This window comes from Momordica charantia (genome assembly GCF_013281855.1).
Source record: "Momordica charantia cultivar OHB3-1 chromosome 10 unlocalized genomic scaffold, Mcharantia_2.0 BLBB01000010.1, whole genome shotgun sequence".
Taxonomy (NCBI): Eukaryota; Viridiplantae; Streptophyta; class Magnoliopsida; order Cucurbitales; family Cucurbitaceae; genus Momordica; species Momordica charantia.
The window spans coordinates 1,862,969-2,101,531 of record NW_028275158.1 but is presented as its reverse complement, the minus strand read 5'-3'; the positions used below and the strand labels follow the sequence as shown (position 1 = coordinate 2,101,531).

Genomic DNA, 238,563 nt, shown 5'->3' with positions numbered 1-238,563 from the left:
TGGCAAATCTTCAGTTCCAAAGGACAATGTATTTGTAAATAACTCTGGCCCCGGTACTTTTCTGTATGACTATACTACAGGCATGTTTTTTAGTTGGTGATCCTTTTACAACATGCAATTGCTTTAGAATGTTTGTATCAAGATCTAGTATTTGTTGCAGTTCTAGTGTAATTTGCTTTTCCTTATCCCTCACCCTCCCGGTGTCAGTTTCCCAAAAGCACTCTCTTGCTAATCCTTTGTAGCAAAATCTTGAAGGAAAATGTTACAAGGAAACCTTCTTTTTTTTTTCAGTTTGTTTTTCCTTTTCCTTTGCCTTCTATTGACATCTATATCTCTTAATTATTTGTTTCTAGAGATTGTTTCCCGTCACTTTGTACCAAAAAGGTTGTATATGCTTGATCCCCGAAAGAACAAATGAAGCTGAAGGGTTGGGTTAGGTGGATTTGCCTACTTGTAGGCCCATAATACACAAGGTGTTGGTCGAAAGATTGAAACATCTTCCTTCTACTACTAATCTTTGATTTCTAAGCTACGTTAATAATTGCAGATTTCCTTCCCATTGGTAACCTGTGGGTTAATTTCAGAAAAAAAAAAGGTTTGACTTTCAACCTTGATCTCGTGGTAGTGGATTTGGAGCTTCCTGACCATTCTAGGAGCTGGTTAATTTCCTTCCCATAACTAATCTTTGTTTTATGTCTACTAACTTTTAATCAATCTCAATGAGAAGTCTAGGGATTAGTCAATAGTTTTTAGTGGCTTGAGAAAAAGGAGATTTTGGAGTTGTTGGAACACACTGGTCTAAAATATAACTTGCAGATTGAATTAAAAAGGTAAAAATTATTGTTCACTTGCACCATTCAAAATTTTGAATGGAAATACTTCAATTACTTCAAAGATGGGTCATATGTAAAAAAAGACAATGAGAAATTCAGGGAAAACAAATTGTCAAAAACTAGCTAATCTAAGTATATTTTGACTAAATTTTTGTTCTAAACGAGTAGAATGCTATTTTCAAATAAACACACTCATAAACAGCCCCTTGCACGAGTAGGCTTCTCCTAAAAGCTATGAAGGTCAGTTTCATCCAGGGGTTTAGCGTTGACATGGGGAATGATAAACGCAATACTAAAATTTTGTTGAGATTTCACAATATTCAGTTTCAATTTATTTTCATTTCCGTTAAGTAAACAAAAGCTTCGAATTTTTACATTTAATTTACCTTCTGAAGTTCTATGTTTACCTCTTAACCTAACACCTCAACAAACTGTCAAAAACATATGGCTTCCCTGTCACAGCCCGATTAACTTTTAAATGGAGTTAAGCCAAGCCTGAGAGGAAATTTTGAAACTGAAGGTTGTAGAAAGTTTTGAACGGTATTGAAGGAGAGCATTTTCTCCATCACAGAAGAAATCATTGGCAATTAAGGAAAAATCAGGCCCCTAAATCAATGCATTATCAGTGGGAAAGAGAATGACTTTGTCAAGTCTAAAGGAAAGCTACATATTTTACCTGGTATATAAGATTCCTTGCTCCCCTTTTCTCTCCTCTTCAGAATACAGCTACAATTTTCTCCTGAACTTTGTGACGATAACAAGTGAAAACAAAATTGGTCCAACTCAACCACAAACCAACGAAACACTTATACAAGCCTGTGTTTAGCAAATCGCCTCGAGTAACTCCTCAAGTTCACTGCTTATCTCAATCTTGTCTTCTTTCAATCTTTGACGCATGTCTGGGGATGATTTTCCTGCAGCTACGTATGTCTTGAGCAACAGATGGTATGCACTGGAGTCTAGACAATTAAAACTCTTTAAAATCTTGGCAAAATCTTCAGCACCTTTAACATCTTTCTCTTCCTCGAAGTACTTCAGAAAAGCATTTACCATTGCCGGTGATGGATGCCATTCGTTGTCCTTGCTTTCAGATATAGCTGATTCCAAATGACTTAGCGCCGAATCCACTTGCTTCAACTTCAAGAAATAAATCATGAACATTTCTCGGGCCCTTAAGAAAGGTCCTTTACTCCTCTTAATGGCATCCTCAAAGATCAATGCAGCATCTTTGTACATGTCCTGGCGTAGGTAAGCCCCAATGGTAACAGCTGCTAACCGGAAATCAAAGATGGAGCAACTAGATTCCCATTCGTTATAAGTTTTTTTAAGACCATCAAAATCCTTTAGTTTGCTGAGAGCCTGAAGAATGACAAGATAACTTATATTATTCGTCATTGGATAGACTGATTTCAGTGCCTTCCATATCCTATTCACCTCACTCAGATTAGAAGTTGATGCATAAAGGCTTATCAAGAAATGGTACGCCAGACATTTCTGCTTATTGGATTTGATCTCTTCCTCTACCTTTTTAAGAGCTAATTCAGCTTTGTCAAGCTGTCCTACCTTGACATAGATAGCAGCCAAGTTAGAAAATGTCGTCCAATCAAATTTGTTTCTGTCTTCATTTTTCATCTCCTCAAGAATTTCTTCCACTTTTCCAACGTCATCCAGAGAAGCGCAGCTGTTCATCCAGACATTGTACGTATACGTGCTAAGAAAAATGCCTCTCTGCTTCATTTCATCTATAAGAGGAGGCACTTTTTCCGGTTGATTCATTCTCATATACATGGTCATGAGATTGTTAAAGGACAAATTGGAAGCAAACTTTAACTCATCTATCTTCTTAGAAAGAGCCAAAGCCTTTTCCTGCATCATTTCCTTGCAATAGCAGTTCAAAAGAGCTCCATAAGTAAATCGATTCTTTGCAGATGGTGACAGATCACAGAAATAACTCTCAGCAGCAGCAATTCCTTTAACCTTTGATATAAGATCTAAACGTAGTGCATAGTCAGTGAAGGAAGAGTTGATATTCCTCATCTCCATCCATTCCATTATCTGCAACCGAAGCAAAGGCAATGGATAAGCTAACATCTTATGGTCTTATGCGATTAGAGCAACTTCTTGGCTGGTCCAGTATGAAAGGATAGTAGACTACATCCATGATTTGTCATGGGTTGGGGGAAGGTTTGGGAGTCTAATGTCTTTAAAGCATCCTTGTGGAGTTCTCTCTCCAGAGTGGTTTTTCTTTGGATACTTCTCATTATATTTCATGAAAGTCTTAGTTTATAATCCAAAAAAATCTAACCAAATGTTAAAAGAACAAAGATTCTAACTACATCTGAGGCTTAGCTCTCCAAAAATTTCATGATCCAAGGGACCAACAGGAATCAATGGAAACAAAATAGCACTAGAAATGAAAACAATTGGCATTACAAAAAGAAAATTAAACAAAAAGCCACAGAAATTGAAAAACCGATGGACAGAAACAGTAATCTTTTGCATTTATATTTTGCACACTTCCAGTGACGGACTTAAGCATTTAAATTCGGTAGCATCACAATCAATAGCAACTTCAGAAACAAACCTGGAGGGCATGGTGGTACCGGCGATACTTCCGGAGCTCCTTTATGCATCTCTCGAGCTCGTATTTTTTGACGATCTTTCCCTCCATGATGAACTGGTTCAATGTCCGCGCCACGCTACCGCCGGAGGCACCCAGCGCCGACAGCCTCGGGTAGAGCCGCCGCTGATCATTCAGAGGACCACGCGTCAACTCAGCGGCTGAAGTGCAAAGCTGCCGTAAACCTGCCGGCGAGATTAAACTCCGACGATTCATTTCCCTCGAAAAATCACTCGTCCCGAGAGCGTGAATCCTCAGAGGTTTTGTTAGGGCTTAACCACATTTCGGCCCTTCGTCTACTTCTTCAACGTAGTAGTTTTTTTACAAGTTCGATCCTCCAAGCTCTAACAATAGCGTCGAATGGATCCTCGATTCTAATTTTATAGGTTTTAAATGCCTATTTGGCAGCGCAATCGTCTGCAATTGTATTAAAAGAATTTTTATTCGGTGACTATTTATATATTTCCATTTTTAAAAAATATTTTCAAATTGTATAGAAACGAAAACAATAAAAATAAACTTTTTTTTTTCCTTTTCGTGTTCACATTTTTAATTTGTTCTAAAACATAAATCAAAATATTATTTTATCATTATTGAATTAAGGTGTTGTTAGCCATGCATTTTCATTTTTATTTTTCTTTACTATGAAGAATGAATCATACATTAGAAATGTAAATATTATCAAATGAGTCCTAATTTTTTTAATTTTCAATTAATGAATTATGTCTTTTATCTCTAAATTATGATTGTGTTTTTCAAGTCCATAAACTTATTAGGCATAAATTGAAAAGATCGTACAAGTTTCGACAAGGATAATTGGAAAATATCAAACCAATTTGAACCGCTCAAATCACAATAGTAGTAGCGTAAAGGCCGTAAGTCGAGGCCCGGTTTAGGGAAAAAAACTTTTCATTTGCTGCAAGGTTGGGGAAAACCATTCAAGCGCTGAGATAGAGATGCTTCCTTCCCCAAACCAACTAAGGGGAAGCACCTACTCCTAACAAAAGCGAAGCGAGCCGCACTACTAGCGTGCATCCATTTTTTAACTGGCTTCAAATTAAAGCTTGATTAATAAGTCACGACACTCCCACCCCTAACTTAGGTTGAGCCCAAGTTTCTCTTAGATACAAATTAAATTAAAAGGTCTAAAGAATTCATGAATTTTAAAGTTTTCAAATAGGTCAAAGATTTATTTAATAAGAAACCAAATAGTTTAAAACTTATTATTAAATATTTTTTAAAGCTTATAAACCTATTAAATACATCAGTAAGAATTTAAATACTAGACTTGTAATTTAACATTTCCTTCTAAATAAGAATAGAAATTAACATTTCTTTCTAAATAAGAATAGAAATAGGGTATCAACTTCAGTCTAGCTCAATTGATTACATATATCTAATGTATAAACATGATTAATTTACTAAATTTTAAAATAATGTAGGCCATGAGTATGAAAAACTTGAGAATATGATACTTGTTCAAAGTTTAACAAAAATAATGTATATTTAAATATGTCAATTTAAACATAGTTCAACGGATTAAAATATATATTATCCACCGAAATGTCAAAAATTCGTCATAGTCTAGTCATGTTCAAAACCAAAAATATTGATAATAATTAATTCCTCCGCTGTAAAAAGAACTTCCAAAGTTAATTTTTATTTTATTCTTGTTTTAGTTTTAATTTTATTCTTTCAAGCTTTGTCCTTCAAATTCGCATCTCACCATTTAATTAAAATTATTTGCCTTCGAATTCAAAATAAATTTCTCCACATCGTGTGTTCCGAGCTATAACCATTTAGAATTATAAGATGATTGAAACTTTTTTTTTCTTTTTTTTAGAGTCAAGGACAATTAGCACTAGTACAAGAACTAAAACCGAACAAATTTCAAAATAAAATACCAAAATAATATTTTACTTTTTTTTTTCTTCATCTACTTGTGGCTTGCATTATTTTACATTTTTCTCTCTTTTTATTTTTTATTTTATTTTGCGTGCTTACTAAAGGTGGGAAAAAAAAATACATGGCTGAGTACTTCTTAAGAAAACACACTAAAAATACTTCTAAAATGCAGCCAAAAGCATGAGCGCTTTCCTCAGAATATGTGAAAAAACAGACACATATAACAAAAGTAAATCCCCACCAACACTACTCAATTTTCTGGTTCCATTAATTCCCTTTGTTTCTGTCTTTTCACATGCTTATTACACTTAACAAGGATATTTCTCCACAATAGGGGAACTTTAAATATATGTTTTAGTTCCCAAGACGGGAATGTTTTTCATTTTAGTCCCTATTGTTTAAATATTTTCAATTCTAATCCTTTATATTGTAACATTTGTTTAATTTAATCTCTCAACATCGATGAATGTTAAAATTAGTGGATGATAAACTTACCTAGCATAGTGAATTGGAAGAAATCTAAAGAAAAAAATATCAATCAAGGAAGAATACTCAAATTTATAAGATAAATTTGAGGGAAGAATCAGAAACTTTCCTCTCTTAGATGACACTTATCCTCTATATTTCTATCAATTCACCTAATATTATGTCATGTAAATTTATCATCGATCAATTTTAACATTTATCAATAATCAGTAACTAAATTGAAAAATATTAAAACATAAAAGACTAAACTAAAACTTTTTAACAATAGATTCTAAACAACTCAATTAGGGACCAAAACATATATACGGAAACACCTTAAAATGGAGAAACCCCAGAGATCCAGAAGAGTGTTCAGCAGACCAAATCTACTCACCGACGGCAATGAAAGGAAGTCCCCTGTTAAAGGAAAAGCAAATCAATAGTTAGTTTTAGCTTCAGTAGTGAATGTACTCTCACCCCATGCCCCCTCGGACTCTGTCAAGATATCGATAATAAATAAAAAATAATACTTACCTCTTCACTTTAATGATTACCAATATGTTTTAGACAAGAGAGAAAATTATAGAAAGAGAGAAAAAAAAGAGCAAATAAGTCAAGGAAGAGAGCTGTTTCTCTAATAATAGCTCATTTCTTATTATTAGTAAGATAGGGTGAAGACTTTTTGTAGAAGGGTTTTTTTTTTTTTGAGAGAGAGAAGGCTTTAAGTTCTTAGGAAGGGCTGTACGAGGCAGCTCATGTGCAATTCGGAAGAGGGTTACCATACAAACAAGAGTCTATGCTTTTACATAAGCTTTTTATCCAAAAAGGATAAAAACCTTGTGAATCTGGTACACCTAACCATTGCTACTCTTAACACCCAACGAGAACCTAAGAGATATTTTTCTCCTTTTCTTCTTGTTGTCAAATTTTTAGCGGTGATTAGTAGGACGATTCCTACCGACCCGTCACGATATAAGTATTATAAATAAACAAGTCACCATTGTCAAACCCAATTCATGGAGAATTTGATCCCAAATGGAATCCTCCGACCTCAATCCCAATTCATAGTACCTCTATGAAATTATGGATGGAGATTGTATTTCCTACCCAACCCACTCCAACGCCACCCCTTTTACAGATGGGAAGGGAGGTTTTATTTTATTTTATTTGTTTTTATAAAGAACTTAACTTTCAATGAGAAGGAAAGAAAGAATACACGTAGACAATCAAACGAGACTATGTACGAGCATTATGAATTAGTGTTTACCACTTACCAGCCACCATGTCTTGAGAAATAGTCATTATCAAGTGAAATAGCAAGAGCAACGGCTACAGCTCTCTCTGAAAGAGTAAGATGTCGGGCGACTTCCAGCTCTTGAACCTGTCACCATCAGTAGCACACAATATTGAAAAAGCGAATTGAAAAAAAAACTAAAATCAAGTTAAACATCAATCTAATACTCTTACTCCTCTAGCAGGGCCAGTCCTTGAGACGGGGTCAGAAGCACCAAAACGAATAACGTACTGACCAGCATCAGTAAAGATCTGCATCATATTTACAGAACAAAAGTTTATAAAGATATAGCGGCGGAACTAATTTCATCTACTTCAGAAAAATGATTACAAGAAGTGAGCAAATGAAAATAAGATTTTTTACTGAGGGAAAAGTTCAAACATTTGATGTGTCGATGGAAAAGAAACCCTGATTTTGGAGATCCGTACGAGTTTTGTTTCTTATTCTAAATCTTAAGAGAGAAAATTCTTGAACAATTTCTTTTATATACTTTACATATGATGCTTGAATTAAAATAAGAGAGAGAAAAATAAAAGAGGCCAGGCTGAGAGCAAGAAGATTATGGAGATATCCTCTTCATTTCCAAAATTCACATTTTGATAAACGGAAAGTTTCTACTTGTTTTGAAATACTATTTTATAATTAAGCTATTGCATGAAGGGAAAAGAAACAACCTCAAAGCCAAAACCTCTCCAGTCACGATCTATCTCAGCTAGCACTTCCCCATCAATGTCCTTTAATGTGAAGGTCCAACTCCAAAAGCCAGGATTTTCGACTGTTGCGAACTGCTTGTTCCTGATAGTCACGATTTAAAAGAAATTGTTTGATTCAAAATAGGTTATTGATTCCCTCATGACTTTGTATGAGTTAAATGCAACTGAGATAACCACAAACAAAATACAGAAAGGGATATAATAGTATACAAGGATGACACACTGATATCATGGATATATCATATCAATAATATGTCTAAGTAAATGTTAGTTAATATTGAGGGAAATAGGGAGAAAATCTTAGAAACTCAAAAATAATAAGACTTATGTGTTCTATTAAATTTACTAATAATTCTTATTAGCTATTTTGCAAGTATGATTAGATTCATGTGTTGTAGTTTTAAATTACCATAGGGAAGAAATAAATGAAAAGACAATAACAAAATACATCTTCCCGAACATTTTATTAAAATAAAATAAAAAATCATAACAGTTTTAAAAAGTGGTCTATAAAACAGTTTTATAATTTTGATAGATAGTTGGTGCTCAACTTACCCAAGGTACAGATCATACACCCTCCTCCAGAGATGCCATCGTCTATGAACCACACCAATTTCCTAGAGTTGTTTTTCAAACGTGAAAACATGATCATAGTGCCCAAAGCTGAAAACTTTCTTACTGTATGACACATAGAATAACTGAGCTATCATAATTCATACCTTACCATCAACTTCAGCATATATAGAACTGGTTATCCACCAAAAGGGCCGTCGGACCTAATATGCATTAATATTTCATTTTCAAACCAAATTATCTAAAAATCATATTTATTTGTTGCTTACAAAGGAAAGGAAAAAAATTAAAGTGCTCACCCTGAAAAGTTCATTACCCATTGCATCTGTAATATATGCCACAAAAGGGCGCCTCAGGCGGAGCAACTAATAGCAAAGTGTATCAAGGATTAGCCTTTGAAATTCGAACAAGATGAATTATTCATTTTTCTTATAAGAGGGAAGGAAAATAGAAATTGTGAGCAGTGTCAGAATAGCCACAATTATAATAGTTTATAGCTTTACAGTTGGTCAAAGTAGTATAAAAGGTTCCAAGTTGTACCTGTCTAGCAATGATGTTACTTTGCTCCCGGATAAACCCAACTGGCTATTAAAAAACGTTGAGGTATATAAGATTAGAGCAGATTTTGATAAACACAAAAGCAGGATAAAATAAAACTAAAAGAGCAACTAAAAAATGAAAAAGAATGCTTACCGACTGGGGATAGCACACGTCTACTATAGCATAACGATTTTCCTGCATTTCTCCAAATACAAGTGGTGATATAGCATACCCACAAACAAAAGTATCTAAAGGGAAAGAAACAGAAATGCAAGCAAGAATCTGATGATAAGCTACCAAAACATTTGTAATACTATTTAAGTATGAACGACTGCTTAGTGAAGATTTATTTTTTCAAACATCACAAGCAGTCAAGCTCCTAACACGTTCTTTAACAGAATTCAATACATAACATTACACCCAGTTTTCTAAACATGCAGATATAGTATAAATAAACATAAACCATAATCACCCAGATAACAGAAAGAGAGAAAAAAACGGAATATACAAAGAAAGAATGAGTCCGGATATGGATGCTTTTAAGAGGGGACAAATGCAGAATAAGCCCACAAGAAAGAAATGATGGGTTACCAAGATAACATTAAATGAGACAAGTGTGTAAAATCACCAATTTCATAAAATCATCAACATAATTCTTGCTAAATAAAAAGGAAAATTAAAGCTACAACAGCAGTTCAATAAAAGGATCTGTCAAATAACAAATACATTCCTTGCATTCCTAAGATGGTGCTAGGAGTTCGATCAATAATGACCTTAACCTCATCATTCCAATCCTTGAAAAAATTCAAACAAGTAATGACATAGAAATCCACACATGAATAACCAACCAGGAGCAAACAAGTAGTGAAAAAGAGTTACCTGCTCAAATCCAAGTACCAGATTTGCCCACTCTATATCCCTAGTAATAAGCAGATTAGACCTAGCAAGAAGAGGTGCAACTTGGACCTAACGAATAGAAAGATAAAAGGAACCATTCATGTTAGTATGATGCTAGAGTATTAAAAGAAAAGAAGAATCTTAAATACAATAAATTTGCACTTATGATAAGGTGAGAATGTGGTATAGAAAGCAAGCATTTTACTGTAAAATTCACACAACGACAAGAACACATTCCCAAATCAGCAATCATGTTCAACTCACCTAAGAGGTAAGGAAAAAAAGATTTTCATACTCAGATACTCAAGCCCAACCATACTCGCTTATCAGAATTTGAAATGAACTCAGCTCAAAGTGTAATGTTGTCTTTTTCCAAAGACGTGATGGAAAATATTTCTCCCACGTTGATGATAAACCTGAACGAATCCACTCCCATAAGTGGAATTGTTCTTAATGCAAAGAGGTGAAGTTCTAGAGAGAACACATCAGATTCAAAGAATTCTGATCTAATTACTAAAAAATTCAAACGCATAGCTCCCTAATCATTTATAGAGCGATAAGTAGAACAACCTTCTTTATTGTGAACGAGACTACTTCAAATTTGGGAGTCTAAGAGTTTTATATTAAGAGATTATCTACGGTTAGGCTCTTAACAACTCATCAATGGATCCCGTCATGATTTTCCTACCCCCAGAGGGAAAATCACTGAATCAAAACTGCTTGGCTGAACAACTAAATTTTAACTAATTAAACTACAGCCGATCAGCAGCTACAACAAACAAACTATATCACTCGCAATGAAACTATTACGACTTCTCAACAAATAAAATTGTTCCGACTGATAAAATGTTCAGTTAATACTAGTAATTCAAAATACTCAGGGAAACTGCAATTAGGAAGGACGAGGAACGAATGAACTGACAGTGCTGTTTAATATAAATTTCTTCATTGCTATGAACGGAAAGTAGCGGGAAATGCCCTTACAGGAACCAGGTCACTCCATAGAATCAGAGAATAATCGTATAACTTATATAATCTAAGGTTACCTCCTCGGGAGAATGTGGCTCAAGAACACCGGAGACAGATTGACTTGGAGGTGGTTGCTTCCATACTTTCCCTTCTGCAAAAGCAGCATCCGAGGTCGATTTCCCAAACGGGCGCTCAAATAACAGATTCCTGTGATTATAATGCGAAATCCGCTTTCGATTTCCATGTCCACCCGATATCCGTTTCCGTTTCTCTCTACTTCTTTCCAGCTTCCTATCTGCTTCCCAGAGCTGCGCCAGGAATCTCCTATCTAAAAGAGGATAATCATCGTTCTCAAACCTTCTTCCGAAATGACGATACGTAGGCGCAATGCTCCGCAGTGGCCGACGCGAACTCCTGGCGCGGCAATCTTCTCCGATGCATTTGCGAACAGTATTTGACAAAAAACGCAAACTCCTGGTCCAGTTCATCTATGATCACATCCACACAGCAGAATCAAGCTCGAGAGATCAAAATTATGTGTACGCATAAGAATGCTCGAGAGATTGTAGTTTTTTCAGAGGATGAACAGAGCCGAGCTTTATTTGGACAATATCGGCGACGGGGAGACTAGAGAGGGAAAACGGCAGAGAAAGGGAAAACCAAGTCACGGGAAATTGGAAAAGGGAAAATAAATTGAAAAAAAAAAACATAAAAAGAAAAAGAAAAACACGAAAAATTATCCATGAATAATCATCAAAATGTCCTTGCTAACTTAGGCATCGGAGCCCGTGTGACAAGAGTCACACTGGTCTAATTTTGTTCGGTTTTGCAGGTCTTTGATGTCCCGATAATCAAGTTTGGTGCGAACAATTGAAAAGGCACCCAACCTAACTAAAACATATATTTAACAAAACAAAGAGAAAAATGGGTTTGACTTAAAACTTTTAAAACCATAAAAACCAAATCTTAGAAACTTTAAAACCATACAAACTAAATTGAAAATACTATCTAATAACTAATTGAATTAAAATAAAGTTTAAATCAGATGCAATATTCTTGACGAGATAAATGGTTTGGTTTCGAATGTACAGTGAGCGTCCAATTTCGATAAAAACATTAAAAAAACTAGTAAATTAAAGTTACTGCAACAGCATTTTTTTTCTCTTTTGTTTTTTTTTTAACAACGCTTTGTATCCATCTATTTTTATCAACCTTATTCTAAACTTTCGATTTAATTAAATTTAACCTTAAATTTATCATTTTTACTTCCAACTCTATATCAATATTCATGGGTTCTATCTCAAAATCAATTGACAATTAGAGGAGTAGTCAATGTCCTATTACAAACGACATTGTTAGATCTCCTCTCTTTTCAATGTGAGATCCTTAACACTCTAACCAATAACATAAGAGTACTGTTGTCCAAAAAAAAAACGTAATGTAACTTTTTTTTTTTTAAGTTCGTTACAACCATTAATAAAAATTCTTACCTCTTGAATAAATTTAAAAACATATATCTAGTATCTAATTGTAATTTATAGGCTTTCATTAAAATGAAATATATTGACATTGGAGTTAGTTATTTTTATTTTTTCTTTTTTGCATTTTTTTCTTAAACAATACATTATTATTCAGTGGTCAAATAACATATTTAATTTAATGCAAAGCTTTATAAAGCTTAAATGGTTAGTAAAACGAGTGTGTGAATTAGAATTCACTGAATAGATGGTTAACATTGTTTAATTTCACGAAACTAAAATTCTATGGTCAACTTCGAGATAACTTTTTTGGATAACTTATGTTCTTATACTTTTTAAATTTAATTCATATTGTTTTAAAAGTTTTAATTCAGTCAAACACCGTTGGATATCGTTAAGATTTAGTAAAAATAAACTTACATAATATAATAATAAGTGAATTTATTGAAATTTAAAGAAAAAACGTAAAGTAAATGTATAGTTTATCTTCAAAATTTATAAAAAAATTAATAAACATTTTAATTTTATTACTTACATGGAAGTATTATACCACATAAATTAATCGTTATCAAATTCTAAGTTTTAATATTTTCTAATGATAAGAGACTAAATTAAAAAGTATTAAAATATAAGAGGGTGAACTAAAGTTTTAAAAAACTCGGGACTAAATTGAAAATTTATAATCGATTGAAAAAATTGAAAACTTTAAATAATATGTACTATATTAAAAAATACAAAATGCTACTATTAGCCTATGATTATCCGTATATAGATATCTTGTGCTATATTTAGATTGGGATTTTTTATCTTTTATTTTTTAATTTGTCTCGTTTAAAATTTTCGTCTTTCCATACTTAAAATTTGTCATTTGCACACCAAAAAACATATGTATATATATTTAAATTATGATGTCAATTTGTGCAGACTAAGGTAAATCCTGTCTATCTATTCTATATATAAAAAGGACCTGGAGAATTTTCTCCCTATTTTATCCTTTTAATTTAAACACTTTCATATTTCGTTGCAATATAAAAGTTTTTTAATTTCTTTAAAAATATTTTATCTCCGTCCTTACAAATTTCATTTTTCTTAAATTAATTTTATATTTGGAAAATTTTCCCTCTCAATAGATTATAATCTAAAGAGTTAGAATATGTATATTTTGTTAGGTTTCTTTCTATGAATTAATTAAAAAATTATAACTTATTTTTAGTTATAATTAATAAGAATTTAAAAAAATTTCGTAAGTTTTTTATTTTTCACAACTATATAAAGAGTATTTTCTTACTCTTCCTCTCAACTTTTTATTCATCAAAAATTGATATTCTTTTATATTTCTGTATGATTTTCTCCTTTAATCAACGACGTGCTGCTTTCTTCTATTTTAGTTAGATTGTTTGATCAAACATTCAATTTTTAGTTTTTTTGTTCCAATGCAATGTTAATAATTGTTATTTTAAATAATACTTGATTACCTACACTATATAAGTAATTTATTCAAAAAGTTTAAGAGATGACATACTTGCTATTTTTGTTTTGTCATTTTATTTTTCAATGCCTCAAATAAGAAATCAAAACAAAGTTTTATTTAATTTTATGCATTGTTATGTTTAGAAAAAAAAAATGAAAAATCTACGAATATATGTTTATTTTAGAAAAAAAATTAAGTAATTGATATTTTTAGAAAAAAAATTAAGTCATTTTTTTAGTCACATTAATAGTGAAATTTGATGAGATAAACATGGAAAATAAAAAAAATGAGCACTTGCAAATATCGCAAAAATTTTTAGTAAAATAAGCAAAATAACAACCACATTTAGTTTTTTCAAATATAACATTTTTTTTCGGAAAAAATGGAGGTCCAATTGTAAAATTACAAATTCACCATTTAATATATCTGTAATATATCTGACCACTGATATATATCTCTAATATAATAATTATATACAATTGATTTAGTTATGATATAACCATGATATCTACTCAACTTCTAACATGTCTTACCACTGTTATACGTATGATAACCATTGATTTACCACGCTAATACATATATGATATATATTTTATATGTCTCTAATTTACCATTAATGTACAAATGATATACCACTAATATAAGTATGATATCTACTGATATAACTTCTCATATGATTATATGATTTACCACTAATATAATACTGATATATACTTAATACTAATATATCTCTGATATAACAATTATATCTACTAATATAACTATGATATATGTGTGTTGATATCATACTATATATCCAATATTTTTTCAGATGAAAACAATGGTGCATAATTTTTTATTTTTTAATTTTGAAATATAAATTTATTATATAAAATGTTTATGTGGACCATGCACGTTAAATTTTTGATATACTTTATAAATTTAAACAGTTGATATTCCACATATTTAGTATCTAATTAATATTAATATTGAATAAATAGTAGTGATATAGTAATCAACATTATTGATAACATTAGTATATTAATCAACAAATTAAAACGATAAACTATAATTTAAACAGCTGATATATCACTAAAAATTAAACATTTTGTATATATTTAGTATATCAGTTGAAAATATATTTAGTATATCATAAATTAGAAGTACATCAGATATATATATTATATGTATAATACGTATATTTGATGTATATCAGCGGTATATCTGATAATATATATCATGGTATATCTAATACTGTATATTAGGGGTACATCGAATGTATATCGGAAGTATATCAGAGTTATATCGGATGTACATTAGATATAGATTTGATTTGATGTATGATATACATTTGATGTATAGATATACATAAAAAAAATGTCATCAGATATAAATGGGATGTATATCAGATATATTAGATATCATAAAGATAAGATTGGAATAATAAAAATTTTGAAAATTAAAATTAAAATATTTTGTTATATTTTGAAAATTTGAGAAGTTGATGACATTTTTTGAAATATATAAAATATTTTTGCTACCTATAACTACCCGTAAAGAAAGGTAAATATAAGAGATAAAAAAATCAGATTATATTAAAAAATTTAACTATTCAATTAATTTTTATATTTTTAAATATTAAAATAAAAGCTATTACGCTAAACAAGAAATGGCGGTTCGGCTTCTCAAACTTGTCTTGTTGGCTTCCCCAAGCTCTGCCCGTGCCTCGATCATCCACAACTCCTCAGGCTCTCTCCTCCAATGGCCAATGACTCCAATCTCATTTATGATAATTCCATTAACGCATCTTTTCTTCCTTTAACCCTTCGTCTTCTTCTCTCATTTTTCATATATCTTCCATGTGTTTTCTCCTTCATGCTCACAACTCACAAGTCAGTATAAAATGTTAAGAGGGTTCCTTCTTTGACAGGCAAGCTGATGAAGAACGACGATACTTAGGAGCGGATCGTCGTCAATCCTACCTCCTGGATTCTGGGTATGTTTCGTAGACTGAAAAACTTTTAATTTTAAAGGGAAGCTATTCTTCTTTGAGCTTATTTCTGTTTGGTTCTCAAATAATGTTGGAATCGATGCTACAGCTTGTTGCCTATTTTTGGAATTTTAAATCTTTGAAGTCGAGTTACAATTTGGCTGTTTGGGTTTTTGGCTTCCAGTTTTAGTCTGCTTCAGAATTTGGAGTTCATGACCATCTTTTTGTTTTTATGCATTTAGCTTCCTTCAGTGATTCCCACTGGGAGTTCTTGACCATCTGAAATTTTGGTCCACCAACTGTTTGATGATTTGTGCCCTGTGGAGTGTGCCTTATTTGGTTAACCTTTGACCCGTAGCAGAGCCGACTGATTTCTTCTCATCTATTTCCTTCTCTTCTGATTTAGCTTCACAATGGAGTTAGACTCTACCGTCTACCTTCAAGATGTAGTTAAGGCATTTCTAAGCTTGATTTAAGTTATTGATTTTTTTTTAATTCTATATTGGCCAATGGCCAATGCAATTGTCAAACCTGCACCAGTCTCGAAATTATTTTGGTGCTTTTATGGACAGGACTTATTTTCTTCTTAATCTATGCAAGGAACGATGGAGACATATCCTGTCTTCGTTATCATAAATGTGAAGTATTCTTCTTTGTTAGTTCAGGTTTCGTGCAGGTCAAGTCAGAAGAAAAGAGCTAACCACAAGGTCTTATTTTGGATAATACGGCTAGGGGAAAATAAAACAAATTAAAGGATGTTCGAGGGAGTTAATTGAAGTCCGGTTTATTTTTTTGGATCTAATGCCCTCAACGGATTCATACGATAGGAATGCTTTTGGGATATAATTAGGAAAATTATTAGAGATATTTTGTGTGATCTTTATTGACTTTGGTTGAGAGGGTACCTTATCTTCTCTTCCTTTGCCCTTCGTACATTTTGTTCCTTTTATGGAAGTCTTGAATCTAATGGAAAGCCTCTTCCTTTTACTGTATCCCTGTGATGTCTTGATAGTTCGATTCAAATCATTTATATGGTATTAGTTTCGTCCCTGAATCTATTCGATTATTTGTAGTGTTTCTTGTATGTTCCACTAAGTATTGTGGTATATTTAATACAACTCACGATGTCACATTTTTTTTAACAGGAAGCTCATGAACTTCACCATTCAACTTATGAGAACAAAAGGCTCAGAGGATTATAAGACTTAGAAACTATAAGTTTTACCTTAAGTTTTCAATTTTCTATTATAACATCTTAAACTCCTTCATTGGCTCCATGGCTCGTCATGAAGCAGGAATGTCAAGGCTTACTGAACGCTGGCCCATATCAAGAAATAATGTTGGTCTGTTTGGGCAAAGACCATCATCAATACGGGGTGTGAAAGTTTATAAATCTCAAAATGGTAGAACTTCTAATCAAATTTTATTCACATGCCTCAGTAAAATGAATGCAGATGTTGATGGTGATTTGCAGCTATGTGGATACTATGTGTCGTGCATATTGGCTATCTTCCCTAATTTGGGTAAAGAATTTAGTTCTTCACTAAAAGATTTAGGTGGGGAGATTTCCATAGTGACTGACAATCTGTTTGAAGTAATGGCTTTTGTATTAACTGACCCCCGCCCCTCACCTGCATTTTTGGTCGCTGTATGCCAATTACTTTTGTTTCCGTTTAAGACAATATCATGTGAAAGTTATGCCAACGACATGAACTCTGCAATCACAGCTCTAAAGCCTCTTGCTGGATATGCGACCACACTAACAGACCTAGTAGCAGCCGAATATGAAGTGGCTAACAAAATAAGAATTATGCTTGGATCAAAAGTATATTTGAGAAGTTCATTGCTTGATTCCATCCTTTATGCAGCGCAGTGTGATTCACCACTAGGGTATTGTTGCAATTATGTGGCAGGGATGCTTTCATGGACTGACATGTCGGAGTTTGTATTAATCAATGATGTTCTTCTTGTTACGAAATCCCCTGTTCTAGGAGATGACAGAGTAGCGTCAGAAGTGCAGAGACTCCACGAAACCTTCAAAGAAATAACACAAAACCGTACTCCTCAGTATTTTGCGATCACCACCTTTGGATTCAAGGCAAGACTGTTAGACAGGTCAAAATTCCCACACTTGATAGAAGTTGCCCGGTACATAAGTGCCAAGCAATCTTCCACCTTTAGCCAAAGCAACTTTGTATTTCCCCTCCCTGTGAAGGGCCAAACTTTCTTGGAACTGGTTGCTAAACATGAGGCATTTATCAAGGAAAATCGGGCCAGATCAAGTTGAAGTGCTGTAGTGTTCTCTCCTACTATGATGGCCACTTAAGACAAGGATGAAGAACAGAATTCTAAGGGGCTGGTTGATTCAATGCAGTCATGAAGAAAAAGGTATTTTTGTTTGTGTAGAAACACATTTCTATTTCAGGGTAAACTTTTTTTTTTTTTTTTTTTTGCCTGCGTTGTTTCTCTGTTATTCCTCTTGTATTGTTGCATGTCTAAGTTTTTACTAGGAACTGTAGACTTTGATTATGCGGTCTCTACGAAATGCAATGACAGTTTTTTTTGTTCTAGTTCTCTTTTTGGGTTATGAGAAATGTGGCATTGAACTAGAGAAAAAAAGTGAAAAAAGGCTCAATTATTTGTTATCTTGCACTGCAAATATTTGGGATTTGCTTATTTGTGAATTTAAGATACTAGTGGCACGTGCATTGCAAGTAAATATATTTTAAATTTAAACTATTTGGGAAATATGTTATAAAGTATTATTAAATTATAGTATGTTATTTTGTTTTGTTGGTTGATTGTTTTTATTATTTAATTAAATTAAAAAAATTTGAAAAAATAAATTTGTTTAACCAAGGTGAGCTTGATTTTTAAAAATAAAAAATGAATTTTTATAATAAAAGCATGAATTTTAGTTAGGATTTAAAATATTTTTGGAGTATAAGGTTGAAAAAATGTTAATAAATAAAATGTGAAACATAAAACTAAAATGGTAAAATACACTTTTAGTTATAGTTTGAGGATATGTTTTCATTTGGTTCTTGAGTTTCAAAAAGTGACACCATGATCCTCTTAGATAGTAGTTCTATAAGGTCGTGGCGGAGTAACACTCTCGTTGGTAACACAAATAAAACATGACATGACATTGGTAAGGTGGTAAGTTTTATATAATACTTTTAATTTATGTGATATTTTTTTTTCTCTTCTCTCCCCTTCTACTCTTTCTTCCCAATATTCCTCCTATTTTGTCCAATAGATTTTGAAATATTTAAAAAATTTACTTTTTACTTTATATTTATATCATTATTTGTGATATAATTGTGAGATAGGCAAAATAAATATTTTGACATGTATTTTATTTTGATATTATTTTTTTCCAAATGGTAGTTTTTAAAAATTTTAAATGTTGGGAATACGTTGTTTATTTGATTTTCTTAATAAGATATTTAAGAAACACTCCGTCAAGAGAAACCAATAATTCAAATTGAACAAATCATGTTGGTTAGTCAAACTGAAGCAAATCTATTAAAGATGTTTTAATATGCATTTCAACATTTTCACCAAATCAATATAATTATTTATGCCAATTTATAAATTTCATCTTTGAACTTTCAAACTTATAGATAATAAGTTCATAAATTTGAAAAAGTACTTCTTGAAGTTGATATTTAAATATTATTTATTATTAAAAAAAGATATTTATGGTATACATATAAATAGTATTCTCATTATTATTGTTAAACAAAAAATTGAAAATAAAATCTTTTTATATTACATGTTCTCTTTCTCTAAGTTTTAGTATTAATTTTATGGAAAAGAACACTAACGTACCATATTATTCCTTCCATTCTTCGATTTTTTTTTTACAACTTTGATGAGATTCAATAACAAAAGATTTTTCATATTTAAGCCTAAATTAATTAATAAAAATCTAAATAACTTAAATTTAAGTTCTAACAAATTAGAGCATCACAATAACAAAAATTACAGATTTGATATAAACACTACAGGGTAAAGTAACATTTTTCTTTTGTTTTGTTATTATTATTATTGTGTTTAGTTCAACTAGACGGGGGTGGAAATTCAAACTTTTCAACATTTGTTTGAAAAGATATGACTTAACCAATTGATTTATGTAAAATAACAATAGAACACCTTCGCATGTTATAGTTGACATTGCAACATAAAAATTGATGAGAAAAGGGTTTTATTTCATAACTGTAATTTAATATAAAATATTTGGTCAAAAGGGTCATAGTAGTAGTTCAATTCATAGTCCAACGACAATGAATAATATACAAGGAGGAACCAAAAAAAAAAAAAAAACAAAACAAAAATTAAGAAAAAAGAAAGAAGTAAAAAAAGTTGTAGAATGCGGCTAGAGGTGTAATCACACTTGAAATTGAAGTCAAAGTGGCGTTAACATAATGATTAACAATGTTAAATATCCGTTACCAAATTACTAATACCATATTAGTTTATCATCATAAAGTTAATTAAAGAAAAAAGATGAACGAGATGCTGGCACTCTCTTACCGAGTCACCGACACGTCATGGTGCTCTCCTTCCATATGTGCCGTTCATAATCCCCATTTCATCCGTCTCCTTCTCTTTGAAACAAAATAAATTTGGACAAAAACTAAATAACTAAAAGATCTGTACAAGATTAATTGTAACTGTTTCCTAATAATTAGCTAGCAATGTTGAAATCGCACAAAGGTAATTAATTTGTTTTGGTTATGCAAATAAATTTAATTTCCTTCTATTGAATGTAATTGAATATTTAGAATTAAAAATATTTATGAAAATTGAATGAAATCTTTGTAATTTGTAATATTTATTAAAGTAAATAGTATATTTGTGATTCATTAAAAAATGAGAGGGGTAATATAGTCTAAAAAAAGCTTGCTTTTTTTAATTTAGTATAGATATAGATTGGGTGACATTGGGTGAACAACACTGATTTTTCACATCTTCATACCTATTATGTCATCCTCTGGAACAGGCAGGTATTGAAGTCCTCAAACTGTTAAGTTATTTCCAAGTGGTCTTTTTGATAAGTTAAGTTCCTTGTGTTCTTAACAAAAAAAAAACATGTATTTAGTACAAATTCAGATTTTCTTTTTCTTTTTATATACCAACTTTCATATTTTCTTAGAAGTTCTGATTCCATAGTATTTTGTTAATAGTTCTAAAGCTACTACAATACACTGAAAAAATATCTGTATATCCCAAGTCCATGTCGAGGAAGAATTATCAATTCTAATGTTATTTGACCTGATAATGCACTTGTGAAGAACATTTTACATAGGATAGAAAAGAAACGTACTGCTAATGAAATCTGTGCCATATGGAGCCCAAGTGCCTAAAATATGCATGCCTCCAAGTTTTACTGAACAACAATGGACCCCAAATCCCCCAAAATCCGACCAGAAAACCAATTGCCAAGCTCAGATAAAGCCACTCATCAATATAGTTTCCACCACCATCATCATCTTCCATTGCTTCTCCGTTTTCTGTTTCTGATGCTGCCCTTTCCATCTTGCATCTCTTCATCAATGGAGGTCCACATAGCTCATTGCCAATGAAGCTAGACGGACCTAAGCCCTGAAGTTGTGTACTGGTTGGAATTGGACCCGACAATTTATTGTAAGACAAGTTCAAGTAATTCAAGAATGTTAACGTCGACATGCCTGGTGGTATTTGTCCCGAGAGTTGGTTTCTAGAAAGATCAAGAGACTCCATATTTGTCATGCTTCCAATATGTTGTGGAATACTTTCTGTTAGATGATTTTCCGATAGGTTCAAGGAATTCAATCCAAAAAGATTGGTGATTTCTTGAGGTATTTATCATGATAAGTTGTTGTCAGAAAGGTCCATGCTAGTCATAAGGGTAAGGATATTATTGTACTGGAACTCTCTTCCTTTTGTCATTACATATGCATTCTCCAAAATCCCCCCAAAGAAAAATGAGTAAAATATTCGTCGGTGGGAACTCCTTTGGTAGCCATTGCTATAAAATTGCCCAAACACTGTGGTATGGGTCCTGCTAAGTTGTTATCACCAATGTCCATGATTTGAAGAGATGAGAGCTAGTTCACTTGGGATTAAACCACTTAGCTGGTTCGATCGAAGTCCAAGAACCATGAGGTTTGAGAGATTCGTCCCAATCCATGCTGGTATGTCTCCCTTGAATGCATTTAGACTAAGATCCAAAGTCCTTTAACTTGAAACAATTTTGAAGAGATTGAGGGATTTCTCCCAAAAAGTTGTTTCGTAGGTGCAAAGATTGTAGCTTCCTTAGAGATCCCATTGAGCTGGATAACTTGCCAGGAGAAGAATTTCCAAATTGTGCATTTGACTCCCCGAATAACATAGGAAATGAGAGATGTTTCCAGAAAAGAAATTATTTAAAGCTCTACCACATTGGAGGATATATGGGGTAAGTGACCATGAATCTATTGAAACCAAGATAAATTGCTGCAAATCTAACATTAACATTGAGAGGAAAATAAGGTATTATACCAGTTAGTTGGTTGTGAGAGAGATTCAAGTATAGATATGTAGGGGACAAACTCCAAAACCAATATGGAACAGTATCTGAAATTCCAACGTTAGACAGATCAATGTCACTGAGCTTCTCTTGTGATTTGAGCCATTTGGGAAATTGAGAACCTAAGTTGCAAGATCTCAATTTAATTAGACTGAGATTAAAAGGAGGAATCCACCCAGTATTGAAACTCAATAACAAATTATTTTCAGACATGTCTAATCTTCTCAGATTCATGAGATTAGCAAGGTGAATTTCCGAGACAATGCCTTCCAAGCGATTACAAGAGACAATTAGCATTTGTAAATTTGATAGGTCCTATGCTTTTTGGAAGAATTCCATTTAACTCATTTCTAGCCAGAAACAAGTATTCCAATGAAGATAAATTTCCTATCAACTCAGGGATAGGGCCAGAAATGAAATTATCTGCAAGGTTAAGGAGTTGCAAATTTCTAAGCTGTCCAATATGATTTGTAAAATATGATTTGTAAAATGACCAAAAATATTATTTGCCCCCAAATCCAAAGAAATCAAACTACCCACAAGGCAACCAGAAAAGCTTTCAAGGAATTCTGGTAGGCTTTGAGCAAGTTTATTTTCCAATAGAGAAATTCGAGTCAACTTGCAAAGAGTTCCTATTCATCTTGGAATATTTCCTTCAAATGCATTTTCTGAAAGGTCGATAGAAACTAAATTCGTAAGGTTGGAAGTGTCATTTGAGATCTCTCCTCGTAAGCTATTAGGCATGGTGGAGTTGAAACTAATGTCTGAAAGATCAAGATATGTAACAGCTGATGAGTTTTGAAAACCACATGGAATTGGACCTTGAAAGTCATTACCATGCAAGTCTAAGGAAGAGATGCTTGTAAGACTAAACAACCATTTTGGCAGTGAAGAATTCAAATAATTATATGCTACATTAAGGTTTTCGAGGGATGTCAAGTTCGAAAAACCTTCGGGAAGCGGTCCTTGGAAATAACCACCTCTAAGATCAAGTGAAACAAGGCTACCAAGGTTTGATATCCAGTTGGGTATGAATCCATTGAAATAGTTAGATGAGATGTCAAGAACAGAGAGAGAACTGAAGTTAACATGGCTTAAAGGAGTAATATGATTCAGTTTACACCTAGACAAGCGTAGTTCCACTAGAGAAGGAAGCTTATTGATCTCCAGCAACCAATTAGACACCTTGCTGAGGTCTGCATAACTCAAATCCAGGCTCGACAACGAACGGAGACGTTGAAGCCATCGAAGACTTTCGCTATACAAATTCTGTCCAAAAGATGAAGGATCGCTTCACAAACTAAGTCGTTGCAAGTTAGATAGATTTCCAAGTTGACGAGGAATTAATCCATGAAATCCTGCACATGTGAGATTAAGATTATACAAACTCACCATTGATCCAAGAAACTTTGGAAGTTCGATCCCGCCAAAATCGTTGTAACTGAGATCGAGGTTCCTTATACTTCAAACTTAGGATGGAGTCACTTATCTTTCCCCTTAACTTGAAGTTTCCAGCATCATCTTGAGGATTTGCGAGTTTGAGCTCTTTGACATGACCCGTTAAGTTGTCACAAGTGACGCCTTCCCATTCACAACAATCTACTTCAAGAACCCAAGACGAGAGACGGTTAGAAGGATCTTCGAGGCCTTCTTTGAATCTCAAAAGAGTATCTCTCTCGCTTTCATTGCAAAGGATATCATTATCTCTATTGCCAAAGCTACAAATAGTCTTTGTGACAAAGAAGAGTAACAGAAGCATAAGAAGTTTAACCATTAATAGCGTGTCTTAGTTGCAGAAAATTGGGAGAGAAGATTATGAAATCTTAAATATTTTATATATACTCTTAGACAGTATGTGTGTTTGAAATGATTATTTCTATTAGGACTAATCTAATCAAAGTTGTTAATTTATTGGCCAAAGTTATAAATTTAATATTAATGTTGTGTTATATGCTCATACCTTATGTATGTCTTATTGTGATCTTCAGAATAACTTACACCAGAAAAATTATACAATCTTCAAGAGAAGAAAATTATCTAAAGAAAGATTGAAGGGTTTGTTTGTTTTTATATAAATAAAATATTAGCAAAGCAAAGAAACCTTCCAAGTTCTAACTAAAAAATTTGCCCATTTCAAAGGGGAAAAAAGACAAACAAATTTGCCGGACTTGACGAAGTACCTGAAAGTTAGAAATACGTTTATATATATATAATTTAAAAGGGAAGTTTGACCACTGATCGATCATTATATACTTCTTATAATTATTTAGTTTTCTTATATTAATAAAATATAACAATCTGAGTTCTTCTTGTTAAAAGTCTTGTTATAAATATTTATATATAAAAAAAGGGTCTTTTATCATTATAGATGGATGATTGAACCACCTTTGATTTTGGATCGTAAATGGTCATTCATTTGACTATGTTACGTGCGTCATCTATTTATTGTCAATTTTTTTTAGAACATTTTAAACCAAATTGGTAAATTTTTGTAAGTATAAAATTAAGATCATTATAAATGAAAGTACGAGGACCAACGCCAGATTTTTTTCAAAAACAATTTATTTTATTTTATTTTTTGTTTTTGATTTTTTTTGTTTATATCCGTGAGCGTTCAGACAAGCTTACATGTGCCCGACTAATCTCATAGAATATGGAAGTACATTGAAATTAATTGTTAAGGTATGTGGCCATCATGAGGTTTTTGAACTCATTCCTTCTCAATTTATCTTACCTTTGAATTGTTCTATTTTATTTATGTATATTATTTTTTTAAAATATTCTTTTAGACATAAAATATGGTAGAAAATAAACAATCATGCTTAAAGAAGAGTCGAATGTTGTGGATGGTTTGTGTGCCAACTCTTCTTGTGTCTGTATACACAAGAACCAGTCTTCCATTTTATTTTCTTACCTATTTTTAGTAACTAATCATATTACAGAGAAAACAGATACTAACAATTAAACTTGTGCCATAAGGAGTTCAAGCGTCTAAAATATGTATGTCTCCAAGACTTGCTGATGAACAATGGACCCCAAATCCCCCAAAATCCAACCACAAATCCAATTGCCAGGCTTAAATAAAACCACTCATCAATATATTTTTCATCATCTTCTTTTGCTTCTCCATTTTTTGTTTCTGGTGTTGTCCTTTTTTCCCTTTTGCAACTGTTGGTCAGTGGAGGTCCACATAGCTCGTTGCCAATGAAGCTGGATGGATCTAAGCCTTGGAGTTGTGTACTGGTTGGAATTGGACCCGACAAGTTGTTGTGCGACAAGTTCAAGTGATTCAAGAATGTTAACTTCGACATACTTGTTGGTATTTGCCCCGAGAGTTGGTTTCTTGAGAAATCGAGAGACTCCATGTTTGTCATGCTTCCAATTTGTTGTGGAATACTTCCTCTTAGATTGTTTCTAGAGAGGTTTAACGATCTCAACCCCAAGAGACTAGTAATTTCGTGAGGGATTTCTCCCGATAATTTGTTGCTTGAAAGGTCCATGCTAGTCATGAGGGTCAGGATGTTGTTGTACTGGAACTCTTCTCCTTTAGTTATCACAAATGCATTCTCCAAAAATTCGCCATAGTAAAAGGAATAAAATATTTGTCCAAATGAACTCCTTTTGGTAGCCATGGCGGTAAAATTTCCAAAACAATGTGGTATAGACCCAGTTAAAGTGTTGTTGCCAATGTCCATGATTTGCAGAGATGAGAGGTTACAAAGTTCATCTGGGATTAAACCACTCAACTTGTTCGATCGAAGTCCAAGAACCTTGAGATTCGAGAGATTTGTCCCAATCCATGTTGGAATGTTTCCTTGGAATGCATTTAAACCAAGATCCAAAGTCCATAAACTCAAGCAATTTTTAAGAGCCGAAGGGATTTCTCCAGAAAGGCTGTTGTTGCGTAGGTGCAAAGATTGCAGGTCGTTTAGAGACCCCATGGAGCTTGGTAGCTTTCCAAATAAATTATTGTTGTCCAACTTCACAACTTTTAACGACATCCACTTTGTCCAACAGTCTGGAATATTTCCTGATAAAAGATTGTCTCCAAGATAAAGAATCTTCAATTGATTTTCTTGACTTCTTGAATGACACAAGAAGTGAGACATGTTTCCAAAGAAGGAATTATTTGAAAGATCAAGCTCTATAACATTAGATGATACACGAGGCAAGTCACCATCAAATTTATTGGAACTGAGGTAGACCATACTAGACGGAGAATTAAGAAGTATATGAGGAATTTTACCAAACAGTTGATTGTGGGAGAGGTTTAAGTATGAGCATGAAGTAGAGAAACTCCAAAACCAATATGGAACCGTGTCTGAAATTCTAGCATGTGATAGATCAAGCTCATAAAGATTCTTCTGTGATTTGAGCCATTTGGGAAATTGAGGACCCAAGTTGCAAGATCTCAAATATATTCTACCAAGATTAAATGGAGGAATCCATCCAATTGAGAAACTCAATGTCAAATTATTTCCAGACATATACAACTTCGTCAAATTCACAAGATTGATAAAGTAAATTTCTGATACAATACCTTCCAAGCGATTGTAAGCAATGCTTAGTTCTTTTAAACTCGACAGAGATCCCATGCTTTTTGGAAGAATTTCGTTCAATTCATTTCTAGAAAGATCCAAAATTTCCAATGAAGATAAATTTCCTATCGACTCGGGAATGGGACCAGAAATGAAATTACCCCGAAGGTCAAGATATCTCAAACTCTTTCCAAGGCAACCGGCAGAAAAGATGTCAACGACTTGTGACAATTTTTGGCGAAATGAATTTCCTGACAGAGAAATACTCCTTAACTTGGAAAGAGTTCCTATTGAGCTTGGTATGCTCCCATTGAGTATATTCGATGAAAGGTCAAGAGAAACCAAATTAGTAAGGTTGACAATATCCTCTGAGATCTCTCCTTGCAAGAAAAGAGTGCGAAGGATTAGGTATTGAAGATTATGGAGAGAATACAGACAACTAGGTATGGTGGAAATGTAATTGATATTAGTATCTGAAAGATCAAGATATGTAAGGGCCGACAAATTTTGATTAGCACATGGAATCGGACCTTCAAACTCATTAAGCCCCATCGTCATAGAAGTGATGCTTTTGAGACTAAACAACCATTCTGGTAGCGAAGAATTCAAGAAATTATGTTCTAAGTTAAGGTTTTGGAGGGATGTCAAGTTCGAAAAACCTCTGGGAAGTGGACCTTCGAAATCACTTCGACTTAAATCAAGTGAAACAAGGCTACCAAGATTTGATATCCATTTGGGTAAGAATGCATTGAAGTTGTTTGATGAAATGTCAAGAACAGAGAGGGAAGTGAAATTGACATGATTCAATGGAGTAATATGACTCAACTCACAATTAGACAAACGCAATTCCACTAGAGAAGGAAGCTTATTGATCTCCAACAACCAATCAGACGCTTTGCTAAGGTTTGCATAGCTCAAATCCAAACTCAACAATGAACCAAGACCTTGAAGCCAATGAAGATTTTCACTGTACAATTTAGGTCCAGAGAATGGAGACTTACCTCGCAAACCAAGTTGTTGCAAGTTGGATAAATTTCCAAGTTGATGAGGTATCAACCCTTGAAATCCCGATCCTGTGAGGTTGAGATAATTCAAACTTACGAGCGATCCCAAAAAACTTGGAATCTGAATCCCTCCAAAATCATTGTAACTCAAGTCGATACGGCTTACATGCCTCAAATTCACGATGGAGTCGCTTAAATTTCCCTTCAACGTGTAGTTTTCAGAAGTAATCCACTCCGCTTCAGCTGGCCGGTTGAACCATCGCAACGAATTCCAACCCATTCGCAGCAATCTGTTTGAGGAACCCAAGAAGAAAGACGATTTGAGGGATCTGTGAGCTCTTTCTTGAATCTCAGAAGCGCGTCCCGCTCGATTTCAATGCAGGGTGCATTTGACGATGAATTGATGAAGCTGTGCATGGTTTTGGTTGGCATGAAGAATAATGATAAGAAGATAAGAATTTGAAAAGCTCTGCTAAATTCAAGTACTCCATCCATTTTGATCGATATGAAGTTTAGTGCAACTTCAAAGGAGGTTGAAGATCTTATAAATAAGGAATATCAATTTGAAACCAAGACATACTCTAATTTTTACTGAAGGAAGAAGCTGTGTACTAATTCAAAACATCACTTTCAGTGAACGAGATGCATGGAAATTTCAATTTTTCAATTTTGATTTATAATTCTCCAACATCCTAAAACACATCCATAAGAATTTTGTTTATATATAAACAGTCTAGTCTGACCAGAAAATGTTCATATAGTCTTTTAGAAAATAGATGCTACGTTAACTAAATATTGATGATATTAGGATTATCCCTTGTTTAGGTTTCAGGTTCAATTTGATAATCTAACAGTCTAAGATTAAAATTAACTTACTAAGCCTAAGTACAAGATATTTAAAATGGAATCTTATATACTTTATGAATTATTTGTAAAATGCAGTCACATCTTCCCGAAAATTAAAAAATTCCTTTGAAATTTCAAAGATTGTGGAGTTTTGGTTTGCACTATCCAACAAAGACTTTTTGAATACTCTGTGAAAGACTTTGGATATCACCATCATAAACTTAAATTTTGGACTTGTCTGAATGACTTTGGTCTTTAAATTCTTAAAATTTTATCTTTTTAACATTTATTTATTTTTTTTAATTTTCATCCAAAATATTTTAATTACTTCTCAAAATTTCTAGTTTTGTTTTTATTTAGTCATTGTCATTTGTTAATGTAACAACTACGAGACACGCTTATGGCTTATTTTATATGATTTGCTCAACATGCTAGATCTAAAGGATAATTTAACATAGTAAAGAGAGACGAGCCATAGGTCAAAACAAACATTTTTCTAATAATATGATCGGTTGAAAATGTCATATCATGTCAATTTAACTAACTTTTATCTAACAAGCATGTTAAATTAGTATTCTATTCACGGTGTTAACAACAAGATCTATATATAAAAACATAATTCAAAGTTGGAAAATGTAATGAAAACTTTTAAGTCTAATAACTAAATACACTACAAGAAAAATGACTTTCAGCGACGAAAATATTTCTTCACTGGAGCTAAAATATCAACAACGAAAAATAACTTGACGCTACAAACGTCCTTAGAATCGGGTTGTAAATCGACTCTAGCATCAAAAATACGTGTGTCGCATCTCTTCGCTGGCAGCTAAATACTAAATATATAGTATAACTATATTTTTTAAAATCTAGATAAATATATATGGTATAACTATATTTTTAAAGACGATTGGATTTTATAAATTACTTGTTCCTATCTTTTTCCAGATAAAAATTGATAAAAAGAAAGATAAAAAGTGATTAGAAATTTCAATGGTTCGTTTTAAATTTGTAATTATTGGTCGAAATGTTAGAAGTATCAGTCACAATGGAGTGATGAGTCTCGCAAAGACTTTTTGAGTACTCTTGCCAAAAACTTTGATTATCAATATCCGAACACCTTTCGAGAGATGAGGACTTAGTCTTGAAGAGGCCCTTTCAAAAGGTTAATGGTACGTTTTAGTTGGGAATCTGAAAATATCAAAAAAAAAAAAAAAAGAAAAAAAAGAGAGTTGTATTCGTATTAATAAGAAATTACAATAGTTACTAATGTTGGAAACATGTTTCCAAAAATCCGGCGGTACGTCGATATTTTCATCGATATGTCCATGTTTTCAAGGATTCGACATCGACATGAGGGGTAAGTCGACATTTCCATTATAGTATAAAAAATCGACAAAATATGAAAAATATCAACAAAATGTCACTAATATATACCAATATTAAATATTAAATATTTCTTAACTTATTTAGAAATATGAAAATGTTTATTTGCTAATTTAAATATTTTTTACAATTTTTTAATTTCTATAATTTTACAAAAATATCTATCGACATCGACATTTTATTGATATTTCCATGAAATTAAGACATCGACATAGACATTTAAAAATTTGGTTGGAAACAAGAAATTGAGGGCACGTGTGATATTTATCGTTTCTGTTTTTTATTTCATCTTTCTTTAAAAAAATAAGAATTGAACAATATTTGATAACGGTTTATTATTTTTTTTTCTTATTAAAAAACCGAAATAGATCAAAAGAGATTTGATAACTTTTATTATTATTTTTTTCGTTCTTTAAATTTTTAAATTAAAAAGAAAAGAAAAGTAAAATTTTCCTATCTTTCTCCAATGAAAGAAAAAGAAAAAAAAATGATTAGAAATGACAACGGTTTGCTTTAATTATTGGTCGAAATCTTAGAGCTGGCTCCCGCTACCCGGCAAAGACTTTGACTATCAACATCCCAACACCTTGCAATATTTTCCCCACCATCCAATTTTTTAGGAAGGCAAATTGAATTTCAATTTAAAATAATTATTCAAGTGTTATATTAATATATTGGTAAACTATTACTAATTACAAACTAAATATTTGGTTCAATCTAAAATAATATTAACTAATTTATTAATATATATATTATTGGATTATTATTTATAATATACTATATTTTATATTTTATAATTTTGATAGAAATAAATATGTTTATAACATGAAATAATATTAATTTATTAGAGTTTTTATTTTTTATTTTTAATGTAATTTAAAATTTTAAAATTTAAAATTCAAAATTTGAATACACTACGAATATAAAAAATGTTGCTTTCACACTCTTCATATATTTGGATCATAGAATTTGATTTGGTGAATCAAAAAAGAAAGAAAAAAACACCATTCAAATTGCACATCAATTATTACTTTTGCCCATTTTTTCGCTTATTTAAATTACTCTTCAGGCAACCATTTTCACTGCATATTAAATACAATTGATGAATCAGACTAACAAGATTTTAAAAGAAATAAAAATGTATTGAACCCCTTAATTATGTTGGAAAAAATGAGCTAATTTCTCGGTCTTACTTTAATTATTTGTTTAATTTTGTTTTAGAGTTGAGGACGAATGGAATTCTGCGGTCCACGTCAATAACAAATTTCAACATAATCCATTTTAGAATTATTTTAAGTAAAGATATTAGTTTTTCTTTCTTTTAGAATTCAAATGAATCCTAAAAGAGAGGAAGAAAAACTTGCGAAATGAAAAAATAAAAAAATAAAAACAAATCCCTTCAAGGAATTTAGGGTAAAAACTGTGTTAGATAGACTTAATATGAATTAGGAGATGGACCCTTGAATCCTTTTCTCCAATATTACAACTTATAATATTATATCAAAATGACATATAAAAAATCCATAGGCAGTTCTAATTTGATAAACAAGGAACGGTTGGAACTGCATAAGTAGATCTTCCATCAACATTTTGACAAAAAGCTTTGGCTTCCATTTTTGGATCTATTGGTTTTATGCTCACATTTTCCAAAATAATATTGCTGCAGCGATTTCGAGAGCAGTTCAAAATAATTGCATTCTCATTTGCTGACGTTCCATTAACTTCACGATAAGTCACGTTGCTCACTTTTATGTCGAATAACTGAAAAAATATTGAAAAGAAATTTATAGATTATATAAAAGCAGTGATAACAGTAGATAAATTAATGAGAACTACACCAAATATTTTACCTTGTTTTTTTGTGCCTTTGCAAGACCGGTATAATATTGATCAATAATGATCGGGTTTTTCGCACCCATTAGTGTTATTTGTTCGAATGTGATGTTCCTTGCATATCCATATCCACCCTATAAACTCAAAACGTTATTAAAAACAAAAAGTTATGTGCTAGAAATTTATTTACAAACATTATTTTATAATAATAAATTGAGCTAGAAACAATTATCACCTGCCAAGTCTTGATTCTCATTCCATTTTGAGTGCCCTTTAAGAGGCAATTTTTTACATGAATGTTTTCAACTACGTTGTATTCTCTATTTCCTCCCAAGCTCCCAATACTGTTTTCAAATAAATACAAAAATAAAAAATATATATAAGGAATGAGAGATAAAAATGGTCAAATGTAATTTTTTTTGGTAATAGTAATTATTTACTGTTACTAGAAAACATCATTTTTACCTTATGCCATGGCCTGGGCCACAGGTTACACCTACAATATCGATATTGGAAGATCCATTGTTAAGGGCAATACAATCGTCACCTACATATAGAAATTAGTATGAAATTAATAAAATTGGTTATTTTAACCTTGAATGTATGTAATAAACAAAAGAATAAAAAATGATCATGAAAAATGCTAATTAATTAATTAATTACCTGTTCCCATGAAAGAATTTTGAATAAGAACATTGTTTGATCTAGAAACATCAATTCCATCTGTGTTAGGGCTATCTTCAGGAGCAATAATGTGAAGGTCTGAGATAATGACATCATTACAAGCATTTATGGAGATATGATTTTTGGCACTATTAATATGCTTCATTTCCCTTAGTTGGAGACCATTGCAATTGTGCAAAAATAGTGCCTGCAAAACCATACATTATAAATTCAACCATTAAAATCAAATTCTAGTTAGGATAAAATCTATCAAGTGTTATTTGGTACCTTTTTTCATATATTTTTATTTTACTCCTAAATTCCCTCTGAGTAGACCACAATTTTATATATAATATGTAGTAAAAATTTATTTGATTAGACGTACATGGGTTATCTGGTACTTTTTTACCTTAGCTTTTCATTTCACTCATAAAAACTCTTTAAGCACACTACACTTTTATATATAATATGTATAGTAAGATAAGACGATGGAAAGATGATCGAATAAAACTTACGGTTGGTCGTTGACAGTGTTCCCAATCTTCCCACCAAGAGGAGCCTTGACCATCAAATTGTCCTGTTCCATTGACAATGAGACCATCTATGTCTGAAAATTGAATCCATCTCTCTCTATCGTACTTTGGCCATGAACCTTTTTTTGGAGCCACTAGAGTCCCTTTAAGCTACAAAATCACAAAACCATAACAATATTTTCTAAGCTTGATATGTCCAGACATATAATAAAAAAAATGATGAGCAAGAAATTTACATGGAAAGTAACTTGTTTGGACTTGCAAGGACCCTGAAATTTGAGAGGCTTCAACATATAAATTTTTCCATGTGGTGCATGTAATGTTGGAATTCCTTCTGTTGCTCCACAGACATCATTCCAAGCTCTCAAAAAAGCCTTATAAAAAAATAAAAAAGAAAGAAAAACAATTATATAAAGAAGAAGATAAAGAAAGAATTAAAAGTAGTCCAAAATGTAGATTAAATTATTTTACTTGTGAATCATCAGCTTGCCCATTTCCAATGGCTCCATAATCAAGAACATTGAAGCTGGGTGAAGCTGACACAATCCACGAGCTCAAAATATTAATGGAGAAGATGAAAAGTAAGACAAAATGGAGCTTCATTTTCTAAGATAAAATGGCGGATTTTGATAAACAAAAAGAAGAAGATCGTGCTAAATTTTGGAAGGATAATGAAGGATGAAAATAAATGGCATGCTTATATAGAGGATGAAGGGGTGAAATGGGAATTGTAAAATTGTTTTTCTTTTTTAATATTTTGTAAGTATTGAAGATTAGAAAGGAAAATATTAATCAGATATATAATTATAAGGCTTGAAAGAAGCAATGTGTCCATATTGGTATGCATAAAAAATGGAGGATTTTTCTCAAATCTATTATTAATTAATGGGTCAAGCATATTATTTTAATCATTATTATCAGTTTTTTTTTGTTTTTATGGGAGATTTTGTTTCGGAGAAATTAATGGTTTTTGTGCATAAATATGGTAAGTGATGTCAAACCGTGAGTCAATCTGCCACAAATTTATGGAAATTCAAGCTTGATTTTGTTGGATGTGTTTCAATAGTTTTTTGGGTAACTTAATATTGATGAATTAGATTGTGTAATAAAATTATTATAATGTTGTTGAGTGGATATGTTTTTTTCTTCCTCAAGAACTAGAGTTATCTGAAATGAATAATTGAGAATATGGAGATGGAAAAAAAAAAAAAGAAGACAAAAGACAAAACAGAAACGAAAAATGTTAGTTCGTCTGTATCTCTCATTCAATTATGTTAGTTAATAATTAACATTATTTTAATTAACTTATTTTTTTTTTTATCAAAGAAATGTCTTATGGCTCATCTAAGCAAGAATTAACATTTTCTTTGTATTACGTAATAATTTATATTTTAAGAAATTTGTGTTCGTTGCTCAATACTAGAGGCTTAAACTAACAAAAATAATGTATTAATTAATTTAGTTATCTGTTTGTCTTCAAATAAGTCAAATTTTGTCCGATATCTATCTTCGAAGATGATAAGTTAAAATTTTTACCCCATCTATTTTACTATAAAATAATAATAAGAAAAATAAGTCAAATTTTTTAATGGAAAGAAAAATCACACGTGAATCTCTTGATTTTGTTACAAAAAGTTAGATATTAAATATCCATATTATGAGAATTACTTATTTACCCTTTTTTTATGAGTATTATTCATCATGCATCCATTTTATTTGGATATTAAATAATACAATTGATGAATAGAATCTCTTTATTTTATAGTAATGAATTTGATGGATAGAATCTGGTTATACATGGAAAAGAAATTTGAGGTTTTCTTTTAGAATATTACATTTGATAATCAGACTTCAGACATAGGAGAGAGATTGTGTCCAATTAGCTATAATTTATACCAATTTTCCATAAATGTCACTAATTTATAAAATTTACAGAAATGGATTGACAATAAAATCATGGGTTTGACTTTTTTTACATAATTCCTACTCTACCCCTAATTATAATATATGTTTTCCTTAAATGAATCTCCATGACAATAAATTTGACCTTTTAATTTTTATAAGATTAAATTATTAATAGATATATATTTTTTTAATTTCGAACCATATTTGAAAACATTTTATTTAGTTGTAAAAAAAAGCATGTTATTTATGGTAATTTAAATATAATTTTGAAATTAAAATTTCAATCCTGTTTCAAATTATATTGGTGTATGATATTAAATAAAAAAAATACAATCAGTTTTTATTTCATATGAACTTTTCTTTATTTTTCAAAGATTATTTCTTCGATTTTTTTTTTCACTTTTGTATTTTCTGTAATAATAATTGTGTTTTCTAATCATTAATCATTTTTTTCGCATTTCAGCCACTTTTTGATTTGGAAGTTTGTATTTTGTCTTTTTAATGTTTTTTCCATTTTAGAGACAAATATCTTTTTTTTTTTTTTTGAAAAGCAAAAACAGCAACAATTTTGAAACAAAGATCTATTTGAATGAATATAGACGAACTATTTTAATTTCTTAAATATTATAAATACTTCACTTCAAAAAAAAATTCTTATTTTATGAATTATTTTAAAAATCTACTCTAATCTTTCCTGAAAACCCCTTTGAAATGTAAAAGTTATGTTCGAATTTTTGGTAGAAAGATTTAGCTTGTCGTCCGGTGTATTTTCTAACACTTTTAATTTCTAAATTTTTTTTTCCAATTTTAAAAATAATGATCCAACAAATCTTTAAATCTCATCAATTAGTTGAGAGATTGTCTCAAGAATTAATGAGTCATAAAATAGAGTAAGAAAAACATACGAAATAAAAAATGGAAAAGAAATAGACTTTTAGAATGAGGCCAAAACTTTGTTAGATAGACCTACTATAAATTAGGAGATGGAACATTAAATCCTTTTCTCCAATATTACAACTCATAATATTATATAAAAAATTCAGTTCTGCTTTGATAAACAAGGCACACTTGGGATTGCTGAGGTAGATCTTCCATCAACATTTTGACAAAGAATTTTTGCTTCTTTTCCAGGATCTATGTTCTTTATGCTCACATTTTCCATAATAATATTACTGCAACGACTTCGAGAGCAGTTCAAAATAATTGCATTCTCATTTGCTGATGTTCCATGAACTTCACGATACGTCACATCGCTCACTTTTATGGGCAATAACTAAAAAATCAACAAAAAAAACAAATAAATTATTTATAAACACACGCATAATAGTAGATAAAGACCTATAAAATAATGGGACTAAAAAAAGTTTTACCCTGTTTTTTTGGGCTTTTGCAAGATCGCTGTAATACTGATCAATAATGATCGGGTTTTTCACATCTATTAGTGTTATTTGTTCGAATGTGATGCCCCTTGCATATCCGTACCCATTCTGTAAAAGAGATATATAATTATGTGCTAGAAAAACATATACTAAATAAATATTTATATATACTATTGTACATGAATAAATATTGAAAATAAATTATCACCTGCCAAGTCTTGATTCTCACTCCATTTTGAGTGCCCTTTAAGAGACAATTTTTTACGTGGATGTCTTCAACTACATTATATTGTCCATTTTCTCCTAAGCTCCCAATGCTGTTCACAAACAAAACAAAACAATCAATATTTATTTATTGGAATGGGAGATAAAAAAAATGGTTAATTTTTTGTTTTTGAAATTGATAGACTATGAGGAGATGATAATGGATAAAAGTTACAAGTAAAAATATTAGATGTTACATATATTTGTTCAATAAATAGTTACTAAAAGAACGTCTTTAATTTTTACCTTATTCCATGGCCGGGGCCACATGTTACGCCTACAATGTTGATATTGGTAGATCCGTTGTTAAGAGCAATACAATCGTCACCTACATTTAATTTAAAAAAGAATTGATGTAAACTCGATTGGTATAATATATAGTTTAGTATTTGAAAAATAATAAAAATAATTCAACAAAAGATAAAAATGTCCAATATTGAAAATTTCTAATTAATTAATTAATTACCAGTTCCCATAAAAGAATTTTGGATAAGAACATTATTTGATCCAGAAATGTCAATTCCATCTGTGTTAGGGCTATCTTCTGGAGCCATAATGTGAAGGTCCGAGATAATGGCATCATTACAAGCATTTATGGAGATATGGTTTCTGCCACTATTAATGTGCTTCATTTCTCTAAGTTGGAGGCCATTGCAATTGTGTAAAAATAATGCCTGCAAAACCATATATTATAATTAATATTCACATTAATAAATTCAACAATCAAAATCAAATTCTAACGAAACAAGAAAGTATATAAAAGATGATCGAATAAGACTTACAGTTGGGCGTGTGCAATGTTTATCACAATCTTTCCACCAAGAAGAACCTTGGCCATCAAATTGTCCTGATCCATTGACCATGAGACCGTCTATATCTGAAAATTGGATCCATCTATCTCTATCGTCACTTGGCCATGAATCCTTTGTTGGAGCCACTACCGTTCCTCCAAGCTAAAAGAAACAAAAAAACAAAATCATGTGAAAACATGTTCTTACCTTATAATATATTGGATCATATAATAAAAAATAAAAAATATATATATATATGACAAAAAATGATTGAAAAATTTTAAAATGTAAGAAAAGGGCAAATTATAATTAAGAAATGGGGTAAGAATAATTACATGGAAAATGACTTGTTTGGACTTGCAAGGACCCTGAAATTTGAGAGGATTCAACATATAAATTTTTCCAACTGGTGCATGTAAGGCTGGAATTCCTTCCGTTGCTCCACATGCATCCTTCCAAGCTCTCAAAAATGCCTGATCAAAGATAGACGAAGAAAAAAAACTTTTGTTAGGGGTGTAATTTAGTCGGTTCGGTTCAATTTTCAGACAAAACCGACTTGACCCGAAAGTGTTCGATTTTCATTTGAGTCAGTAGGTTGGAAGGGAGAAAAAGAGAATAGAATATAGCTCAAATTACTTACTTGTGAATCATCAGTTTGGCCATTTCCAATGGCTCCATAATCAAGAACATTGAAATTGGGCGAAGTTGATACAACCCATGAGCTTAAAAGATGAATGGAGAAAATGAAAACTAAGGCAAGATGGAGCTTCATTTGCTAAGCTAAAATGGCCGATTTGAATGAGAAAAAGGAAGACGAATCAGTTAAAATCTGAAGGATGGTGAAGAAATGAGGATAAATTGCAAGAATATATAGACGACAAAGGGGTGATCAAATGGGAATAGTAAATTTTTTTTTCCTTAAATGTTTTCGAAGCATTGGAAATTATAAAGGGAAAATATTAATTGGATAGGATTAGAAGAATTTGATTAAATTATGGGCTTGAAAGAAGCAATCAAATTTTTAGTATTTAGGATTTGGTGAAATGTATTATTATGCCTAAAATGAAGCCAAAAATGGGTAGATTTTTCTAAAATTGATGATTAATAAATTGGTCGATTCATTTTTATTAATTATTATTGTTAGTTTTCTTTTTATGGGGATATTGTTTTGGAGAAGTCAATGGTTTTTTGTTTATAAATATGGTAAGAGATTCAAAATGTGAGTAAATTTGATACAAATTTGTAGAAAACCACAGAATTAAGCTTGGTTTTGTTGGATATGTTTCTATAGTTGGTGTGAAAATTCACTCCCAATATTACTTCTTTAGTAACCTAATGAATTAGATTGGTGTAATAATATTGTTAATTATTTAGTGGATTTTTTAAACTAGGGTTACCTCTAATGGAGATAATTGAGGATGGGGCTATAAGAAAAAAGAAAAAAAAAACAAATTGTTGTTGGATGTGGCCCTATCTAGATAGTAAAATTTTATTGGTTAATCGAACAAGATTTAAACTTCAATCTTAGAGGTAGATAATATTTTGATCAATGGAGCTACTCTTGAACAATAATTTACATATTTTTTCTGTGTTACGCATAATAATATATATTTTAATAAATGTAAAAAGATTATGTATATATACAATAAATTGGAGTATAAAGGGTTGAACATCGTCTCCAAGGATTACCACTAAACTATGTTTTTGTTGGCATATATATAAATTTTTTTAGTTACTTACGATTACATAATATTAAATGTTTAAACTAATAAAAAAATGTGTTAAGTATTTTTATTATTTTTTAGTCATGAATTTGAAGCCATTACTATCAACTTGTTTCACTATTTGACATGCCTACTCCTCACCCACTAAAAGAACACTAAAATTTTAATCCACATGTCGACATTTTAATATATCTATGATTCAAGATCAACATTTCATACATCTACAATTCGACATCCACATTTTTATAGTATCACAAGTAAATCAACAAAATATTAACAAAACATTACTATCGAGATATAATATAATATCAATAATTTTTAACTTATTTAAAAATAATAAAAAGTTTATCTGTTATTAATTCTTTTATTTTTATAATTTTAACTATCCACCGAAGTTTCATTGATGCTTCCAATGATATTTCCATAAGATTGTGGTCACAACATTTTTATTTACATTCTTTCATGCGATATACTGCATTTTGGTGGGAAAAGAAACATCATTATATCATGTTTATGCATAAGTTTGCACAACGGTTCTTCACGAACTAAGCTCGAACCCGATCTCCGGTCTCGACCTGAACATCTAGAGTGGACCTGCATCAGAGGGTAGAACACTCCGACGTCCAAGTCAGTATAGGTCGGACTCCGTATTTAGTTCGAGGTGAGGTTCGATACCTGAACGTAAAATGAGGTCTTCTATTTATAGGTGGTGGATCCGACAGTACTCACGACCGGCGGTTATATGTTTTTTCTCATGTCGGACCTGTCGGGCTCTAAACAGATCGAACCCCAACCAGGTCGAACCTTGGCATCTATACTTAGCCTTTTTGGATGGGCGAACCCGATCACCTCGGCAGGTTCGAGGTGGACCTGGGATAATTTATTCGTTGAATTCCAATGAGTGTCCTCCACGTGTCCAAGGTAATTACCCCCAAACATATCAAGATGTCATTTATTTGTTTATATAAACCTTTACTTCTTTGAAAAAATACACTTCTAATCTCTAATTTTTTGAGTAGGTGTCAATTTGGTATCTGAAATTTCAAAATGAATATTTTTTATCCATGAGATTTTAAAATGAACATTTTTTTGTCAAAAAATTCTTACAATCATTTAGAACAAATTTTCAAACTATGGAGACTAAAAACGTCTATTTTAAAACTTCATAGACTAAAAACGTTAAACTTCAAACTTGAGGTATGTCAATTATCGTTGAGCTATACTCGCTTTGGCATATCTATTTGAATGGTTATGCCCCTCTTTCTAATTATTCCTCATGCAGCCATTTTCTTTGCATATTGAATACTATTGATGTATAGAATCTCCTTTATTTTAAGTAAAAATTTTAGTGGATGGAAGGTGGATACTCTTGAAAGGAGAAAATTAGAAGTTTTCTTTTTCAGAATATTAGGTTCCAAATATAGGGGTGAAAATACACGACTTTTTAAGAAAATTTAAATGCCTTAACTATTTAGTTAGGTTCATGTAGACATAATTGAGCTAATTGCTTCATCCTACTTATATTATTTATTTTTATTTTGAATTATTATTTTAATGATAATCTCAATTATTTAGTTTCAGTAAATATAATCTACATTAATGTTATGTATTAAGAATTTACATCAAATTCATAATTATGCAAAATATATATATATATATATATATATATATATATATATATATATATATATAAAGAAGTCAAATCAGCATAAAGAAGTGAAAGGTAAAAGATTTTTATGAGAGACTATGAACACTAGCATTTAAATTTTGATTTACGAGGAAATGTGCAATATTTGATATACTAGATGAAAACAGATTTGGAAGATTATCGGTAAAAAAAATTTGTACATTTATCTTCGACTAGCCTTTTTTTCCAATATGAACATAGTTCTAGTAATCAAGGTACGTTATCAATTCCATTGAAATGTTGGAAAATTTTGCCATGTATTGTTGAACTAAAAAAACTATTTTTTTTAGATACAAATAGTTTTATTTTATATTTTATATAGCTTAAATAAATTTTAGTTGATTAATTTCAAAAGTCCTAATTATCTTAAAATGAGTAGCCCCTAAATTACTTCTGCAAAGAAATTACTTATGTCATCAAACATTTTTTTCAAATAACATTTATACAATTAATACTCTTACGTCACTCTGGTGAAATATTTCACAAATCCTTGCATTTTAGAAAATTTCCTAGAATTAACTTATGTATTAATCCTAGGGGTGTAACTCGGTTCGTTTGTACGAAAACCGACCCGACTCAAAATTAGTCAGTTTATGTTCATGCTGGTCGGGTTTTTTTTTCTCCTTTTTTATTCTTCTTTGAAAATCTAAACTCTAGAATCTATCAACAAATCTTGAACCATGCCAGTTTGAAGAAAAAATACTTTCTTTATTTGAAAATCTACTGGTAGATGTTGCAAACCCAAATATACAAATTTAAAAAAAAAAAAAGAAAACTTTTTCTCCTTTCTATCTTCATCTTTGAAATCCAACAAATCTTGCAAACCCGAATATGCAAATTCGAAGGAAAAAAATCTTACTCTCCTCTATTTCTTCTTTGAAAATCCAACGGATGTTGCAATGCAAATATGCAAATTTTTTAAAATAAAATCTATTAATTGTATCACCAAAAGTGACTTGAGCGGGACAAAAATTTATGATTTCTTTTTTTCAGTAGGTATGATTTTATTCTGTCTAAGGGATCAAGTATCAATACATTTTCTAATAGTATGATTTTCTAAAATTATAATTATAGAAAATAAAAAATATATATTTACATGTAAAGAGTATTATCAGTATGTTTCATTATAGAAAAAATATATAAATATTTTATCCCAATAATCAAATCCAACATTCTTCTATACTCAAAAAAAAAAAAATCCGACATTCTTCAACTACTCTGCAAGTCATGTGGGCCTCATCTCAGTAATCAAGTCGAAGGTTTTATTCGAGTAAAGCCAAAAAAGAAAAGTAAAAAAAAAATCAAATCAAATCAACGGTGGATATACATTTTATTACATTACAACTAATTTGCTTCCGTCGGATGAAAGGGAAACAAATTTCAATTCAGTTCCTCTATGAGAGAGCCTATACATGTTCAAACGGCTACTTTCTATAAGACCCAACATATTTGATCACCTTCAATGCGTGGTTTCAAAAATACAGTAATCCAGCAATATGAGTTACATGGTTTGCCCGAACGGGTGCGTACTGGTCATGTGTACTGTCGTCTCATATACGTGTCTTCGTGAACGAAAACGGGGTCTCCAGATCTCTGTTGAGGAGGAGGAGGGGGAGGGAATTGAGGCTGCCCCATTGCAATGTTTGCTTGAGGAGGAACTGAAGGATTGCCCCACACTGTAGGATTATTTTTTGCAGAGTTCAATATGAGGTAATAGAACAGTCCCAGCACTATACTTGCAGTGGCCAAAATGGTCGCGACAGCAAAAACCCCCGGTTTCAGAACGTAGCACTCGTAGTAACCGAAATAGTAGCTTTCTTCACCGCGTCGGTCATTCAGCGCAGCACCGGTGAGCAACAGGAGGAATGCTATGATGAACGTAAACCTGCAGAAAAAATTAAGTTAATGGTACAGAGAAGGAAGTATCTGGTTGCTCAAAGCCTCAAACTTGAGTTTTCCCACAAACACGAATCCACAATGGAGGAGTACACAGTACAAGGAAAATCTCTGTTCATTCAATTTCAAGAAAGGAACTTAAGGTATCGATCTTTCTTTTAGTTGTTGGATTAAATCAATCAAAAGATTTTGCCAAGAACAATGGTTCAATCCTTTCCTCTGTGATGATTGAGGTTAGGGAAGTCTCTTCTCCAGGCCAAGATTTTCGATAAACCTAACGGTCATAACTTTCATAATTTTAACAATGCAGAGAACAAAAACAGCGGAACCGTCTAAAAGCTAACATAAAGAAGGTTATGTAATAACGAACAATGTCATAACAGAAATTCAGACCATAGAGAACCTGACGAGAATTCGAAATAACTAATTAAGTCAACCCCAATACAAGAGCAGATAGTATTTGACAGTAATGCAACCTTCAATTCGACCAAGAGTAAGGTTCCTTCAAATTCATATAATATCTCTCATGATGTAATAGAAAGCATCAAACCATCAACTAAATGCAAACTCTGATGAGGAGAAAAGGGCCGAAAATTACCAGGAAATCACGAAGCAGACCACGGTTGTTCTCCATTTAGAAGCGGGAGGCCGAGGCCCCCGTATGCAACAAATGCAACCTGTCGAAACATTTATCGTTAACTGAGCAACCAAAAGTGATAGAGCTGCTGCCAAACCAAGCCCCAACGCTGGACTCCGGGGATATGTGCACGTATTAGGAGTGACTTGAATAACTTGACTAAGCTGCCAAATGAAAAGCCAACTTATCAAACTTTGTCCGTGGGATCGTAGCATTCGAAAGAAATGTTTTTTCTAATGAGAAACCGCTATTTCATTTAGAGAAATGAACAAAATATATGAGGCATAAAAAAAAACAGCCCAACTAAAGGACACCACCTAGAAACAGAGTCTCTCGTCCAGAAGAATTTGAAATCAACATCAACATAGATCAAGGAAAGAAGAAAAAAGCCAATGATGATTAAGATCATTAGATTAGAAACTAAGTCTAAACTGCAAGGTTCTCATCTAATGATAAGATTAAAAAAAAAAGGTTGGGATTCATAATCATAAGACCAGTTAGGCTTAATTCTCTTAATGACATGAACAGAATTGGTAACTTAATAAAATGTGTGGGATTAAACGAACTTTTTCTTTTCTTTTAGTTGTAGGGACCATATTTAAAATGAGGAAAGTTTAAGAGAACAAAGACTATATTTTAACCAAAATTATCAGTAAATTTGTTTAATTATTTAAAATAAAAAATAAAAAACAAAATCATTATCAAACCGACTCTAGTTATTACTTGGATCACTTGCATGTAATTGGAAGTTTGGATCACTTGCAGGAAAAAACAAAAAGACAAAAGCAAAAATAATTTGCTTTATTTGATCCAAATCAGCATTCTCAATTATTGCTAATTAAATAAATTAATAAAAAAAAACAGTAGAACAAAATTTGACATAATTTCCCCCAATACATCAGTCAAATCAGCATTCTCATTTGTTTTCTGATATAAATGAGAAAAAAAAAATTTAAAAAGGAAGAAGAAGATCGATTCAGAGTAGAGCTTGGGAAACAAGTAAAGATAAAAAGAAGCGGCCAAAAAAAACAAAGCCATAAATCTGTGTTTTTAATTCACCAACAACTTTTTTCAATCAGAACTTCAAATTACACCATAAAAATCTCTGTTCATAAGCACAACTTTCAGCAACCTTTTCCTTCACTTTCTTTTACACAAATTTTCTCATCAACCAAACAGAAAATCAACCGAAGAAATATCAGACAATCAATCTCAGAAAAACGAACATAAATCTAAGTAAAGAAGAAGCATCTTCACCTTGATCCGCGTGCCCTCAGCGGCGAATCCAGTGGCGACCACCAAAAGCCCCAAAAAAGCAACCACAGAGCAGACCGCCACAGCCTTCCTCTCCATCTTCGCCGCCGTCGACGGCCTCTGACGATTCTCGGGGAGAAAGAACCGTCGAGATTTGATGAAACTTCGAGGTTAAGGTCGAGATTTCGGTGGGCGAGGAAACCGTGGTACAGTCGTAAAGAAGTTAGTTGTGAAGAAAATGGCAGGTGCTGAAATTTGACGTCGCGTCTGAGAAGGGCTTTGGACTCGATCGGGAATCGGGATGATGTGGCGGTCATACGACGTCGTATTTGCCTTGATGGCTGCGCTGAGCCGCTGATGGGACGAGAAGTCCAAGTCGATTGCGAAATCAAAATTGACATTTGACTTCAAAAAAATAAAAATTTCAATTAAATAAATAAAAGGAAGTACTAGGTAATCATTTTACCTTCTTAAATAAATTGTTGTTTTGCCCTAAAAAGAGTTGTTTTAAATTAATTGTTATTCAAAATTAATACCAAAAGGAAACGGAAAAAAAAAAACAAATTCGTTCAGTAGGAATCAATTTTAGCCCCAAATTTTGGTTGGATTATAAATTTGTTTTTTTTTTTAATCTGAATTCGTAAATGATTTAACCAACCAAATGATCCTAGCTAACAAATCTATAGAGCGATTGTGACGATTGATGCTGATTTCCTGAGATGTCATGGAAATATTTCGTATATCTTATTCTGGATAACTTAAACATAGAAGTCCAGCATGATACCATGTCGAATGCATTCTAATACTTTAAAACTTAATTTGAAAGCAAACATGTATGAATCAAGTAGAGTAAGAGAGCAATAATCTCGATGATATATTTTTGCTTGGGAGTGCGTGTCAAATTCTCACAAATAATTATGAAAATTGACTTAACTCGATTCAGGTTTCTTTTCCCTTTATGTAAGGAGGAGAGGGAGAGAGACAAAGAGGAAAGACAACCAATCGGGGGCATGGGATCCCTCTCGATATTTCGTTTCAAACGCCTACTGGGTGAGTTTGTCGATCCCCCAACTCAACATCGAAGTGGTCTCATGCGTGACCATCATGTTGTTAGTAGCAGCCATCGAGTTCGGATCTTGCTCCTCTTCAGTTTATAGTCGCACATCACCAATTCTTTTCCCGCGTAGGAAGGCAACAAAGTTTCATGAGACTGCAATGAAGTGGAGCAGCCATGACACGAAGTTCTCGCAGACTTGTTGAAGTAGTTCAACACATTATTGTACGTAGAACTGATTGTAGAACCAGGATTTCAGGTGCCCCAGACAAAAAAAAAGTATGGTCTTTGTGAGGAGAAAGAAGAGACACCTCTGTTTGCATTGTGAGTGGTCGGTGTGCTCAGCCTTCCTCTTCCCGTGCGCTCCACACTAATCTGATGCTCTTTGACCACCTACTTTAAATATTGACGTGTTCTCGCAAGATATTTTCATATGCCGCTATGCGGCGTCTCCTTATCAGTGACTCTTTTAGATAAATTGTACTTGATTTATTTTATGTGGTTAATATAATTAATAAAGTGCTAATCTTATACATCTATAAAATTAATTTTATGGCTGCGCTAACATAACAATTGAGAACATGCCACAAGAGTACTCTCTAACATTTATTCTTAAAAAAAAAAAAAAGAGTAATCTCTAACATTCATGTTTTCACTTGCGGTTGAGAAAAATTTAATATTGAAAAAAAAAAAAACTTAAATAATTTGATTTTGTCAAAATTGCTAAGCTAGTCAAAGTCTTTTTTTTACAACAATATGTTGGGTAGGGGATTTGAATTCATAATCTCTTGGTTTGAGATATAACTAGTCAAAGTCATTCTATAGTCTATAGAAAAATATTTAATCGATTTTTATAACATGTAATGTAAGTCTAACTCTCATTTCTATTTAATGTGGATGTTCATTTTTTTAAATAGTAAATATTTCTTTCTTATAATGTATTTTAAAAAAAAATCTAATTTTACTCCATCATTTCTTTTCACATAGAATAAATAATTAAAAATAATTTAGAGATGCTAGTCATTTTTATAATAATAAAGAGTTAATTGTTATTGTCTAAACTTATTGAATTTGTAGTAAAGAAAAAAAAACTTATTGAATTTGTTTTCTCCTTTTGAATCATGTGCTTTGTTATGAGATCCTCTCTTTTTTCTTTTTTTTTTAATATATTTACTTTGTAAAAAAAATTTATCTCAACTGCTTAAATTACATCTCTATTTTAACGTATTATACTGCTTAAAAAAAAGAAGCATTATTTAAAAAATAAAAGCTCTATTTAAATTCCCACATTCGAAAGTGACTTATTCGTTCTTAGTGGGTCCTCAATATCAACCTATTTAAATTCTCACATTTGAAAGTGACTTATTTATTCTTAATGGGTCCTCAGAATCAACCTACCAAGCAGTCATCAGCCATTACCATTTTGTAGATGGAAAAGTCATATTTATTGAAACTGAGAGTAAATAATATTTGGCTTATTTTTATTCAATAACACGTAGTCAATATATATACAAGTCTATGTACAGAGGAATAAACTGTACAACTAATACCCAACTAACTAGGACAAAATTACAATATAGTCCTAATACTCCCCTCAAGATGGACAATGAAGATTAACAATGCCCATCTTGGACAACAAAACAGAAAACGATGAGAAAGGTAAGGCCTTAGTGAATATATCAACAAGCTGGAGATGAGTTCTGATGGGTAGAAGTTTAAGCGAACCATCAAGAACCTTGTCCCGCACAAAGTGGCAATCCAGCTCAATGTGTTTTGTACGTTCATGAAAAATCGGGTTGGTGGCAATATGTACAGCAGCAGTATTATCACAGAAAAGAACAGCAGGCGAAGACTCACGAATCTGCAAGTCACGAAGTAAAGACTGCACCCACACGATTTCACTAGCAGCAACAGCCATAGCCCTGTACTCCGCCTCAGCTGAAGAACGAGCAACAGTAGCCTGCTTTTTGGACTTCCAAGAGATAAGAGAAGTACCAAGAAATATACAAAAACCTGAAACAGAACGACGGGAGTCTAAACAAGCACCCCAGTCAGAATCAGTGAACGCACGTATATGAAAAGAGGTAGTAGGTTGAAGCAAAATGCCTTGACCAGAAGTTCCTTTCAAATAACGCAACAGATAGTAAGCAGCATTCAAGTGTGACTGACAAGGACGAGCCACATATTGACTCAATTTATGCACAGCAAAAGTAATGTCAGGCCGAGATACTGTAAGATAAAGAAGTCGCCCAATTAAACGACGATAAGAAGTAGAATCAGCAAGCACAGCACCATCATCAGCACATAAACGAACATTCGGATCCATAGGGACCAAAGCATGCCTACAACCGAGGAAACCAGTGTCTTCAAGAATATGAAGAACATAGTTGCGCTGAGAAAGAAAAATGCCTTGAGCAGAACGCGCTAATTCCAATCCGAGGAAATATCGAAGGGATCCCAGATCCTTTAACCGAAAGGTAGCATCAAGATGCTTCTTAAGAACAACAATATCAGATGCGGAAGCTTCAGTAATGATTATATCATCCACATAAACTAGAAGCGCGATAAAACGACGACCTTGACCACGAACAAACAAAGAATAATCAGACTTTGTTTGAACAAAACCCAAAACAAGCAAAGCATGTGAAAACTTATCAAACCATTGACGAGAGGCATGTTTTAATCCATATATGGATTTGTGAAGTTTACAAACAAGGCGCTCCCCCTGAGAAGCAACCATAGAATGCTTATAACCGAGAGGGATATCCATGTAAACATCTTCAAAAAGATCTCCATGTAGAAACGCATTGTTAACATCAAGTTGAACTAGGGGCCAATTAAAAGAAATAGCCATTGTCAAAATAACTTTTACAGTAACCAATTTGGCAACCGGAGAGAAAGTTTCGATATAATCCAACCCTTCCTGTTGAGTATATCCTTTTGCGACAAGGCGCGCCTTATACCGTTCAATAGTCCCATCAGATTTATGCTTTATCTTATACACCCATTTACAGCCAATATTATGAGAATGAGAAGGCAATGGAACAACAGTCCATGTTTTGTTTGCTTCCATAGCTTGCAATTCAGCATGCATAGCCTCACGCCAATGAGCATGAGGAACCGCTTGATGATAAAATTGGGGTTCAGTATGTAAGGAAACATTCAGGGCAAAAGACCTATAGGTAGGAGAAAGGCTATTATATGAAATAAAATGGTGTAGAGGATGGCTAGTAGAAGACTGTGGTATAGGCTCAGCATTAAGAAGACTACAATGATAGTCTTTCAAGTATGTTGGCGGCTTGATAGATCTTGAAGACCGACGAGGCACAACTAAACTGGAAGAAACCGGGACATTAGCACCAGGGATGGAAGGCAAATCAGTAGCTACAATAGACGATTCTCCTGTATTAACAACATCAACAGTGGAGGCCTCGATTGGAGCAGAACCATTCGGTGATAAAACACCAGTACCACCATCACAAACACCAATATCAGGAGAAACATCAGGGATAACAGGAGATGCATCAGATGAAGAACCAACCGAGGTTATAGGACCTTGCCCAGAAAAATCAAACGACTTGGGAAGAACCAAGTGAGGAAAAGGGTCCTCTATGTCAGTATGAAGATTAACTTCATGGAAAGGGAAAATATGTTCATATAAAGTGACATCCCTTGAGATAAAAAACTTCTTCTGAACTATATCAAATAAACGGAAAGCCTTCATCCCTGGAGGATAACCAACAAATATAGCAGGAGTGGCTCGTGGACAAAACTTAGAATGTCCTGACGAGAGTGTGGAAGCAAAACATAAGGATCCAAACACTCGAAGATGAGAATAATCAGGATCTTTATGAAATAGACGATGATAAGGAGTCTGCCAAGAAATAAAAGGTGATGGAGTCCGATTGATTAAAAAAGCTGCTGTCAAAATACAATCACCCCAAAAAGAAAGAGGCACTCTAGACTGAAAATACAATGATCGAGCCACATTGAGCAAGTGCTGATGTTTTCTTTCAACAACCGAGTTCTGTTCAGGGCGAGCAACACAAGAAAATTGATGTATGACGTCCTTAGAAGCAAAAAACTCAGTAAACGAAAGTTCTGGAGCATTATCCGACCGAAACTGCTTGATAGTAGCACCAAATTGATTTTCAACATATTTAAAAAACTGGGGAATGAGCCTAAGAACGTCAGACTTTTGCCTCAACATAAAAATCCATGTGTATCGAGAATGATCATCAACTAAGGTGAGAAAATACTTATAACCAGAATATGTAGGCTCACGAAATGGCCCCCAAATATCACAATGAAGTAAATCAAAAGGCATATCAGCTATATGATTGTGAGCATGAAAAGATAACTGTTTCTGCTTTGATAAAGGACAAATAACACATGATCGCAGAGAAGAAACACGAGAAGCATCAATAGGTAAGATATCCTTTAATGCTAACATGTGATTATCAGAAGGGTGGCCAAGTCTATCATGCCACTTACTAAAATCAGAAACAGAATTTACACTACAGACAGGCAACAAATCATGTTGTAGCAAATTGGAATGAGCAAACCGAGAAGCATCTGCACGCAGAAGATATAAACCATTCCAGAGCTCAGCCTTGCCAATCGTCTTCAAAGAGGACTTGGCCTGGATGAGACATGTATTAGCATTAAACTGAACATTAACATCCAAGTTAGCAGCCAAGGCACTCACAGAGAGCAGGTTGAACCGAAAAGAAGGTATATACAACACTCTCTTAAGAGTAATGTGTTGATTAATCTGAATATCTCCAATAAACTCAACATTAATCCGAGAATTATTTGGCAAAGTGACTGAAATACTAGATATAGGCAGCAGAGAAGTAAACATATCACGAGAAAAACAGATATGCGATGATGCCCCTGAGTCAAGAACCCAACAATAAGACCAAGGAACTTGATTAACAAGGGAGCAAGTACCTGCCACATGACTGGAAGAAGAGGCACCAGAATCGGATGTTGGCTTCATGGATGCCAAATGAGACTGCAGAAAAGTCAAAAGCCCTTGGAATTGATCAGCATTGTAATTACTCAACGAATCAGCATTGGACGAAGAAGCAACTGAAGAAGTAGTTGCCGACTGATTTGTGGCATCGATGGGCGATTTCGAAGAAGAATTGGTACTCTTCGAAGTAGAACGAAAACCGGGAGGATAACCATGTAGTTTATAACATCTATCAACTGTGTGACCCTGGAGATGACAGTGAGTACAATAAGGCCTCTCTTTTCGGCGAGGTTGTGACGAAGCACGAGTATTGTTCGAAGAGGCTGAGGTGCGCGCCAAAAAGGCTGCAGGAATTGAAGAAGCAAAAGCAGATGAAGCAGTAGCAAGAGAAGTTCGTTGTTCAACCTCTTGAGCAACCAACGAAAAAGCACGATTAATAGTCGGTTCAGGCTCCATGAGCAAGAGTTGAGCACGAACCTGATTAAACGACTCATTTAAGCCCATCAAGAAAGCCATGACATACTCGGTTTGAAAGTAATTGATCAAATGTTTGACGCCGCCGCAAGTACACCGTCCACATGAACAAGGACGATATGAATCAAGTTCGTTCCACAGCGTCTTCAATTTCGTGTAATACGCGCTCAGAGATAGTTGATCTTGAGACAGATTGGATAATTCACGCCGCAATTGAAAAATTCGAGGCCTATTCTTGCGTTGATAGCGCTCTTGAAGATCAAGCCAGATCTCCCTAGCCGAATCGGAAAACAATACGCTCGCAGAAATTTCTTTAGAAAGAGAATTAAGGAGCCAAGCAATTACAACATTGTTGCAGATCTTCCAAGAATTGAGTTGAGCACCAGAAGGACGAGGAAGCGATCCATCGACGAAACCTAACTTGTTCTTCACAGTGAGTGCAATCAGCATAGACCGACTCCATGAGGTATAATTGTTCTCATTTAAAAGATCAGAAACAAGAACAAGACTGGTATTATCCGAGTGATGAAGATAATATGGATTGGAATAATTCTCAAGAACAGAAATACCGTCACCGACATTTGTAGACGAAGAATTTCCTGCATCTGTCGAAGAAGTATCAAGCGGAGGAACAATGGTTTCGTCAACCATGGCGGTGGGAAGTGGAACCTCTCAGAGAAAATCTGATACCATATTGAAACTGAGAGTAAATAATATTTGGCTTATTTTTATTCAATAACACGTAGCCAATATATATACAAGTGTAGGAATAAACTGTACAACTAATACCCAACTAACTAGGACAAAATTACAATATAGTCCTAATAATATTCGTCCTTCAAAATTTTAATTTTATTAAATAATTACAATATTTAGAGAAATAACTATATTTGTTGAATTATACTGGGGAGATATGCATTGAGGTATAAACAAAAATAATAATAAATTTGTCACATATTTAATAGTATTAAAGAAGAATTTGTCAAATACTATTAAACTTTGAGCTCCTTAAAATTAAGGAGGAACTTTTTCTTAATTCCATTAAATATTTAACCATTAAGAGAGAAATATTTAATCAAAAAAATAATGAGTTTTCGAATATTTAATGGTATTTAAGGGTAAGTTTTTCTTTTTCCCGTTAATTAAAGTTTTTAGTATCAGCATTAGTTGTAAGCAAAAAAATTATTCAAATTTTAATGTCTTTCTCATGTATTTCCAAAATAAAAACGGCTCTAAATTTTGTTTTGGCCAAATTTATGCACTTTTTCTAGTAAATTTTATTTTGTAGGTGGCATTTGAACATTTTTATAACTAAACTGAAATTGATTTTGTTGATTGAATTTAAGATGTTAATGATCCATCATTTTTTAAATCAATCAAATAAGTATACTAAAGTTATTTTGAAATCATAAAAAAAAGGTATATTAGAATTTCATTTGATTAATTTTTTTAACATGTGGAAGTGAGAGTTTGTCTCTTGTTTTTTAGTCAAAGTTATATATCTTAATTAGTTGAATTATGTTCAAGTTTGATATTTATTTTTGTTTGATCTACTCACTCCTTTAAACGTCACTCCATTTGAATTACATATGAGATCATACAAGAAAGTAATTATAAAAAATTCAAAATAGAATTATTTACCTTTTTCCTTGTAAGAATCTGTCATCTGATTCTTGTTCGTGATAAAATGCCAACAATAACCATCTTGAGCACTATAGGTCGTACTACTGTGTCCGCGAGTTCTAAAAGTCAACAATAGAAACGAGAGAGGATGATACCAATTCTCGACAAGCAAATGCAGCCTCATCGGAGCAAAATACCCTAAATACCCTCCCCAAAACTATGCCTCCAGATCAGACCATGTGGTTTGTTCAAGTATTTACAGCCAAAACTACAAAATCAGTACACCACAAGTTCAAGTCACTTGGTTTGCTTCATTTTTCAGCTGAAGAAAACACAGTAAAATCCAGCACATTGATCCTGCTCCTCTCAACAAGCTCAAACACAATCACATCTCCAGCTCTCAGATTGTTTTCCCTTGAAAACTCCCTCCATCCTCTTCCCATTCTCTTCGACGTCCTTCCCGTACCGTAGCAGTAAATCTCCCATTTTCGCCCCTCGAAACCGGCCTGAAGTTCGATGATTTCGTCCTTGCTACTCAAATACTTGTTGGAAAAACTGGAAGGAATGTACTGCACAGAAAGCAAGTTTGAAAGATTGGCCAAACTGATATTGAGCAAAATTCATTTGCCAATGTACTAACTGCAGAGAAAGAGTATAGAAGCTTCACCACATAAGTTTTCTCTATGTTTCTCTTCTGCATGATCACCATGAATGAAGGATTCTTGGTCTTGAGCTTCTTGGTGGCTGCACGTATCGCCATCTCCTGTCCATCGGATGTTTTGATTCGGGTTTGAGAAGGCAGCTTTTGTCTGTAAACGAATAAAGATTTCTCATTAGCATTCGAGTTTCGTTCGAGTATTATACTCTTTTATAAACTGATATGCTAGTTTAACCATCAATTTTCGTCGGATACCAAATCAAATTAAACCAATGGAAAAAAATCATTAGATAATGAAACTAAGGTTCTAAGTCATCTCTGAAGTGCTTCTTGCATATATTTTATAAACCAAAGCTTATATATAGATGTAGGAAGATCTGTTTAGGGAATAAGTAGCCACTCTGACATCTTTTGTAAAAATACAGAGACAAAAGACTAATCTTAAAATAAGAAAAAGAGTAGATCGGAAGGATTCTAAATGAGAATTGACTAATTTCTTTGAAGGATCTATCTCGTGTCATTCCATGCCATAAGAACTTTGAATCACTCTCTGAGCTGAAACCACTTAGCTAAACAACAAAAAAAGTTATATGTAAGTTGAATGTAGAACTTACCTCGAATCATTTTTCTTCACATCAAAATCTTCCACCTTGTCATGCTCCTCAACTTTACACCTTTTGCTCTTTCTCTTGATCCCACAGCTAAGAATTTCCAACTTTCTTTTCGATTTCTTTCGAGTTCCTACATCATATGACTCCAATGAATTTTCAGACACATCATTCTCAAGCCTCGAACTACAAGAAGTTTTCTTTGGAGCATGTTCCCGATACGAACTTCCATCCTCGATGTGTCGATCGGAATAGCCACAAGAAGAAGAGATTGGAGCCACAGAATCACCAGATATTTGAACTGCATCTCCAAGATCCATTCCATCATCATGTGGATATTGGATCTCAGAAGTAGTTGTGTCAAAAATAAGAACTTGAAAGGTGGAATGTCCCCCATATCTGAAGACCAACAAGAAGCCACAATCTATGGAGTAATAATCAATAAACTTGCTCCAACCATCACAAAACCATATTTGGCCATTGGCTTTCTCCAACCCCACTTGCCAAACACCACCATTTGGCACAGTTATTAAAGCATTGGAAGATAATTCTTGGCCAAACATCATAACAAAATTTTTGGGCATCTCCTGTAGGAAGAGAGATTCATATTCAGATTTTATTTGAAAACAAAAAACTGTAAATCAAATTGCTTTGTTTCCAGAATCAAATTGTCTGAGGTTCTGAGGGTCAGTCCAGTTGGCAAGAGTTCAGAATTTAGAGATCTCAAGGTTCAAATCTTCCAATGAGCTTAATACCAAAAGTCTTTGGTGTTTCTCAGGTCCGAACCTAGTGGCGGGCGTGGATCCCCGAGTAGGTGAGTTGACTCCCAGGTATAAAAAGAAAAAAAAAATCGAATTGCTTGTGAGACAAGTCAAAAGGTTACTTAAGAAATCCTCAAATCAAGCCTAAAACTTACCTACATTGTTCTATGAAACCAAGTCATCATGTCATGAGTAATAAGAGCAACAAAATCCACATTATACAGACTACAGGGGCAGAGCAAAGAAGGATTTTTTTATTTATTTTTTTTTTTTTTGTTAATGAGGAACCCAACTTTTCATTGAGAAAAATCATTTAAAAAAAAAAGTTAGAACATAAAATCTTGTCCCTCCCTTTGAAAATTTTCTGTCTCCGCCCTGATTTCTGCATCGTTTGTGAGAGAGTGAAAAAAAAAAAGAAACAGAAAAAGTTAAAGCAATCGAAACAGAGCCTAAACAAAATACCAAAGCGATCAAAAGATGTTTTGAAACAATGAAAACGGAAACTTTCTCTGGAACCAAACAGGAAACTAAGGATTTCGATGAAATAAAATGAGGGGAAAATCACCATTACCAGCTTTTTGTCCCGAATGGAAGAGGGGAATATTATCCTGAAAAAATGCGACGGCCGGTTCGTTCTCGCCGGTGAAGGAAGATTCCGGCGCCGGAGACCACTCCGCCGCCCTTCGCTTGCGTGGTTTGCCATCAAACGCAGAAAAAAGTTCTTCTTCTTCTTCTTCTTTCCTTTTCCCGCTGTCGCTGACAATTGTTTTTTGGTTGAGAACTTGAGAAAGAAGAAAAATAAGTCTTTGGCGAATCAGAAAAGGAAATATTTTCAGGCTTCTGGAGATGAATAGTTGCCCTCGTCTGGATTTAAATTGAAACTAAATCATATTTTTTTAGTTTTTTTTTTAGTACATTTTTTTTTTAGTTCAATCTATTTCAAAAAAAAATATATAATATATATATGTATTTTTTTAATTCAATCAAAGGTAGGAATTAGGATTCAAACTTCTAGATTTTAGGGGGAGATAATATTCTGAAACACTCGTATTCGCTTAACAAAATAATATCTAACATTAATTTATTTCATTCCATTTAGAATAGTTTTTCAATCCATTCAATCTCTTTTTAAGTTGGTACGGGCACTTACCATATTTTTTTAAAAAATACAATCTATATTTTTAACTGACATAATCTAAACATAACTCAATTGGTTAAGAATTTATTATCATACATTTAAACCTTCGTTTATACATATTGTTGTCCTAAAAATAAAAAAAAACTTGCACACAGAATTATATTTACTATTCCACAATTTAAGTGAAGATTTACAAATCCAAATATAAATCGTATACATTTTCGATCAAAAAATTAGTTCTTTGTCACCATCATAAATTGTTATCGCTTCTCTTGAGAAACCATAGAACCAAAGGTAGTCGTAAGAGACATGGTAGATGGTGAGATAGATAATTTGGATGTGACGTGGAATTAAATATTTCAGCGAATATATTATACTATTAATAGACTATATTGATACAGTCTATCAAGTATTGATATACTATTATTAGTGGCATAGTCACTAATAGATTAATATATCTATCAAGATTATTTCATTATTTTCAATTTGTTAACTATATCTACAAATTTAGAATGTTTATGTAATGTTTGCAACAAATTGAACTTGTTTTGCTGTACTATTTACTGCAACTTCAGCATGTTGAAATTAATCCCCATGTTTGCTTCAAACAAGTTTTAACTCACCAAATCCAACATAACTTAACTGATTAATGTAAAAAGTTTGTGAGTTAAAAAAAGAATGAATATGTTTTTATCCCAACTAATTTACCATTTACAAAACTTCCTCTTTCTTCTTCTTTTTTTATTTTTTTATTTTATACATCAAAGTTGAGTTTGGAAAAAGAAAATAAATAATGTCCACCTATTCTTTATTAATATAGCATGTTCAGAAGACATTTTCGCACATGTTTACCGTTTTTTTCTTTCTCCACTTGATTTTAGCATTTCTTTTTATTATTTCGTTAATCTCACCTTTAAAAAGCCTATACTTATGTGAGAATTGTTTATTAACTATTTTCAATCATAACCCAAGATAGTATAAATAATTTATTTTTCCTTATGAAAGTTTAAGTTTTGATTAATACAAATATTGTTTTATAGTCTATGGGGGTATAAATTGATTTCTGCCTAATATTTATTAGTTTTATAGATTTTTTTGGATTTCTTCTTGATATAAAATATGAATAGAAATCAATAAATCAATTACAATTTTTTCTACTCAAATTTATTTGATTGACATGTCAGTGATGTTAATATATCAGTGGACTAAATGTTTCGAGAGAAAAAAAAATTATCAAATTCATTCTCTTTTGTTTGAATCAATTTATCAATATTCTGAAGAAAGAAGAACCCTAATTGTATGGACTAATGAAGTTGGAGCAAGGTGTATATATACCAATAAGTCATAAGTCAACCACAAGACTTAAACAATAATGTGCATTATTTTCATAGAAAATTGCCCAAAATGTTAGTACATATATAAAGCAAAAAACAAGCTTAAATTTTGTCAACCAATTTTAGTGCAATCAGCTTTCTTAAACGAGACCGTCATCTCGTCAATATCATACCCAACCAAAAAATTCGCCAGCATAAAGTTTCCGATGATCCCGCCGGTGCCGGAAATTCCTGCCACAGCGAAGCAAAACGACCCATCTCGATTCCGGATGAACGTCTGAACCGTACTCAGCGGCAACTCCACTCCGCCGTCGAAGTGCAGAGTCACCGGCGGCGCCGCGAACCTCCTCACATTTCTGTAGCAAAGACCCGCTCCGACCGGCCGCCACCGGATCCGCCGCCGCACCTCGGCGGCGAAACGGCTGTAAAAATCCTCCGGGAGGAGAGTTGGCGGCGTGCCGGAATCGAGAATCACGTTCCCCTGCGCCGCCGGTCCCGACGAACTGTACGGGAGGAAGGTTTTTCCGACGCTGATTCCGGTGAGGGTGAGAGCGTAGAACGTCGGGTCGGGCGTGGGAACCAGTTGGATCGTGATGACTCCGGGGCCCCGAACTTCCGAACCCGACCCCAGTTGGAGGCTGCTTGAAATTCTCGGGTCGGTGTTGAATGGCATCAGGCAGTGGGAGAACTTTCTGCCGCCTATGGATGGGCCTATCTGTGAATACGTGGACTTTAATTTGGATTTTGAAAATTATGATTAAATAAAACAATTATTTCAATAAGAATATAATAAACTCGTCATTTTAATAGACAGTATTTCTTAAAATTATCTACTTTTTCTTTTCTTTTTTCTTTTTTGTTAATTTCAAGAAGTGGTGCTTCCAACATCTAATCTTTTTGGTACATATATAATATGTTTAGATTAACAATAACTTATAAAGACTAAATAAACAGTACATAATTATTAATTTCTCAATATATACAAAATTTCAATTACTTTTATAAACTTTAAACTAGGTTTGTTTTTATTCATCCATCATCATTATTGTTATTATTATTGACAAGTAACATAGTTCTCATTAAAAAAACAAATTTAGAAAAAATAAATAACATAGCTATTGCCAACCTATGAATATAGTTCAACAAATAAAAATAAAAATACCTTTGTTCAACCAGAATAACGTGAGTTCGAATATCATGTACTAAAAAAAGGAAAATAAATAACATGTTATGAACTTTGATTCAATCAGCACAAGGGTGAGAATTCCAAATCCAAATATTATGAATACATTTAGAGGAAAAAATCATGGAATTATAAGAAATAGTTATCGTAGAATTATTGTTAGTTATCACTTCACTTTAAGTTGAATAATTTTAAGAAATTCATACTGTTATTTTAAAAAAAATAATTATAAATATTAAAAAATATTTTAAAAATTAATAACAAGTATATATATATATATATATATTTTTATGTATTTACTAATCATAATTTATAATATAATTAATTTAAAGAAAAAACCAATTTATATGGATGAAATTCACAAAGTGTATCAATTTCAAATTGATACCTATACTTAGACAAATGTATTGCAATTTTCACTTAATTAGGTTAAAAAAAACAAACAAATAAACATGGTACAAAATTAAGCATGACCAAAATATACCAGACGAACCATTGAACAAATCTCTCAAAAAAAATAGCTCTAGAGTTATATTTCCCTGGATCCATCAATTTAATCTTACAAAAAAAAAATGCTTTAAAATTCATTAAACACCATCGAAATACTTTTTTCTCTTAACCATTCTTCAAACCAAAGCAAGTAAAAATTTCAACATTCATTAAACTTTAAGATAAAGTCTCATCCAAATTTAATTCTAATTTGATGAAATCAGAAGTCTCATACAAACTGATACACCCTACCAATTCCATAGACAGTAATTCATTTTATTATTATTTTTTTTTTTGAAAATTACATAAATATCATAAAATAAACATTTATTTTCAAATATATCAAAAAGTTTAGAACCAAAACAAAATAGTAAAATTTAAATGAAAACACGTTAAAAATCAATATTACGTTACGTTAAAAAAGATATTTAAAAAAATTACTTATTAAAATTATGCTATGGAATGAAATTTTTCTTATTAAATTTTATACCCGCTATTTTTCTTATTAGTTTTGCAAAAAAAAATAAAATAAAATAAAAAGAAAACTTAGGTTACTATTTTTTCTATTTTTCAGAAAAAATTAAAAAGCATCAAATTTTATTCTTTGTTTTGCTAGAAATCGTAGTGATTAAAAGAAAAAACAAAAACAAAAACAAAAACAAAAAATTTACCTGAGAAATGAAGGAAACGGGTCCTCTACCAAAGCCAATCAATCCCATTTCATTCTGATTAAAACCGCCGCTGTTATTATGACCACAACCAAACACGACGTTCTGAAACGGCCAAACCCTCTCTCCAAGTCTCGAACTCACGGCCACCGTTTCCGTCGCCAAATTCCCCTCCGTCAGCCCCCCTCCGTACCCGTAGCTGTACCCACACGCGCCGCCGCCGGAGCACACCGCCCCGGAGCCCTGCAGGTGGCACAGCGCCGCTGGGCACGGCAGCTCCCGGAAGCTCTCCGATCTCGAGGGATCGAAAATGGGATTTGTTTGTGGGTAGCAATTCGCACAGGGGAGGCATTGAGTCCAGAAGAGATCGCTGCCGGTGTCGAGAATTGCGAACACGTCTCTCGGCGGTGTTCCGACGGCCAGTTTCACCAGAAACTGGCTGTTATCCGGCGTTATTGTCGACTGGGCGGTCTCCGGGCAAGCTTGGGAGGAGGGGCGGCGGCGGAAGAAGGCGGATTTTGGAGAGTCGTTGCGGATTAGTTCCAGGCTCAGACCGCCGGTGCCGGCGGATTTGTGGGTGATGGAAAGTAGTGTGAGAAATATGAGAAATATGGAGGATGCCATGGGAGAGTTGAGAGAGAGATGAAAAAAATAATTGCATGGCTTTTTATTTCTTTGAGTTGTTGTATGTGCATGAGAGGGAGAGAGACATGCAATTGTATAGAAGGAAAGAAGGGCTGTGTTTTGGTAATGTTAACTGTAGAAATTTATTGTTTAAACAAAAGTTTGTTTATTTGTTTGTATCTGAAAATATACAGAAATAAGGTGAGGTTGGTGTATATTATATTTTTTTATTCTAGCGAGTGGAATAAGAATTTGAACATCGTCAAAATAAGCATAACTCAACGATAATTGACATATACTCAAATTAAGAGGTTGTGAGTTCGAATCTCCTCCCCAACATGTTGAACTAAAAAAATGAGAAATTAAACATCTAATATTTAGAGAGCGTAGTTTATAATACTTTCATCAAGAAACCATTATTCAGTACACTGTATGATACAATAGTAGCCAACGTGAGTTTAAATTCAATGGTTAACACACATCCTACTTCTTTTTCCATAGGTAAGAAGTTCAAGATTTCATCGTGAAATTTGTTTTACTACATTTTAAAAATCACTCAACCAAATGACCATAGAAATTGAAGAAAGCAAAAATACTTAAAATACACCATGGTCTTAAACTCAATTGAGTGGACAAAATTAGAAAATATTATCATTTTCAAGTCAATTTATAATCAATATGTCAATATTACCCTTCATATGGTGGCTTCAAATTATATTCTTTTTGCTGTTCCTTTTACCAAATCTTCTCCTGACCACGGTTGAAAAATTGATAACTACTCAATCTTTTCTAGAAAGGTCGAGGATTTTTTTCATTTATAATTCTTAGTTGTCAAATATTTAATAGTTGTGAGGATAAGGTTGCTCCTTACGGTTAAGAAGTCAAGTATTTTCCTTCCTTTTATGCCCCTTACGGCTATGACACGATTATGATTGACTTGAAATGCTTTAATCTTTTAGTTGGGACCAGTGAATTGCATTATTGTAAAGTTGTGTTAATTTTGTGTTTGATAATAATGATGAAGGGCATAAATGGAAACCGCAAAAATACCATAAGCATCCAGCGTTTTAGACAAGTTTTAGGAATTATCAATTTTGTCTTTAGACCTTTTTTAAAGTTAAAAACTTACAAATATTTTTCAATTTTACAGGATATATGTAAAATCCCAAAAACAATTACTAAATAAAAAAAATAAAAAAAATCTCAAGTGTTGGACACTCTTATGACTTATGAGTGCTATATCCATCTTTAGCCCATTATTGCGGCCCATTCCATAGTCCATTCATTTTAAATTTTTTAATACAAAAATTAGGATTCGTACACTATGGATTGGATTAATTTGATTATTTGAATTATTATTCTTAAAAATTATAATTATAATACAAATATCCTATTTGTTTTCTTGAACAAGTTAAAAACGTATTTTTCTTCAAAAAAAAATGAAAGTTACATACTCATTGCAATTTACAAATAAAACGGGTAAAACTATTTGAATATAGTTCTTTAATACACAGTTTGATATATATTTGTTGGAAGCGTCAAACGACCCTACTACGTGCAGAGAGTGGACATACCGCCATATCGTCCTAGATACTCGTTCCCACGCATTCTAATTTGATTTCAATATTAAAATTGAACTCTAAAACTAAACTTAAACGTCGGAGTGTTTGTCTTCTTATACTGGTCCTTCTTTCAAGTAATTTTTCAACGGGCTCTTATTCATCTAGCTCGCTCAACCAACCAGCTTTCTAGGTATACCATGAATAACATTTGTTGTACAAACAATATTCATTGAATTATCACAAATGAGTGGAAAATAGAAAATGCAATTAAAAATGGTTGTTTTTTCATTAACTTTTAAATATTCCGAATAAGTTAACTCTAAGTCAATTAATTAACAGTAGTTCGTCATGATATATAAAAATTATTAATATCTCAGTAATGCTTCAAATCCACACCTCTTTATCATTTTTCCCATATAATTAAGAAATCAGTAAACCACATGTAATTCAAAATTCAATCTACTTTATCACATTTAAAACGAGTTTCTTTATTAATTATAATAATAAATTTTATATTTAAAAAGATCAAACTGTATAATTATATTCGATAACTTTTTTAAGAAATGGGATTTCTTTTTTTCAATAACAAAAGCGGACAACACAAAATTAAATAAAGTGAAGAAATGGGAAATTTAGTAATTATTTCAAACAGTACAAGTACATTATGGTTATTAAAATAATATAAGATTTAAATATTCGATATTCAGCAGTCTCAAATCTTATCACGTGACATTATTTTAGCGAAAGAAACAAAATATATAATTAAAATAGAAAAGACGGAACCCGTTAAATGACGGCATCGGAGGTGGTTGCAGTGGAGGTAGATGCGACGACCACTTTGCAAAAACAATAAAAAAGAAAATGCAACGACCGTGAATAAACGGCCGCCACGTGGTCCAATAAAAAACGAGGGGGAAATTCCGTACGCGGGATGCGAAGTAGGTGCGGACGGAACGGACGGAGAATGCAAGTTGCGTTAAAAAAAGCGAAGGCTTTTGTCGGCTTTTGGCTGATCAAGACGACGCCGTACTGCTGCACTATAAAAGAAGTGGATATGCCAGGAATGATTCGAAGCTGAGAATCAAAAAGCAATTAATTCCCCGTTTTCTTCTTCTTCATTATCTCTCACGCTTTTTCTCTGCTTCGGGATTTTTCTGGTTTCATCGTTTTATTCGCTCTCTTCAAGCGTGAATTGTATGGCCGCTAATTCGAGGAGCGCAGGAGCGATCGCCGGCTTGGGGAAACGAATCACGAACCAGATCTGGACCAGCGATCCACTTCGCAACTCCGCGATCTCTTCCTCTGCTCCCAAGTTCAGGTACTTTTTCTTCTTCTCTTAATTCGTTTTGTTCTTGTGCGAATGTTCGTTTATCTAGATGCTGCTGCTTCTTTTTTTGTTTCGTTATCTTCTGGTAGATAGCTGATTGCATTCTTGTTGCGGAAATTTTCTCTGAAAAGTTGTTCTGTGTTGTTGCATTTCTTCGTCTTCACGCTGATTGCTTTTTTAACGACTTCACACTGACAAATATATCAGATGAACTTCTTCAATATGTGAGATTAGGTTTTCTCTTCCGTCGCTCCCTGCTCTTCTTTTGAACATATGACTTTTCTCGGTTCCTTCTGATTTCGGCTTTAATCTTCTCCAGAAAAGGTTTCAGGATTCTAATTCGTCATCCGATCTTCCGGCCGTATGCTATTTAGCCTATATTTCGCTTAACTCGCTTAGAAAATATATTCTCCATCATTCTATATATGCTTCTTTTTTTTTCTTTGCTTTTTGTTAAAAAAATTTGGAAGTTTTGTCAAATTTTTTTATACAGTGTTTGTTCATTTCATTCACGCTGTTCATAAGTCGATACCGCTTAAGATAACTTGGAATTAGAGAAGGTCAATTCCTATTCCTCTGATAAAATTTGGAGAAGAGGTGGAGGTGATCTGGCGTACGCCTATTTTGTGCTCTTTAGGTAATTGTTTTGATTGCTTTTAGATTATATGACAGCGAAAATTAAAAAGTCATTAATATTAAAATTAAATAACTAATTTATTTTTCTTCATATTTAATTAATTTATTAACTTATTGTACTTAATTTTCATTAATATTATTATTATTTTACTAATTTACTCTACTTGATTTCAAATTCTCTGTTTATTAGAATGATTTTTTAAATTTTACTTAGTAATCTTGCTTTCTGAATTTAGTTACTATTATATGTCTATGTTTAAAAAATTAAACTGAGACATAATAGTACTTTCTGTTATGCAGAAACAAATGACCTCTTATAGAAAGAGTTGTAAAATTTTGGTGAAAAGACTTTGGAGTGCTATACCTATCATATATTCAATGCCTTTTGGCTTTATAATTATTTCAGTTTAATTGTAGCAAAAATTCAACAATATGAAGATTTTAACATTCATTAATTATAATTAACTATGGTTTGAAATATTATTTAATTCGAAAGTCAACATAGTAAAATATTCGAAAGACGAATCTTGAAAATTTGAACCTATATCACAAACAAAAACATTTGATATTCTAAGCTTTTTTTCATTCTTGCTTTAAAAGGTCATTTGAATCTCATACCTATCCCTATCACGGTACTACAAAATTCCAAATGTAGGTTTTTCTTTTCTTTTTTTTTTTTTTTGAAAGAAATAATTCCGAACTTCAAATCCTCCTTTAGTTTTCACACATGTGCAGTAGGATCTTTATTGATGCAGTAGCCAGATTATACACTAAAAGCCTACAAGGTTAAACTCCCTGCATTTCAGTTGTATATTCTCTGTGTAATGGTAGAGCTAAATATCAAAATTCTTAAATTTTTTATGATAAATATCAAATTTTATTATAAGATGGTTCAAAACTTATTTTGCTAATTTCCTTGAGGATAAAGTTTAGTTTATATTAATTAGCCGATTGTTACTCCATTCAACTTTAGACTATTAATTTTTTAAAAAAAGAAAAGTAAGACACGTCTGGTTTGAATCCATATTTATTTGGAAACCTCATAACTTCTTTGTTGACTGGATAATAAAAACATTACTTTGTTTTGTGGACGTTTGGGCCGTCAAATAGTTAGATTGGCGCCATTTGTCCAAATTTGAATTCTTTTTAATTTCAAGATAGTACAAGTTATCAAGTTCTGCTGACTTTAGTAAATATATATACTTAAAAACAAAACTTAATAAATATATATTAGGTGACTTTAGCTCACTCAAACTATTTCCATTCTACATCTTCCTTATTAAATATATTCACATTAAATTACCTTAAAAGAAGTCGCTTGTTTACAAGTTATGTAAATATGATACCTAAATTCCATTTAAAAAAAAGATACCCAAATAGTAAATGTCTATATTTGATATTTTGTGGGTTAATAATTTTAATGTTAATTAATTTGAATTAAGCTTAATAATTAGGTTAATCAATTTTATATCAATTATGCTTATTTATAAATCAAATAAAACAATTAGTCGCCAGATTTCCTGTTAATTACTTGACATAGTTTTGATATTTAAAAAGAAAGAAATAATAATTAATTATTTTAATGATGTATATGGCTATAAACATTAGAGTTAAAAGTTCTAAGTTAATTCAAATAATAGAGAGAGAGAGAGAGAGAGAGAGAGAGAGAGAGAGAGAGAGAGAGAGAGAGAGAGAGAGCCTTTTGTGTCCCCTCCCACGGTGGCTCGGGACGGTTTGACTTTAATAGAAAACAATAGGGCCTGTGATGGGATAGGATAGCCTTAGCTTCACACATCTGGTCTCCTACATCATCCCTATTGAGATATTTTTCATGTACATCCGATACCACGTGGCTTTTTCAAAATCCCACATCTAGTAAACTTAAAGGCCAATATAAACAAACCAAAAAAGATTCAAACGACGATAAGTAGTTATTCGTATTAAAAAATTTATTGTATAGTTAAATATTAATATTGATGAAGTTATATTTTAAAATTAAATGGTAATGAGAGGGTAATTAATTTATAATATAAATTGTTGTTAGGTTTCTTATTTTTTCAATGTGGTATCTTTAACCTCGTAAGTCATAGGTTGTTTGGTTTAGTTTGTTTTGTTGTATTTTCAAAGTTGTTTTTCAAACTAATTTTCTAGAATTGATTTCTGCTCTGATTTTATTTAAAAAATTGTTGAACAATTTTTTTTTTGCTGTGCGCTTTCATTTATTTCTTCTCTGTATTAATTTCAAAATATTACATTTAAATTAAGTACAAAACTGAAAATAATTATAAGTGAATAATTCTGCCTTATGTAACTTCTGTGCATAATTGTGTTTTTCACTTTTTGAAAAGGAAAACTATCTCTGGACTTTATTTTCGAACAATCCATAGGCTTTGTCTTTAGAAAATTTATAATATAAATTTAAAATATTTTAATTATACATTTGTTCACACTTAATCACGCCACTCTTTATTTTTTTACTTTATTTAAAAATCCTGCATAGAATGAAATCATCTGATTTCGCTAAAAATGGGTTGTAATAACATATATAAGAAAAATTCCCCATTTAGAGTAGTGCTGGAATACTTCCTTGTCTATTTTATGTCTGCTGCTTTCATGTCAAAGTGGAACATGTGTAACATAATCAAATTTGTTTGCATCAAGGGAGCTAGCTGGCTCTTATCTTACTTATCCAGTAAGGTCCACTGGTTGATCCCCAGATATATGGGATAGGAATTCGTTGATCACTAGATATCCTACGAAAAATTATTATATATATAAAAGGCTGTTGCATCATAGCTACCTCCTAATAATCAATTGGATTCATGTTAAAAAAATAATATTCAATTCTTAAATAATCATTTGATATAGATTTGAAGTATTGCTAGTTTCCTTCTTATCAACCATATTATGGCAGCTTTCTTCCTTGATTTATGGATATTCCACACTCATCCCTATCAATATTTACAGTGTTTCATCTTAAAACTAAATTTTTGGACTATGCTATCATATCAATATACATAGAAATGAAAGTAGTAATCCATGTTTATTATAAACAATTGTAAGATGCTTTTTCTTGTTAATGTGGGATCCTTGATAATCTCCGTCATTTCTTTCCACAACTTTCTCAAACATCTCTCTCTAGTAAGTCTTCAAAATATCTCTTATTGCCTTCGCTGTATTGAATAAGCATGATTCCTTTTCACGTTAGCTTTGTCTGATAAATTTTGCCTTGGAAGTTAACATCTCTAGACTACTCTTATTTGGTTGAAGTGGGTCCAAATGATGTGATATTTGTCTTGAATTATTGAGAGTGATTGTTACTATTATTGGTTTCTTCTGCAAATTTGTTTATATTTACGGCTCAATACGTCACTTTTTTTTTCTTTTAGGTTTATATACCATTTCTCATAATTTGTGCTTAATGTTTTTTGAAAGTTTGGTTAGCATTCTAATAGTGTCAATATTTTTCAAACGAGTCCTTTTTTAACAATGTTCTTGAAATTTTATTTTTCAAAGAAGAAAATTCTTGAAATTTAACAAAAAGATAGTGGTTTGGTATTTTTAAATACCATTTTCTTTGAATTGATCTGTTTCAAATATTAAATATTTATTTTACACTATTGGATCAAGAAAATTCAATCAACCCTATCCGATCCAAGAGTTAAAAACAAGAAGTGTACTTTTTAACCAATAGTTTCTAGAGCAGGTAAGTGATCAGATTTTTATCATTTAAATAACATTAGCTGAATGGATTCCACGTCGTCATTTCTTTATTTATTCTTAAAGGAAATATTAAACAAAGATCTGATTGGAAACTTTTTATTTTTTAAGAGTAAAACTGAATATTTCATTGATAACAAGATACTTTATAAGCAGTATACATACCAGAAGTTGAACAATATTCTTCTCAAAAAGAGAGAGAAAAATAAAAGGAAGTTGAACAATAATTAACCATATTTAGTTGATATTTAGTGTGCCTTCCAAACAATTTTTAAATATAGATGTTAACAAAAAAGTCAGAGATTCAATGAAAACCTGACTAAAAATATTGTTGTCGTATTAAATAAATTACAAAATTCATGCTCCCCAATCTTAAATCTTAGTGCTTTTATTTATTTATTGGGAAAGGAAATAACTTGAAAAGCATTTTTGATGCGACTTTCATCAAGTTGCTGGGTGGAATACGAACCACCACGTGGTAGGTGGGACTCTGCTGTTTTTATCATTTGGAACTGTTGGTTATTATTGCAATGTCAATCATATTATTATTAAATTATAAAATTAGATCTTATTTTATCCTAAAACTTTATTTGTATTTCGTACTTTAAAACTATTGAAAATTCAGTTTACTCTCTTGATCTTTTAGTATTTTTGTTCAATCTTTAAGAATTACTTTACTCTTTCTTGTTACTTTTATAAACTTAAACCTGTTTTGCTTCGATGTTTTTACTTTTTGAAAAGGGTTTTATTTCAATCTTTAAACTTTATCTATACACTATTTTAGTCCTTTTCATTAATTATTTCTCATAAATGTAAATCCATTTTGGTTTAACTTTCCAATACTCTCGTTTACGCCATCAAGCTTTATTTAAGAATTATTTGTTCTCTGATTAATCTATCAATAATTATTACTCATAAATTTAAATCTATTCTAGAAGCTAAGGCCTGTCTGCTATTATTTATTTATGTATATAATTACACAAGTTAACCAATACACAGGTCTATATTAGGTTTCTTTTTAATAGTTTTTAGAAATAAATCTCAAGAACTAAAAAATTTAAGATTCAAAATAAAATTTAAGTGTTAGGTATGTCATAAAACATCAAAAACCATATATTTACATTGGGTTGCGCCACTATTTTGTTAGTATATCTATATCATATTGTTTTTATTTTATTTTATTTTGTATGGAATATTTATGGGATAGAGAATTGAAACCTGAAACAGGAGGGCTGCCCACACCTCAGTGTATGACAAGAACCCAGACGAGCAAGCTCGGCCAAGCATAGTCCCAGATGAGGTGATTCAGCCTCAACCTGATAAATACTGGGCTCCTCATCCTCAAACCGGCGTCTTTGGGCCGGTCACCGACCACCCTACTGCCGCTGCTGCAAAAGCAGCCAATGGTGGCAGCTACGCGGTGGAGGAGGAGAAGGCTTGGTTCCGACCTACCAGTCTAGAGGATTCCGAGAAGCCCCACGGGCACTAAATATTGGTATTGGCATTGGCATTGTTGTACTCTTTTGGCCATGGGACATTAGACAACAAGTAGCCAAATCAAGCCAGCCAAAGGTACTAAATAAATAAGATGGTTATTTCTGTTGTAGTAAGTATTCGGAGTTTTGTGTCGGCTGAGGCTGAAGCAATGCTTTGGCTGAGCTTCTTGTTATATGGTTTAGAAACTTTAGCAGGGCGTTGGTGTTGGATATTTTCTTCCTCCCGTTTGACTATGCATAATGGCGTGGTTTTATAACTATTTCTCTATCCAAAACTATTTTGTTTTTTGTTATTTATTTTTAAAAAAATTATGCTTGTTTATGTAAAAATTCATTGGTAAGTTTTTCACATCTCTTGAAAGCATATGGTTTCTTTTTACATAGGGTAGAAACCTAAAAATTAAAAAAAATAATAATAAGAAGATGATCTAATCAAAACTAAAAATGAAGAAATATGAGAGTTCAATCACCAAATAAATCTTTTTCTAAGGAGATTGTTCGCAAATTTTGTTGAATTTGTAACAAAATCGTCCTAAATCTTCCTTGAGTAAGTTTTTGTTAAGTTTCTCTCCTACAGAAAATCCAACAAAATATGCTTTGTTATGTTATGTTTTTTAGATGGTCATCTTAAACTTCCTTTGATAACAAACGTACTACATATATCATAAAAAATTGGAAATTTTAATTTTAAAAAACTCACTATTCACAAAATTCGTTGGAACCCAACTAGGAAGGAAGCTAACAAACAATAAGTAATGATGAAAAGAAAATGATGCTGTCAAGGAAGAGGAAGAGGGCGAAGAATTTAGAAGGAATTTGTGGGGAGTAAAATACTTACCAATAAAAAATCAAGATGAAGTTATCTACACCTAGAAATATTTATGCCTTATTTTATTTTATTTTTCAAAATGAATAAGTACAAGTGGGATAGAAAAAATGAGAGCACTAAATCTTCCGAAAATATTGTGCTTAAGTACTAATATTGAATCCTATCAGTCTTTGAAAACTATAATATTAACAATAATAATATAAATAATTAAAGAAAAAAAAAAAGAAAGAAACCCACTCAGAGTAGCGAGTACAGTAAACTATTAAGGAATTTCAAAATCAGATCAGATAGAATATTGAAGAAGAAAAATGCCTGTTCCGGGCCCAAAGAGAAGATACATGCGTAATGATTCAAAATATAATTATTTGAAACAACGGTAAAAAATTCAATTTTGGTGGGAGATAAAAACACTCGAATTTTGGTCGAAAATATATGTTTTCCATTGAGCTATATTCAAGTTAGCGGTACAAAATTCAGTTTGTTGTAGCAAAGAGAGGGAGAAGTCAAATTCCATGTATAAAAAGAATGCAATGGTTATGGAAGGAAATGGCACAGAGAATTTAAATGTCGGTGAGAAGTGCTAGGTTCTTATCATTGAGAGAAGAATAGTTTTTGGTACCTTTGCGGCTGCCCAAGATCAAATCTGGCTGAGCATGAAAATTCCTCTCCACCTCAACATCAGACCTCACTTGCTTTACCTGACTGATACCTTATTAAAATGATGACATTTTGCTCATAAAACTTTTTCAATATATATGTAACTGATAAGAGCCCATCTAGTACGGTAACGTTTCCGATTCTTATTTATGTTTCCTTCTTTTTAATAAAGAAAATAAAATTGCATGGTCCTCGACACCTATAAGTTCACGACGATAAAACGAGATCTTTATTTATGTTGGAACAAAATAGAAATAGGAACAAAAAACTTGTTTTTGCGGTTTCCAAAATTCTCTATACAATTTTGAGAATGTTTTTTTAAAAATAAGAAACAAGAAATATAAATAGTTGTCAAATATTTAGATTTCTTAATAAAATTGGAAACGAGAAACAAAAAACAAGAACATTACCAAATGGACCCTAAAGCTTTCTTTCCCTATTTTAACCAAAGGCGTCTGCCTCGAAACTTTCTGATACATTGCATAGGCTTTCTGAGGAATGGATGATACACACAAACACAAGCATATGTAATACAAAGTATTTCATATTTTTCAAGGCAACCAGTCATAATGCATTTATAAACATGCAATTCAGTTAACAGTTTTGACCTGGCAAACCTAAAGTTCTATATAAATCAAATTTGCTGAGTACTTACCAAATGCAGGTAAAGAAGAATAATACCAAATGAGGTTCTTCATCACACTCTGTATAAGGACAAGGGTCGGTTCTTGTGGCAGGCAGGTTTTTTGTTGTTCTATGAGGCTTGTGGACTCGGAGAAATAACAGGACTTTTAGAGGAGACGAAAGATTTTGGAAGGACGTTTAGGCTCTTATCCAGTTTTGTGTTCCCTTTGAGCTTCAGTGTCAAAAGCCTTTTGTAATTACTCAATAGGTTTGATTTTGCTATATTGGAGCCCGTTTTTGTAGTTTGGCTCCCTTTTGTTGGGCCGTTTTTTTATGCTCTTTTGTATTGTTTCATTCTTCTTAATTAAAGTTCTGGTTTTTTAAAAAGAAAAAAAAAAGAATAATACCAAGCAAAATGGTTAAGAGTTCTTAATTTTACATAATCCACTTCCATAATGAAGTACCAGATCTTCCTTGATGGGATTACTAAGGCAATTGTGGATTCCAAAAAGTTCGATTTGGTTAGAAAGAAACAAACTAACTTCTAAGACAAGTCAATGTTAGTAAAATTGAACTTTGCTTATTCTTCCTTTGTTTGAATTGTTGTTATTCTTTGCATATGCCTTGTCGTTTTTTGTTAATCTACATTTTACCTACAGACCATTGTTTTTATAAAAAAAATCCATAAAAACAAATGATAAGGTGAAATATAATTTTCACTTAATTTAATATTCAAGCAAAAAATTGAGGAACAAACATACTAATATTTTATACCAGTTTGGAGGATAAGATTCTCATCCCCAGACAACATTAAGAAAAATAAAAGGATTTATGGTATAATTATGGTACGGACCTCGTTGCATCTCCAAACTTATTGCCAGCAACTGTCTATTCCAGTAGTCCCCAGGGCCAGGGTTCATTGAAGGTTGGCCTGTCATTCATGTAGTCAGAAACTGTTAAGACATACAATAGATACTAATTGATGGGGATATGTCCAAGAGTTATACAGCAAATGAAGTATATATAAGGCACTAGGATCAGTTTTTACCTGGCATTAGGATCAGCAAAATTAGGATCGGTTTTCTTGATGTTGATTGTAGATCAATTCCTGATTCCTCAAAAGCTCAAGTAGTAGGTAAGAAGGCTGAAGATGCAATAACCTCCTGGTGTTTTTAATTGGTTTTTACTTGATAATCTATACAGTAAAAGAGTGTGCATCATTTCCAAAATAAAGGCATCAATACATGTACAAGATTTACTCTCACTTTGGTAGGTTTACACGGATGCATGGAACTTTATTCACCACTAAAACCACACATCTTCCTAAGACCATCCTTTTGGTGTCCATTAAAATAATATACTGGTCAGTAAAATTTGTAATCTAAAGATGCAACATTTTTCAAGAAGGATCGTTCTGTTAGATGCCTGTGCACCACTCTCCGGATATGAATTTTCAAATTATGACTTGACATTCTAAATTTACCATCGCGTAAGAGGCTGAGTGGTGAACAATTATACAACAATCATGCAAGGACTGCTCTGGCTGAGGTACTTTGAAAAGTTTATATGAACAGCTTAAAGACTCATAATGGAAATATATTTGGGCCATATTAATATCATAAAAACATTCAACAAGAAATATAACATTACCGATATTAAATCTGCAAAAAAGAGAAGTACGTGCAACTATTTAGTGACCAGAAGGGGGGGTTCAAAAAGGTGGAACTTACCATGTCTCTGTTCAAGAACCATTGTTACGGACTTTAACATCTCTCTGGCCTTCCTATCTGGTGTGCAACCAGCCTTTTCCATTTCTTTATATATTTCAGGGACCTGGACAATATATGATTACACTTAGAGGGTACCAGCAGGGTTTCGAGATCTCATTCAGTTAATGCATAGACAATAAATGAAGAAATTCATCCAAAAAAATCAGAGAACTCATCGGAACTAAAGAAAGTTAATAAGTACGCATAACTAGTTGGCAACTAAAACTAAAGGTTTACATCAAGCCGAAAAATTAAAGTGGTCAGAGGATAGTAAGCACCTTACGAAACTTCTTTGCTCGAATAAATGCCTTCATAAGGGTGGTGTAGGTAATAACATCCGGACTGATACCCTTCACCAATATGGCAAAAATAATAAGGATGAATTGTAAAATTATCTTGATAATACAAAAAGGGAGGAAATTTGATTGCATGTGGCTTCATCTAATGATTCTCATCAAGACTTACAACTTCAATTATATGATGATAAATGGCCAACGCCTCTAAATGCCTACCAGCAACAGCAAACGCATTGATCAGTACATTCAGCATTACAAGATTTGGTTCGATTCCTTCTTCCTCCATGAGCTGAAGCACTTTTACTGTCTCTTCGCACAACCCCTGTGCATTTGATTACCATAATAAAAGAAAGTTTTCATATCATTAAATAGTAATCATGGCCAACATCATTACTTATTCTATTGAAATGAAAACATCCAACATCTCTATGCAAAGCGTATGATTAACAAGAAACCATGGCTATAAAAAATTTAGTTAGCCTTTGCAGCTAGAGGACTTGCGTAATGGAAAAAAATGAGTAAAGACAGGCATCAAACCTGTTGAGCATAAGCATTTGCCATAATGCAAAAAATGCTGGCTGATGGTAGAAGACCTTCATACTTGAGAGCAGATATACACTTCTCAGCATCCTGAAATTGACCGTACTGCCCATAAATATCAACTAGGATTTCATAAACTAGGCCACTATTCTTATGTCCTCTGAGTTTCATACTATCAAGATTCTTCTTTATCACATCCCACTTTCCCTGCTCACCCAAGGAGCTAATTAGAGTAATGAAGATCTTAGGATCTGGATGCATCCCCTGTTCTTGCATCTCAGTGAATAACTCAAGGGCGGTAGCAAGATTCCCAGCTTTAAAGTTCCATTGGATCAGTGAATTCCAAGTTGTTATGTCAGGAATTACACCATCTTGTTGCATTCTTCTGAACACTTCTAAGGCCTCAGATAATTGACCATATTTCCCAAATGTATCTATGATGCTGTTATAAATGTGGATGTCCATAGAAATCCCTGATTTTCTTATCTCATCGACAATGCCCACTGCTTTCTTCCACATCCCATTGTTCTGATATATAACAATAACCTTACTATACACAAATGAGTTCAGCTGAAAACCTTTTAGTTTCATCTCATTAATAATAGACCAAGTATCTTCCAACCGTCCAGCATTGGAATGGTAATCCAGGAGTAGTTCGTAAGTTTCTTGATTTCTCTGAATATCTAAATCACTCATTAAAACAAGAACCCCAGACGCAAGATCTAAAAGGCCCTTTCTCAAAAATCCTCTTAGTAATGCATTGCAGACACTTGCTCTTGGCTTACAACCAAGACTAATCATTTCTTGAAATATGATATCAGCTTCCAAAGTCCTGCCTACATTTCCAAGAGCTTCAATCACATAAGCATAAGATGCTACTGAGGAACGGAGACCTACAGCCTCCATATGAGCAAGAACAGACATGGCTGCATCAACATTCCCAACCTTACAATAGTCACGAATCAAACAGTTACAGAAGTCACTAGATGGTTCTTCTTGATTTTCACATCCATACCGCCCCGTGCTAATCATAAATTTATCATATAAAGCTGCTTTGCTGGCCTTTTTTACGCATTTTTTCCTAAATAACTGCGATATGGCATCGTAAAACATGTACCTTCCATCACTTCTAATAAAACTTGGACGCAACAAAAAGCCAGAAAATATTCCACCAATTGAAGATATGATTAGTGGCTTCGGCAAGAAAACAGATTGCATCTTTATGCTGCAGACAAAAAATACAAGCTTGTGAATGACAAAGGGACGAGGTAAAAAGTTAGATTAGAACCCAATTAAAACATCACCGCATTATAGTTTTAGTTTTGTTCCACTCATTTATAAGCTGTACGTTGTAATGACATGTGCATAGACAATTTAAAGCTGGTTTAATCGACTAACAGTTTCTTTTACTCCTAGGAATTTTTTAACAAATCTCCTAAGCACCGTAGCTCGTACATCTCATTTCTACATCAGAAATACTACCTCCTAAGAAAATAAATACCAAATCCACCCATCACTCAAGTCTAATGATCAGTTTCAAGATTACTGATATATAAGCACCAATTTAATTGCTTTATGTAAAGATAATAGTGGCCAATCTCTCTTGATAATCTCCCTTTCAGAGTTTCAAGCCATATACGTTGGAGTAATGCTAATTTAATCTGCCTTCTCCTTGCAGCACCAACAGCGTGTCGAGCATGGTACATCAAACAGTCGAAAATCTTAACAGAAAATTAGTCAAACTAGTTCTATTGAGAAATAGTCAGAAAGATAAAGTTTCTTATCGGGAGAGAGAGAGAGAGGATTTGGAAAGATAAAGTTTCTTTTACTAGAAAAATATCTCAGAAAGATTAAGTGATTGAGCAAAGAAACATACTCACTCAATCAGCATACTCGATAATATCAAAAGTGAGAGCGGATTCAAATAGATAAAGATGCTTATTATTATAAAAAATGATTCAGAAAGTTTGAGCAATTGAGCAAAGAAACATACTCTGGTATCAGCATACTCTATAGCTCGTAGCACCTTCGGTTGATATGCATCCGAACTCAACAAACATTCTCCAAAAAAATGCAAAGCAACCGTTGCAAGTAAATAGCATAAACCGAAACCTGAAATTAAGTCCTCTACAAGAGTTGAGATTCATACTTTGTTATTACTTCACAGCTGATTCCAAAAAACTCTGCCACATCGGAGAGAGAGCTCACAGAGTTGCAGAAATAGTTGAACTACGCGGCCGTAACCTGGAAGTAACAAGACGATTCCGCCGGACAGTGATTTCATTTACTTCAAAATGAAAATGGACCTCCAGTTTCTTGTCATTCCTTCGCAGCTGATTTCAAAGCGACAGCAGAGAGGGAGCTTAACGATTCGCTGAAGCGGATGAATAATGCTGCGGCTGTAACCTCGAAGCAGGAAGAAGAACAGTTATAAGGAGACGATTTCACCGGATAACGATTTGATTTACTTAAATGAAAATGGAAACTCCTTCATAGCTGATTCCAGAAAGTTTGCAACATAGAAACAGAGAGAGAGATGTTACAGAATTGCTGAAATGGTTGAAGTTCGCCGCCCTAACCTGGAAGTCGGAAGACGAAAGCTGCAAAGAGTACAACTCCGCCGTTCGCCGTTCGCCGTCCGGTAATCTACCTGTTGCTGCTGCTACTTCGTTCCCTCTCTCACTCTCTGTGACTCAGTCTCCCCACCAATTTCTATGGTTTGATTTTATCTCCTTTTAAATCCTATTTATACTCCTCGCCTCTCTCAACAGAACTTATAATTTCGTAACGCTTTTGGTCAATTAGGTTTTTTTGTAATCTCTTTTGGTCAATTAATTGTTTCTCTGGTGAATTAGTTTTAATTAACCGAATTTCTCTCTCAAACTGGGAGAAATTTTGATAAACCAAACCGTAGCGGGGCATAATGGTGTTGTAAAGGACATACTCAATAGTTTTTGTATATACGACATACCTCTTCTCACTTAGGGTGTTATGGGTTTAGTTGGATCGAGTTAAATTTAATTTTTGGGACCTTTGCGTTATGCGGGAACCATCGGGCTAAAAATCGCTGGCCAACCCAACCCAACCAAAAAATTCGAGTCGGGTCGGATTGCCCTTTTTTCAAAGCAAAAAAATTCTGTTGCGGAAGAAAAAAACTGCAAAAGAGGAAAAAAAAATACCCGAAGCTGCTGCAACGTAGATGGCAACAGTGATGGGCGGCGATTGGAGCTGTTGCGCAGGCGGGCGACGATCATCGACTGGACTGCAGGGCCATGTAGCGGGCAGTGATTTGTGACAGGTGCAGGACAGCGATTTGCGACGGAACTGCAGGGCGACAATTGGTGGTGACGGGCAGCGAGCGACGACAGAACTGCAGGTGCGGTGGGCGACAACAGGTGCAGAGGAGCTTGAGTGAGGAGACAACAGGAGAGAAATTTTGATTTTGAATATCAAAATCGAAATGAGGGAGGAAGATGAGAAGAAAATCCTAAAAATTAAATGAAGGATGAGATTAAAATTGAACTCACGGTTGAGATTGAAGATAAAAAAATATTATATACTTATTATTTAAAAAAATATATAAATAAGGTAGTATTCAGGTTGGGTTTGGTCGACTCAAATTTTTTAAGGGTCGACCAAAAACCCAACCCATATCGAGATTTAATTGTATTCATCGGGTTGTCGGATTTTTTTAACACCCTTATACTAATTCATTCATAAAAATCTTTTAGTACTGTCCATTTTATATATAATATGTAGTAAAAAAATGAATTTGTTCATGTAATAATCTCAGATATCTACTAATGACAAACAAAACATTGATTGCCAAGAAAAAGAGCTTTGTTTTATCGAATAACCAGTTAGATTTTGAAATAACTACAATTAGTTCCAATAATTCAGTTTACCCAATCAGATGGTGAGTAACTGAATTCCTTTTTGAATACCTTTACCTGTAAAATGAGTACTTGATATCAAAAATTAGCGTTATTGTCTAACAAATATCCAACAATTATAATGTAATCCTAAAATATTTTAAGGGGCATTAATTCGTTACGTCTCTAATAAACAAATCAATATTTTATTTAATATTATATTTTTTAAAAGCTTATAAGCTAATTGTGATTAGATTGGATCTTCTATAAAAAAAATGAGGAAAAAGAAACAATTGGATAATTTGTCACAAAAATGTGAGCAATTGGATAATTTTTGTCACCAAAAATGTAAGAAAAGCCGGAGAAAAAAATAAGCTAAAGCACAGAACAAACGTTACTCTTGCTCCGGGAGTTGGAGAAAATTGTTGATATTATAGGAGTATGGATATTCTTTCAACCAACGTAATGCGAAAAAAAGAATACGGTACTCCGGAGTAGGAATTGGGTGAATTTTGTTGTCAATTCTTTTTCAATTCCCACTACACATTGATAATGCATAATGAAGAGATTAAGTACTTACTTCCTTTCTTCAACTAATAAAAGTTTTAAAATTACTAACGAAAACACGAGAATTCTAAACACCTAACCTTCCCATCGTTGCCATGCCCTATTACTCCCCTCCTTGAAATTGAAAGTTCAATCCCGTTGTTGAAATTAAAAACGAAAAACAAAACAAGCAAATTCTACCCGCAGTTTCGTGCCCAAAAGTATTATCGACTACCAAATAATATGCAACGATTGCAAAGCTATTAAGAAACAATAAACAACAATGTGGTACAGATTAACACAAAACCAACGACAATAACAGTAGAATCCATTAACTCAAGAACTTTAATCTCCCAAATTTAACCAAGTCCAGAAGATATGTCAAATCCAGAAGGTCAAAAAAAATACCAAAATTAGGAAAATAGAAAGACCCCCCTAAGCAGTTGTTCTAGCAGGCTTACTTCTTCTCTTCCTTCTCGGCCTCTGCTGCCCTCTTCAATCTAGCACCAACGTGTCGTTCGTTGGTCCTCTCCAAACGTAGCTTGTCGTATGCCTTGAATGATTTCATGTCCTCGGTGACCTTCACAAGCTCAACGCCTGGTTTCTCACGTCCAATGGGCAGGTATGGTCCTTGGACTTGGGTGGCATTTGCCAACTCCTCCGGAGTAGAATCACCAGCCTACAACCAGAATGTTCAGATAAGGCATCACGTACATTCGATAACATTCAACCAAAGCCTTACTATATTAGATAAACGAACCTTGAATTTGCGGGCACGTCTTGGGAAGACGACCACTTTAGCCCTGTAAGTCTTCAGCCTCTGCACATTGGCTTGTAGACTTTCAAGAGAGCGGTTCCTTCTGCGATGGTCGACTGCTATTCCAATTGTCGGTGCCAGTTTCTTGGGAATACCAGCAGCCTGGAGAGCAAACTCACAATGGTCAAGATGCCATATAGGTGATCCAGAACCACAATTCTTAATCTAAATGACAATAAAACCATCCTAGTGACACAATAACAGGATCCATACAAATATACAGCTAAGTAGAAGATTCAGTTTGTAAGCTGAAAGTAGAGAGGAATAACATTTTGATTTGAGTGATCTTAATAAACTAACTAACAATTATCGGCTACCATAGAACCCGACCACAAAGATCTTAATGAAAGGAGGATGGGGTCACGCAACTCGGGCCTAAAAACTAAAAATAGAGGAAAAAGAAAACAAAAAGAACTGTATACCTTCAACTCCTCCAGAGAAAAGCCCCTACCGGCCCTCACTTTCATGTTGTACTTCAATGTCTGCCCATGAACAATGGGTCGAAGTGGTCCAGCGGTTGGTCGGGGAAAATTCTTCACAGCCTTCTCCTGACGAGCTGATTGTAGATTCAGCAAAGTCAATAGTCAGATTCCAATATTTTAAGCTGGAGAGATGAACAGACCCCAATTAAAAAACATTCAAAACACAAACAACACTGACCATTTCTTCTTCTGGTCTTCCTGGCAGGCTGATTGAACCAGGTTCTGACATAGTTCTGCCAGTGCTTCCGGAAGTGCCCACTCGGGATAACATTGTTGTGCTTCATTGTTTACCTCTAACAAACCAGAAATAAGAAGCAGTATCAATAAAAATGCAAGGGGAATAGCCAGGAATCTAAGGCATTCACCTAATTGGCTCAATAATTAATATATATATATATATATCATAATATCATCCAATTTTAACAGTTTCTAAAAGATAGTGTGGAAACGAATTCAATAATAGTACTCATAAAAAGGTTTTCAAAGCGATGCCGTTCTCCTGAAAATAATAGCAGCAGCTGAACCAAAACTTGGATCCACTCATACAGAATGCTAAAACACCGATATTATATCGAACAGAAACTGGAGTATCTTCCAATGCGTACAGTTTAGAGTAAACATATCAACAAAAAAAACTACAACGACTAAGAAAGCACAGAACAACTCAAACAAAATCATTTTCATCAAACCAAACTCGGACTCTTCCAGATACATTAGACATTGGGAGGAAAATAAAAAGCTTTTTACGATCTTTTCAACACAGCATAAATCAGAACCAGGAGCCTTTTCTAATCCAGCAAAGCAACGGTAAAAACTTATTGACAAACAGTAGTAGAAAGCAAAAGGAAAGAGAGGTATAAAACCTTAAAACGAGAGAGAAGTGGAAATCCAAAAACTCAAAACAGACACTCAAAAAAGAAAGACATGAATATGATTACTGCAATGAAAATGCTCAACAGAAACAACACATAAATAAATCAGCCGCCTGATTAAAAAAAAATCTCGAAGATACATGGCACATCGACTATCGAGAAAATTTTCACAAGAGATTAAAATGTTAAGAAAAATACTTGAATCATGGATCCCAGTTGCAGAAAGAGAATCAAGATGAACTTGCAAAAAATCAACGAAATCGCTATCCGAGAAGCAGAAAAGCGGTTGCACCACAATTTGTATCCAAAATATTCACAACGCTGATCGAAATACAGTGATGCGCAACCATTTGTATATCCACATTCATTCAGAAAGAAACGGCGAAGCTGATCAGAGATATGAAGAAATTGGAGGCGACGAAAACTTACAACGCGGCGGAGCAGAGTGACCTTTCTCTTCGACTTCCAGCCACTGTCTCGCGTCTAGCGGGAACCCTCATATATTTGTAGAAACCCTAGGTTAATCCCATACTTGGGCTGGCCCAATCTTTAAATCTGACTGGGCTGGGCCGTATATTATCAATTATTAGGGAGATGGCATATTTTGAGAGAATTTGTTGTAGACAATGTTTTAGCTAATCTTAATGGTCCGATTATTCGTTTTTATTATTAATTAATTCATTTAAGAAGTGTTTATGAAGTCTAAAAAAAAATCTAATATCTTCTTGCCCTTTTCCTCTCTTCCCCTGAATCATTAAATATTATTCAGTTTAACTGTGCGATAATTAACACATGTTTCTTACTAAAAAGTCATGAGTTTGAATCTTTCATCAGCAACTTGTTCTACTAAAAAAAGCATTTAATGTTATTAAATTCTCTCCGTCAACTTGAGCACAAAAAAAGAAAAAATTTTAAAAATTGTTCCTCCTTTAATAAGGTAGAGATTTGAAACGTAAAACTTTTAAAAATTATTAATACTTTTGCTAATTGTATTGTATTTGCTATAATTTAATAACAGTTAGCAATATAGAGTTTTTATTTGAACACGTTTTTGGTCTGATCCTTTGGCTAATATAACGTTTTCTTATTGTACTTTTTTAGTTATTTAGTCCCTATAACTTGCGAAAAAAATTAAGTTTTTTTAAGTAATATTTTGTTGTAATCAAAACGTATACATGGATAAGCAAGTGAACTCTATATGATTTTGTTTATGGATCTATTCACTTAAATTGGTCTAAGCGAGTATAGTTCAGCACTAATTTACATATATTTCGTATTAATATATATATATACTTGTTTTAAAATTGAAAACTTAATCACTATATTATTTCCCTCAAATATCAATTCAATTTACACCTCTTTACTTTTATAATATCCATTATTATCATTGATATAAATTATTAAATTTAAGTTATTCGATTTAAATCATTGATCTATCATTTCATAGAGGATTTACATCCCAGATATACCCTTCAAACCATTTCATTGAAGGACACTATTTATTTTATTAATTATTAGTTTTACTACATACTAACGCATCAAAAAAGACTCTTAAACAATTAGTAGGCCAAGAAATGATTTGAATAGTTCTCCTTAATTTGAGGTACTGTGGTGCAATATAGTAAATTTCATCGTTTGATGAAACCCAACAGTTGATGCCTCTATTTAGAGAAAAGATGACCAAAGTTTACACATTATTCAAACATATTAGATACCAAAACGAACAGTAAAAGACACATATCTTCAACCAACAGATTAGGAGTTCGAACTCCCACCCTAATATGTTGTACTTAAAAAAAAAAACTTATTAAGTAAATGATTACTCATGATAATCATTAGCAAAGAGGATGATATAATTTCAATGGTAACAATATATTTCTTTTGTATTAGCAAAATGTAATCAAAAAACCTGTAAATACATGATATTGTATTGACTCCAAATAAGAAAGAAAGTAGTCAACTTGAATATCGCTCAAGTAGTTCGACATTGACTTTCTAATCACGATCATAACTTCAAACTCTTCTTTACTCACTTTTGTTAATTTTATGTTATATCGAGAATGGTTTTCTATACACATCGAATGTTGTATGGGCAGTCAATTGAGGTTCCTGCAGTAAAATAAATAAATATATAAGTAAGATTCTACTTTTTTCCATTATAATCTAATATTTTGAAAGTAAGAAGTACATCGGATATTAAAGAGTCTTGTTTGAATTTATTTGTGTATTCGCCTTTTAATGAGTTTTTATATATATTTTTTTATATTTTTATATTTTTTTTGAAGTTTTGTTTATTTTCCTTTCTTTCTTTACTGTTTTCTTTTTTTCTAAAAACCAGTTTTTAAAAAATCAAGTTTTATGGCTAATTATTTTTATCTTTTTCTTTTTTTCCCCTCCTAAAGGCTAAAACATCTCCAAAAAATGTAGGATATGCTAAAGAGAGTCGAGTGGACGAATTGGATTAACATTTTAATTAGGAGTTGATGGCTTTTTCCCCTTTTTTCATTTAAATATCTTCAATTCTACCCCAAATCTTTTAATTTAGAATTATAGTAAAAGGTATACCTGTTTGAGTCTTCCTGAAAGACTTCCTCCTGTTAAAAGCATGGTGATGAGATTTGTGACAATATCACCTCCAGAACTAACATCAGTATTTCGAATGGTTGACCTCATTGAATTTAACATGTCGCCATATGTTGTAGCTCGTCCACTTTCAATGGCTTTGATGAAGGAAAATGTCATGGCACCCGTGGTAGTAACCTTTGACATAGCCTGTCCACATGAAGCGTCATCTTAGTTAATTTCCTCCTCTAAACCATTCCATATAATTTTTTCTAATCACTTGGCAATGGTCTTATATAATCTTGTGTTGCAAAAGTTTACTTCTCTTTTCTCCACTCTAATTTCAAAATGGAATAATTTGATCTCATCATAGGTAGGTTTTGAATGAGAGTGATTTTGGCAATGACAAAAGTGATTTTTTTTATAATAAAATACAAATGATTTTAGAAAATAGCCAAAATGGTTTTTGCTATGTCAAAATTACTCCCAAACATGTTCTTAGTTGTTCGACCAATTTTATTTTCTTTTAATACAAAGTTGGACCAATTTGATTAATTATGATTAGATAGTTTGGTTTATTAATTCTATTTTAGTCATGTCACTTCCTACGCTGGCTAGCCTGTTTAGTTAGTTTGGTAGCTATGATTTAGCTAAAAATCGAGCACCGACCCGATTATACTCTAGTATCTTTTTTTCATGAAACATTCGGATTAATTAAGGTTGAATAAATAGCAAAAGAGTTTGAGAATTTACTTGAGTATCTGCAGCTGTTTGGTCATCATCACAGCCACTAAAAGAGATCACTTCTCCACCATTTGTTCCTTTATATACACCTGATGGAGGTCTATGGTCCTCCCATAAGTACCTTCCACTTCTGCCAATAATTAAAAAGAAATTAAAAAAAAACTTTGCCTAAATATGGAGCTCCTATGTTTATAATCACTATTCACAAATTTATGATTTCACAAATTTATGATTTCGTGTAGAAATAACAACTAATTACATTGTTCAAAAAAACATGTCGTTCTTTGAAACAGTCATCCAAACATGTTTTTCTTTTGATTAGTGTTTTGTCGATAGAAATATGACGAATGACGAATGACGAATGACGACTAAGTACTAACCTGTCCATCCTGCAGAGGAATGGCAAGTCCAACATAGTCCCACTATGGCATGAATCTATGATGGCATGGAGCTTAGCACCATGAGGGAGAGGCCTAACTATTGTTGCGTTGATCTCGTCATCGATGATCATTCCCTCGGTCTCGTAATCCAACGGGCAGAGTGTTTCGTCGTAGCCATCGATCTCGTCACCGGTGAAGTTCCTCTGCTGCAAACCATGGCCAGAGAAATGGAACACCAAAGAGTCTCCTGATTGAACGCCCTGCATAAGCCATTGAAGTGCCATTCTGATGTTTTGCTTTGTTGGACGCTTGTAGAAGTCTATTTCTTCATCTGCAAAATGACTTCATATCATAAGTTGTCAATCAATGTTTATTGTGAATTATCCGTTAGATTATTTATCGTTCAGTTGAGACAAGAGTTCGAGTTAAGATATGTAAGCGGGAGAAAAAAGTCTTACTTTCCGGTTAGCATTTGAAGTGTGATGCCTTTTGAAAAAATTCCTTTTGTAATAATTTTAGATGAAAATTAATTAAATGCTTCATCTTCAGAGATGAAAATTAATTAAATGCTTCCTCTTCAGGGTTTTTTTTTTTTTAATCTGTTTTTAGAGTTGCTCAAACTTTTTTTTTTATCATTACAAATGTTAAAAAATGCTTTTAATTAGTCAAAAGAGGCCCATGATTGTTCAATTGTCTGCAATTGTAGCAAACAATGACAGAACACTTTCTTATCTAATCATAATTTCTTAAAATGTATTGTTTAATCCTGAAAAATCTATCACATGTTCTTATTAGTCACTTCATCGTGTAGATTCAAAATTATTAACAGGCCCACAAAACTCAAATTCCAAAAAATTTAAATTGATGGATTAAATTTTTTTTCTTTTCAATGCATTCTAAACATTAACTCGAATAATTATTTAACTAGTACAAAACCTAACAAGTAAACTATCAATGGTAAGGAACTTGAACTCGAAACCACTTAATTACAAAAACACCCCTCCCTCGTAACAAAAACAGAGACCAAACTAGTAAGAAAAAAAATCATGGGTAGTTCCCATTTTCTAATTTTTAAACTGCTCCATCAATTCCATATCTAAAACAATCACTCAATTAACTTCCAAAATAGCCATTAATCAAATATCCCAAACTAAATAACAAACAAAAAAAATTATCAATTTATAATCAGAACCATAATCAAAGGATCGAACACATGTCCAAAGAAAAAAAATAATAATTAAAGACGAAAAAGTAATTAATTAAATGGAGATCAGAAGAAGAAATTACCAGTGAGCATAAGAATGGAGGAATCGGGGAAGTTAAATCGGTTGACCAGCAAATATTTCATACACTTGGCATCATTAATACAGCCTTGAAGTTCGTGTTCGGTGTTTTTGTACGATATACCGCAAATCACCGCCCGTTTGCGGCCGTGGACGGCGGGGAACGGCGGCGGCGGGTACGGGTGGTGGTGGCCGGGAAAGTAAGGCGCCGGCGCCGGCGGAGGAGGGAAGCTGCGGGGGTCGGCGACGAAAGTGATGCCACGGCAGATGGCACATCGGATCGAGCTGGCGCCAGGTGGCAGCTGAAGTGGCGTGCGGCAGTGGGAGCAGTTGATCAGAATCATCGTGGCCGTTGAAATGCAGCTTCTGCTGAGTAATAGGAAGTGAGAGAATTTATAGAGAGAGGAAATGGTGGAGGAATTGTCGATCTGTAATTAGATCGAGCGTTGGGAGAGAAGAAGAAGAGGTTGGAATTTGAAGAAGGGGGAGAGAAGAGACAGAAAGCTGATTAGGAGAGAGAGTGGAAATGACGTTGACTTCAATTATAAGCGCGTGGGCTCGTTCGCTAGTTCTCGCGTTTTTTAATCAAGTAAAAAAGATTTCTTAACCGTGGACTTGGTCAATGTCGCCAAATATGACAAAGAAAAAAAAAATAAATAAATAAAACTAAGGTGGGTTCTTTGTTTTAAAATATTAGGCTTGTTTTCCAGCAATTTTTTAAAGTATGTTTTTCAGTTTTTCTTTAAAAAATTTAGCTTAAAAACAAATATTTCGAACGTTTTAAAAAAGTTGATAACAAATTTATAAATAGTAGTCATAAATTTTATTTTAAAAAACAAAATAGTTATTAAGATTTCTAAAATATTATTTAATTTGAAAATATTAAATTATAAATTGAGTTTGTAAACTTTGTGTATATTTTAAAGTCTAAAGTTTGTATGCCTGTTGGATAGAATATTATAAGTCTATATGAATCTATTATAAAATTACAAAATTCCATAGTTTAATTAGGCATAATTCTAAAAGTTGAGAAGTTAAACCTTGAAAGTTAACAATTTATTTATTATTATTATTTTTTTGTTAGAAAAAAATGCTCCTACAGGCTAAGGTTTCATTTATAACAACTCATAGTGTATAGGTATAACGTTATGATTATGGTGGAAGAAGTTTGAATTGTCGATAATAATTTATAGTTACTGATTCGATATTTTGATCGACAATATATGTCTTAACTAATTGATATATGCTTAGGTAGTTAGGTTGACTTTAATTGCGTTGAGTTATGCTGATGTATCCATTAAAATTAAAATTGTCAATCCAATAATTATCATAATTTATGTTTTCTTTAATACAATAGATGTGGGATATGAAGACGTTGAATCTATGATCTCAACAGGAGCAGACATTAACGAAGGTTTATTTCATAGTTTGTGATTTTTGTTCTTTTGTTCCTTTAGTTTTTTTGATAAACCAATCTTAATTTTTTTATTTACAAGTTATAAAATTTTCTGTTTTCACTTTGAAATATCATTTTTGTAATCCATCATTTTTCAATATAAAATATTAATTTATCTGAGTGAATTAGAAAATACAGACTAGTTACTGAAAATATATATATATATAGATAGATGTGGTTGCATGTTCATTTAGAGAGCCTATTAATTTCTAAATATCATAAACAAAGTCAAAGTGGCAAGAACAATGTAGAAGTCAAAAAGGGGCATTGAATGAAAGAAAAATGTGAGAGAGGTATCTTATTAAATAAATAATATATGAAGTATGGTTGTAACAATATTTTAGGAGTAGGAGCAATCCGAGACAAAATAATAACAATTTTACAACCAAGTAAAAGAAAATTAAAATGTAATATGATTTTCCAAAAAAACTCATCAACACGATTAAGCCCGCAAAAAATTTGTAATACTTGTGAAATCTTATTCATTATGCTATATTTACATACAAAAACTATTTTTCACCCACTACGATTCTTCAATATTTTAGGTTAAAAAATACTTTTGGTCCCTGTACTTTTGTTAAAGTAACAATTTAGTCCTCGAACTTTAGTTTATAACGATTTAACCCATATACTTTCAAATTGGTAACAATTTAGTCCTCGTCCTTATCGTGAAACTTTTTTTTTAAGTTTCTTACATATATAGATTGATAGACCAAAGAAGGACCAAATATATTTATAAATTAGAAAGATTGAATTGTTATATGTTAAAATTTGACACTCAATTTTAATCAATTTTGTTACGATAGGGACTAAATTGTTACAAATTTTAAGTTACATGGACTAAATCATTATAAACTAAAGTTCAAGGACTAAATTATTAATTTAGTGAAAGTACATGGACTAAATCGTTACAAATTAAAGTTCAGGAACTAAATTGTTACTTTAATAAAAGTACAAAAACCAAATCTTTTAACCAATATTTTATTTGTTTAAATTTTATCTGATCCTAGTTAAGTTTTTTAATGGAGTAGAGTGAAGTAAAGAATTTAACATTAACAAAATATCAATTTATAAAAAATGGTTGGTTGGCTCTGACTGGTCAAACCCCATTCTCTTATTGGTCCCACTAAAGAAGCAATGCACTTTCTTTTTTATATAATAACACCACCGGTGGCTTCACAAGTTGGGTTAGGTAAGTGTTTCTAATTTAATTGCAAATGTTTTTCTCATGACTATTTTTAATCATTTTTTTTTCATATCCCAAACACGACAAATTTTACAAAGACGATCAGTTGATCCCACTACATTAAAAAAAAACATATTAAGTGGTCACCGTAGAATATTTCTAATCAACTTTTATTTGGTAAATTTCTTGTCCCTTTTCGTTTGTGATATTTGAAAGTTAGATATATTGACCCGTATTCCTATTTTTTTATAAAATAATAATTTTTATTAAAGTTAATTCCACACATGTGATGTCATACTTTGAATTGAAAATATAACGAGGGGTAAGGTTGTCAGATTTACAAATTCTTTACACGAAGAAAAAAATACAAATCGATAAGTTAGACAACTAGCATATCCAATATAACATACATGAACTATATATTACATTAGTGATGTAAAGATTACTATATTTATGTCATTTTTATAAAATATTTTTATCAAGCGATAAATATAATTGCACAAGCAAGTTTAAGATTAAAAGTTATAACTGATGGTGCACAATTTTAAGATTTTGTTTTGTTAAATAATTAATGAAAAAATAACGATAAATACTAAAATAACTCCATATCCGAAATTGAAACCCAAGATTTGAGAGCTCAAATACTAAAACATAGTATATATTATATAAAAAAAAAAAAGTTAGGAGGTAAAATAAAAATATATTTATTGAACATTCTCCCCACTCCCCAGAATGAAGAACATAACATAACGTTATATGCAGATTATGGAAGTAAAAGTTATTTATTCTCTAAAAAGCTACAAAATTACACACTCTTTCCTCACTTTGCAGCCAACTCAAAAAGTCTACAAACTGATCACAGCTACAAATTTGAAATTACAACAAAACTCAGAGCACAGAATCAACAGTAACAGTGTGATGGATGCAAAGGAAAGAGCAACCAAACATGGAGAGATAGGGAAATATGTTGTGCACCTTTATGAACACTGTAAACCAGAGAGCCATTTTTAGTCAGAATCCGAATCCGACTCGCTCGAACTGCTGTCGACGTACACCTCACCGTCACCACCTTCGGATTTTTTCTTCTCCTTTTTCTTCTCTTTTTCCTTTGCTCTTTCAGCAGCTTGAGCCTTGGCTTTCTCCAGCCTCAAGTCTGCTGCTTCCCACGATATGAGGTTCGAAACAAAGGTTGATATATAATCGGGTCGCCGATTCTGCAAGAAGAATGACATCAATGATATTACTAAGGAAGGGCAGTCTGAGTTAAGGATCGAGAAAAGAAGAGGAAGATATATAAGTCATAAGGTTAAGTCTAACCTGGAAGTCGAGGTAATAAGCATGCTGTTAAGATCAAATCCAAATAGCACAATATTAGCAATCAATGAAGAAAAAAGAAAAAACAGAAGAAAAGAATCATGTATATAATCCATTACCTCCCAAACGTCAATAGTAAGGAGTGGCTGCAAAGAAATATAAAATGAATTAAAAATAAAAAACCCATCATATTATTAATTATAGGAGCACCGAAATTCTACATTAAATGGAATCGTCACTATTTATCCTCAAATATAATATAAAACACATCAAGAAAGGTCATACCTAAGCTATATTTAAAAATGAAAAGTTAGTGACATTTTTTAAAATATATATAAAGTTTATGCTATGTAGCAAAATTTCTCTTGGCTTTATTATGCTAATTGTTATTTTAAGGGCCAATTAAGACCACACCCCCGAGATTCTGGGTAGATAGATTTTCAATTTCAATTGAATTAGGTCTAATTCTCCCTGTTACTTTAGCTGGATTATTTGTGAGATCGTTTGGACCTTTGATTAGAACTTCTTTTTTTATTAATTCAACAATATGCAGGAGTGGAGATTCAAACCTCCGACTTCGTGGTCGAGGATATATACCTTAAGCAGTTAAGATATACTCAAGCTGGCGATTAATTATCAACTCTTTGATTATTTGTGACGGATAAAAAATGATGTGATACTCACAGCATAGTCCCAAACGAGTGGGTTGACAGCATTAGGGCTCTTCAGAATTACAAGCTTTTTGTCCTTCTCTGTTGGACGTGGATGGTCAAGAGTGTTATCCTTATCTAAAAAAGAGAAAATAATAAGCAGTTTAGCTTAATTTGAAGCAAAATAAATATTAAAACACAAGTATGAGGGAAAAGAGACCAAGTAATATGACTCACAGGCAAGCCAAGCCCAACCAGAACCAAACTGCGTTGCTGCAGCAGACTTGAATTCTTCCATGAATTTTTCAAAAGAACCAAAGTCTCTTTCAATCAGTTCTAGAAGTTCTCCTGTTGGCTTTCCCCCTCCCCCAGGTTTGATGGACTCCCACAGAAAATCATGGTTCCAGATCTACAATTTGCAGTAACGATGGTGTCACAGAACTTCGATGTAATGTAATTCTTGAAATGAGGGAGGTTTAAACAATGGTTTATATAGGCATCTATTCATCAACTAAATAAACAAAAGATGTGCCCATAAGTGGCCAGGAGCCAAGGATCAGAATGTTCTTTGATGCAAATTTCAAGAACTAAAACATAATGCTTGAAAAGGAACAAAATAAAAATAGATATGAAAGTTCACGGACTAAAATAAGGTTTAAACGAGAAAATAATATCAACCATCAAACTACAATACTTGTAAAACTACTATCTTGTCAAAAACCAATTAGAAGGATAATCGCGAATATGCGGATGGGGTACCTGTGCTGCATTGTTGAATTGTGGACGGATATCGCCTTTGTTATATGTTCTAAGTATGATATCTTCCAGTGACAATTCATCCAGCTCAGTTCCTTCTATCTGTTTGTTCAGGTTGTCCACATAAGCTCTGTGGTGTTTTCCCCAATGATATTCGAGGGTTGAACGACTCATATGTGGTTCCAGAGCATCCTGTGAAAGCACAGTTTGTAAAAGCGTGAGGCAGTCCTCTTTCTAAGTTCATATCACGCCAAAAATGTACAGTGAAGGATCTTCAAAGCGTACTTTTTAGGCATTTTTATAAAAACAAAATAGTGTATGAGACTATGAGTTTGTCTTATAGGGTTCTTTATAATAATATGTTAATTTGTGCAACTGAAAGCTTAAGCTTAAGCTATTGGGTTAGGGGTGAATTTTTAATCATTTATATATATAAATAGAAATAAATGGGGTCTTAAAAGTTGTAATAACAAGATCAAGTTTTACCCAAAACTTGAGACTTGAAAAAGGCATCTCTAAGGACATTATGCTGAAGTAGAACTAGAATCCAATTGAAGCTCAAGAACATAATTAAAGAAACAGCAGCTAGTATAAGGCTGAAAGCCATTAAACATCTACAGCTACTATATGTTCTAGAAATTAAAGAGCTTATAAATTGATGAACCAAACGATATTACAGACATACCAGAGGATAAGGAGGAGGCTTCAGGTCAAACTTCGCAGTGATTTTGGTGACACGAGTCTTTGAAACATGTTGTTTCTGTTGCACACACACATAAAACAAAGTTAGAAATTAGTTCAATCACGCTTGCATATATACCATCAAATGGACTTAAATTAAAGGTAGTTTCAGAACTTTTCGAGTCAATAGCATCAAGTAAACACTATATCGAAAATATTAAGCTGATAGCGACAGATAGAAGTTAAAACTGCACAAGAACTAACATGTAAACAACATAAATCAAACACACTAAATAAATTGTAGAGTTTTAACTCTATCTGGTACATGTTAAATTACTATTTGGGTTAGTATTACATATCTGATCTATCAGTTTAAACCTCTTAAGTTTACCAATGTTTTAACATGACATTAACGCTTCGTTCAAATCTTTACCATGTCGTTTCCTCCTCAAGTAATATTAATAGTGAGTGACAATGATAGCCCCCAATTGGAAAGGCATATTCTAGACAGACAGAGAGGCCGAGGAAGAGAGCAGTGGGGAGGTGAGGTGAGGTTTTCTGTTAGATAATGGATCCCAGTTAGATGGCAAAATATGAGCACTTGGAAAGTCCTCGTGCTGTACCCTTTTGCCCGTGTAGTTAGATGACACCTCAATTGGCAAGGGCTTAGAGTTTCTAGTCATATTGGCTTAAAATTCTCAAATTCGAACCGTTAACCAAACTTAATATAAAAAATCCTTGATGTCTTTCGGGTACAGGCCTTAGCCAAGCTGACTCTCATATATCAAAATATATATATATATACTCCAACCTATCAACGTGTTTTAACGCTTATCGTAGTATTGCCCATTGAACCACCGAATTGCATCCAAATGATGTTCTGTCAAAGCACACTAGACTCGAACTCACAGAATGAGCAAATAACAGCAACAGCAATTGACAAACACAACATAAGAAAAAGTAGATCAAATGCACAGGGAGAAAATTGAAATATATATAAACAAGGGGGACAAATTTAGGGACTCGCCGTTGTTCAATTGCAATTTGGTGGCGATCCAAACGGAGTAAACTAAACTATACGGTAGAAGTAAAATTGAAGCAAACCTGTTTGTTTGAGCTGAGAGAAATGGCGGATGGAGGCAGTGGGCTTCCGCGAAAGCTGGAACGGGAAAGTTGAATTTGCTGCAGTCTAGTGGAAGGTGACAGAGCAATAGATGCCATATCCAGTCCGCTCCTTCGCTCTGTGCTCCTGATCAATGGGACTGGGAGTGGAGCGCCGCATAGGAACTTATCGGGTTGGATTGTGGGCTGGGCTTTAGCTATTGGGCTTGGGCCTAAGTTTGGAGAGGGAGAGAGAGATTTGTACATAATCTGTTCAATTTTTATAATTTTTTCTCCAAATTTATAAAATGTTATTTAAATGTAGTGTATATAAGACATTTAGTAACACCGCAAATCCTATATATCAATGTAACAAGATATATCAACACTTGTAATCATATCAATATTATTGATTCATTTAGTAACCTAACAAATATCATGTATATAAGTTACATAGCAATATATATAAGACATGCATTTTAGGTATAAAAGATAGATATTTAATTTAAAATAGGTCAACAACTCAACACAATTCAATAAGAAAAAACTGAACACAATAAAAAGAAGTAGAGATAAATAGTATATCAAGTATATAAATGACACAATCCATCTCAAAATACCTATTAGTCCTAGAACACGCCTACATATCCTGATTAGCTACATAGTGCATAACCAACTCCTTCACTTTGACTAACAAATTCGTACTGCTTACAAAATAAAACAATAATATTTTACAACATAACTATTCTTAAATCCATTATAAACATTATATTTTGTAAACTTGGTGTATATACAAAATTATTTATAAACACACTACATATACGTACAAAACGATATGTAACGCTTGAATTTCGAGTACAATCTGAAAGAAAACATAGGTTAAATAACGAGTTGTAAAATGATGAGTTATTAAGAAAATATCACGGTAAAACTCTTTATCCCCAACCATTGAAATTCAACCTGTAAAGACAAACTACATAAATTGGTTTAATAAATTTTAATTAATTGAAAAGTGCCCCAATAATCTATATAAAACACATATAGGAATTAAAAGAATAAATAGACTATAATTTTCAAAAAGGTGTTTGAAATTAGATTTGAGAATGAAGAAAAAATATTGGTAGATAACCAATGTTTAAAAAACACGAATAAAAAAAAAAAGGAGAATCAATAAACTTTGGAGTTCAATCGTGTCTTTAAATTTAAATGGGAACAAATAAAATTAGAAAGATACGATAATATTTTAAAGAAAATAATAATAATAAATAAAAATAAACAAGACGAATATGAAAATTGAAAACCAGAGGAGTCCCAGACAGGATCCGAAACCTAATCTCGAGCAATTGGGAACCAGTAGACAAAAATACACATAGCAACCAGCGATCGAGGGGCCATCGGAGACGGAGATGGAGCACAATTTTAACTACGAAGAGCACGAACACGAAGTCTATGGAGGCGATATTCCCGACGACGGAGAGATGGATGCCGACCTCGACATGTCCTCTGGTAGGGCCGACGAAGAGGGTTACGAGGCCGAGCCCAGTAACGCCAACTCCAAGGTACCTTTCTCCACTTCTTCTCTGTTCGTTCCGAGCCTCTTCCATGGAGTTTTCTGTCTCATTCTCTGTGCTTCCGATGCTAGGACTTGGAGGACATGAAAAGGAGGCTCAAGGAGATCGAGGAGGAAGCCGGTGCCCTTCGGGAAATGCAGGCCAAGGTTGAGAAGGAGATGGGTGCTGTTCAAGGTATCTTCATTATTCTTCTGTGTAATTCAGTTGGTGGTTGTTGAATTCCGTGCTTGATCTGGGCTTGAATTTCTTTAACTGGTCCTTAGTTTGGTGGGAAGGAGGATTTAAGTTGCTTGAATGAGCTTTGTAGTTTATTTGTAAGACGGGCATTGTTTGACCCTGGCTCTTTCGTGGACTTCGATTCAGTTGCTTTTCTCTACGGGAACAGACCCGAAAACCTAGATTTTAGCCTGATCATGTGTATGCACATTTAAAGGGTTTAATTAATTTAATTTAATTTAGTTGCAAAATTGAGAATCAGGTTGTTTGAAGCTCTAGGAGCTGTTAAGGATGTAACGGGGTTTTTGGTATTCTAGTTCCAGAGATTCTACAAAGAGGTGTCGTCTAAAGCGGAGTGTAAATGAGGTTATCGAAGAGTCGAAATAGAAGAGCTTTTTAGATGGATTAGGAGCCACCTTGGGGGAAGTGTCGTGTCTACGACGAGGTTTATCACCTCTCTTAGGTGTCCATAACGAAAGAGTTTTATAATCATTATGTCTCTTTTTTCTCACCAATTGAATCGCTTTTTACTTTTCAACAAACTTCGTTATAGTTTTGTTTCTCATGCAAAGAAAAGGAAACAGGAGATTGCCAGATATTGAAAATTTTGAGTTTTGCGAATCGTTGTTTATGCTTATTATGTCAATAGGTGCATAATGTTCTTAGATTTTTTTTGTAGTCTTGAGGTTTTTGTTTTATGTTTATAAACCAACTAGATAATTTTAAAGATTTTCTATGCTTTGATAATACTTGAAAAACTTCTTCAAATGGTTGTCTTTCATCTTGGTGGAATGGAAGTTAAGTTCTCTCTACGTTGGTTTAATTTTGTCACATTTTTTATATAATATTTTTCACTTTATCAATGAATCAATTTGATTGTTTAATGTCCCCCTATTTCCTTTTCAGTTATGGCCTTATAGGTATATTACGTTTATAGCTGTACAAAACTTTAGGAACTTTGAGCTTGTGAAGTATGCAATATGCGTGTGATCCTGTGTGGAGGTCTACTGATTTGAAACTTTACAGGATAGTTTTGTGATGAATTTACTGCTCTATTTCTTGTTATCATTATCTGCTTTTTGGTGACGGGAAATATATTAATCAATGGAAGCTTTATCTCATACTTTAATTAACAATCATTTCAAGGTTTATAGTCTATTTGTAATTAACTTGTATTCCTTTTAACATGTAAGAAGATTCATCCAGTACCTCTGCAACTCAGGCTGAAAAGGAGGAAGTAGATTCCCGATCTGTATATGTTGGTAATGTGAGATTTATCACCCTTTTAGTTCACTACGTTATTTAAATGTTAAAGTTTTGCAGTACACATTTCTAGTATTACATTTGTAGTATTGGTTTCCTTTTCTTTTAGTCAACAACCATGGATGGTAGTTATATTCAAATTATCTAAATTACCGTGTTAAAAATTCTTATAAAAAACAAATTACTGTATTAAAGATGTTGATAAGCATCTTTTAAAAATTATTTTACTTCAGATGACAATTTTTTTAATTAAAAATTTTCATCGAGAAATAATACTTGATAAGAAATATAGAAGGTACTACCAAAATTTATCTACTCTTTGTAGGAGTTTATAAGAAGCCGCTCCAATGTGTTATTACGAAGGGAGTTTAATTACACAGAACTAGAAAGTGCACACTAACCAGACCTATGGATGCTAAGTCTAGGACCTCTTCCCAACTCATGCTCCTCCAATTGAAACGTCTCCAGTTTCTTTCTTACCATAGCCCAGAACAAACGTTCTTGCTGTGTTGATCTATCAGGGCTTTTTTTCTTCTTTCACAAATTCTTGCCACAAGAGAAAATGTAAAAATTCCTTGGTTCTCGTCCGCTTTCAAAAAAAGCTGACAACAGCTAGGAATTATTGCCATATTACGTCATTTCTTGTGTGATTTATCCAGTATCACCTTGTTGACATTTCCTGAGAAAGGGTCCAGCCACCATGGTTTGACCTTGTGGTCATTGAGTTCGAACTATGGTGGTCAATTACGATTTAAAATTCTACAAGTTTCCTTGCAACCAAATGGAGTAAGCAGATTAAAATTCAAAAGAATTCATTTCCACCCATGTATCGTGTCAATGGGAAATTCTCCCACCATCTCCATTCTCCAAATTCAATTGTAGTAAAGTTATCAATGTGATGTTTTAGTTTGCTATTACTCCCATCAAGGACTCTGTTCACTTCCGTTCTTTGTATACCACCCATTTTTTTCGCTTTCTCAAATATGCTAACCACCACCTTATGGCACTGGTATTTTGGAAATCTCCATAACCACTAGTCCATAGTGCCACATTTTTCTTTCTTAAGTTGCTGTGCTTTGCCTAACCCACCAGGCTAAAGTTGCAATTATTATTTGCCAGTTGCCACAAAGATACCATAATCAAATTAGGATGGAAAAAATAATTGGATGAAACAATTTCAAGAAGTGACCAAAATCTTGGACCTCAGGGAAGTGTCAATATTCTGTTTGTTTGCTTCAATTCAGTGTAACTTTTCTACTCTTGGGACTGGGCCTTGGGTGCCCCCTAGGTATGGGGGAGCAAAGCTCTGACCCATAGTTATATAAAAAAAAAGAACAGAAAGAAAAAGAAGATTCAGCGTAACCTTTTATGTTAGTTCTCGTTTCATTGTTTTCTTTTTGTGAATTTTTTGTCAAGTATGTTTCAAGCCATTGTAAGCTGTTACCTGAAACAATATATAATCAATAGATTTCGAAGCTTGGGTCTAAAGATGTTATTCCTTAAATAGATGCTTCTTATCTGAAGCCCTATTAAGTTTTGATGGCATGCTGAATTGTTATTTCTCTGTGCACATGAATTTTCATATCTCCTCTCATTTCACAATGTTTTCCTTTTGTCACATCCCAATACAAAATGATTTATTATTTCTATTGTGGTTTTTACTTCAGGTTGATTATGCATGCACTCCTGAGGAGGTTCAACAACATTTTCAATCATGTGGAACAGTGAATAGAGTGACAATTTTGACAGACAAGTTCGGTCACCCTAAGGGATTTGCTTATGTTGAGTTTGTGGAGGTTGATGCCGTACAGAATGCTTTGCTGTTGAATGAATCAGAGTTGCACGGTCGCCAACTAAAGGTCTTTTGAAATTGCATACACAAGTGCTTTTAGTTAACTTTGGTGGCCCAATTTTGTAAACGAGTGATGTGCTGTTGGAGAGTTGTGAGGGAAGAGAGTACATAGAGAAGGGAAGTATCTTAGGAGGCTTTCGGTATACATAGTTTTCTTAGGCTGGGAGAGTGAGGGAGCTTTCACAACATCTCCAATCATGTACTTTCATTCTGGATGAATAATATGGTGTTCTACCACTGACTCGTAGGTTTTTGGTACATTTTACAGGTCTCTGCCAAAAGGACAAATGTCCCTGGAATGAAGCAATACCGAGGAAGGCGGCCCAGCTCTTTTGGCTTTCGAGGTGGTCGTCGGCCCTTCATGCCTGCTGCACCCTTTTATCCTTCATATGGTTATGGGTAAGTGCTGAAATACCATATCGCATCTAGACTGGGGTCTGGGAGTCTACCATTAAAAATTTAAAATAAATCATGGAGGAAACTTTGAAATGGGTATAACCAAGTGGTGAAGCATACTTGATGCTTCTAGAAGGGAGGTTCATTTGCATAATGCCATAAGGTGATTAATACAAAGGCAGTATTAGACTAATTTATGCAGTTTCGTCTCAGAACTGCAGTATAGGCTGATAGTCGAAAAATTGCATGAATTTTGTGTCTTCAAAACTTTTGTTAAAAGTAGGATGCACACTTATTAGTTATTACGATTAGTTTTCTAGCATGATTATATATGGCAGCTAGAGAGGTCTCGTAATATAATGTATTACCATCAGATCTCTCTCTCAAGAATCACTGTAAATCTTTTTTTTATAAGAAATCGAACTTTTCATTCAGACTAATGAAAACAAAAGCTAGAAACAAGGGCATACAAAAACAACAGCCTAGACTAAAGAAAGGGCTTCCAGCCCAAAAGAATAAAGCCTAACTGATAAATTCGAATAAAGCCAGACTCAAGAATCACTGTAATGATATTGTATTGATATCAAAGGCTTGAGAGGCCAAATGAGATCTGTAAAAGAGCCCTTTTAATTGACATTTGCTTGTATTAGTTTTTGTCTTTTCGTGTGGATACTGTCGCATCTCTTTACAAAATGACGCATGAGTTTCTCATCGGGCAGTTGCTTGTTCACAATGTTATAAAATATAAAAATTCAATTCTTTTAACTATTTTAAACGGGAAACAAACTTTTTACTAATCTGAAAAAGGTTGTAAACAAATGTTAAGGACAAGCCTGAGTAGTCATAAAAATTTGATTAGGACAAGATAGTTCTTATTTATAGTTGCCAATCTTAGAAATTTTGAGACGTCATATTTCGATTTCTATTTTTCGCACAATATGCCATTGTTTTTCCATTTTTGATATTTCAATCATGATTGTACTGTATTTTCTTTTCAAAATCCATTCTTTTAGAACAACAAACTTTTCATATATTGTTTGGAAGGGGACTAGAGTATTGGCAGTCCATTTATGCTCTTTTATCTTTTTAGAAGTGGTTTGGGGAATGATCCATCAAACTGAGAACCTCAGAATTCTTTCCATTTTTAGCTTTATAATTAAAATCTCTAAATTCTCTCCGTGCAGAAGGGTTCCAAGGTTCAGGCGGCCAATGCGGTACAGACCGTACTAGGAGATATAATGCTCGTACTACGACTGCAAAACTATTGTTCGGGATCTATGGTTCCTTCGTCAAGTGTTCGATTACCCTCTCTCTAACTTGGAGGGTGTGGAAGACATTGTACTCTATTCATGCTTAGAAATACCACTTGAGTTTCTATGAACTTGGTAGCAGTTTCTAGCTTGAGGGTTAAAGATTTGTGGTTTGCATTTAGTTGGCTCTGGAAGGGCTGAAAAAAATTATGTTGTCAATCTTTAGGGAATTTAAAAGAAGGAAAATTAAGGATGCTAAGGACATATCCTTCCTTGTGTATGGTGGTGAATTGGTAATGTAGAATTTCTTTGTTTTTTAAGAAGTAATTATAACTTTAAAACTAATTAGAGCGAATCTAAGTTCAATTGGTTAAGATATATATATTTTTGGTAAAAAAAGTTTGAGGTTTAAATTGTGGCTTCGGGTGCCAACACAGTAGTTCACAACCCTATCTTTTGCAAGTTTTGAATATGTTTTGGTTGCTTTATTAGTAGCGGCTTCTCAAAGATTGGGGTTGGACCTTGATTTTTTATTTTTTTTTAAAGGTTTATGTCAGATAATTATTATTATTTTTAGTACAAAAATATGTGGGGTAGTTTAATCTCTTTGTATTAAAGATAATTTGTTTGTCTCAAGAAAAGGAAAATGATTTTAATGTTGGAAAAGTTTTATTTTCCTTCAAAAACAATATCAAATTTGTTAATTTTGAGAGAAGAAATAATTTGTATAAAATGTAAAAATTTCATTCGAATAGTTAAACTTGGACTTTCGGATGAATGAATAAATATTCTTTTAAAAATAGAATAATATGATAAGATAAATGTAATTTTCTTTTTTATATTAAGACATATTTGAAAGTGATTTTAGTATTAAAATCATTTTTATTATTGCAAAAATTACTTCCATTAAAATTGTAATATTTTACAATGATACATGAGTCATTTTAAAAAATGACTCACTCTTAAACATATCTTATTTGTTAATAATTTTTAGTATTATACAGTATTAATAAATTATTAAGTTCCAATTTAATTTAAAAAAAAAAACCCAATATGGTGGGAATATAAAAGACTCTCTACTTATAATTATTTTGTTTGTACTTTGTATTATGTAGAAAATAAAAAATTAGATAAAAAACAAAAATTAATGGAAATGATCGCTTTAAAAGAATTCGTAAACGAAAATAATTCTTAGTTAAAAAATTAATATTTTTTTTTACAATTTTCTCGTTCTAATTTTTTCTGAAAAAATTATTATGTGAAACAAATTTGTTGCATAAATTTATTTACACGGCGCGCTCAAACTGGTCCTCCGGCTCTGCTCGTCTCTTTTCTGTTGGTCGCGAAACATCGTTAGAACTGAGAACGAGCATATTTCAATTTTTTTGTGTCAATTTCTTTATATTATCGGTTTCAATCGCTCCCTGGGCTGTGGATGTAGCCATTTTTCGGAGAACTTCAAAGGATATTGGTTCGCTAGCAATTTTGCTTAGGTTTTTTTTGTTCAATTTTGGACTTCGGTTGAACGAGCTTTAAAGTTCGACTGATCAGATTCAATGGCCTCTAATCATGGATTAAACGAAGAAGCATCTGATAACCCATCATCGTAAGTGTGTTTCTCTGTTCTTTCTCGTGTACTGACTTTTTCCTCGTTGTTAATTTCTTTTTAGCCAATTCTTCTTTCGTTTTGGTTATAGCTCCAATTCGTCTTTTCCGTTTGGTTGGTGCGAAATGTAAACGGAAGAAAGTGATCTCTAGTTTATGTCAATGATTTTTAGCATAGTTATTATCTTCCACTGGACCGATTGATTTACAGCACTGCTTGTCAATTGATCGATTTTCCCTTTCTGTCATTTTATTTTCTGTTTGGTGAATAATTGCCAGGCCTACGAATGTATACAAGGATCCAGATGACGGGCGGCAGCGGTTCTTGCTCGAATTGGAATTTGTTCAATGTCTCGCCAATCCAACCTACATTCACTGTACGTTGTTGCAAAATTTAGGGTTCTATATTGGCAGTTGGATAATTTCTAATGCTTGAAACTTCAAATTGAAATGAGTATGTGATTGTATACTAACCCATTTAAGATAAAACGGTCCACTATTTTTTTTTTTGTTGTAGTTAAAGAATTACTTCCAAACCCGAACCCTTTCTAGATGAATTCAGTTTCACTTGGGATTTCTACTGTGCTAAACAGACATTACATTGTGCTTGACATAAAAACGAACCAATCTGTAAAGCAAATTCTACTTCTTTTTTCTAATGACAAAGTAGATTCATCTGTTAGCTTAAATTTTCCTATTGTAATACCTCATAGGAATTTTGTTTTTGTTTATTCATAATTTTCGCAGTTGCATTTCCCTGTGAAGTGTTAATTTTAAATTTATCAGTGCGAAAAAGAAAAATACTTTGAGATATCAGATTTTGGGCACTCAGAACCTGTGTTCCTTCCAAATTTGCAGCTTCATGAACTAGTGTAGCACCTGGATAAAATTTTATCTTTTATGTGCCTGTATCTTACTGTTTTTACTACAAATTCACCATAGAATTTATCTTTTATGTGCCTTCTCAACTCAGAGATTGGTGCTCAATCTTTTTGCCTTAGCAGTGTACCACTCCATACAGTGGTTCCACATATAATGTATTGCCCGGAATTCTATTCTTTTGATGATATGTTATGGTCTCGTACGACTAAAGTACATTTCTGAAGTATCACCCTTTTCTTAATTTTCTTGAGGCAGTTATCGTCACGTACTCACTTGAATATACTCCTGCATATGCAAATTGGCATTGAAATATTGGAACAAATGCTCTTTATCCTCCCATTTCTGATAGCTGATCATCAAGTTTTTATACAGATCTGGCTCAGAATCGTTACTTTGAGGATGAAGCTTTCATTGGTTACTTGAAGTACCTTCAATATTGGCAACGACCAGAGTATATTAAGTTTATAATGTGAGTAAGATCTTTCCATCTTGTGTTACACGAGCTTTTCCCTAAACTGAAGACACTATTGGGATTGACTTTAATGGTTTTTCTAGGTATCCTCATAGTTTGTTTTTCCTTGAACTTCTACAAAATGCAAACTTCCGAAATGCAATGGCTCATCCTGCCAACAAGGTTAATGGAATCTCTATGACCTTTTCTTTCTGCTCGATTTCCTTCTTGATATTAGATAATCAATATTAATTTGATTGTAAATTTTTTTGGCTCCCTTGTCCCTGGTACGATTTTATCAAGTACCAGTTCAATTGTTATCAGGCTTCTCTTTCCTCATCACAGTAACCACCTGGTTCTTCTAATATTGGTTTTAAACTAGCTAATATTTTAAGGGAAAGTGGTGCAACATTGAGGTTGTTCATTGGTCCTTTTTTTTTCATGTATAATTATTTTAAAGAGATTTACTCTATTCGCTATCAGTTTTATGCTTTGATCTACTTCATCAATGTTTGGGACTGTAAGGAAACGTCTCTGGTATAGTTTGACTGTTATGTTTTATTTCTTGTTTGGCATGACTGGTCAAATTCGAAACGTCTCCGATCTCCACCAGTTTGTGATAGATATTTGTTGCTTACTTGAACTGTGTGAGAGTCCTATTAGGGATAGTTTAGGAATATTATTAGTATGGTAGTGGGGGCCTTATGGTAATTAGTTAGGGGTGAGTGGAATATAATAGAGGTGGTGGGAGAGAAGGAGGTCATCTGTTGGGAATAGTCTAAGGTGGAGAACTTAGTATAGTTCTTGGGAGAGAGATATCCCTCTTGAAAGGCTATCGATATTGTAGCATCTTTTTGAGATTGCAATACCGTTATCTTGTTTCGTTTAGTGTATTTCCCTAACAAACTGTTTACTCTTTATGTCAGATATTTTTCCTTTTCCCTTTTCTTAACATTTTAACACACTTTCCACTATTTGGAATTTCTTAGGAATTGTCACACAGGCAGCAATTTTACTTTTGGAAGAACTACAGAAACAATCGTTTGAAACACATTTTACCGAGACCGCTTCCCGAACCTGCAGCTTTACCACCCCCAGTTTCTGTTCCACCTCAGGCACCTGTGCCCGCTGCAACAGCCCCTGGCATGGCAGCTTCTCCTGTTGGTGCTCCTGCCCTTTCTCCAATGCAATATGGTATTCCCCCTGGGTCTGGACTTGCAAAAAATGACATGAAGAGTGGTGGAATTGATCGACGAAAGAGAAAACAACACGTAATTTATCGCATATCATCTGTTTTTTTGTCTCTTTAAACTGATCAGTGCTCTCAATGAGTAGGTCTAGAAGCAGTTTGACCATTCAAATTCTAATTCATTTCTTTTGTATTTTGACAGGAAAGAAGTATGACTTAGTTGGTCTCATAAGGCCCAATTGGGGTGGATGCTGGAGCAGCTCCTGAGGTAAACTGCACGTAGTGAGAAATTAAAGTTCAAAGATGATGGCTTTCATAAACTTTCCAAAATGTTTCCATCACTCGGGGTTGTGCGAGATATCTTTCATTGCAAGCTCATAAACGTGAGAGACATGAAGCTCGACATTTACGGGTTAGTAATACGTTCATGGAAGAAGCTCTGCATGCCATTAATATCAAATATTCCCAAAGAATCCTTAAAAAAGTTGCTCTATCTGTATGTTTGGTGTCGTTATGGCCACCTATAATCTGTGGTAAGCAGTTCCTAACTTTCTTTTTGTTTCCATGACTTGACCATTTCTGGAGCAGCATGAAATGCTATTGATATACTTAAATGAGCCCTCTCTCACGGAAAAATCTAATGCTGGTTTAGTATATACTTTGTTGAATTCTACGCAGCCATATATAAAATATTTATCGATTATATATGAAATATTTATTGATTATGGAGTTGAATATTAAGTCGATAAAACATGATATTTGAGTAGATGAAATTAAAGATACGCATCAAGTAAGGAGGACAAGGATAACATGATAACGATTTGAATTACAATCTTGACCATAGTTTAGTGTTATTTATTTATTTATTTTTGAGTCTAACAATTGTAGAGAGGATCTATAATAGATCTTACGAACAGTAATAGATATATATATATTTTTTTGTTTTTATCATATATATATATATATATATTTTGAAAAAATCAGTTTCAATAATCATTCTATGTGTTTTTTTTCCTGAATAAAAGTGGCATCTTTTAGGTAGCTTGTAATTACACTAATAAATTGTAGGGTTTTAGAGAATTTATTTTTAGAATTTGTAATAAAAGACGCCATCTTTATTCTTTTTGATTTGATAAATATCTTAATTGAGATTAGATTACATTTTTACTCGAATACTTCAACCTTATTTTTCTTTTTTATGCTTTATAATTCTATTATCATTATTAACGAGAATTTAATAATAGATATGTGATGTGCTAGGACGTGATAATTTAAAAACTTAACCTAATAAATATTTTTTTCGTCTCAGAAAAAAAAAGTTAAAAGTTTAATGTTCAAGGATTTTGTTAAATTATTCATGGATATAAATAAGTAAAAAATTGGATAACCGTTCAAAAGATTGGATACTCGGTTGCGCTCGCTGTGAGACTTAACTCAATACCTTATGGTGCGAGTTGATGCCACCAGTATCTACATTCTTGAAGGTACCCTTCTCTTTCAAGAGGATTTGCGACATGTCAAGCTCCGGTAATGTTTGCTTGAATTTATACTGAATGAAAGGTTGAGAATTTGATGAATTATTTGTGAATAGTTAACGAGATTAATATAGAATGACATTAGATGGGAGCGATGAAAATACCATTTTAACTCAAAAATTGCGATAACACCTAAACATTATGTTATCAAATGAAGGGCATCACGACGGGATTTTGCATTAACCAGAGCTTCGGCAAACCAAGAACTGAGCTGCAACTATGGCGGCCATTGCTTCTGCTTGTGGCTCCAGAACCTTCCTTCTCTCCCAACGAAGCCTCTTCTTCTCCACCTTCAACATTTCCTCTAAGTCCACCGTCTCCTTCTCCTCCGTCAGAAGCAGTTGCCGCTGCATCGCTTCCTCTGCAAGTTCTCTCCAATCCTCCACTCTCGAACCCCACAGCGCTTCTCGGCGCAACGTCGTCGAAATTCTCGAAGAAAGAGGCCTTCTCGAGTCCATCACCAGCGACAATCTCCGCTCGGCTTCTCTCAGCCCTCTCAAGGTCTATTGCGGCTTCGACCCCACCGCCGAGAGCTTGCATTTGGGGAATCTCCTTGGTCTCATCGTTCTCTCTTGGTTCCGCCGATGCGGCCACGCTACCGTCGCTCTCATCGGTGGCGCCACCGCGCGAGTCGGCGACCCCTCCGGCAAGAGCCTGGAGCGGCCCGAGCTTGACCTCAAGACCTTGGAGGCCAACACTCTTGGAATTACCAATTCCATAGCTAGAATTTTGGGGAATTCGGGCTCGGATTCGAATTTCAGCCCTAACTTTGTGATTCTAAATAATTACGATTGGTGGAAGGAGTTCAGATTTCTGGATTTCTTGAAAGGAGTGGGTCGGTTTGCGAGAGTGGGGACGATGATGGCTAAGGAGAGCGTCAGGAGAAGGCTGGAATCGGAGCAAGGAATGAGCTATACTGAGTTTACTTACCAGCTCTTGCAGGCTTATGATTTTCTGCATCTGTTTCAAAACGAGGGTGTTTCTGTTCAGATTGGTGGTAGTGATCAATGGGGGAATATCACTGCAGGGACAGAGCTTATTAGGAAAATTTTGCCTCATGCTGATGGCGTTTATGGCTTAACGTTCCCTCTTCTGCTGAAGAGCGACGGCACCAAATTCGGCAAATCCGAAGACGGCGCCGTCTGGCTCTCGCCGTCAATGCTATCTCCATACAAGTTCTATCAGTACTTCTTCAGTGTCCCAGATGCTGATGTGGCGAGATTTCTCAAGATCCTCACATTTTTGGATATGAAGGACATTCAAGACTTGGAAAGCCAAATGGGGAGCTCCGGGTACGTGCCGAATACGGCGCAGAGGCGGCTGGCGGAAGAAGTTACCCGGTTTGTTCATGGAGAAGATGGTTTGAGTGAAGCCCTTAAGGCCACTGAGGCATTGAAACCAGGAGCAGAGACAAAGTTGGACTGGAAGACTATTGAGGGGATTGCTGAGGATGTTCCGTGCTGCTCATTGGGGTATGATCAAGTGTTGAATCTTTTGATTGTCGATCTTTCGGTTACTTCTGGTTTGCTCGAAAGCAAGTCAGCTGCCCGTCGATTGCTGAAGCAAGGGGGGCTTTATTTGAATAATAGTAGAGTGGATTCTGAAGGCAAGAGAGTTGAAGCTGCAGACATTGTAGATGGGAAGGTTCTGCTTCTATCTGCAGGAAAGAAAAACAAGGTGGTTGTAAGGATATCATAACAGAGCTGATCCAGCATTCGCTCGTTATTCATTAACCAACATGTCTTTTATATTTTTGGTGAATTTTTTTTGATAAATTATATCAATGTTTATAGTTAAGGCCCAATCTATGAATCTATAATTTTGAGTATTAGTAAACTAACTTGCAGCAGGGGAAGTAATTATTTCAGATATATGTTGTTGTTGATATGCCAAGTAAGGAGGGCAATGGATGCAGGTTAAATTGATGAGCTGCTTCATTACATCATCTTGCAAGTTATAACTTATAGGTATGTTGTATCACTTGATTCTTGCCTTATGGTTACCTTTCTGCTAACTTCTAACAAATCAGAGAAAGCAGTTGGTGAGCGGAGTAGAGAAGTAGGGAGAGAGATGTGTTAGAGAGAGAATGTTAGGGAGATAGGGTGGCTATATGTGAAAAGTATTGGAACGAAGAAGAAAGACTCGAGATCTTGGAAGAAGAAAGACTCGAGATCTTGGAAGAAGAAAGACTCGAGATCTTGAAAAATGGAAATCTGTTCTATTTGAAAATTGAAAATGCCTGGCTTCCTTTGGTTAAACACTTTCTTTTAATGCTATTGTACATTCTATTCTTTCATTTGTCTTAACGAAGCTCAGTTTCTTATAAAGAAAATGTTTTGTAAAATTTTAGAATGGTCAGAAACAACCCTGTTTTTATTGAATGGAAAACCAAAAACAAAACCAAAGGTTACCCACAGGGTTGGATTAGATAATCTAATGATGTTATGGTTGTGTTTAGTAGAAATAGTTCAATGACGTCTCTTGATATAGTTACGCTTTATTTCACGTGATCGTTGATTATATTGGTTGAGTTGCATGATGAAGAATGTGGTCAGAAATCCATAATAGACTTCGACTACAACCATTGCGTAGTTACATTTCTACTAACTTCTAACGAATCAAAGAAAACAGTTGGTTGGAATTGGATGTTTCATCGTTGAGTTTTCATTTGATAAATGGTTGGTTGTAAATGCTGACTTGTTGAATTATAGATGTGTTGCTCTGTTACGTTAATTTGTCGATAGGCTTGCTTATTCGATTCTATATCATGTGCAGCAACTTGATTCTATATAGATTAATTTGCTACTTTTGCAGATAGTTACTAGAAGTGTTGTATCCCATCAAAACTTAGTAGGAAACTTAGAAAAAACATGGGAGATGGAAGTATGTGCTTCTACATATACATTTGCATTATTTTCTTTGTTCAACAGAAGAGAAAGTGCATGTTAGTTCAAACTAGTGTCAATAAGTTATCCGAGTAAAATTTGGTGTTTTTAAGACACAATATGTAAGGATGAGAATTCGAATTCATGATATTTTGATCGGAGATAAGTGCCTTAACCAGTTGAGTTATGTTCAGGTTAGCATTTAGTAGAACAATTGTTCTGGTGGTTTTTCCTTTGTAGTATGACATAGAAAAACTTATGTTCTGAAGGATCATTATCGAGCTTTAATAATATTTGATATCGAAAAACTCATTGGACATATATTTTATATCTTACGTAGGTACTATATGGCTCCTTTGGACATAATTTATATCTCAGGCAGGTATTATATGGCTTCTTTTGGACATACAATTTATATCTTAGGTAGGTACTGTTTGGCTTCTGCTCTCCTTTTACACATTAATAATTCTGGATATGTTGGGAGGCTCTTTTTCCAAGTTTTTTCACAAGCTTGTGGTTTTAAAACAAAGAATACAGTTTAAAAAAAAAAAAACATCACACGCTGAAAGAATGCAATTTTTAGGTAAACGTAATTTTTGTGATCTTTTATTGTAGGTATAAATACTATTTAGTCCGTGTACTTTTAAAATGAAAGAAAATTTTGAAAGTACAGCGATTAAAATAACCCAAAGTCAAAAGTGAAAAGAATACCAAAATAATATTTAAATCTTTATGGTAAATGATTAAAAAAAAATAATAGTCTCTCTTTTTTTATTTTTTAATTTTTTGAAAATTAGGGTTGTTTACCAATAATTTCTATGTTTTGTTCTCGACGTTAATTTTGAGAAAATTGAGAGAAAAAAAAACCAAAATTGATATTGAGAAGTCTCTAATTTAGTTGAATAGTTATTTTGCAATGAAAAAAGAAAAAATGGCAATGAGATGTGTCCCACCGAGAAAGACTAACGATGTTGTAACCGAAATTCCTTGATACTTAGCCACCGAAATGCAATCTCCTCCAATGCATAGGGTGTGACTATGACGTGGGGAAACCATATTTAAAGTCTTAAAAAGACTTTGGCCAAGCAATCTTATGAGAAGACTTAATGATTTCAAAATTAAATTTGACTTTTGAAATTGGCAAGGGCATGGTCATATTTTTCATGCTCTTTCTTTGGTGTTTGGTTTGAGATGAATAACATAATCATCGTTCAAAATTTATGCCCGTTAATGCTAATTGAAGATATGAGTATAATGTTTGCCAAATATGTTTATACCTTTGACAATATCTATGTTCGTGGGATGTCATGTATTAGATCGATATAGATTGTGGTGACATATCATTGAGTGTATCGTTCTTATATTATTAGGTTTGAGACGAGTTACTACGCGAATGAACTCACCTTGTTGGAGGGTCAAAATGAATTTGCTGTGTGGAGAGCTAGAAAAGATCAGTATTATAAGATCTTTCTTCGGAAGTTCGGAGACACGATGTGACCGATCTTGAAGCTCGGCCATAATGTAATCTGTAAGCTTGGTATAACTCCACTTGGTCGAAGGCACTGTCATGCTTCGACCTTAAAGATCTGACGGTAGAATTGAACAGTCGGACATTCTTGCTGCCTGATTAGAGGCATCATTTTGACTTCAAATACGCAATTTAAGCTCAGCTTGTGACCTAAGATTGCTCTTTTACTGACTGGAGCATCAGAGTATTTGCTTCTTTTATGTAGGTCTCCTCACCAAACTCAGTCATACCCGATCTTATCAGTTCCTAAACAAGATCACAAACCACCATAAACACTTGAGAACTAAAATGGTTGGAGTTAACAAGACAATGTTAGTTAAGTAAGGACGAGGTCGCGATATGCATGCATATAATTATCTCACCCACAACCCCAATAAAATCAAGAACTATGATTGAGTTGTGCAATACAAATTAGGTTTCTTATCCAAAAGATTAATTTGATGAATTGATTTTCTATTTTTCCTCCATTGATTCCAACGTGATAATGTAAAATTAAAAAAAAAAAAAGTGACAAATATTTTTCCTTCAATAATTATCCAATAAAATAAAGCAACAACTACAGCAAGCTACAAAAAGGTCTAGAAAACCAGTACAGATCAATTAAAACTTTTAGGTTAAAATAAGATCTAAGAGGGTGAGCCTTTGGGGATGAATCCAGGGAGCTAAGCATGAGGGGGTGATCCCATTGGCCGAACAACCTAGCCGAGCTCACAAGACGAGTCCCTAGCTAGATCCAAATCTGTACCTATGTTCTCCGTTCTCTTAATTCCTTTGAGGGCTCATTAAGATGAGATATTGCTTAGGTTTCTTCCTCTGGGAGGAAAATTTTGTAATCTAGATGTGTGCTACAAAACCTTAATTTTTATGGTGCTTAACCTAAATTCGATTCTAACTTTAACCATTTAAGTGTATTTATTATTATTTTTTTGTTGTTTTACTTTTAGAAGAGTGGTGCTAATTTAATCATTCGATTAGGCCGAATTTATGTATAATCGAATTTTATGTATCAAACATAGTAAACTATAATTATTCCTAACTAGGGGAAAAACAAACATATTAGGGGAAAAAAAAACAATTGGGAAAGCATTTATTTGCTTTTGTCAAACTCCACGTTTTTCTTTATTTAGAGCGTAGCATGTGATGTTGTCAAATATCTTCAAAATTTCAACCTCGTGAAAAATATTGCTATTTTTTCAAACTATCGCTATGGTTTGTGTACTTTATTATGAAATGTTTGCAATTTACACCTCTGTAGTTTGTTATTTGCAAATCATACCCAATGTTCTAAAAATTGCTTGAAATGTCCCGTGTCTGTTGCAAATCATACCCTTCTTATCTTTGAGTTGTAATGGAATAATGAGTGTATTTGGTGTGGTATAATAAATCTAGGGAAATTTTAGATTTTTTTTAAAGTTCGATCCATGAAAATTTATGTTCATGCAAGATTTTACTGAGTTACCGAGGTTGATCATGTAACAATTGGACAAGTTAGTAATTTTGAACAAGATAAGACCAGTAAAAAAGGAAACATACACTCTAACGCTCAAGTTATTAAGATGCAAGTTCAGAAAAATTGTTCTCAGAGCAAAATTGTGTACTCGAAATAGTGGAATGGTGTACCTTTTACAGCGGGAGGAGGGAGGAGGGGCAAGCCTGTTGGCACCGCTTCGATAAGCAGTTACGGGCTATCGAGTCTGAGGTTGGCTGTTTGGCTTGAGGTCGATGTTCTAAGGTTGGTGGGAGAGGATTTAGGCCATTCCTTCCGTTGGTTTGGTCTTTAGCTCGGTCTTTAAGGTAGGTTGGTCTTCTCCATTAGACTGGTTAAACATGTTTGACCTCACCAAGTTGAATAATTGGTCCACGTGTCATGCTATATTTTTCCCTCCAGAAGAATAATACTTAAGCATGGATCAAACTATCTTCCTACCCACTGCTACTAAAATTTTGATTAGCTATTTAAGAAAAAAAAACATATTCATTTTCCATGTTCATCTCTTACCTATAAAAAATTTAATGTTGGTGAACCTAGAGATGAATGAATTCCATGCACACTTCAACCTGGAAAATATTTTTAATATTCTACTTTTGTTTTGGTCGATTCTGATTTCTTTTTGTAGAATTTGTACTTAAAATGTCTAAAAATTATACATTTGTTCCAAAAAAAAAAAAAAAAATTCCTACTAATATTCATGTAATTTAGAGCGTGATTGGGATTGATTGTGATTTTGAAAAAAAAGATTTAACTATAAGTGTTTTCTTAAAAATCAATTTAAGGTGATTTTAAGCTTTCCTAAAATATCAATTTTTAATTTGCTAAATATGATCAATGGAAACGAGACTGATTTTGACAATGACAAATGTGATTTTGACCATGCTAAAATCACTCAAAAACGCATCCTTATACATTAACTTTGATGACTTATTAATTTAATATTTTATTTTATTTTATCAATTTAATTTTATATTTATTTTAAATGCTATTTTCTAGAACACATTAATTTATATTAATTTGTGTTTTTTTTACAAAATATTTAATATTAACTACTAATTTCATTTTTAGTGTGAACTTTCCTAAAAAAAAAATATAATAATGGACTACATCTTTATTGAATTATGTTTTTACATTATCAAATTAGAAAAAATATTGAGGAAAATAATAATGTTGGTTTCTATGATTCTTTTTACATATATAATTAATATAGTTTTAAGAGAATTTACCAACTAAATAAAAATTGAGATATTATTCAATTTAGTTGAAATTTATTTTATAGATAAATGTTGGTTATTCATGAACCAATATTTAATTTAATTATAAAACTATAAATGAAATATAAAAACAACAAAATGAAGGGAAAAAATGTAGGGAGAAGATGCAATCTTACAAATTCATGTTTCAAGACGGTACCAAAAACTCCTTGGATAAATACTTTAATATAGGCGACTTAGGATACCGATCAACTTGAAATGTCAAAGAATCCTACGTTCCTATAAAATAAATGTAGATGTCGAATGCTTGTTGCGATTTCCAACGAATCAATAGCCCCTAATAATAACGTTTTGAAGCAATTTATCCTACGTACTTTTAACTCTTAGTAAATATTTTGTCCTTCCCAAACCCTTATACATACATATATGCATGTGTTTATTTATTTATTTGAAGTGTTGGAATTGGATTTTGATTTTGACTTGTTTTCTACACCATTTTTTTTTTTGAGTTTTTAAAAAGTGTTCTTTGACTTTTTCTTTTCTTTAAATGTTTTGTAGCCTTTGGAAATTCAAAGGGTCACCACGTTATCCATTAATCTAAATATAGGTAGACTTGGATTTGATTCAAACATACACCAACATGAAAAATATATATATATATTATATGGAAAAATATTTGGAAAATTATTAATATGGACAAGATCGTTTTGATTCGCGATATATGTCTCACCCAATTAAATTAGATTTAGATTGACTGATTGTACCTACTTAATAGATTATTGAAAAGATATCGTATTAATCTTAATTTACAATAAATAAAACTAATTATGAATAATAGTAAATTAAATTATCAATTTAGTCCTTACAATTTATACTTATTTCAATTTAATTTGTATGATTCGATGAAATCACTTAAGCATTTTTGTGTGAATAATTTTCTTACATTATTCATATTTAATGTAATGTATATGTGGGAAAGTTAGTTAGCAAATTATATTCGGCGAAATGTATCAAGGTTTCAAGTTATTTAAACTACTCACTCGAGTCATCCTTCCATAACTTACTCAATTCAATCAACTACCAAGATATTTGCAAATACTTTTTATCGAACGTTAATTTATTGCCTCTAGTATGGTGCAAAAGAAAATGAAGTGCCATATTAAAGTGATATTTTAAAAGATTAAACCACGAATAGAGACTAATTTGTGATTCTTCAAAACTTTGGGGGCGAACTAAAATAAAACAATAACTAAATGGACTAAAGCGTTAATTTAACCTTAATAATAATATGAAATTAGTAAAAAGATTGAAAATTTATCCTCCTCCCTCTTTCTCGAGATTCGGTGCTGGCCACCTCATCTTGATGCAGCGAACAGAAAACGTGTTGGACGTTTTCTGGATAATGATCAAGGGTGATGTGTCAAAGCCACGTGGAGTTGAGTTGTTGGCTGCCATTACTCCATTATTTGAAAATATTTAATGGCGGCTACCAACCAAACCCGTTCGTCCAAAAGTCAGCCTTTTCATCCTTATAATTTTTACGGTGAAAATTATAAACCTTTTGAAATTATGATTATACATTTTTTAATATTGTTCTCTATACGATCGAATAAGATATATGTAAATTATTAGTATACTCTTTTTTATTTATAACTACTACTGATAAATACATTATTATGTTAATATTTTTTCATTAAAATAATATAATTTTAATTTATGTTATTAATAGTAAATATTTTTATTACAACAATTTATTTAATATTAACAAAAAAATAAATACAAAAATACATCAATTAAAATAATTTTTGTATTAGAATGACTATTGTTTAATATAAAATATCATTAAACTTTATTGTTGTAATATTTAACAATGATGAATTCTATTTTAAAAAATGTATTGACATTAATTAAATAGAAATTTGTAGTATTTTATAATAAAATCATATCAACTAATAAAAGTTGTATACATTTTTATTAGAAGAAAAATTATTAGTAGTATAGATAAAAGAAAGTAAAAATGTAAAACAATTATTTAAAACGTAACGATCGCTTATGAACATATCTATCATTGATGAACTATATTATTGATATGCATCTATCAACTTTATAAATTGATAAAAAAAAATCTCTATCGATGATAAAATCTTCTGTGACATATTTATCACGTGATGTAAATGAGTGATATATGAAAGTAAAAAGGGAATTACATAAAAAGAAAAAACACACAATTAAGTTTATAAAAGCTTTTAAAAATTGACATATTAACAAAAATCATAATTATTATCCATTGAAATTTTCATAATATTTATTTCCTTTATGATATATTTTATTTATTTATTATGCAATATATATATATATATATTTTTTTTTATTATTTTGATTAATATAAAGGGATTCCTAATGTGTTAATTAATTTATAGTAATATATAGCCAACAAATTACACCGTCAAATTACCTTTTTACATTTTTTATTGTAATCTTTTCAGACTAAAAGTTAAATAAGCAATAAAATTAATACATCTACACAACTAAGTTTGAATATTATTATGGGACAAATTAATAAATGACACAAAATTCAATCAACTAAACAACTAATATTAAGAAAAATAAATGCCCAAATCCAATCATTCAACGATGAATATGTCAAACTCAATTAAAAAAAAAAACATTCCTCACTTCACAAAAGTAATCTCATCTAAAAAAAAAAAAGAAATCACATAATCAGTATTAATTTCACAACTTTGTAATATTAATTTTTCGAAATTAAAATTAGGATAAAAATGAAATAGAATTTAAAATAAAAAAAGGGATAAAAACCCGGGATTGGGGAGCAGAATATTTGCACGTTTTAAGGACAAGATCCAAATTACCGGGGATGGGATTATTTTCTTCCGTCTTGAAAACAAATTCACAATTACGTAAATACCCCTAAATTACGGTGAAAATTCCTTTTTCGTCCTCATCATTCGGCTTCCTTCTTCCTTTTGGATTCCTTTGTCTACTCCGATTCATAGATCGCAGCCTATAAATTTTCCTCTCAATCTCTCTCTAAATTATCCTTCGTTTTCACTCTCTTGAGCTCAAATTTTCTTTTCTCGGCATTTATTTTCCGGGAATCTCTATTTCCAAGTTTCTCTCAGCAGTAGCGATGAACGCCCTCGCAGCAACCAACAGAAATTTCCGCCACGCGGCTCGGATTCTCGGATTGGACTCCAAGCTCGAGAAGAGTCTTCTGATTCCGTTCAGAGAGATCAAGGTTTTTTTCCTCCACTCCAAACTATTTTTAATTTGATTTCATTTTCTGGCCGCCTGGGTTCTGTTTGTTTCTCGGGAAAATCGCTTTCTCGCTTTTCCTCATTTGCCAATCAAAGACGATTGATTGACTGGTTGAATTTGGCATTGGAGAACAGGTGGAGTGCACAATTCCAAAGGACGACGGAAGCTTGGTGTCGTACGTCGGGTTCAGAGTGCAACACGACAATGCGCGTGGCCCCATGAAAGGAGGAATCAGATACCATCCTGAGGTTTTTACTTTTTATTCTCTTCTTCTTCTTCTCTAAATAGATTTTACATATTTATCTTTCCATTTGAAGAGGAATTCATCATTTAAACTTGAAAGAGAAAGGTAGATTGGACCTAAACTTTATTTAGAAAACTTTTATTGTAAAGTGCCCAAATTTTTTATTATTTTTTATAGTTTGACCATATCTGTTTCTTTTTCCCTTGAAAAGTTGTTTGTTTGTTTCTCTTTTTTAAACTCAAGAATTGACTTCTAACCAAGTGAATTTGGGCCGGCCCACTCTTTGCTAGTATAGACCCAATTTGTAAAATGGTAATGTCCATTGATAGGTACCTTTTTTGTTTTGTTTTTACTTTTTATACAAAAATTTCTTACATTTGAATATGAAAGTAAAGGCCATGGAGGAAGTTTCACTGTAAGATTTGCTTGTTGAACATTTGTTGTAAATGTAAAACAGTTTAGATAGGAAAATATTTGATATAATTTGACAGTTATGTAAATATATACTTTTGGTTTCTGTTGCAAATTGCAATAAAACCGCTCTATAGAATTGATGGCCATGTTGTCAAGGCTCCTGTAGAATTTCATATATGATTTCTGGATACAATCTTGATTAGATTTTTTTAACCTTGCCAACGTGAGTTAGTTGAGCATTAACGATATCTACTATTTTCTTTAAGGTAAGAGGTTCGAGTTCTTATACCCCACATTTGTTGTGTTCAAATCTCCTATACCGAATTCTATTCTTGCAAAAAGAAAATAAACGTCTGATGACTTGAATCCGTAATAGTTTCTTGAACTTTATTATTATTGCTACTTTTGGTTTATTGAGATGAATGGTTGTTTTAAAAAGGTTGATCCCGATGAAGTGAATGCTTTGGCTCAATTAATGACCTGGAAGACTGCTGTTGCTGATATTCCATATGGTGGTGCAAAGGGTGGGATTGGCTGCAATCCACGGGAGTTGAGTAATAGTGAGCTGGAGCGGTTGACTCGTGTTTTTACACAAAAGATTCACGATCTCATTGGAATTCATACCGATGTTCCAGCTCCAGATATGGGCACTAATGCACAGGTTAATTGGATTCTGCTCTATCAAGTTTTTCTTTAATGCTTGAATTCAGTTTGAAAGTACTAGTTTTGTTTGAGAGTGCTTCTACAGCAGATGTGTTCTAACATATCACTTTGACGTTGAGCTGAAAGCATTCTATAAGTTCTTTCAGTGCAGTCAAAAGTATTTTTTATGTTATTTCTAACTGTGGTGATTTTGTGAGAAAGTGCTTTTTAGTACTCTTAGTTCATTATGAAGTTGAACTCATGTTCTTCGGTGATGTTTGCAGACTATGGCATGGATTTTGGATGAATACTCAAAGTTTCATGGTCACTCGCCAGCTGTTGTCACTGGAAAGCCCATAGTAAATTCCCTGAGATACCAAAATTTTACAAGTTCCTGAGCTTGAAGTATTATTTTTGCTCCTTTTTCTGACTTTGTACCTTTTGCAATTTAAGGATTTGGGTGGATCACTGGGTAGAGAAGCTGCAACTGGGCGCGGTGTCATTTTTGCAACAGAGGCTTTACTTGCTGAACATGGAAAACAGATCAAGAATATGACTTTTGGTATTCAGGTACTTCAAACATGTTCATTCCTGCCTTCTTGGTTGCAAAATGCTCTCTTTTTCCATAGAAAGCTTAATGACAAAAAATATAAATGCAGGGATTTGGAAATGTGGGATATTGGGCAGCAAAGCTTATACATGAGAAAGGTGGAAAGGTTGTTGCAGTAAGCGATATCACTGGTGCAGTCACGAACCCGAACGGTATCGACATACCGGAACTCCACAGGCATAAAGAAAGTACTGGAAGCCTAGTGAACTTTGAAGGCGGAGATAGTATGGATCCGAACGAGCTACTTGTTCATGACTGTGATGTTCTTATCCCATGTGCCTTAGGTGGAGTTCTAAACAGGTGTGTTCTGTTCTTCATGATCAAGTCTCATGAAAGCTGATCCTGAAATGTCAATGTTACCATGTACATATCTGTATAGTCATAAATGTTTTGTGTTGTTTACAGAGAGAATGCTGCTGATGTGAAAGCCAAGTTCATAATTGAAGCAGCAAACCACCCCACAGATCCAGAGGCAGATGAGGTAACTAACCCTTTTTTGTTCGGTTCGAAGTAGGTCCAAAGAACGAGAGCGGAATTTCAATAGAAACTAAAGAATTAAAGTTGTATTGAAAGATAAAAGACAAAGAAGTACAATGGCTTCCCAAGATACTTATAACCTCCCTCTTGAGTATTCTATAGCCTAAACTAAATAAATCATTGCCTACGTTAACAAAAAACCATGAAAAAGTAGTAGGAAATCATAAGAAACCATGGATTAGTTTCTGATCTTTTGATCTCCATTGCTGCAGATTCTATCCAAGAAGGGAGTCATAATTCTACCCGACATATACGCGAATGCTGGTGGAGTCACCGTAAGCTATTTCGAGTGGGTTCAGGTAAACAAAGAGAGGAACAAGGCTTGTTTTCCCTGATAATGTTGATTGTTATCTTATTGGAAACAGTTACAAAGCTTTGAACTCTTATATCAATATTGTACTTGAATTTGCAGAACATTCAAGGTTTCATGTGGGATGAAGACAAGGTAAACAATGAACTTCAGAGGTACATGACCAGAGCGTTTCACAACATCAAGAACATGTGCAAGTCACACGACTGCAACCTGCGGATGGGCGCTTTCACGTTGGGCGTGAACCGGGTCGCACGTGCCACGCTTCTCAGAGGTTGGGAAGCATAATCTATATACATTGAGGGGTGGATCAAAGATGAACCTTATTAGTTTTTATATGATTTTTCTTCAACTTGTGAAGCATACACAGGATGTGGATTAGCATAAATTGTTCAAACTTTAGTATCTTTTTTTTCAGCATAGTAGTTTGTAAAATGTCTCAACCTATTGGATTATGAGCAATTGAAATGGAATAATTTTGCCAAACTGAACATAGCTCAAGTGGTTAAGACATTTATCTCTGACCAAGAGGTCATGAGTTTGAATCCAACCCGTTGTATAAAAAAAAAGGAATAATTTTGATTTATAATGCTTACTTATTGGCAATTACATGAACCATTTGACAAATTTCATCGTTGAAATGAAATAAACACAACCAAAATACATTAAGGATAATAATTGTTAGTTATTACCAACTTTATTTACATCTTAAATTTAATGCTCTTATTCCAAAATGCCCATAACCTCCACCTGCAAAATGGCTGTGACAAGATAAGCTTTCTCATGTCCAAGGCATGGGCAACTTCTGTCTTTATTGATCTAAAAGCAAACTTTAGCAGATAAAGGAAAATAAATATAAAAGGAAGTCCAAAAATAAAATGAGATAAAAAAAAAAGGTTAGAAATCTGAAAGACATGGCTTCAATATCTGCTGCTATCTCAGCCTCATTGCCAACAGTATGCACTTCACAACATCATGTCTCCAAGAAGAAACAGCATGCTCATTATCAAGCCAGACCCGCCTATTCCTTCCCGGCCCCGGAAGTCGTTAGTACTATCAATGTTGATGGTGGGGGTCGGGACAGTTTCGACACTGCTGAACGACACGGTAGAGACAAGCTAAATGAAGATACTGATGCATGGAACCATGGAGAAAGGTTCACAGATGAGAGATGGAAAAATGGGACATGGGATCTTAATATGTTTGTGAAGAATGGCAAGATGGATTGGGAAGGTGTCATTGTTGCAGGTAAATGTAAACCGAATCCTTCGTTTAGTGATTAAATTTATCGTAACCTATCAATATCATAATTTAAACATGTGATTTTTTAAGAGCAGAGATTTATGATTTCTGATAATAAATGAAAGGGATATATATATATATATGCTAAATTACAAACATATCCCTAAACTTTATCCATTTGTTTAAAAAAATGTTCTTATTCTTTTATTGACCTTTCATAGACCTTTCAAAAATATCATTTGAGTGAACACTTGTTAATATTTTGACCAAAAAAATTGACATGATAGAATTTGGAACGACGTGACAATAAGCAATCATATTTTAAAAAGGGGATGAGCGTAAAATTGGGTACACAATCGAAAAGCAAACTCTATTGACAATAGATTAAGTGGAAGAACCTATATGCCACGTCAACTTCCACGTTGTTGTTCCAGATTCTGCTACACCAACTTTGCATTCAAAATATTGAAACAATGTTTGTTAAAAGAGTATTTTTTAAACCAATCACAAAATTCGAGGTCTTTATTTATTTATTTATTATTTTTTTAAATTAACCATTTTTTCTTTTTCTATGTTAAATTGCAATGGGTTTACACTTAAATTTTTAAATGTAGAGGCAAAGAGGAGGAAGATTCTTGAAATATATCCAGAAGCAGCTACAAATCAGCATCCAGTGCTCTTCAGAAGCTCCATCATTCCATGGTGGGCATGGCTCTCAAACTCATACCTCCCACAGGCAGAGCTACTTAATGGTACTAATTTAAGAGTTTTTTTGGTTAAAATTTTAATGAATGTTTTTAACTAATTAAATGATGAGAAAATCTAAAAACAAATAAAAAGTACTTAAAATGCTTGTGGATGAAACATTTAATTAGATTTTTAAAAATATAAATGCTTCACTTTAAAACACTTTTCATAAAACTACTTTTGGTAGAAAATTAGTTCTTCAACCGGAAAAGACACTTTTGACCGCTTTTTCAAAATTTAACCAAACACGGCTAGGTGTTATAAAATTACTTTTACCCATCCATTAAACTGATAACTATTAAATTTTCAGTCTTCTATTTTATTAAAAAAAAAAGTTTCTCTTTTTTTTCTTAAAAATTTCAATTATGTACGATGACCCTCCATGGATTCGCCTATATAAGCCGCCGCTAAAATTACAAAAATAAGAAGTCTTCTTTCGTTTCTCAATGGTGAAGTAAGACTAAGCTCATGAGCTTATTATCCTACGTCGGAACAAGCTGATAGGATCTCATTTTTTACGTCTCCATGTCCCGCCCGTGTGGGTCTCCGTGATCCAAAACGAAACCGATCCTGTCGGATATGTATATTGAAATTGTGTGACCCTCCGATTTGCAAGACAATTTGGTTTTGACTAATGAATTCTGACACCCGGTCACGACGTCAATCAAGCGCGTCATTTTTAACCTTTTGGAACTAGTGACGATATACGTTTTATAAATACTTTGAGTAAAGTATCATTTCTTTATTATTTTTTCCCTAATATTACATCATTCAAGGGGTGAGGATTCAAACATTTGACTTAGAAAAAAAAAAACTATTAATATTTTAACAAGTTGAATTATCCTCGTATTACCTGATTGTTAATATTTTCTATCGGTGTAGGTAGGGCGGCAATGTTAGGGTTCTTCGTGGCCTACGTAGTAGATGCATTAACAGGAATTGGAATAGTTTGGCAAAGTGGTAATTTCCTATGCAAATCAGCTCTTTTTGTAACCGTCATTAGTGTGTTACTGTTTAGGCAAACTGAGGATGCTGAGGGCTTGAGAAAGCTAGCTGAAGAAGCCACCTTCTATGACAAGCAATGGCAAGCTTCCCGAGTCGAGAAAAAAAATAATATTTATGTCTTATTTGATAACGATTTCACTCTATTTTATAGGAGTACTTTTGAGATCTTACTCAAATATATAAAATGCAACAACATAATCGTAAGAACTACTAATTTGTTTATAAACTTAATTAATCGTAGAAAAGTATTCTTGATGTATGTATATTTGAATTCAATTTTGTACTTAACATCGTCAAAAGTTGAATCCTATTTTCATTCTTTCTACTCAGCAAAAATTTAAATATTGAGGGTAGAATTGAAACTATTAACCCGTAAGAGGTAAGATAGAAAAAACACTACATAGTTTGAAGTTAAATGAAATATTTCTAATCAAATATGGTTTAGTTTCAGTTTTAATATCTTAATCATGTTAACCAATAATGATAGTTCGTCAATTTGAGCATAACTCAATTAGTTAAGATGTTGTCAAAACGAACATAGTTCAGTGGTAATTGACATATAGATATTATATCATCGATCAAATGTTTAAAGAATCAACGTCCTGCCCCACATAATAAAAAACATATTTATTTATTATTTCTTTATAAAAAAAAGATGAATTTTTAAAAATAGTTGGGATGCTATTGCACATGGATTTGGGCCATAATGGAACTCAAGTCAATTGGGCCCATTAAAATGTGCTCAATTTGCAAATGGGGCAACTTGACAATGGGTAGAGGGCCCACTTGATGGGTTGGGAAATGGCTCAGGTGGATGAATTTAGAGGACACACGCCTATGGATTGATTCTTTAAAGACCATTTGATAATTTTTTTTTATTTTTTATTTTTGTTAACAGAAAAAATAAATAGAATAATTACATATTCTTAAATCCATGGATTCAAGGATGATGAAACAATATTTATATTTATATTTTGTAACAAATTGGAAATCGAAAAATTTAGTATTACCAAACGAGCCTTAAAAATAATATTACTTATTTTTTTTTTCCTTTTTCCTTTTATTATTTATTTTTTTTTCCTTTTTCCTTTTTCTTTTGATATTTTTGGAATTTGGGAGTTGGGACCAAGTGTGAATAGGGCAACAAAAGTTTGGCATGTGTTTTGTCTGACAAAAAATGCCAATATTGTGCCCTAGATTCTCAACAATTATGGTGCCCTATTCCTTTTGTCCCTTCCTCTCTTGTGTAAGAAGATATTTTTTAATAGGTAAGATTTGAAAGTTCCAAAATCTTATGTGAAAGAAAAAATAAAATCTATAAAAATCCATGGATATTTCTTCACAATTATAATAATTCTATATATGATATAATTTCAGATAAAAAGAAGTATCCGTATGTTTCAAAAGAGAAATTAATTTTTTTTATTGTCAAAATCACACCATTACAGTTTTAGTAACAGCATATGCTAATTTACAAATAGATTATTGCAATATTCTAGCATACAATCCTTAACTTTTCTTACATATGAGTTGGAGACATGACAGTACCCAAACTAATTAATCTGATTAGATATCTACGGTCTACATTATAACATGTTTTTATCATAAAATAAAGTACTCTCTAAAGTTTTTTCATTATATTTAGTTTATACGTTAAGAAAAGTTTTTAAAATACTTAAAACGATTTAAAAGAAGTATTGATTTGTATTTTTTTCCCTCAAAAATGCTTATACAGAACTTGTTTCTCCACCTCTAAAAGCTATCTCAAAGATAATTTTAAGCTTTGTAGGGAGAATTATTACTTTAAAAATGTTTTTTTTTTAATTTTCAAAACTATTTCTAAAAATTGTGATCTAAATAACTCTAAAATGTTGATAAGTTATAAATTTTCATTGATATGTTTTTTAATTTTTATATGTTCTTGAATTTGACATCTCGATGTGAGCGATAAATCAACATTTTGATAAAAGAAAAATCAACAGAATAACTTTCTGTATTATGCGACAAATATAAAAATACAAAATCTTTCATGAACCCTATCCGATCTTCCTTTAAAAAAATAAAATAAAACAAGAAAAAGAACAGATTTCTGTAACACATCCACTAATTCTCAATTTTATAACATTATAAAGTTAATCAAATTTGTCCCTAGCAACTTGATAAACAACAAGCTAAAAATAAGTAGAACTCATCATTACATAATCAAGTGGTGTTCAAATAAATTAGAAAAAAATAAAAAAACCCTTTTATATATTCCAAATTAAAGTTAAATTTCAAATTCAATTTTCTATTTGTATCTATTTTAGTCTTTGAATTGATTTTTTAAAATTAAGATTACATTTAGTCATTATTATTGCATATTAATTAGTAAACAAGCTAGTATAAAATATAATCTGAATGAGTTAAAATTAATCTAATAATTAGTTACACAAATTCTGTAAACCTTCTATTATATATTTTATTCTATAATTTTAACTTATTCAACTTCACTCTTAATTTTAAATTGATTTGATTTTCACTACGTCAATATTTGATCGGTGGGCCCCCAACTAGAACCACTGATAAAATATAATTCAATCTTTGTCTCTATATCTATTGTACTAAAAAATAGCATAATTGGTAAACTTATAAAGTAACGATAATTTTATAAATATGTATTTTTATTTATCTTATAAATGATGGATCAGAATGGGTCCCACACAAATTAGATTTTATCTCATTAAAAGAATCACAGCCGCACGTCTCGCAGACAAGCACCGGAGAGAATAATAAAAATAAATAAAAATGGGAAAGTGGTGGAGTACACGTGGCGAGATATTAAGGGGTGAGTGTGAATATTTAAAGAGGATCACAACCGTCCAACCAAAGAACGTGGAAGTCAAAGTCGTTATCTCTCTTTCCACTCAGCACATCACGGCACAAATCCTCCCGAAAAGGCCGTCCTAATAAATCCCGTCACGGTCCAATTCTATTTTGTTTTGGTTGCTTACTTTTCCACGTGGCACTAGCGGATTGGGCTGTTAGAGTTCAAATATGCCCACCAGGGCACCGCCACCCCCTAAAGTCGGTTAACTGAAAATGAGGTGTTAAAATCCATCATACATACATTAAATAACCTTTACTAAATTTTGCATCCCAATGAATTGAATATCTTGATATTTTTTAGAATTTGAAGGTTGGATTCATCCTCAAATTTGTTGTATTAAAAATAATTATAATTAAGAAAAATGAGTTAGTATAAAATAAAATATAATTCATAAAAAAACTTATATACTCTATTTTAATGTTTTTCGTCCTCCAAAATTTTTGGAGTACTTAGTTGGAGGATGAACAAAATTCAATTTTTTTTCTTGTCATTTTGAGATGTTTTAATTCCTTTTTCTTGTCGATTTGAGACATTTTAATTTTTGGTCATAGATCTATAAGTTAATGATTCCTAACCTATGAAAGTCTCTTTCCTAGGATTTCGATTACAAATAAATCCTAAACTTTTGTTCAGTCTCCATTTTCGCCATTGGAGATGAAGAAAATTCTCTTTCCTAAAACTCAGCCGTTTTTGGTTGATGAATGCCTAAATTCTTACCCAAGATATTTGCTTTAAGAAAGCTAATGGACTGACAACTCAATTTCATAAATACCTCTCGAATTTGACCTAAAAAACCCCTCTCTTATAAGATCTTGAGAATTTGACATGAATTGAATGTGATGGATCAAATTTATGTTATTCTTCATGATTGAATGTAGAAAATAAGTATCATAAAATTTAGAGAAGGAAAATAGATGTTTAGTTTAAAATTTTAGTTATATTGATATCAACATTCCGTAGTTAAGACATCTAATTCAGATCCAAATCTCTTCATCAATTCACATTTGTTGGACCATAACAAAATATAAAAAATAGTTATGAGAACAAAATTGACATATAGCCTTTTAGGTATGAAAAGTTAAATGTTTTTGTACTAAAAAATATTTGGTGTCTTTGAATTTCCCCAAAGTGAAAACAATAATTCCATTTTGGTATTTTATTTTATCTACTACTTTTACCCTTTTCCTTTCTAATATGTACAAATATAACAAATCTCCAACTTATACGTAATATAAGATGTTGAGATCAGTAAGGCATATTCTAATTAGAACAAAAGCCTGGCTATGAAGAAAGTTAAACATTGGATTGTAGAGAGATCTTTTTTTCCCCCCTCCAATATCATAATGAACATGTTGACTAAAACTTTGGAGTGGGTTTTGCATGCATTTTCAACTCTAAAAGTCAAATCCCCTCAATTTATTTAATTTCGGATGAGTTTTCAATAAGTCTCTAGTTTCACATAGTTACATAGTTGCATATAATTAAAGTGATAAATGCAACTATTAATACACACATTAATTACTCGAAGAAAAAGTTAAAAGGGGTATTATGAATAATTATGGCAATTAGAGAATTCTTGATCAAATCATCAACTTTACCAATACAAATTATATAAATTCAAACCACAAACCAAATGCCCAGCTTAGCTAGTTCAATTGATTAAGGTATGTATTTCTGACCGAAATGTCGTGTGTTCAAACTCACATCCCTATATGTTGTTGTACTAAAAAAATATTATCTACGTTTAATTAATTAAAAATTTACATAAATTAAAGCTAGAAATGATAAAGTTCACGATTAATGCAAATGTGTGTTTAATTACTTAAAAATAGAACATTAATTAGGGCATGAAGGAGTGACTCTCTCATTAGGGAATATTGATGATCTTCCATTGAAATCTCTTAGGATTTTTGCAAGTTCCAACAAACAAGAATGGGAGACAAAAGGATAAATATGGAAGAGAGATATTTTTGAAGCAATATTGTATCTTTATGGAGGTATGAGAGCTGTTTTGGAGATCTTTCTGTAGGTACCCTTTTTCTTTTAAATGATGTAGAAGATTAAAATGGAAAATATAATGCTTAAAAAGGAAATAAAATCATCATAATTTCATTTAAAAAGGGAAGCAAATACAAGCTTTTTTAGAGCAAATACAACTGTTTTTGGTGCTACTTTGCCTTATTAATCTCTCTACTAATTAAAATTCACAATATGACTTAATTATATTTAATAAATGAAATGGAGTAAAAGAAGTCCAATCTCAGTATTATTCAACGGGTCAACACAATAAAAATAGTGGCATTTCTATTTTTTTAATTTTCTATTATTTTTTTCCATGAAACTAACATAAATTTAGTAAAATAGATGTTAAATTCACACAACATTTTTATATATAAAGCTTGATGTTACGTCAACTTTACTCAAACCTCCACCATAGAGATATTTTCCCCTTTTAAAATTGACCTTACCACCATATAACTTGATAAAGATGAGCATATACATCCATATAACAAAGTTATGAGGCCATTTTAAGAAAGAGAAAAAAAAGAGAAAAAAACCTGACGAGACCAACCATTCCATCAAATCGAATGGATCAAAATAGTTTTAAATTTTATAAAATCTGTTTGATCATGAAAATGGTCAGGTTGGGTCACGATGTGTGGACTTCAGATACTAAAATCTAGGAAATCTGTTTCCGATCACTTAAGATTGCGTGGTGTCGATGCTCTCCAAGGTCCGCTCGTACCTAACAAGGATTGGTCAGTAGATGAGATATGGCTCGTTTCGATTTTAGCTATCGAGCTGCCCTGCACTTGTCTGAATGAATCTTTTTCCTTTGGTTCTTTTGATTATCATAGTAGTTGATGGTCTCTCACATCAACCCTACAACAAAATCAAATTGATTGATATCTATATTAATAACAAAACCGATCAAACCAACTCAATTCGGTGATTATTCTATTTTATTTTAATTTATTAAGTTTTGATGTTTTACACCTGTACTATTGCTAAAAAACCCAATTGTTTATTCATTTTATCTGTTCTTGTTGGTGTTTTTGTGGGGTAAAATTGTGGAGTATGGACAAGTGCACCCACAAGAAAATTAAAAAAGTCAAAAGTAAGAAAAAAAGTGAAAAGTATGTCACAGGTTTTGGCTATCAAAATCATCAAAAATCAGATCCACTAAACACACAGCTTCCACTATAAATGCACTTTGACAATCTCCAAAAATACAACCACCGTCCGTCGTCTACCAAACAATAATTTCAATTTTCTCTCTCTTTCTCACAAACCCAATAATAAAAATATGAAAAAAACATCCACATTTCATCTCTCCCTTTCCTTTCTTCTCTTCTTCATCACACTCTCCTCCGCCGCCAGTGGCCGGAAACTGCTCAATTTTCCAGACATGTCTTGGGGACCCAGCGGGGGAAATAATAATGGGGGAGGGAATCCCAATGGGAACTATGGCTCTGCCCATGGTCCTAATTGGGACTACAATTGGGGTTGGGGTTCGAGCCCCGGGAGTGGCTGGGGTTTCGGATCGGGCTCCGGCCGCTCCCCGACCGGTTTTGGGAAAGGTTATGGATATGGGTTCGGGTCGGGGTCGGGGTCGGGATCGGGATATGGCTACGGAAGTGGGAGTGGTGGTGCTCGTGGTGGTGGATATGGATTCGGAAGTGGCTACGGTAATTCTTGTGGAGGCGGTACCGGTGGCGGATACAGTGGTCCAGGTGGTGGCGGATATGGTGGTTCAGGTGGCAACGAGTATCGTTCGTCAACCGTTACGAAAGACGGCAGAAGCAAACATGGGTAGAAAAATATATAAGCTATAATATATGCTATGAAACTATAGCTTATATATGTTGAGAAAATGTGAGAATGTAAGGTTAGCCCTAGCAAGCTCTAATATCTCTATATAGTATAGTTTGTAAGGTGTGCTTAAAGTTTGTCATATATGAAGCAGCCTCTTAATAATGTTATTTTAGTGTGCATTAATTATATATAGATTATTAATTAGAGTAAATTAGTCTAAACGAACGTAGCTTATAGTAATTGAGATATATCCACGACCAATTGAGGGAAAAAAATTAGAGTAAATTTCTTTTTAATCACTTAAAGATATACTCTATAAATACATGATAGGAGTGGAACTTTGTACTATTCTAAGGAAGGGTATGTTAGGAATAGTACTTTTATTTTATTATTATTTTTTAGTTCAATACATGTTGGAGGTTTATACCAATTACCACTAAACTATGCTCGATAAATATATAGTAACAAATATACGGTGCAATTAATACAAGGATCATAACCTACACGACATGCAATTAAATACATGGAAAAAACTACACAATTAATACAAGGATAAACTCTATTTTTATAGAGGTGTGATATAAAAAAAATTATAAGAAATCATATCAAAATTTATAAAATGAATACCTAATTAAAGATAAAATTGCGTTTTAAGTTTTTAATTCGATGAAAGGAAAAAATATGTTACCGTAATAAGCATATTTTCCAATGTTTATATGAATAATTTAATAAAAAAAAAAAGTAGGCATCTTCTATTAATTATTTTTTGAATTTTCAAACATACATTTTTGTAAAAAAAATAGTAAAAATGGAATCTCTCTTCCAAAAAATACTCGTTTATTTATACTGGAAAAATATCAAATATATATGATAGGCAGTGGCAGGCACTAACAGATTCACGAATATCATACCACGTCATATTTGAGATGGGTTTATTCTTATAATTTTTTTGAAGAGAACTTCTTAAAACACGTGACCCCTCCCTGAAACATATAACTATTCCTTCCATGCATAAACATATAAATGAAAGAGTTTGAGATTTTGATTCTTCGACTTCATAAGTTTGTCCCCTTTTTGGACCTCATATGTTAGGGACAATCGATTCTCCATATTTTCATAATGGTATAATATTGTCCGCTTTGAGTAAAACCTTTACGGACTTGCTTTTGGCTTCGCTCAAAATGCCTCGTACCAAATAATTGTCCTCATCTATATACTTTAGCCAATATGAAACTTTGTTTGCACGGTTTACCAATCCAACAAACCCCTCGTGAATGCACAACTAATTTTAAATTTGTGGTCTTTTAAAAAAATGGAACATTTAAATTCGACTATGTACTATGAGATATCAACTCAATAATTTGAATAAATCATTTATTAGATGTCCTTATGAAATTTAAATATGTATGCTTTTTTTCTTTCTAAAATTACTTCAGAAATTGGACCTAACCAACCAACCCAATTTGCCAACTGTGTAATGGGCCATGCTTGATCTTTTACTGGACTGCCCTCCAAATTTCAACACTACTCCACATTAACATTGGCCATTATTATCTTTTCCCTTCCTAAACAAAAAAATTAGACAACTAGATTACTTTTTTCTTTCCTCTCTTCAATTTATTGAAACTTTCAAGGATAAATGAAAATTAAACTCTTGTAATTTAGTTTGATTTTTCACCAAGGTGCGCTTGCAATTGTTCATTACATCAAAAAGGTTTGGATTTTAAATTATAAATTTAATCTTTTTTAATACAACGTATGGGATGAGGTTCGAATACGACCTTTAGATCGAAAATACATGCTTTAATCAGTTGAGTGAGACTCGGGTTGAATTTGTATCTTGAGAATTGTATTTGTCGATCAATTTTAAAAAGTTTCAATTACGTTTTGAAATTTAGATACTTATGGTTGTCAATAGCATCATTAATGCAAGTGGGGTACATCCACCAAATAAATTAGTAAATTTTCATTTTTATTTATTTTTCCTTTTGAATCTATCTATAATCTCAAATTTAAAAAAATCATTGAAATTGTTTTATGAATTTTGAGAAAAGACAAAACGAATATTTCATTACTTTAATTTTTCCCCTTTTGTTCTAGAACATTTACATTCATCTGATATGCCACAATTTATCACCAAGCAATATAGAATGTTTAATATGAGAATGTATCTAATAAACTCAATAAAAGTATCAAAATAAATATTATATATAATTGAAAAAAGAAAATAAGTTTGAATTTGAGAGATTGATGCAATTGTATACTGACAACTTTTAAGCTATTTAATTATAAAACTAATCATGGAATTATTTCTCTAATTTTTCGGGTCGAAAGGATTTGAACTCATAATAGTACTTTAAATCAACCAGACTATATCAATAATTAAATTATCACTAATAAATCACATATATTTGTTATTTGAAAGTGCTAATTTAGGTGGACTATTGGAACAAAACACAAGATCTTAATTACTTACAAATCACTTGTAAAAACATCAAGGTAACCTATACTAATTACAAATCAAAAAAAAAAAAAAACAATTCTACACAATAGACATAGAGGGCAAAAATGTCCAAAGACTACAAGGGAGTGAAATTAGGGTGATAAATCAAAAACCCATGTGGGAGAATTTCATTCTCTTTACTTTGACCCCAAAAAGCTTGAGATAAAAAGCTCACATTAACCTCTGAAAAGGTTCGATACCCACTTGAGATAACACAAAAGATAAGTTCATCCTTGAAAAATCATTCAACGTGACTATCACTTTTATAACCGTTAGATTCATATAGTAGAAACAAAAGAAGATATCTTCTGATCATGTATCTAACGATCATGAAAGTGGAAGTCGCATTGCAGCGATTATTTTTAATGATTTCAATTGGAGACAATCACTCTTAGTGATTTCGATTTGATTTAGACAGTCAATTGTCGTTGATGAGATGTTTCATCTTCGACGAATGGACGAAATTTTAGGAGCGTTTTGGTTTGAAGATTTGGTTGTGTTAGTAACATTTCTGTTTGGAGATAAGAGCAATAGGTGTGGAAAGTGTTTGGTGTCACATTCAATTGGAATCCCAAACCAAATAAGAAATCCACTTCAAGAAGGTTCATTTCCATGGTGCTTATTCCACCCACTTTGGCATAGTAGGCATTATTGTAATACCTGAAAAAATAATATCAAAAAATAGTTAATTTCTAAATTTGATAGAAAGTACATCTGTAAATAATTTTGAAACAATAATAGATCAATTATATAAATTTAAATTGGTATAAGTCATTATCTTCTCTGTTTTTTTACCCTTCTACTTCAAAATCTACCATAGACTAGTTTTTTTTCACTTCAAAAGTTATTTTCAAGTCGGGTCAAGAATTTGGGTAACCCATTTTCATGTTTAATTAATAAATACATTAACAAATTTTTTTTGAAAATTATAAATTTGAGCTTGTAATTAAACTAATCCGCCCCTATATCATTTTCATAAAATAAAATTGAGACTAAAATATGAGGAAACAAACAAAATGGTGGAGAAAACACAAACAAAATCAAAAAGAGAAAAAAAATAAATAAGGAGTAGCAAAATCCTAAACTCAATTCAAGTAATAATCAAAACAAGAAACAGAAATGTTACGAAACGAACTTAAGAAACTCAATTCAAATTATATTGAAATTTTCTCCCTAAATATAAAATTTTGTCTCTCCCTTTGAAAACTTCTAGCTCGGCCCAGATCGAGGGAAAAGAATATAAAAACAGAATACAAAATTAACAGAAAACTTACAAGTCATCCAAGAACTTGGCAGAGAGGAGAACGCTAGTAATGAGGAGCCTATGAACATTGAAGGAATCAATAGGCAAAGAAGGGTGCTGCTGAACAAAGCGATCAAGGTACACATAGGCCACCACAAAGCAACTTGGGCTGCAATTTGCATACTTGAAGATCCTCTGTAGGTAGCTATGGATCGATATGGCGGGTCGGGTGAGGCCGTGGAAGGCCGAGATCTTCGGAGCTTGGCCCCCGTCGTCGTTCGACTCCGAAACCCGCTGCAGAAGGGAGGAGAGGAAGGTGATCACTCTAGGAATGGGAGCTATTTCTTGATGATCTTCTGCCATTGTTGGAGCTTGAGTTTGCTCCAAGAGTTGGGCTTTAATTTGGCCACTTTTTTTTCCCTTTTTCTTGTGGTGATTGATAGTAGCTGGCTTGGCTTGTTCAAAGGGTGGTACTACAACTCATTTTCTTTGGCTTTTTGTATTGAAATGTATTGTGTTTTGTGTGTGTATCAATGGGTCCCCTTTTGCTTTTTTGGAAATTGGAATCATTAGCTACTTTGTCATTTTTCTTTATAACTTATATTATGAATTTTATGTGTCGGTATTTTGAACATTGCGTACATACGGGACTTGAAGTGTTTTAGTTATATTTTTAAATTTTGGGTTGTACTTCAATTTAGTCCTCATCGTAGGTAGAACATTGAATTTTAACTTTTTTTTTCCTCCACGTCACTTTTTACTTTTTTTTACTTTTTAATAACCTATTACAAATGTGGAGAAGAAATTTTAACCTACACTCATCAAGGCATTAGTATTTGACTATGTGATCTTGTTTAAGTTCCTGTCATTTTAAAAACCTTCACTGTAGATCAGTCTAGCTAGTAATTCATCGACAAATGTGAAGAAATGTAAGGAAATGAATGGGTTCAAATTCTAGTGTGATCTAGTCGAGATGTTGTAATTAAAGTCAAGACACTCGCGTATTTTAAAAATTTCAAAGAATCTCTTTTTTTATTTATAACAAAAGCATATGGTTTCAATTAATGAAAGTACAATGTTTCTAAGAATACGTTTGAAACATTAATGGACCAAAAATTTAAAAAATTACAAAAGAACAGCCTGGTTTTTGCCAAGTTAAGAAGCAAAGTCACATGGTTAATGCTCTAGATCTAGATCAGGCTACGAAGAAATTTAGATTATTTTCTTTTTTTTTTATTAATACATTTTATTTTTAAAAAATGGTCCCATAAATATTTAGTATTTGTTATAGGGTCCCAATCACTCCATATCTCTTATTCTAGCGAGCAAATGGTGAAGACGTTAGGCCACCTTCCAACTCTCTGCTTGATCTTTAATTGGAGACGCCATTTTTTGGAGAAAAATTATGCACTTCTCAGTTAAATTTTAAGTTGACAAAATTCAATCGTGGAATAAACAATTATAAATATTTGAAGTAATTAATATTATTAATAGATCAGCTGTTTTGATCGTGTGTCAATATATTTATGTTATAATAAAAATTTTATTTTTATATGTTAACAATGGTAAATTAAGATCCAAAAAGTGAATTAGATTTCTCAAATGATAGGCTTTGGTATTAGGGATTAATTTGGCCAACCATTAAACCAAACCATACCATAATTTCTTGCTTTCTTAAAGACGTGGAAAAACTATTTATCCACTTTTCTTTAGTCTAATCTTAACAAAGTTAGAGTTCTTTTTTTTTCCTTTCTTTCTAAAAGATGAGTTAATTTTTTGATATCAAGAAATTATTAAGACACGTTAAAATGTAAATAAAACACAAAGAAAAAAAAACAAGACAACATTGGGATATTTCGAACCTGCAATAGATATTTAGACCGACCAATATTTGTTAGTTGTTAAAAAATACTAATTAATTAAAACATTGTTTAGACTGAAATGGGATGAGAGACTAACGATATTTTTTGAATTTTTTCAAACTTCTTTCAAAATGCATCCATAAATAATTTTTGTCAAATTTATATTACTTCTTATAATAGAGATATCAGACAAGTTTTATTCAATATTATCTAAATTGAAATACAAACAAAAACATATGGTCAAAAATTTATTATAATTTAACCTAAGTATTCCTTCTCAAATCATTTTACATTGGCTTCAAATATCTTCTTTTAGAAATTAAAAAGTGACTTTTATTACAAATTAACTCTTTTTTTAAAAAAAAAAGGTGAAATTAAAATAAAAGGACCAAATTGGAAACTGGAAAGTCAGGTTGGAAATGGACACCCGTAGACCGTAGTTGCTCCCCGACATGTCTGCCACAAAGGGCCATCTCATGTTTCACCTTAATCGCACCGCTCCTATGCTGCCACGTGTTCCTTTTTTCCACTAAATTTTAATTTGTGCATTTTTATATTGTATTTATTGTCTTCGTTTACCCTGCAAATTTGTATTCTTAAATAATTTTCTAACGTTACTATATTCCACGCTGTTTTTAAATAATTTTGACTAGCTGATAATGAATGAGAGCACTATTCCAATTTTATCTCGCCTCTCTCACTAATTATATATTTACATATTATCTCTCACTTATTTGTTTCAATATTTTTAAAATTTTAAAAAACATTTCTTGAGAAAATACTCTCAAACACATTATTTAAGCGATACTTCTCAGAAACTATATTCGAAACAGTTGTTCGAATTATTTATGATATGTAATTAAAACAAATTAGTGCAAAGGGTAAAAAATGTGATTTGAATGTGGTGGAATTTGACAAAATATTAGAATTAAAGTTTGTTCTACATAAAAAAAAGATATAAGGAGGGAGTGTGCTCCAACTATAAAAAGAACTTATGACCTTAATTAAGGTCGGAGGAAGCAATGTACACAATTGTAATAATTTTTCACAAAGTAATTTTTTGTCTGTCGGTCATGGTTTTTTTGCCATATTGGAATTTTCCATGTTAATTCTAAGAAAAGGGAAGAGATTCGAACTCGCAACTTCTTGGTTGGAGATATATACCAATTACCGCTAAAGTCAATATGGTATCATTTGATATGTAAGTAAATTTAGAAAAATCGTGGAGGCCGACAAATGGAAAGGAGGGGAAGGGAAGCAACGATGTGTCGGCCGCGATGCTTGTGCTTCACATGTTCGAAAGGTGTGGGGATGGCCAAGTTTCAATTTCAATAATACTTTTTTTTTCCTCAATTTCAATAATACTCGGTCGAGATTTTTTTTTCCCTTTCCTTTCTTCTTTTATTTAAAAATATATATATATATATATATATATATATATATATATGTTTCTATGAAGTTAATTATTCACCGACAGTCTTGCTTCCAAAATATATTTTTAATAATCTGGGGCTATTTATCTATACTAACAATTTGGAATATTTAAAAAAATAAATAAATAAAAAGGTGAAGTTATAAATTTAATCATTATACTTTGATCATTGAATTTGTCCAATTCCTTTAACTTTAAAATATTTCAATCATGTTACTGCTTTATTTAGTCCCAATATTTAAAACCTATACATTAGTTAAAAGGCAATTATCCCATTAAACTATATTCAGATAGATGAAAATAATTAAAACTTATACTAGCATAAATAAATATAAAATAAAAAAAGGGAATTTACGAGGAACCAAAACTTTTCATCGCATCTTTTTCATTTCTAAATAATTGAATGAAAATGTTTGTTTTTCTAAACAAAATAATATCACGTAATTTTATTTATTTATTTATTATTATTTTTTAAGAGACACCGCATAAAATTCTTACATGTCAGGCATACCATATCATATTTATTAGATTAAAAAGTATTAATAAGATAAAAATGAGACAGAAGAAATTATTTTTTAAAGGAAAATTAAACATGTGGCCCTTGTGTTTTTCACAGCAATAATTGGCCAGATTGGAGTGGTGGGTATTGTCACACCAAACATCTGAGAGATGCTTTTGCCAATTCTTTTGTCACTGTCATATAACATTTAACTATTCCTTTCCCTTTTTCACACAAAAATAAAAGAAAACAAATATCCAAATATGAATGATATTGAAAATTTTCATTCTTGCTTCTTAAAATTGAAAGATGCAATTTTTGTTAAAAGATGGAGTAGAATTCAAAGTAAATCTACTTGGATTCATTCACTTCATATCTTGGAGTTCACTGTGTTTTCATTATTGTCATGAAAGTGATTTCACATCCTCCAGACCCAAAATAGCAAAGACTTGGAAAGAGAGTGGTTCTGATTTAGGGTATAGTAGAGATGAAGTGGAGCCAATAGCTCAGAGAATTAGAATATGTTACTATGAACTGTGATATCATTAGTTCGAAACAGAGATTCGATGGAGACAAAGTGGAACCTAGCTTAGAAGATTAGAGCTCAATGTGGTAAAAGTATGGCATGTAACTCAAAGGATTAGAGCACATGACTATAAACCATGATATCGATTGTTCGGCTCACGGATCTGATAGATATAGAGTGAGACATGAGACACGTAGCTTAGAGGATTAAAGCATATGACTACAGACTACCATGTCAATACTTTGCCCTTGTGGATGGAAAAATCATAATAATGTAGGGATGTACTAGATTACGCATCTAGTAATCATCTCTACAAACTAAACTTTCTTTCCAACAGCCATCTATTTATAGTCTACAAAAATCAAAATATTCAAAGAACCAACCATTAAAAATATATGGAAATATAAAAGATAGAAGAACTACCATAACTACCAAGTAATTCGAGGTATCTGGACCTTCTCCCCTTTTGAGTATTTTTACTCCAGCCTAAACCACATGAAACTACTATCTACTTCATCCCTTCTTCCTCACTCAGATTTGTTATGTACTAACCAATTTCTTATCTAATTACTAACATATCCTTACCATTCCATTAATATCCCCAATTAGTACATCATCTATGATTCTCCACCTTTACTCAAGAGTCGGGATCTAAAGATTTTATCTATCCATAGCCAAGACTACATAACATTGATATCTCTGTGAGATTTAGAAATTCTCCATATCTCCAAAAATGTTGTTCTGCATCCATTTTGAACTTACACCCATATTAACTTGCTTTTGAACTCTAATAAATATCATTTCATTTATAAACTTACGATCTTCCCCACTTCTAGTCGTACTATCACTTCTAATTCTCCACTTTTAGTCATACTATCACTTCTAATGAATCTTGTGACGGTGCATTTCTTAAACTCTCACCTCACACTTTTCTCACAAACAAGAATAAAACTCAAGTTTCAGACCTGAAAATATGTTTATGGTATGTATGAATAAGGTAAGACAATTTACGTGTACCTAAAACTATTCCACAAGATATTTTTAGACGCAAAGATTGGGGGAAAGCATCCTTGTAACTATGAATTTGTTCATTGATAAGCCGAACCAATTACAGATAGATACATACATTCGGGATTTTTATTACAAGCAAGTCAGATAGAGCTTGTCTAATCTAGTCATAATTGCATACAGAATACCATTATCTTGTAGCTGGAAAATAATATTAACTGCAAAGACTAATTTAACTAACCGTAGCATCGGATTGGGTCATTGCAGCCTTTAGCAGCAGATTGCTTGAAGCCAAACCGGCCACCTTTCTCGAGATATTGCTGATGATATTCCTCTGCCCGGTAGAACTTCTTGGCAGGAAGAATCTCAGTCACGATCTTCCTGTTCAATAACTTCTGGTGGCGTTCCATTGACTCGCGAGCCGCTTTCTCTTGTTCAGGAGTGTAGAAGTATATGCCAGATCTGTATTGTGTTCCCACATCATTCCCCTGTCAATCCAAAGATTATGAATATTATTACTTGCGTTTAAAGAAGTGGAAAGGGGATAAATTATATATGTGTATGTGTACATATATATTAAATACATAAAATAAAGGAAGCTAACTAGCACTAATGAGCTTCAAAATGATCATTTATAGATAAGAAACAATAATGATACTTTTATTTAATTGGTGTGGTCCTTCAAAGATAATCAGAGGGCACGAGTCCTCTTCAAATTTCTTCTTTTTCTAATTCGTTTGGAAGGAGATTACCAAGTCCAAGAACCTTTGACTCAAAATTAGTAAGAATCTGACTTTCATTACCAATTACAAATGAAGAGGAAGAAGGGAAAACAAATGGCAAAAAAAAAAAAGGAAATTACAGTAAAGAGTTCCATTTGTCGATAATAAAAGAGATAAAAGAATCTTTTTGTACTTGGTCTAGAAGATCCAAAGGATGTACTAAAGCGACCCAAACTCAAAACCTCCATCTTCCAGGACCTCTTTATGTCTTTCAGGGTCAAGGACTAAGATGTAATTTGAGATTTTGGTCAAGTGCGGCTCATATCTCCTGAAATCAGTGATTCAAAACTTGCATACTCTCCTATTTCTTTCTAACCCAATATTCCATAAAATAAGCAAAGGAGCCTACCCAAAAAATCTCCCTCTGCCACAGAAAGGAGGATGCAAAAGGACTTCTCCCATCGTAAGAGAATCATGCCTTGGAACCAATGCAACCTCAAAAGTTTACCAGTTACGAGACCCTAAGCCATATCTTCAGAGAAGAGGTACCTCCCAAAAATGTAAATCAAAGGCTTAAATGCCTTCTTCCTTTGTAAAGAAGACGCTACTATACTATGAATCTATGACCAAGGACTAAATTGGGAAACCTCCAGGTAAAGTATATGGTGTTAAATTGTAAATCGTTCCAAGCATGATAAGCCCAGAGAAAAACTCAAATTTCTTAAGATTTTAAGATTTTACAAGAGACCAAATTCGTCTATCCCTGGAACCCAATAGAGATTAGAGGTCAAACCATTGGAATGATGTCCATACTAACAACAATTTGATAGAGCCCAAACAACCAAAATAGTATTGAAATATAAAAGATAGAACAGCATAATAACTCCACAGTAATTTAAGGTACTTGGACCCTCCCTCCGTTGGGTATTCTTACTCAAGCCAAAACTACCAAACAATTGCATTCTTTCATCTCCTCCCACTCTCAATTTATAACCAATTCCTTGGCCAGTCGCTGATATACCCTTAATAGTTAATACCCAAATAATTACTCCAATGGCATTTCTATCACAATCGTATGCCAAAAAGCATCAAAATCCAAGGAAAAATGCTACAACCACTCAGTCAAAAAACCAACCTTCTTACTAACTAAATTATCAACCCTCAAACCACCCTCACCTCATCAAATGTTCTACTCTTAATGCTAGAACCAACACCAACGTGGATAAGAAAGATAATATACAAGCAACATACTCTCTTTTGAAATTAAGGGTTTTCTCCTTTATCGGTATCGTTTCTTCATTGAAAATTTTATGTTTCCTATTAAAATAATCAAACACAATGCAAGACGAGTGCTGTGATGGAAACATAAATTAACATATCCAATATCGAACAAATAATCAGCATATATTATTCGACCCAAGTACATATACGATAACTACAAGCATGCATTTTTTAGGAATGTCTAGGACTCCACAACCCATTCTACTTCTAATAAGCTCAACATTGCTTGAACATATTTTCATGGTTTAATACAACAAAAATAGTCACCCTTTATATCCCTTCATCGTTCACCAGGAAACCTAAAACAAATACATGACTCATTCATTTCTAGCGAAGCATCAAATGGAACGGTCTTTCAGTATGGCCATGATTATTAACGTATCATGCTGCGACTGACAAAGCTCGGCCTAAAACACAAAATCCCTTAATGAACTTCTAACACAGTTCTTGTTTACCCTATGAGCTGCTATGATATACTTCAGAATCAAAGATTAGCTTCTCTTTCCTCCTAAACCAAATAACCCCATAAGAATAGTCCGTCCCAAATCACTAAGTAAACTGCGACGGACAAACCGAACTCAAACATGATATTGGCAAACATCCAAACTGAAATCCAAAAAAAGATTATAAAATCTCGATACAATAACTCAGGAACTCCAAGAATTCCCACCCAAATAAAGGTTAAGCAGTAGAAATTGAGAATTCAAGCAAGAACCATATCATAAAAATTAGGCGAAAATCAACGAACCTGCCGATTAAGAGTAGTGGGATCATGCCGAGCCCAGAAGGCATCGAGAAGGGACTCGTAACTGCACTCTTTAGGATCATACTGCACCCGAACGACCTCGGAGTGGTAGGACTTCCCAGAACAAACATCCTCATAGGTGGGGTTATGGAGGTGGCCTTGGGTGTAACCGACCTCCGTCTTGGTCACGCCGGGCACCCTCTGAAACACCAACTCGACGCCCCAGAAGCAGCCAGCCCCAAATTGGGCGAACTGCTGCCCCGGAGCCGGAATATCATCGTCGGGGCCCTGCGCAATCGCCGACGACTCCGACGAAGCCTCGGTGGCTCTGGTCCCGAATCCGAACTTGTTCAAGAGATTCATGGAGGGGCGCTGTGGAGAGGCGAGTCTTAGGGTTTGAGGGAAGGGGGAGATGGGTTTGATTCTGAAATTGGATTTGGAGAGAGAAGATGAAATTGGAAGAAGCAGAGAAGAAACAGTGGAAGAAGAAGAAGAAGAAGAAGAAGAAGAAAATGGTAAGGCTAAGGCTAAAGATTTGAGCATTGTGGAAAAAGAGAGACGTGTTAGAATTATCTTGTTCCAAAAAGGATGTTGCTGAGAAACCTGTCTCTCATACACAAAACCAAATTCTTCTGAATTTGGGATTTTAGGGAAGGTTTTTTTCTTTTTCTTTTTTTTTTCCCTTTTTTGTACTCTCATCTCTTTCTCCCATTTTCAATTTTAGATTTTAATTTCATAATTTAAATAATAGACCGTGTGTGTGTCTATATATATATATATATATATAAATATAAATTAGAGACGTCGAAGTTGTATAAATGTTGAGGCCTTAATTTTATGAAAATGTCGATGATAATATTGGAGATTACTAAAAACTTATAAATTTTATGAAAACGTAGATGAGAATATCAGATATTACTAAAAATTCATAATAAATATTTAAAATATCACATAAACATTTCACTCCTTTTTTTTTTATATAACTCGGAAGTGACTTAACCAAAAGATTTCCTATAATTTGAGGTGCCAACAGCTACCCACTATTGTAACTGAAATTATTAATAATATTAAAATTTATTAATATTATGTCTATTATATAATAGTGAGATTTACCCTCCGACGTTGGTGCATTGGTGAGAGGCTTGGAGTGTTCAAGCCCTCGTGTGTTCAGAATTAAAAAATAATAATAATAAATAAATAAATAAATCATATTAGTGAGATTTTGTTGATATTTTTTATATTTGGTCAATTTTTTTTATGGAAATGTAGATTCATGATGTTGAACATGTGAACATACGAAAATATTGATGAAAAATTTAAATATGTCGTTGTTGAACCTATGTTGATGTTAAACATATAACGTATGGAAATATTAATAAAAATGTCAATATATCGATGAAAATTATATATAAAATATATTATTAACCAATTAAATTATGCTCAAATTGAAGAAAATATGTATGAGCTTTTTTAATATCACAAGGAGTGGTTTGAAAATCGAACCTTTCAACTTTATGAAAGTTTTTATGCGTCTGTTCACGTATTATTCAATACAATAGTTCATTAGGTGTGTTATAATTTGAACTCAATTATTTATTACACTATTTAATTTTGTATTCATAAATAATTACCTTACTCTTGCAATTAAAAAACGAATATTTTTGAGGAAAGTAACTGATTGTTATTTAAATATATATATATATATATATATAAATATATTGTCTTTTTCTACTTATTCGTTTGGACAAACTTTGGAACCCAGCAAAAACTTTCCGGGAAATTTGCATTTAAAAAATCAAGTTTTTAAAGAATTTCAAAGTCAGATTTCAAATAAACATTAAGGATAAATTATTTGTGAATATTGAAACTGATATAATTATCAAATTCAAACAACCATTTAGAAGAAGATAATCGGGAAGTTATTGATTAGATTATCATTTAAATTGGATGATCTAACAATAATGCTAATTTTATCTCTATGTTTTAGAGGGATTTATGTTTTAATTTAAATCTTTACTAAAGTTGTCAACCAACGTAGTTACGTGTCTATTCCTTCACTTGTCGTTAGATGTGACATCGAGTATCCCGTCTCAGTCCTGACTACCATTTTATTCTTAATTCCTACAAAATTATTAACAAAATTTTGCAGAGTCGGGGCAAACATTCCCCACGGAGAACTCGTGGGAAGAATTATTTTTCATTTATTTATTTAAGAAAGACTTAATTAAATGTTAATTCTCGAATTCCATTTAAAGTATTAAATCCCCATTGAATCTCCATTTGAAAGGAATTCTTAAATTTCTTTGTTACATAATTTATTAAACAACAAAATTTAAAATTAAGTCAATATGTCTCATAAATTTCGCATACAAATATTTTAGTTTATGATTATTTTAAAAAATAAATATAACAATAAAAAAATTATACATTCGAAGATTCAAACTCATAATATTTTGGTCAAAAATAGATTATTTAACCAATTGAACTATGCTCAAGTTTGATACTTTAATTTCAATTACACCATATGAAATATTACATTTAGCCAACTTAAATACCAACTCAATTGATAATTTAAAGCAGTAGTAGTCTTAGGTCGGAGATTCGAATCTCACCACACCCATAAAAGTATACACACTCTCATGTTATTTCATATAAACTATGTCTATATTAAAGCATATATAATAATGATATATATCAAGACTTTCGAAATTCATATTCCATAATTATCCATATACACGACACTACAAATAAAAACTCACCCCATGATAGGTTAATATTTTAAAGAGTTTGCTGCTAAAGTATTTCGTATACACATTAACTATCCGTATACGACGATTATACAGATAAAAATATAGCAACCATTCAGTCTAAGTCTATAAAAAATTTATTATGAAGTACTTCGTACATACATCAATGATTCGTTACGGAGAAACGATATCGATATATAAAAATAGAACAAAATTTTCCATGTCAAATCAAGTGTGCAGTTCATGATGAAGTAGGCGATGTCAAATTGGGGAGGGAGAAGCAGAAATTGCGGCATAATATATTTAATCTAATGGATGGGCAAAGCAAAGTTTTCTTTTTATATCTTTCATTTTGACTTCTTCTTTGGATGCAAAGAAAGAGAGCTCTCATTGAATCCCTATGCAATTTTTCGTGGGTGTCTAAGCTCATGGGGGATTTAAATTGAGGATAAAGATTGAAAATCATGTTTAAAATTTATATTTTTTTTCCAAAATTGAAATTTTGTTTAGCTTAATTTATCGTTTGTATATAACGGTTATTTATAGAGTTATAGTCCTGAATATATTATGTAGTTTATTTATCTTTTACGAACTTTCTATCCATTAGTAAAAATTCGTCATTATAAAATTAAAAGCATCTAATTTTTAGAATTATTTTCTATAACAAAAGTCTTTGAGAGTTTATATTAAGATTTGAATAAGACATATTGTTGTTTAATTATAACGGCACTAAACTTTATTATTACCATTTAAAATGAAATTTATTGATAATTTCAACTTTATTTTAGAGAACTTACATAATTAGTAATTATACTTGCAATACATAAAAGTGCTTAGTTTACCATTTTTTTCCGCTCCTTTCCACACCAAAATAAAATAAAATAAAAAATAAAAAATCACTTGGATTTTGTTTCTCACTGGAAGTAAAAGTGAGAAAATTTTTAAACCTATTGAACTAAAAAGACATTACTTTTTCAATTAAAAATATAAACATTTTGATTAAATATTATACTAGCGAAACGACAATAATGCATACGAGTAATATTCTTTTCTTATTTTGACACCTGACATAAACAGACACGTGAATACTTTTCCAATTTGATCGATATCAAATATAATGTCTCGATATAAATTCATTAACATTTATTGCAACGTTTTTCCTTATCAGGTCAGAGAGTCCGTTTCGCTTGACAGAAACGTATGAATGATTTCTTACAACACTTTATTTATTATGAATGATTTCTTACGACACTTTATTTATTATAGTTGTCGGAGCTCGTTAGTTCTACAATAGTCTTCTTAGGTACGTCAGGTCATCAATTCCAGTTCGAGGGAATTCTAAAAGGCTTGGATTATTTAAAAATACTCCATTAAATAAATAAACAAATATTTATCAATAACTCATTACTATTTTTCTTGTAAAATGATCAAGTGACTATAATATTCTATTCTAATCGACTCTTCCGTTTTCAAGTTAAGTGAGTCAATTTTAATTTCACCGAATTAAACTTTAAACTTGAATAAAATGTGGAATTGATAGTTATTTCATTAGGTTTTGGTTGATTTCAAAATTTGTGACCACGTACTAATGGTTTTCACTATTTTGCTTAATTGTGGTTGAATTTGAGCATGTTCTTGAATTTTTGATGTATCGTTAGATTTGTTGATCAACTTTAAGGTAATTTATTGGTTGGTTTAAGATTAAAATTTCAATTTTGTTCCAAAAGAGGAGTTTGATTTTCTAAATTTAAAGTTTAATGGAATGAAATTAAAACTTTAAGATTAAAACAGATCCACTCAACCAAATTAAAATATTGAAAAGTAAAAATTTTCAATGGTAAAAATAAGTCACTTTAAAAGATGTACTTGGGCAAAATGAAAGCGACCATTTGAACTTTCAAACTCAAAAGTATATGATCGGTCACTAATATTCAGGAACTCAAAAATTATATTAGTTTGAATTTAATCTCTATAATTTGGAAATTAGTTCTCATATTTGTTTCAACTTAAATTTGTTTCCTTTGGTTTTTGGTTTGGTTTGGTTTTTTTTTTTCTTTTTATGCCGTTTTAACTTTTAAGTTGTTACCCAATTTTCCATTTATATGGCAATAAGTTAGTGCTTTTTGTTAATGTTTGAAAGGGAGCCTAAATTATTATTAAAAAACAAAACAAAACTTTAAAACAATTAGAACCAAATTAGGGACGAAAGTGAGCATGTAATTGACATATGTCTCCGATCAAGAAGGTGTGAGTTTGATCTCTCACCCCCACGTGTTATATAAAAAAAAACAAATTGAGGTGAATTTAATATATATTTTAGTTTAAACTTCTTATTTTTTAATAATAATCCTCTCTCAAATAATTTACCGCGGTTGAAAAATCATAATGTTTCTTAAAAAATAACTTTTAAAGCAATCCAAATTTTTTAAAAATATTTTGTTACTTGTCACATAGATTTTTAGTAATCTATTTTAGATTTTGAAAGTATTTTTATTATTTTTAAAAAGTTACTGGTAAGAAAAGTTTTAATGTTAGGGAAAGAATAGAAATATCCACAAAATAATGAGTAATTATACTTGCAATACATCAAAAGTGGGGCGGAAAATTGTTTTAAAATTTTGAAACTCGACCCACGTGTTACTGAACTAAAAAAAACATTACTATTTTCTATTAAAAATATCAATATTTTGATTAAATATTAGACTAGTACAACGATAATACATACGAACACTATTCTCTTTTTATTTTGACACCTGACATAAACAAACATGCGAATACTTTTTCAATTTGATCGATATCATATATAATCTCTCGATATAAATTCATCAACATTTATTGCAACGCTTTCCTTATCAGGTCAAAGAGTGTGTTCAACTTGCCAAAAACGTATAAATGATTTCGTAAGACGCTTTATTTATTATAGTTGTCGGAGTTCGTCAGTTCCACAACGCTCTTCTTACGTACGTTAGCTCGTCAGTTCCAATTCAAGAGAATTCGAGAAAGCTTGGATTATTTAAAAATACTCCATTAAGTAACAAACAAATATTCATCAAACAGCCCATTACTATTTTTCTTGTAAAATGATCTAGTGGCTAGACTATTATAATAATTAACTCTTTCATTTTCAAGTTAAGTGAGTCCATTTAATTTCATTGAATTAAATTTTAAACTTGAATATGAAATTGATACCTTAATCGATGAGTTTTGGTTTAAAATTTGTGACCAAATATATTTTTCACTATTGCTTTTAACTGTGGTTGAAGTTGAATTTGAGTATGTTCTTTTAAGTTTGAATGTATTGTTAGATTTGTTGGTCAATTTTCAAGTAATTTATTAATGTTTGGTTTAAGATTAAAATTTCAATCTCATTCTAAAACAGGAGTTTGATTTTTTAAATTTTAAATTTAATTTAATGAAATTAAAACTTTAAGATTGAAACCGATCAACTCAACCAAATTACAATGCTAAACAGTAAAACTTTTCATTGGTGAAAATAAGTCACTTTAAAATAAAATGAAAGACAAGATTTAAACTTCCAAACTCTAAGGAGAAGTATACTTAGGTTGGCCGGTCAAATATCTTTCAAATAGATCAATCATTAATATTCACAAACTCAAAAATTACAAATTTGACCTCTATGATTTGAGCTTACTTTTATTTAGTCCCTACAATTTCAAAATAATAATTATAGTTCCTATAGATTTGAACTTAATGTCAATTTGCTTCCTTTGACAATTTATATGGCAATAAGTTTATGCTTTTTATTAAGGTTGAAACGAAGCCTAAATCCGAAGAACAAAACTGAAACTTTTAAAACTATAAGGACCAAATTGAAACTAGCCTCGAATCGTAAGAACCAAGTTAAAGACTTCTAAAACATCACTCAAATACTTTACCGCTTAAAATCTCTCAAACGGTTCTTAAAAATAACTTTTTAAAGCAATCTAATTTTTAAAAAATATTTTGTTATTTATCACTAAAAATGGTAGATTTTGAAAACTCACACATAAACCTGTGGATTTTATGGAAATAATAGAAATATGGATGCGACAGTTATTTCTAGAAAAATTTATAAAAATTAAAAATAATAACAAATAAATAGTAAAAAAATTTTATTATTAATCTTATTTCTACAATATCGTTATCGGATCTATGAACCTGACGAAAAATTTTATAATTGCTCGTAAAAAAAGGTATTTTAAAATTTAAAAAAAAAAACCTTTTTTTATGGAGCTAGTGGAGCATAAAAAATTGATAATAACATACTGAAAAAGTAGTTTCCGGCGCAGCTGGACAGAGGTATCAATATGGGGTTCAGAAAATTAAAATTACACACAACCAACCAAATTCTGTTTCTCTTTTGCGGATTTTATATTTTCAATCCCAAAAACTCTCCCTCCTTTTCCTCTCAACTTGCTTCTTATGACACAATTTCTTCTTCTTCTTTTTTTAATTAATATTCTGCAAAATTTTACCCACAATTTTGGGCTCACCTCGTAAATGTTACTGTCTTTTCCTATATATTTTTGCACCAAAAACTTATTAAATGTTTTGAATTATTCCAAATTTATAGTGAAGTTTATTGGTTGAGTTACTGTTTTTTCAAAGATTTCTGATATAATTCTTTAGTAGTTCTAAGTTTTTTCGTGGTTTGGATTTTTGGTTTTTTTTTTAGGTATTTAGTTGATTGGTTTTCTTAATTATAATGAAAAAAAAACCATAAAATCAAGTACTCGACCACAAGACCCAGCCATAGAAAAATAAGTAATCTCGTCTTGCCTAACTACGAGAACTTTTTTTTTTCTGTTTAACATATAGAGATAGAGATTTGACTCTCTAATCTTTTAGTCAATCTCAAAAATTGAGTAACTAAATAGTGAATGAGTTTTCTCCAAAATATAATTGAAATTGTCAATCTAAGGACTAAGCATATCTCACCTAGTTTGGACATATAGTTCAAATCTCCAACTTTACTCGTAGTTGAACAAAGAAAAAAACCTGAAATTAATATTTAAATAAGACTTATTAAACTTTTCTTAGCAGAGTCGTAAATTTTTGTAAGAATCCAATTATATATAAGGTTAAAAAGCATTTTTTGTCCCAATATTTTTATTAAATCAGAGATTTAGTTCACGTACTTTCAAATTATCGCGAAAAATATGCTCTTAGACTGAGACCGAATATGCGTACAAACTATAAATACTGCATTATTGCATAATAAAAATCCACATTCAATTTTGATGAGCTTTTAAACTATAGGGACTAAACTATTATAAATTTTAAATGGTAAGGACTAAATTATCACCGATTTAAAAATATGAGGACTAAAATTAAATTTCAATGAATAAATTACGGGTCCAAAAGTGTTTTTAACCTAAATATAAAATAAAAATCAAACGAGGACAAATTAGAACAACTGTAAACTTAGATAGAACTTTGTGCTAAAAGTGGTGTTTTGGATCCTAGTTCAAAGCCTTCAAAAACCCCATTCTCTGTGAGTATCCTTTTTGGTCTTCATTCAGAGTAACACAGACACAGCGGTTCCTATATAAACCCAACTCTGTGATCGATCACAAACCACCAATTCTTCTGCTTTCTTCTGCCTCATCTCCCTCCTTCCAAATCCAGTCTTCAAACACATGGGGCTGGGAGGCGAGAGTTCAGGCTCATTTCCCACAGGGGAGAGTGCACAAGAGAAAGGCCTAAGCTATGTCCCTAACGCTTATGTGATCCCAGCCCCGCACCGCTCTAGTTCGTCCCGGGAGACTGCCATTATTCCCATCATTGACATGGCCTCTCTAAGATCCACTGATTCTGCACAAAGGTCACTAGCCATTGAAGAGCTCAGAGAAGCTTGCATTCGTCTAGGCTTCTTTCAGGTAAGTTTTAATGCTTCTATTCTTCATTCTGATCCTGAAAAGATTTGTATTACCTCTTTAACTTCAGTTTGTTTTGTTCAGATAATCAACCATAGAATCAATGAAAGGGTGATGGAGGAAGCGCTCGAGCAAGCCTACGAGTTCTTCGACTTGCCACTGAAAGAGAAGATGAAGTACAAGTCAGATGATGTTAGCAGAGCAGTCAGGTATGGGACAAGCTTGAAAGATGGAGTAGACAAAATAAAGTTTTGGAGAGTTTTCCTCAAACACTACGCTCATCCATTGGAAGATTGGATCCACTCGTGGCCCACCAGTCCACGTAGTTATAGGTAACTTCTATATTTTAATTCTCTATCCCTACTTCTAAGCTAATTTTCATTCCTTTTCTTTTCCTGATTACCATGCAAAATTTACTACACAAGAAGGTTGAACAATCAAATTCAACAGAAAGAAACAATTGAACCGCCAAAACAGAGCACCGCTCTGCATATGCTGCCGCCTTTGAACCAGAATTCCAGCTAACAATGTTACTTTTATATGTGCTAAAGTTTAGTCTAGTCTAAAGTTTGGATTTTACTACGCAAAGACATTCATGAACCACAAAAATAGGAGTTGAAACGCACTCACCCTGCAATCAAAACATAACAATTTATAGAGGTTAAAAAACACTTTTCGTCCGGTACCTTCATTAAGGTAACAACTGAACTTTAGTTTGAAACGACTTTACACTTTCACATTAGTAACAATTTAATCTCTAATATATAGCAATTGAGTTATTGTAGTTTAAAATCTGTAATGACTTAGTCCTTAGTAAAAAATATTGTTAAGATTTAATAGGATTTATTATATATCGATAAATTGACGAAGAATCAAATGTGTTTATAAATTACAAAAAAAATCATTATATAATTAAAATCCACACGTAATTTTAATGAGATTTTCTATAGCAGGGATTAAATTGTTATAAATTTTAAACTATAAGGACTAAATTGTTACGTAAAGTTTATAAACTAAATTGTTACACATTTGAAGGTAACTTCCTCCTTTGCAAACAGGAGTTGATGTGGATACCCACAAATATATTGACATTTTTAGTTTTGAAAATGTTAGATGGAAATCAACAGATCTAAAAAGAATCACCAAAAATCACTAAAAAAAAAGATACTTCCCAGTTCCCCCACCTCACGTCAATATGAAATCTTTTGCTATGGAAAGACCGACATGTCAACAGAGATTTTACTTCGAAGAAATGAAGATCCTGGGTGCATATTTTCTTCAGGGAAAAGATGGGAACATACACCAGGGAGGTGAGAAAAGTGGGCCTAGAAGTAATGGAAGCCATAACTGAAAGCTTGGGTTTGTGTCCAACATACCTCAGCAGCAAAATGGCTGAAGGAGTCCAGGTAGTGGCAGTAAACTGCTACCCGCCATGTCCACAGCCGGAGGTTGCGCTCGGGTTGCCGCCGCATACAGACTACAGTTGCATAACCACAATTCTTCAAAGCAGCGAGGGCCTTGAAATCATGGACATGGCTGATGGGACATGGAAGCTAGTTCCAAACATTGATGGCGCTCTGCAAGTCCATTTGGGTGACCATGTGGAGGTTCTGAGCAATGGTCTATACAAGGGCGTTGTCCACAGAGCCACGGTCAATTCTGAAAGCACAAGAATCTCCATTACCAGTCTGCACAGCTTGGGAATGGACGAGAAAATGAAGCCTGCAGAAGAGCTTGTGGATCAACAAAACCCAAAGAAGTATAAAGAGAGCAGCTTCAATGATTTTCTCAAATTTCTCTCCAGCAATGATCTTGGGGAAGGCAAGAGCTTCATCAACACACTCAAGATCCAGGAGTAACATTATGATTTATGAAGGTGATAATTATTACAATAAAACTAAGCTACGTATGGTAGGAATCGAACTAGAAAGGGAAAACAAAGAAAGAAAGAAGAAAAACAGTGGTTGTCTTTAGCTTTTGTGCTCTCCATTGGTTATATCCTTTTTCCCCCCTTTATTGTGAGTGTAACAGTGATTTTTATGGGGAGTCTAAGATTTTTATTGGGATTGTTTCAAGCACTGTAATGTTTTCTTTGAATGCTTCTGTTTTCACAACATGTTATCTGGAGAGTTCGCTCTCTTTATTAATACAATATAATAGTGTTTTTCACATTTATGGACGTGATTTCTTCAACTTTCTTGGACTTTTCTATGTCAAATAAATATTATTGTTCGAGATGTGAAACATGAATCATGATACAGAAATTAGCAAATGAGATGATAAATGGAAAAAAAAAATGAACGAAAAGATTGATCTCTCACAAGCCGGTTCAATTCATATAGATTTTATCGATTTTGATCCATTTCTGTTGGACAATCATTTCGGTTTTCATAAGAATAGTTTCGGAGTGAGATTTATTTCTGACGATGAAAAAATCGAGCCGAACCAACCGATTTAGGAGGAAGGAAAAAAAACAGTGGTAAACGAAGGCAATTTAGACAAAGTCAGACTCAAGAAAAGTCAAGTTAATTACCAAATGATGTGCTCGCCTTCAGTCAGGCCATATATCAAACAGATTAGTTGCAATTCAAAAGCCGATTCTTATTGCTTCGGCTACGTTTTCTCCCTGCCGTTTCCACCATATCTCGCGCATCGACACACGTTCAGTCTCACTTCTCGGCCTCTCCATTTCCTTCTCTCCTCGTCGTGAAAGAGAATTTGAAAGGAAAAAAAAATGTACCGATCGGTGAGCTGGAACCGATTCTCCGACGAATACTACTCGCGGTCGTCCCCGGCGCTGGTGCTGTCCTCCAAGCCCGATCAGGCATTGGGATTGTCGTCGTCGTTTGGCGCTAATGAGCTGCCGACGAACGATCCCGTCGCTGTGATGGTGAAGCGAGAGAAAGCGCGAGTCAAGTTCGCTGAAACTGCTGTGCATGTGATTCCTCTCGTTTTGCTTCTCTGCGCCATTGTTCTCTGGTTCTTCTCCAATCCAGGTAAGAAATTGATCATGACGCAGGTAGGTTCCGAATTCTGCTTCCTTGAATCTTTCCGTCCCGCCATTGATTTTCCTGGAAAGTGAAAGGAAAATTCCCTCTTCTGTAACTGAAAATTATCCATTAATCCAACAAATCCAGCCCTTTCAGTTCTTCCGAGAAGAAGAAAAAGGGTTTATTCATATTTCATTTATATAATTTGGACCAAACTAAATTTTAATTTGTTTCATGATTTTATTGCAATATTTTTTTTTTATATAGTTCTCTTCTTTGTTCGACGAATGAGATTTTTCTTTTTAAGGTAATTTATATATTTATCTACCACGCTACAGTGAAATAAATAATAACATTATTTTACCAAAAATAAAAAATTCATGTGAAGTGATATTGAAATTTTGGATTTAAAAATCAACATAAACCTATGATTTCTACACTCAAATCCACGTATTCATACTGATAATTTTGTCTCTTCGTAGGGATGAGTCTATATTCAAAGAAAAATATATATCATTAATTCAAATGTTATAATAATTAATAATACTATAAGTATTATTTTTAACCTTTCAGCTGAATTTTGAGTTTATAAAAAATAAAAATTAATTATAATTTAAAAAAATTTTAAAAGTAAAGTTATAATTTTATGTTCTCAACCCAATTTCAATTTCATCACCTTTTTTTTTTTTTGCTGAAACACGTGTAATATTATAAAACGAAAAGAAATATAGAATGTTGATCAAAATTCTAGAGCATTTTGAATTTATATATTTGATTATTTTTTTAATTTATTTTTTCTGAATCTATGGTTTTTGATGTGCAGAAATAGATGTGGGGATGAGAGGGGAAACAATTGCAGCAAGAATAGAAGGATTGACAATAGAAGGAGAACTTGAGAGTGAAATTCCAATTTTGGACACAGCCTCCTCTCACCATTCAAACCAACTTGATGATCCATCCTCTATCCTCAAGATCAAGAGATTTATTTGACCCTATTCCTTCTCACCTTTCCGTCCTATCTTAGGTCTTGACTTATCTCTACGGATGAATCTTGTAGAAGAATTTTTAGATTTTCGAGATATTAAATACTCACTGATGTTCATGTTACGCGAGTTGACACTCTCTATGTCTATACATCTTTGAATCTAATGTTATTGTTCATGTAGTACATTATTGTATATTATAACTAATTTAAAGTTATAATTATCTAGAATTTTGAATCAATTTGACTTTATTAATACGGTAGACTTGTTTGGAGGACTCTTTCATTAAGACTCATTTGACTTTCTACCATTAGTTCAATGTTAAATATTGTAGGTTCTAAATGATGTTTATTTTGTGATTGGATCAAGATTGTAAATTTTTCTATCCATTATTTTAGATGTATGTATTTGACAAATAATGAGAAAAATAATAAATTGACATAATTTAATAAATTAATTATTAATTTAAGCTTAATTATTGAGTGGATAAAGTACTTAAAAGATTGATGACTAATTTCATTTTTGCAAAAAATAAGAAATTAATTAAATCTATAGAAGATTCTCCTATATATATATATATATATATATATAAACTGAGAAGATTCCCCTATATATATTAAAATTGCATTTAGTAAAAGATCATTAAAGTAATCTAACTATGGAACTATTCACTACTTCATTGAAAAAAATCACAGAGATTTACAAAGAATTTTGGAAGTACATTATAATTTTGTAATACGGCAAAATTTATTGATTGTCAGAACAATGTAATTTACAAATCAAAATAAAATAATAAAATAGACTTTTTATCTCATACTTTGTTTGTATTTGGTCCTTAAAATTAAAAAAACTATTTTTGTCTTTCAAATTTAAATTTTGTTTCAAATTAGTCTTATAGATTTAAAAAAGTGGCATATTTAGTTTCAAAAGTATAATTAGAATTGACCTTTTTGCCTACATTTATTATGTCATCTTGATAGTACCACAACCCTTCCTTTTTATCATCTCCATCTTAACATTCAAATGAACTACATTATAATTTACAATGTGATTCAAGTTTCTTAGCAATTAACTTTTTGATAATTGGGAGTCGAATTTTTGCTCCTCTATATCAAAGGTATCTGCGTCCGCCCCAAAGCTCAGATCAAAGAAATATCAAAAGTTTTGGTATTAAGCTCACTAAAACATCCGAACTTGAGACTTCCAAATCAGTACGATCAAGAAGTCTCAATCCCTTGCCAACTAAACTACCCCTTAGAAGTAGTAATCAAACTATTAACTGTCACACATTATGGTTTTGTTAGGAACCAAATTCAAAACTAACGGGCCAATTAAAAACTAAAATTTAAGAACCAACCATCTCATTTTTTAAACTCAAGAATCATATTGAAATTAAATTTAAATCTCAAGAAGCACCTTAGGGAACAAAAGCCTAGTTTTCGTATAAAATTTTAAAATATCTGCATTTAAAATTTACTTATATAAAATTGTATTTTTAAAACTAAACCTTATTATGGTTGATAAACTTTCATCATTCCTTTTAATTCACACAATTTCAAATGTTATTTTTTAGCCTTAAAATGCACATAAAAAATGATTTAAGATTGTTTATTTATAAATTTGTTTAATAAAAACTAATATAAACATGTTTGTTTGTTTTTTTAGTACAATGTTTGTTCATTTCCTTGATGAGTAAATATACCTCTATACATTTATTTGAAGCTTTTTTTTTTAGATTTTTACAAATTTATTTGAAGCTATACAATAGGTTAGATGTTAATTTTTTTTTTGAGTTATCATACTTATGTTCAACAATTAATACAAAATTACGATAATAATTTATTATCAGTTTAGACATTAATATATAATATTTAAAAATCGTGCCGAAGACTTCTCTGAAAGTCATCTAAAATTAGGGCAAAATTTATCTCCTCCCTCTCCCTCGAAGCCAGCCGCCGTCGCCCAGTCGCAAGTTGCAGTCGCCGTAGTCCATCGCCGCTGTCCAGTCGCCGTGAGTACGCCGTGGGTCTCTTCGTTCGTGAGTTTGCCGTTTTCGGTTCAGATCTATAAGAAGGTCACTTCGTTCGTGAATTCACCGTTGCCGTTTTCGGTACGCGAGTTGCATTTCATGCTCTGTTTTCATTTAGTTGTTTTACAAAGTGCAGCACACAGATTTGGACATCCATTTTACTCTTTTTTAATTAAAAAAAATTGGGAGTGATATTACGGAGAGGCAGAGGCGTGGGGTTTGGATACGATCTGCTGAGTCAAAGAGTCCAGATCGATTGGATAGTGACTGTTAGAAATCAATAACATACATTTCGAGGTAGAGCGATACATGGACATAAGATTTGAGATTCTTTTGTTATCTCTGTGTCTCTGATCTAGTCTTGCTTTCGAGGAATGAAAGAGGGATTCATTTCTGATGGCTTCTGTTTGAGTTGGAAATTACTAACATTTTGCAAACAAGAATAAAATGTTTTGGGTGGTGTAGAGATGATCCAGATTGTTGTAATTTTGGAAACTGAATTGTGGGGCTTGGTTGAACTAGATTATGAGTTTGTTGTGTTCTAGTTCTTTTTTATTCCAGCTATGGAGTAAATTGAGTCCTATGCCCCTTTATGATATTTAATAACAATGAATTTATCTTAACAATTTCCTATCCAAATAATTTATCTTAACCATTTAGTTGATATTAATTAGTAACAATTAAGTAAATTTTTAACCGTTTAGCTAAATTTTTATTAGCTGAACTGAATTGTTATGTTTTTGTTTTTTTTAATGTTCTTCTTTATCTTATGTAGTCAAAGTGTACAACCTAAAAATCTACATTTCACCCCTTGATATGATATCAGTAGGATTATGGAAAAGACAGGGATGAGGCTAGAAATTTATGGCTTTTAAGGCTCTTAGAGGGAAATTAGTCCAGAAAAATTGTGCATGTACTTATGCTACGGCTGTGCTATTGTCTATTTTTCATGTTTTGAATTTCTAAATTTTTGCATGTTGGTGTCTTTGTGTTCATTTTGTAAGTTTAGTTATTTATATTCACAAGTTATGAGAACTTGAGTTGTTTATATGTTCATAAAGCATTGATAGAGAGTTGATAAACTTATTTGTGCTGGTTTTGATACAATTGTTGTGATTATCATGCAGGTAGTCATAGCTTATGTCATGTACATATGGTTTCATTATTTGAACGAGTTGGTGTCTTTATGTTTATGCTTATGCTTTTGATTATTGAGTCTGTTTTTTGCATCATTTATGATAATATGAGGTTTTATATGTTGCAATTCAAGGAAATGTTTTATAGTTTGATTTTTGGGATCACAATGTCTTTGATTTTATTATTTGAGTTCTTTCAATAGCTTGATGGCTTTTGATTCCCCTTACTGGTATTTTCCTCGGAGCATAATACATCTTGCATGGGTGTCTTTAATTGGAGTGTTATGACTACCCTGCTGTGGTAGTCATAGCTTATGTTATGTCCATACACAATTTTCTGTATATAAATATATATTATATATGTAATTTAAATTCTTTTTCCTAAATCATTTTGGGCCCCAATCAGATTATTGGTGAGCCAAAAATTTTGCGGGCTCGCATAGGCGGTGGCGGCAACGATCCGATTCCTATTCCGAAACTTTGATTTCTTCTTAACAAAACCATTGTGCCGGTTGTGGAAAATTTTGGAGGAAGGTTAGAGACATGGCGTTGAAGTTTCTGAACAAGAAAGGATGGCACACCGGTAGTCTCCGGAACATAGAAAACGTGTGGAAGGCGGAGCAAAAGCACGAGGCTGAGCAGAAGAAGTTGGACGAGCTTCGAAAGCAGATCCAGGAGGAGAAAGAGCGCCAAGAGTTTCGTCTTCTTCAAGAACAGGCCGGACTTGTTCCGTATGTTTTTCTTTTTTCTTTCTTCTCTGTCCTCTATCCTTTAGTTTGCAGATTGTATATTTAATTGCTAGTCTATGAGTTTCAAATTTGATTGCTGAATGGATGAAGATTGAATTGAAGGTGTGCCCTAGGTTAGAGTTATTGTGCAGCGATGGATTAGGGTTTAATTTGTGCAACTGGTTTTACTAATATTCGATTTTTTCGTCGATTATGGTGTTCTAGGAAGCAAGAGAGATTGGATTTTCTTTATGAGTCGGGTTTGGCAGTCGGGAAAGGTAGTAGTTCTGATGGATTTAAGAGTCTCGAAACCCTGCCAAGTACATCTGCTATTGTGGCCACCACTGAACCATCTAGCTCCAAGGTATTTTCTCTCTTGTTGGCTTTGTTTTGTTAACTTGTGTGCTCTTGCTATCTCTTCACACTGCAGGTTTGACCTTGACACACTTTTGTGTTGTTTCTGCAGGAAGCTGCTGCTCCCGGAGCTTTGTTTGAGAACAAGCCTCATTCTGCCAATGATTCATGGAGGAAGCTCCATTCTGATCCTTTGCTTATCATTCGGCAGCGTGAGCAAGAAGCTCTTGCACGTGTAAAGAATAACCCCATTCAGATGGCTATGATTCGCAAAACTGTAAGTTCACATGTTTTTTCTCCTACTGTTTTATCTTCTCCATATGTTGCTTTAAACGCTATTAAGTTCTAGGACTTTTATTGTTATAACAGGGGCCATGGAAATTATATGGAAATATCCTTTCATTCAGTATTTGTCTGGGAAATTCTCTGAACTTTTCTATAGACACTACTATGTGGTAGAGAAAGTTGGTGGCTTATCTTAATTCTAAGTTATCCTTTTGAGTTGATGTAATGGATATCTCTGCATGTCTGACCCTTAGGATAGGAGCTAAAGATGAATCTATGATCTGAAATTTCTTTCTATATATCGTCATGACCGGTCAATAGTCTAGAAAGTGGAAGCTTTTGTTAAAAGAATTTAGAATGTTCCATATGATCATTACGGTTCTTGTGATAGAATATCTCTTTCAACTGATATCGTTGAATGCTGCAAGCTCTTTCCCTTATTTGACTTTAAGTTTGGACCTGAGGATTCCATTTAATATATATGTAGGTTAAAGTGGAAAAACACAAGGAAAAGAATCCTGATGACAAAAGAAAACGAAAGAAGCACAACCATAGTAAATCCAAACGTCATAAAGATTTTTCTTCCGAAAGAGATTATGATTCTGAAAACGCCAGCCCTGAGAGGCAGAGGAGACATGATCGTGACAAAAGTTCAAAACACGATCATTTTTATTCAGAAGATAGAAGGAGCAAAACTGATTTTAAGAATGAGAGGGTTCATGACAGAGGCTCGAAATATGCTGCACATTCGACTGATCAGTCAGATCGAAAGACGTCCAAAACCAGTACTCATGGTTCTGCAGAGAGACATCATGACAGATCAAAGAGAGAGAGAGATTCTTATGCTAGCAGTGAAAAGAACAGCAGAAGAGTAGGGGAATTGAGATCTTATGAATCTAATTCTTCTGAAACTCCTCACGAGTCACGCCATAAGCATCGTAGGACCATTAATAAGCTTTCAGAAGAAGAGCGTGCAGCTAGGCTGCGGGAGATGCAGCAGGATGCTGAGTTACACGATGAGCAAAGATGGAGGCGTTTGAAGAAGGCAGCTGAGGATGATGCCCTAGAAGCCAAACAAGCTGCAGAGCCATCAGGCAAAAATTTCTTGGATGCTGCTCAGAAACGAATGTATGGTGCTGAGAAGGGAGGAAGCTCAACAATCGAGGAGAGTATTCGCCGTAGGACGTACTATTCACAGGGTAAATCTGAAATTGAAGCCAATGCTTTTCGAAGGTGATGAACATTACTTGTATACTTCGCTCATGGTTATTGTATAGTATCTTGTTTTCAGTGTGTTGCCGTTGACTCAATGAAGAATCATATTAAAAAAAAAAATCAATCAATGTGATCCGAGTCTGTGTTGACAAAATTTATATACGGTTGTTTAAATTGTTGTAGTTTGTATTGGTATTGATATTGATTCTCTGCCTCTTCTAACACATGGAGGTTAGGACCTTTTAAGATGTCATTTTATATTTGTATATATTTCATTTATTGAATGAAATGGTTTGTATCAGTGCTGCACCATATAAAAATGGTTGCTACAAGGCTAGCTCATTTATGATATGATATGACACGACTTTTATTGAGCTTCATGCTCGATCACAGTGAATAGACTACGAACTACTTAAGCCAACTTATACAACATAATATAGTTGAGCTACAAGCCACGTCCTGTGAATAAGTTATATGCATTTATTGCCGTGCTATGCTGGGTAAGTTATAATTTTATCAATATGAAAATATTTCTATACTTTCTATATGCTACGTCAGCATCATATTAAAAATGATGTGAGATTCATGAATATTAAAAATATATTTATAATATTTATTTTTGGCCCTTTGATACCAATTAAGCCAACCTCCGCTCATAAAGGGCCAATTTCGATTACAAATTATGAGATTGATCAATTCCAAATTATGAGATTGATCAATTCCATGTGTTCCAAGACTATTAATTGGGTCAATTTTTTGAGTGTCTTTTTTTTTTTAAAAAAAATTCCATATCAATGCCTGCACCTTTTCCCAGAGATTTTAATTCAGAGATTTCCATTTCTGATTGCATTACTTCAAAGATTCCCGTTTCTTAGAGGAAGTTGGCTTGATACGTTGCAATCAGAAACAAAAATCTCTGAATTAAAATCTCCCTAAAAGGTGCTGATTTTAATTTTCCTCCTTGACTTTTGAGCCTAATTGAGATAGATATCTCCCTCACATATAGTGCTAGTGGCATCTATTTTCTAATACAATAAATTGCTATTAAAACATATATTTATAAAAATAACATCAACTCCATACCAATGTCAAGCTGCAACTCATCCAACTAATTTTTCCCAAAAAAATTGTCAGATCCTCTGAGTCAGATGTTTGTGGGCTTATTTTGTTGGGCCAGGGTCCACTTGGCCCATTTAGATTAGGGCCCGGCCCGCATAAACTTTTTATTTTTATTTTTATTTTTAAATTTCACTCATTCATGATATAATTTGTTTTCAGGCGTAGTGCATTCCATCTCCCACTAAGAAGGGGGTTGTACTGCGAATATTCGGAGTTTAAGGAGAAATATGCAATTTCAATAAGTTCGGTGGCTAAAACGTGATTTGCAAACTTTTCTTCTCTCTCTCTCTCTCTCTCTCTCTCTCCAGTTCTACAAATCTTTATTTCACCTTCTCGCTTTGTCTTCAACTTTTATCACTCTCTCCCTCTTCAAATCTCTCATCTCTGCCCTGTGGATCGCAGACCGGTCTGAATTTCCCTGGACCGGTTCAACTCCGGTTGAAATTTCCCTCCTAGATCACCATTCGCCCAACAATCATGAATCCTGAGTAGTAAGTCGCTTTATTGATCGATTCTTTTTCAAGTAATTCCTGTATCTGAACAATTTTTTGTTTTTTGTTTGTTTGCCGAGAAATCATATGGGGGTAGTTTCAATAACTTGGTTTCAGTTTTCCTTTTTTTTCTTGTTTAATGTTTGCTGGTTCTTATATCTGTTCTGGGAAGACCTATTTTTGTCAATTTTGCGGTTCTTTGGATCTGTGATTCGCATGTTTCTTTACGAGGAATAAATTTTGTAATGGGGTGGTTGAAATTCGATTGTTTTTGTTTTTGGGTTGATTGACACTACTGATTCAAAGCTTTTGTTCAGTTAAATAAAGCAGAATTCGAAGCGTTGAACGAGGTTGGTTTGTGTTTTTTTTAGTTATTTTGTTGAGAAAATGGAAGCAACTCCTTTATAAGTTTCCTTGTCTTCATCCATTTGCTTTTCCTATTTGAAGTGGTCGACAAACATTTCGTGAATTTTATATGGATTAGACATTTTTTTGTCTATTAATATGATTTTTGTTTTCTCAGATGCGAAGGCATTGTTTCTCCCTATTTATATATATAAAATTAAAATTATTCTACTTCCTACTGGTTTCCCATTGACATGATTAACTTGGCTGAACCACCCACTTGCTTTGATTTTTGGTTTCTCAAGTTGAAGGATTCGTAACATTATGATTTAAATAATCACCTCATGGTTCTGCGCCTGTGGGTGTGTATTTATCGTTTTTTATTCAAGCAAATGATTATTAGTGTAATTGGCTGGCTAAGAATGTGCAAAACAGATCCCTCGAAGAATCTTACAAGTATTTGCCGATCAGCGTTTCTGATTTAGCATTTCTTTGGGAGATTTCGAGTAGTTGAGTTCGTAACATCTCCATTTTAAACTTTTAATTTGGTTTTCTCTGATAGTGACTACTTGTTCAAGCTCTTGCTTATTGGAGACTCTGGAGTTGGCAAATCATGTCTTCTATTGAGATTTGCTGTAAGTTTCATGACCATATCACTTTTCGTTCTTCATTTGTTACTCATAGGTTATATGCTATATATGCTCTCTTTCACTTTCATTGATCTCAAGGGTTTGAGATAGTCTATCTCCTATTACATTCAGATTCTTATACTGTGGATTAGTGAATCTAGACTCATAGTGCTCGTTATATATCAATTCATCCCTATAGCTTCAAAGGGATGCAAAGAAAATGAATCATGTGCATCCTTTTTAATTTGATATCCATGAGCGTCCAGGCCAGCTTGCACGCACCTTTAACTAATTTCATGGGACAACTTTCTAACCCTAGTATTTACTTTAGCGTTTATTTCCATAATAATTGAAACATTTGCTTGAATTAAGAAGCTCCAGAAGTTCTTTTCAAATAAAAGATGGAGAACTGGGATGTAGATGCTGGAAGTTATTGAAGTCAAAGATCTTGAATTTGAGAGCATCTTAGTCCTTAGAAATGTTATCATATCTGTGGGCCGGTGGCATCAGTGGCATGTTATCCATCTTTTTCATTATCTATTCCTCACTTACACTCTCATGGTTCTGAAGACATTGCTTTCTTGTGCGTCTTCATCTTGGCAGCTATTAAACTGCCTCTGTGCCAATCCTTTTTTCTTGTTTGAACGGTTGATTTTCTTGTAGATTCATCAATAAACATAAACAGGATGACTAATTAGTTTCTTTTGTATCTTATATACAGGATGACTCATACCTGGATAGTTATATTAGCACCATTGGAGTTGATTTTGTAAGCTTTTATGATCCTTGAAGTTTATCCCGGTTCTATTTTTAATTATATACATGTGAACTGATCACTTAAAGATTTTGATGTTCTAGAAAATACGCACTGTCGAGCAAGATGGAAAGACAATTAAACTTCAAATTGTGAGTCTCTCTCTCCTTATCAATAAAAATAATGAATCTGTAAGTTTTCTTCTCTGATTCCTGTAGTATTCAGTGGGACACTGCAGGACAGGAGCGTTTTAGGACCATCACTAGTAGCTACTACCGTGGAGCACATGGCATAATAGTAAGTTTTATGTATTGTAACTTCCAGCATACAAGTTTTCTCTAGTCACAGAACTCTGAGTTTGTTTATCCTGTTGGTTCAGATTGTTTATGATGTAACAGACCAGGAGAGTTTTGAGAATGTTAAGCAATGGTTAAACGAAATTGACCGTTATGCAAGCGAAAATGTAAACAAGCTTCTAGTTGGCAATAAGTGTGACCTCCCTAATAAAGTAGTGTCATATGAATCAGCAAAGGTAAAAGTGATATTTTCTTTCAGTTTATATTTGTTGACTGGAATTGTTGAAAGCCTCGGAGGCATGAGTAAAAATTTCATTAACGACTGCGTTTCCAAAGGCATTTGCTGATGAGGTTGGGATTCCATTTATGGAGACGAGTGCAAAAGATGCAACCAATGTCGAGCAGGCATTCATGGCCATGACTGCCGACATTAAGAACAGGTATCTCCCACACTCTCTCAGAATGTGCTTGTGTGAAAAATGCTAGTAACGTCGAAGGCACAAAGTAAACCAGATATTTTAACTTCATAGACCACTTGATGAACAATTACCAATTTTCTTTCCCTACATCTTCTTACAGGATGGCAAGTCAGCCAGCAAACAATGCGAGGCCTCCGACAGTGCAGCTACAAGGGCAACCCGTTAACCAGAAGGGTGGATGCTGCTCCTCTTAGTCGCTTCTACCGATATTCCAAGTATGCACGGTGCGCATAATATCAAGTGCGTTTGAATCTCTTTCTCTATGAAGTTTCCGAATCCCATGAAGACCTTTAATTGTCACAAAATGGCTTTCTGTATTATCAAAGCAGTGGTATTCTTTCATCTTTTTTCCAATACTTGTTTTAAGCTGCTGTGGGGACCTTTTAATTTATAGGTATAGTTCAATCCACTGTCAGGTTATTTGCCTCATTAATATTTGTATGACTTTAGACAGAAAATAGTGGAGCTTAACAATGCTCAGCTTTGTGGTGTCATTCTATTTTGTGTTGATGGTCATTATATATATATATATATTTTTATCTCAAATGGCTTCAAAGGCTTTATACTAAATATATAATGTTTCTGAGGAGTGGATGTCTAAATGATTCGATCCTAAATATATATTAAGGGTTTAGTTGCAAAGACGCATCAATAGTAGTTAATAATCGTCTAGACAAAATGAGCGAGAGAATGCTCCTATGTGTCGGTATAGTTTGGGTGAATGTTTAAGACGATATAGTTATGCAACTCGAGAACACTTAGTTAGAGGATGATTAACCTCGTTTTAAATACGTCGGTTCTTAAAAGACTTAAGATATGATGATATGATGTTTGAGTTGGTGTAGCCTTTACGACTAACTGTGGTTGAGGCACTTTATAGAGGCACTTTATAGAAATAAATTCGTGACATTTACCTAATCTAATAGGTGTGAATTCAAATATTTGTCTAACTAAATAATGGAGATGTATATTGGTCTATTTACTTGGACCAATATACATATTAAAACTATGGTGTATAGAGTGAAATTTCTCACTTTTAAACTATCATGGATGATTCATTGGTCCAAAAAGATTAGAGTAAATTGAAAGGAATGAGTTCAAACTCCATTATGGCTCACCTACGTTAAGAATTAATTCCTATGAATTTCTCAACACCAAATGTCATAAGGTTTAAGCAGTTGTCCTGTGAGACAAGTCACAGATATTTGAATGGTTAATTATAACTTTGAAGCACGATCCATGTTTGCACCATACAGGATACAAAACAAACATGAACGAAAACAATTCAATTATATCGGATAATACATGTAATATGGTTACAAATTAAAGCAAAATATCACATAACTTCTAAGTAATATCGAGAGGGAAAAAGACAAACTTTAATTTCTGTTTGAAACAAAACAAAACAACATTTTTCTTGATCTAACATGAGCAGAATCAACAAATTAAATTAAACACATTTGAATTTGATTTTGATTTTGTTTTTGTTTTTGTTTTAGTGTTGAATTGAATGTATGTATGTATAGTGTGTGTGTTTGATGATGATATGATCATCAAATGACTCTAATGGCTCCTCCAGAAGTGTGGGAGGAGAGGTTTTTGGGCTGTGGAGATTGGGGGAGTCCAATCTTGAGCTCCAAGGCATCTGAAGCCTCGAAACCAGAGGGCTGCAACTGCAACTGCAACTCCAACTTTGTTGCTGTTGTTGTTCTGTGAGGGGAGGATCTTGGAGATGGAGGAATCCCTGATGGATGGGAAATTAGTGTTGCATTTGGACTGCTGCTTTTCCCCACTGTCATCACACTACCTCCTATGTTCACCAATGGGATTATTGGCACATTTGGGGAAACTCCAACCTATCATTCATCATTCTTCATCATCATCACACAAATCAATATCCAAAAACATATGAATGCACTACTTGTCAAGTTAGTTTAAGTTTGAGTTTCTGCCGACCTCACCATAGCTTAATTGGTTAAGACACATATTCTTCGACTAAAAGGTCAGGATGAACTTGAAACTTCATCTCAAATGTTGTATTCTTTTTTTTTAATATAATATGCGTCACAACCTCTTGATTCGAGATATATGTTAATTATTGCTGAGGTGTGTTAGTTGTGGTCAGCTCACATGTTGTATTAAAAAAGGGTTAGGTTTCAAAATCATATTTGTTAGTATTTTTTATAGTTTAATTAGTACAATACACGTTTTTTACTCTAAAAAAACATATTTGAATTCTAAACAAAATTTCATTAACAAAATACGAGTTTTGAAAACTTTTTTCTTTGTTGTTTTTAAAATTCGGATCTAGATTGTGAAAATGTTAATAAAAACTATTTAACAAAACAAAAGAATACATCAGTGAAAGTTAATATAAGCTTAATTTTAAAAGTGAAATAGTTATTAAAAAGGCTATAAATCTAGGGCTATCTAAAAAGAAAATTACTTTTTCTAAATTGTTAATTTTTTTCATTCATATTCTACCCCACAAAAAATATTTTTGACAAGGTTAGAATTAGAAATAAAACTTTAAGATAAAAAACCTTAGTATCACTTCATAAACATCCTTTACAAGAGTGTTTTAGGAAAATATTAATACACAAATTTAAGATTGAAAAAGTGAAAGTTTTAATACCAAAAAATTATTATGGAACAAGTTTCTACTTAGTTATTATAGGGAATTTAAAAAAAAAACCCAAATTTATTATTTAATTATATATATATATATATACACAACATCTGTGATTCTGTGAAAGGTGCAGTAATTATTAAACTGTAAAAAGTTAAAAAAGGGGTTGTGTTAGTGTTGTTACCACGTATGGAATCCCATGCAAATTTGCAACACCAGAGGCTGCTGCTGGAGGAACAAAATGAGGAGAATCCAAACAAAGATGAGGGAATCGATTGATGAGTTGTGTTGGTAAATTATTCACCTGCTCATCCCAAAATATTATATTATTATTCATACACAGTAATGTAATTTAATTAGAAAGAAAAAGGTTCAAAAAAGAAAAAAAAATTCACCTGTTGTTGATTTTCAGAGCTGATCTTTGGCAGTAGAATTTGAGAGGATTCACCGCTACTCATTGACGATGAAGCCTTATTGCAATCTTGAGGAACAACAATATTGTTCTATATATTGTAAAACCAATCACAATAACACCAGTTAATTTCCGCTTCTTTTCGGAATGGTTTCTGAAAAAAGCACTAAAACTGAAAGATAAAGAGTAAGAGTGTGTTTGAGAGTAATTGATTTTTCAAAATCATCGATTTAAAGTTTTTTAATTAAACTTTCTTAAAATTATTTTTTAAATTTGGCAGACGTGATTAATGGAAAGAGAGTAATTTTGACAATGACAAAAGTGATTTTGGTTATTTCCAAACACAGTCTGATTACTACGTACTTTGGTGATTTCGGGCATGTCAAAAAGACTGGCTCTGCGTTTCTTCTTGTCATTTGCATTCATCTTCCTCAAAAAGTACTTTTGGGCATGGCTGGCTACTTGGGTTGGTGTTCTTGTTGTCACAAAGTTCTTTGAAATCCCTCTCCAATCCCCTTTCCCCAGCTTCTTCAAACCAGCCAAAAATGTTCTATGCTCCTCCTCACTCCATGGCTTTCCTGCATATCATCATTTCACAACTCATCTAATCAAATTCTCGCGCAATAAACTTTTTATGTTTCTCGTTTCGAGATTTTAAAAAATAAAACAAGAAATGTAAAAACAATTACCAAATGCTCATGTTTCTAAAATCTGGAAACAAGACCAAGAAATAGAAATATTATGGTTCATTCAATAATGTTACCATTTGTTATTTTTGTTTCCTTATTTTTTAGTGAAGAAAAATATAATTGCATCACCCCAACATAGATTCGAGAATGACGAAGCAAACTTTTTATCGTTTCCAAATTTTTTTCCAGATAAAATTGGAAACGAGAAAAAAAAAAACAAGAAACTTGTTTTTATCGTTTCCAAAATTTTGAAACAAAATGTAAAATAGTTGTTGAATACTTAGATTTTTCAATAAAATTAAAAATAATAAAATAAGAAACGACAACGATACCAAACAGACCCATATCAAATAAGCTCTAAGATTGCAACTACAACCAGTTAAGTAACGTTGTTTTCAATTACTATTGACAAAACAATTCACTCTTCCTAAGATACAAAAGAATAAATATGCATTGTAAATACAAAAATCTATATTAATCATTTTCCTCTCAATAAATAAATAATCTCAATTGATTTAGATATATATAATTCCACAATTAATGCATCTCTGCAACGAAAAACAAAAATATAAGAACACTCATAAATAAACTAAAATTTTCAAATGCAATCGGAACAAAAAATAAAAATAAAACAAAATAATTCAACCATTTACCTTTCTTCCTCTCGTGAGCGGCTTTGCGCTTCTTGTTATGAATGAGCCCATCGGAAAGATACCCACCGTCGTCTCCGGCGCCGGCATTATTGGCCCCGGCGCCGGCGGCAGCGGCGTTATTATGATCGACGCCGTTATTGCATGCGTGGATCAAATTCCCCATGCTCAGACTCTTCCGAATGGATTCGTCATTATTTTCCATCAAATTCACTCCGAACAACTTCACGCAATAATTGTTACCCTTCGCAAAATTGCTACACGTCCGCGAATTGTGGCCGTTCAATCCACAATGCGAACATTTTCTCGGCGATTCCCTCACCATTTTCCCGAGAAACAAACAAAAATTAAACCCTACTGGTTTTTTTTTTGTTTTCGTTTTCTTTTCCCCTCTCTTTATTTTTTTTTATAATCCGAAAATCTTCGGATTATTAATAATTTCCCCTCCTCTCTTTCTCATTAAAAACAGCAGCGAGAAAGAGAGAGAGAATTTGAATTGGAAGCAATTTGCTCATCGATCAATGAACCAAATCTCTCTCTCTCTCCCCCCTTTCTCTCTCTATCTATCTCTCTACTTTCTCTCTCTATTCTCTTTTTTTTCTTTTTTTTTGTAAGATAAATTTTGCTCGTCTTCGCGTATAAATAGGCCCTCGGTTTCCATTACTACACTGGCACGTGTGATATTACCATTCCACCCTTCTCTCTCATCGAAATTACACTATTGCCCTACCTCAAATATTCCCCTGCAACGACGTCCCGTTTCCTGAGAATCATCAGCCGTTAGATTCGTCGTAAAAAGTCGATTTGTTGTATCAGCCAATTATGTCTCTCCACGTCTTCGTAGTATATTAGTTCCCGTGGGGAGTCCCGTAGTGGATTATTGCTTATTTTGAACATCCCTGCGCGTTCTTTCGTTGTCTTTTTTTCTTTTTACTTAAAATATTAATCAAGAAATTATTTCTATTCTCCTGGATTTTCTCGGGAAATAACCAATGAGAAAGTGAGAAAAAAAAATTTCTATCTTTTTTTTTTTTGGTCAAAGTTCAACTTTTCCATTTTTGAAAGGTGATATTTACGTCTAATATCTTTGAATCCATTAATTTTCTTTTCCAAATTTATATCTGATTTTTATTTTATTTTCTTCTCTCTATCATCTCTGTGGATATTATTAATCTTATCCCAAAAATACCTCATTTGAAATAATCCGTTCTCTCTAGAATTTAAATTTCAGATACCTAAAACTTTCATATTTCTTGAGACATATCTATATCATATGAGGTTTTTATGGAAGTTACAGTACTAAAAGCAATAATTAAAATATCTTTTTTTATACAGAATTCAAATACTATAACAAAAATGTTTGAAAATGTTGGGATAAGATAAAAGAGATTTATCTTAAGCCAAAAAGTTACAATTATATGTATTTTTAAATAGTTGTCCTTCATTTATTTGAAGTCATAGAAAATAGATAATGCAATATATAAAAATTAAATTGTAAATAAATAAGGTGATTGAATAAATCTACACTAGTTAACTTAATTTCATGATTAGTGATTTAATCACATAATACTGATATCGGGATTAAACTTAAATCTACTTCACATTAGATCATTGTCAAAAAAAAAAAAAAAAAAAACTTCACATTGGATAAGTGATCTAAGTCCTGACTTCTACATTTAAATTTAATAGGTTAGGAGACAAATTAAATATTAAGATATATTTATATATAAACGATGATATTGGGTTTGGTCAAATTAAACAAACTAATGATGATTAAGTGCAAAACTAGTTTCTATTCTTTTAGTAAATATAAAAAAATAATTAAATTTTACCTTCTATTTTGTTCATTATAATTTTATCTTTAGTTCATTTTGGTATTTATACATTTAAATCATTTTATTCTCTATACTTTCAAAACGTATAAAATGGACAAAATGTCCATTTTGATCCTTGTAATTTTGAAGTGACCATTCTAATCCTCATTTACAAAATTTTAACACAATTTTTATACACAATAAAATTCTTTAATACAAAATAATGACTATATTTTAATAAATATATTGGTTATAGAGTCATGTTGAAATTATGATTAAACAAAGTTAAGGGACAAAAACAATCCTTTTATAAAAATATAGAGACAAAAATGAATGTTTTGAAAATATAGGTACCAAAATAAACAAAAACTGAAAATATAAGGACTAAAATTGATATTTTAAAAGTACATGAAACTAATAAAAAATAAAAACTTTAAATAAAATATATATTCTTTTAAATGACTTTTTTTTAAATGATCTATTTGATATATAAATAAAGTACAGTTAGAGGTTATCGTTTTTTCTCTTTTTGAAAAATCTTCCATATTGTGATATCATTACCCATTTTTAAGATTTGTTAAAACAAGTTGATTATTTACACATAAAAAAAAATATATATGCGTGACGTGAAGATTGCAAAATAAAAAAATATGTATATATATTATAATATTGGATCATAGTATAAAACAATATAGTTAATGGAGAAAAATATATGGTTGTAAAATTAATGTTGAGCCGCAAATTTGGTAGTTACCGAATTAGCGAAATGTCTTTACAGCTAATATTGCCAAAGTTACATTTTAAATCTCGTTTTCAACCTGACAATTATAGACGTCGAGCAAATTTTTACTGTTCTTCTTCGAATATAAGTGAGTTTTGGGAAATAAATTTATTATATTGCCATGTAAAGGAGGTCGGTTATGAGTCAAATGCACGGTTTTTTGACGATAGTTTGTTGATTAACTTTTAATTTAAACGTAGCTCAATTGATTAAAACGTAAATTATTCAATCAAAAAGTAAGAAATTCAAATATCCACCTATGAAATTTTTAAAATAAAGGATCTAGATTATAAAGTCTAAGACAACCCTCACATTAAAAGAGTCGAGTAGATAGAATACCAAGTGGGTTTGGGCCACTAATTTTAAAGGTTCGGTCCATTATAAGAGCTTATACCAATCATGGTATAGATACACATCGTTGTGTTATTTAAAATACTGAACATATCATATAGTCCATAATCTTTAATGGTTTTTCTCAATTTGATCCTTACTTTTTAAAATTATCAAATTTATAATCTATGTATTTAAGACGCTTAATATCTCAAGATAGAAACGGTTGACATAAAGCTAATGTATCACTAAATTTGTTTTGTTAAAGTATTTGAACACACCTAGTATATCATTGAATTTTTTTTTTAATTTATGGATCGAATTTTCTTAATAGGTGGATTAAATTTGGTGCGTCAAGTAACACTAAAAATAAAATGTTTATAAATATGTTAATAAAATAATAATTTATTTGGTTTATCACTTTTTTTTTTTTTTTTGACAATTTTGAATAAACTTAAATGAGAATTTGTAATAAATGTTCTATTTGAAAAATTTAAAAGATCGAGGATGGAATGCATGTAGAATGAAGTAACAGGAATAACTTTATATTTACCATTGTCGAAAAAAACGTGAATAAAATTAGTAAATATAAATGGTGGGTATTTTTTTGGGTAGCCAGGTTGTTTATTAATATTTATAAATTTTGTTTTTATATTTTTATGCCTATCTTTCATATATCAGTCAATATTTTATTTATTTATTGAGTTGGAAGTTAACGATTTAGCATTGAAATCCTATCGAAATTGTTAAGTGGGTTCATCTAGATACGGGGATGGTTTTCATCTAAATTCTCTTTTTATTCTAGCATTTATAACCATATTATGTTAAGACGGAATATTTTAAAAGAACATGTAAGCTTTTTCTAATAAATTGTATAATTTCTAAAAAATAAAAGGGGTAAATATTGCATAGATTACTTGCATCCATTAGCAAATATAATTAATAATTAATATAAATATGTAAGAAAATGCTTGAGATCTATAGTACATTATAGTTATTTATTTGGTTATTTCCAATATTGATAGATATATAGAACATGTAAGCCTTCATTGCCATCTCCTTAGAAAAAAAAAACCTTTATTGCCGTATTACATTTAAAATTATATCATGCAATTTTTCGACCCTTTAATATTATTAATTAACATGATTAATGGGATGAAGTAACAGTGGTGGTGAAAAAAATAAAAACTAACATAATTCAACAATAATTGACATATATCGACAATTAGTATGTTCGATCCCCAACTCACAGTACATATTGTACTAAAAAAAGTAGTAGTGATGGGTTATCTCTATAAATTTATTTTTTAAGATTATTTTTAATAAAAAAAATTAATACAATTTTTCATATAGTTCGGAAGTTTGAACCCATATATTTATAATATTATATTATTGAAAATGTTGTATTTGAATTTTAAACACCGCATTGTTAAATTTTTTTTTATATATTTTTTTTTTCAAATATGGTGTTGGTTAAAAAGCAAAAAATTCCTTTGAATATTTTTAATTATGCATTTATTTTTACAGGAATTATAAAATAGCTAAAGTTAATGTTTGTTAATTGAATTTTTGAGACTCACTCTCAAGTATAACCTCAAATAATTTGGCATGTTATTTCTCATTGACTTCTTTACTATTATGATTATTATTATTTATTTATTTTTTGATAAAATTACTATTATTATTTTTAGTACAACATTATGTCTCATTTACATGACAATAGAGATGTTTGATAAACTTTAATCAAATAATAAATCCGCAATAAGTTTGTTAATTTAAGGGTGTAGCATAGGGGTTAAAAATGTAATTTAATCAACATTTTTAAAATTGGAAAAAGAACTGGGGTAGTTTGGCGTGTAATGAGAATTACGAGGGCCGTTTTGCAATTAAAAGTAAAATAAAGGGCAAAGCAACCTTTGGCCTTGCCCTGACCGGCTGCCCGATACTGTAAGTGTCTTTAATTTAATTTAACTTTATTTTTCTTTGTAAATTGTAAATCATCTTTTATATGTCTTCGCTATTTTATCCTCAAATCTCTCACTCTCGGCTTGAACCGACAAAAGAAGAACATCGACAACTCTGAGCTAGTGTAGGTAAGAATTAAGATGTTATTATCAACGGAGCCTGATCGATGTTAAACTTCGAAATTTTCCACTTGTTCTACCCATTTATGCGCCTCCATTTCCATATTCAGCTTAATTTTCCGTCTGTAATTTCCATTTTGGCTGTAAAATTGTTTGAGAACTGGGTCTTTCCCGTCTGTAATTTCTAATTGTCATTTGGGTTCCCCATCGGACTTTGATTGAAGCTCCTACACTCTATACTGGTTAAGCTTCTCCAAATTTAATTCTGCTATCCTTAGGAAGCTCCCATCTCTTTATCTGAGCTCAAATTTATGGAAATTGACGGCGAAACAGCTATGGGGTTTTATATATAGCGTAGTGATATTTTAAACCAGTGTTGAGGTTCTGTCTTTGTATTCGTATGAAATGTTGCAGAGTTCTCTGTAGCTGATGTGTAAAGGGCATGTGTTGGGCCGTCAAGCCTGATAAGTATATGGTGGCTATGAGATTGTAACTGGAATTGCTGGTGAAGAATGCCTGGCATACCTCTCGTGGCTCGTGAGACTTCGTATGTGCTATTTATTTACGTCATTTCTTCTTTAACTTCTCTAATGAAATGTAAAAGAAGTAAGATTTGTTTGTAGCTTTGGTTGTTTGGAAACATCATACACTCCGAGAGATGTTTTTTTAAATTGTTCGGAATTTGAATGAGCTGTAAAAGTCAAGAACTTATAGCCAAATGTACCCTGTGACTTCATAGTTCCTTGCACCGTACAATCACTAACCCATATAGGAAAACTAGTGTAGTAAGTTATTGTTTCAGGGAGTATAGTGATTGGCAGAAGAACCTCCAGTGCCTAGGTTTATATGCCTTAGACAGAAGTGTAAATTGCATCTTGCAGTCCTCCATGATTTTTGACTGTGTACCTTCTTATCTGGTTGTTGTTCTATTGACTTATCACTATTGCCTTTTAGTAATCTTTATTGCTATCCCAGCTGTTCCAGAGGTGCAGATCAGATGTGCCGTGTAGAATCTCGTGTTCATCTGTCTGAAGAAGAGGAAATTGCTGCAGAAGAGAGCCTTTCACTTTACTGCAAGCCTGTAGAACTCTATAACATTCTTCAACGCCGAGCTATTGGAAATGTAACATATCTCAGCTATTCTTTTTTCCTCTTCAATTGTATTTCAATTCCTGATGAATATGGTGAGGCGTAGCTAATAAGAACAACTTTTGAACAATGTGGAAAGTTTGGATTATTTTAAACAATGGTTCAATGGATGTCATGTTCATTTATCCAGATGAGATTTCTCATTGAAAATATTTTTCAATTGTCATACTTCCATTTTTCAGCCTATTTTGTACTGACCTTCCTTTTTTTGTTCACATGTAGCCATTGTTTCTTCAAAGATGTTTAAGCTACAAAATAGAGACAAAACACAAGAGAAGGTAGTTGAATTTAGCTTTGTTTATTTTTTTTTAAATGTCTATATCAACCATCATAAGAATTAGTACTCATATCAGAGTTAGAAATGGTTAGGCTAATATCACTTGGTTCCTATGGATATCATGAACGTTTTTTTCACTATTTTCATGGTCACTCATATTTTTTGGGATAAGCAAAGAGACCCTTCATTTATATGTGGAAAGAATAAAAGAGCAAGTAAAGAAAAGGAGTTGGACCCACATTCAATGCTTTTTTAAGTGGGCGCACACTAGGGCACAATAGCCCTTTTAAGTCCAAACATGTTATGCACAAAAAAAAGAGCACGTGCCATAGTTAGGCGAGGTGGTGTAAAACCAAAGAGAGAGTTTACTTATTTATTTATTTTTTCAATTGATTCATGAAATACAGGGGAGGATAGTATTTTTATTAGTTTCATCTAATCTGGCCATTTAACACTGCTGGCCAACGGCTATTTTCTGAAAAATATTAACTGCCAGCAACTAACTTAGCTTTAACGGCTAAATCCTATCAAAGTAGCCTTAATGGCCAGTTTACAGCCTAACCACCCAAATCATTCAACTGCTAACAAAAATAACCTACACCATGAGGTGCACTACATATAAAAAGAATTTAGCTTACTAAAGATTGAATATTATGAAACATGAGATTAAGATAAATTTCATCGAAGAACCTTAAATAAATTTCATTTTTAGTACGTAGTGGTTCTTGCTCCACTCAGTTAGATAGTTGTGCTTGCTTTCCCTTTGAAACTCTATGCCCCATCCTTGCTAGTTCTCTTTTGTTAATTTTGTTCTTTCTCTTTCTTTAATGCTGATGGTTTCTATAGCTGGATTCTGAATCCTGAATTTATTTTGTGCTGTTAATTGGTTTTGCTCTTGAATCTGTAGGATCCAGATGACAATTTCAATTTCCAGGACTTTGAGTGGGGGTGGCCAGGCACATAACCTGTTTCCTATGTATGTCATCTTGGGAAGATTAGTATCTGACGTTGCAGTTGCTGAGGTGAGAATGCCTATTGTAGTTTTCAGCTTGGTTTGATTGATTATTGGATGCATATTGATTATTAGGTGGTGTTCTGCATTGGGGCTAAGGTTAATCAAAAAAAATTTAGAGGGAATAATTTCAAACCACGTGATGGCCACCTATCTAGGAATTAGTTTTCCTATGTGTTTCATAAGCAACCAAATGTAGTAGGGTCAGATAGTTGTCCAGTGAGATTAGTATTAGATGGTATTCTGCATCTTAAATGCACTTTTAAGGCATTATGTGCATCGTACCATTTGTTACATCTTATGATATCTAATTATAAGTTTTCGTCATTCCTTTTTTGAACCAACAGTTCTCTGGTGTATATCGATTTAGTCGAGCTTGTCTCTTAACTGGCATCAGCAGAGTGGAATGCAATTCTCAGGTTATAGCTAATTTTATCCTCCCTGAAATTAACAAGCTAGCTGTGGAGGCAAAATCTGGGTCACTTGCTATATTATTTGTTAGCTGTGGTAGGCCTTCCCATTTAATTTTTACTTGTGGTCAAATTTATACAATGAGCTATCTTATATTTGGTTTGTCTACATGCTATTTTTTGCAGTTGGATCTGCAAATACTTTATCTGGAGTCGATTCAGTGGATGGGCCTCTATATATGGCATCTGTTCCTGGTATGCCTTTTGCTCCATCCGAGCAAATACTTTAATTGCTTCCATTAAGGATTCGTCTGTCTAATATGATTCCCTATGTTTATTTTGTGGTGTGTCAAAATATGATCCATTGTTTGAGGATAGAGTTAAATTTTGACTTCTGACTGGGCTCTAAGTTTGAAGTAATTTAGTAATGAGTTGTACAAAAATTGTACGAGAAAAATGGGATGCTACCCTTGCCCCCAGGGATACTTGAGAACCTTGTTGGTTTTGTACCTTTTTAAGGGCTATTTTTTTTTTTTTTTTAAATTGTTAGGGTTTGACGTTCTTACTATTGCTTTTGTAGGTCACTGCTTATGGGGCAAGATACCATTGGAATCACTTTACATTTCGTGGCAGAATTCTTCAAATTTTGGTCTTGGACAGAGGGCTGAGATAATGTCAACTGTTGATATGCGTTCTTGTGTCCTGAAGGTTTGATCAAATGCTTCGGTTTCCTCACTATAATCTATGCTGATGTCATTAGTTACTGCTTATTTATATTTTGTTAGTGATAACTTTGAATTTCTCATTCACCATCTGGCCAGGTTCTTTAGTTTATATTTAATGTCTTGCAGACTAGTTGCTCGGATGGAGAGAAGTGTGTAGCATTTCAAATTCCATATAATTCTGATTCTATGGTCCGTTTTAACAATCAATTTTAGTTTATTTTACTTGAGCTATCAAGTTCATTTTTAACTCTTCCAGAGCTTTACTTAACTTAGTCTTTCCTTTTCTTTATTTCTGTATCGATATCTGGGTCTCAAAAGCATATAGGACGGCAAGTACAGGTCACAATTTCTGCAGAAGAGTTTGGTGCCAGGGATAAATCTCCGTATGATTCATACACGTATAGTGAAATACCTTCCTCATCACTGTCTCTTATGATTCGGTAATATGCTTTTTATTTTACAGAACATGATTGTAATTTAGTCGATATTTGAATTCACAGGCCTTTAGACAAATCTGTATATGAAATCAATTAAATTGTTGATGCTATCATAATATTTATTGGCAAAAAATTTACAGTGGCCATGTTTGTTGGAAAGATCATTTATTTGCTTCATGCTGAAGCATAATTTAAAATGGTTGTATGTTTATGCAAGAATGTTGTTACAGTTTTTTCTTGTTCTATATGTTTCAGGTTGAGGGCAGGAAACGTTATTTTCAATTATAGGTACTACAACAATAGATTGCAAAAAACTGAAGGTGTTGTATTTCTCTTGCTTAAAATTGTCTCATTTGTCCTTTTCTTTTCTCCCTCCAATTATCAGGTATTTACTGAATTTGCATCTTCCTTATCAAGATGACTAGTTTTGAATTACTTTTCAGTTGCATTGGGCGTTGTAAATTTTGTTTTCTTCTCTCAGTTTTTTTTTTTGGGTTGAATTCTCTTGAAACTTCTTTTATCACTCATGGTGGGGACTTACATTGTTCTGCTTTTTCTTGTGATTTTCCTCCCATTAATACAAGACTTAAGTTTCTTCTTTGGAAAAATTTTAGTATTTACATTACCCTTTAAATTTTGATGCTATTTCTCACTGAAATACTCTTCCTTCCCTGTCTGTCACCACCTGATTTCTTACTATCCTATGTTTATGCTGCTCGTTCTTGACTCACTGATATGTTCATGTTGAATTTTTACTTGCAGTAACTGAAGACTTCTCCTGCCCATTTTGCTTGGTTAAATGTGCAAGTTTTAAGGTCATTTTCCCTCATTTTTTTTCCTTTATTCATGTCTTGCTTTGGAAGCAAGGCTATACATGGCAGAATTATGTGGTTCAGTGTTAAAAACTATCCTATCTCTTTTACAGGGCTTGAGATGTCACTTGTTATCATTACACGATCTCTTCAACTTTGAATTTTGGGTCAGTAATTTTTTTGAAGATCAAATAATTTTTCTTGATCATATATCTGTTGTTGAATAAACATTGATCTTAATTAGTTTTGGTAGGTAACTGAAGAATATCAAGCTGTAAATGTTTCCACTAAGACTGATGTTTGGCGTTCTGAGGTAGGGAAGATTTCACATGGAGTTTTATGGTACTTCTGTTACCACCATGCTCACGTTAGTTCTTAAATATACCATTTATTATTCCAGGATCTTCTCTAATTATTTAAACTTTACCTTATGGGAAGTCTATTTACCATCAATTTTTAATATAATTTGAAAAGCTAAAGTTAAACTATGGTGCAAGCATGTGTATTTGTTGTCTCTTGTTAAAAACTACTATTTAGTTGAGGCAAGCGTAAGTGCGTAACTAAAGCTGATTAAGTACACCAAGTTGTATTTTATAGTTGGAAAAACACACAGAACACCTTTTTTACATGAGGCAGTGTTTCAGGTTAAAAAGTAATCTACTGTGTGAAAAAGGTGCTTTAGAATTTTTATGAGGTCCAGTTTTTTGGGTGTTGGTTTGGCAATGACATGAGTTGGTTTATCAGATCATCGCAGATGGTATTGATCCAAAGCAGCAGACATTCTTCTTCTGGTAAGTAATGTGAACTCGGAGAAATTTCAGATATCATTCAAGTTATGCTGCTCAACTCCTTGATGTTAATGGGAAACTTTTAACTCTTAACATCTGTTTTCAGCTCAAGGCCCCTCAGACGCAGAAAAGTTAAGAATGTGGTTCGAAGTGCAAAACATGTACATCCCTTTGTTGTAGAGTCTGAATACTCAGACAAGGCAGATGGTATGTGCTTGTTAATTATTTATTCTCCTTCATGATATTTTTTTTGTAATTCTTATAAAGATTTTTTGGGTTTTATTCTGGGTACTACTTATTTTTGGATAGGGTGTGGGGTTGTAATTTTTTTGGGCACTGTTTTGGAGCTATCATAGTCATTTTTTAAAGTTTGGCTTGGCTATGTTATGTATCTATTGAGGGTGCTTTGGCTTGTCTATGATTTGGCCACACCACACCCTCGAACCCTTCAAACCTTGATACGTAAGATTTTAGCTGGGACCACACAATTGTCATCAAGAGAGGACTTTTCTGGGGTGAAGTATACAATCCTCTTAACTCTCTGTTTGTTGGTTAGTTGCTCTTTAAATCTTGTCCACCCTAATAAGGCCATTTTTCAAGTTCAATGGCCCACCCTACCCAAAAAAAAGTTTAACTTCAAATCTCTCATCTGTGAATGTGGAACCTAGTCTTTCCAAAGTTGACCGAGATGAAATCGTGTTATGCAGAAAGCTGACTCTGAAACACTATCATAAAGCCAAGAAAAAAGGTTTTTTTCAATGAGGATTAGATGCACAAATGCTTATAACAATGGCTTGATTTTTTCACATGGGCTATTCTCGAGGACTATTCTCTCCCCGGAGACTGCTCCTCTAGCCCTCTTTCACGGGAAGCTGACACTGATAAGGTCATTTTAGACTTGACTTTGAGAGTTTGATGGGTTCATTTTGAAAGGGGTAATTAGGTAGCCTTTGTTGATGGGTTTGTTTTGACGCCTGATAGAGAAGGACTGCTAAAGTTTTGTGGCTCACTACTTCTAACCTATTTTGTGGGAAATTTTGTTAACCGGATACACGGAATTGGGATCTCTCTCGCATGCGAATATTTCGATCGGTAAAGTCTCTCTTATTGAAAGGGTGGATTATTTTCTTTTTAGAACCCTTTTTTGCTCATAACTAAGCAAATCATTGGTAGGAGCGGCGGGATGACGATGAGTATATAAAGCGAAGCCTAGAAAGGTGCAATGCATGATCAAAGAGCTTAGTGTGAAACGCTCAGGAAAGGAGCAGAGAAGGGCTTGTGCGCCCTCCGCCCCATTAACCTAACAACCTAACAATAATGAAGGGCTTTGGTGCCAGCAAGCACCCCGTTCTTTTAGAAGTAGGTCGGTCTTGATGTATATATAGAATACTTTAGTTCCCACCTCCGTGTGTATTGCGTCTTTGCTTCAATCTAGGTCAATCCAGGTCAACGAAGTCAACTTCCTTTCCTGCCGCCGAAGGAACCTGTACCTTAAAAGCTTTGATAATAAACCTCCAGAATCGGTTTGCAAAATCACGGGTTGCGAATAGATGGTCTTAGCTTCCTATGATTAGAAACTAATTTCAAAAAATGCCGTTTTTACATGTATTTTTGAGCTCTCGAAACGTCTCGAGCCTTGACTTTTGTATCAATTGTTCTTTTAGGTTTGACATAAACATTGTAAGTACACCCTAAATAAATGTTCTCTTGGCAGAAACTGTTGGACATATTATTATTTGAAACTCTCTTCGAAATTTATTTTTCTATTAATACCCCTGGACAATTCTCTGTATCAAGTCTGAAACATTATCGTGTTACTTAGATGTCAATGATATTGAAAAAAAGGGCTTTGGAGTGAGTTTTTGCTTGGCTGCCTCTGGCAAGTGGCACTTGATTTTATATAGTTCCTTCTTGTACAGATATCATTATTGAGCAACCACCTTCTTGTTTCAGATGCTCAATCTAGCAAAGGTGAAAAGGCTCAAATATCAGGTGCGAATGTCACCACTGAATGCTCACTGATTTTCTGAAGTTTCTAGATTACATTACATCTAGCCTTAATATTGCAGGTTTATTAAGTACCACTCTCCATTCATCCAATGATCCTGATTGCGTACAATCAATATCAGGGCACAATATTGCGTCAACTGTGCTTCAATTTGCCAAGACAAGAAAATTATCGATTGAACGGGCAGACCCAAGACAGTATGTTAAACATGTCTCTTTCCATCACTGAGTATTTTGTGTTTAATGCGTATGCTATTGAGATTTATTTTGAATCATGTTAAGTTCCTATTATGATGATATTATCGAAGATAATTACTTCTTTTTGAAAACGATATGGGGCCAAAGATAATTGCTTCTAATGTAGCTGTTGCACTTGAGTCGAAATCCTGCTTAACCAAGGAGTTACTTGATGAAGGCCTTGGATTCAACCACATGGTCTTGGGGAGGGAGGTTAAACTGTAGTGGCAATGGAAGTGAGATCCTATGCTAATTTCTTTGGTGTTTTTTATTACCAAACACTGGGGTCGTAGTATGGTGCTTAGTTGTTGAAGTCGGTGAATGTAGGAAACTTGGAAGTGTTCTTGACTATATATGAGGCTTTCACAATCTATAGTAATCTACCATGGTAGTAGAACAAAAATGTCGAGTTCATTTATATGCATCATTACTTTCCTCTCATTGCATACCAAAATTTATGATGTGTTCATATTTATTCTAAGTAAATTGCGAGCCTGTACATGAGGTAGAGATGAGAGATAATTTAAATGCTCAAAGTAGTCACTGCCCTTGAGCTCAACCTTTTAAGATTGCTTGAAATTTACTTATTTTATAGTAGATCTAAGTTCTTAATCTGTGTATTGAAAATTCTTTTCATTTCAATGATTAAATGAAAGAAATCCTGTCTAAAAAACTCCATTAGTGGCTAGAGAAAAAGTAGCAGGATAAATCCTTAACTTAGTTTTTCCATTAAAAAAATTTCCATCTTTTCTGCTATATTCTATAATAATGTCTACTATCCCACTTAGTAGTCTTCGGTGGAAAGGCTGATGCCTAAAACTAGAGAAACATCGAGGTGAACACCTAGAGAAGCTGTACGTGTTGAGCATCTTGTACCTGCACCTAGCATTTGGAAAGAGGCATAGGAGGAAGTGATGATCATTTTCCTTCCCATTTTCTTTGCACCATACTACAATGCGACAATATTCTTTTTCATTGTCTGGAAAAGGAGAAAGCAATGCTTATTTCTTACCAAGATGGAGGTTCTCTAGTTGGAATGGAGTACCTCAACACTTGGTTTGATAATCAAACGCAGCCAATGTAGCCAGTAGCCTTCAACTCCTCTTCTGGGATATACCTGCCTGCATAGTATTGGATGAAACTATTTGCATTTCCATTGCCCTCAGAGAAGATACTGTTGGAACTACTTTCTTTGGAGTTTCAATTGTTCACGGGTGTTTACTAAGTTGGAATTTGGCCAGAGGGAAAATGAGTTGCTTTGTGGTGTCGTATTTAAAATGGAAAAGGAAAATCTTTTGGATGAATGCATTTGGAACTTAGGACTAGAAAGAAGTTGTCTCCTGTGGAGGTACTTGCTGGAAACAAGAATGTGAAGTGTAATGGCTCTTGATTGTTGAGTACAGCTACTTGAATGTCTCTTAAATTATGGTACTTGATTTTTTTTTTTTTTCTTTTTCCTTTTTAGTTTGTTTTTTACTCGACATTGAGTTATACTTGTGCAATCATTCACTCTCTTACATCATTTTCTGATGCCTACTAAGAGCTTGTCATCGCATGGAGCTGTAGTTGATTGGAGTTTATTATATTTCTGTTTATAACGACTACTTTTAAATGACTTATTTTATTTTTAATGTTGATTCTGTTGCTAGAATACATGAACTTGAACCTGATTTTTGTCTCATTTTTCATTGTCTTTTAGCTGTACCCTCTTAAGGAAGAGACAGTTCTTTCATTCTCACAGAGCTCAGGTAAATTTCTTTTTGATCTTATCTTTTATTGGTAAAATTTTCATGGTGCATATTAGACTCGTGCAGTTATCTGTTTTAATGATACATACCAGATTTTTTTTCTAAACTTCGATACATTTCAGATTTTTATTGGTTTAATTATTTCTTTTTCAATATTTGATGATGTACTTGAAGCCAATGGCATTGGAACAAGTGTTATCAGACCGAGATAGTGAAGATGAAGTTGATGACGATGTTGCAGACCTTGAGGATAGGAGGGTAAGGTTTGAAGTTTTGATAACACCTGATATAACTAATAGGGGCTTGTAGCCTTGTAATGATGGTAATGATGTGGTTCTCTCCCACGAGGTCCTTTTCTATTGCTTTCGTTTCTCTCTCTTGAGGTTTGTGACCATTAACGGAGGGAGTTTCGAAGGGCGTGTGAGGGCGAAAGAGTAAGGGTGACAGTGTGCATTTTTTGTAGTCCCTTGTGTTCTTGTTTTCACTTCCATAGGACCGTCTGTTGTCATTTTTCTTGATATTGGAAGTTAAATATGGTATAATTTTCATCAGACCACCTTTGCTTTCTTTCTCATTTGTGGAGAGACTAGAGAAAGGTTCTCAATTCCATGTCCTAGTCATTGGGTGATAATAACAAAAAACATTAACGGATTTTGCATTGATGTAGATGCTTGATGATTTCGTCGATGTAACCAAGGATGAGAAGCAAATGATGCATATGTGGAACTCATTTGTCAGAAAGCAACGGTAATTGGCGATCGCTCTTTCTTGTCTTTTACTATTAGTATGTCTGTATCTTGATCCAGCACCTGGATGAAAAATAAGGTTCAAATCCACATTAAAATTTGGTAGGAAACCTGCACACACCGCACACATACATTTTTAGGTCCAATTTGATAACAATTTGTTCAAAAAACAGAAAACCCAAAATAAAATAGTTATGAAACAGACGCTTACTTCTGCATGTTTTTATTCAGTACATGTAAGATTGACAGTGTAGATCAAGAATGTATGTGGGTAAATAGTATGGAGATTAATGACTAATGTTCAAACATATTGTTCTCTAAACATGGTTTTGTTATCTGTTCATAGGGTTCTGGCAGATGGCCATATTCCCTGGGCTTGTGAGGCTTTTTCACAATTACATGGACCAAACCTCGTCAGAACTCCACCTTTACTATGGTAGTTTCTCATCTCTTTCTGGTTCAAAACTGCCAAGTCCTCTAAGAATACAAATAACAATTATGAATCTTACTGTTTAGGAGAGTGGTGAAGTCTGTGGACTATGTATGGGAGCTCATTAGATTTAATACTTCGTCATGGGGCTCGGTTTCTAAGGCTTTTTGTAATTATCCGTTAGGATTCATTTTTTTAGATTAGAACTCTTTTCTTTAGGAGCTTCCTTCTTCAGGGCTGTCTTTTTGTAGGCCCTCTTTGTACTCCTAGTACCTATTTTCATTTGTCTCAATGAAAGCGTAGTTTCTTATATAATAGTTTGAACTATGTAAATCTTGTTTTCATGTAAACTCTATACCGACAACCGTTTACGTCGGAGTGGTAATGTTATGTTTGAACATATTTTTGTGGGTTTTGGCAGGTGTTGGAGATTGTTTATGATTAAGTTGTGGAACCATGGTCTTCTTGATGCGCACACCATGAACACGTGTAACATTATTCTTGAAAGAATACGCGCCGAAGCTTCAGATCCTAAAAGCTGAGAGAACCAAATTTATTCATTCTCATTCTGAAAGTGAAGATTATTGTGAAAGAGGTAAAAGCTCTCTCTAATTTGTTCACTGCATTTATCCTATGTGTCGTATTTCTACGCTACAGTGACCGTTTTGCCCCTTTACTTATTATTATTATTTCTTTTTGATAAAATGTTGAGATGCTGTATAATTTTTATTTGGGAACTCCCAAAGAAAGGAATTTGAATACAAAAAATTTGATTTCATGACCCAAGTTTCGGTGCATTTTTATGTCTTGGTATGTTGAGATTTATCGGCTGCACTGCAAGCAATCGTGAACAAATCCAAGAAATTCCATTGTCGTTTATATGGGAGAGATTGCTATTTACTTTAGGGTTATAAGCCAAACCGACGAACTCGAATAAATTGACCAAACCGATCGAACCAGCTTAATTCGGTCAGTTTCACAAAACTTAAAACCAAATAGACTTCTGGTAATTTGGCTACGGTTGACTTCAATTTGTGTGGAATTTTTTCTTTTAATATCCGCGAGTGTTCAGATCAGTTTAGCATCTGGGACCTGGGTGGTTCTTGAACTTTAATTTTTGTTTTATTTTAGTATAAATTTCAACGAGGATATTAAATATTTGTCGACACGTAGATTTTCATCAATATTTTCAATATTTTTATGTGTCTATGGGTTCGACGTCAATACCAGAGTTAAATCAACATTTTCATAATATTGTAAAAAAAATTGATAAAATATGAAAAATATCACTAACACGGACATGATATTAACATTAATTATTTTAACTTATTTAGAAAAGTTGAAATACTTATTTGTTAATTTAAATACATTTTCTAGAAAAATCTATCGATATTGATATTTTATCGATATTTTCATTGACATCGACATTCAAAACCTTAATTTTAACATTGGTTGGATCAAAAACTCAAAATTTATATTAGAAATTTCATCTTAAAATCAATTTATATTATAAACTTTAGTCCGGTCTCTTATCTTTTCAATGTAGAATCTTTGATTGTTGGAGGATTAAAATGTAATTTAACTTGGATTTTATCAGTTTTGGAAATTAAGTTTACCTACTATTTTTTCTTCCTTGAACCAAAAAAGTATTTAAAAATAATTGGGATAAAATAAAGTTCGTAAGAAGCTGACGACAATCTTGTGGTTGGTTTGTCATGTTGTGTTAAAGAAGGAAACGCTCACAGATTTGTATAAAACTGATTCAGTTTTCTTTTTGGTTTTCAGATCCCTACGTGTGGGTATGCATGTTTTTCAACTATCACTTCAATCTATTGCTCATTTTGACGTGTTAATGTTCTCAATTTTTCGACTTTCGTTTTATATATCTCGTCATTTTGCCCATCTCTAGACTTAGATAGTCAGCTTCAATTTAGAATTGGTTGACGATAAACTTATATGATATGATATTTGATGAGTTAGTAGAAATTTAAAAGAGGAATAAAATTGTTTGATCGTAAAGTTGATGAAACTCGAACTGGTCGCACCGAAGTACTCAGGACCTGCAAAATAGAGTCAGCACTCTGACGCTGTAGTCAATATACAGTCTAATCTATATTTAAGAGAGAATACATTTCCGTACCTTTTATGAGAGGTGTGACTCTATTTATAGAGGTGAGCTCCCGATAGGACTTCCGACAATCTAGGATCGAACTGTTTTGTTAGGAAACATGTCTGCCATCTATGCTCCATGGGTTACTCTTTAACTTTGGCTCATGCCCGTCGTAGGTTAGTCGAAGGGTAGAAGGTATGGTAGCTCAGAAGAAGAGAGACACTGAGCTGAGGAAACTTAACTTCGTTGAATCTTCTTCGATGAACCCCTTTCTTTTATCTTACTATTTACTGATTTTAGATGTTGACACTTAGTGATCGATAAATCACCTCCAACAAAAACCACCTATAAAGTTGAAATTTTTGTTAGCTTAGAAATTCAACAGTAGGAAGAGTATAGTTGAAATGGAACATTAAGAGTTAATCAAAACTTTTTAAATATAAAGATAAAGATTAAATTGAAAAGTTAATCCCTCAACATTATGGAGTATAACATATATTTAGCAATTAAAATATACTTCTGGATACAACCGGAAAGAACAATGTACAGTACTCAAAGATATAACTAAATGTAAAATTGGATATGTTCATGTTTAGGTCAACGTCGTACGGTACGGTCTCTCGCGAAATATAACGAACATAGAAAGTTAATTTCCCAACGATCAAGATTGCCAAGCGGCAACTTTTCACTAGTGTGTAAAAGATGATTTTCCTTTAATTAATATATCGTCATTTAATATCTTTTCCTATTTTGATCCTTATATTGTCGCGACATATCTTCCGCATACCTGACTCGTATGTCGATATCCTAACTCTCTTATAGGAAAAAAGTTGGCCGAAGATAGTAATCACATTTCGTGCACGTGCTAACTTCCCCCGATAAATTACCTTGTCGTCTTTCATTAACGGTAAGTTACCGTTATAAATAGTGAGATCAATCTATTATTTCTCTCGTTCTTTGTTATTTCTTTTTTCTATTCACCCCATCAGTTCACATAAACATCTATAAAGATTTTAACCTAAGAATCCAAAAAAAAAAGAAGAAGAAAGAAAATCCCATTTGACGATTTTCTTCGACGATTCGCCGCTACACATGCATGTTCTCGAGGGGTTTTTTTTTTCCTTGAATTTTTTTGAATAGGTTTTGTCATTATATCTCTTTTGTAATTCTTTTGATTACCAAAACAATAAAAGAAACGCTTGCCTTATTTAGAGGACACTTTTCAATAAAGTTTGGGTAGGAAACATTATACAATTAGCTTTAACGTTGAATCTTTTAATTTACATATATCCTTTTTGTGCATTAACCATTCAATGCCCATATCCACATAACCTTTTTTTATACTCAAAGGAGAGAGGAAAAGGAAAAATAAGGGAAAAAAATAAAAAAGAAGACAAACCACCTTGGTTAAGGTTTGGTCTAGCCAAAAGTTCTCCCTATTTTTTCATACAATATAATATATTAAAAAAATTGACGTGTTTGTATTATTTTAGGGCTCGTTTGATAAGATTTTAGATTCTTATTTCTCATTTCTCATTTCCAATTTTTTAGAAACGTAAGTGTTTGGAAACCGTTGCTCGTTTCTAATTTTCAAAAAACGTTTCCACTATTGCGTAGAAATCTTTTTTTGTCTGAGAAAATCTCAATTGCAGTAGTGCACATTTCTGTTATAACAAGAAACAATTTTCAAATGTAATTATATATATTCTTATTATTGAAATTTCTTAAAAAAAGAAGGTAAAATGCAAAACAACATGATTATTATTAAACCTACCTTATATTTTTGTTAACGTTTAAAAATTCATTTATTTCTTTGATTGAGCATGTATAGCTACATCAATATGATATATATATATATATAATTAGTACAATAAATATGAGATATGAGGATTTGAACCCAGCTTCAAACTTAAGGGAGAATAAATATATGTCATTTATGGATGAACTATACCTAAATTTTTTACACCTAAATGATATTTTTAAAAGTTTTAATAAGGATATATTAAATACAAAAACCCAAATATTCGTATGTAAAAGTTGGTTGGATTTAAGGTTTTTGGGCACAAATGTGTTCACTTCTTGGAAAAAAAGGAAGAAGACGACCACAATTTGACATGAACACATGGCTACAATGTTCTCATGAAGAGCCAACAAGTGGCTTCATAATGTGGCAAGTGTCCTTAAGCCCCTCCAATGGCCACAACCCACACCCAGCCGTTACCGTTGGAACTCCAAATTAACTCTCCACTCTAGTTACTTTTTAACTCAAAATTAACCCCAAGAAGAAATAAAGCCTTCAAAATTTACCTCTCATTTTTCTTCCAATTCTTCTATAAATGAACCCTCTCCCATCCAACTTCTTCTTCTGTGCTCTCAGCTCTAATTTAAATTACCTCACCCTTATAAGCTTCTTCTTCTTTAATTTCCCAACAATGGCCTTTCTCTCTCTAATTTCTCTTCCTGCTTTTGATTTCAAGATTCTTCTTGATCTTCTTCTTCCACTTCCTCGACCCATAATCTCACTCAGGTATTACATGTTCTACACTTTCTCCACAAAATAAATAAAACCCACATTCTAGTTTCTTTAATTACCATCAAAATTGGCCAAAGTTTTGTTTTTTTTTTTTGTTCTTCTTGATCTTTAATATTTTCATATTTTTGTTTTTCTTGCAGGTGAATGTGTAACATGGTCTTATTTAAATGTTTTAGATCGGAGAGGTTTTGATTCTTTGTCCGAGTGAAAAGAACATGTTCGGATAAAAATCGTTGTTATTATTATAATTTTGTTTTGTCGTTTTTTTTTTAAATTTAATGATGTTTCAAGGGTTTTTTCCCGGCATAAATAATGCCGTTTTCGACCATGATTTTTCCGGCTGCCACCAGCTGATGGAGCAAGTGGAAGACGCGGCGGCGGTGTTCGGCTCCGACGAGTTTCGGATGTTCGCGTACAAGATCCAACGGTGTCCGAGGACGCGCAGCCACGACTGGACCGAGTGTCCGTACGCCCACCGCGGCGAGAAGGCTCAACGCCGCGACCTACGGCGGTTCAACTACTCCGCCGTGGCCTGCCCGGCGTTCCGTAACGGCAACTGCCCTAGAGGTGACTTCTGCGAGTATGCTCACGGTGTGTTCGAGTACTGGCTCCACCCGGCCCGGTACCGGACCCGCGCTTGCAATGCCGGCCGGTTTTGCCAACGGAAAGTTTGTTTCTTTGCACACACGCCGGAGCAGCTCCGGTCAGAGACGAAACAAAAGTTTCATTTCAATGCTCACCGAACACGTGTGCCGGTGGTTGCCGTTGAAGCTCCGTTGGAGAGTAAGAACGACGACGTTTCGAATATTGTGAACGGTCTGAAAGGGCTTACGGTGAGAGAGATCAGAGAACGGAAAAATGACCGAAACTTCGGGTGGGAGGTATCGGATTCCGATCTGCCGCATATCGGTTGGATACGCGAGCTGTTACAGTAAACAAAAATGCTTTAAATTTGTGTTCATCAGTTTTATGTAAAGATTTCTTCATGCTCAAACACAAGTTTATATTCCTGATCATATCAATTTGTGTTAATAATCCCATTTCTGTTCAATCAAATTTCTGAGGTCAAAGCGAACATAATTCAGCTATACTTGACATATAACCCAGTGAAAAGTCGGACTCCAATTAACAAAGTGAATCATAAAATGAAACACAAAATTCAAGGTTGAGTAATTTATTATAACTTTTTAAAATATAAGAATAATCGAAATTTGAAAGTTTAAAAACTTTTAATTTAACCCAAAAGTTTTAGATATAGCTTAATCATATATAGTTGTTTGTATGTTGATAAGATAGTTTAATTTTTAACTTAATGATTATTTATAATAAGTGCATTTGTTAATAAGATAATATAATTTTTTAGAGTATTCATGCATATCACATATCATGTACGGTTAATACGATTAACAAATGAAAACATAAACTATTTTTTAAAAAAATAAAAAATATTATAAAAATTATAAGATGATATAGGAAGTAAATGAAAACATAATTAAAGATCTTTAATTAAGATATAGTTGAATTTAAAAAAAAATGAAGTCTAACTAATAAACATATAATATATATTAAAAGTTGGAGGGCTAAATTTAGGCATTATTTTCGTACATTATTATATTAATCTTGTAGAAATTTTAAAATCCGTCCATGCCCTCTCTAAAAGACCTGTTCTATTATAATGATTGCATTTGAGAGGCACATTCGCTTTTTCTCTAAATAGAAAAAAACACAATTTTCTGATTTAATCAAAGTTCTAAAATCTAGGTTTAGTAAAGCTTGAACTTGAACTTTAAACTTTTTTTTTTCTCTCCCCTATCGTAGAAATCAAAAGAAATTTGATGATGGGATAACTCAATCACATAAAATTTATCAAAATAATAGATTCTCTCCCTCTTGATTATCTTAAAAATATGATATATGATATGATAGCTCAATCTTTATGAGTTATAGTTTCAAATTGTTTGAAACATAATATTATAAAAAAACAATATATTATCGTTAAAGTTTTTGGCACTAGGAGCCTCATCAGAGTTTGCTGATTCTCGTGACGTTGAGCGTTCGATCCTCCACTGGACACATTGAGGGACATATCCTGAACCCTTTTCACTAACTTTCACGGCAACATTTAAACATTATATAAAAATCTGATTAAGTTTCACTATTTACTTATGTACCTTGTTAATTTTATTGTCAATTATTATATATATATATATATATAAACTCCATAAACTTTAGTTTAGACACGTGTCATATATCAACACAGTTCGACACATATTAGACACGTGTCAGCAGAAACATACATGTGTGTCAAATACTAATTGAACAATTACAAATATATACCGTTATAATAACAAATTATTGTGAACTATACTTAAATTGACTATATCTATGTAAAGCTGAGCCTGCCTAAAGGGAAATTTTAGATGGATAAGAACATCTTCCCCTCATATTTACCTAAAAATATGGTAGATAGAAAAAAAATACTATTTGAACTTCATAGGAAAATTGACAATTTCGAAGAGTAGAAACAAACAGGAAAGTTAATTATATTCTTGGGGGAGTTTATAATATAACATAAATTAGAGGTGAGTGTGTTTATTGCGTGAAACTATCCTAGTATTCAAAATCTAGGTTTGAGCCTTCATGTGTCCGATAGTCAGGGAAAAAAAACAGTCATAGCATTGTCTTTTGGCTTTCTTGCACATGCAAATCCAAACTCCTTGCTCCACTTCCATCACCGCCCGCCTCTCTTACCTAGCTAACTCCAAACACAAATTTCTTATAATTGTTAAGTGAATTATTGTTTGATCATAAAAATGACCCAATCTACGGAAGTTCGAACTAGGATGAAGCTAACGAACAACTCTATTTATAGGTGTTGAACTTTTGACAGCGGTTGAAGAGTAGTTACGACCGTCCCTCATGACATTTTGTCGAAAAGACAGTTGAGTAGTTTTATGATATAGTTCATCTTTGTTGGCCGAGCTATAGAGGTGCATCTTGGTCGAGCTATGATTGAGGACGAAGTAACGTGTGAAAAATTTTTCAGCTATCCAGTGAACAGAAAAGTACACTATTCACTTCTTAAAACCTCTACTTCACGAACCCTGTAAGCTTAAGATGCCAAACCCGCACTCGAGATAAATTTGACTTTTTGTTAGAAAGAAACTAAAAAAACAAAAAATAAAAGAAAAAGGAAGAAAAACTTGCCATGCGTTTGTGTGCCCACCTACCACCTTACGCCTACTGCTAGCTCGCCACAACAATTTCTCCCCTTTTTCGATCCTTCCAAAAACCCTTCACACATGCAAAAACAAAGGAAAATAAAATTAAAAATAAAAAACCCCAAAAAACCAAAAATAAAAAAGTTAACTTTTCTTTTTTCTTTTTTTCTTTTTTTTTCCTCTCTCTCTTCCCCTCTACTTTTACTTTCCCAGCCCCTTTATTTCTATTTCTTTATGCATTTAATTTTTTGGTTTCTTTCTCTAATGATGCCCAAATGCAAACGCCTCACAATTACAGCCCATGCCCAAGAACAAGAACAAGAGCAAAGGGATATCGATGACTTCTTCGCCGGATCTTCGCGGCGGCGCGTGCTCGACCCGCGCTGCCGGTGGGTCCAGCGCTGGAACCGCGTAGTGCTGCTGGCGCGTGCAGCGTCCCTCGCGGTCGACCCGCTCTTCTTTTACGTGATCTTTCTGACCAAGGCCGGCCCGCCGTGCTTCTACCGGGACGCGGCCTTCGCCGCCGTCGTCACCGCCGCCCGCACGTGCGTCGACCTGGTGCATGTGTGCCACGTGTGGCTGCATTTCCGGCTGGCGTATGTTTCGACGGCGTCGTTGGTGGTCGGGAGTGGGAGCCTCGTGTGGGACGCACGTGCGGTTGCTTCTCATTATGTGAGGTCCTTCAAGGGATTCTGGCTCGATTTGTTTGTCATTATTCCCATTCCTCAGGTTAGTAAAATTAAATCATTTCAAGATTTCAGTTCGAAATTTAATCATTTTTCGTTTCAGTCCTTTTTTTCCTCTCCTGAATTTTGTTTATATAAAAGGTTAATTTTCTTTTTAGTAAAAAATTCATATATCATATATGTTTTTCTTTTAAAAAATATTATTACGTATTTGCTAACCCAGCCAAGTTTTTAAAACTAAAAAAGTAGTTGTTAATTTTTAATTTTTTTTTTTTTTGGTTAGGTACTTTCTTAAAAATGGAAAACTGGGTATATATATAAATGTAGTTTTGCTTAATTTTTAAAAGTAAAAAATAAGATTTAAAATATTCAGAGACCCCATGTCTCTTTATTTTTTGTTATTATTTTTGAAATTCAGCTAATACGGTTGAAAAGTTAAAAGTCTTCTGAAAGAGCATTGTTAAGAAACAAGCTTTATCTTAATATTTATGTTGCTGAATACTAATTATCTTTTTAATTACCACTGTTAAAAAATTGACAGTGAGTTATTAATTTTTTAAAAAGGAAAATAAAAATTCTCAACCTTTCTTTTTATCAAGTCTAATGGATTACTTAAGATTTTGGTGTTGAAATTTATACTTTAACGGTAGAAAAGTTCGAACACAGAACCTCACGCTAATGTGGGATCTCAAGAAATAGTAGAAAGAACCGGAATTAAGTCGTAAATGTTTTCGACATTAATTGCGATGGAGGATGTTATTGGTTGTAGGTTGTGACATGGTTGGTTGTGCGGAAACTATTGAGAGAAGAAGAGATAAAAGAGGTGATGAGAGTGGTGTTAGTGAGCTACCTATTTCAGTTCTTTCCAAAGCTTTACCACAGCATTTACTTGATGAACAAACTCCAAAAGGTCACTGGCTACATCTTTGGCAGCATTTGGTGGCGTTTTAGCCTCAATGTCTTTGCCTATTTGATTGCCTCTCATGTAAGTCCAAATATTCACACATTTCACTTTCAAACTTTCATTTTCTTTTTGTTGTTTCTTTATGTTGTTATTATTGTTATGACTCATCCCATTCGTAACGGTTCTATTTCTATGTTTAAGCAACAATGTCAACTTCTGAGTTTTGTTCGATAGATTGTGTCAAACTTTATTTTGTCTATTTGTCTAGACTCTCTACTTGTTTGTCTGTCATATAAGGTAAAATCAACAACGACATTTATCTAATAGATATGTCATATATTATCATTCACATTTAGTTAACAACATAAATTACTTAGAATCACAATTTTAAGGTCAAGATTCTATAAAATTTAAGAATTAGACATAACGATCGTAGATCGTATCTAATATAGACATAGACATTGGGAACAAGCATAGTTCATATTAATGGAGTGCTCTTGGTAGGTTGAATGTCCAAATCGTCGTCCTTTTGTCGCATTTACATGCATCCGATCAATGTCTTAGGTTGCGGGAGGTTGCTGGTATCTCCTCGCAACGCAGCGGCTAATCTCGTGCCTTGAGCAACAATGCGAGAGAAGAAAAATGTGCAAACTGGCATTGTCTTGCTCAGGCCTCAACTCTCCCATATCGGGCTACAAGGGGGTCGGTAAATTCGTTTCCTCCCGTGGCAATAACTCGACGACGATCAAGTCGTTATGCTTGGAGGTCAATGGACCCTTCAGCTATGGAATTTATGAGCCTGTTCTTTTGGTATTCTCTAGTAACTCTCTAGCCGTTAGAATTCTTTATCCTGTCTTCTGGGGTTTATTGAATCTAAGGTAACTTTCCACTCCCCCAAGTTGCTTCTTTGCTCTCACAGGAATTTTATCAAACACATTGTGAGCAATTGTAAACTGTGGCGTTATTGTGCTCTACAGTTCCTTTGGCAATGAACTTGATCCCACAAGTGATTTGGTGGAAGTGATATTCAGTTGCTGCATCACACTTGCAGGATTGGTGCTTTTTGTCACCCTAATTGGAAATATACAGGTGAGTTTGAACGAGTCCCCGCCACCTGTTTGAATTAATGTCTCCGAGACATGAGACTCGGAATTGGTTTGAAAAAGGATCGAATTTAAGTATATATACTAGAGGATTATTTGAAGAACAATGTGTGGATTTTTCCTTTTCCCTTTTGTTCTTTTTGTTGTAATGTGTGTAGATTTTCTTGCAAACTGTCATGGCAAGTAAAGAGACGATGCAAATACGGTTTCGAGAAATGAACTGGTGGATGAAGAGGCGACAATTGCCCGTCCATTTGAGGGAAAGAGTTTGCAATTTTGAATATCAAAGGTGGGTAGCAATGGGAGGGCTAGACGAGACCGAGCTCATTGGAGGGCTGCCTGATGGCCTCCGCCGTGACATCAAACGCTACCTTTGTTTAGACCTCGTTAGGAAGGTATATTTTTAGTGTACTATATACTCTTTAGGTTAAACGTAATCGCACTTAAAGACTAACATATGCACTCGGTATCTTTTAAGGTACCTTTCTTTCACATGTTGGATGATCTTATACTCGACAACATTTGTGATCGGGTTAAACCACTCTTGTATGCCAAAGGTGAAAAGGTAACGCTTCCGAGTACTTGAGCATGCATTTTCACGACTTCCTCGAGATTCAAAATTTGATCCCTTTTGTAGATAGTGAGGGAGGGAGACCCTGTGCAACGGGTGGTGTTTATCGTCGAGGGATGCGTAGAGCGTAGCCAAGGGCGCCTTAGCAAAGGCTTTGTAGCCACTAGTCTGGTTAACTCCGGTGGCTTTTTTGGCGAGGGGGGCCTTAGCAAAGGCTCTGTAGCCACTAGTCTGGTTAACTCCGGTGGCTTTTTTGGCGAGGAGCTGCTCTCGTGGTGTCTCCGGCACCATCCACATTATGATAAGCTTCCAACCTCTTTGGCAACGTTTTCATGTGTGCAGCCAGTAGAAGCATACGGGCTCGACGCAGGCGATCTCAAGTACATTACCGAACACTTTCGGTACAAGTTCGCGAGCGAAAGGCTCAACCGAACAATGCGCTATTACTCATCGAATTGGCGAACATGGGGAGCTGTGGTCATCCAGCTTTCGTGGCGCTGGCACCAGATGCGAACTCGAGGTTACGCTACGCAAAAACGAAAAGGCGTCGACAGTCGACTAAGACAGTATGCTGCAGTTTTCTTGTCACTGAAGCCGAACGACCATCTTGAGTAGAGGCAGCTGTGTAATCCAGTTCCTAGCTAGAGAGGTCACAGCAGGCTCATAAAAGTTCCTTAAATCTCACCTGTTTTTTCTTGTAAGTTGATCATACAAGTTTTAATTCTTTGATAAAATATCTGACTACTAAATTAATATAAGAAGGTTTAGAGATAAATGCCTATATTTCTGAGCTTAGTTGTTTTCTAGAAGTGATCAAATTCAAAGATATGCCCAAACTCAACTAGTTTGTAGCTGGGGCTTATTTCTTCCCAAATTTCAAGATTTCTCATAACATTAAAAAGTACATTGCTTCTTAATAAAAACCCGCCCAATTTTTTATGAACCTAGCTTGAAAAATTTAGACATTTATGTCTATCAGTTGATCAGTTTAACAGTAGCGGTGCAGCTACGGCGACGAACTACGCACAATATATTGCTATCTTCCCTGCTTTCATCGATTCAGATTCGTCTACATTTTCGAATTTCCTTGCTCATTTGTTTTCCGAGGAAGCTGTTAAAATTGTTCTCCCTTTGAAGTTGAAGCTAATTTTCTACGCTTCTCTCTGTTTTCTTAGGATGTGAAGATTCTTTCTTCTGATGCAGGGCTGTGATTGAAATTTTGAGAACCATTTTAGCTTACCGTTGCATGCAACTTCCCCACGATTCAGCTGTCTTGTAGCACACAGCCTCTTCAAAATCTAGCCGTTCTGGTGAGTATTCAAGATGCATTATTTTGGAATTTAGTTCTCAAAATCAACCGTACCACTGTTCTAAAACCTCTTCAAGATAGAAACTTCACGAACAGAATAAAAATTTATAAAATTCACAGAGATTCAGATTATTCAAACCCAAAGACCAAGACCAAATCATCGTACGTACAATCAGAAAGAAGAAATTAAAGACAGAATATTTCATTACAGCCCAGGGCAGGGCAGGGACATGATAAAACTAAAAGCTTTTTACTGACATGAACACAGACACTCAAAATTCACAAAAACAAAGTCGAAGAGAAAAACAAACCCAATGAAATTTGCAAAGTTTTTTTTTTCTTTTTTTTTTTTGTGTCATATATAAGGTTTGAGATGGGATATCGGGGCTTAAGAAGTTGCAGTCTGGGGGCCAGAGGGCTGCTGCTGCTGCTGCTGCCCGAACTGCTCGGCTCTGTCCTTCATCTCTCGAGCCTTACTCGCCAGCTTGTGTCGGGCTATATCCAACTGGTCTGCCCCTGGTGGCTGTTTCCCTGTCACGTACCTGCCCCAAAACCAACATTTTTAATTATTATTTATTATTGCCCTATCATCTATCCTCTAATAACTTCTTCCAATCTTGTCCGTACAAGATTAGTACGGACTAAGAACTGAGAGCTGGTGAAGACAAGATTTGCGGCAAGAGCTGGCCCTTGCAGCAAAGGAGCCGAAGTATTTTCCTTAGAAAAAATTAATGGTATATTTTGAACCGAAGAAGTACGAAACTCTCCCACCGAAATTAAAATTCAGGTACGAATACTCTATAAATAGATTAAAATTAAAATATTTGGGGTAGAATTGGATCAATAAAAAAAGACAAAAATACCCTTCACTCGCCTTTTTTAATTCGCCCTTTTTCCTTTTCCCCCCTTTAATAATGACTTGGGTTGGAACAAAATCCACCATAGAAATTGAAGTTCATATAGAAGATAATAATAATAATAATAATAATAATAATAATAAAAGAAAAATTAACACAAAAACACTGAATGACACTAGAATGAAATCTTTATTTGTCCACTATAAAATCAATTTAAGAAACGAATTTTCTTGTAAATTCAAGATATTAAAATTGTGGTTCAAAAACTATACAAGGATATATATCATTAATTATATATGCAAATTGAATATTATGTACATTTACCTATAGACCCATGAGAAGACTGTAATGCCGGCCACGCCGAAGCCGCCGGAGGCCAAGAAGCCCATGACGAGAAGAGACACCGTGATCACGGCCGGGACCAGCACCGGGCTGAAAATGACGAGCAGCGGAGTCGCAATCGTGAGAGCGATGACGGTCCCGGCAAGGATCAGGCCGGAGAGGATCAGGAGAGAGCCGCCAGCCGTGGCGGCGGTGGCGGCCTTCACAATCTGGTAGCGCGGTTGAGAGCCCTGCTGCTGCTGGTGCGGCCCCGGGCCGTACGGCTGGTGGGCCGCCGCCGGGTACTGCTGGTGCTCGGCCATCGGAGCAACAAAAAAAAAGATGGATACAAGTTTTGAAAATTAATCTGAGAAAAAGAAAAAAAAGAGGAAATTTTATTCTCTTTGTGGAGAGGTGAAGAAAAGGGAGGAGGGTTTAATATAGAGAGAAATACGAGGGTGGCGAAGTAGCACGTGTTAAGGAGCACATTGGCACGTGTCGAGGAGGTTCTTATGCATGGTTTGCATGTAGACCAAGTGCCTTGTTTGGGGACACGTCAAAATATATCCTCTCTTTGGATTATTGGGTGTGGAAAATTCGGGAGTATCTAGTCTTGTTTTTAATGATTAATTTTAATGTTATTATTGGCGTTGGATTATTTGTCAGGATATTGCTATATTGTTTAATAAGGATATATATGAGTTTGTTCATGTTGATCATGAATTATTATTGATATTCTGTTATTATAAAGTAAAGGAGGATATATTTTGACGATCTTTTGTCAATGGTTTAATTTACAAAATTTTATTTATAGGCTTATTATATTACTCTCTTTTTACTAAAAGACAGACTCACAAATTCCTAATTTATTACTCTCTGACTATGAAGTAATGGATATTATGAAGATCAAGAGCACTTATGTCGGGTGTAAATTATTAGGAAGTCAAACTTACTTTTTTTTCCTCCAATAAAAAAAATATATAGATTGTTTTCAAACTTTAGTAGGGGTGAAGGATGGATATTGGTTAATAAATTTAGTAAAAATTAATAATAAATTGGAAGTAAATGATAATATGGAGGTTCCAATATGGTAACCTCTTAAATATGATTAAAGAAAGAAGAATACTTAACTATAATCTTCTTCTCATCATCCTTAGTTCGTGTTTGACAACTAAGAAAGAAATAAGAAAACAAATACTTTTCTTTTGTCAATTTTTTTAATGGTGATGAGGATAAGATTCGACGATTTGAATGAGTGTTTTTTAAAGATCGTTTTCATATTACTTAAAAATACTAGTTCAAACTCTCCCAACAAATTAAAATTTTACTACATATTATTGATAAAATGAAACTGAGAGATTTTTTATGAGTGAAATTATTAGAAATGAGCCACACATACTCGATACCTACTCGATACCTACGAGTACTTTTAACGTATACATTTGAAAATTATGAAAATTAATATGTATATGTATATGTATCAATTTGATGACTAATCCACCCATAAACTTAATAGATTTGGATAAATTTAATCATTTATAAACTTAAGCTAATAGATTTGGATAGATTTAATTAACATCTACTTAACCGATTCTTAATTAAGATTAAATTCTTTGGTATCTTATTTTATATAGTGATGTCATTTTTAAGGAGGATGCTTCTTTATATCAATTAACTTTTGGTAATAAAGCATTTATTATTGAACTCTCGCGGTTATATTTCTTTAGCAATCCATGAATTTGCTCACCCATATTTGGTTTTTTAGGGAAAAAAAAGGCAAGCAATATGCTTAATTAGCCCGATAGTCTCTTTTAAAATGCATTCTTTAGGATATATGAAAAAATCACTTTTGATTAGATTATTTTTACTAAAAATACTTGCTAAAAAATCTCTCTCGAACATATTCTAAGCACATAATTTAAATAAATAATTCGTTAGAAAATGAAAAATCGTCTAACTATTTCTTGACCTTTCAAAAACACTGAGACTATTGATCTAGTGTTCTAATATATAGCATTTCGAAAGAAACCTAAAAGAGAGTTCGAGTCTCATTTTACAGGCAGGAGATAAGATTTTTAATACTTTTTGATCTTTTCTTTGTTAATTTATCGTTAGAGGCAAGTTGCTGATGTATTTACTAAGGTTGTCTTAATTGTTTGCCATTGTTTTAAATCACAATAAAAAAATGTCATATTTATAAATTATTAAAACATGAAAAATAACGAAAAAGAAAGAGACAGTCATTTAAAAGGGGATTTTTAATCTTCTCATCCATATATAGTGGAATTGGAATCAAAGTTTGAGAGATTTTTGGTCAGAAGGAAATGTTGGGAGGGCCCATGTGAAAATTTGAGCTATTGGGCCGCCCTTGGATAACTGATCTCCTCAGCCCAACAAGGCCCACATTAAAGACTTCAATATCAACCATCTTGCTAATTTAGTTTTAAGAAATCTTGTGATACAATTAATTCAAATGCTGTAATTCTCTAAATTTTTTCCAATGCAATGTATGTGCTATCTCGATACAAGGTAGAGAAATAATTCAATAATATTTTAAACAGACATATATATTTTATATGGTGTTATATTTACATTCTTGTTACATATTATCATATTCTAATATTAACCCAACGATTTGATATGTCGGGATTGACTTTTAAAATTCTTCTACGGTCGACATGGCAACAATTCTAGCTTTGAGAAACAAACCATCAGTTTGCACATAGGACTTTGATGAGTCTTTGAGGTCTTTGAGAGCCAAGAATTCAGGAAAGCCACTGCCATATGTTGAGGAAGTAAACCAATGGTCATCTGCAAAATACAATAATTCCCACATAAAATTTCAAAAAAAAAAAAAAATGGAAAAAAAAGATCTTTGAAACTAAGATAATTTAAATTAACAGAGTCTTACCTGATTTTTCAAAATATTTTTTAGTTCCAAAGTTATAGATACCCAAAAAGTATTTGGCATAGATTTTCTTCCCTATTGGAATGTTCTCTGATTCATCCAACTTCAAGTAAATTGAGAGATTTGTGGCCTTTCCCACAGAGGATCCATTTGGATACATCCTCATCCTCCTGAAGTAATAATTCATTAAGCCAAAACAAGTGTACACAGTTGTAAATATGTCAAAAACATTTTGTAAAATTAACAAAATGACAACTAACATTTAGTTTTTTCAAATATAGCATTTTTTATTTTAAAAAAAGGAAAAAAGAACAGAGGTCAATTTTAAAATGATAACTTTATCCAAATGATATGCATCTGTAATATATATATGTATGTGATATACATCTGATATATTACTGATATGAGTGTCTGATATATTTGCAATATTTATGTAATATATATTTGATATACTATTGATATGAGTGTTTGTGCGATATACATCTAATATGCTGTCGATATACTATTGATATGAGTGTGTGATATACTAGTATAAATGAAATTTTTTGCTATATTTGAAAATTAAAAAAACAGGTGACATATTTTGAAGTATATAAAAAGATTTTGCCACCCACTACAATTTCCCAAACAAGAATTAATAAACCCCGTTTGATAACGTGTTTTTTTTTGCATAAGAGTTTTGTTACTAACCATTTTCTTCCCTTGACAGTGAATGGTTGGGAGGTGTAGGATTCACCAGTATAAGAAGAAAATGGATAGATATACCAAATAAAATGGTCAAGTTGAGGCTCTTTTATAATGCTTAAACTCTCTCCTTTGTTTGAGACTTTAAGCACAGAAAGTTCAACTCCAAATGTGCAGCTATCATCAACAACAAACCCATTGGAGGCTTCATTCAAAGCATTATGAGAAAGCAAGTGGGTGATCCCATGTTCATTCTTCATTTTAGAATACTTCCTCACTTTGCCATCTGCGAGCAGAAAAAACCCTTATATATAGTTAACGGTTTAGAGTCTTAAATTTAGTTCCTGTTTGATAACTATTTTGTTGAATTTGGGTCCGTCTCGGGATCATTTGATAAAAAAAAAAAATAGAAATTAGAACCTTGGATTGTTAAATAGTTGTCTCTGATTTGGTCAAATATAAGAAACCTGAAAATAACCCTCACTTCCCAGCCAAGAGGAAGCTGATTGCCTTTAGATGATATAGCCAAGTAGAGAGAAATATGATCTTCCACTTTATCATCTCCATTTGGATGTAGAATCAATTTCCTAAGACATGTGAGAAGAAAGGAAGAGATATTAATTGGAAACCGTAATGCTAACGACCTATTTGGTAGCGTTTTTATTTCTTTTTTTTTTCTCGTTTCCCATTTTTAAAGAATATAAGCGTTTGATAACTCTGTTCCCATTTCTCATTTTTCTTTTTAAAAAATATTTCCAAAATTGTGTAGAAATTTTGGAATACCAGGATAAGTTTTTTGGTTTTTTTTTCCTATTTCAATATTTTTTCCAAAACATAAACCAAAGCATTATTTTATCATTATTCACTTATAAAATTCATAACAAATACAAAAATAAATATAACATAAAATTTTTTAATATTTAATTTAAAAAGTTAAATTTCATAGAAAAATAAAGATTTTTTTAACTTAAAATTTTAGAGAATAAGAAACAACAAACAAAAATAGTTACGAAACACAATTTTGTTTTTAAAACGAAAAACCATAAAGTAGAAATATTATCGTATTTATGATATTAATTATTGTTGCAATTTAAATGTATGTTAATTAGGATTTCAAATTACCACTTATAGCCATCAACTTCAAAGTCTCCAGATTCACATTTCTCCATCCCTATTTTTGAAAGTACTGAGTAAGAATTAATTTTGAATGTATAATGAGTTGGTGGCTCAATCCTTGTTGATCGTATAATTTCTGTAAAAAAAAAATAATATTAAATTAAAAAAAAACCAACAAATATTAGTAACCCAAAATCGTAACTCTCGAATAATTGGAAGGACAAATATTTTTCCATCATAAAGATTTCTGACTTAAATCCTATGAAGTGGTCGGGATGGAACTCACGATTTTATAGTTGGAGATATATACCAATTAATACTTACTTTTACTACTCTAATACGTTTCTACCATGTCGTTGTCCTTTAAATTTTTATTGTGTTTAACAAAAACATTAGGCTTAGCCCTCTTTTTTCTAACTTTCATATACATGTTGATCTCAATATGCAAAATTATTTTCTAAAAAACCAAAATACAATAAGTATGAAAGTTCTGGAATTAACCAAAATGAAATTTAGACTAAAACATTATTATTAATAGTTCTAAATACAATACCGTACCATGTTGTTGATCTTTTATAGGATCGACATACGACATTCTATCATCCATGATTGTCATGTTTGAACGCTTAAATCTTTCTTTTTGTTATGAGCATGGAACTTCTATTCCTTCTTTATATAGTAGGACAAAACTTAAAACAAGAAAGGTAAGTTGAAATGAATGATTCTTTTCTTCTTTTGAATGACAAAAATAAAAAATAATAAAAATAAAAACCATAGAACAGAGGTTCTCAAAGGGACTTTTGAAGCAAAGGCCTCTTTTCTTGCACTCCACTCTACCTCTTTAGAAATTTAATGAATCTAAGATAAGAATAAGTGCGACAATATTTCAGCCTATTCCTTTGCAAATATTAAAAATAAAAATAAAAATAAATAAATAAATAACAAGCCTTTCCAAAGTGTCATATATTTACTCAGAGTTCTTTTGTTTTTTGTTTTTTTTTTTTTTAAATTAGACTTTGTTTCTAATAATTTATTTGTTTATGGGCCGTTTAATAATTAATGTTTTGTTTTTGAAAAAAATCATGTTTATTTACCAACATTGCTTTTTGTTTATTAATTACTTTTCAAATCCTAGTCAAACTTTTTAAATTAAAAAAATATAGTTGGGATAAAAGTTCAAGTATTTTTTAAAAGTGAAATGCAATTCAAAGGAAAGAAAAATAGTTTTCACACACTTAAAGTTTTTAAATAGAAAAAAAAAAAAGTTGCAAACAAAGTCTTAATTTAGACTTTTTAAAATTTTGCCTAAATTTATAAAAACTTAAAAGAAACCCAACTACAAACTACCTTTTAAAATTTTTCAATTTGGAAACATTTTTAAAAGTGGACTGTAAAGTTAAAAGGATATATGTTAGTCTTTATATTATTACAATGGCAATAGTTTGAAAACTTTAAAACTATTGATAGTTCTTAAAACTTGATCTCTCAAAGAGATGATTTTAACCATTTTTCTTTCATTTTGTTATTTTTTCCATCTTAAAATAAGAAATGTAATGCACCACAATTTATATATTCAAATAACGTTGAGAATGTATTTAAAAAAAAAATTGAACTTATTCTAACTCAACGACTTAAATTTTTAGGTCTAAAGATAATTTTAGTACAATATATTAACGAAATTAGTTATTTCTTTGTCTGTATTTTATATTAGATCGTCTTTTAAAAATAAGAGTTTTCTACAATACTATCATAAAACTTATATTAGTTTGTGGAATTGCAATACCACCCCTCACTAACCATACCTAAAATAAGAAGGGAGAAAGAACCCACAATTTTGCTAAATAGTTGGTATTTGAGATAAATTAATTATTGTACTACAAGTCAAATATTGGTAAAAGAATTTGAAATTTAAAGTACTTACAAATCATTGAATTGAAATTAAGGAGAAACATACTCATAAAATTTCAAAGGTTAATTCTTTTCACATTGATTGGTTTTTCCTTTCTTTTTTACTTTTAATTGTACTTTATAGTTTTACTAACATATTGCATACTTTGAAATCAACGAAGATATGTTCAAATTAACGTCATTTACTTATAGGTTATCATAAGAAGGGTCGGTGAAAATAGGTACCAACTCTGTTACTCTTGGGAAATAATAAACGTCTTCTCATATACTAGTCTTCTCCATAATCTTATATCAAGAATTATTGAACTCAATTACTTGCTTCCATCGTTACTCTTTTAATTTCTGTTAAGGTATATCTTGCATAGGTACATAAATTGGATCGGTGATTGATTTCTAGGTTTCATCATATAAAAGCCTAATTGGTTACTTCAAATTACGTTAAAGTTAAAACTGCACTTTTTCTTTTTTTTAGTTCAATATTGTGGGGCGAAGATTTATCCTTCGACCTCAAATAATTAAGATAATTGGTACCTTATCCAATGAACTAAGTTCGAATTGACAAAAATTTGGTTATATTATGTACATAATTTGGAGTGAAAATCAGAAAATTATAAATTGAAATAGTTTCTCAAAATTAACCAATCAATAAATTATTAGACCAACTAAAACCAACAAACACTTAAACATCGCGAACTAAAAGCTATGTTCTGCCACACATGTATCCTATGATGTTGAGAGTTCAAATCCCCCATCCTACATTATGTACTTAAAAAAAAAGAAAATATTGTTCTAAGTTACAAAAATACCCTAATCCAACTAAACAAATTTCCGAACCTATCCTTCCAAATCAAGCGAAGTAGAAAAGCACTGTTTGGAAACAAAATATCTAAATATTACTTAAAATACATCAGAAAGAATCAATACCCATAAAAATTAAATCCATGAACTGTACAGATATTTTTTGCCTATTTTTTTAATTATTTACTCAAAGTAATAATTTGATTAGAATTTTTTCTTTTTCTTGAATGGAATCTAATTAATGTCAACGCATTGAGTTGGTATGAAAGGACAATTAGGTCAAAGTGGTTACTACTGCGCTAAAAGTGGTCATCCTTTTAATTAATTAGTTGTTCAATTTGTGAAGCCATAAAATATTGTAAAATTATCAATAAAGTGTTGTAAATTAATTAATGTTAATATTCATTTGAATGAAGCTCCTTAGGTGAAATAGTCAAATTTTTTACTAATAGAGGGGAAATTGAGCTGTCCACCTATGACATTAAGGACTCAATATTCTTATTTTTTATTAATGTTTCTTCTTTTTTTTAATAAAGAAAATAGAATGACATGACTTCAAGACTCACATATTCAAGGATGATAAAAGTAAAATCTTTATTTATGTTGGAACAAATTTTAAACAAGAACAAGAAATAAAAAACTTATTTATGTTATTTCCAAAATTTCTATACAATTTTAAGAATGTTTTTAAAAAATGAGAAATAAGAAGTATATATAATTGTAAAATACATAGATTTCTCAATAAAATTGGAAATGAGAAACAAAAACGAAAATGTTACCAAATCTACGGGTCCTGAATTACATATTTTTTTCCACCTAACCAACTCTACCCTCTTAAATTTTTTTAGGTGGAAGGTATATCAACAATTGATGAAGTTAGGGAGAGGGGGTTCTCCGTCACCATGTTTCCTAACAGACAAAAATGGGTCTTTTCAAAACTTAATAACAAAAAATATAAGAAATAATTTAATTTAATACTACAATTATTAAGATAGCAATAGTTTTGTTTCTTTTATATATATATATATATATATATTAAATATAATTTCAATCAATTATTTAGTCATTTTATTAAATTATTAGATAAGGTTGCAATACTTGTTGGATGCTATCCAATAAGTTAATAAATTATCAAATAAATATGGTATTAAAGAAATGTTTTATTGATGAAAATTATTAAATCAATAATATTTTTGTTATTTTAGAAAAAAAACATCATCAAATAAGAATTCGAACCTATAACTCTTTAGAAATAGAAAAATATATATTAAATGTCTTTAACTACTAAATTAATGTACAAGAAACAAAAAATACATGTGAACTGAAGTATAATTTAATTCGTCAAAATATATATATATCCTTACTAAAAGATCGTGGATTCAAATGTTTACCCATCATGTTGGGTTGGGTTAAATATAGGATATAGCTATAAGACTTTTATCCCCTCTCTCCCACACAAAAGAATGGAAATTTTGCTATAAATATATGATATAGGTATAAGACTTTTATACCCTTGTGTTATCCTCTGATCTCCCATTATATCTAAAATCTCTCTCTCTCTGTGAAGAAATGGATGTAGAAAACAGAGCATCATTAACCTACGACTCCTCCGACCTCATCATCTCTTCCTTAACAGATCAATGGCCCGATTTCCCCCTCAAACTCAACGACATGATTGTCTTCAACTCCCTCCACGACGCCGTCGTTTTTGGCCTTTCCCCACTCCATTCCTCCTCCGCCGCCGCCCAGCTCCCGACCGTTAAACCCGACCCCGGCTTCTCTGCACCAACCAAGGCTTTGTCGCCGCCCTTGGGCTGCCGAGGGCAGCACTACCGAGGGGTCCGACGCCGACCCTGGGGGAAGTATGCGGCGGAGATTCGAGACCCGGCCAAGAGTGGCGCACGTGTGTGGCTCGGCACGTACGAGACGGCTGAGGATGCGGCGTTGGCTTACGACCGCGCCGCTTTCCAAATGCGCGGCTCTAAGGCCTTGCTTAATTTTCCAAACCGCATTGGCTCCGGTGACCCGCCGCCACATAGAGTCTCGGCTCGACGCCGACAACATGACCTAATTATTACCACTCAAGGTTTGGCTAACGCCTCGGCTAAGAGGAGAAAAGCCACGGCTAACAAGGAAGCCAAGCCGGTGAGAGACTCCCAAATGGCTATGTTGCCAGTTGGCGAGCAGCTATTGGTCAGCTAGTTTAATGCAAATAATACGAGTGGTGGAAAAATGTAATACAAATAATAATGATACAAAGTATATGATAATGTAGAAACATTTATCCTTTGGTATATAATAATGATATAAAGTAAATAACCGAAATAAAAGTCGATGTAACTTTATTTTTTAGTATTTAATTATTTTTTCCAAATACAAGTGGGAGTGGAGATCTAATTCAAAGCCCTTTAACCGGATATATATATTAATTACCATGTTTTTTTTGGTCAGTATTTAATTATTTATCGTATAAAGGAAAAAAAAATTATCAGAACATTGATCATTATTTTATTTTAGTTCCATAAATACTTTAATTCCATATGGATCCTCTAAAGTTTATTTTGTAATTATACATTATATATTTAACTATAACGTAAATAATTGAAGTATGTCATTTCTTTTTCTTTTTTGAAAAGTTGAAGTATGTCATTTTATATATGACATATAAAGTAAAAGTTTTTTTTATAATATATACTATAGAATCTATATAATATCTCTAATTAAAATAGCAGACAGTCACATTAATATACTTTTTTTCTAAAGGTGATGTTATCCCTATTCGAAGGACCCTTAATCTCTCTAAATTATTTTAAATTGACCTATATTAACTATTTTTATTTAGCATATATGTCATTACATCATTAATAGAATAATAGCATGGCATGCTTATTTAAATATAAATTTTGGTCGAAACTGTATTTAATGGTAAAAACAGATAATTAACATACTAATTAATAGATATACACTAGAAAGCGAGCATAGTTCAACGATAATTGGTGTACCAAAAGATTGTAAGTTCAATCCCCCACATGTCCGACATGACCTCTGACACTGATAATTATCTGTCGGAAGGGCTGTTGAAACCCCAACCTATAAATAGAGAGGCATCACCTCTACATAGGTATCACATTCGAATGCAGGTCATCCCAACGAGACAAATGAGCTCTTCTTAATATTGAGTCCAAGCTGATTACTGATTTGATTGTCCGAGAGTTTGCCCCTCTTGTACAAGTCATCCCAACGAAACGAGTCAGCTGTTCTACGTGTTCGACTTTGACTAGGTTAGATCTCATTCGATTCTTTTTTTTTTTTAGCATAAACCAAGTACGTTCTTTTACCCAAATAATCTAATAAAAATCCACTCAAGTTCAAATATAATATAAAACACACAAAAAAGTGAGGAAAAGAAAAATAGTTAGCGATTATTTTCTAAAAAATACGTATTAATTTTACGCGTGAAATTTTTCAAGCATTATCAATGCAATAATTTAATGTATGAAAATGAAATGTGGATGACGCAATTTGAATACGTCAGCAATACGTAACACTGGGCCTCCCCGTTGGAGGACGGCAACGAGACAGAGATGCCCCTCAATTTTACAATTCAATTATTGCAATCAATTTCAATATTTTTGTTTTTAGTTTATATTTTTTAAAATTATTTTTATTTTTGCCAACGTAGTTCAACAGGTTAAGACATTTATGTCAGTTCAGAAGATCGTGAGTTCAAATCCTCTCAACCCCGTTAAAAAAATGTATATGTGCTTGTTCTTATACCATTTTCTTAGTAAGATTTTTACCTATTTTTAAAATAAATTTGAATTCTAAATTAAATTTCAAAAACAAAAACAAATTTTTAAAATGTTTTTTTTTTCCATAAAAACTATATAACAAACAAAAGAACACCGAATGTGAGAGTAATATCCTAAGTTTAATTTTTAAAAACAAAATAAAAAATGAAATAGTTGCAAAACCAACTTATTTTTAAAAAATTTATTATCTTTATGGAATCTCTTTCTTAGACAAAATTTAAAACACAACAAAATTAAATTTATTTTGATTTATGATATAAATAAGCTGAAAAAAGAACTCATATGGTCCCTAGAAAGTAAACAACTTGATAAAATGGTAATCTCTTGGATGTCCAATGTCTTTGAGCACTTTACATCACTCTCATACCACAAATGCAAAACTACCTTAAAAGATAAGGTGGGAGAGCCTCTAAATATGTTATCACTCATCGCTATCTAATGATACTTTTTTATGCAATCGAACTAGAGTCATTCGTTTGTGCCAATTTAGTTTTAGTCAAGGTTTTAAATGTCGATGTAGATGAAAATATCGAGATTTCAGTCTTATGAAAATGCTGATGATATTATCAATAAAATGTCGATGTCGATGGATATTTCTAAAAGAAAATTATAAAAATAAAAATATTTAAAATAAGAAACGAGCACTTCACTCATTTTAATATAAAATATTAAAAATGATCAAGCATTTATTTTCGTAAAAAAATATTTTTATTGTTATTAATATTCCCAAAAAAAAAATGAGCCCCATAAACAAAATCCTCATCTAATAAAATAGATGAACAACGTGGATATTTCGAACTGTTTTATGTTTCATGTTTCTCATTTTCTTAAAAAGAGAACTCCATTATGTACTTGTTATTATTCTTTCTTTTTTATTTGAACCAAAAATTTAACCATTTCTGCTTTTTCATTTTTGAACTTTTAAATTAATTAAAGAAAAAAATTAATTACTTTTTTAAAATTAAACTACACATTTTTTTACGTTGTATTTAATTTTGAATATTTATTATATATTTATAATAAAATAGTGTTCTTATCTATGTTTTAAAAACAAAATTTGATGAAAACATGGCATCTAGAAACAAAAACTTGATTTTGTTGTTTCTAAAAATTTTCTATACAATTTTGGAAACATTTCTTGAAAATGAAAAATGACTAATTATTAAACACACCGTTTCTAAAAGAACAAAAAAAATGAGACATAAAAAATATGGAGGTTACACTTCATCCCATATTTATTGTACTAAAAAAATACATATTTCAATTAATTTGTCTAACAACTCTGGTCCTCTATTTTCAAAATTCCAATGTAAGTGAGGTACAATATATTGATACTATTATCTTCTTCTTTCTAGTATCGTCTTCATGTCGCCAAGTTAAATATAACTCAACTGGTTAAAAAATATAAGTCGAGGTTCAAAGTATGACTCCCACATAAATAAAATATATATGAATAATCATTTTATTTTTAATATTCTATTAAAAAAAGTCTTTTTTAGCTAAGAATTTAAATATCTTTATAAAGAATGTGAAAAACATCCTAAAAAATATATGGTAAGAAAGCAAAGATTATTTTTAAACCAAAAAAACTAAAGTCAAAATGGTTGTCGAACAAAAATATAATCATCAAAACATAATTAAAACTGCAAAAATCCCAAATTCAATGGACCTAATTTAAAGCTAAGGAAGGTGGTAGAACATTGCCAAATATGTGTCTGCGGCCACCTTCTTGTTCTTGCCGACCTCTTTCCCTGGAAAAAAAAAACATAAACCAAATTAAAAAAAAAATAATCTATATATATTTCAATTTTATTATCGATAGAATCGTCCATGAATTATATCCTCTTTTAAATCCAAACTTTTAAATATTTGACATCGATGTCTTATTTGTGAAAATATCCCTAAAATGTCGATGTCGATATCGATGAATATTTTTAGAAAAAATATAAAAATTATGAAATAAATAAATTAACAAATAACTTTTTAAGTTTTTTTAAATAACTATAAAATTGTTAATTTTAATATTATGTGTGATATATTTGGTTGATATTTTCTAATATTTTATCGATTTTTTTACGACACAATGGAAATATTGATTCATCTCTTATGTCAATGTCGACCTATGAACATATGAAAATATTGATAGAAATGTCCACATGTCAGTAAAAATTTAATCTAAGTTTTTAAAATTTGATGTCGATGTCTTATTTTTATGAAAATATTGATTAGATGTCAATGTCAATATCGATATCGATATATATTTTTGAAAAATTTATAAAGCTTTAAGAGTAAATAAATTAACAAATAAATATTTTTTATTTTTTTAAATAAGTTTTAAAGTGTTATTATTAATATTATGAGTAATTTATTTTATTTATATTTTCTAATAATTCGTTGATTTTGTACGATACAATGACAATATTGATTCATTCCTCGTCAATATCAAACATATGAAAATGTTAATAAAAATGTTCACATTTCGATCCAAATTTAACATCCACTTAAAGCATTTGCAGCCATCCTTATCACTGAACAAAAGTCATGGCTAACATATGACTTCGTTTTTATTGGTTTGAATTTATTAATTAATAAGAACAGGTTTTCACTTTTTAATTTTGAGGATAATATGAGAAGTTTGATTGGTTCAATTTTTCTATAATATTTGCAAATATATATTTTTATAAAAATATATATGTGAAGTATAAAACATTTTTAAATTTTTTGTTAATAAATTAGTGGAAAAGTACTCAACTTTTACCGGAGTATATCAATTTCATTGAGTTGGGGCCTTATATTTAGATAAACGTTGCAACTATTACTTTAAATTCGAATAAATGTAGCAATTTTATCCAATGTCGGCCTTAATATTCAATTAAATGGGTAAGTTTGAAGAGACTTATTACTTTGTCATTGGTTAAAATTAACACGTAATTTAACTGAAGTTGAATATAAGCCTAGAGTTTAATTTGACAAAATTAAAAGTTTATTAGGAAAACTGTTTCACTCCCACCAAGTTAAGAGCAATAATTGCTCTTTTTTTCTTGGCTAAACTAACTTGATAATGTGAATCACTACTTCTAACTTATTTGTGCAGTTAATAATTCACTTAAATGGATGATTTTAAGATTATTGATTGCATTCTAGCTGTCCTAAACTTATCTGAGTGATTAAGATATTTTACAATTTTATTAGAGGTCGGTGGTTCAGTCCTCACACCCTCAAAAGATGTCGCATTCTGCCTTTTGAGATATTTCAATTTTTTTTTCCTAAAGAATTGTTATTTCCATAATTATCTTTTAGAAAAGAATTTATTTCGAGTGGATTGGATCAGAATCCAACGTTTTAGTTTTATTGTTGATTTAAAATACAGTTGGAAATTTGTGTATATAAATTATAAATATATGCTTTCTTCTTCTCTTCACATCTTCATAAACCCATTAAATTCTTCAGTTTCTCTCTGAAAATGGCGTCCTCCGAAGAATTCTTAACCATGGAATTCATCACCCAATTTCTCTTGGGAGACTTCGCAGATCAAACCCATTTCCCATCAGATTCCTCCCTTCTCCAACCCATCATCAAATTGGAAGATTTCTTCTTCGATTCCGACTTGATCAGCCCTCAAATTCCGGACCCCAATTGCCACGCGCCGCCGCCCGACGGCGAGCTGAAATCCGGCGAAGTTACTGAGACCGAAGCCGCCGCGGCAGGGGAGGCCAAGGGGAGGAGGCATTACAGGGGAGTGCGGCGGCGGCCGTGGGGGAAGTTTGCGGCGGAGATCCGTGACCCGACCCGGAAGGGGAGCCGGGTCTGGCTGGGGACTTTTGACAACGATGTGGACGCCGCCAAGGCCTATGATTGTGCGGCGTTTAGGCTGAGAGGGAGAAAAGCGATATTGAATTTTCCGTTGGAGGCCGGCGAACCCGACTCGCCGCCGGCGACCGACCCGAAGAGGAGAAGGGGGAAGTGGAGGAATATTCCCAAGTCACTCATAGCATTGAATGAGAAGTGAATGCAAAATAATAGAAATTAATAATGTAAACTCTTTTGATTATTGGTTAATAATGTACTAAAAAAAAGTGTAATATTAAATTTTGTTACCTTTTTTTAGTGTAAATATAGAGTTTTTGCTTCATTGTCAAATTTATGACCAAAATTAAAAAGTAATAATCATAACACAAATTAAATAGAGCTTTAAGGTTTTAAACATTATCAAGTGTTATATTTTATTTGAGACAAACACCTCATAATTCTACTTTTGGATTTTGGATTATAGTTAAAAGATCTAAGTGTGAGAAAATTATTTTTCCAGTTATAAACTCGTAATCTCCTCAATTTCTTACTAAAATTTGACTTCAAACTTTCCTCTATTGTACTAAAAAATAAAAAGAAAAAAAATTTGATTTTTCTCTAGAATAGTCAATATCTATCCATTTACTCTAATTACTCAATCTAATAAAACTCAATTGCGAACCATATTAGATGAAAAGTATTGTTAATATTTGGAACGTATTATAATATATATATATATAATATAATATTCTTTTTTTTCTCTGGATATTTTGAGTTTCATTTCTATTTCATTCTAAGTTTTCAAATCATACACACTTTCACCACTGAAATTTTAATACTCGCCCAAGTCCAGACTCAAAAGATATCAAAAGCTTTTAAATTAAACTCACCAGAATGTTCGAATTTGAAAACTCTAAGCCAGTATGACTAAGAAACTCCAGTTTTTACCAATAGTACTGCTCTTGGGATCGACAAAATTTTATAATTATTAAAAAATAGTCTCTCTCCCTATCTCCATCCTCGCCACCCATCTGGCACTAACCCTATTGCTGCCCCCCACCCCCTTCCTCATGTCTGGCTACGACGTCGTCTCCCTTCCTCTGCCACCCTCTTATTGTAACTCTCCACCTCCATGTCCTCGCCTCTATCACCCTCTTATCGTGTCGACTCTCCACCTCCATGCCCTCCTCCCTTTCTCTCCCCCGTAAGAGGGCTTCATCCGCATTGGAGGTGGGGGAGACAAGCAACGGTGGAGGTTGGGGAGAGGCAGTACACTAGAGATGGTGTGGGAGGGAGAGAGGATGGAAGTAAAATCTTTAATTATTTTCTTTCAAAAGATTTATAAATTTTTGCCACATTTTTTGTTTGTTAAAAAGTTAAAAACAAAAGACTAACTTCAAGGACAAAAAAGAAGGTATAAGTTTGGAACCTAACAACCAAATCAAAATGAAACTCAAAACCTAAAATGAACCAGAAAGAGGCAATAAAGCTCTATCGTAGACCACCATTATCTAAAAAACAGAATTTTGTTTGAGAACAATTTTCCAACACCCTTCTCGTTCAGCACCTGAAAATCAAAATGGTCTAAATCAAACAACGGTAGTTTTCTCTAGTTGGTAAGAAGCAATAGAGCATGCCGTCCTCCATCACATTAGTAGACAGGACATTAGATTAGTGTCTTAATATTAAAATACAATGTCCCCCGCAATAACTAGTATCTTTTTTACTCAAAATATATATATACGTATTTATATCTTAGACAATACTTGATATGAACCGCCTTCATTTTTATTAAATAACTTTTTCTTAATGTAATTTTATTATTTTCCAATTTTACTCTTTTTTGACATATTATGGAGTATTTTTGTCTTTTTGATATTGTTAATGATGTGGCATCTAGGATTTAGTTCAGAGCCTATCTAAAGTCTTGATATATCAGTTTTGATGAATTAATTTAGCATTCGAGTTTTTCTTTCAAGTTTTGGCCTAGAGCTCCTTGAATCCTTTTGTAATTCATGTTTCTTCGAGCTGCATACAAAGAACATTCAAGTAGGATTTATCATCCTATCTTGTGGAGTGTTCGACTCTTGGGTTAACGAATGTGTTCTTCGTCTTGAGAACACTGATCTTCAAGCAATTCATCTCTAACCTAAACCTTAGGATTGTAATCAAACGATTTGAAGATTTTAGTATTTGTGAATTAGGGTTCACATGCCCAAATGAATTTTTAATTTCAATTCACTAGAGTTTTCACATCAATAATTCTCCACTGTACACTATTAAGATAGTATTAAAATCTAAATCTAATAGATGGGAGAGGAGAGTGACTTTTTCTTTTCTAGAAAAAGAAAAAATACACTCTTAAAAAATATAGTAGGGGAACAGAAAATTCCAGAACTGTCGGTATCTTTTTAGTCCATAAACAAGTAGATGTTGTCAAGAGATTTGAAAATTTTCAAGCAAAATATCTGAATTATGACGTTTAATGTCATAAAAACTTATTAACCTGTCTGTCACCCAGCAATCATTTTAATGAGGAAACAGACAAAAAAGAGGCTGCGCTTGTCCTTATATACACAATAAAGTGATCAAGTTGAGTCGACCTCTATTGGCTCAGAATTTCTCTGTCCTTCACTCTCGCAGCTGCCCTGTCCTGTCCCTCAAAACAAAAGAATGAAAGCAACTTACAGAGAGAGAGAGAGAGAGAATTGTCCATCTTGAAGGAGTGGTGGTCCCTGATAAAGCTACGAAGGAAGGTGCATGAATGGATATGGATGACAGTACCAAAGGGCAAGTGGAGGAGGAGAAGAAATACAGCGATATGAGATTGACTCATGGAAAACAAGAGTGTTTTCGAGGTTAGTTTTGTTGTGTCGTTTACTTGTGATCCCACTATCTATGAGGTGAAATATCATTTCAAACGATGACGGGGGAGAATATACATCTTGCACAAGGCTTCAAATAGTTTTTGAAGATGGCCATTTTGCTTTTCTTTTTTACTTTTAACTAATGTACTTTAAAATGCTACACCCAGAGATTAAAAAAAAAAATACCACTATTAATAGAGTTTTATAACTCAAATTCATAAGAGGTGGGACATGTTTTGAGCGAGAGGATGTAAGGTTGTCTATGTGAGAAATTGTGAAATTAATGAAGCTAGTTTGGTTTGGATTTGATTTAATGAAATCCATATTGCACGCTTCTACGTTTATACGGCAGGAGGACTTTCTTTTTAAAAACATGTGCATGAGTATTTCATAAATGAGAAAAATTTTAAAATAAAATGACTGTGGAGAGGTAGATTCCAAATGAACAACAAAGTGATAGAAGAAAATAATGGAAGAGCTTCATGAATGAGTAAAAAAGATTCAACGACTTCCAGAGGATTTTAACGAGAAGTCACATGAGGTGAATATAACATGTACAATTTGTAATTTTTTTGAAAGCTCAACATGGGAGATAAGGACTTGAACTTTTTCTCAATATATATATTTTAACTAGTTGAATTATGTTCAAATTAGTAATTTTGCATTATTAATAATTTAAATCAAGCAAAATTAATATACTAAATTATCCAGCATGTACTTAGCTTGCCCTCACCCAACTGCCAAAGGGTGAGCCCATGTGGCAGAGTTCCGGCAAGGTGAAAGCTTTCAAGGTGCTAAATTTTAAAAAAGGCTATCATAACCCATAAGTTCCATAATTAAGATAAAATATAAGACCTTAATTGGAAGGCAATTCACAAAATAATTTTTTTTTAAGTTCATTTTTTTAATCCTCAAAAAATCAAATTTAAATAACTTGTAATCAAATGAAAATATTTTTCCTTTTTTTTTTTTTTGCCAAAAGAAAGGTTACTATTTACAAAAAAAAAAAAATCAAAGTTGAAATAACTATTTACAAACTTCAGTTTAAAAAGTTAATATAACAAATTTAAAGAACAATTATGATTTTGGTTCCTAAAACAGGGCTATTTTGAAATAATTCCCGAACAAGTACGGAATGAAATCTACGTTGTGTAAACAATTCTACCACTTTTTATTTGTCTCATCTAAATTAGCACCTTTAGCTTGAAAAATTTCACAACATAAATATGTCGAGAAAGTCATGCAATCAAAAGTGCTAAAATCACCACCCATTACCTAAAAGCCAAGTGTTCTAGAACTACAGTAAATTCAATAATTTCATATTTTCCCGGTACTCATGGTTCTCTCACCCTCCCATCTTCCATATCTTCCATCAACTTTTATAGGAAAAGTTATCATGACAATATTTTGAGATAAAAGAATCATTTGTGTCAAACCTAAACATAGTTCAACTAGTCAAGGTCTATATTCTCCAAACTCACACCTCTCATTAAACTGAAAAAGAATAAGAGTAGGAGTAAGAATAATAACAATCGGTGTCACATTACACCAACTTTCTCATTATTTTTTTGTTCACCTTTTCAAATAATGTTTTATCCATCTCAATTATTTTAATGCCACTCCGTAAAAATTTAGGACATCCAGATACCGGAAACTATTTATATTGGTATGTACACATACTATTTCTATAAATATAAGTCCTATAATGATGGTTTATGACTCAGTTAAATGAATGTTAAAATTTCACTCATTAGTTTTACACACAAAAGTTTAAGAAATTTTTATAATCGTTCTTAGAAGTTAGAATATCCTTCAACACAACAAAAGCACAAACGCCTCATTCAAGCTGAAGAATAGTTTTTTAATTTAAAAAAAAAAACATTTTATTTGTATGAATTATGCGTTTCCTAGAGAGTTAAATTAATTAAGCCAGTATAATAGAATTCAACAGAGGAAATTTACAGATTAAAGTAGTAATAAGTGATGATGTACATACCTGTTGTCTGAATGAGATGAGAGTGTGAGAGAGCAAATGCAAGAAGCAAAAGTCATAGTTGCGAGCTCCTCTGAGCTCGTGTATCAAAGAGTACTGCAATAGAAGAGCACAGCAAAATTATATTACTGCAGCTGCTATATTATTTTAACACTCGGGAAATACAGCTAAAATGAGAGAACCCCGCCTTTGATAACGAGAATTTTTCACCCAATAAAGAGTGCCAAAGAAGATAAAGGAGAACTTTTTTTTAATGAAATTGAAAAAATTCTCTCGCTTCTTTGTCATTCCTCTCTTTAATGGCTGAAAGTCTCTCGTTAATGAAGACAAGGTTTTCCCATCGAATCTCTTCTATGGCTATGCCCGCGACCATTAGACTGTTGCTCCTTTAGCACTCAACCTAACAAATAAATGAGACGTCTGTAAGAGGATGGAGGCATTAGTTAAAGCAGATACCTCACAAAAATCCTAATTGCCAAACCAACATACTGACTGGTAACATGAAAGAATCTGGAAGTGAGATTAATCCGATATGAATCGAACTAATGACCATTAACTCTGAGTAGAAATCTCGACGTTGTTGATACCAGCAGCCTTTTCTCCGTTCAGTGCTTCATTATCTGTCACGAAACTAGGTTGATTCGTAGATGCAAGAAGCCTTGCCCACATTCTGCCGGTTAACTTCACCGTGTTTTGCGTCTCCGTAACACGCTACACAATAACATTATTCATTCTAATAATATAAGTCCACCTGCTTATATTAATGAAGCAATATAAGAGAGCACTCTCGCAACAAAATCACGTAAGCACGATAACAAGAATGAAATCATTGTGTCCCACGTACATGTGATTGTACTCTAAATTTGCAGCAATATTGTATGTTCAGAAGTCCATATATCACTGTATAATAAATTAATTAAGAAATGCGTAGGAAATTGTAAGTTAGATTTTGGAACTAAAAAAATAAAAATAATAAGTAATATTTGAATATATGAATGATGTCCTATATCAATGGCATGATAAATCACCGACACCATTGAAGAAAGAATTGTGTACGAGGTTAAAAGTGAGAGGAGCATCGATGTTGCAGCAGAGGCAAGTTCCAAAGACAATATAGCTTTTGAAAAGGGAAGGAGGAAAGTTCACGAGATTAATACTAGGGAAGGGGCAGATCTGGATAAGAAACCCAAATCCAAAATACACCTGAACGCCTTTATAGTAACCAGTACATATCATCACTTGGACACAGGCAAGTTATGCCACAATTCTCTACCAAATGCACGAACACCAAAACAGCAAATAATTGGAGTCAAATTCATTTTGATCCCACCCCATAACTCGAGCGTTTGCTATAGTCAATCCAAAATCACTAGATTGCCTAGAGCCTCAGGATCCCACACACCGAAGTACCCTAACTGGTATGACCCAAATACACAGTGTGAATATCATGCAGGGGCAATAGAGTATTTAACAGAAAATTTTATCTGCTGAAGGTTGGAGTCCAAAATCGTACGAAAGTGGGTTGCTTAGAAGCTTAAGAGAACGGGAGACAAGCCAAATGTTACTAAAAATTCTCTTTTTAAATCATGAGAATCCTATCGTGAATGCAATTAAGCAGTCAGCAGAGTGCTTTAAGGATGACGTCTCAAATTTGGTGGTGCCTATGAAAGTTCCTTTTCAAATTCTCAAAAATTCTGGACATCTCAAGTTGTCAAATCCAAACAGGGGCATGAATGGAATGAGATTTTACTTTGAAAAGGGGTGCCTATTCCATGTAGGAGTGGTAAGAGATTCCTTTGAGAATTGTGATGTGTTTAAGCAATGATAGCGTCCTCAAAAAAGTGTTAGACATCTCTCGTCATTGTCCCACCTGAGGATTAAACAACAAGAATATTAAACAAGGCTAATATCTTGTTGTTAATGCTCCGTCAACTCTCTAACATCTCGCAAATTATATATTTCATGAGTTCCTCAGCAAGTTTGTCTTGATGTTTTTTGATCACATACTTGTTTATAGCTCCAGGTTGAAGTTACATGCCCAGCACTTGGCCACCATCTGATACACCTTGATCAATAATTAGCCTGCCAATGCTAAGTATGTCTTCGCACAAAAATGACAACAAGATTAAGCAATGATAAATTTGCCTGCCTAACCTAAAGGGAAGGATTTATTAGGGATCCGGGATTATCAAAAATCTAAAACTATGTTTCGATTGTTTGACCCCCACTCAATAATTATAGAACAACGGCTTTACATAAAATCCTCAGGCTATTCACCTTCCAATACCATAAACATGACGTGACCACCACTGTATCTATTCTTGAGCAAACTCTTGGTAAGATGGCTTCCATGAGCAGAATTCTAGTATAGCACCTCTCATTACTCCGTGTCAGACTCCACCCCTTCTTTGTGCAATATGGCAAAGGTTCTCCACCCATCCTGCCATATACTCCAGATTTCTTCTATTGTTTTTAGCGTAGAAGAAAAATTGACAGAGCGTGATTCAAGGCTGAAAGAACATTAAGATCACTTGGCTAGGGCACAACAGTATATGGCTAGATCACATGCTAATAAGCAGCAACAAAATGCTCAATTTGACATAGAGATCGTGTGTACTTAAAATTTTATACCTACAAACATAGTGAGCTGAAGATTCGAGAGCTCATCCTGCAGTTCCATGGCACTTTGAAATCGTTGAACATGTGAAAAAGATGGCATACACTGGAGTTACCAGAGGGGTTGTTCAATCCATCTTCCACGTTCTGTGCTAAAAAAGCTCTTGGCAGCGCTCAGCCCACTTTTACCCACTGAGCAAGCTCACCACAGGCTTGGACATTGGCAAGGATGTTCAAGTAGATGAGGACAATGGCAAGGATGTTCATGTCCAAATCCAATGGAAGGGTTTCCTCATCAATGCTACTTCAAGATCAGTAGGCCAATTTCAATTTCTTTATTCTTCTTTTCACCTTGAGATGAGGTGGTATCTTAAGGGGTGGAATATTGATGGAGCTAGAATACAATTTACTTATAAAAGGAAAAGGCAAGAGCAGAAGCATAAATATAACAAGAGTATGGATGGATGGTCAGATGAGGAAAGATACAAGGGCAAAAGGTGTTAGAGTTGGTTAGATATGCAAAGAGAGAAAAGATGCATGATGAGTGATTGTACTACTTCTGGTGAGTACTCCAGTAGACGGGAGAGACAACAGCCTCTCAAATGGTTGCCTATTATGTACTCCGTTACCAACTAATACAATATTCAGGATCTTAATTTCTTACCTATGAAAGAAATGTGCACTTCCATCAATTGTATGATTAAAGCCAATATACTTTGCTAAGTATATATTTAAGAAAAATTACAATTTATGCATACAGGATTAGTAGTGTGTTCACTAGTATATAAGAGCCCGCACATCTAATGTTTCCAGCTACATTCTTATAACTAAGAAATGTGTGTAAGGTCAAGTGGTACTTAATGGAAACAAGTTCTGAACCCAAGGATCATTGAGAGGTTAAGAGAATTTTAGGTGACAGAAAAATCATGAGTGGATAAGCTGAAAATGACACATCAGTCAAGATCTCAAAAACTTAGTGCCAAGAAAAAAATTGCTTACAGAAATTGGAATATAAGCGTGTCTGCTATTAACAGGTCCAACAGTGAATCCAGTGTATCCAGCCATGGCACCATGAACAGCACTCTGAGCAAGAAGGGTGCAATATACATTATCCGAAGCATTACTGGGGATAGCTCGAATCATATATGTAGGATCTGCACGTGGAAGTAGGAAGTTAGAAACTAATACAGTGATGGAAATTTCTCAAATTTATAAGAGTGCAAATAGCAATGAACCAAAGGTTTGACTATGATGCTTGCAATAGAGCAGTAGTCAGACTTTATATCGTAAATCAACTAAATTAACTAATAGAATAGTAATTGGGCAAAACAATACTATAAGTAAACCCTCGGTCTATCACTGATTGTCAAACAATAATACTAATAGCACGAACAAGACAACATCCACAAGTCCTCATTCAGACTCTTAATGCCTATAGTTATCATTTTATGAAACGGAAGATACAACCTCACTTTATACACCCCAATTGTCACTGAACTTCCTATAGCAAAACCAAAATATAACTTTCAGTTCTGTGAAAAATGACCCTGGATCTCAGGGTACTGTACTATAAGTTCCAACTTCCAAGAAGCTCCAGCAAAGCCAAATGGAAGGGAAAACTATTTATTAGAAGGAAGGAAGAAAAAAAAACCATTAACAAAGGTTTTGGACGTACCTATGTATTTCATATTTATTGCCATCTTCTGAACCTTTGTAAAATGATTCTGTAAGATTGATTTATCAATAGGAAGAACAAATAAGTATCCCCTAGAAAAAGGGCGCATAAAAAGAATTGTAACATAAATAATAGGCAAGAAAAAAAAGCTACCAGTTCAATATTTGCAATTGCAGCATGCGTCACACCATTTCCTTTTTTTTTTTTTTTTGAACCTATGCATCACACCATTTTCAAAATCTATTTTCTTTCTTCCGAAAATTCCCAGGAGAAGTATTATGGTAGCTTATACTTCACTTTTATATCATTCAAAATATAAATAGAGATGAATCTCTGGCATGACTTTGAGAATTCTTAAATCATGATCACGAGTTAACCATGAGAGAATCATTAACGAAGGCCAAGGGAAGGTCCATTTGAAAGGAGGCTTGAAAATAAAACCAAACAATCAAGCAAGGATCTAACCATCTCACACCTTAATCTTTTGAGATAACCACGGACCGACATCTAGTAGTAATCTATTTCCTGATGCATCTTTCTCCTCAAATGCATGCATGTCTTGAGCTACATAGTCCTGTCCTGCTCCTTCTGCTAACACAATAACCACATGCCCGTTCTCTTTAAGCCGCTGTTCTATAAATTCAAAGAGCCCTCCAGTCCCTTCCAAGTAGAATGGAGATTCTGGTATTAAGCAACAATCCTGCCATATTTCATAGCTATTAATAGAGCTACTAAACAAAAATTTGAGGTCAATTTACCGATAAATCTAAAATTACAACAATGAAGCACACCCATGTCATTTTAACTTCTTTTAAAGAACCCACTCAAACAAAACAGAATATGGTACATGTTGCCATAATTCACAGAAATAAAGCTAAAAGAAGTCTAATGCCAACAAATAGGGGTAAAACAGAGGAGAAAATGTCACTAGCTTTCTTCATCACATTCAAGAACTGGTTTTAAAAACAAGATACAGGGGATCATCAGAATTTCCTTCCTATATTACACTACTTCTTTTGTCTGAACTGAAAACAGCTGATATAGATCTAGTTCAAATACATGGGTAACGACTAACGAGCACCTAAAAGTTATAAGAAGACATATATTCAGCCATTAATTGACCAACTTCCAGAGCTATGTTCCAGCTGGCAAAGAAGGGGAAAAGATGAACAACTCTTTATCACTCACCACCATCCAAACAAAAGTAAGATATGAGGTTTCCTACACCATTTAAGCAGGCTTAAGAATTTGATACAACTAACCTTTAAAATCCAACGTGAAATACATTAAACACGCCACGACTCATTTCACTAAATCAGGAAGTAAAACGACATAGGATATGTTAATCATCATTATCTTTAAATTTCACAATTAGACACATATGGTGGGCAAATTCTGGACCATATCCTTTTTTTTTTAACAAAAAACGAACTTTTCATTGATTTAATGAAAAGGATTCAAAGATAATATTAATCCTCAACTGAGAAGGCTCATATTTCTAAGATTAACAACAATTTTAACAGAAAAATAATTTACTGAATCACAACATGAAATACAATAGGGGAATGGCAAACAGAATTGCAACCAAATTGAATTTTAATAAGATGGTATGTAGTCTAACCACGTCTCTACTTGCCAAAGTTGCAATGGTGGCAATAAAACCTGCCATAAGAAAACATAAAACACAAAAACGTGCGAAAAATAAAAATATAAAATTAAATAAATAAATTGGGTGTTAAATCTTAGGAATAATTGATATTATCATTGTAAAGGTTTATATACAAGTACCACTATATCGACCCATGAGTTTAACAATTCCAACTCCATTGTCTACACTTTCGACCTCAACATGAGCAGCGTTAATGGCCCTCTGGGCTTCTTCGACCGCAGTATCAAAACCAAAAGATTTGTCTATCACCTAAAATATCATAATACACAAAAATCTTAATTTCAGAATTAATAGGGGGAGAAAAGCTTAACACAGAACCAAAGACTGGAAATCCATAAAAATAGGAGCGGAAGTATATTACACTATCAAAGAAAATTACAAAGGTACTGAGCATTTGAGAGGCCAAGTTCTCCCCCAGAACCATTTCCTAAAATTTAAAATCTACCATACGAAAGATCCTCCAACCCACTCTACTTATAGTCATTCTATTAATAAACTCATTAGCTAATGACTAAAATGCCCTTCTAATATCCTAATATTTCCCCACTACTATTCCTAACAATGTCCTACATCCATACAGTCATCCAACTTTTCTTCCACGTGCATATGTACTATATCTACACTATTTATAATTCCATTGATAGAACTAAAGATAAATCTAGATGTCTAGATATCCAGGCACTGAAGTCAGTAGAAGCTTTCGATCAAACTACAAATCTATTTATCCAAGTACTAGTCCTATTATCAAGAAATATGCACCGTTCGTATAGACTCATATGATGAGTTCTGTTGCCAAATAAATGTATCATTCATCACTTGGAATATTGAACCTTCAAAGATACAGTAAGTAAAGCACAAGTGCTTTACGTTAATCAAGTCTGCTCATTATGCATTATCCAGTGCATAACTATAATAAATTTCATCGAAACTAGAAATACAAATAGATAGACATCCACGGCTGGGTCTTAAAAGTGAAGACAATCTCGATTTTCCCCATGTGATGGAAAAAGAGAAACTAAATCACGAAAATTTTGACAACAGATGAGATTTCTCACACCTTTCTAGACATTTCTGAAAATGAGTCCAGAAAAATACTTACAGCAACGTCATTATCAATTGTCTTGGGGATCCCAGCAACAGCAACTTGAAGACCACGTTCTGCAACTTCCTTCAGAAGAAGTGGGCCAATTTACTTCAATCCAAAAAATGGCAAAACAAATGAATTGTTAAGGAACAATGGTGAAATTATAAGAAGAGTCAATCACCTGATAAATCAAAGCTGCTCCTCTTTGAGTACCATCACCACCTATGATATACACCTAGACCATAGGAAGACATTAATTGTTCTGTTGCATTCCCTCTATTGTCTTTTTCTACTCCTTTTTTTTTCTTTTTTTGCTCTCGCTTCTCTCTGAATTAGGCATCTAGTCTTTTCACTTTTCCCTGTTACAGTTGAGAGAAGAGAAAAAATATATGTACCTGATTTATTCCACGATCCTGGATATTATCAACAATCTTATTTGTATCATGGCCTCCTCGTGAAGTACGAAGAAAAGTACCACCGTGTTTGTGGATATTGTTGACAACTTTAGGTGTCAATTTTAATGTATTTTTGGAGTAAAACCCTCTATATCCTCCCTGATGATATGCAATAGCATAACAAAATACGATAAAAACATAAAAATAGATCAGGACAGTCAATCAACCAATAAACCCAATTTCAAGGGCTGAAACATAACTCTATGTTATTCCTAAATCATAGTGTGTTTATTTTAAAATACAAAATTATTTGAACCTTATGGTTTTGATTCAATCATATTATGTTTAGTTTCGAAATCTTTGTTAATTATGCACTGGTTCCAAGATTCCGAACAACGTTAAAATGAACACCCAACAACCAAGTAAGATGACAAAAGCCTTGTAAATCAGCTCCTTCCAAAAAGGAGCTCTGGAACCATGGGATGCCAGACCATTAATATTGGACGGCCACCAAAAAAAGCCATCAGACATGATAAAAGCCACCGAAAGGGAGAAAGACCCCTCCACAACTTCTGGAACAATAATAGAATTATCCTTCCACAACATGAAGATACACAAAAAGAGCCATATGCATCCAGAGTACCAAACAATATCTCTAGAGCTCCATAGAGATTTTAACCACCTCCTAACTCCTGAGCTTGGTCTCCATGAGGATAATAAAGTCCTTTACCTACTTGTCACTATGCAATTGACAACTCAAGTTTGGCGATCTTTGGATCTTAATCACATTTTTTCTTGAACCTCAAAACCCCAGTATCTTATCATATTCTCTTTTTGTACATATACAGCTTATTTCGTTAAATTAAAGGCATCTTTTCATCATTTTAATAGGCAAATCTAGTAATGACTCCCTTGCCAAGGGTGTGTTTAATGTAATTAGGAGTAGACCCTTTACCATTGGGGGAAATTCAAATTTTACATCAATCAACGAGAAAAATTACCATGGAACTTGTAGACTTATAGTCTTTGGACTTGAAGACTGACAAACTAAAACATGCGATAATTCCATTAAATTAGCACTTGCACATTTAGACAGAAGTTGGAAAAGGATTGCAACCATGACATTATCAACAAAAATAATTGTTGTGCACTTGTGCTAGTCCTTGTACTATCCGTGGGGAATAACAAGCTTAAATTGAAAGATAAAAATAGGGTAAAGCAAATATTAGGAAACGTTAGGGATATAAAAATATTTTTCATACCTCAATTCCAAGTATATCATTAACACCATACATATAGTTCAAGCCACAGACTATCTCCCGAACCACTGTGTTAATCCCAGGGCATAATCCCCCACATGTTACTACACAAGCACGCACCTCATCTGACTTGAAATAAACCTGCATCAAGAAGTACTTGGTTCATCATTTAAGTTTCAACAGACATGATTAGAATAAGAGGATACCTTTTCACGGGGACCTGCACGCCGAAAATGTACTCCTCTAGAGCTATCTTTCGTAACTACAATCTGGAACCAGTGCATAACGAACAAAGATTTCACATCAGTAATTATACTACCCAAAACTTTTTTAAATAACAAGAAAAATAATATTAAATATCAAAGGAGAGAGAGATGATACACCTACTTTTTGTGCAACAAAATCTTCTGACTTTACAAAAGTTTCCCTGAAACATTTACAACCTGATAAATAATAAACAAAAAGGGGTTCTAAAGTATGAACGGATAACTTGACTTGGATGCAGGTTAAATTGTAATAACAGGACTAATTGAAAACATTATCAATGCACTTACTTGACAATTGCATAAGCCCGACTGTTTTGCAGTTGATTTGGATATGACTAAAGGAAAGCAAATGGTAATGAATTTACATCAGTGGTTTTTCAGGCTTATGCATGCTAATAATATAAGGAATCAATGTGATAATAATTATTCATATTTTTTTTATAAGAAACAGAGAAAATATTCCAATTCACAAAACAGCTTAAAGCCAGATGGTTGAGAAAACCCTCCCCTAGGAACTATACAATAGCAGCTTTCCAAGCACGTATAATCATTTGAAGATTATAATTACAAAAATTCTTCTTGTGGGTTGTAGCCCACCAAGAAGCCGTATGTTGAATATTCACACAAAAATTATTCATATAACCAAAGCCCAAAAAGATTTTAGCATTGTCCAACTCTAATGTATTCAAATTTGTAATTGTTGAACCAACTAGAATTAAAAAATGCATTCACTTTTAAACTCGTTATCCTTATTGATAATTAGACAATCCCAATGGAATAATACACTAAAATCTAATTTTGTAGAAGTAATAGGATTATAAAACTCCTATTTTCAAATCTCATCGTGTCTCAATTTGAACATGGTTGATTTTCTCATGTCAATACACGACCAAAAAGACAACTAGCTTCGAAATAAAAGAACTTTAAATTTTCAGATTCCTTGCTTTAATAAAATTTTTCACATCAGATTACGGACCAACTACTCTTCTTAAATGATCGAGCAGATCGTAATTCATACTATACCCAAAGACCAAACTACGTCAGACGTGAAAAAATAACATTATCACTCAAAGGTCACAATTACAAATAAAATAATTGAATTTCCAGGATATGCGATCTAGCAGCACCTCGCGTCTCCTAATCTCTGGTTATGAGTGCAACAAATTTTCACCAGAAAGTAATGAGAACTTCAGAACAAACAATCGACCACCTCCTAAAGACTCCGACCAAAAGATGGTTTGCAGAATAATTCGTTCAATAAACAAGCGATGCAGAGATATTAAATTCTATCGATATCTGTCTATCTTTATATATATAAAATAAATATAACGCAGAGAAAAATCCTTGAACGAGTAAAAGTGGCTAGATGGGGGCATAACAAGAAAACGGGCCCTGTTCCAACCGAAATTGAGAATCTAAACCACATAGAAGCCACAAACAGCAAATAGCAAGTAGAATTACACGTGTGCTCAAGGCATACAAAAGCATAATAACACGATAGTTAAAATCATCTAAATCATTGTGCACAACATAGAATCGAACAAATGTAGCACCAAACTTTGTAATTAACGTTTGAGAAATGAGAATTACCGGTAAGTCAGGAAGAAAGTCTGTCAAGTGAGGGACGTCTTCGATGATGAAACCATCGTCCGTGGCTCCAGAAGAAGACTGATCTGCTTTGACAGTGATGATCCTTCGCCCAACCCGATGAGAACCGAAGAGCAAGCCCGTGGAATGCGCATTCCAACCTCTAGGAGCCTGAAGCGAGATCGCAGTGCGGGAATTGAAGGAAAGGGGAGAGGAGTAAAGGTGAAGCGATGGAGTGGAGATTGCAATATCCATGGAAGTGGAGATTCCGAACTTCTTGCAGGTAGAGAATTTTTCAGATGGAACGAAACGAGTTTGATTCAACGAGAAACGGAACAGCGAGTGAATTGGAAGCTTGATAGGAGGATTTGGCGCTCTATATAGTTTTTGGCAGAATGAGGGCTGGGGGAAATTTTCCCGCGAGTGATTGGTGTTGGAGAGAGAATACTGGAGCGGTTGTCTCTAGAAAATATACGCGTGTTGCCACTTACCGGTGCGAGCCAAAATTAAAAGCGAAATGGAAAATTATATTAAATGCATAAAATGAATATGTATTTATACAAATATTATTATTTTTTCATTTCATTTTAAACACTATAAAAGTGATTTTCAGTTTGTCTCATATAATTATGTAAGCTTACCATCTATACTGTTTCTATACAATTTTAAACGGTGTATATCTCTTTTCTTCAATGATAGATTATCTATGAGAAAATTTTAAAAATACAAAATTTATTTAAATTAATAAATAAATATTTTATTATTTTTCAAATAAGTTAAAATTATTAGTATTAATATTATATTTATATTAATGATTCTTTTGTCATATTATGAAAATTATGATTCATCTTTCATGTGGATGTTGAGTGATAGAAATATCTCAATCGAAATTTTAATACCGTGGAACCAACCAACCAAACGGAATTTGTTTACTTATAAAATTGGAAAAATGGTAAAAACTTATGGACAAATTTTGTTGGTTTTTGGTTAATTCCATGATTCTTTCCATTAAGCAACTTTTAGTCTTCTTTTATTTTAAACTTTAAAAAAAAATGGCAAATTTTACCTTTTAATTAAATATGTATTACAACTTTTACCTTTATATTTAGGTGTTTGTTTGAGGAATTATTTAAAAGATATATTTCTTATTCACATGAGTTCAATAAATTATAAAACATATTTTTGGCCTCTGTCAAAGAAAAAAAATAGTTTTGATGCAAATTTGATAAAATTTAAACGACACAGTAGAGCTCACTTTCTTTTGAAAATGGTAAGCTTTGATAAGTTATTCAATGGTAAATTTTGAGGTTAACTTTATACCGAACTTTATTTTTAGAAATCTTTACATTGTCTTTTTCAATCAGTGAAAATTTGTCTTACAAAAATAGTAGAAATGGTACTAACGGTAGAAATTACAACACTTATCTTAGTCTAAAATCCAACATGATAAGTTAAAAATTTAAGATAAGATTTAGTACACCTCTGGATATGACTTCAGAATTTTAAATTGATCAATTTGATTAGGGTGAAATTAGCATCACCATCAATATAAGGATAGAAAAACGACTGTTCGAGTTCGTAGAATATGATATATTGAAAGTGAAAAAAAAAAAATTTGAATGTTGGTAAAAAAGAAAAAAGAAGCATAATCTAAGTTCAAACTTTTATCGAAATCTTAGTTTACTTACAGAGGAACCATGTTCTTTGTGATTTCTGATCCAACATTTTCCATTTGTTTCTTGAAACATGGTCTTGGCTCTACTTATCACTTAGCTAAACTAGTATTACTACAATTATAGTGATTATCTGTCATAAGAAACATTAGTTCATCCATTCTTGCACAGTTTATAATATAATGGATGAAGTGAGATCGATAAATTTTAATCATAGGTTTCGTGGAAACAAGTCTTTTTAGAGAACGAAAGCATCTCCGACCTGCAGTAAGTCAAATTCCAGAGTCAGCAAATCACAAATGAGGGGATATTAGAATGATTTAATAACATTTCTGTTTGCTATTTGTACGAGGATACGAGGATTTAAACTCTGACCTTTAAGAAAGGAACTGCGGACCTAAATACTACTTCCACACGTTGGACTCAAGAAAAAACATATCATTTACTTCTGAATTATACTCATATGGGCAATAACATCTAACTCTTGTAATTAGATCCTATTAACACTTGAAATTTATTTTTCCAAGGCTAAATATAAGTGCTACTAATATCTAACTCTTGTAATTTATTTTTCCAAGGCTAAATATAAGTGCTACTAATGTTCGGCTATTTTTTAATTTAGTCTCTATTATTTAAAAAGTCTCTTATTTAACATTTCTTAATTCTATTCTTCCCAACAATGAATGTTAAAACCAATCAAATGACAAGCCTACATAGTGCGATACTTGGTAAGTTAGTGTAAAATTAGAGGAGCTATACCACATAGCAGAGGAAAGTTTCTCATTTTCTCCACCTATCTGAGAAATCGATCGCTCTCACCTTTAAATTTATGTCAACTAACTAAATATCACGTCATGTAACCTATTCACCAATTTTAGCAGAGTACAATTTTAAAATGTTAAAACATAATGAACTAAATTGGAACTTTTAAACAATAAATACTAAATTCAAAAAGCACTGAAACAAATATATATATATATATATATATATATATATATATATATATATATATATATAGCCTATTTGAAAAACAACCTAATATATTTAAAACAAGAATACAGCATTAATAAATTAAAGCTTACCCACGATGAACGATATCTCTAGTATGTAATTGTGGTTGTGTTTGTTAGCAGTTCAAGTTTGAAAATGATCGATTATGTGATCTATAACATCAGCACCTTCTATATGCACGGTGTGATCTTTCACCTGTCGATGCCACAAAGTGGAAGGATAAACATTTAGAAAATAAGAAACTGCACATTCGTCAAGGTAGTAGAACTGGGTTAATCTGGTAGAGCTGCAATGGACTAATCAGCTGTCTGACCAAGCTCGTCCAGTTAAAATGACTTACCAGTGAGACCAACCAATAAGTCTAATGGAAAACTTCAACAAGATTTGTACTTCTTTTTCTTTATAGCAGTTCAATTTGTTATACTACCGGTCTTTCGATGGTTACTCATTCAGAACAAGCAGAGAAAGTCCGCCCGATAACAATTTTGTTTTTTGTTTTCGATTTCCCAAACTTAATCTTATAACACATACTCATACCTATGTTTTATATTTGTTTAACTTTCACTTCTTAAAAATAGCTCTAGAACTGTAGTTAAATTATAAAAAATAAAAAAAGAAGAAGTAAGTGTTTTGTTAAACCTTTTTGATTTTAGACTTAAAAATTTTGTTATGATTTAAAAAACTATTTTGAGAGTAGATTAGGGTAAAAACTCTTTAAAAACAGGAAATCATAACAAGAAAAATGTTATCAAGGCCCGAAGCCCTTATCAGTAAAGAACAAAACCAACAAGAAATTCCAGTCTCTGAAATCAGAAATAGTAGATAACTCTAGTTATGGCAGACACCAAGTACAGCACAGAATGCTGCAACAGAAGTTTTATATTTTACAAAAGATGTATTCTATTTGAATTAAAGGCTTTTCTAGGTATTTCAAGGAAAATAATCACTTAAAGGTGGAAATCTAGTGAGAAGAAAAGCAGACAGCAATAATATAGAAATACTATGCCATTACAGTCAACAAAGGGCGGGCCTATGGTAAAGAATGGAGGCTGTGTTATCTGTTGTGGTGTAAGAAGATTGACCATCGGAAGATATTGAATGAACTACGACAGGAATGTTTAGGTGTCGGAAGTGCTACAAAGAGGGTGTGTAAGAGAGAGAGAATCTGTGTGTCTGTGTGCATGGGAAAGAAAGATAGAGAGAGCTACCTGAATAATGCTGTGAGCTGCAAGCCTCTGTCTTGAGCGATGAAAGCTAACATCTACTTTTTCCCATGACAGACGAGATAGACCTGTCACCAGTTCCTCTGAAGGACCAAATCCATGAACAAACTAACCATGTTAGACAACTAAAGCTTCCAATATTTAGATGTCGACATTGGCATACGATACAAAATGCATGTAACTTCAACAGGAGAGAAAATACAAACCTTCCAGCCTTTCAGGATAGCTAACTTCTGTCGAGGCTGGTTCACACTTCTCAGGATCAGTACCCTTGCAGTGTTCTTCATAAACAACATGAGGATACTTTTCATTGACGGCATCTTCCCACTGATAATCCAGAAATTTTGAAAATAATACGGAGTGATCATTGGTCATAATAGTCAAATTCAGCAATTGGTTATCAAAATATCAAGTGGTTAAACTACTACAGAAAAAGGTGGGGAAAAGTACCTTTGGCAACTCATTAATACGTCTAATTGATGATGTTCTCCAACCAACAAAAGCTTTACAATAAATTGTAATGGAAAACAAAAAATAATAATTTGAACATCAATCAATAACCTTAAAAGAATTGATATTGGCTATATGGGCAGAAAAAGAAAGGATACAGTCATAGTCAACATTAGAATAGACGACCCTACGTTTGAATGACTTCAACGCAGACCTGCATATAGACAAATTTTCATCACTCTATCATGAAACTCCAAGAATTTTGCCACTCAAAAGATCGTGCTCAATAAATAAATGTTGATAATTACATGAAGTAGTATTCCCCTTGGTCTTCGATCATGCGTTGAACGAGTGGAGGCTTTCCTCCATCATCGTCAGTCAGAAAAAGATGTTGGCCTGTTCTTCTAAATATCCAATATATAATCAAACTTGCAATTTTCTCAATCGCAGTTAGACCAAAAAGAAACGGTACCTGGCAAGAAAAACCAAGATTAACAATAGTACAAGACCATAGACATGAAAAGTTGTATTGACTAACACGTCAACAGCTGATACTTAAAAAAGTATCTGAAGAAAATATCACTAGAATTACAACATGGATAGATGCTTGGAAAAGTTATATTTTAATTTTTTCTATAAGAAACAATTTTTATTGATTTGGAGAAATATATAAAAGGGGAGAAAACCCCAAACCATTAGACTACAAATGTTATTTAATGGTTTGGGGTTTTTTATTTTTGGGCTTCAATCCACAACTATGGTTTGCTTTTGATTATACAAGATATGGTTTGCTTTTGATTATACAAGATTGGAAAGCCTTGATTGTATAGTTTCTTGGGGAGTAGTTTCTTGGGGAGGGTTCTCTCTACCCTCCACCTTTAGTTTGTTCTTCCCCTTTTCAGGGTTGTTTTTTAATATATCCTCTTTTTTTCTCATAAAAAAAATATAGATATATACAAATGATATTGAACTTCACAGTTTTAGATGTCTGCAATGTCTCACAACACATTCCATGTATCGGTTCTAATAATAGATTATTTAACTTAGTGTAATGGAAGGGTTATAGATAAGTTTCCAATAATTTTTAACCTACTGTGAAACTTGATAGATTCACCAATGATGGAAATAACTATTTTTACAGCTAATAAAGATGTGATAGAACAGCACAGATGTTGCAAGTACGTCGACAATATTGACAAAATCAGACAACGGATATTGCAGAACACCAAGGATAATAATCGCTATTGCGATGAGATGCTGACTAAAAAACATAAATAGCCAAGAGCCAAGAAGATCCCCTCCATAAGGAGAAGAGAGGGAGAGAAGTCACACAACCTTCATTAACTATAAATGGTTGGAGTATAACTACCATCAATCATAAGATTTTTTGACTTACAGTGTCTTACTGTAGCTTATACCATATATTGTCACAATATTTGTAATGAAAACTGGAAAATAATTGTAATGAAAATATAATTCCGACTAATGTTATAATCCTGAATGAGCTACCTGTTATTAGTGTAATAAACAGAACTTTCCATAAAAGAATACTCAACAAAAGATAGCCTGCAAAATGCTAAACATCTTTAATAAAAAGAAAACCAAAGGACACCCCACTGTTCAAGACGCCCACCCACAATAAAGTATGAGAGGGTTATGGGTAAAATTAATAGTGAGAGAGCTACGTCTATTGGTATGCTTTTATAAGAACCAAATTTCAAGAATAAAATGTTATCAATATTTTCTAAGGAGCTATTCAGAAAACAATTTTTTTTTTTTTAGAGTAAACAATTTCAGATGAAATGAAATTAGGAACAAAAGGGAGAGAACCTGGTAAACGGGTTACAAAAAATCACTCCAATTCAGAAAACGATTTTTATCCTTAGCTTTCAATTTTCTTTTAGCCTTTTTATTCTACAAGACATTATTTCGGAGGGAAAAAAAATAAAAATTATCATAATAACAAGATCCTGCCTTTATTTTATAATATTTCTGTGTTTTCTCTTTTCGGATCAGTAATAACCATTACTGGGAAATAACTTGCCAAGTTGCAAATGAGTTTCTTGAATTGAAATACTATTTTTATAGGAAACCAAACTTTCATTGAGATAAGTTAAAAGAATAAAAAGAATCCAATATCCATTACATCCTGGAATGGAACTTTTTTACTTTTCCAAACGGTGCCAACAGACTAATCCAACCTCTTCAAATATCCAAAGCCAACTACTACGGCACTTGAAGGCCCACTTTGTTACTTACCATATCCGGAAAATGATGCACAAGTTGCCGCTGACGTTTAAAAATAAATTACTCTCAAATGCACGAACAGGAAAAGGATGTCTAGATACCTGCTTATTACCCCTTGAACCAAGGTGCGGTGTGGCAACAGTGATGAAGTTCACAGCCTCTAGACCACCTATTGTACCATATGACTCTTGCAGGTGTCCGTTTTCGGATGAAGCCTCTAATTTCTCAGTCTCAGGCGGTCTATACAGTTTCCCAATGGTATACCGTGCCACTAATCCTCCCACAGAATGTGCAACAAAGGAGATCTTCCGCAGATTGGGCTTTCTTTGAATCACTTCAAGAACCTGGAATGTTCAAAAACAATCATCAGATTTGGGTACTAATGTAACAAAAAGAGACTCTGCAATCAATTAGTCAAATGCTAATCAAATGAAATATCAAGCCTAAATGCAACCTGACCTCTTCAGCCAATCGGTCACCCATCACATCAACGCCATCTAGTGTCAATTTAGACACATTTCGCTCACTACCTACAAATAAATTATTAATACTGAGAAGACGAGAGAGGCAAAGAAATAAATTAACTAAATGTTTATCGCCGTACCAGGTAGTTAAGACTTCAAAGTATAGAAATGACTATTTGTAAGGTGAGAAACAATTTCATTGATAAATGAAACAAATGACCCATATAAAAAGTAGTGACAATATTAAAATTTACAAGGATGGGTTAAGTTGAATTCATCATCTAACTATGTTCATTTAGATGGACAAATTTGTAACACATACAGTTAAGTTGATTCTGAAACATCTCTTAATCTAACTCAACCTGGACCATGTATGCTTCAACGTCCAATAAAGCCTTGGTTTCTAGAACATGAGATCGGGAAGTGACAATGCTACTTACGATGAACAAAAACCTTGTCAGGAAGCCTTTTAACGAATCGCTCTGCCGCGTACTGCCAATCAGTGATACTGCACAGACAAGTTAAAAACAATTTGAATAATCAAATGACATAAGCTTTCCGCAGGTTGTTTGTGCTAAAATGTTAGGTGAACAGTTGACTTGGAACAGATGATTAAAGAACAGCCATTACCCGATTGGCTGATCAAGTCCAATTCAAGCAACGCTAAGTTGATATTTCATTTCCAAAAAATCAAATCACTACCCACTAGAGCGGGGAAAAAAATTGGGCATAAATATCTTGAAAATCTACGATGTCCTGAACCGATGAGAGAATAATATATTGAAGTCGGCGTGGTTTGGGCATAAATATCTTGTTCATTTTTCATCCATATGGAAGTGGAACCGTTATAAGCTTGGAAATTGAAACATAGCTTCAAAAGTAAATTCAGATACTGATCAAACGACAAACAATCTTATCCCGGAACATAAATCATGAAACTAAAGAACCCACCAAACGAATTTAAAACCCCAATTCCACAGAAGAACGATACTTCGTGGGACTCTTAAATTTGGATAAACAAAGTACTTCAATCAAAATTTCATACGAGAACAGACCATCAAATTAAGAGGGGGAAATCCTCTCCAAATGCAATTGAATTAGAATCTTAATGGGTGATTCATCTTTCGAACAATGAAAATGGGGAAATCGAGAAAAGATATAATTATGGGGGAGCAGAGAACTCCGACCTCCCCATTATGCCATTGACCATGACAACAAGATGGTCGGCGGAGAGAGAATCACTCTCCTTAGAGCTCCAGACGTCTTGGCTTCCGTTCACCGACTCTGATGAGCACACACCGGCATCACAAACGCCGTTTTCCATTGAGTAATTCAGCTTGCAGTTTCCCTCCTCAGCTCCAACAAGCATTTACTTTTAAAGCAGTCCAAAATCGGAGGAAAACGAAGATCGAAACGTGAAGAATAGAGAAGATGGCGTGATTTTGAGGACGAATTTTTTAATCGAAAAAGCGTGAAGGAAAACGGAAGAGGAGTAAAGAGTTGGTTGAGACTGTGGCGAGAGGAGACGGATAAGAAATAGAAACTTGAAAGCTAACAGGTTTTTTGTTAGGTGCTTCTAATAACCCATACACCATACGTTTTCAATTATCTATTACCATCTGTCAAAAAGAATTATCTATTAGCTTTTTTTTATATATTTATTTAGTAGCTTTTTTTTTCCTTTTTCTTTTTTCTTTTTTCTTTTTTCTTTTTTTTTTTTTTTTTTGACGGATAGGAGGAATCCATGGGGTTTTATTTTATTTTTTAACGTATTTAAGAGACATTTACAATAGAAAAATATTATATTATTTTTTTTATATGCAATAAATTATGGTACAGAGGTTTGAATCCCAAACTTCAACGTTTTTTTCTAACACGGTTGGCTTGATTTTGACATAGTAAATCCATGAATTTGATGTTGCAGATAAATTGTCAAAGTTTATCTATAATTCAATAAATGTTATTTTTTTTAGTACACATGTAGGGTGGCATATTCAAACTCACAATCTTCTGGTTGTAGTTTAATCCAAGATACATTGGCCCGTTAAGTTATGTTCGAGTTATCAAACAATTAGATTTTCGTTTTAATCCATACTTAACACTTTAATTGCTAAAACGACATTTTAATTTCTTTTATATAGGATGACCAACAAAAACTATCTCAGTTTAGAAATAACAATAATAATTATCCCGACTTGTTATTCTATCGTGACGATAATAATTATCTCAATTTAATTATTTTTTATACATAAAATTCTCATCACTTATCCTTGGAAGAAAATAAAAAAACAGATTTCTTATCAAAAGGAATTCTCATTACACCCATACTATATATATATGTTTTCAAGTTGTTAGATGAATTGACCAACTAATTAAAAAGTCGGAGCTCCTTATGACCTGTCGATAAGCTAATCACACGTCTAATTATAATGTGAAGTGTAATTAAACAGTCATACAGAAAAATATTAGCCTCCTCATCTTATTAATCTTCAAAATAAAAAACCTAATAAAGCGAAATTAAATAATTTTGGCTTGTGGAAGATGAACGTCAAAATATCATTTATTTATTAGTTGGAAATTCTAAAGTTGTTGGTCAACCACGGATAAAATAAAATAACAAAATAAGAAAGATAAATAGGACTAACAAAATATATAATATTGTGCAGTTAATTCCACTATTTTGTTTACTAACAACTGGCAGAATTCTGTTAACATTAAAATGATATTTTTTTAGGTCAAATTACTATCTTAACCTATATTATTATACTTTCACTTTAGTTTCAAATGTAAATCACATGGCAAAATATTAACATAGTTCATCTGTGAAAGGTTGTAAAGTTTAATATTAATCTCTATCATATAATATTTTTGAAAAAAAAAGGTCATGCACTTTTAAAAGTGTCATTGTCATTATCATTTTATTATAATTTAACCACACACCCTCTAATTACGAGTAGCAAAAAATCAAGTAGGATGAGAGGTAAGTAAATTTTTTTCATTTTCTAATTATAAGTTTGGGTGAAAATTATAACCTTCAACAACAACACAGTTCAATTGATCGAGACACTATTCACCTAGTTGGAGATTTAAATTCGTTCATCATTTATTTAAATTAAAGAAAACACTAAAAAAAATGATGAATCCTTATCATATTTATAGTTATACGTCAAAATAATGTATTAAGCCTACCAAGTACCAATGTCATGTTTTTAGACACACATGTCAATAAAACCAAATATTACATCGTGACATTTATTTTTATATATATGTTGCGTCGATATACAAAGATTTTGTTTTGTTTGTATTTTTACGAAATTTTTATTTTTCATAATTACTCGACTAAGAGTGGTGAAGTGGATATTCGAACATCTATCTAACACTTCACACAATGTTACTTCATACAATAATTAGTAAGTCGAAAAATATTTAATTTGTATTATTTAAGAACAAATTGATACAAAATTGAAATCAAAATGGAAGTACAAGCATTCTTTTTAGTTTGTTGGTTGAGAAATAAAAATTAAAGTATAAGCATAACTTGTTTTGAATTATCAATTATTCTAGAAGCGATAACGCGTGGAGGGAAAGTGATGGAAGTGAAGGGAAGGTCATATTCTCATCTCACGCGCCTTGGCAGAGAGAGCAAAGGGAGACTGGGAGAGAGAAAGCAACTCCACGCGATACTTCATCACGTGGGATATCATTTTTTAATTTTAATTTTTTATTTTTTTAATTCAAACAGTAAACCAAAATATCAATAACTAGGAGACACGTGTGTGGTAGAAAAAAGAACACGAAATGACTCTTCTAACCAATTACTTCGAGTTTATTTTTCAAAACTCTAGGTAGCAGTAGTTATACGAAAGATATTAGATATATCAAATTATAAATATTAGAGACAAAAATATTTATTTTGCAAAAATATTTATAAGAATCGTCGGTGGGTAAAACTATGAGATGCGTATGCCACACGAATGCTTCCCCGAGCATATAAATCGAGTTATGGATTAGAACCGGTTACAACTGTGTGACAGACTCTACAAGGTTGATAGGTAAGTGATTAATATTTGGAATTAGTCTACTAATTTGGACGACTTTTAACTGATTTGAGAGTCAGAATGTTTGTTCAATACATATAGGTCTCATTGCATAGTTGGTTTTGTACAGCTCGTCCAGGGAGTTCGTTGCAAATCTCATATTCCATAATTTAGTATCAATAATAATGTTTCGAAATACTTGGATAGCTATATTTATTTTGTACGATTCATACATAAGGATGTATCATATGTAGTGTTCCAATTTACCCTCATTGGTCATCATTATATTTTTGTGTCAATTTAGTTTGTATCCAATGACTATTGGTAGGGTGAGAAAAATGAAATATTGCACGCTATATATCAATTGAAAATAAAGTAAAACACCCTATCGTCGACTAAAGTTGATTTTATATCTAAATAAAGTATGTAAGCATAACTGTGTTTAGTCATTTATTAACGAATCAATGCATAAATTTATTTTTAAAATAAAATAAAAGTGATTAACAAATAAGATTGACGAAATAACACACACATATATATATATAATAGTACTAAAAAAACATATATACAGAATAAAAATGAATGACAAGTTTGTCGAGAAATACGTCATCAATTGAAAAATCTTGAAATAAAAAAAAAACATAAAGTCTTAAAACCCCATGTTAGGCATAAAAAATGGCTTAGATGTTCCTGTATGGGCATCTAAAAATGTATAGTCATCCAACACTCCCGTCAAACGAACACAAAAATATAAATGCTCATTCTATTGAAATCTAAAATTCACACAAGAGGCTCCTTAATTAGTTCATCCACATCCATCTTCTCAAGACTCCATTGCATGGTTTATGTATGTACAGTATGGACTCGAACTCATAACTTTTTGATTTATTATACGACAATTACATCATTATTTGATAGGGTTATATATAGGCATGATTATACATTTTAAAATAAAAATGACAAAATTAAAACTTAAAATATGGGAGACCACGCCATACAAATTTAATAATAATTTTAAAACAATACTTTTCTTTATATTTTGGAACAACTTAAAATATATTTGTGTTGTTTCCAAAAATTCATATACTTCTAAATAAATGAAAAATAATAAAAATTTATAGTCGTCAAAATATTTAAATTTCTTAATAAAATTATAAATACGAAATAAAAAATAAGAACGTTACTAAACAGATCACCGATTGCTAACACGAGTATGTAGTTTACAACAAAAATTGAACGGAGGAGAAAAGAGAAGTATTTGAATAATAATTTTCTTTAGTAAAGAACGAGATAGTAATATAATAGGATTTTTGGGAGTAATAGTAAAACTAGTGATTTTGAGAACGACAAAAGTAATTTTAATAATGTCAAAATGACTCTTCAACACGTTCGAAATGATCCCGATGTAAGAGGACAACGTAGACAAGGCACGTGACTCAATAATTTGTCAATTGCTTGGTCCACCAACTGGACGACAAAGGAAAAAAAGGGATAATCGTATGGTGCCATGTTTTGTTGTGTTGCTAGGTTTGTGGCAGGGCTGCTAGTTCAATACGAAAATACAG

At 32.8% G+C, this 238,563-nt stretch overlaps 36 protein-coding genes, 1 long non-coding RNA gene and 1 pseudogene across 59 annotated transcripts; 17 read left to right on the top strand and 21 right to left on the bottom strand.

Annotated features, from left to right (window-relative positions):
- Nucleotides 1-1,329: 1,329 nt before the first annotated feature.
- On the bottom strand, nt 1,330-3,851 carry LOC111011748 (Tetratricopeptide repeat (TPR)-like superfamily protein). The gene is made up of 2 exons (XM_022285636.2): nt 3,418-3,851; nt 1,330-2,888 (listed from the first exon to the last, which is right to left on the bottom strand). The coding sequence occupies exons 1-2, from the start codon at nt 3,667-3,669 to the stop codon at nt 1,656-1,658; spliced, it is 1,485 nt and encodes a 494-aa protein (XP_022141328.1). The 5' UTR covers nt 3,670-3,851; the 3' UTR covers nt 1,330-1,655.
- A 1,741-nt stretch (nt 3,852-5,592) lies between these two features.
- On the bottom strand, nt 5,593-11,494 carry LOC111011741 (scramblase-like protein). Of its 2 annotated transcripts, none has more exons than XM_022285623.2 (11): nt 10,887-11,494; nt 9,823-9,909; nt 9,097-9,138; nt 8,944-8,988; nt 8,703-8,768; nt 8,550-8,606; nt 8,386-8,447; nt 7,792-7,912; nt 7,291-7,368; nt 7,091-7,204; nt 5,593-6,240 (listed from the first exon to the last, which is right to left on the bottom strand). In XM_022285623.2, exons 1-10 carry the CDS (start codon nt 11,295-11,297, stop codon nt 7,094-7,096), a joined length of 1,080 nt encoding a protein of 359 aa, XP_022141315.1. In that variant the 5' UTR covers nt 11,298-11,494; the 3' UTR covers nt 5,593-6,240; nt 7,091-7,093. The 2 variants fall into 2 exon arrangements, with proteins under 2 accessions (XP_022141315.1, XP_022141314.1); XM_022285622.2 differs by having other exon boundaries at nt 7,098-7,204.
- Nucleotides 11,495-15,417: 3,923 nt separating this feature from the next.
- On the top strand, nt 15,418-18,301 carry LOC111011432 (uncharacterized). Its single transcript, XM_022285177.2, has 2 exons — nt 15,418-15,733; nt 16,873-18,301. The coding sequence occupies exon 2, from the start codon at nt 17,004-17,006 to the stop codon at nt 18,012-18,014; it is 1,011 nt and encodes a 336-aa protein (XP_022140869.1). The 5' UTR covers nt 15,418-15,733; nt 16,873-17,003; the 3' UTR covers nt 18,015-18,301.
- A 2,710-nt stretch (nt 18,302-21,011) lies between these two features.
- On the bottom strand, nt 21,012-28,409 carry LOC111011398 (receptor-like protein EIX1). The gene is given in 10 exon segments (XM_022285129.2): nt 21,012-21,730; nt 21,733-21,823; nt 21,825-21,961; nt 21,963-22,066; nt 22,069-22,143; nt 22,146-22,220; nt 22,223-22,596; nt 22,598-22,759; nt 25,239-28,062; nt 28,065-28,409. Coding segments are annotated over 10 exon segments (4,767 nt in total). The 5' UTR covers nt 28,321-28,409; the 3' UTR covers nt 21,012-21,061.
- Nucleotides 22,760-24,209, bottom strand: LOC111011580 (receptor-like protein EIX1; annotated as a pseudogene).
- Nucleotides 28,410-31,587: 3,178 nt separating the features above from the next.
- Nucleotides 31,588-33,686, bottom strand: LOC111011581 (putative polygalacturonase At3g15720). The gene is made up of 8 exons (XM_088118691.1): nt 33,555-33,686; nt 33,320-33,457; nt 33,066-33,233; nt 32,551-32,758; nt 32,353-32,434; nt 32,123-32,231; nt 31,920-32,021; nt 31,588-31,815 (listed from the first exon to the last, which is right to left on the bottom strand). Exons 1-8 carry the CDS (start codon nt 33,684-33,686, stop codon nt 31,588-31,590), a joined length of 1,167 nt encoding a protein of 388 aa, XP_087974817.1.
- Nucleotides 33,687-35,997: 2,311 nt separating this feature from the next.
- Nucleotides 35,998-38,236, bottom strand: LOC111011582 (putative polygalacturonase At3g15720). The gene is made up of 8 exons (XM_022285416.2): nt 38,063-38,236; nt 37,758-37,895; nt 37,414-37,584; nt 37,098-37,305; nt 36,878-36,959; nt 36,576-36,684; nt 36,359-36,475; nt 35,998-36,261 (listed from the first exon to the last, which is right to left on the bottom strand). The coding sequence occupies exons 1-8, from the start codon at nt 38,192-38,194 to the stop codon at nt 36,028-36,030; spliced, it is 1,191 nt and encodes a 396-aa protein (XP_022141108.2). The 5' UTR covers nt 38,195-38,236; the 3' UTR covers nt 35,998-36,027.
- Nucleotides 38,237-42,139: 3,903 nt separating this feature from the next.
- Nucleotides 42,140-44,902, bottom strand: LOC111011403 (protein MODIFYING WALL LIGNIN-1). The gene is made up of 3 exons (XM_022285138.2): nt 44,624-44,902; nt 43,328-43,530; nt 42,140-42,718 (listed from the first exon to the last, which is right to left on the bottom strand). The coding sequence occupies exons 1-3, from the start codon at nt 44,717-44,719 to the stop codon at nt 42,367-42,369; spliced, it is 651 nt and encodes a 216-aa protein (XP_022140830.1). The 5' UTR covers nt 44,720-44,902; the 3' UTR covers nt 42,140-42,366.
- Nucleotides 44,903-52,867: 7,965 nt separating this feature from the next.
- Nucleotides 52,868-54,597, bottom strand: LOC111011585 (B3 domain-containing transcription factor VRN1-like). Its single transcript, XM_022285420.2, has 3 exons — nt 54,022-54,597; nt 53,417-53,558; nt 52,868-53,318 (listed from the first exon to the last, which is right to left on the bottom strand). The coding sequence occupies exons 1-3, from the start codon at nt 54,579-54,581 to the stop codon at nt 53,061-53,063; spliced, it is 960 nt and encodes a 319-aa protein (XP_022141112.2). The 5' UTR covers nt 54,582-54,597; the 3' UTR covers nt 52,868-53,060.
- Nucleotides 54,598-57,238: 2,641 nt separating this feature from the next.
- Nucleotides 57,239-60,300, bottom strand: LOC111011455 (aspartic proteinase CDR1-like). Its single transcript, XM_022285208.2, has 2 exons — nt 59,592-60,300; nt 57,239-57,963 (listed from the first exon to the last, which is right to left on the bottom strand). Exons 1-2 carry the CDS (start codon nt 60,210-60,212, stop codon nt 57,361-57,363), a joined length of 1,224 nt encoding a protein of 407 aa, XP_022140900.1. The 5' UTR covers nt 60,213-60,300; the 3' UTR covers nt 57,239-57,360.
- Nucleotides 60,301-62,837: 2,537 nt separating this feature from the next.
- Nucleotides 62,838-69,213, top strand: LOC111011456 (late embryogenesis abundant protein At5g17165). Its single transcript, XM_022285209.2, has 2 exons — nt 62,838-63,092; nt 68,685-69,213. Exons 1-2 carry the CDS (start codon nt 62,971-62,973, stop codon nt 68,944-68,946), a joined length of 384 nt encoding a protein of 127 aa, XP_022140901.1. The 5' UTR covers nt 62,838-62,970; the 3' UTR covers nt 68,947-69,213.
- Nucleotides 69,214-71,761: 2,548 nt separating this feature from the next.
- LOC111011454 (Tetratricopeptide repeat (TPR)-like superfamily protein) lies at nt 71,762-76,823 on the bottom strand. Of its 2 annotated transcripts, XM_022285206.2 has the most exons (8): nt 76,248-76,820; nt 75,662-76,067; nt 73,666-74,893; nt 73,298-73,450; nt 73,111-73,182; nt 72,794-72,896; nt 72,112-72,258; nt 71,762-71,994 (listed from the first exon to the last, which is right to left on the bottom strand). In XM_022285206.2, exons 2-7 carry the CDS (start codon nt 75,673-75,675, stop codon nt 72,236-72,238), a joined length of 1,593 nt encoding a protein of 530 aa, XP_022140898.1. In that variant the 5' UTR covers nt 75,676-76,067; nt 76,248-76,820; the 3' UTR covers nt 71,762-71,994; nt 72,112-72,235. The 2 variants fall into 2 exon arrangements, with proteins under 2 accessions (XP_022140898.1, XP_022140899.1); XM_022285207.2 differs by lacking the exon at nt 71,762-71,994 and having other exon boundaries at nt 72,221-72,258; nt 73,345-73,450; nt 76,248-76,823.
- A 1,574-nt stretch (nt 76,824-78,397) lies between these two features.
- LOC111011681 (large ribosomal subunit protein eL13z) lies at nt 78,398-80,822 on the bottom strand. The gene is made up of 5 exons (XM_022285542.2): nt 80,687-80,822; nt 79,564-79,678; nt 79,326-79,459; nt 78,847-79,005; nt 78,398-78,765 (listed from the first exon to the last, which is right to left on the bottom strand). Exons 2-5 carry the CDS (start codon nt 79,667-79,669, stop codon nt 78,544-78,546), a joined length of 621 nt encoding a protein of 206 aa, XP_022141234.1. The 5' UTR covers nt 79,670-79,678; nt 80,687-80,822; the 3' UTR covers nt 78,398-78,543.
- A 1,288-nt stretch (nt 80,823-82,110) lies between these two features.
- On the bottom strand, nt 82,111-85,685 carry LOC111011586 (metacaspase-1). The gene is made up of 5 exons (XM_022285421.2): nt 85,231-85,685; nt 83,944-84,274; nt 83,573-83,693; nt 82,823-83,029; nt 82,111-82,366 (listed from the first exon to the last, which is right to left on the bottom strand). The coding sequence occupies exons 1-5, from the start codon at nt 85,568-85,570 to the stop codon at nt 82,307-82,309; spliced, it is 1,059 nt and encodes a 352-aa protein (XP_022141113.2). The 5' UTR covers nt 85,571-85,685; the 3' UTR covers nt 82,111-82,306.
- Nucleotides 85,686-88,556: 2,871 nt separating this feature from the next.
- LOC111011738 (superoxide dismutase [Fe], chloroplastic) lies at nt 88,557-92,539 on the bottom strand. Its single transcript, XM_022285620.2, has 8 exons — nt 92,374-92,539; nt 91,274-91,348; nt 90,592-90,780; nt 90,070-90,241; nt 89,867-89,970; nt 89,302-89,328; nt 89,186-89,209; nt 88,557-89,082 (listed from the first exon to the last, which is right to left on the bottom strand). The coding sequence occupies exons 1-8, from the start codon at nt 92,488-92,490 to the stop codon at nt 88,876-88,878; spliced, it is 915 nt and encodes a 304-aa protein (XP_022141312.1). The 5' UTR covers nt 92,491-92,539; the 3' UTR covers nt 88,557-88,875.
- Nucleotides 92,540-93,657: 1,118 nt separating this feature from the next.
- LOC111011703 (polyadenylate-binding protein 1) lies at nt 93,658-99,263 on the top strand. 2 transcript variants are annotated; one of them, XM_022285569.2, is made up of 6 exons: nt 93,658-93,929; nt 94,013-94,115; nt 95,351-95,424; nt 97,088-97,279; nt 97,541-97,671; nt 98,853-99,263. In XM_022285569.2, exons 1-6 carry the CDS (start codon nt 93,777-93,779, stop codon nt 98,896-98,898), a joined length of 699 nt encoding a protein of 232 aa, XP_022141261.1. In that variant the 5' UTR covers nt 93,658-93,776; the 3' UTR covers nt 98,899-99,263. The 2 variants fall into 2 exon arrangements, with proteins under 2 accessions (XP_022141261.1, XP_022141262.1); XM_022285570.2 differs by having other exon boundaries at nt 93,660-93,929; nt 95,354-95,424.
- A 942-nt stretch (nt 99,264-100,205) lies between these two features.
- On the top strand, nt 100,206-103,699 carry MED31 (SOH1 family protein). The gene is made up of 6 exons (XM_022285316.2): nt 100,206-100,524; nt 100,803-100,900; nt 101,778-101,874; nt 101,961-102,039; nt 102,846-103,127; nt 103,248-103,699. Exons 1-6 carry the CDS (start codon nt 100,475-100,477, stop codon nt 103,263-103,265), a joined length of 624 nt encoding a protein of 207 aa, XP_022141008.1. The 5' UTR covers nt 100,206-100,474; the 3' UTR covers nt 103,266-103,699.
- EMB2768 (Tyrosyl-tRNA synthetase, class Ib, bacterial/mitochondrial) lies at nt 103,317-106,451 on the top strand. Of its 2 annotated transcripts, none has more exons than XM_022285314.2 (2): nt 103,317-103,457; nt 104,738-106,451. In XM_022285314.2, exon 2 carries the CDS (start codon nt 104,800-104,802, stop codon nt 106,276-106,278), a length of 1,479 nt encoding a protein of 492 aa, XP_022141006.1. In that variant the 5' UTR covers nt 103,317-103,457; nt 104,738-104,799; the 3' UTR covers nt 106,279-106,451. The 2 variants fall into 2 exon arrangements, with proteins under 2 accessions (XP_022141006.1, XP_022141007.1); XM_022285315.2 differs by lacking the exon at nt 103,317-103,457 and adding an exon at nt 104,128-104,572.
- An 8,185-nt stretch (nt 106,452-114,636) lies between these two features.
- LOC111011383 (glutamate dehydrogenase 2) lies at nt 114,637-118,223 on the top strand. Its single transcript, XM_022285108.2, has 9 exons — nt 114,637-114,955; nt 115,110-115,223; nt 116,073-116,294; nt 116,560-116,634; nt 116,729-116,845; nt 116,935-117,185; nt 117,291-117,366; nt 117,635-117,721; nt 117,835-118,223. The coding sequence occupies exons 1-9, from the start codon at nt 114,848-114,850 to the stop codon at nt 118,018-118,020; spliced, it is 1,236 nt and encodes a 411-aa protein (XP_022140800.1). The 5' UTR covers nt 114,637-114,847; the 3' UTR covers nt 118,021-118,223.
- Nucleotides 118,224-118,503: 280 nt separating this feature from the next.
- LOC111011587 (light-harvesting complex-like protein 3 isotype 1, chloroplastic) lies at nt 118,504-121,226 on the top strand. Its single transcript, XM_088118690.1, has 4 exons — nt 118,504-118,980; nt 119,589-119,726; nt 120,604-120,982; nt 121,214-121,226. Exons 1-4 carry the CDS (start codon nt 118,647-118,649, stop codon nt 121,224-121,226), a joined length of 864 nt encoding a protein of 287 aa, XP_087974816.1. The 5' UTR covers nt 118,504-118,646.
- Nucleotides 121,227-126,812: 5,586 nt separating this feature from the next.
- LOC111011624 (uncharacterized) lies at nt 126,813-127,575 on the top strand. The gene has a single exon (XM_022285474.2). It carries the CDS (start codon nt 126,900-126,902, stop codon nt 127,407-127,409), a length of 510 nt encoding a protein of 169 aa, XP_022141166.2. The 5' UTR covers nt 126,813-126,899; the 3' UTR covers nt 127,410-127,575.
- A 2,437-nt stretch (nt 127,576-130,012) lies between these two features.
- Nucleotides 130,013-131,643, bottom strand: LOC111011438 (cyclin-U4-1). Its single transcript, XM_022285190.2, has 2 exons — nt 131,186-131,643; nt 130,013-130,571 (listed from the first exon to the last, which is right to left on the bottom strand). Exons 1-2 carry the CDS (start codon nt 131,515-131,517, stop codon nt 130,322-130,324), a joined length of 582 nt encoding a protein of 193 aa, XP_022140882.2. The 5' UTR covers nt 131,518-131,643; the 3' UTR covers nt 130,013-130,321.
- A 4,884-nt stretch (nt 131,644-136,527) lies between these two features.
- LOC111011724 (peptide methionine sulfoxide reductase A1) lies at nt 136,528-139,854 on the bottom strand. The gene is made up of 2 exons (XM_022285597.1): nt 139,233-139,854; nt 136,528-136,969 (listed from the first exon to the last, which is right to left on the bottom strand). Exons 1-2 carry the CDS (start codon nt 139,770-139,772, stop codon nt 136,718-136,720), a joined length of 792 nt encoding a protein of 263 aa, XP_022141289.1. The 5' UTR covers nt 139,773-139,854; the 3' UTR covers nt 136,528-136,717.
- A 7,436-nt stretch (nt 139,855-147,290) lies between these two features.
- On the top strand, nt 147,291-150,376 carry KUOX1 (KAR-UP oxidoreductase 1). The gene is made up of 2 exons (XM_022285121.2): nt 147,291-148,184; nt 149,135-150,376. Exons 1-2 carry the CDS (start codon nt 147,616-147,618, stop codon nt 149,709-149,711), a joined length of 1,146 nt encoding a protein of 381 aa, XP_022140813.1. The 5' UTR covers nt 147,291-147,615; the 3' UTR covers nt 149,712-150,376.
- On the bottom strand, nt 147,875-150,525 carry LOC148208384 (uncharacterized). Its single transcript, XR_015787234.1, has 3 exons — nt 150,386-150,525; nt 149,229-149,511; nt 147,875-148,011 (listed from the first exon to the last, which is right to left on the bottom strand). It is a non-coding gene; the product is annotated as an uncharacterized LOC148208384 (long non-coding RNA).
- A 56-nt stretch (nt 150,526-150,581) lies between these two features.
- Nucleotides 150,582-151,944, top strand: LOC111011394 (uncharacterized). The gene is made up of 2 exons (XM_022285123.2): nt 150,582-150,848; nt 151,666-151,944. The coding sequence occupies exons 1-2, from the start codon at nt 150,587-150,589 to the stop codon at nt 151,830-151,832; spliced, it is 429 nt and encodes a 142-aa protein (XP_022140815.1). The 5' UTR covers nt 150,582-150,586; the 3' UTR covers nt 151,833-151,944.
- Nucleotides 151,945-153,711: 1,767 nt separating this feature from the next.
- LOC111011671 (uncharacterized) lies at nt 153,712-157,873 on the top strand. Its single transcript, XM_022285527.2, has 5 exons — nt 153,712-153,935; nt 155,397-155,721; nt 155,944-156,082; nt 156,185-156,349; nt 156,845-157,873. The coding sequence occupies exons 2-5, from the start codon at nt 155,534-155,536 to the stop codon at nt 157,592-157,594; spliced, it is 1,242 nt and encodes a 413-aa protein (XP_022141219.1). The 5' UTR covers nt 153,712-153,935; nt 155,397-155,533; the 3' UTR covers nt 157,595-157,873.
- Nucleotides 157,874-158,978: 1,105 nt separating this feature from the next.
- On the top strand, nt 158,979-162,179 carry LOC111011680 (ras-related protein RABD2c). Its single transcript, XM_022285540.1, has 8 exons — nt 158,979-159,182; nt 160,090-160,162; nt 160,878-160,925; nt 161,015-161,062; nt 161,136-161,207; nt 161,290-161,442; nt 161,543-161,646; nt 161,786-162,179. The coding sequence occupies exons 1-8, from the start codon at nt 159,169-159,171 to the stop codon at nt 161,877-161,879; spliced, it is 606 nt and encodes a 201-aa protein (XP_022141232.1). The 5' UTR covers nt 158,979-159,168; the 3' UTR covers nt 161,880-162,179.
- Nucleotides 162,180-162,952: 773 nt separating this feature from the next.
- On the bottom strand, nt 162,953-166,670 carry LOC111011622 (myb-like transcription factor family protein). Its single transcript, XM_022285473.2, has 5 exons — nt 166,069-166,670; nt 165,090-165,304; nt 164,710-164,817; nt 164,499-164,618; nt 162,953-163,541 (listed from the first exon to the last, which is right to left on the bottom strand). The coding sequence occupies exons 1-5, from the start codon at nt 166,388-166,390 to the stop codon at nt 163,239-163,241; spliced, it is 1,068 nt and encodes a 355-aa protein (XP_022141165.1). The 5' UTR covers nt 166,391-166,670; the 3' UTR covers nt 162,953-163,238.
- Nucleotides 166,671-170,931: 4,261 nt separating this feature from the next.
- EMF2 (VEFS-Box of polycomb protein) lies at nt 170,932-182,638 on the top strand. 9 transcript variants are annotated; one of them, XM_088118694.1, is made up of 23 exons: nt 170,933-171,083; nt 171,489-171,621; nt 172,059-172,197; nt 172,446-172,501; nt 173,408-173,522; nt 173,860-174,019; nt 174,109-174,177; nt 174,503-174,630; nt 174,774-174,836; nt 174,966-175,087; nt 175,340-175,404; nt 175,847-175,899; nt 176,010-176,063; nt 176,150-176,263; nt 176,641-176,687; nt 176,791-176,891; nt 178,638-178,676; nt 178,754-178,889; nt 180,628-180,676; nt 180,851-180,934; nt 181,344-181,423; nt 181,769-181,858; nt 182,274-182,638. In XM_088118694.1, the coding sequence occupies exons 2-23, from the start codon at nt 171,587-171,589 to the stop codon at nt 182,392-182,394; spliced, it is 1,920 nt and encodes a 639-aa protein (XP_087974820.1). In that variant the 5' UTR covers nt 170,933-171,083; nt 171,489-171,586; the 3' UTR covers nt 182,395-182,638. The 9 variants fall into 9 exon arrangements, 7 of the variants coding, with proteins under 7 accessions (XP_087974820.1, XP_022140938.1, XP_087974823.1 ...); XM_022285246.2 differs by having other exon boundaries at nt 172,050-172,197; nt 176,150-176,209; XM_088118697.1 differs by having other exon boundaries at nt 172,050-172,197; nt 178,638-178,655; nt 178,814-178,889.
- A 3,669-nt stretch (nt 182,639-186,307) lies between these two features.
- PEI1 (Zinc finger C-x8-C-x5-C-x3-H type family protein) lies at nt 186,308-187,511 on the top strand. Of its 2 annotated transcripts, none has more exons than XM_022285402.2 (2): nt 186,308-186,489; nt 186,846-187,511. In XM_022285402.2, the coding sequence occupies exon 2, from the start codon at nt 186,849-186,851 to the stop codon at nt 187,428-187,430; it is 582 nt and encodes a 193-aa protein (XP_022141094.1). In that variant the 5' UTR covers nt 186,308-186,489; nt 186,846-186,848; the 3' UTR covers nt 187,431-187,511. The 2 variants fall into 2 exon arrangements, with proteins under 2 accessions (XP_022141094.1, XP_022141093.1); XM_022285401.2 differs by having other exon boundaries at nt 186,309-186,489; nt 186,636-187,511.
- Nucleotides 187,512-189,887: 2,376 nt separating this feature from the next.
- On the top strand, nt 189,888-194,641 carry LOC111011531 (cyclic nucleotide-gated ion channel 2). The gene is made up of 7 exons (XM_022285333.2): nt 189,888-190,445; nt 191,172-191,387; nt 191,871-192,184; nt 192,284-192,395; nt 192,568-192,804; nt 192,888-192,974; nt 193,047-194,641. Exons 1-7 carry the CDS (start codon nt 189,951-189,953, stop codon nt 193,593-193,595), a joined length of 2,010 nt encoding a protein of 669 aa, XP_022141025.1. The 5' UTR covers nt 189,888-189,950; the 3' UTR covers nt 193,596-194,641.
- On the bottom strand, nt 194,375-195,891 carry LOC148208383 (oleosin Cor a 13-like). The gene is made up of 2 exons (XM_088118846.1): nt 195,471-195,891; nt 194,375-194,831 (listed from the first exon to the last, which is right to left on the bottom strand). Exons 1-2 carry the CDS (start codon nt 195,788-195,790, stop codon nt 194,678-194,680), a joined length of 474 nt encoding a protein of 157 aa, XP_087974972.1. The 5' UTR covers nt 195,791-195,891; the 3' UTR covers nt 194,375-194,677.
- A 2,050-nt stretch (nt 195,892-197,941) lies between these two features.
- LOC111011628 (uncharacterized) lies at nt 197,942-200,889 on the bottom strand. The gene is made up of 6 exons (XM_022285480.2): nt 200,734-200,889; nt 200,182-200,311; nt 199,480-199,646; nt 199,066-199,345; nt 198,379-198,545; nt 197,942-198,278 (listed from the first exon to the last, which is right to left on the bottom strand). The coding sequence occupies exons 1-6, from the start codon at nt 200,789-200,791 to the stop codon at nt 198,124-198,126; spliced, it is 957 nt and encodes a 318-aa protein (XP_022141172.1). The 5' UTR covers nt 200,792-200,889; the 3' UTR covers nt 197,942-198,123.
- A 3,490-nt stretch (nt 200,890-204,379) lies between these two features.
- On the top strand, nt 204,380-205,307 carry LOC111011655 (ethylene-responsive transcription factor 2-like). Its single transcript, XM_022285507.2, has one exon. The coding sequence runs from the start codon at nt 204,451-204,453 to the stop codon at nt 205,081-205,083; it is 633 nt and encodes a 210-aa protein (XP_022141199.1). The 5' UTR covers nt 204,380-204,450; the 3' UTR covers nt 205,084-205,307.
- A 4,770-nt stretch (nt 205,308-210,077) lies between these two features.
- On the top strand, nt 210,078-210,825 carry LOC111011650 (ethylene-responsive transcription factor ERF106). The gene has a single exon (XM_022285502.2). It carries the CDS (start codon nt 210,157-210,159, stop codon nt 210,700-210,702), a length of 546 nt encoding a protein of 181 aa, XP_022141194.1. The 5' UTR covers nt 210,078-210,156; the 3' UTR covers nt 210,703-210,825.
- A 965-nt stretch (nt 210,826-211,790) lies between these two features.
- Nucleotides 211,791-226,373, bottom strand: PFK4 (phosphofructokinase 4). Of its 10 annotated transcripts, none has more exons than XM_022285439.2 (16): nt 225,897-226,368; nt 224,595-224,641; nt 224,428-224,467; nt 224,247-224,309; nt 224,044-224,181; nt 222,782-222,940; nt 222,568-222,621; nt 222,402-222,470; nt 221,422-221,551; nt 221,255-221,295; nt 220,109-220,333; nt 219,634-219,682; nt 218,958-219,112; nt 215,799-216,053; nt 215,346-215,438; nt 211,791-212,049 (listed from the first exon to the last, which is right to left on the bottom strand). In XM_022285439.2, exons 1-14 carry the CDS (start codon nt 226,146-226,148, stop codon nt 215,895-215,897), a joined length of 1,581 nt encoding a protein of 526 aa, XP_022141131.1. In that variant the 5' UTR covers nt 226,149-226,368; the 3' UTR covers nt 211,791-212,049; nt 215,346-215,438; nt 215,799-215,894. The 10 variants fall into 10 exon arrangements, with proteins under 10 accessions (XP_022141131.1, XP_087974291.1, XP_022141130.1 ...); XM_088118165.1 differs by having other exon boundaries at nt 215,346-215,742; nt 215,836-216,053; XM_022285438.2 differs by lacking the exon at nt 211,791-212,049 and adding an exon at nt 212,872-213,141.
- Nucleotides 226,374-227,539: 1,166 nt separating this feature from the next.
- LOC111011553 (alpha/beta-Hydrolases superfamily protein) lies at nt 227,540-234,531 on the bottom strand. Its single transcript, XM_022285369.2, has 11 exons — nt 234,149-234,531; nt 233,402-233,469; nt 232,957-233,027; nt 232,599-232,841; nt 230,559-230,722; nt 230,409-230,464; nt 230,251-230,303; nt 230,007-230,127; nt 229,786-229,883; nt 228,649-228,772; nt 227,540-227,828 (listed from the first exon to the last, which is right to left on the bottom strand). Exons 1-10 carry the CDS (start codon nt 234,328-234,330, stop codon nt 228,701-228,703), a joined length of 1,128 nt encoding a protein of 375 aa, XP_022141061.1. The 5' UTR covers nt 234,331-234,531; the 3' UTR covers nt 227,540-227,828; nt 228,649-228,700.
- Between the last annotated feature and the right edge of the window lie 4,032 nt (nt 234,532-238,563).

Bases quoted from the DNA above. Each gene is read 5' to 3' on its own strand.
- LOC111011748 (XM_022285636.2), bottom strand. From the start codon at position 3,669: ATGAATCGTCGGAGTTTAATCTCGCCGGCAGGTTTACGGCAGCTTTGC. The intron at 2,889-3,417 runs GTTTGTTTCTGA...CTTCGGTTGCAG, and splicing joins GGTACCACCATGCCCTCCAG to ATAATGGAATGGATGGAGAT.
- LOC111011741 (XM_022285622.2), bottom strand. From the start codon at position 11,297: ATGAACTGGACCAGGAGTTTGCGTTTTTTGTCAAATACTGTTCGCAAA. The intron at 8,989-9,096 runs GTAAGCATTCTT...GTTTTTTAATAG, and splicing joins ACGTGTGCTATCCCCAGTCG to CCAGTTGGGTTTATCCGGGA. The intron at 7,205-7,290 runs GTAAGAGTATTA...TGATGGTGACAG, and splicing joins GGACTGGCCCTGCTAGAGGA to GTTCAAGAGCTGGAAGTCGC.
- LOC111011432 (XM_022285177.2), top strand. From the start codon at position 17,004: ATGGCTCGTCATGAAGCAGGAATGTCAAGGCTTACTGAACGCTGGCCC.
- LOC111011581 (XM_088118691.1), bottom strand. From the start codon at position 33,686: ATGAAGCTCCATTTTGTCTTACTTTTCATCTTCTCCATTAATATTTTG. The intron at 32,759-33,065 runs GTAAGTTTTATT...ATGGTTTTGCAG, and splicing joins AACACTGTCAACGACCAACC to GCACTATTTTTGCACAATTG. The intron at 32,232-32,352 runs GTAAAAATGATG...ATTTGAAAACAG, and splicing joins GGCCCAGGCCATGGCATAAG to TATTGGGAGCTTGGGAGGAA.
- LOC111011582 (XM_022285416.2), bottom strand. From the start codon at position 38,194: ATGAAGCTCCATCTTGCCTTAGTTTTCATTTTCTCCATTCATCTTTTA. The intron at 36,960-37,097 runs GTAATTAATTAA...AATTAAATGTAG, and splicing joins AAATTCTTTTATGGGAACTG to GTGACGATTGTATTGCTCTT. The intron at 36,476-36,575 runs GTGATAATTTAT...TCTCTTTTACAG, and splicing joins TGAGAATCAAGACTTGGCAG to AATGGGTACGGATATGCAAG.
- LOC111011403 (XM_022285138.2), bottom strand. From the start codon at position 44,719: ATGGAGAGGAAGGCTGTGGCGGTCTGCTCTGTGGTTGCTTTTTTGGGG. The intron at 43,531-44,623 runs GTGAAGATGCTT...TTCATTTGGCAG, and splicing joins CTGAGGGCACGCGGATCAAG to CTTAGTCAAGTTATTCAAGT. The intron at 42,719-43,327 runs GTAATTTTCGGC...TTTTTTCTGCAG, and splicing joins GTCTGCTTCGTGATTTCCTG to GTTTACGTTCATCATAGCAT.
- LOC111011585 (XM_022285420.2), bottom strand. From the start codon at position 54,581: ATGATGTTTGGCCAAGAATTATCTTCCAATGCTTTAATAACTGTGCCA. The intron at 53,559-54,021 runs GTAAGTTCTACA...ATTCGTTTACAG, and splicing joins GTGAAGAAAAATGATTCGAG to ACAAAAGCTGCCTTCTCAAA. The intron at 53,319-53,416 runs GTGAAGCTTCTA...CTTTCTGTGCAG, and splicing joins ACATAGAGAAAACTTATGTG to TACATTCCTTCCAGTTTTTC.
- LOC111011455 (XM_022285208.2), bottom strand. From the start codon at position 60,212: ATGGCATCCTCCATATTTCTCATATTTCTCACACTACTTTCCATCACC. The intron at 57,964-59,591 runs GTAAATTTTTTG...ACGTATTCACAG, and splicing joins CCGTTTCCTTCATTTCTCAG to ATAGGCCCATCCATAGGCGG.
- LOC111011456 (XM_022285209.2), top strand. From the start codon at position 62,971: ATGGCCGCTAATTCGAGGAGCGCAGGAGCGATCGCCGGCTTGGGGAAA. The intron at 63,093-68,684 runs GTACTTTTTCTT...AACCTGAAACAG, and splicing joins TCCTCTGCTCCCAAGTTCAG to GAGGGCTGCCCACACCTCAG.
- LOC111011454 (XM_022285206.2), bottom strand. The intron at 73,183-73,297 runs GTAAGTCTTGAT...ATATTGGTGAAG, and splicing joins ATCATCATATAATTGAAGTT to GGTATCAGTCCGGATGTTAT. The intron at 72,259-72,793 runs GTAAGTTCCACC...TTTACTGTATAG, and splicing joins GGTTCTTGAACAGAGACATG to ATTATCAAGTAAAAACCAAT.
- LOC111011681 (XM_022285542.2), bottom strand. From the start codon at position 79,669: ATGAAGCACAACAATGTTATCCCGAGTGGGCACTTCCGGAAGCACTGG. The intron at 79,006-79,325 runs GTATACAGTTCT...TTTGCTCTCCAG, and splicing joins TTTCTCTGGAGGAGTTGAAG to GCTGCTGGTATTCCCAAGAA. The intron at 78,766-78,846 runs GTTCGTTTATCT...TTCTGGTTGTAG, and splicing joins GACGTGCCCGCAAATTCAAG to GCTGGTGATTCTACTCCGGA.
- LOC111011586 (XM_022285421.2), bottom strand. From the start codon at position 85,570: ATGATTCTGATCAACTGCTCCCACTGCCGCACGCCACTTCAGCTGCCA. The intron at 83,694-83,943 runs GTTAGTACTTAG...AATTATTGGCAG, and splicing joins TTCCTCTGCAGGATGGACAG to AAGTGGAAGGTACTTATGGG. The intron at 83,030-83,572 runs GTAAATTCTCAA...TCATGTGGACAG, and splicing joins AAACAGCTGCAGATACTCAA to GCTATGTCAAAGGTTACTAC.
- LOC111011738 (XM_022285620.2), bottom strand. From the start codon at position 92,490: ATGGCATCTATTGCTCTGTCACCTTCCACTAGACTGCAGCAAATTCAA. The intron at 91,349-92,373 runs GTTTGCTTCAAT...TGTGTGCAACAG, and splicing joins CTCTCAGCTCAAACAAACAG to AAACAACATGTTTCAAAGAC. The intron at 89,329-89,866 runs GTGAGTATCACA...ATTTCTTTGCAG, and splicing joins CACTCGTTTGGGACTATGCT to CCACTCCTTACTATTGACGT.
- LOC111011703 (XM_022285569.2), top strand. From the start codon at position 93,777: ATGGAGCACAATTTTAACTACGAAGAGCACGAACACGAAGTCTATGGA. The intron at 93,930-94,012 runs GTACCTTTCTCC...TTCCGATGCTAG, and splicing joins CCAGTAACGCCAACTCCAAG to GACTTGGAGGACATGAAAAG. The intron at 97,672-98,852 runs GTAAGTGCTGAA...CTCTCCGTGCAG, and splicing joins TATCCTTCATATGGTTATGG to AAGGGTTCCAAGGTTCAGGC.
- MED31 (XM_022285316.2), top strand. From the start codon at position 100,475: ATGGCCTCTAATCATGGATTAAACGAAGAAGCATCTGATAACCCATCA. The intron at 100,901-101,777 runs GTACGTTGTTGC...GTTTTTATACAG, and splicing joins CAATCCAACCTACATTCACT to ATCTGGCTCAGAATCGTTAC. The intron at 102,040-102,845 runs GTTAATGGAATC...GGAATTTCTTAG, and splicing joins TGGCTCATCCTGCCAACAAG to GAATTGTCACACAGGCAGCA.
- EMB2768 (XM_022285314.2), top strand. From the start codon at position 104,800: ATGGCGGCCATTGCTTCTGCTTGTGGCTCCAGAACCTTCCTTCTCTCC.
- LOC111011383 (XM_022285108.2), top strand. From the start codon at position 114,848: ATGAACGCCCTCGCAGCAACCAACAGAAATTTCCGCCACGCGGCTCGG. The intron at 114,956-115,109 runs GTTTTTTTCCTC...ATTGGAGAACAG, and splicing joins TTCCGTTCAGAGAGATCAAG to GTGGAGTGCACAATTCCAAA. The intron at 115,224-116,072 runs GTTTTTACTTTT...TGTTTTAAAAAG, and splicing joins GAATCAGATACCATCCTGAG to GTTGATCCCGATGAAGTGAA.
- LOC111011587 (XM_088118690.1), top strand. From the start codon at position 118,647: ATGGCTTCAATATCTGCTGCTATCTCAGCCTCATTGCCAACAGTATGC. The intron at 118,981-119,588 runs GTAAATGTAAAC...TTTTAAATGTAG, and splicing joins GGAAGGTGTCATTGTTGCAG to AGGCAAAGAGGAGGAAGATT. The intron at 119,727-120,603 runs GTACTAATTTAA...CTATCGGTGTAG, and splicing joins ACAGGCAGAGCTACTTAATG to GTAGGGCGGCAATGTTAGGG.
- LOC111011624 (XM_022285474.2), top strand. From the start codon at position 126,900: ATGAAAAAAACATCCACATTTCATCTCTCCCTTTCCTTTCTTCTCTTC.
- LOC111011438 (XM_022285190.2), bottom strand. From the start codon at position 131,517: ATGGCAGAAGATCATCAAGAAATAGCTCCCATTCCTAGAGTGATCACC. The intron at 130,572-131,185 runs GTAAGTTTTCTG...TTATTTTTTCAG, and splicing joins GCCAAGTTCTTGGATGACTT to GTATTACAATAATGCCTACT.
- LOC111011724 (XM_022285597.1), bottom strand. From the start codon at position 139,772: ATGCTCAAATCTTTAGCCTTAGCCTTACCATTTTCTTCTTCTTCTTCT. The intron at 136,970-139,232 runs GTTCGTTGATTT...TTGGATTGACAG, and splicing joins CCACTACTCTTAATCGGCAG to GGGAATGATGTGGGAACACA.
- KUOX1 (XM_022285121.2), top strand. From the start codon at position 147,616: ATGGGGCTGGGAGGCGAGAGTTCAGGCTCATTTCCCACAGGGGAGAGT. The intron at 148,185-149,134 runs GTAACTTCTATA...TATTTTCTTCAG, and splicing joins ACCAGTCCACGTAGTTATAG to GGAAAAGATGGGAACATACA.
- LOC111011394 (XM_022285123.2), top strand. From the start codon at position 150,587: ATGTACCGATCGGTGAGCTGGAACCGATTCTCCGACGAATACTACTCG. The intron at 150,849-151,665 runs GTAAGAAATTGA...TTTGATGTGCAG, and splicing joins CTGGTTCTTCTCCAATCCAG to AAATAGATGTGGGGATGAGA.
- LOC111011671 (XM_022285527.2), top strand. From the start codon at position 155,534: ATGGCGTTGAAGTTTCTGAACAAGAAAGGATGGCACACCGGTAGTCTC. The intron at 155,722-155,943 runs GTATGTTTTTCT...ATGGTGTTCTAG, and splicing joins GAACAGGCCGGACTTGTTCC to GAAGCAAGAGAGATTGGATT. The intron at 156,350-156,844 runs GTAAGTTCACAT...ATATATATGTAG, and splicing joins TGGCTATGATTCGCAAAACT to GTTAAAGTGGAAAAACACAA.
- LOC111011680 (XM_022285540.1), top strand. The intron at 161,063-161,135 runs GTGAGTCTCTCT...TGTAGTATTCAG, and splicing joins AGACAATTAAACTTCAAATT to TGGGACACTGCAGGACAGGA. The intron at 161,647-161,785 runs GTATCTCCCACA...ATCTTCTTACAG, and splicing joins ACTGCCGACATTAAGAACAG to GATGGCAAGTCAGCCAGCAA.
- LOC111011622 (XM_022285473.2), bottom strand. From the start codon at position 166,390: ATGGTGAGGGAATCGCCGAGAAAATGTTCGCATTGTGGATTGAACGGC. The intron at 165,305-166,068 runs GTAAATGGTTGA...GATGATATGCAG, and splicing joins CGCTCACGAGAGGAAGAAAG to GAAAGCCATGGAGTGAGGAG. The intron at 164,818-165,089 runs GTACGTAGTAAT...TACAATATATAG, and splicing joins ACATGCCCGAAATCACCAAA to AACAATATTGTTGTTCCTCA.
- EMF2 (XM_088118692.1), top strand. From the start codon at position 171,587: ATGCCTGGCATACCTCTCGTGGCTCGTGAGACTTC. The intron at 174,178-174,502 runs GTATGCCTTTTG...TTGCTTTTGTAG, and splicing joins ATATATGGCATCTGTTCCTG to GTCACTGCTTATGGGGCAAG. The intron at 181,424-181,768 runs GTAATTGGCGAT...ATCTGTTCATAG, and splicing joins TCATTTGTCAGAAAGCAACG to GGTTCTGGCAGATGGCCATA.
- PEI1 (XM_022285401.2), top strand. From the start codon at position 186,774: ATGATGTTTCAAGGGTTTTTTCCCGGCATAAATAATGCCGTTTTCGAC.
- LOC111011531 (XM_022285333.2), top strand. From the start codon at position 189,951: ATGCATTTAATTTTTTGGTTTCTTTCTCTAATGATGCCCAAATGCAAA. The intron at 191,388-191,870 runs GTAAGTCCAAAT...TCAATGTCTTAG, and splicing joins CCTATTTGATTGCCTCTCAT to GTTGCGGGAGGTTGCTGGTA. The intron at 192,975-193,046 runs GTAACGCTTCCG...TCCCTTTTGTAG, and splicing joins TGTATGCCAAAGGTGAAAAG to ATAGTGAGGGAGGGAGACCC.
- LOC148208383 (XM_088118846.1), bottom strand. From the start codon at position 195,790: ATGGCCGAGCACCAGCAGTACCCGGCGGCGGCCCACCAGCCGTACGGC. The intron at 194,832-195,470 runs GTAAATGTACAT...GTTTTGGGGCAG, and splicing joins GTCTTCTCATGGGTCTATAG to GTACGTGACAGGGAAACAGC.
- LOC111011628 (XM_022285480.2), bottom strand. From the start codon at position 200,791: ATGACAATCATGGATGATAGAATGTCGTATGTCGATCCTATAAAAGAT. The intron at 199,346-199,479 runs GTTCTAATTTCT...TTCTGCTCGCAG, and splicing joins CAACTATTTAACAATCCAAG to ATGGCAAAGTGAGGAAGTAT. The intron at 198,546-199,065 runs GTTAGTAACAAA...TTATTACTTCAG, and splicing joins ACTGTCAAGGGAAGAAAATG to GAGGATGAGGATGTATCCAA.
- LOC111011655 (XM_022285507.2), top strand. From the start codon at position 204,451: ATGGATGTAGAAAACAGAGCATCATTAACCTACGACTCCTCCGACCTC.
- LOC111011650 (XM_022285502.2), top strand. From the start codon at position 210,157: ATGGCGTCCTCCGAAGAATTCTTAACCATGGAATTCATCACCCAATTT.
- PFK4 (XM_022285442.2), bottom strand. From the start codon at position 226,148: ATGGATATTGCAATCTCCACTCCATCGCTTCACCTTTACTCCTCTCCC. The intron at 224,468-224,594 runs GTAAGTGCATTG...TAAATGTTTCAG, and splicing joins CGGGCTTATGCAATTGTCAA to GGAAACTTTTGTAAAGTCAG. The intron at 222,622-222,781 runs GTACATATATTT...CCTATGGTCTAG, and splicing joins AGGATCGTGGAATAAATCAG to GTGTATATCATAGGTGGTGA.
- LOC111011553 (XM_022285369.2), bottom strand. From the start codon at position 234,330: ATGCTTGTTGGAGCTGAGGAGGGAAACTGCAAGCTGAATTACTCAATG. The intron at 233,028-233,401 runs GTAAGTAGCATT...ATTTATTTGTAG, and splicing joins TGACAAGGTTTTTGTTCATC to GTAGTGAGCGAAATGTGTCT. The intron at 230,128-230,250 runs GTACTTTTCCCC...CTGGATTATCAG, and splicing joins GTATTAATGAGTTGCCAAAG to TGGGAAGATGCCGTCAATGA.